Here is a 243,895-nt window from a genome sequence, read left to right as displayed (position 1 = left end):
TATAATGCTAAATCATAAATTCAAACTCTGTGTTGCATTTGAAACCGAACCTCTTATCATTTAAAAATGTGACTTGTTGATCATTATTATTATTACCGTGCACTTTTTATAATCAAATGTATTCCTCTACGGAATGTGGTACTCTATGGATTCTGGATGGTGCCATTACCTGCTTTATGAGGGAGGGTCAGTTACGGCACTGCGGCCATGTGATGCGACTCCCCGAGGGTGATCCGGCTCATTGCTGAGGACCCAGCCAAGGAGGCACCCATGTAACCCCTGCCAGTGACAGATAGAAGGTCATTTCCAGGGGGTGGGACTCTGAACTGTGTGTCTGCCTTGGGTGGTTGCTAACCAGGATTCCGAGCTGTTTCATCGTGCGGTGGGTGCGGCGATGCGCTGTACCGGTGCATGCTCCCCAACATGACCTGACGTGATCGTTATTTTTTCCCATTTATGTTGCTATTGTGTTTTCTATGGTTGTGTGTTTGTTTTGCAGTGTTACAGAGGAGACGTTAGGAGCATATGCTGATACAGCATATTGCTGCACCCACCACATGACAAACCACCTGGATTTGAATTCACCAATTCAGGGACTGAAAACCAAAAAGTCTTAATCACTATGCCACACTTACCTTCCTTTTTACACAGAATGAGTTTGGCCTAACTGGACAACAGCAATGGAAAATGGAGCAACCAATAGAATTATTCAGAAGCAAGGCTTACAGCTTTTTAATGCTTATTAATGCTATTCATACATTTCACCATCTATTACTGAGCACACAATGCAAACACTTTCAAATTGAAAAAAAAACAAAAAATGCCAATACACTACTTGGAAGATCTGAGCCCATTGTGTGGCTTTGCTGAGATCTCCACCGAAACTCAAGAGGACACCCTTGTGAGAATTTCAGGATAAAAAATCTGAGAAGCAGGAGACCAAAGACAAAGATCTCTATTTAATTTCTTTCTGATCTCATTGTTGTCTAGAGAAACCAAAAAGATATGAAGAAGATCTTGTGTGTATTTATTTTTAAAGGGTACTCTTTAATAAGAGAAGTATAGAGAAAGCAAGAAGGAGTTGCATTGTGTCTTTGTGGACCTGGAGAAAGCATATTGCAGGGTGCCTCGACAGGAGTTGTGGCATTGTATGAGGAAGTCGGGAGTGGCAGAGAAGTACGTAAGAGTGGCACAGGATATGTATGAGGGAAGTGTGACAGTGGTGAGGTCAACAGTAGGAGTGACGGATGCATTCACCATGGAGGTGGGATTACATCAGGGATCAACTCTGAGACCCTTCTTATTTGCAGTGGTGATGGACAGGTTGACAGACGAGATTAGACAGGAGTCCCCATGAATTGTGATGTTTGCTGATGACATTGTGATCTGTAGCGATAGTAGGGACCAGGTTGAGGAGACCCTGGAGAGGTGGAGATGGAGACAAGAGGAATGAAGGTGAGTAGGAACAAGACAGAATACATGTGTGTAAATGAGAGGGAGGTCAGTGGAATGGTGAGTATGCAGGGAGTAGAGTTAGCGAAAGTGGAGGAGTTTAAATACTTGGGATCAACCGTACAGAGTAATGGGGATTGTGAAAGAGAGGAGAAAAAGAGAGTGCAGGCAGTGTGGAGTGGGTGAAGAAGAGTGTCAGGAGTGATTTGTGGCAGACGGAGTGAAGGGTGGTCTACAAGATAGTAGTGAGACCAGCTGTGTTATATGGGTTGGAGACGGTGGCACAGGAGACAAAGCTGGAGGTGGCAGGCCTAAAGATGCTAAGATTTGCATTGGGTGTGATGAGGATGGACAAGATCAGAAATGAGGACATTAGAGGGTCAGCTCAAGTTGGACAGTTGGTAGACAAAGTCAGAGAGGGGAGATTGCATTGGTTTGGACATGTGCAGTGGAGAGATGCTGGGTATATTGGGAGAAGGACGCTAAGGATAGAGCTGCCAGGGAAGAGGAAAAGAGGAAGGCCTAAGAGAAGGTTTATGGATGTGGTGAGAGAGGACATGCAGGTGATGGGTGTGACAGAGCAAGATGCAGAGGATCAGTATGATATGGAAGAAGATGATCCGCTGTGGCAGCTCCTAATGGGAGCAGCCAAAAGAAGAAGAAGATTTTTAAGGGTACTCCTCCTCATGTGTCTTGCACTCCCACTTCCTCTTTTGATTGCATCAGCAAGGCCAAACTGACCAATCAGATTGCTCTGAGGATTCAGACACACACACACACTCATAGCCCTTAGCATGTTATTGTACAGTAAATAAAGCAGATTCATAGTTGATGGGAAAAAACTACACGTTTAATGCAATTTATTAAAAAAAAACAACAGGCAAAGCAATATATAATTTCATTCAAATAAAAAAATCAAATTATGCATACAATATAATCATAAAATTTATGTTAAAGTAAACCCATGCAAAGTGGTGCTGAATTATTTAACTAATATATTCACATTGAAACTTGAATTTGTGATAACTGGGCACACAGCCCTCCACACCCAGAACACTGAGAAAAAATGGCAAATTACAAGCAGATGCATTTTAAATGTTTTTGCATGTCTTCCTTGTGTTTTGCTGGCTGGTTATGTCATATTCAGCCCTTCATTCAACATTCTGGCGCACACGAAACCAGCCTCACCATTATGGATACACGTCCGTCACACTGTGTGGATAGAAACATTTCTGTGTGTAAACGCCCCTCATGGCTGGCAGCGGGCATGTCTCCAGATCTGACGTTATTTTGACTGGGCAGCCCTCACCCCCAGCATGGACCCATCAAGTATAAACTTTAGATGTGCAATAAAAGAGTTAAAGCAGGTGTGTGCGCTCAGGCACAAGTAACGGTGTCTTTCAGTCAATGGAGAAGAAAAGATGGATGAACTTTTACAAGAAACAATTATATGATTTTTTGTCTGTCAAAACAGGTAGCAGGCACTGAAGCCAACAGTATTCTTATATTTTCCTCGATTTCTGTTTATTTTTGTTGTGTGAACAATTCTAAAGTTTACGCGGCAGAGTTTTCAGGTAGAATTAGGGATTTAATAGAAATGACGGCATAGAAGCACAATAGTTAGTGTTGCTGATTCATGGACACGACGTCCTGCATTCAAATCAGGTACCTTGTTTATGGATTTGTGGAGTCTTTATTGTCACATGTATGGAGTACAGTGGAATTCTTACCTGCATGTGATGCCACTCTCATGATTAGCCGGCAGAACAACTTTACCTTGAAACGCCTCTCATTGTCTGTATGGAGTCTGCATGTTCTTCTTGTGTCTACCTGGGCTTTCCTTTGGATGCTCTACTTTTCCAGATACCCTGTGACTATAAAGTGGTTCCAGCATGAGTGTGGGTATGTGCTTGAGTAGCGCCCATGATGGACTGGCACCCAGTCCAGGGCTCTTTACTTGCTCATTACCAGTACTGCTGGCACAGACTTTGGTCCTTCATTATTCATTATCATTAAAGTAAATAGGCTTAGTAATGTTATATTTATGTTATATATATTATATATTATATATACTGTTTTGCTCCACTGACAGACTGAGGAGATCATTCTTCCCCCACACTATGCGACCCTTCAATTCCACCCGGGGGAGTAAATGCTAACATTATTCAAAGTTATTGTCTGTTTTTTATTTTTATTTTTTTCATTTTTATTACTACTTAATTTAATATTGTTTCTTTGTATCAGTATACTGCTGCTGGATTATGTGAATTTCCCCTTGGGATTAATAAAGTATCTATCTATCTATCTATCTATCTATCTATCTATCTATCTATCTATCTATCTATCTGTTATATAGTGCCTTTCATCTATCTATCTATCTATCTATCTATCTATCTATCTATCTATCTATCTATCTATCTATCTATCTATCTATATCATGTTGATGACACTGGAATGGAGATCAGATGTTTTGATGTTCACACCCATTTAAACTCTTTCACTTATTTTCTCCACTTCATGGAATGCCGCTTTGCTGAAAAGGTAATGCCAGGTCTAATAAAGGTAAAATAGTCTGGGAATACATTGCAAAGAGTGAGACATTGTTGGTTGTGTCATAACGTTCTTGAACATTTTGCAGGAAACTCAAGCCCGACTCACTTCACACTGTTTTCGATTTGTGGTCTGCCAAGGAGATGCAGGCCGAGAGTCTAAAGGTGGACCAAACAGTCTGGGATCACACTGGGGTAGAGAGGTGGGCCCAGTGTCTTCATTCTGTGGGAAATATAGAGACAGTGGTTAAGGTTTGACTTAGATTCCACATGTGTATACAATTATTGACTTGTGGGTTCTATATTGGGAGAAAGCAACTCAAAAAATGACAACCCTTCTTATTGTCATGTTTTATTAACAAACGGGTGTTTACAAACCAGAGAAAGTACAGTCGTTGTAGTGAATAACTTTGATTACACCTTTGTTACACCTTAGATTAGGCACTGTCATCATCAATCATCCTAGTATCATCTCAAGAAGCTTTTTTTTTTTGTGGAGGGTCACCCAAGTAGCACACCATGCAGTTCAGCCCACACTTCCCCATCCACAGCTACAGATTCCAGCCATTGAATGTAACAACGATAAGGTAATGCTATTTGATAAGGTAATGCTTTGTCTACTTCGGGTTGAATGTGTGTAACAACAATAACAAGTTACCAACGAGAAACCCCTCAGTGCCGTACCCCTCTTCACATTATGAGGCTGCCCATGAACTCAGGACCCCTGAAACAGACGGTAGCAGCTCATGCAATTCAGTTAAAGGGACCTCCATTCCATTCAGGTGACCAAGCAGACTGTCATACATCTAAACTGCAATTTGAAGGGTTGTCATGTTCTACTCAGTCTCTATTTTCAGCTTTGCTGTTCCTCACTACATATTCTTCTTCTTTGTATTATTACGAGAGATGTTCAAAAAGTTTCCACACTTTTTTTTAACTCTATGTATTAAGAATTTCAAAAACAAATGACATCACTTTTTTACATGGTCACCTTATTTGTGATACAATTTTCCCCGTGTCATACCAGCTTTTTAATGGCCAATTACTACTCGTCCTGCATTTCCCATTTCCAACTTGTATTCGTATTATTATTCTTATAGGCAAAATTGTAACCTTTCAATAATGAAGTGTTCCAGTGTAACCAAAAAACGAAATCTGAATGTTGTCACCCATGTGTATCTGGGAGACAACCACAGGGCTTGTTTAATAACTGTTATACGCTAAGCCACAGGGTGGCACTGTTGTTTGATGTCTTCTCTCTTCTCCCCTCTGCAGAAAGGATTATTGACAGTTCCTCCATCTCTGATGTTACTTCTGGTCTCCGCACTCCATGAATCCGCCCTTTTCCAGTTTGCAGAGATCATAATGACTCCAGCACCATCTTGAGGCAGCTTGAAAAAGGCTCACGTCTGAACAAGACAAACTCTCTATTTTTCAAACTTTTATTTTTCTTGTTCTGTTTTGGCTATACAATACACGGGGATCACTATGGTATCCTGACTCTTTCTGATGTTTCTTGTGTCTTATTACAATGTTTAAACTCCCAGGCACTGGAAACAATTTTACAATCTAAAGACTGCCGTACCTACCTTCACATATTCAGTCAGTGCAGTGACAAGTAAAGCAGCAGAGCCACTACAGCAGAGATGATGACATATTTGTTCATTTCAAGTCTGCTGCCCTTGTTTTCTGTTGAAAAACAAATAGGTTTAAGCTCTTAATACTAGTAAGGACTTTATTCCTCTCCACTGGAGATAAACTGCACTCCATCTAGAAGCGTCAAACACATTTTTGAATCTGCCTGAACTTGCAATGCTTGGAAAGTTAATAATGTTAACATAGCAAAGCAGTACATGAAGACATTCACTGTGAGAGGTGCACCGGAAATGCCATTTGGCTGAATTTAAAGAGTATTATCTGCCAAGGCCAGAAAAGAAACTCAGCATCACAATTAAATTTGGTGTGACACAGTAGTTAGTGCTTGTGTCGCACTGATCCAACGTCATGGGGTTGACTCCATGGAGTCTTAAAGGAATACTCCTCCCAAAAAAATGACATTTTTTAATATGTTGCCTAAGCAAACGTAATGGAAGGCACTGATAACTAGCACCCTAAATGGGGTTGAAGCCATCAGACGTCCCATGGGAAAATGTTACTTGTCAAAGGCTGATCTTTGATGGCTCACGAAACATAAGAGAGATTCTCATTTGTGTTTCATTTAAGAATTGACTTTGTCACAGATGTTCCTTCTAGAAGCCCTTAGAAGAAACATCCATCCATCCAACCTGCTATATCCTAACTACAGGGTCACGGGGGTCTGCTGTAGCCAATCCCAGCCAACACAGGGCACAAGGCAGGAAACAAACCCCGGGCAGGTCGCCAGCCCACCGCAGGGCACACACACACACACACTTTGGACTGTGGGAGGAAACCCATGCAGACATGGAGAGAACATGCAAACTACATGCAGGGAGGAGCAGGGAAGCAAACCCGGGTCTGATAACTGCAAGGCAGCAGCACTACCCACTGCGCCACCGTGCCGCCCAGAAGAATACATTTCATATTATTTTTATTATTATATAATTACTTCACATTTTCAGTGGAAATGTGTAAAAGTATGATTTAGGCCAAAGATCCTCATGTTCAGTCGTGGAGGGCCACAGTGAGACTTTGTTTTTGGTCTTGATGGACTGAATGTTCTTTTGTTTGTCAGATTTCTTATGTTCAATGTTCAATCATTGCTAATAACAGAACTTATATTATGGTGTGCTAATTCTTTCATTCTCTGACATCAGGACATTCCCATGATTTGGATATAATCTAATCATACCTTATGACTACAAAACAGACAGGTATTTCTAGCTAAGCTACACTGCAAAACATGGCCAGAGGTAGGCAAATTCGAATAGAGGCTGGCACATTAGTGAGGAGGCCCCGCCCTGGCTCCCCATTCCTGACGTCACGCTTCGCCCTCCCCTCGGCTACCCGCTACCCACAGTGCCACCGTGCCACCCTAGAAGAAACAGCTTTAGAAAAAAAGGAGACATTAGGTACAACTGAGATAAAAGGAGACAAGATTGAGAATTTGGTTTGAAAAGCCTGGTATATTTTGTGAGATCTCTTTCTAATTTTGTTTTTATCGCTTTCAAGACTTCATATTTTGCATTGGACTGATGTCTTTAACCAGGTGACTTACAACATTTGAGATACAATCTGTTACATTTCTTTTGTTTTTCCAATTGGACCGCAGGCCGATTAAATGACTTGCTTATGGTCACATAGTGGTGTCAGTAGTGGGATTAGAATCCACAAATTCAGGGTTTGAAATCCAAAGTCTTACCCACTGTGCCACACTGCCCGCCTTTTCTTCCAGAATGAGTCTGATACTGACTGGAGTACAGTAATATAAATTAGAGCAACTAATAGTGTTATTCAGAAGCCAGGACTCCAGCTTTGTAATCCTAGTAAAGTGTTTTATTACTACCATCGATACATTTCACCGTGTATAACTGAGCACACAATGCAATACTTTTACACTGCAAGAAAATGTCAAGTCACCACTTGGAAGATCTGAGCCCATTATGGGCTGAGATCTTTGCTGAAAATCAAGAGGAGACCCATGTGAGAATTCTGGGATATTTTAACTCAGTTTTTGCTATTTTCGGACCACTTTTCTTTATTTTGGATATAATCTCAGAGGGGAAATTGCCTTTTTGCATGACCTTTGGATCTTAGAGTATAGGGTTTTCTAACTAAATAAAAGATTCAATATAATATTGCAGTGCCATAAACTCTTTATTATTTTTATTCAGTTGATTAGGGGTTCTTAAAAGGTTTAATTCAAGAACCCAAATAAGAAGATCAATACCACAGTGGGACTCAAGAAGAGGATTATTAACATGATGATTAATAGAGACGCACAAAAACAAATAGCAAAGGCCATATAATAAAAAAAAAATCTAATATAATTTTTACATGAATATTACTGAAAGAGAAAAGACTAAAGCAAATATATTGTTACTAAAACAATAGGATTGTCATTCAAAACTGGGCAGATACCCTGAGATATGTCACTGCCAGTGTAAATGCCAGGTGTTAATTCTTAATAAAGATGAGAAAAATAAATTCTTCACAATGGGTGCAGCTCGAGGATGTGTTGATATTTGAAAGGACAATATGAATGGCCACTTAACGTAGACATTTAACTCATGGCGCCAGTAAGGAATAAGGGGGTAAACTTAAGTAAGATTTTGTGAAATAATGATTTTCAAAGGAGCTCCACTGTTAAACAACATACTTTTCTAAACAAGTCTGCAAATAGTTGAACATCCTGGCAGAGGCAGTTGATTTATTAGTCGACGTAGGATGCCATCATCTGAGGGGCACCATTTATGAAAGTTAAGGGGTGTGGGTTCTGGACACCGAGAGGACCAAGGGTCATCACACTTTGTGGGTAGCATTCAAGAAAGTTAAAAGGGTGTGTGCTCCAGACACTGAGGTGGACTCCATGTTCATGAGTGGGCATCGTTTAAGAAAAGTAAAAGGGTGTTTGCTCCAGACACTGACAGGGACCCTTCCTGGTCGTCCAACTCTGTTGTTTATGAGTGGTCATCATTTAAGAAAGTAAAAGGGGGCACACTCTGATCACCGAGGGAGACACCCCCTTCCCCAGTCGTCGAATTCTGGTGATACTGAGTTGGCATCATTTATGAAAGTACGATTTTGCATGCTATATACACCAAAGGGTGAGCGCTCTTTAAAGTTCACAGAATACAAACACAAAGGGTTGCCATTCGTGCAACTGAAGGTGCATACGGTCTTGACACAGAGAGGGAAGGTCTTCCAGGTCTGATAATATCGACTACCTGTTATGGACAGAGAGGGGCAACGTTTGTCCACTCTAACTGGGGCTCCAAACGGGTTTCCACCGGAACTACATCCTGGTTTAAATTTAACAATTGAAAAACTACATAAAAAGTTGAGTCCCACAATTAAATTTGCATTTTATATAAATAAATCTTGGTAGATAATTCAGCAAACAGTCTAGTTTGAAATGTCTAATCTTACTGACTTATCCAGTCCTACTTCAACTTCTTTACTATTATCCCTGAGATAGCTCTTCCACCCTAGTCGAGTTCACACCTCTGCAGGGAACTGCAGACATAGAATGGCTGTTGGACAACATGTTTGGCAGCAAGGGAGGCTGTCGGAAAAGAAAACTCTACTACACAATCGTGTGAGAATCCATCACGAAAATCTCCACGACCCAATAACGCCCAACCCCACGTCCCTATGGAACTCCTAAGAACAAAGATTGGGTTCTTCAAGGCAATGCCATAGGGGAACCATTTTATCTCCCCAGAAGAACCATCCTCATGAACGTCTTTGGTAAACAGCAGTGCTGTAAGGAACCCAAAAAACTAGTAAAGTGTCCTTAAAGAACAGTTATTTATATGTGTCCGGGTACTCGGTTTATATGGTATATCACACACATGCAAAGGGAGGCAGCTAGAGGGACCAATAAAAGGTAATTCCACACCAGGCCAGAGGTGCACTAATCTTTCCTCTGATTCTCCTGCAGATCAAAGACAGGAAATTCTGCCTGAATCCACCCTGGAAGATGACATTTCTGGTTCCTGCCACAAGAACATCACGCCCAGATGATGTCACTTCCACTGACCCATTATAAGAGCCAGGCTACCTCCACATGTACTCAGTTTCTGTGTTGAACTCGACTTGTACACTTCTGTGCTGCCAAAGCTCCATTATTGTAATCTTATTTAAATTTATTTTATTATTTATATTCTTTTATTTATATTATTTATTTAATGTTGCTCCCCCAAACCTCTTTCTGGTGTTGAGGTTTATTCATTTTATACATAATTGTCTTGCTTATTTGGCAAACATATCACTTATAGGTCAAATATTGCACTTAGAGAGCAAATCCATCCATTATCCTAATTACAGGGTCACGAGGGTCTGCTGGAGCCAATCCCAGCTAACACAGGACACAAGGCAGGAAACAAACCCTGGCCAGCCCACCGCAGGGTGCGCACACACACACAAACACACACACACACACACACACTAGGGACATCGCCAATGCATGTAATCTGCATGTCTTTGGACTGTGGGAGGAAACCGGAGCACCCGGAGGAAACCCACGCAGACACGGGAAGATCATGCAAACTCCACGCAGGTCTCCTAACTGCGAGGCAGCAGCACTATCCACTGCGCCACCGTGCCGCCATAGAGAGCAAATGTCCTTCCCAAATGTAAAATAAAATGCTGTAAACTGAACAGAAAGGCTAACAAATTAGGGAATTGGAGCGGGAAAGTAAGCACAAGGAGCTAAGGAAAAGTAAAATATAACAGGTAGAAGCCAAACCAGAGAAGCACAAAGATGGAACTCAAAAACTGAAGTCAAAGACTTCAAAGACAATGATTCTGCTTCCAAACCGTCAGTGTAAAAGAAAACCCTACCTTTCCATCCACAGATGTCACTCGCTTGGGCTGACCACGAGCCGAGTGGATTCTTTGCCCTACACGTATACACCTCGCCAATCTCTTCCTTTGTCAACATCAACGTCTGGCTAGAAGCAGTCTTCTCTTTAAATTGTTGACTATTTTTTTCCCAGAACACAAAGTCTTCTTTGTTTTCATTTGATGAGCAGATAAGTTTGCACTTTCCATCCTCTGACAATTCGGAGGTTACTTTAGGTGACACCTTCTCTACGGAGGAAGAAGAAAACAATTGAATCCAAATGACCAACCCATTACAGAAGATGATTTTGGGGTATCAACACCGGCCCTTATTAAATGATGCAACATTCCCATTTTATTGAAAAGTGAAGAATGTCTTCTTTGAAGACAAACATCAAGGTGATATGGGTCAAACTTACAAGAAAAAATAAAAGACATCAAGATCTAACCACCCTTTGTGCACCAAACTAATCCAACCAGTGACTAGGATGGTCATAAAACTTCTGAACTTCTCTACTGCTAAAGACACTCTACACATTTCCCTGTAATTAACGTCTTGTTCTCATTTACATGATTTGATTTCATGACTTCCTTCCAGCAAGCTGTCCCATGTCCAAGGATTTATTTAAAAATGACTGCTAAGGACTAATCCTGTCTTCTGGGGGTCCTCATGTGTGCAGTTCTATTTAGTTAATAGGGTGGTGATTACAAGAGTCTGCTTTATGTTTAAACACAAGATAATCCTAGAAGTTCTGAGGCTCTCTTCTCAAATGAAGAGCCAAATTGTAGGTGAATGATTCTATTTGTAGAATTAACATTATGGACCAAATAAGGACTATCACCACCTTTTGTCTTCAGCTTCACTCCTTTTCCAATGCCACATCTTGAACGGATATTACAACCATTGTTCAAGAAGAAGAGCTTGTAGTTCTTTGAGGGATGAAGGAAGTGGAAGTCTAGTTTACTCCAAAACTTCCCCCAAAATGTTCAATGATGTTTGGATGTGGCGATTAAGCAAGCCAGGAAAGATACCTGGTGTCATAATGATGTTCATCAAAGTACTCGTGAGGTAGTTCAGTCATGTGTAGAGGGCTGCTATCACTAGGGGGCACTTTCTCACCACAGGGACTTTGTTTTCAGGAATCAGTGAGCTCCTGTATGATGTAGGCCCTGGGACACTTTTGAGTGTTGCATTCCCACCGCACAACATTAATTGTAACCTTTATGCAAAATGGGTGATGTGCAAAGAAGAGGCATGTGTTGAGAAGTGAGGCATGCTCGGGAGTTCATGGACACACACTCACTTATTGCTTTGGTGAGGTGTATGGTGCAGCGGCACCAGTGAGGTGGTTATGCAGAGAGTGATGCAGTGCAAAGTGTGGAGCAATCAGGAGTTCATTGGGGACTCCGTCACCTTATTGCTCTGAGGTGATCATGTCATCTAAGCAAGAAGATTGCTTAGATGCGGCATGGTGTACAATACAGTACTGTAGATGTGGCTATGGAGGGTGATGTGGTGCAAAATGTGGTGCGATCAGGGGTTCACGGGGGACCTCCGTACCTTATTGTTTCAAAATGATCGCAACTTCACTGGAGATATTATTGCTTCATTCTAATGCATGGCATGTTGCACCAGGGAGGTAACTATGAAGAATGATGTGGTGCAAACTTTCCAAATTCCAAACTACGAATAGACTTGTAAGATGGCCCCGGTGCTTGTGGTCAATAAGTCATCACAATTCATTGCCTAAACGCCACCCACGATAATTCCAGTTTGAACAAAAAATACATAGAAAAAGTGCCGGTAACTGCCTACTAGAAACTACAAATGGTCCAGGATCCTGAGGTGGGAAAGTTCCTGTTGTTGGACAGTGGGCCCAATTGACATATTTTAGGTGACCTGTCCCCTCACATGAGATGGAAGCAATGTGTTTGGTGGGGTTTATGACGCTTCCAATAGCTTTTTCTCACTGCTGCTCTTGGAGTACCTAACTTACAGTATGATAAAACATACCTGGAATGGTATTAAGAAGAGTGGAATTGGGAGATGGAACATCCTAGTAATAACGACCCAAGGTTGAAACCAGGAGGTCGTGACTCAAATAAACAATGGCTAAGAGGTGAGACAAAATTGTAAATTGTGAGACGTGGAGAGTGAGAGTCAAAAACCAGAACATTTCTGTGAAGAGAGAGGTTTGTGGAGCTGCGTGTTTTAATGAAATAGATATTTCAAAGCATGCAGGCTTCAGGTGGGTTCAGGTTCACATGAAAACGTGCATCAGCCACTCCAAGGGTGATTGGTGTGATTGCCTGAGCACTCATTCACGTCAAGTGTGTCACTAATGCCTTGGAGTTGGTGACTGTGGTACCTGCACCTGGATACAGATTTAAAGGGTACCAGGGAGGACAGAAGGGGAGAATTAGAGAACTGTGGGAGTGAGAAGGCAGCATTGGGATGTTCGAGCCCTAATGATGGAGAGGAGGCAGAGCGATCAGTAGCCTCACAAAGGAGTGAGCGATCGGTGATCCAGGGGTGGATCATCCCGCACTAAATGGCTGTTAAGGATTGAGTTGCGATGAGGGTACCCTTCCTAGGGATCCACAAGACACTGCGCTAAGCATAGGGGAAGACAGAAGGCTGGAGTTAAATGTCCCGGTAGACCATGAAGGAAGCAGCCGACATGAGATCTGGAACTTGGAGCCGCAGCTACTGGCATCTCCGCTGACTGAAGAAAACACAAGTGTGAGTCTGGGAGACAAAGAGTTCTATAGAGAGAAAGATCGAGAAAGAAAGAACCCAATGTCTGCATGGCTTAATTCTGTTGTTTTACTTTCTCGTATACAAAGTGTAGAGAAAGTATAGTAATCGTGAAAAAATGAAATCTTGAGATTTTGATGAATCTTGAGGTTTTAGACCTCCCTGAGTCTGAAAATACTGTTTTTTGGAATTATGTCTCTGTGTGTGTAAACATGATAACTCAAAAATGCAATGAGATTGAGGGATGAAATTTGGCTTGTGGTTGTTACACCAAAATTGTAGATCTGCATTAATTTTGGGCCAAATCCATCAACCATAAGTGGTATTTTACCTGAACGCATACTCGATTTTTTTTTTTTATTCATGTAGCTGCAGAATCCAATTTATTCAACTTTACTTTTATAATAATTGTTGAATACGAGGGGGGACCCAAAAATAACCGGAATTTTGTTGTTGCTAGGTTGCTACTTGTAGTACGTGGTTGGGCCGCTAGGGCGACCTAGTTACACTCCTCACAAGTCAGTCTGCCAAGTGCCATCAGTCTGGAAGGTTGTGCTTGTGTTCAGTGAATTTTGTAAAAGAAGTTTTGTGCAAGCGTCATTTTTTTATGATGGGCGATTATCGTGAGCAAGGCGCGACAGTGAAATTTTGTTTTCTTATTGAAAAAAGTGTTGCAGAAACTACTGTTATTGAAACGGTATGACAACCCTGAACCACCCCCCCTACTCACCGGATTTAGCTCCGTGTGATTTCTTTTTGTTCCCTCGGATGAAAATAGACTTGAAAGGAAGGCGTGTTTTGCTGACGGTGAAGAGGTAAAACAAGAAACGACCAGAGCATTAATGGACGTTACTTCAGATGAATTTAAAAAATGTTTCGAACAATGGAACAAACGGTTAGATAAGTTTATTTCCGCCAATGGAGAGTACTTTGAAGGAGACTAATTGTAGTTTGTACAGAAAATTAAATTAAACACGTTTTAAAAATATTTCCGGTTAATTTTGGGTCCCCCCTCATATATTATTAATTTGATTTTGATTTGTTCTTGATAGTCCAAAACTCGAACATTAAAGGAGTGTATGACACTTTACCTAAATTATTACATCACACTTCACACACTCCCTGACATCTTGCCTAACAACAGCATGGTAACCCTGCATTACAAATGGAAAAAATGACGGTGCCCATACAAAAACCAATATGGCACCTCAGGAAGAAGTATTTCAAAACGAACATCATTAAAAACATCTTAAAACAAAAAATCATACAAAGTCTTACCAAAATACTACCTCCATTGTTTATGGAGGCCAAGAAAAAAACTTGAGAAAATAAAACACAAACTGCAGATCGTATTGATGATATTGCACCTTGGAAGCTACTGAGAAGAGCTTTCGTGCACAGATGTGAACGTCTCCTCTTATTCAGCTCCTGAAGGTTCTTAACCCTCATGTGCTATCCACATGTCACATCTGACCAGAAACTCCACACTTTTATCACTTACTGTATACGTTTAGGCGATAATCCTTAATAAACTTATCTTTGACAGACTCCAGAGAATATGTGCCACTGTCACTATATTGGAGATTCTTGATTGTCATGGACATCTTAACGCTGTCAAACTCGATTTTCCCCAGGTAGCTGTTATTATTTAGAGTTACATTCCAGTCAAATATTTCTGCCACAAGTGAAGTGTGGTGGGAATGATGGTGTCTGAGAAACCCTTCCCGAGGAAGACTTTCTGGAAATGTAAATGAATTGCCAACTTCCAAATCCACCTCTTTGGAAGTGGATAAGACTCCTGAAAAAAAAAAAAAGACATCACAATGATGAATTAATGTATGTGAGTACTTTAAGTAAATTATATTAATATAACATTCTCAGATACCCTGAATCAGAGGCCCATATGCTGTCTTTGCAGCTCTGGACATCAGTCCATCACAGGGCTCACATACACACACACACACACTTTACATCTGCTTATTAATATAAACGGCACATATTTGGGAATGTGAAATAAAAACAAATTCAACAAAGAATACAAGTGCAGGATTCACACATACAGTAGGATGCTGAGTCAGCAACACTAAATGCCACGTCACCATAGAGCTTTAAGAAAAGCCAATTAAAATGTCTCTTTTTATACTGTATTAAAAAAAAATACACACAGAGCAGTATTTTCACTTTACTTATATCTACTATATAATAAAATGCTAAGGTCTATGTGTGTGTGTGTGTGTGTGTGTGTGTGTGGTCCCTCAGAACAAACTGATTGGTCTTTTTGGCTTTGATGGCTGTCCTGGACTGGAAAATCTTGCTTTTTTAAAACTGCAGACCGTTTTTTTTATTAAATCTGAATTATTTTCCTGAAACAAAGCAGGATGAACAGAATTTACAGGACTTTAGTTACAGGCATTGCAAGCATCCATTTGTATTGTACCAGTAATGTATGCATTTGTTCCAGTCAATTTCTTTTTCAGTTATGTTTATGACCTGTAAATGGCAAATAAGCACAGATGCCACAGAAACTGCGAACAAATGGGCGCTGTAGGACTAGGAAATAAAGAATTAGTTTAGCACTTGAGAAAGGAAGGAGTGTGCTGCGGTATACTTAAAAGATCAAACACTTTGATCAGAGTCATTCATCAGCAGGACAAGATAGCCAATCAAATTTAAGCAGAGTCACATGTCCCATAACCCTACCTGTGCATTTTAACATAAATATGGCTTGTCTGCAGGATTAAATGGAAGAAGGCAACAGAAAGGCGACTTAGGAAATGACATCAGAGATCAAGAGGCAAGATACCATCTAACTTGAATGTCAGCAAATGTAACTATGAACAACAGCGATCGCTAAACCAGAAGCTGCCAAGGGCAACATCCACTCCTTGACACTTCTGATTGTCAGTAAGCTTTCCTAAGATTGTTTAGATGCAGAATCTGCTATCTATTTTATTTTCTATTATATTGTCTTCTATTTGGTATTGTTATACTTTAATAAATACCATATTTCTTTTATATGTTCTATACTTTCCTTTATCTTGAATGATTGAAATAATAACAGGGGACAAAACGTGGAAAAAATTGTCACTTTCTTGCACATAACGTTTATCAAGGCTACCAAAGTTGCTCCTCTGAACAACTGCGGTAAATAAGAGATAGTTTGGTTTGTAATAAGCAAGAGAGTCTTTGTGGCTCGATGACACCCACAGGCTTGTTAGTGCTGATGACAGCGAGTCCCTATGTGCAGAATCTCACGTAGAATATTGCAGAGTGACTGGCAATTGGCACCACTCAAGATTTTGTCTGAATGGGATCACTATGTGTATGTTTGTGACAGCGATAGGTCTTTATAATGCCTCAGTGTGAATGGGACTGCTCTTCTTACTTTTAAACAAGTCGGGAGTTTTTTTTTTTTTTCCATTCAGTGATTCAGTATATCAAATAAAAAAAAAATACAAAGAAAAGTAATTCTGGGCTGTACTCCAGAAGTGGGTTTCTTGTTTATTAAAATGACATTTATTTGTTCATTTATGAATTATTGAGCTACTCTAAAGCCAAATATCCCCCAGGGACAAGTAAAGTGATGTGCTATCAAAGGGGGCTCAGGTCAGCCAAGTAGCGTCAGGACATTTTTTTTTCTTTTGCAATTTGAAAGTATTTGCAGGTAGCATATAAGATGTTCAAATAATTGACAGCAGTCATCTGAAATTAAACTTGGAGGAAAAATTATAATGTGGCTTTTTCGTGAATGATTGTGGTTGTGCTTTACTAGCTTTTTTTTTTTCTGAAACGTGCACATGTAATTCATTACTGGGTTTACGAAATATGAGATTGTTTAGGTAAGTAAGAATTTTGTTTCAAGATGGTAACTGGATCTAAGTTACCCTCAAAAATGCAGCTGTTCTATAATGTGAGGCTGGGTGATGATTAGAGCATTTTGAGTTTGGACATACTGTAGGGGTCTTCATTAGGCTTGATCTGTTATATATTTCCCCCCTGTTAAATGTTATGATATCCGGAAAAGAACAGGGTCTTGCACATCTAAATTTATTATTAATATATCCACAGATAATTTTACAGTATTGATTATAATTTCTATTGATCCATCCCACAGTCCCGTCTCTCCAATTCACTGTTAAACTAAATTCTGATTATGAATAATCAGAACATATGAAAAGTTTGCCATGTACCTGATGTTAAAGCTCCTGAATTGTATTACAGGAGATAATAATAATAATAATAATAATAATAATAATAATAATAATAATAATAATAATAATAATAAAGCACCCACGATGGCGCAGTTTTGAATAGCGTAAAGGGCAGGAAGGAGATCTAGACACATATTATAAAAAACTTACGGCGGAATAAAAGATAAAAATAAACAGCGGTGCAACTTTAGTGACACATTTTAAACATTCCTCACACGGATAATTCTCTAAACTAATTTTTCATTTCCCAAATGATTATACTGTATTGCTATATTATATTCTTGCCAAAGCGACTTCAAAACCAAAAGGCGGAACATGTGCAAGTTGTGTGCAGGGCGAAGTGTAAAGCTGTTAGATGAAAATTAAATAAATAAAAATGCAACGATCACTAAAATTATATCGATAAGATCAGGAAAAAAGAAACACGAGGCTTCCTGTCCTTTACGCGCGGAATTTAAAGAAGATGCTTACCGTAACAAAGGTGAAGTAAGAGTCCAGTTAATCGATATAACGGTAATTTCATAATTGCACAGCTATAATGGATTAAATGTTCTCATAAACTCCGTTGGTTTCGCAATTAAATGCTTTCTGCTGCGTCGTAGATAGGAACCGGCGGAGTGCGCGGTCCGCCCCGGTCGGCACGATTTTAGGGCCGGCATTATTGGCCAAAAGGCTGAGTACAAATCGTGTGTAAGCAGCAGAGTTCGGAAAAAATATCACTCATGAATGAAAAAAAGTCAAATTCTCTGATTTTTATCCACAAATACTTCAAAATAAGTTTCAGACTGTCCTTCTGTGACGCCATCAGACACAGCAGTTGAAATTTATGAGGCAATAATAAAATAAACATAAACATTACACCAATAATATTTTCTAGGAAGATGAACAACTAATTTACAATTTATATCACTCCGAATGCGTTCCTGCTCTGCGCAGAAGACGTCCCCACCTATCACTTGTACACTATACACTGGTTGTGTTTTTCGCAGCGTAATTATATTAAGCTAGTAATTAGAACACGACTTATCAGTGCGTCTGTACTATATTCTTGTTTAGTTGATGCTTATAAATAATTATATGTGGAAATGTATTGTTGTTTCTCTATATATGAATAAATCTAGGCAAATGTTATCTTATTTTTTCTCTATATTTCATTTTGATATTCTATTTAAATTTTAGGGAGGCAAATTATAGCACCGCCCCGCCCCGAGCGGCACGAACTCGAGCTACGGGATCTTTGACACTATGACACACCCATACTTTACGCGCATGAGTGAAAAGTAGGTGGAGCTGACGTTACTGGGGGCAACAGAATCCTGCGGAAGACTCCCTGAGTGCCGCTCGATTACACTTTCGTTAAGCTATGCTAAATTAGCTGTTTGTTATACAGTGCCATTCATATCTATCTATCTCTATATGATATAGTGTCTTCTATTTATCATTGTACTGTATATAGTGCCTTTCATATCTGTCTATCAGTCCAACAAAGCTCCCCAGTCCTATCCACTTAAATCTTCTAAATTAACATCAGCTTGAGTTTTGAAGGCCCCTAAAGACCTCTTGTCCACCACACTACTCTGACACTTATTTGACGTGTCTGTGGTTCTCTGTGTAAATTTCCCCTTCACAAGTTTCCAACTGTGTCTCCGTGTTCTCGATCAACTCATTTTAAAGTCACCATCTTGACTCTGATTTACAATGTAACTTCATCTGACCAGATTTTTATAAATTCTTTTTAGCAAGACTTCCCCAACAACTAGAGCCTATTTAACTAATGTCTTTTATTATATGGGCAAAACAGTCACAAATTTTAAACAAGCCTTTCCTATCAAATATTTTGAAGTACTGCAGATCTGCCCAGTTTTCACAGTCAAGTTTCTGCAGTAAAGGTCTGATGGTTTCCAAGGTCTCAATAGTCTAACAAGAATTTAAAATAGCCGTGTTTACATTGTATTATCAACCTAACTGCTTGTTCTTTTACCTTGTAAATTATCTTTTTTTTTCTATTGTGAAGAATTATCAAAGATATTGTAATAATGAACAGGTAAAGGGACAAAGCAGCTGGGAGTGCGTGGAACCTCAGAACACCTGAGCAGCGTGACGGAGGTGGTGCCAAAGATGCCAACAGTTACTTTAGGATTACTCACCAGCAATTGGATGAGGCTAATTCCTTTAACCTGATTATTACACTGGTGTCAGCAGTGGGATGAGAACAAACTAGCGAGCCCAAGACAGAAGGAGGGTTTTTTGGGGAGAGGACAGTGTAGCAGAGCTAGTTCTGGAAGTAAAAGGGACTTCACCAGGTGCTTCCACCCCATCAGACAGTCCACAACGACCTCAGGTCCAGAGCCAGCAGATCAATACTACTAATGCTCTAGATAGTTTCCTCAAAATTGATTTTGTAGTAAAATACAAACATACTTCTTTTCAAACTGTGTATTACTACAATTTTACAATACAAACTAAGTAGATTTTTTAGAGTAAATTTTCAGTTTTGTAAATCTGAACAAAAAAAAAATGACAACGAGCAGGACTGTGAGACTCTGTCACTGCATCTTTGGGAGGCAGTGGGATAAATGGGGGTGTTGATTGATTAAGGTACACTGTGGCTGAGTGGTCGTGCTCGAGTCCACGGGTCCTGAAATGGACTGAAATCCCATCCAAGATTGGTTCTTAATGTTTTCACTATAGACATGGACGGATCTGCTAGTAGGATGACTCTGGTGTGGTTCCAGGATTCCTAATCGCATAGGGATTGTATGTTATGCTTCGGAAAAAAAAGATAAAGAGCACGTTGACACCGACTGCTGCCCAACACCCTTCCCGACCCTCACAATTATAAACCTACCCAATCAGACGGAAATAAAATGAAGAAAAGTGGCTGGGGCACGAGCAGAACAGGTGTCACTTTTATAAAATCACGTTACAGTGTCGAAAAAGCAAAAGACAAAATGGATGGTCATTCAAAGAGAGAGTCCAAGTGGTGCAGCTAAAGGTTAAATTAAAGAGAGAAAAGCAAAAGCAACTGCAGCCTAAAACAACGTTTCTTTCAACGTAATAAGCTAAACTGAAAAAGGAAGGTGAAGTGTCACCAAAAATGTGGCAGGAAACACGACCGGGGCTTCTTCATCTCTACAGAAATACGCCTCTATAGCACCTCTAATAAGACTTTAACTGTCTGGTGTTCTTCCTTTTTAAGATTGAATTTTCTTTCTTTTAAGTCATTTTGATGTGTGTTCAGACCATTGTGTGTTTGTGTGTGTTTTTTTATGCATCACTTTAAATATATATATAAAGCAATTCGTAAAGCAGGTGAGAAATGAAACATAAGAAGCACAACGTTAGAATGTGCACAAATTAAAAAAGAGTAACATCCCGTACGTTATATACGAAGTTTAAAGAAAATGCTTACCGTATATGAGAGGAAGAAGCAGTCCCGTTAACCTGGTTAACTTTAGCTGCATGATTATTTGAAGTATAAAGCCTGTTGTGCTTTTTTTTTTCTTTTTAGTTTTAAAATTTGTTCACCCATGCATTCGATTCAAATCCCGTTTTGTTGGAGTTTAGACTTGCTGAAATTAGGTGTGGTTGTTACTTTCAGAGCAAACCAACTCTTCAAGCAGCCCCTTTCCTGGGACCGTGGTTGGTCACGTTTGTCAGTGCGCGCGCCCGCTCCCACGCGCGCGCGTGTGTCTTTGTCTGTACGCACATCCGCGTGCGCAGTTTTCCAATACGATTCAAAAATCTATACATTCTCCGTCTCGCAAATAAACCGTTCTTCTCTTTTTAGTGGTTCTTATTATGGTGATCTATCTTTCTATCTGGTATATGGCCTAATCAATTTATTATATAGTGCCTTTCACATCTATCTATCTATTACATAGTGTCTTTCATATCTGTCAATCTATCATATAGTGCCTTTAATATCTATCTGTTATATATGCCTTTCACATCTATCTACGTATCTCTTTTAGTGTCACAACAAGCCAGAGCCAATCCTTGCAGCAATGGGAGCAAAGCAGGAACAGCCCCAAGAAGGGAAGCCTGACCATTCCAACAATAAGTAAATACTTTAATTTTTATGGGGTCTCTATTGTTGCATGTACAGAGTACAGTGGAATTGTACCTTAGATGTGCTAATTAACATCCAACATGTCGTCACTCTCTCTGCCCCATTATTAGTCAGTTAGGACTACCTTTCCCCAAAAGTTCTTAATTTCTAGAGACTTTAACCATAGCCACTGGGAAGGGGGCAGGGAGACTGGGACAGTGCCATTAAGGTGTAGGTTGTCCTGTAATTCCAGCAGTTAACTTCACCCACAACGGGGCATGATGCCAACAAAGTGAGGTTTTGTTCTTTACAGACCACAACTATAGCCACCAGGGGGGCACATTGCTATAATGGAACAGGCTTGAGCTATAATTGCATTTCCAATACGCTTTGTGAGGCAAAACATATAATCAATTCAAAAATCTATAAATTCTCAATCTCGCAAATAAACCGTTCATCTCTTTTTAGTGGTTCTTATTATGGTGATCTATCTATCATTATCCATTTATAAGATTAATTATAAAAACAGGATGGGAGGCACTGCCCTGAAGGAAGTAACTTCTGAGCAGGATGTAGGCCTTTATGTTGACACTACATATTCATCATCTAAGTAACATGGAGAAGTGATTAAAGCGGCTAATAGAATGTTAGGTTATGTCATAAAAACTGTTGAATTTAAGCCAAAGGACATCGTGTTCAGATTATATAATTCACTAGTGATGCCACATCTCGAGTACTGGACGCAGTTCTGGTCACCACACAACAAGGAAGACATAGCAGCAGTTGAAGCTGTGCAGAGGACATAACCAAATTCACCCCAGGACTTTAGGACATGTCCTGCTGTGACTGACTCAGAGAATTAAAGCTGTTTAGCCTCGAGCAGAGTAGAGTGCATGACAAACCAGTCCAGATCATAATTCTCAAAGGCAGAGATAAACTGGATCCAGCAGAATCCATTCAACTAAACGGTGAATGGCATACTTGAGGACACCTTTGGATATTTAGGGGAAGATCATTTATGACTGAAGCCAGGAAACACTTGATTATACGAGTTGTGGAAATATGGAAGAAACTATCAGGACATGGAGTTAAAGCAGAAACTGTGAGAACTTTGATGAAAGATCTGGATGAGATGTTGGGACAGCTTAGCTATTAGTTAAACACACAAGCTCGATGGACTGAATGGTCTCCTCTCGTTTGTCACATTTATTATGCTCTTATGTTCAGTCGGACTGATCCTTTCTCCCAGTCACTACAACTTTGAACCCATTCTGCAGTAAATTATATTTCCTCCTAGCTGATTGTGCTCGTAAAACCTCCACAGGGATGCATCCTTATCAAATGGCCAACGCACCTCAATTGGCTCCTCTTGAAGCGATGGGTCAGTGGCTCTACTCAGACATCTCACTCTGTCTCTAAGGAAGAGCCTAGCCATCCTGTGAAGAAAGCTCAATACGGCCACTTGTACCGATGATCTCATTCTTCTGACCATTACCGAAACCTCATGAACACAGGTGAGGGTAGGGACGTAATTTGACTGGCAAATCGAGAGCTTTACTTTCTGACTCCACTCCTATCCTCACCACTACTGATTGGTATATTGACGTCATAACTGCACTCGCCACTGCCATCCATCTGCTGATCTCACCTTCCCTTTTCCCGTAAATAAGACTCTGAGATCCTTAAATTCTTCTGCTTGCAGCACTAACTCATCTCCCACTCAGAGAGGACAGGCCACAGATTTGGAGGTGCTAATCCCAATGCCTGCCATTTGACACTCTCCCCCAAAACCATCCCAGTGCGTGCTGGAGCTGATGAAGCCATGATGAAGCCAACAGAGCCATGTCGTCTATAAAAAACTGGACGTGGAGAACCTCAGATCCAGGAGGAGCAATGTGGATTCTGTCCAGACCCAGAAGGGGGTGGGTGGTTTGTATAAACGCCCAATCAGTCTACACGTGTTTTGTGGACTTTAGAGAGGGCATATGACCGTGAATCCTCAAGGGATTCTGTGCGAGGTGGAGGGAGAGTATGGCAGGTCCCTAATAAGGGCTATTCGATTCCTGTATGATCAGGGTGAGAGTGCTGTGTCCGTAGACTTAGACGAACATCAGTGCCGTTCTCAGTGGGTGTGGGACTCCACCAGGGTTTGGTGTGCTTTGTCTTCTATCCTGTTTGTGATTTTCATGGCGGGGGGTCCAGTTCGGTGGAGATATACCCTGTAAATTAATTTTAAAACTTCCCAGCTGTGTCTATTTGCAGTTCTTATCATCTCACGTGTTTTCATGGAGATAGTTTAATGACTTCTCCCTAATAACTCTGACATCAGACTAGATATGGGTCCATAAAATGGGTCGTGTTTAACATTTTAAGTTGGATCAACACTGTACTGTTACATTATTGCTTATCTACAATTTCAATGCTTTACGAGGAAGCAAAAATGGAATCTAAACGTATTCCAGTTCCTCTTACCGTGTTTATGCTAGAAGATAAAGGGGTAGAGAATACGAGGTGATGGACGACCACCTGCTTTGAATACACATAAGCATTGGCGAAATTAAATAAGGATAATAAAATGAAATAACCGGAATGATAGCCACTGTAAACAGCAGACACTACAACGACTGAAACTGACATCCATCCATTATGAAGCTGAGTTGGGATGAGGAGAGGCTGGAGCTTTTCCCAGCAGGCATTGGCTCCAAGGCAGGCACAACCCCTGGACAGGTTTTACCCAATTAAAGCTAAGTTGATTATTCTTAATGACAGCAAATCCATCGAAGCATCTCATGACTTGATCATGTGACTTGAGTGCGCTAAAAGACCACTTGGGTCTCCAATCTGCCAGACACAGCCTGTAATAAACATATGGGCAGAAACATCATGCAGTCTTTTAATTTGTTACCAAACCTGAGAGACATTTGTGGAGCTAGAAGGGGAGTTGGGAGGCATTTAGCCCAGATCCCAACCTAATAAGGAGGTCTGCATAGAATTCTGGTCAAAAGTTTGGGGTCACCCTGAAGTTTTCCTGTTTTTGAGGGAAATTGATACCCTTTATGATCAAGATAAGTCATTACTGGTGTGTATAACGGCCATTATTGCTTTTTAATTTGTTAGTCACATAGGACTGCAAAGCCCCCATTTTCAGCAGCCATTCCTTCTGTGTCTAATGGTCAGCTCCCTTAGCTTATCCTACATTAGTCCATTTAAATGATAACCAGTTATTATAGAAACCTCAGTCTTTGCATTAGCACTGATGAAGCCTGCTATTCTGTTCACTTGGATTGCAAGGTAAGTTCTGGATTCAAAAACGGACACAATGAAAGATCTCTCTCATGAAACATCTCAGTCTGTTGGCTGTTTGTGCAGAATGAATGCTCTTCTGTGTGACAGACCACCAAGAAATTGAAGTACAGATTCCATACAAAGGTGTCTGCTACTGTCTTGAGAGCAGGTGGCAGACTGGATCGAACCAGTATGGAAAGAAAGAGGATGAAGACCCAGACGGGCAGAAACTGCATAAGAGGAGAAGGACGCCAGAGTGTGTAGTGTGAGAAATAAATGGCTTATAGGTCCTCAAGTTGGCTTCTTATTTACGTATATACACATCAAATAGCAGTGTCATCTGATCTCCTTTTCTGGCCTCATTGAATACAAGGACGTCCAAGTTTGCTCATCTTTTAGAGAATACACGGCTCTTTTTCCATCGAATGCAAAATTCACACATTCACTCAACCAGGCACTTGAACCCTTTGAGCAAACATCTGATGGGCTACCTGCATGTGGCTCTGTGTGTGGAGTTTGCATGTTCTCCTCACATCTCTGAGGGCTTTTCAGATTGTCCTACACGATCACAAAGACATACAGTTTAACTTAATGGTCCCACATTTGAGAAGAAGGTTCATGTGGTCTCCTAAAAAGGATGGGCATATTTTCTAGCATTGACTCCTGCTTTGTGTCTTATTTATTTTAAATTCAGCTGAACGGCACACTACTGCGAGCTAATGTTCATCCACCAAACCACTAGCATCCATTTGCTGAATCAGCTTATCCAGCGTGTGGGAAGTTTGGGCCAATTGTAACAATGAAGCCCGAATCAACCCGAGTCATGTAAATTTCTATTACATCACTAAAATATTCATCCAGCCATTCATTACTTGACCCATTTAATCAGATTCAGGACTGCAGCATGTTGGACCCCCAGCCCAGTAGCAGTGAGTTCAAAGAAAGAACCCACCCTAGAAGGGATGCCAGTGCATTTGAGCAATGGAAGCAAAGCAGGACCTGCCCCAAGAAGGGAAGTCTGACCATTCCAACAATAAGCAAAGATGTTGACTTAATAGTTTAAGGGGTCTTTATTGTTGCATGTTCAGAGTACAGTGGAATTGTACCTTGGATGTGCGGATTAACATCCAACAAATCGTCACTCTCTCTGCCCCATTATTATTCAGCAGGACTACCTTACCACAAAACTTCTGAATTTCTAGAGACCCTAACCGTAGCCACTGGGGACACACTGCCATCAAGGTGTAGGTTGTTCTGTAATTACAGCAGATAACTTCACCCACAATGGGGCACGATGCCAACAGACTGAGGTTCTGTTCTTTACAGACCACAACTATAGCCACCAAGGGGACACATTGCTATAATGGCACAGGCGTGTGCTATAATTGCATCATATAACCCCGATCCCTAGGGGGCATACTTCCATCATGATGAAGTTTTGTTCTTTACTGGTCATAACCAAAACACTAAGGGACTATACTGTCATCAAGGAGCACACTTGTGTTGTTTTTACAAATGAAAACCTCAAGAATCAAGGTGCAGCCTCATACTGTGGTTACCAATGATGATCTCAGCCACTAGGGGGCACCCTCCCATCATGGTGCAGGATTGTGCTATAATTATAGAAGATATCCTTGCCCAATAGGGGGCACTCTACCATCCAGGATAAGTTTTGTTCTTTATAGGCCATGACCATAGCCACTAAGGGTCCCACTGCCATCAAGACACAGGCTTGTATTGTAATTATAGCAGATATCCTTGTGCCGGTCACGGCTAATAGGTAGGAGGCCCCGGGGAAGACCCAGGACACGCTGGAGGGACTATGTCTCTTGGCTGGCCTGAGAATGCCCCGGGATTCCTCCGGAAGAGCTAGAAGAAGTGGCCGGGGAGAGAGAAGTCTGGGCATCTCTACTCAAGCTGCTGCCCCCACGACCCGATCTCGGATAAGCGGAAGAGGATGGATGGATGGACTTGGGGCACACTGCCATCAAGGTGAAGTCTTGTGCTTTACCTGCCATAACCGTAACCACTAGTGGGCACACTTTGAAATTCATGTTGGGTATGAGCAGTTTAATTGCAAACCATTGCAGACAAACCCACATGTGCACAGAGAGACTGTGCAATTCTCATGTAAAAAATTGCCAACTGTAGGATTCAAGTCCAGGATTCTTGCTTACATGTACCATTATACAACATGCCCTGAGTCCACTTGATCTGATTTAGGATCATGAGGCTGGAGCACTGGGCATGAAGAAGGAAACAACCCCGGATAGAGGAACACTCACAAAAAAGTCAGCATGAACATCACACAAGCATGGGGAGAACATGAAAACTACAGACACCACAACAAGGAGCAAGGCTCGAATCCAGAGCCAGTGCTAGAGTAGCACTGGCCATTACACCACGATGCCACAGTGGTTTACTGCACAATTCATTCAATTATCAATACATTTTTAGTACACAATTTCACAGCGATTACCTGATTATAAGGTGTGCTGACGTATACAGCATATTGTAAATAAATAAATAAAAAAGCATGAGCAAATAATTGAACAATTAAGAATATTCAACGCATTACAACCGAAGAAACTGTTCATACGTGCGGGCTTACCGTAAAGGAGCGGAAGGAGCAGAGGAGGTGCGTAGTTTAGCGATGAGTGCATGGCGCTTTACTTGGATTGGAATGCGCGCGGCCCGCTGTTGTGTGCCTGAGTCGTCTTGTGTCTCTGCGTGGTGTTGCGCGTGAACGCGCGCGCGTGCGTGTGTGTGTGTTTTTTTTTGTTAAGCCCGCCTACTGTTAAATCTTCTCAACCAAAGTTTTTCAAGTTACTGCCACGCGCAGAAACTCGTCCGACTCTCATCAACACGGGCAGCGGAGAAAAAAAATGGTTTTATTATTCCACTTTGACTCAGTTCATCGATAACAACGACAGTGTTAGCGTTGTCAGTTCTTATCAGTGGTACTGGGAACGAGCGCCTGTCACTCTTAAAAATGAAACTGCCAAAAGAATCATCCGCATGAAAGATAAAGACCGAACATTTATTCATTTATTAGGTTTAATAAATAATCATTAATATTTAATAACAGCACCACCACCCTCAGCGGATTGGAAAATTAGATGCGATTAAATGATACGAGATTATAGCAGTTTTATGAATTACTAGAGGATTCATGATTTTAAAAGACAGCAAGATGAATTTAAAAGGCTGGGTTCAGGTTATCTTGATCTGTTAGTATCCTGCCTACACTACATTAAAGATGTCTGTTTTGTCCATAGATAGATAGATAGATAGATAGATAGATAGATAGATAGATAGATAGATAGATAGATAGATAGAGGAAAGGCACTATATAATAGATAGATAGATAGATAGATAGATAGATAGATAGATAGATAGATAGATAGATAGATAGATAGATAGATAGATAGATAGATAGAGTGCATCCGGAAAGTATTCTCAGCGCATCACTTTTTCCACATTTTGTTATGTTACAGCCTTATTCCAAAATGGATTAAATTAATTTCCTCAGAATTCTACACACAACACCCTATAATGACAATGTGAAAAAAGTTTACTTGAGGTTTTTGCAAATTTATTAAAAATAAAAAAAAAAACTGAGAAAGCACATATACATAAGTATACACAGTCTTTGCCATGAAGCTCCAAATTGAGCTCAGGTACATCCTGTTTCCCCAGATCATCCTTGAGATGTTTCTGCAGCTTCATTGGAGTCCACCTGTGGTAAATTCAGTTGATTGGACATGATTTGGAAAGGCACACACCTGTCTATAGAAGGTCCCACAGTTGACAGTTCATGTCAGAGCACAAACCAAGCATGAAGTCAAAGGAATTGTCTGTAGACCTTCAAGACAGGATTGTCTCGAGGCACAAATCTGGGGAAGGTTACAGAAAAGTTTCTGCTGCTTAGAAGGTCCCAATGAGCACAGTGGCCTCCATCATCCGTAAGTGGAAGAAGTTCAAAACCACAAGGACTCTTCCTAGAGCTGGCCGACCATCTAAACTGAGCGATCGGGGGAGAAGGGCCTTAGTCAGGGAGGTGACCAAGAACCCAATGGTCACTCTGTCAGAGCTCCAGAGGTCCTCTGTGGAGAGAGGAGAACCTTCCAGAAGGACAACCATCTCTACAGCAATCCACCAATCAGGCCTGTATGGCAGAGTGGCCAAACAGAAGCCACTCCTTAGTAAAAGGCAAATGGCAGTCCACCTGGAGTTTGCCAAAAGGCACCTGAAGGACTCTCAGACCATGAGAAACAAAATTCTCTGGTCTGATGAGACAAAGATTGAACTCTTTGGTGTGAATACCAGGCGTCACGTTTGGAGGAAACCAGGCACCGCTCATCACCAGGCCAATACCATCCCTACAGTGAAGCATGGTGGTGGCAGCATCATGCTGTGGGGATGTTTTTCAGCGGCAGGAACTGGGAGACTAGTCAGGATAAAGGGAAAGATGACTGCAGCAATGTACAGAGACATCCTGGATGAAAACCTGCTCCAGAGCGCTCTTGACCTCAGACTGGGGCGACAGTTCATCTTTCAGCAGGACAATGACCCTAAGCAAACAGCCAAGATATCAAAGGAGTGGCTTCAGGACAACTCTGTGAATGTCCTTGAGTGGCCCAGACTTGAATCCGATTGAACATCTCTGGAGAGATCTTAAAATGGCTGTGCACCGATGCTTCCCATCCAACCTGATGGAGCTTGAGAGGTGCTGCAAAGAGGAATGGGCGAAACTGGCCAAGGATAGGTGTGCCAAGCTTGTGGCATCATATTCAAAAAGACTTGAGGCTGGAATTGCTGCCAAAGGTGCATCGACATAGTATTGAGCAAAGGCTGTGAATACTTATGTACATGTGATTTCTCAGTTTTTTTTTATCTTTAATAAATTTGCAAAAACCTCAAGTAAACTTTTTTCATGTTGTCATTATGGGGTGTTGTGTGTAGAATTCTAAAGACAAAATTTTATTTAATCTATTTTGGCCTAAGGCTGTAACATAACAAAATGTGGAAAAAGTGATGCGCTGTGAATACTTTCCGGATGCACTGTAGATAGATAGGCACACAAGGACAGCTTACAAAACACATTAAGAACAACATTCACAATATTATATTAATAAATATATATATATATATATATATATATATTTTTAAATATACATATTTTTTTCCTTTTTCCAAATTCCATTACTTAACACCCAGTTAAGGTCACTTTTCTCTTTGTTTTACTTTGTATGATTTTCCCATCGATGAATAAGTCGTTTCCGAGATCTGACTCTGCTATTCCTATCAGATAACAACAATTGTGTACTTATAACACTCTTATCACACCTTTGTGTGCGCTCTTTTAAAGTTGTTTTCACAAGCTGCTATCTCGATACCGGTGACCAGGTAAGTACCACTAAGGCAACATGAAGAGCAGGCCTGTCTCCTTTTTGCTTGACCTCCGACTGCAATTATAACAGCGGGTCAGGTCACTTGCAGAAATTCTCTGATATTTCAGCACTCATGGGGTGTATTGATAAAGGGGGTGAAACAGAGGAGTCTACTTTAATAATTGTCTTTAAGAATTCTTAATATCAGGAAAGCCAGGGAACTGCTTATTGACTTTCTTCACACCAACAAGACTCTACATCTGGTCACAATTCAGGGAGTGGAGGTGATGCATTGCTACAAGTACACAGGGGTCCATATCAATGACTGGTTGGACTGGTCTCAGAACACACATGAACTATAGAAGAACGAGCAGAGCAGACTCTTTTTCTTATGAGACTGCACTTCTAGGACCCAGAAGTGGTGAGAGTCCTAACTGAGGATGAGCCTGACAATGAGGACACAGGAAGAGTGAGGTGCAAAAGTGCTAGTGCTATTGTTTCATAAAAAGGCCAGTGTTCAATTCAAAGTGTGGTGCTTTTGAATACATAAATTATTCATGATAAAAACCAAGTTTATGTCAGTGAAGGTGAAAACCAACAATAAATGAGTTTCATAAAAAAACAACTGAGATCAAGCAGACCTCAGGTTCCCTTTACTTTGCCTCCTGTCAGCCCAGAACGTCTTTCTCCTTTCACCTCCTCAACTCCCTCAGTGAGTCTTCCAGTTGACTGGAGATGTTGACAGCTGTGGTCTTTATCTCTGGCTCCCACCCTGATTGCCTCTTTTGGCATCTGTCAGGATAGTCTAAGCTGAGCCTCCATCTTAATCATGCCCTCCTTGTCGTCTACAGGATCCTTAGTTGGCTCCCCCACGATCGTCCTCACTTCTACAAACTGCTCATCACGGGACGATCCACCCCTGGGTACGCAATTCCCTCTCTCCTCCACTGGCCTACTGACTGTTCTGCCTCCTTACCTCCCCACACACCCGCGTCTTCATTCTTGTTCTTCATTGCTTTCTGATCTTTTTTTAAAATTTTTCCCTCTATCCCACTCTGGCTTCATTTTAAACATGTGTGAATGTGGCGTCCTATTAATCATCTGCAGAGTGCTGATGCAGGGCAGCTGAACAAATTCAAAAATCACAGAACACATTGAACACCCCTCGTCTTTCCAGCTCCTCAGTCACACACACACCTACACAGTCCAAGACTCACTGGCTCCACTGCCATGAATCTCCATCTTTTAACACCCAACCGTAGCTATCATCAGGCGAGTCGCAAACGATTCGTTGTTTTTGAGCAACTGTTTTTGGCGAATTTTACAAATCATTTCAATGGTGCTCAATGTGTGCGGTACTAGTTGATAACTTCCTGTTGATAGTTGTGATTGGCAAACATTTTAAGTTAGTCTTATTTTCTAAACCTTGTTATGTTGACATATCTTATATATATAGTCGCTAATACACAAGTGAGGCAAACACATCGTTAAAAACGAAACCTCCGAAGAAAGACTCGCTTGTTTATTTGCTAATACACAAGCGAGGTGAGCACATCATTAAAAATGATAGCTCCAAAGAAAGACTCACTCGTTTAGTCGCTAACACACAAGTGAGGCGAGCACATCGCTAAAAACAAAATCTCTGAAGCTCCAAAGAAAGACTCACTCCTTTAGTTGCTAATACACAAGCGAGGTGAGCATATCATTTAAAATGAAACCTCAGAAGAAAGACTCACTCATTTAGTCACTAATACACAAGTGAGGTGAGCACATCGGTAACATGGTACCCCTTTTTACTTTTACTCCCTCCGCTATTGCACAAGCAATGTGAGCATGTCGGGAACACGAAACTTCCTAGGAGAGAGACGCCCAGAGTCGTTCCTTTCAATTACCTGACATCTCTACATTTCAATTTTTTTTCTGACAATTTCAATAGTTTCTAGGACCCCAGCTTTTTACAGCACGGGCTTACATAACTAGTCTTATATATACACGTCTACGTGTGGAAGTGTGTGTGTCTGTTTGTCCAGCCTGGAAGTGAGAGGTGGAGTTGGGGTAAGGGCTCCACATCAGAGGATTCACAAGCGAGGCAAGAATGTCGTCAAAACGAAACCTCCGAAGAAAGACAGTCGCTTAGCCGCTAATACACAAGTGATGTGAGCACATCGGCAAAACGAAACCTCCTAGGAGAGAGACGCCCAGAGTAGTTCCTTTCAATTACTTGACATCTCTAGGTTTTTTTCTGACAATTTCAATAGTTACTAGGACTCCGGGCTTTTTACAGAACGGGCTTACATAACTAGTCTTGTGTGTAAACGTCTACGCGTGGAAGTGTGTGTATCTGTCTGTCCGGCCTGGAAGTGAGAAGTGGAGTTGGGGCAAGGGCTCTGCCTTAGAGGATACACAAGCGAGGTGAGCACATCGGCAACACGGTGTCCATCTTACTTTTCCCCCCTCCACTATTGCACAAATGATGCAAGCACGTTGGCAAAACAAATCCTCCTAAGAGAGAGATGCCCAGAGTAGTTCCTTTCAATTACTTGACATCTCTACATTTCAATTTTTTTTCTGACGATTTCAATAGCTTCTAGGACCCCAGACTTTTTACAGTTAATATATTATAATTGTCATCCAATTACGGGTCTCCCAAATAAATGAATACCTCCAGTGATAAAGTTAACATTTTGCTGTGTAAGTTTATAATCAACTAATGTTTTTATCATATATGCGTATTAATATGCATGTATGTATCATTTTTATTTGAGGAAAAAAAATGTAAAAACTAAGCTATTGGATGGACAATGAGGTAAGTGAGAGAACCTCGGCCCACCTGAGGCTGGTACTGGTAAAACCCCTACCATATCAAATTAAAGGAATTGACTATTGTCACATCAAAAGCCATTGCATAATCTGCTATGCAAAATACAGTCCAAAACACGGTGCACTGTGTGGTCACTGGAAGGAACTGCAGGTCCACAAGGTGAAATGTTGGGGCGCCAACCCGGTCTCTCTCATTTAATTGAAGCAAACGATTAAACAAAATGGCGGTGAGCAAACATAAACTCAGGATCCTTGCGTCAGGCTGATAAAGTCTCTCAAAGTCACAATGGGAAGGAGCGCCATCCTGTGGTGCGTTCTGTTAATAAATCATTCCACAATTTCGAGAACCACAGAATATGTGGTGTCGGGACCAGATGGGATGGAGTCAGGTTCCTCAATGGGCACCTTCTCGGCACTGTGGAGGGAACAAATGAGCCTAAGGTTAGCCCTAGTGCCCCCTCTCAGCCTGGGGTGAAAGTCCATTCCTCAGAAGAGCCCAAAGGATGACCTACTGACACACAACTGGTACACAAGGTCTGCATTTTTTATTTAGATTTCAACCTTTTTAAGTGGGTAGGGTATTAATAAGTATAATGTGATAGAAGCAAATAGCTCAAGCTTATACTGTTTAGCTGTTTTATTTGCCTTTGATATTCTTACCCATTAAGTAAATATCACAATTCACATATTGACATTTCATACTTCAGTTCTCAATTTTCATACTTAAAGTTTAAAGGTGACTGACATTTCATATCAGTTTCCATTTTGAACAGGATTTCTTATCAATTACATGTTGGTGGATCCTTGATTAGTGATAGCAACTGGCAGGTCAGTTTATGTGAGGTCTGCACTTTCTACCTGGGTCTTTGTAGATTTTTACAGATTCACATTGCCCATGTTGGGTAAACTTGCAATGGCCGACCCCTTTCCCAGCCGGCAGCTACACTACCAAGACCTGTGGCCTGGATGAATTACTGAGGCGAACCTACATATACAAAGCCGTACCTCTAACAAAAAATATTTTCCCCTCAATCGATGGTTTAAACACAAGCAAATAAAAACAGATATGTAAAATAGGTGTGTAAGTACAGTGGTGTGAAAAACTATTTGCCCCCTTCCTGATTTCTTATTCTTTTGCATGTTGTTCACACAAAATGTTTCTGATCATCAAACACATTTAACCATTAGTCAAATATAACACAAGTAAACACAAAATGCAGTTTTTAAATGATGGTTTTATTATTTAGGGAGAAAAAAAATCCAAACCTACATGGCCCTGTATGAAAAAGTAATTGCCCCCTGAACGTAATAACTGGTTGGGCCACCCTTAGCAGCAATAACTGCAATCAAGCGTTTGCGATAACTTGCAATGAGTCTTTTTCAGCGCTCTGGAGGAATGTTGGCCCACTCATCTTTGCAGAATTGTTGTAATTCAGCTTTATTTGAGGGTTTTCTAGCATGAAGCGCCTTTTTAAGGTCATGCCATAGCATCTCAATGGATTCAGGTCAGGACTTTGACTAGGCCACTCCAAAGTCTTCATTTTGTTTTTCTTCAGCCATTCAGAGGTGGATTTGCTGGTGTGTTTTGGGTCATTGTCCTGTTGCAGCACTCAAGATCGCTTTAGCTTGAGTTGACGAACAGATGGCCGGACATTCTCCTTCAGGATTTTTTGGTAGACAGTAGAATTCATGGTTCCATCTATCACAGCAAGCCTTCCAGGTCCTGAAGCAGCAAAACAACCCCAGACCATACCACTACCACCACCATATTTTACTGTTGGTATGATGTTCTTTTTCTGAAATGCTGTGTTCCTTTTACGCCAGATGTAACGGGACATTTGCCTTCCAAAAAGTTCAACTTTTGTCTCATCAGTCCACAAGGTATTTTCCCAAAAGTCTTGGCAATCATTGAGATGTTTCTTAGCAAAATTGAGACGAGCCCTAATGTATGGCGTTATTTCAGTGCCACTATTCTGAGCGCACGTAAAAAAAGATTGCAAGTGCAAGTGTTGCATTTTGAAAACCCCAATTTGCGGATAATATCTTTAATTATTTTATTTTAAAATTGGGGTTTAATTGAGTTTAGTTGATTTAGCTACATTTCGGACTGTTTCCGAATGCAGCAGCTAGCAGCTGATTGGAGACCGTAAGAGCCAATCAGAATTTTTGAAACCAAGTCTGTGATTGGTTGGTTTTGTGGCACACTTATAACGGTGTACAGAGAGTTGAGCGCTTGCAGCAGAGAATGTTGTGAGCGCTAGCAACACATTGCAGCAAGCGCAAATGAAAAACTGAGCGAGAGGGGGTGCAATTGTGTGTGTGTATATGGATAAGTGCAAACACTGAAATACATTTTTTGCACGCAGCAATGAATTTTGTTCACTCAAATTCAGCTTTTGTACGCCAAAATAAATTTCTTCAAAATGCAACACTTGCACTTGCAATCTTTTTTTACGTGCGCTCAGAATAGTGGCACTGAAATAACGCCATACTAATGTTCTTTTTGCTTAACAGTGGTTTGCGTCTTGGAAATCTGCCATGCAAGCCGTTTTTGCCCAGTCTCTTTCTTATGGTGGAGTCGTGAACACTGACCTTAATGGAGGCAAGTGAGGCCTGCAGTTCTTTAGACGTTGTCCTGGGGTCTTTTGTGACCTCTCGGATGAGTCGCCTCTGCGCTCTTGGGGTATATTTTGGTCGGCCGGCCACTCCTGGGAAGGTTCACCACTGTTCCATGTTTTTGCCATTTGTGGATAATGGCTCTCACTGTGGTTCGCTGGAGTCCCAAAGCTTTAGAAATGGCTTTATAACCTTTACCAGACTGATAGATCTCAATGACTTCTGTTCTCATTTGTTCCTGAATTTCTTTGGATCTTGGCATGATGTCTAGCTTTTGAGGTGCTTTTGGTCTACTTCTCTGTGTCAGGCAGCTCCTATTTAAGTGATTTCTTGATTGAAACAGGTGTGGCAGTAATCAGGCCTGGGGGTGGCTACGGAAATTGAACTCAGGTGTGATACACCACAGTTAGGTTATTTTTAACAAGGGGCAATTACTTTTCACACAGGGCCATGTAGGTTTGGATTTTTTTTTCTCCCTAAATAATAAAAACCATCATTTAAAAACTGCATTTTGTGTTTACTTGTGTTATATTTGACTAATGGTTAAATGTCCAACACCATATACACAATAACAAACCCTCCCTTGCCCCTGTAACATATAACAAACACAAAACACAAATAACAATAATGAATGAATACTGAAATGAAAATGAATGTGAACTTGAGTCCGGGTATATTACTGTCCTGAAAACGGATGACTGATCAAGAAATAATGGATGCTTTTGAATCTCCTGAATAAACGGAACAATCTCACCATGTTTCCTCGGCATATGATGAATAATGAAGTCCAACCCCGGGGTTTCTGCCTGTGATTGAGCTGTAGTGAATCTGGCGGAATGAGAAACAAACTGGTCACAATGCGCGATGTGAAAATTTGCAGGAATTGATTACCTGTTGTCGTTAAATGAAATCTCAGTCTTTCTCCTTCCTCCTCTCCCTTCCTCTTTCCCTCCTGATCGTTTAAATAGTAAAGAGCCAGATGTAACTGAATGTGAACAGCTGCTTTCCATCCTGGGGCTGCGGTGTCTCTCCCTCATCCGTCCCCTCTGCAGGGACAACATTCACTGACGTACGCATAAGGAACAGTAAATGGAACAATGAAAATAACATGCACTCAGCACACACATCGAATACATTATTACTATGTAGGCCCATTATAAACTGATAACTCACACAAACACAAAAATAGTCTGAATTGGCCTAAGATGGCTTTATTTGTGGTGTTCATAAGAAATGTAATGATGTACTTCATGGGGTAGAGGTACATAATAAACAAGAATAATTTGTGTGAAATAATTAATATAGTACATTGTATGCTTCAGTTTGAATGTATGAATGCTAAATTGTCTCGATTGTAATAGAAATTTGTCATTTTTCACACTCTGAATGAGGTCCATGGAGGGCTAGATCTCTAGTAAAGGATCAACAGTCACAAATAACATCATAATGATATCACTGACCTTGAAATAGTCTAAAATGATACCCCACATGCTTATGTTGAAAATTTATCATTTGTAACCTTCTGGGAGAGGCTCTTAGAGGCACAATGGAAATTGTTTACTGATATTTGATGGCTCTTGAGACTTAAAAGAGATTTTCATTGATGTTTCATTTAAGAATCAACTTTGTCACAGATGTTTGTTCTAGGGGGTGGCACAGTGGGTAGCACTTCTGCCTTGCAGTTAGGAGACCTGGGTGCACTTCCTGGGTCCTCCATGCATTTGCATTTTCTCCCTGTGTCTGGGTAGGTTTCCTCCATCCAAAGACATGCAGGTTAGGTGCATTGGCGATCCTAAATTGTCCCTAGTTTGTGCTTGGGGTGTGTGTGTGTGTGCCCTGTGGTGGACTGGCGCCCTGCCCGGGGTTTGTTCCTGCTTTGCACCCAGTGCTGGCTAGGATTGGCTCCAGCAGACCCCCGTGACCCTGTAGTTAGGATATAGCAGGTTGGATAATGACTGACTAACTGTTTTAATCATGAAGAATTGTGTATAGAATATTCAAGAGGAAGCAAATCCAGTGATCTAAGAATATATTACTTGACTGACGCCCTTATGCATAGTGAAAAGTAAAAATACATAAATAAATACTTGGTACTTCTACATCCAGATAAGTGTCAGAACCTTCCACAGGAATGACAAATCCAAAAATGAGATATCCTTCATATCTTTTTAGTTCCTCCTCGACAACAGTGAGATCCGAAAGAAATAAAATGGAGACCGTGTCTCTTGTCTGCTGCTTCTCAGATTTCTCTCCTGAATGCTTCACTTAAGGAACTTCTCTTGAGTTTCAGTGAAGGTCTCAGCAAAGCCACAAAGGGGGCTCAGGTCTGCCAAGTAGCGTCTGGACATTTTTTTTTTTTTTTTTTTTGTTTTTGCAATTTGAAACTATTTGCAGGTAGCATACAAGATGTTCAAATAATTGACAGCAGTCATCTGAAATTAAACTTTTCATGAATGTTTGTGATTGTGCTTTTCTAGATTTTTTTTTTTCTGAAATGTGAACATGTAATTCATTTCTGCTGGTTTACGAAATATGAGATTGTTTAGGTAAGTAAGATTTTAGTTTCAAGATAAGGCAACTAGGCTGAGGCAGAGGCTGGAAATAAGGCACCCCAATAAATTTAACTGTTCTGTAAAGTGGGGCTGGGTGATGATTAGGGCAGCTGTACTCTAGGGGTCTTCATTAGGATTGATCTGTTACATATTTCATATGTTATGATATCTGGAAAAGAACAGGGTCTTGCTCATCTAAATTTATTATTAATATATCCACAGATATTTTTACAGTATAGATTATAATTTCTATTCATCCATCCCACTGTCCCGTCTCTCCAATTCACTGTTAAACTACATTCTGATTATGAATAATCAGAAGATATGAAATGTTTGCCTTGAACGTGATGTTAAAGCTCTGAATTGTATTTAAAACAACAAAATCAGCAGCAAACAACAACAACAACAACAACAATAATAATAATAATAATAATAATAATAATAATTCTAAAAGCACCCACGATGGCGCAGTTTTGAATACCGCAAGGGGCAGTAGATCTAGACAGCGGAATCTATACTAATAAAAGGCAAAGCCCTCACTGACTGACTCACTGACTCATCACTAATTCTCCAACTTCCCGTGTAGGTAGAAGGCTGAAATTTGGCAGGCTTATTCCTTACAGCTTACTTACAAAAGTTGGGCAGGTTTCATTTTGAAATTCTACACGTAATGGTCATAACTGGAAGCTATTTTTCTCCATATACTGTAATGGAGTTGAGCTGGATGGCCATGGGGGCGGAGTTTCATGTGACATCATCACGCCTACCACGTAATCACGTGAACTGACTATCAACGCAGTACGTAGAAAACCAGGAAGAGCTCCAAAAAGCTTGGAAGAAAACATGCATTATATAATTGAGAAGGCAGCGAAACAATAAGAAGCGAGCGAGTGACATATACAACCATATTCATGAGTGCTGCTACTTCGGAAACAAAGCATGGTGTAAACCTAAAGTTTAAATTAAGTTCATAGACAGGCTGCCGCTGGCGTTTGTCATGCCCACGGGTAATGCAGGATACAAGTTTAATGAGAGGATGCAGGATATAAACGAGAGTTTTGATCACTTTGTAACTAAGTTAAAATTGCAGGTGAGGGGCTGTGCTTATGCAAATACCGAGAGACTGTGTTTGTGAGGGATTGACAGCTAAGGCGGGTGGGGGAGTCACGTCATCATCTCCATTCCCATTCACCTCATTTTGCTCTGAGCTGAGCTCCGCGGCTAACGCCGTCTTCCGAAGCAACTTCGTCACATTGCCACCAAGTACTCACAGAAAAATCCACAAGTTAATACACACGCTGTCTCTAGAGTTTCTCCACACTCAATGTATTCCTCGCGTCCCCTTTATACCCTCTTATCTCCCATTTCAATTCAGATGCCTCCAATTTCCAGTAAGGCTCTGCTGTGCGATGACAAGTAATAAGTCTCAGGGACAGACCCTACAAAACGATGCCATTGTTTTCAGGCAAGATTGCTTTTCTCCTGGACAACTATATTGCATTCTCAAAAGTGAGCTCGCGCAGCTTCGTCATATTACAACCGGAGTACAGCCAGAAACTTTTAAGTGCCGAGTCTTAGCTACCATTAAATTAAGCCGTGGATATCGCAACATCACACAACAGAGCAGCTCACGTGAACTTACTGAATGCAGTACAAGTGATCACTTCCATGCATCAAACCTGTTCAAAAAACGCATTACACAATTGACAAGGTGATGGCTTTATATGGCGTTCGTTTATAAAGCAGCGGAGAGGCTATGTGATATCAGCTACACAAAAAAACAGCAGAGCGCCACACTCTGAATGCATTGATAGCATCACCGTTATACCCTCTGATCTCCCATTTCAATTGAAATGCCTCAAATTTCCAGTAAGGCTCTGCTTCGCGATGACAATTAATAAGTTTCAGGGACACAACCTAAAAAAGGTTGCCATTGATTTCAGGCAACATTGCTTTCCTCCTGGACAAAACTATACGTTGCATGTATATATATATATCAATATATACACACCCCGAGCTACATACTGTCAAATAAACGAACCACACACCCTAGCGCAACATGAGAGGCTTCGCCTTTAGCGCTGACGTCTGAGGTTCGATTCGCGAGAGTGGGTGCAGTGAGTGTGTACTGCCTGATGAGCCCAGAATTAGGGCGAAGCACGTGCCACGTACTGTTTGCATTATTTGGTAGGAATGGAAGTTGGATTTAGTCTTTAAATTTCTATGGTGAAGAAAAATTTATGCAATGATGATTAAATTTAACTTTCATTCCTACTAAACATATTTCTGTCGACCAAATAAAAGTTACTTATATTTAAAATTTAAATAGAACTTGAACAAATACGATAGTTCATAATACCCACGCCGCACTAAGCGCACGTAAGATTAGGAGTCATCCGTTTTAACAAGCAGCGTATTGCACTGATACGAAATAGCCTGCCCATTTAATTATTTAGGAATGGATAGATAAATTAAGATTTTGTACAAATAATTTTTTAATTTTTCTTCCTCAATGAATTCTGGCACCCCCAGAAACAACTATATATAGATATATATATATATAGATATATAGGTATATATATATATAGATATAGATATAGATATGCATATATATAGATAGATATAGATATATAGATTATATAGATAGATGGATATATACATATAGATAGATATATATATATATATATATATATATATATATATATATATATACCAGCAACACTCATGACAATGACAAAACAATTACATTGTCAATCATGTTACGTTATTATTAAAATGTTTCCTTTTCTTTTTCATTACTTCTCTAACACACTACAGTACTTCTCTGCTGCAAAGCGCGGGTATTTTGCTATATATGTATATGTATATATGTATATATGTTGTCGCAGTAGGGGGCAGTAGTGCTTCCTTGAACCCTCAGGTACCACGCCAAACACCTGGTAAAATTGCCACAATAATTATATTTATTATAATAATGTGCACCAAGCACCCTCCACTCCACTATATTCATTAATCACAATAATAATCACAATCCTCCACTCCCAGACGCATGGCCCTCCTACCACCCAGCTCAGCTCGTTGTCTGGGAGTTCCCAGAGTCCTTTTATTCCTCCTGACCCGGAAGTCTTTCTGCCCAACAGTTCCACAAGTCCTTATTCCTTCCGGGTCAGGGTAAACAGTACTTTTCTTTGCCCCGGAAGCCCGTCGCTCTTCCTGTGATGAACTTCCGGGTCATGGTGCCCAAATGAGTCCATTGGCCTCCCAACAGCGACTCCCAGTGGCCCCCAAGGTATCCAGCAGGGCTGTGTATAAAAACTACATAGTCCATGAGGCCCTGCTGGAATTCGGGGCCCGTACATGCTCTCGGGAGAGCTCCTCCTAGCGGCCAGGGGGTGAGGGCCGGAGTAAAATGCCGGCAATCCACCACAATGTATATATATATATGTATATGTATATATATGCATATATATGTATATATTTGTGTGTGTCTGTGTCTATATATATATGACAGCAACACTCAACACACAGTGACAAAACAATTACATTAACAATCATCTTACATTATTTTTAAAATGTTTCCTTTTCTTTTTCATAACTTCTTTAACACATTACTTCTCCGCTGCGAAGCGCGGGTATTCTGCTAGTAAAAGATAAAAATAAAGAGCGGTGAAACTTAAGTGACACGTCTTAAACATTCCTCACACGGAGATTCGATTTTAAAAGGGAAGCACCTTTTCTAAACTATCATTTCATTCACCAAATAATTATTTTGCTATAAACTATTCTTGCCAAAGTGACTTCAGAACTAAACGCAGAATATGTGCAAAGATTATATCGATAAGATTAGCGAAAAGAAACGCAAAGCTTCTTGTCCTCGGAATTTAAAGAAGATGCTTACCGTAACAAAGCTGAAGTAAGACTCCAGTTAATCGATATAACGGTAATTTCATAATTGCTCAGTTTACTGAATTAAATCTTCTCATAAAGTCAGTTGGTTGCACAATTAAATTCTCTCTGCTGTGTCGTAGCTAGCGACGGGCGGAGTGGGCGGTCCGACGGTCGACTTGTTTGTAGGGGCGGTTATTATTGACCAATGGGCTAAGTAGAATTTGTGTGAAATAGCAAGGTTTGGAAAAATATCACTCATGAATGAAAGTCAAATTCTCTGATTTTTATCCACAAATGCTTCAAAAATAATTTTCAAATTGTCCTTCTGTGATGTCATCAGACATAGCAGGCATTAACAAAAATAAATATCAACATTACACCGATAATAATTTCTAGGAAAATAAACAACTAATTTACAATTTATAATTTCGTTTCGTTATCAATCCGAATGCGTTCTTCCTCTGAGCAGAAAACATCCCTACCTATCACCTGTACACTACACTGGTTCTGGATTTCGCAACGTAATTGTATTATTAAACTAATAATTAGAAGACGGCTTATCAGTGCGTTTATACTATATTCTTGTGTAGCTGATACTTATAAATAATTATATGTGAAAAATGATTGCTGTTTCTCTATATATGAATAAATCTATCTTAATTCTTCTCTATACGTAATTTTAACTTTCTATTTAAATAGGTTAACATATTAAGATATGTTGGAGGGCGTCAAATTGAAGCACCGCCCCACCACGAGCGGCACGAACTCGAGCTTCGTTACTGGATCTCTGACACTATGACACACCCTTACGTTACGCTTATGAGTGAAAAATAGGTGGAGGTGACGTTACTGGGGGGCAACAGAATCCTGAGGAAGACCCCCTGAGTGTTGCTCGATTACACGTTCGTTAAGATTATAGTTGTGGGTTGGTGTGTGGGTGTGTGTGTATGTGCGTTACCTGCCTGGGGTTTGTTTCCTGCCTTGCGCCCTGTGTTGGCTGGGATTGGCTCCAGCAGACCCCCGTGACCCTGTAGTTAGGATATGGCGTGTTGGATAATGGATGGATAGATGTTTGTTCTAGAATTCCTTAGGACAGTGGTTCTCAAACTTAGGTGGCCGCGAAATAACAAAAAGGGGGACGTGAAGATGTGAAAAAAAGAAAACAATAATCGAAACTATCTATTGAAACCAAAACAAATTAACTTAAACAACATTCTGATATCATCCATCCATTATCCAGGGCAGCAGCTTGAGCAGAGAGGCCCAGATTTCCTTCTCCTCTGCCACTTCTTCTCGCTCTTCCGGGATAACCCCAAGGCATTCCCAGGCCAGCCAGGAGACATAGTCCCTCCAGCGTGTCCTGGGTCTTCCCCGGGGCCTCATCCCGGTTGGACGTGCCTCGAACACCTCACCAGGGAGGCGTCCAGGAAGCATCCTGATCAGATACCTGATCAGATGCCCAAGCCACCTCATATGACTCCTCTCGATGTGGAGGAGCAGTGGCTCTACTCTGAGCCCCTCCTGGATGACTGCACTTCTCATCCTATCTTTAAAGGAATGTCTAGACACCTTGCGGATACTGATTCGGATACCCATACTGATACTAGAAAAATAAATATAGAGTTAGATAAATCTTGATAAAAGTTAAGTAGGTATAATAAATTATGCATCTATGATATATCATTAATTAAAAAAGAACAAATTGGTATTAGTGGGCATGGGGGGGGGGCACGATTAAAACTACTATGAAAACTAGGGTCGCAAATATTTAAAGGTTAAGAAATGCTGCCTTAGGAGAAACAGCTTTAGACAAAAAGAAGCCACAAGATACAACTGAGGTAAGAAGAGACAAAATTGAGAATTCAGTTTGAAAAGCATGGGATATGTTGTGAGATCTTTCTAATTTCTCATATACGAAGTTTAGGGAAAGTATTGTAATCGTCCAAAAATTCCATTTTGAGATTTTGAAGAATCTCGACATTTGAAACCTCCCCGAGTACAATTTACCTTCTCGTTGGAAAGGTATTGGTAATCGTCCACAAATTTGATTTCCAGATTTTGATAAATCTCGATGTTTTACACCTCCCTGAGTCTGAAAATACCATTTTTGGAATTATGTCTGTGTGCCTGTGTGTGTGTGGGTGTGTGTGAGTGTGTATGTAAACACAATAACTTGAGTACGCTTTCACTTAGGTCAACCAAATGTTGTATACAAGTATCAGGTACAAAACATAGATTTCTTTTAACTTTTGAGCTGTTTCCACTAACCGTAAGTGGTACTTTTTTATTCATGCAGCTACAGATCTGATTTATTCAACTTTACTTTTATAATTATTGTTCAATATATTATTCATTTGATTTGATTTATTGTTGATGGTTGTATAATGTACATAATAAAAGAATTTAATTATTGTCTTGCGGTTTACTCCTCAAATATCCATCCCCATCTATGAGTATACGTGAAAGTCTAGGGGAGACCACTCCCGGTTTTTCTCATCTTGTTTTAATATCATGCAGGACTTCATATTTTTTATTAGACTGATTCATTTATCCAGGTGACTTAGTGAGAAGTCAAGCAAAGTGACACCTTTTATTGGCTAACTAAAAATATTACAATATGCAGCTTTCGAGGCAACTCAGACCCCTTCTTCAATTACATCTCGCCTGAAGAACGGGCCTGAGTTGCCTCAAAAGCTGCATATTGTAATCTTTTTAGTTTGCTTGACTTCTCTCTACGTACATAACGGCTAACACGGTACAACATCCTAGTACTCCGGGTGACTTACAACATTTGAGATATGATTGGCCATGCTTCTTTTGTTTCTTCAAATGGAAAAAAGGCAGATGAAGTAACTTCCTTGTGGTCTCACAGTGGTGGCAGAAGTGGGATTTAAACCCACAACTTCTGGGTTTGAAGTCCAAAGTCTTAACCACTTTGCCACACTGCCTGCATTGTAGTTTCTAATGAGTCTGACCTAACTGTAGCACAGCAAAATAAATTAGAGCAACTCTTAGTATTAACCAGAAACAAAGACTACAGCTTTGTAATCCTTATTAAGTGTCTAATTACCACCATCCATACATTTCAGCAGACAATGCAAATGCTTTGAAACTGCAAGAATAAAAGTCAACATGCCACTTGGAATATCTGAGCCCCTTTTTTAGGAAATGGATGACTGAATTTAGCATGGTGTTGACTTTAGCTGTCACAATGAACCTCTGTATTGTGATTAGCAGTCAAAATGTGGTGAAAATGGGTATGAGGCCTCCAAAATGATCCACATTTGGCAGGCGAGGATGCCCAGATGAGGCCCACCCCAATTCAGTTTACTCCAACTGCTAACTGCTGGTTTCCTGCCTAGCAGGCCTTAAAAAATGAGAAGCTCGCATAGATGTTGAAAATGTAATGAAATGTTAAAAAAAACCTGACAAGGAGGAGGATGACTTTAAACCCCTGGCTTGTGTACACAAGGGCAACCAATGAATCTTTCAAATGGAAGATTTATTTATCATAATAAAAATATACAACAAGAACACTTAAAAGAGCAAAAAAAGGAGTCACCTAAAAGGCAGTCCTAAGCAAACAAGTCTCTAAATGCAATCCGAGAAGAGAGCAGAAATACATGTAAAAAAACACATTCAACCTACAAGAAAAAGGTACTTGCAAATGACTCCAAACATCTTCTCCCCTCAATTGTTGGGTATCACTTCTGACTTTTATTGTTTATCGGAGAGATAAACTAGGACAAACAATTGAGGTGACCAGAAGAGAAACTGCCGAAAAGGATCATCCCAAAAACCGCCTCATCAGTAAAACATGGTGTTGGGGGGTGTTAAGTCTTGGGCATGTATGGCTGCCACAGGTCCTGGCACACTTTTCTTTACTGATGATGTAACTGTTGATGTCAGTCGCACAATAAATTCTGACCTGCAAAGATCAAAAAGCAAACATCTGTCTCATCGTCGTACCAAAATGCTAATCATGAATCAAATTTGCAGAATCAGGTGTTATGCATGGGCATCTGAGGATCACCCATCAGACTCTGCTGATACTGTCAATACCGCCTCAGGGCGAGAGGGGGCGCTGCCGCCACTAATTTTGTTGTGTGTTTTTCCCTCTCCATTACAGAGAAAACACCCAGTGAGGGTAACTGAGCCCCGCCCATGATCCTCTGAAAAACCCCGCCTTTTCTGGTCAAGACCTACAAATACTGACATCCCTGGAAGGAATGGCTTCAGATGCTAAGCAGACCTCGTGCATGTCAGACGTCCCCTGATCTTGAACTGCTCAGTTGAGACTTTAAGGCAGACAAGCCTAGCAGGATATCCAGGCAGTTTTATACACCTGTTTTCCATTCTTACGCTGTTGTGATGTAAGATTTTGCATATAACTTGATAAATGTTTTGTATGTCTTTATTTATAATTTAGGCAAACCAAGTGGTGAGAGGTATTCGTGTTTGCCTTCCCCCATCCCCCTTTTTACGACTGTCTCTTTGTAATTTTATGACAGGATTTGGGGGGATGTGTCTTAAACCAGTTTGATCTCCCACACAAAGCCAGGTTAGCTTAACATATGGTCTTGGGGGGGTTGCAGGTGTTAAATGTACTATTGCTCCCATTGGTCTGAGATATGGCTGTTTGGAATTGGCTTGTCTCAGAGGCCTTTAAGTACCATGATGTCCTATTGGTTCTAGGAATTGGAGAGAACATCTATAAATGTACTTGCTCAACCACATTCTCTCTGACTGACCCACATATGAAGAAGCATCTCTCTCTCTAACTAACATATGATGAAGAAGCATCTCTCTTGTTAACCTGTGAGGATGAAGACCACACAATGAAGAGCTCAGCTCAGCAGCCATATTGAACAGACATGTGGCTGAAAGCTGAGCACCAACGATGCCTTAACTAGAGACATTTTAAGTAACTGCAAGTCTGTGTGCCACCTGAATTACACATCACCATTTTATCAGGTTGTATGGTTGCCAATATTCAAATGTACTTTGCATTTTGTTATTATTTATGAATATTATCAGTAATACATTATTTTATGTGTAACTTAACTCCTGCTTGTCTTTTTACTACATCTAATTGCCTGAGGTTATAGATATAGAAGGGAAGGTGGGGATTAGTTATATACAGTGGTAAGTCTGTGAGATTAGGCATTCTAAGGCTGCATATTAATAATACAATAGGGGAAAGTAGAGCAATACATATATTACTCTACCAAGATAAAACATACGCCATCGAGCACTTAGTTTGTTCCCTTTATTTGGCCCTTGACAGTAAACGAGGTGGCTCAGTTGGTCCCCCAGCTTTTCTTGAGGACTCCTCCTCTGCCATCAAAAGAGTCAAAAACAATGTAGAAGACAATGACAGTAGGCTCACGGGAGTTCTTTTGCAGACAATCTAAAAGAATTGTGGATTTCAGGATCAGGTTACTATTCAGACCAGTATGGAGTACTGGTCTGAGTATTGTTTGAGGCCTTCTACCATTTTGATTTTCGACATCCCTGCAGAATGTGCAGAGGACCACCTTTTTCAGGATCATTTAAGCTTCTGATTTCTTAGAATTAATATTTGCTGTTTTTCCCTTGAGGTGAGTACTCATGTGTTTAGTTATGATAAAAAGAATAGGCGCACCCAATAATGTTCACAAACTTCTAGGTTTACAAACTTCTGCAGGTTACACTAGGATATAAACATCTTAAACAAATAACCTATGGTCTGAACCTTTCATTTATTTGTCTTGAAAGCTGTCTCTAATTCAAACTGTCATGCAACAGGAGCGGTGCTGTCACAAGGTCCCTTTTAAATGTCGTCCTCTGGTGTAGGAGTGTAGCAATGTCAGAATTGTTCTTTCTCTTTTTTGTGTAATTATTGTACTATGTATTTCTTGTTTTTGTTGAAGTGGATTAATGTACAGGATTCGAGCATAAAGCAGCTGACTAATCTTCAAATGATATAGCCCCTTTCACAGCGAGCACTATCAAAAACTAATGTAGACACCGGAAAAGATGTATTGTGCAAAATGACAAATCAAATCCATAGCAGAGTGGAATAAAACAGGGCTGCAAAGCAGTGGCACTTATGTCATGAAGACATTTGAGAGGCTGGCCTTGGACTATATGAGTCCTCTTGTGGTAGACCACCTGGAGCCTCTGCAGTTTTGTCTATCTAACAAAGATTGGAGTGGAGGATGCAATTATCTGTCTGCTCCACAAGGCTAGGCAAAGCTGGCAGCACTGTGAGGAGGATGGTTTTTAATTTCTCCAGTGCCATCCAGCCATCCCTGTTAAGGGGTCAAGGCAGAGATATGCAGGTGGATGAGCCTGTGGTGTCCTGGATGATGGACTATCTGTCAGGCAGACCACCAGTCTGTGAGACCCAAGGAATGTGGGAGCAACACTGGAGCACCACCAGGAACAGGCCTGTCTGCTCTTCTCTTCACTCTGTACTCCTCCTACTATAAAAATAACAGCAGCTCAAGTCACAGTCAGACATTCTCAAATGATTCCACAGGAATCAGGTGGAGAACTTTTTTTTGGTGCAAAGAGAACTGTCTGCAACTTAACACCAAAAACTAAGGAAATACTTATTGACTTTGCTGCACCAGAGAGCTTGTACATCTGGTTACTATCAAGGGAGTGGATGTAGAGGTGGTCCACTCCAACAAGAACTTGAAGTTTGGGGTCAGGTCATCATCAATAGCAAGTTGGACTGATCTCAAAACAGAGAGGAACTGGAGAAGGAAGGGAAGAGTAGGCTCTTCTTCCTTCGGAGTCTGTGCTCCTTTAATGAGGGAGGTGACACAACACCACACAGCTGGTCAAGAGGGCTCAACAGCTGCTGTAGTTTCTGAGGAGGCTGAGGAAGTTTGGTATGTCGACTTAAGATCCTCTGCAACTTTTACAGCCGCATTGTTGAGAGCATTTTGACCAGCTGCATCACTGTGTGGTACGGCAACACTACTGTTATGGACCGCAAACGCCTGCAGAGAAGGCACAAGGACCACACTGCCCTCTCTGCAGAGCATCTACAACTGCAGAGTCCGCAGGAGAACTGCCTCGATCCTCAGGGACCCCACCTACCCCCAACATGAACTATTCACACTTCTACCCTCAGGCAGGAGTTATAGACGTATGAAAAGCAGGACTTCCAGGCTAAAGAACTCTTTCTTCTCCAAGGCCATTAGACTCCTAAAAAACTGACTGGAGTTTATAACCGTGGTCCACCTCATTCTATCGACCTCACACAACTGTATTAGACTTGTGCATCACACACCTACCTGCACAATTACACTTTATACTTTATACTGCCTCTGTTACTTATTATTTATGTTTGTCTTTATACGTTGGTTTTGGCATTTGGTGTGGACAGCAAAGAAGCAATTTCATTGTACAGGGAAAAGTGTTTCCTTACTGTGCACATGACAATAAACTTTGAACTTGAACATCCTTCACATCTTCTGTGTGGTGTGCTGGGTTGGTAACATCACTTACTACATATTAACGCATTTAAAGGGCAGGCTCAGTTATGGAACACACTCTGGAGGTAGTGGTGGAGGAGACAGTGAAGAGAAAACTGGGTGCCATTATGAAGAAAACTGCACATCCTCTCTCTGTGACACTTTAACACTAAGGACGTTCAGCCAATGAATTACGCAGCTGAAGTGTGTTAAGAAATGCAACAGTGGGCTCCATTATGCCAACACTTAAACGTCTGAATAATGCCTCGCTGTGACTGGGACTGTTAAGGCCAAAGCTTTTTTAGTCATGTGCTCAGACCACAGTGTGTGTATACATTATTATCTATCTATTTATGTATTTATTAATTTAAAGAGTTTCTATAAAAAGACAAATGTCCTAAGATAAAGATCTATCTATCTATCTATCTATCTATCTATCTATCTATCTATCTATCTATCTATCATCTTCTTCATAGTGCCTTTCATTTCTATCTATCTATCTATCTATCTATCTATCTATCTATCTATCTATCTATCTATCTATCTATCTATCTATCTATCATCTTGTTCATAGTGCCTTTCATTTCTATCTATCTATCTATCTATCTATCTATCTATCTATCTATCTATCTATCTATCTATCTATCTATCTATCTATCATCTTCTTCATAGTGCCTTTCATATCTATCTATCTATCTATCTATCTATCTATCTATCTATCTATCTATCTATCATCTTCTTCATAGTGCCTTTCATATCTATCTATCTATCTATCTATCTATCTATCTATCTATCTATCTATCTATCTATCTATCTATCTATCTATCTATCTATCTATCTATCTATCAAATCCTTTTGACAGTGTGATATTGAGAGAGATTCCCATGGAGCAGTGGCATACAGTAGCTGGCTTGCTGAAGGCCCCTGTGCAGCGCCCTGAGGTGGGCTCCTCCTGTTTAGCATAACTGTTAGTAATTTATTCATAACTAGATCCTAGGGGCTGGCTGGACAGGGGTGTCCACAGGCGAGTCAACATCAGATTACATGCTGGTGACAAACAAACCAGCTCTCTAAATGTAATTTGTAATAACTTTTTTAATCGTTTTATTACAGCCACTGTAAGTTAGCAAAAATAAAATAAATTTGGGAATGAAATGTGGGAGGTGTGGGTAGTAGTATTAGAACATAAATATGTTTAAAATGTGTGAAACTTTGTGAAGGAAGATGATTAAAATGTAAAATAAACTAGAAGAAAAAACTGTTCTGTACTATAAAATGAAACAATTTCAATTTGTAACAAATAAAAACGACAACACTGGCTGACAGGATACCGCTACACAATCAATCTGTTTTACACGAGTTCTGAGAAAATGAACATCATTAAGTGGTGACGCTCACAAATCCTCACAGTAGTGACACAACTGCACATTAAGCCATACTAAGGTACACAATAAAACAGACTACAGTTATGTTAAACTGCTAAAGCTTACAAAAATGGAACTGACTGACAAGAAACAAATCATATCTCACTTTTATAAAAGAAAATCCTGAAACAAGATGAGTCGAGACTTTGGCCATGAGATTTTTTCAAGTCCCACCCTCCTCTCAACCATATTTAACCACATCTCCGGGCCTCTCACCTCTCATTCGTGTCAATTCTTTTGACAGACACAGTTTCTGCTTTCTCAGCTCTTATAAATTTTTACATTTTCCTCACTTTAAGTTCCCAATTAAAGAAGACATATTATGTCCAAATCTTATTGAAGAATTTCATCCCAAAGGGTTTATCAACAGAAGAAATGAGTATACGGGCAACCCTAGCACCGAAAAACAATGAAGTCAAATGAATTAACGTGAAAATTGTTGATCAGTTACACGGCAAGTTGGTTAAATGTGTATCAATAGACTGCTGAAACAGTTGGTGGTGATCGTGCGGAAAACATCAACTTACAATATCCCGTAGAATATCTACAACCGTTAGCACCATCCGGTCTTCCACAGGCTGAATTACTGTTGAAAGAAGGATGTATCCAAGAAAGGTAATGTAGTACATCTTCAGGGGATAACATTAGACACCAAAGAAGATCTTGATATGCCATTCGTATTAAAACATTTACAGTTTCCCATTAGAATAGATTTTGCGAAGACAATTAACAAATCACAGAGACAAACATTCGAAAAAGTCGGTTCATTTATTGAAGAGACAGGAAGGAACTTCTCCCATGGACGTTGTCACGATGAAAGTCCAAACACAAAATCAAAATTCAATGCAATATTGACAAAAATGTAATAAAAAAAAAATGTTACTTAATCAGTGTAGGGCATTGAGTTTGGCACACCAGACCTTTGACTTCGACCATTTCCAGACTGGCCATCTGGAGGGTCGTGAGAAATCCCAATGGCCTGGCCTATCTTTTAACTCATTTGGGTTGTGATCCCCCAGAATTAGTTTTTTCTAAACTGCACATAGTACAGAATGTTGTCTGGATGGAGACAATGGAGAGAAAACAGCCAGGAGGCGCTGAAACAGAGAGAGTTAAATAAAAGGAAAGCCCTGCATGTCGATGTTGTCAAAATACAGCAAAATCCCACGTTCATTTAAGTGCATGTAATGACAGCAGATTGCCCTAAATATTTTGTAATTATTCTAATTTATATATCCTAACTCTAATGTCACTTGCCAGTAAGAAAGAACAGTTTATGATAACAAACACTACATTACAAGTGAATCTGTTTTGGCACCGTGTGATTTGAATATCAGTCAGTATTTACAATGGAGTCATTCAGATGTCTATATCGTCTATATGACGATCGGTCATTTTCATACGCAGCAGCAGCAGGGCTTCCTGTCACCATATCAGATGGCAGACTCACTGCAGCTTTTCAGTGCCTCCCCAAAATTCATTTTTATGAAATGGCCGACACCATGCAGTGGTTTACAGGTTTCACATTAGCACATCACTTTATACTCTTTATTATGCTCATCTTAACAAAATGTCCCCAAATCCAACATTCTTACCACACTGTCAGGTGCTATAATTCAGTTAGGCAATTTGACAGAGTAATCAGAACTAGCAGGAGAACAAAAGTAATATATGTATTTATGTATTAAGGATAATTATTCCCAAAATAAAAAACAAAGTAAAATGAGTATGACAAAAATGCCATTCCCATAGGAAAAATTTCCCACTCAAATGTTGATCTTTGATGGCTCAGGAGACTTCACAGAAATTCTCATGTGTGTTTTATTTAAGAATCAACTTTTATCACAGATGTCTCTCCGACAATTTCTCAGGGGAAACAGCTTTAGGCAAAAAGCAGACATGAGATACAACTCAATCAATCAATCAATCAATCAATCAACATTTTTTTATATAGCACATATTCATACAAAAAATGTAGCTCAAAGTGCTTTACAAAATGAATAGAAAAATAGAAGACACAATAAAAAATAAACATAAGTCAACATTAATTAACATAGAATAAGAGTAAGGTCCGATGGCCAGGGTGGACAGAAAAAACAAAAAAAACTCCAAAGGCTGGAGAAAAAAATAAAATCTGTAGGGGTTCCAGACCAAGAGACCGCCCAGTCCCCTCTGGGCAATCTACCTAACATAAGTCAAACAGTCCTCTTTGTATTTAGCGTTTTCATGGAAGGACCTGATGATGATGGTCACGTAGACTTCTGGCTTTCAGTCCATCAATGTTGGTGCATCCTGATGCTTTGAGTAGGTGGTGGTGGCGCAGGCCGCCACCACAAAGAAACTGGAAAAAGAAACAGAAGAGAGAGTAGGGGTCATTATGGATTTTGGAGCCACTGTGAATAGTTATTATGAAGAATTGAACATACAGAGTATCAGTATTAAGTTAAAGTGAAGTTATGAGAAGGCCATGTTAAAGTAATGTGTTTTCAGCAGTGTTTTAAAGTGCTCTACTGTATTTGCCTGGCGAATTCCTATTGGCAGGCTATTCCAGATTTTAGGTGCATAACAGCAGAAGGCCGCCTTCACCACTTCTTTTAAGTTTAGCTTTTGGAATTATAAGGAGACACTCATTTGAAGATCTAAGGCTACGATTTGGAATATAACGTGTCAGACATTCCGATATATAAGATGGAGCGAGATTATTTAAGGCTTTAAGGCAACTGAGGTCAATGGAGTCCAAACTGAGAATTTGGTTTGAAAAGCCTGAGATATTTGGTGAGATCCATTTCCAGTCTTGTTTGCGTCTCTTTCAAGACTTCATATTTTTATTTATTATTGGACTGACAACTTTATCCAGGTGACTTACAACATTTGAGATACGATTGGTTACATTTCTTTTGTTTTGCTAATTGGAGCCCAGACAGGTAAAATGACTTTCTGGTGGTCACACATTGGTGTCGGTAGTGGGATTTGGACACACAGCCTTAAGGTTTGAAGCCCAAAGTCTTAGCCACTATATTATTAAGAACATGTGGCAAAATAAAACTTTAAGATACTACACAAATGTTCTCTGTCTTTCCTTATTAAAAAATACTATCTACTTTTTACTTTACAGTCCCAGTCATTAAAGGCCTATAATTACACAAATGTGGCACTAAATGGGAACTGTTATTTTATGCTTATTTTTAATCAGCAACTTTCATTTCAATAAGCTGTTATCTTACTTAGTAGGAGGGCCTTTGTTGAAGACAAGGCTCATGGCTATCATATCTACAAGGTCGATTAGACTTCTGTGGTCTGACAGGACACTTGAGCTGTCGATGCAGTGCGGAAACCACACCACACCACACCTTCTGTCTGTTTTGCTCTCAGATTTTACCAAATTAAGAAGAAAATATTTGTGTTGCAACAACTTCCCATTTGGTACCTAAAGGTCAACGTTAAGATCAGTAGCTTCGTTGCTCAATTAAATTTACAACCAACAAACAGAAAAAAATGTGCCTTATGAGCGGAAATGGGACCCCCACCCAACCACCACCCCATAGTTCACCACAGTAAGTCCTGTTTGGATGGACCTGGAGCTTTCAGAGGCTGACCTTTAACCCAGAAGTCTTTGTGGAAATCATCCTGTGAATAACCAATGGATGGCATAGAGAAGGAGATAGATTAAAGAACCGTTATTTTTAAGAGTGCTGGACTGCACTTACAAACTTACAAACATATACTTTGCCCATCAGTCTAAAAGGAAACTGAAATAGCACAAGAACCCTAACACACACACACACACACAAACTAGGCGGCACAATGCTCTACAGCTTCCTGGCTCGGACTGCGAACCTCAAGAGGTCAGGATGTGACTTGAAGGTCAGACTAGAAACTACGACGGGCTGCGTGCATCTGACTGAATAAAACAGAATTAACATGAAATCACCATTACATGGACTACTTCTTTATCTCCTTTACGGTAAGTGCTTTATTATTATTATTATTATTATTATTATTATTATTATTATTATTATTATTATTAATTTGTTGATATTGCATGTTGTTCTTTCTAATTTTGTGTGCTGCGTATACCAGTGCACCATGTACTTGTTCTCAGGCATTGCCTGCTGGACAATTTTCTTAGTTGATTCGTATATACATATCAATATAGATAGATAGATAGATAGATAGATACTTTATTAATCCCAAGGGGAAATTTACATACTCCAAGCAGCAGAATACTGACAAAAAACAATATTCAATTAAAGTGTGATAATAATGCAGGTATACCAGACAATAACTTTGTATAATATTAATGTTTACCCCCCTCGGGTGGAATTGAAGCGTCGCATAGTATGGGGTCTCCTCAGTCTGTCAGTGGAGCAGGACGGTGACAGCAGTCTGTCGCTGAAGCTGCTCCTCTGCCTGGAGATGATCCTGTTCAGTGGATGCAGTGGATTCTCCATGATTGTCAGGAGCCTGCTCAGCGCCCGTCGTTCTGCCACGGATGTCAAACTGTCCAGCTCCGTGTCTACAATAGAGCCTGCCTTCCTCACCAGTTTGTCCAGGTGTGAGGCGTCCCTCTTCTTTATGCTGCCTCCCCAGCACACCACCGCGTAGAAGAGAGCAGTCACGACAACCGTCTGATAGAACATCTGCAGCATCTTATTGCACATGTTGAAGGACGCCAGCTTTCTAAAGAAGTATAGTCTGCTCTGTCCTCTCTTGCACAGAGCATCAGTATTGGCAGTCCAGTCCAGTTTATCATCCAGCTGCACTCCCAGGTATTTATAGGTCTGTACCCTCTGCACACAGTCAACTCTGATGATCACGGGGTCCATGAGGGGCCTGGGTCTCCTAAAATCCATCACCAGCTCCTTGGTCTTGCTGGTGTTCAGGTGTAAGTGGTTTGAGTCACACCATTTACAAAGTCCTTGATTAGGTTCCTATACTCCTCCTCCTGCCCACTCAAGATGCAGCCCATGATAGCAGTGTCGTCAGCGAACTTTTGCACATGGCATGACTCCGAGTCATATTGGAAAGGTGATGTATGTTGACTGAACAGAACCGGAGAAAGTACAGTCTCCTGCGGCACTCCTTTGTTGCTGACCACAATGCCAGACCTGCAGTTCCCGAGACGCACATACTGAGGTCTGTCTGTAAGATAGTCCACGATCCATGTCACCAGGTGAAGAACTTTGAACTAACCATGGCTCTTCCTGTTGCTTACCAGCTAGTGAAACTGAACAATCATGGAAGGAGAGTTATGGTAAAAGAGGAAAGCAAGAACTCAACGGTCATTCTGATTGAGCTCCAGAGAACCTCTGTGGAGATAAGAAAACTTCGAGAAGGGCTACCAGGCTGCCATTACTACAACATGCCACTAATCTGGGCTTTATGACAAGAGTGGTCAGACAGAAGCCTCTCCTCAGTAAAAGACACAAAAATGTCCACTTGGAATTTGCACAGTACTCTCAGAATGCGAGGAAGCAAGATGCTCTGGTCTGATCAAACCAAGATTAGCATTCTGTCTGGAGGAAAGCAGGCAGCACTTGCAACACTTAAGGACAGATCTGTGAATGTCCGAGAGTTGTCAAAGTGAAGAGTTGAATCCCATTGAACATCTCTGGTGAGACCTGAACATATCTGTGTAGCAATGGTCTTCATCCATCCTGACTTAACTTGAGAAGATCAGGCGAGAAGAATGGCAGAAAATCCCCAAAGCAGATATATGTGAAGCTTGACGCTTCATCACCAATAAGTAAATTAAGGATAGTGTCTGAATAACAGGGTTATTGCGATATTTCAGTTTTTAATAATTATTATTATTATTGAATTTCCAAAAATCTTGCTTTTACTTTTCATTATGGGGTGGTGAGTGTTGCTTGATGTCGGGAGTAATGAATTTAAATGATTTTAGCACAAGCCTGAAACAGAACAAAATATGAAAACAGTGAAGTTGTCTGGGTACTTTAAAGGGAAATTCACATAGTTGTGTAAAATCTTCAAGTTACTACTGACGTGGAAATAATGAAATCAAATATAAAAAAGACACAATAGGGTGTTTATGGACTCCATGTTGCATTAGTGGCTGGCTTTAACAAGAGGAGGTTGGGAATGGGGTCTTCTTCTGGTTCCCAGACAGACTCTTAAACTGGTGGTGTCATACTGATATCATCCCATAGGAATGAAAAATAAAAAAAGAGATCTCCTTAACATCTTTTAGGTTTCTCATAAGCAACAATGAGATGGGAAAGAAATAAAATGGAGACATGTTCTTTGATGTCCTGCTTCTCAGATTTTTTCTCCTGAATACTTCACCCTGGCATTCTCATGAGGGTCTCCTCTTGAGTTTCAGCAGAGATTTCAGCAAAGTCACACATTGGGCTCAGATCTGACAAGTACCCTCTTAACATTTAAGGGTTCTTTTGCCTTATCTGCTCAGTAATATGCAATGAGATGTACGGACAGTAGTAATAAAACACTATACTAGGATTACAAAGCTGTAGGTCCTTGCTTCTGAGTAATACTATTAGTTGCCCTCATTTATATTGTTGTGCTGCAATAAGATCAGACTCATTCTAGACAAAAAGGGAGGTAGTGTGGCAGAGTAGTTAAGACTTTGGGTTCCAAATCCTGGGGTTATCTGTTCAAATCCCACTACTGACACCATTAGACATAGGAAGTAAAATGCTAGGTTTGAATACGCAATGGTCGGTTGGAAAATCGAGTATACCTTATCTACTATATAGATGTAAGGATATATTGACTTCCTGACAGTGTTCAGAAGCCATTAAGAAGGCTAACTCAATGTCAGGTTATATAGCGCATTGATGTGTGGAGTACAAGTCACGGGAGGTTCTGCTCAAGCTTTATAACACACTGGTGAGGCCTCATCTGGAGTCCTGTGTGCAGTTTTGGTCTCCAGGCTACAAAAAGGACATAGCAGCACTAGAAAAGGCCCAGAGAAGAGCAACTAGGCTGATTCAGGTCTACAGGTGATGAATTATGAGGAAAGATTAATTGAGCTGAGCCTACACGGTTTAAGCAAAAGAAGATTAAGAGGAGATATGATTGAAGTGTTTAAAATTATGAAGGGAATTATTCCAGTGGATCGAGACGGTGACTTTAAAATGAGTTCATCAAGAACATTAGGAAGTTTTTCTTTACACAAAGAATGATAGACACTTGGAATAAGTGACCGAGTAGTGTGGTAGACAATAAGACGTTTGGGACTTTCAAAACTCGACTTGATTGTTTTTTGGATGAAATAAGCGGATGGGACTGGCGAGCTTTGTTGGGCTGAATGGCTTGTTCTCGTCTAGAGTGTTCAAATGTTCCAATGTTTGATTTTATGAGTCACAGTGGACTCTATGCTATCAAATTCCAGACAGTGTTCAGAAGCCATTAAGAAGGGAAACAGAATGTCAGGTTATATAGCGCCTTGACGTGTGGAGCGCAAGTCACAGGAGGTTCTGCTCAAGCTTTATAACACACTGGTGAGGCCTCGTCTGGAGTACTGGGTGCAGTTATGGTCTCCAGGCCACAAAAAGGACATAGCAGCGTTAGAAATAGTCCAGAGAAGAGCAACTGGGCTGATTCAGGGGCTACAGGGGATGAGTTATGAGGAAAGATTAAAAGAGCTGAGCCTTTACAGTTTAAGCAAAAGAAGATTAGGAGGTGACATGATGAAGTGTTTAGAATGATGAAGGGAATTAGTCCAGTTTACACAAAGAATGATAGACACTTGGAATAAGCTACCAAGTAGTGTGGTAAGACTTTAGGGACTCTCAAAGCTCAACTTGTGTTTTTTTTTTGGTAGAAATAAGTGGATAAGACTGGCGAGCTTTGTTAGGTGTCTCGATTATTCTAATGTTCTAATGGTCAGTTGGGGATCATGAGCAAGTCATTTCATCTTCCTGTCCTCCAACTGGAGAAACAAAACGAGTGTAACTGATCACATCTCAGATGCTGTGAGTCACCTTGGCTTACGGCATCAGTCCAACAAAAATCATGAAGTCTTGACAGAGATTAAAACAAGGCCAGAAACAACAGATCTCACAAAATATGCCATGCTTTGCAAACCAAATTCTCCATTTTGACTCCTTTTTTTTCGTCAGTTGTATCTCATATCTCTTTGTTATCTAAAGCTACTTTTCCTAAATAATTTTAGGAGAAACATCTGTCACAATGTTGATTCTTTAAAAAATATAAATGAGAATCTCTGTGAACTCTCATGAGCCATCAAAGATCAACTTTTGAGTGATAAAATTGATCCTGTGGGCTTTCTGTCTGAGATAAAGATATTAGAAGGAGGTCCACATCACCATGTCTTTCTTGGGACAGTTTATATCTTTTATATTTAAAGGATTGAATTCTTCTGGTTGATGCTATATTACAAAAACGTTTAAAGTGATTGTTACTAGTTTGTTTCTCTTGGAATTACAGGAGCGTTTTCTCGATCCCAGTCTACCAAACAAGTAGTGAAAAAGAAACTGGGTGACTCCTTCACCTTCCCAGAAAAAATTCCTGAAACAGTGCTTCTTACATTTGGCCCAGGTGTCAGCTATTCCACCGTGGCACGCATACATCATTTCATCTTAACTAACATCTATGAAGAAGGATTCCGAGGTCATCTACACGTGGACAGCGCTAACCGTTCACTGACAATTACTGATCTTCGGCTCAATCACACTGGGACTTATAAGCTGGAGCCTAACCCTAAACGTTATGATATTGAAGTATATGGTAAGTGTCAGTTTGTTAGACAATACCATAAAGCTTACATTTCTCGGAGGATCTTCCTCCCAAAAACGGTTTTGTAATGGTGTATATTTTTTAATGGATCTGTTCCGTATACACAGTGATTCAAAAAGATTTGTCCGCCATAGACGTGGTCAAGGACTGATAAAAGGTCAGAGAACAAGCAGGAAGAATACCAATTGCCAAAATCAAAGTCAAAAAATGTAAGAGCAAACATCTTAATGTTAGCGCCCATCCCCTGCTGACCTTCCTTTCTCATGGCCTTCTGGACAGACAAGGGTGCAGGATCCCTCCCAATAGGGACACCCGGTTGGTTCCTCAAATGTGTTTATTGTGATTTGTGTATTGGTCACCTACTGTATCTCCACATTGCTTTCTGTTTTTTTTTTTTTACTGGGTTGCATTGAAACTGCCATTACACTCACAATACTAAATGAGGAAGCTTTACCCACATTTATCACTCGGGTCTTTCTATAATGTCATTAAAGCAAAGATTTAAAAACCAGTGCCACATGGGCACAAATGAGTGAAATGCCATCTGAAAGTATTCCTGTGATGCCTTACAGCACTTCTGCTAATTGGTTACGCGTTTTGGTTAGTGTTTTAGCACCATCATAAGTGTAAACCTGCACTTGTTTTCTGACTTATGATTCAGTCTTATCGCCTGCTCCATTTACTACTTTTGACAGAACACAAGGGACAATTTTGAGTTGACAGTTAACCTGCCTTGCATTTTGATTAATGAGAGGGAAATGGGAGCGCTGGAAGGAAAAGCCACTCAAGCACAGGGAAAAACATGAAAACTCCACACAGAAAGGGACCTGACCGCTGAATCCCAGGGTTGCATTTGTTTAATTAAAATGTGTACTGTAGATAGTGCCGATGTCAAAGCGTTACTTCATTTCAATACTTTTGGATGGGCTTTTTGCAGCGCCCGTGTCGACTCCTGAAATAAGCCTGGTCTCATCCGAAATTGGCAGCTGCACGTTCAACTGCTCAGTGGAAAATGGAACACAGGTGTCCGTGTCCTGGTACAAAGGTGACATTCTTTGGATTAAAAAGAGTCCCGTCAGCCTGACACTCAAGTTGGAGGAGACAGAATTCAATGATCCGTTCACCTGCGTGGCAAGGAATGACGTGAGCGCGGAGAACAGCACGGTCATGGCACACACCATCTGCGAAGGTCAGCTGTCGACAAACTTCAATCATAATTGCTTAATTTTGTACTACTACTACTAATACTAATAATACTAATAATAATAATAATGGCATTATTGCAATGATTCTAATGTTGACAAAATATTTTAATTATAATTATTTAATCATTTGGTATTTGGTACACTGTATTAATTCCTGAGGGGAAATTGTCTTTTCTCGTGACTTTTGGTGGTATTACAGTATATACTAATACTACTATTATTATTAAATAATAATAACAGTGACAGGCAACATTGCAATGATTTTAATGTTAATAATAACTTAAATAATTATTATTTAATTATGTACTACTACTACTACTACTACTACTACTACTACTACTAATAATAATAATAATAATAATAATAATAATAATAATAATAATAATAATAACTAGCTGTGCCACTTGTCTAAGACAGGTGGAAAGTTAAATAATAACAAGGTAGAGCTCAGCGTTAACATTTGTGCACCATACAATACGTATGTCTCTGTTTTATGCCATTTGTTATGGAATTCATAAAAGAAGTGTTAATGTTTGTGACGTGCCATCTGTTGGAATGACAGCGATAGACACACAGACACTTATCCTTTTATTAAGGTGGATAATAATAATAATAATAAAAATAATAATAATAATGCCAATAGGCACCTTGTAAATTATTATAATATTCTTAATATTTTTAATTATATTTGTTTAATTATGTATTAATACTAATAATAATGATGACGTTGTTGTTGTTATTGTTGTTATATCATTTTAATTTATTATTTAATTATAGCAATTTTAATAATATTTTAATATGTTACATTTTAACAGTAACTTCAAAAAATGCTATCAGATTTACATACGAGTAAAAAAAAAATTTGCTCTATTTGTGATAAAGAGAGGGGAGTAAATGAATGCGTCGTTGTGTTTTTTGACAACAGGATCAAAAAAGGAAAGTCACGTCATCATTCCTGCTGTCATGGCTGTGATCGCTTTGCTGGCCGTCACCCTACTGATCTTTTATATTAAGCGGAACATGGAACCCAAAGAAGACGGGTACGGGTTTTGATAACTCTTTTGGAGCTTGTGATATGCTGGTGAAATTAATTAGTGCAGAATAAAATAATATAAGTAACAATTATGTAATAGTAATATTGAAAGTCATAGTATCAGAGAATCATTTTATTATTTCGTATTGCATAGACAAACATAACCACTTTACTGATGTTTTGTAATTTTTATTAAGATCAAAGGAAACCTTCATCCTAACCTCTAGTCAGATGACAGTTCTGTATGTGACTAATAATAATAATAATAATAATAATAGTAATACATGCGTCGTGGTGGTGCAGTAGTAGCACTGCGGCCCCACGATAAGGAGACCAGTGTTCGTGTCCCAGGTCCTCCCTGTGTGGGTCTTGTATGTTCTCCCTGCATGTGTGTGAGTTTCCTCCAGGTGGTCCACAGTCCAAAGACGGACAGGTTAGGTGAATTGGTGTTGCTAAGTTGGCCCTTGTGTGTGTGTTTGGTGTGTGTGTTTACCTTGCGATGGACTTGCAAACTAATATAAAACATTAAACACCAAATAAGACAGAAATGCATGAAAGGAAAAGCTCTAAATTTGATTAAGAAACCATAAAGAGGGAATAAGAGAACATCAAACCCATTTGATTTTGCCAGGTCGAGTATGTCACGTCGCGCCACTGACTGCCACCGACTCGCTAAGATTCCGTAAATGAAGGCTATGACTGATAATCGCCGGAGAAGCTGCATAAAGTGACATAACTTTCAGTTAGCAGTAAAAGAAATAAAAAGGAAATGTGTATGATGCCAGATGCCTGCTTCCTTCTTTTCAACAATCAATTCAGACTCATTCTTTCAAGACATTTTCACAAACATTGATCAAAATGCTAGATGTTGTGAATGCACTAAGCAGTGTTTCAGAACAATGATACGTTTTATGCAGCCTTTACCTCGCCTCAGTTCTCTTAATATTTTTGAGTATATTTTTAATTCTTATTTCAACCTGAAAGAAAGAATCCATTCAGGAGCATACGAGCTGAACAAAATGGCTGGATGGACTGAATGGTCTCCTCTCATTTGTCAGATTTCTTATATTCTTTTACCACACTGTCAGGTTTAACTGCTACAGTCGTTCAAGAATTTGGCCTTTCCTTTAAATCTGTAACCCAAACAATCAGTCAGATTATCTGAACAGACAGCAGGGAAAGTTACACATTTAATCATGCAGTATAGATAATATGTATAGCAGAGTACAACGAGTGCTGGTAAAATAATACAACCTGATAATTGGCTACCAGGTGGCTCTCAGTCTTATTATAGTTGGCATTTGTTACTGCATTGCCACTGACTGCTGACGCATGCTCCAGTGGACGCTCCTGCTATGCAAGCATTTTACTGTTAATACTCACACGTGTACTCTTACATACAGGTACTGGTCATAAAATTAGAATCTCATTACAAAGTTGATTTATTTCAGTAATTCCATTCAAAAAGTGAAACTTGTATATTAGATTCATTCATTACACACAGACAGGGGAGAACATGCAAACGCCATGCAGGGAGGACCTGGGAAGCGAACCCGGGTCTCCTAACTGCGAGGCAGCAGTGCTACCCACTGCGCCACCTTGTCTCCCCATCTCCTCTCCAGTTTGAGATATTCATGGTGGGATATAATCAGCCTTGATAAAAAGAAAAAGGTTTGGAGTGGCCATCCGTATGCTTAATCCTTGGCTGCAAAAAGTCAAATATTAGCAGAGGTGTGAACAGGTTTGAGTCCAAAACAGAACTGAGGACATGTGGAGGGAGTCTGGCTTTTATAGTAGGTCAGCAGAAGTGACGTCATCTGGGGGCCGGAAACCGGAAGTGGTGTCATATGGGGACCGGGATTGGATGTGACGTTCTTGGCCTGTAACCAGAATTGATGTTCTTATGACTGGAACCAAAAGTGACATTCTTGTGGGCCGGAAGTGGTGTCATATGGTGGCCGGAACTGGATGTGACATTCTTGGCCCATAACCGGACTTGGGAATGAGGTTCTTCTGATCGGAACCAGAAGTTACATTCTTGGGGCCGGAATCAGAAGTGACATCTTGGGCTCTGAACCCAAAAGTGCGTTCTTGGGGCCGGAAATTGATGTCTTCAAGGCCAAACTCAGGCAGAATTTCCCATCTTTGATCTGCAGAAATATCAGAGAAAAGATAAGTTCACCCCGCCGCCCCCTGTACTGGCATGGAATTACCTTTGATTGGTCTTTCTAGCTGCCTTCCCTGCACATGTGTGTTTGACAAAGGATTCGAAATGACGTCAAAGCACAGATTTTTGGAGAGTATTCAGTTTGTTTTTCTCTTGAGTGTTAACATTTCTAGCCACTGTTTCTCTTTCAGAACAAACTACAACTTAGGAAAAGTAGAAAATGACGGTGAGGATGCCTCTGTATAAGCGTCCATTCCATCTCCTGATGAATGAAGGCGTCACCTTCGACTGTCTCCCCCAAACCAGCTTATCTTCTTGTTCGACTTCCAAATTATATCCACTGGCCAGAGCAGAAGTCAATGTTTGTGAGCTTTCAATCAAGCAAAGTGGATCACCTAGATGGACAGGATATGCCGTTTATAATGAACTTGCTCGAGACCGGCTTTTATTTTTTTTATGCAATTGCCATTTTCCTTTTTTTTACCTTCCTTTACCAGACGCATACTGATGCGGCCTTTCTCTGAATCACAAACATAGTGCCTTCAGACCACTTTGACTTTTGTTATATTTTGTTCTGTCGCAGTCTTGCATTAAAATTATTTTAATTCATTTTTCTTTCTCATCACACCCCAGAATGACAAAGCAGGAATTTGTGCACATGTTCCAATCCTGTTGACACCGAGTATTCAGACCCTTTGCCATGGCTCCGGTGTATCCCATTCCATTGAGACGTTTCTATACCTTGCTTGGAGTCCACCTGCGGTCAATTCAACTAATTGGACTGATTTGGCGACTCACCACACCTTTCTATGTTTTTTCCCAATAATTCCTCGATTTATAACAATTGTTCCTTACCATTGGAATAAACCCTCCTTCCTTGTGGGGCTTTTGTGAATTTCCAGGACATTTTTTGATATTTCACCTGCTCTCCTTGTTTGGGGTTTGTTAGGCACTGTTGACGCTAGCTGAATTTGCGGGGCATCTCCTTGGGCAGGCTGCTTAGGGTATGGCTCTGTATTTATGGTCCTTGTAGAAGGCAACTTTTGGGACTCCAAATCACAACAGTCTGAACCGTGGGCCCCAGTGCTCTGTACCCCCAAGATTCTGTTAAACGTGAGGACTTCAGGGTGTGACAGGTACCTGAGGGTGAGAGCGCTGCACCAACATTATAAAAAACTGTTCACGCGTGAGAGGCTGAAATCATTACACGCTACCTAAAAGAAGTGCTCAACAGGTTTAGCTTTGACTTTTCCTTTTATTTGCTGTGACATACACAACATACTTGTTTAAATTTATGTGGTGGTGATGCATTTTAACCAAAGAATGCCACTTTGAGGGATGACCAAAAACAAATAAGAGTGTTACTGTAAAGCCAAGTTTATACTTCACGTGACGTGACGCATGCTCCAGTGGACGCAGCTGCTATGCAAGTATTTTACTGTTAATACTCACACGTGTACTCTTACATGCAGGTGCTGGTCATAAAATTAGAATATCATGACAAAGTTGATTTATTTCAGTAATTCCATTCAAAAAGTGAAACTTGTATATTAGATTCATTCATTACACACAGACTGATGTATTTCAAATGTTTTTTTCTTTTAATTTTGATGATTATAACTGACAACTAATGAAAGACCCAAATTCAGTATCTCGGAAAATATAAGAATTAGAATAAGAATATTGTGAAAAGGTTCAATATTGAAGACACCTGGTGCCACACTCTAATCAGCTAATTAACTCAAAAGCCTTTAAATGGCCGCTCAGTTGAGTTCTGTAGGCTACACAATCATGGGGAAGACTGCTGACTTGACAGTTGTCCAAAAGACGACCATTGACACCCTGTACAAGGAGGGCAAGACACAAAAGGTCATTGCTAAAGAGGCTGGCTGTTCACAGAGCTCGGTGTCCAAGCACATTAATAGAGAGGCGAAGGGAAGGACAAGATGTGGTAGAAAAAAAGTGTACAAGCAATAGGGATAACCGCACCCTGGAGTGGATTGTGAAACAAAACTGTGGGGGAGATTCACAAAGAGTGGACTGCAGCTGGAGTCAGAGCTTCAAGAACCACCACACACAGACGTATGCAAGACATGGGTTTCAGCTGTCGCATTCCTTGTGTCAAGCGACTCTTGAACAAGAGACAGCGTCAGAAGGACAAAAAGGACTGGAGTGCTGCTGAGTGGTCCAAAGTTATGTTCTCTGATGAAAGTAAATTTTGCATTTCCTTTGGAAATCAAGGTCCCAGAGTCTGGAGGAAGAGAGGAGAGGCACAGAATCCACGTTGCTTGAGGCCCAGTGTAAAGTTTCCACAGTCAGTGATGGTTTGGGGTGCCATGTCATCTGCTTGTGTTGGTCCACTGTGTTTTTTGAGGTCCAAGGTCAACGCAGCCGTCTACCAGGAAATTTTAGAGCACTTCAATGCTTCCTGCTGCTGACAAAATTTATGGAGATGCAGATTTCATTTTCCAACAGGACTGGCACCTGCACACAGTGCCAAAGCTACCAGTACCTGGTTTAAGGACCATGGTATCCCTGTTCTTGATTGTCCAGCAAATTCGCCTGACCTTAACCCCATAGAAAATCTTTCAGGTATTGTGAAGAGGAAGATGCAATACGCCAGACCCAACAATTTAGAAGAGCTGAAGGCCACTATCAGAGCAACATGGGCTCTCATAACACCTGAGCAGTGCCACAGACTGATCGACTCCATGCCACGCCGCATTGCTGCAGTAATCCAGGCCAAAGGAGCCCCAACTAAATATTGAGTGCTGTACATGCTCATACTTTTCATGCTCATACCTTTCAGTTGGCCAACATTTCTAAAAATACTTTTTTTGCATTGGTCTTAATTGATATTCTAATTTTCCGAGATACTGAATTTGGGACTTTCATTATTTGTCAGTTATAATCATCAAAATTAAAAGAAATAAACATTTGAAATACATCAGTCTGTGTGTAATGAATGAATCTAATATACAAGTTTCACTTTTTGAATAAATCAATTTTGTCATGATATTCATATTGTTATGACTGGCACCTGTAAATAAGAAGAATCCAGCAGGTGGCATTGTGAGATATTATCATGGTGAGAACAGGTTTGGCTTCTCTGTGTTATGAATTGCCTGCAACAGCCATTAAACTCCGATAACACCTTACCGCAATATCTCTGAAAAGGATGTTTAATGATTAAATCCATCAATCCAGGGATGTGTCCATTCCAGCTAGCAATAGGCATGAGGCAGAAACAATCCCTGGACAGGTCATCAGCTCATCGCCAGGTGAATACAAGCCCTCACATACACTGGAGTCATTTTAGTGTCACCAAATCCGCATATTTTTGGAAGGAAACTGGAGCACACTGAGGAAACTCAGCAGGAAAACATGGAAACTCCAGGCAGGGAATACCAGCGATGTGACTCCCTGCGACACAGCAGTGCTAACCGCTCCGCTGCCGTGTCACCCCCATGTGTGTAATTATTAACAGTATTCATTACTTAAACAAAATTAACGATTTATCTGTAAAATGTAACATACATACTTTAAAGCATTTCATCATGAAAGTGATATCAAGTATAAATCTAAGGATTCTAAATGTGCAGAATGTTGGAATATCAGACATTTAATGTGCTCAGTGTGGTGATCAGTTACTGTTTGCCACTGCTGTCAGGACCGGAGGAAGCCCTAGAAAATAAAGACGCGTTCCTGGCGTTCATTTGACGTGTCACTTTTTCACTGTGTCCTTCATTTTTTTCTCTGTGGCTCAAATATAGCGCTGTACATTCTGTTGCTATTGTGAAAGTGCAAAAAAAAAAAAAGACAGCACAAAAGATGGTGTCATTACATTGGGGAGTATGCGACGCTTAAATATAAAAGCACCACGCATGCATTTGTATGTCGCCATTTTGTTTCACCACATCGAACCATTCATCAAACATGGAAGCGCGCACATCAATCCCGGAGGATCTTCAAAGGGGGTTTCTGTCACATGTAGAAAGTAAACAGTGACTCTGATGTCACATTCCAACTTTTATCACACTGCGCCCCCCGACTTTTTGCTGGGACTGTTAATTTCTGAGGACCTGCTCAGAGGACGCATCAATTGAATGCTGGGAACGCTTGGCAGCCATGATGCGTGTGTGTCCGCATTCTAAGCGTGAAGTATAAACGAGCCCTAAAACCAACCTAACGGTTCACCTTACTCAATAACTTGCAGTCGAGGAGGAGAAGGAGAGACAGGCGAGGCAGGACCTTCATGAAGTTGGACCCCAAAGCTGTCTTTCCTATTGCTTTGACTGAACGCCTTCCCTGTTACAGTCACATTCTTCAGTTCCTTCTGCCTATCCAATTGTTTCAGATCATTCCTGAGACTTCAAGGAGCACAAGACCGGGCATGAGACTAAAAAACATAAAATAGATAAACACGTGTAACTGCAGATCTCATGCTTCTATATACTGGAAGGAAACCCCACCACATCCTGAGTGCAAAATGCCAAACTGCACATCAAAAAGTAAAAATGTGAGTGGAGAGCCATCGGGGACGAGTTGCAGCAGCACAGGAATGTCATTCTTAGATATATTTTTTTTCTGGGGAAGAATGAAAATCACATTTTAGAGGCGGATGGGCTGGAGGTGTTGAGGCAGGCTGACACGGCTGGTGGGGGTGGCGGGGAGACACCCTCAGCCCCAGTGAAGGCACTCGGAGACATCAGAACAGACAGCAGAATGAAGCTTTATTGTATGGCAGGCACACAGACTCACTTAAGATGGAGCAATGAGCAAACAACTAAAGGCAACTCTTACATTTATTACAATTCTTATCAACACAAGTCCAGTCATAAGGTCAGTTCTGCTCCTTATTAATCTACCATAATCTCTCGGCTGGGTGTCAAACCCTTCGCTGTCCGCCTTATCTGTCTGACGAGCCCTACCTGCACCCCTCCTTTGTTCCCAGCACTCACCCATGATTTACAACCCAAGAGTTTACATTCCCCTCCTTATCAATGGGCTCATGTCTTCTCAACTCTCCTGCACATCTAGACTTTAATTTTGAGAGATAATGGTGGTCCATGGCTTATACATCCATCCATCCATTATCCAACCCGCTATATCCTAACTACAGGGTCACGGTGGTCTGCTGGAGCCAATCCCAGGGCAGGAAAGAAACCGTGGGCAGGGCGCCAGCCCACTGCAGGGCACACACACACACACACCAAGCACACACTAGGGTCAAATTAGAATCACCAATGTACCTAACCTGCATGTCTTTGGATTGTGGGAGGAAATCGGAGCACCCGGAGGAAACTCACGCAGACACGGGGAGAACATCCAAACTCCACACAGGGAGGACGCAGGAAGTGAACCCAAGTCTCCTTACTGCGAGGCAGCTGCGCTACCCACTATGCCATCGTGCCACCCTGGCTTATACAGGGTAATAAAAATAAACTGCTCAAAAAATTAACGGAATACTTCGAAAACAGGTAAGATCTCAATGGGAAAAAAGAAAATCCTGCTGGCCATCTCTATTGCTATGGACTGATATGGTGATGTGTTAGGAACGAAAGGATGGCAGCCACATCGTGTGATGGAAATGAAAATGATCAACCTACAGAGAGAGGGTTGAATTCAAAGACACCCTGAAAATGATGGGGCAGGCAGGCTAGTTCATTCTGACAAAATTTCATTGCAGCAACTCCAAATCGTACTCGGTAGTTTGTATGCCCCCTCCATGCCTGACAACATCCTAATGAGATGACAGATGGTGTCCTGGGGGATATCCTCCCAGATCTGGACCAGGACATCACTGAGCTCTTGGACACTCTGAGGTAATGGATGGACCGAAACATAATGTCCCACCAAGAGGTGTTCTATTGGATTGGGGTCAGGTGAGTGAGCGGGGGGGTAGTCAATGGTATCAATTCCTTCATCCTCCAGGAACTGCATGCATCCTCTTGCTACAAGAGGCCGGGTGTTGTCATTCACCAGGAGGAACCCAAGATCCACTGCACCAGCATAGTGTCTGACGATGGGTCCAAGGATTTCATCCCGATACCTAATGACAGTCAAGGTGCCGTTGTCTAGCCTGTAGAGGTCTGTGCGTCCCTCCATGGATATGCCTCCCCACCAGAGCATCACTGATCCACCACCAAACCACTCATGCTGAGTGATGTCACAGCCAGCATAACCTTCTCCACGGCTTCTCCAGACCCTTTCACATCTGTCACATGTGCTCAAGGTGAACCTGCTCTCATTTGTGAAAAGCACAGGGCACCAGTGGTGGGCCTGCCAATTCCGGTATTCTATGTCAAATGCCAATTGAGCTCCACGGTGCCCACTAGAGGACGCCCGGCCCTCAGGCCACCCTCATGAAGTCGGTTTCTGATTGTTTGTTCAGAGACATTCACACCAGTGGCCTGCTTGCTGGAGGTCATTTTGTAGGCTCTGCCAGTGCTCATCCTGTTCCTCCTTGCCCAAAGGAGCAGATAGCGGTGGATCCTGCTGATGGGTTAAGGACCTTCTACGAGGGTATCTGTCCAGCTTTCCTGGAGTAACTGCCTGTCTCCTGGAATCTCCTCCATGCCCTTGAGACTGCACTGGCAGACACAGGAAAACTTCAGATAATGACACGCATTGATGTGCCATCCTGGAGAAGTTGGACTACCTGTGCCACCTCTGTAGGGTCCAGGTATGGCTTCATGCTACCAGTAGGGACACTGACCGTAGCCAAATGCAAAACGAATAAAAAAACAGATGAGGAGGGAAAAATGCCAGTGGCCTTCTTCCACCTGTTAACACATTCATTCCTGTTTTGGGGGTCGTCTCATTGTGGCCCCTCTAGTGCAAAAAAGCAGCTGAAACTGATGAACAAGCCCCTCTGCTCCTTAATTGAGCAGATTGATAGCCCACAAGTGTCATTGATTTGATGCGATACTCTCATTAAAAAGGATTCCTTTCATTTTTTGATCAGTTTATATACAGTAGGCCTGAGCTTTTTATCTCCTAACTCTTACATCTTAATACTTAATAAAATATAGTGTCTACTTTTCTTATGTGCTTATAATACTTTTCTAATACATAGAAATTACCAATTTCAAGCATACGATTTTCTATAGGGGAAGAAAACCTGGCACAGAGTTGGGGTATGAGAGATTGAGCTGATACCACGTTGGCACATCCACCACACCACAAACTACCTCGATTGAGACCCGAGTGTGGCGGGTGACACCTCAGCGCCCCACTAAACGGTGTGAGATTTTTGTTTTATGGTGGCTGGAGTGCCAATCCTGCCACCAACACCCAAGATTTCCCTGTAAGTTGGAGGACCTGCTTGCAGATTCACGTCTTACCCAGGGCAGAGCAATTGCAAGTTAAGGGCCCAATGGAGCAGGGTCACTTCTGGCACTCACGAGACTTAACCTTTTGAATGCTGGTACAGATCCCTACCTTCAGAGCCACCACTCCCACCCACTGACCTGAGGACCTGAAATAAGAAAGTCAGTGCCATCCTGGGACCAAACAAGAGGCCTTCTATCATAAAGACATCAGAGCCATACATAGTCAAATAACAAGGGCCATCGTCACAGATGACACAGTTGGACTGGCGTCCTTATCGTGAAAGGTCCCCTCTCTTTGTGCCATTGATGATCATGGCTATGATTCTGTGAAAAGAAGCTTTCTTGTAATGAAAGTAGGCAGGTTTTGTCAATTTATTTTGACATAAGACTCTTCACTGAGCTCAGATTTGCAGGACTGTAAGAAGCTTACCAATATAATAGCAACTACATGTTGAACGCACAGGGAAATACCAAAGCTTTTCTATTAAATTACGTTTTGGCACAAAGTCCCATCAGACTGAGGAGCTACTCGAGCCAATTCTTTCTCTGTCAGAACAGTCATTTGAAACAAGAATGGCACGTCCATCAAGGCATTATAGCATCATATCAGATGAGGAGTCCAATCTTCAAGCCACAACTGTATTAATAGTACCAGAAGGAAATCATCTGGTAAGCCCTGACAGCATTTTGCTGTTTGCACCTCAATAAGGCCAATCTGAAATTTCACATTTCATTTCATTTCTACTGATCATCATGGGTCTTGTAAGCCTGAGCCAATCCACTCCTAAAATGATGCAAAATCCAAAACTGGAGGTCACGTCAATATCAGCTTGAGAGACCCAAACCTCAGATTAGGTGGGTTTCTTCTTTGTGTGGATGAAAAAGAAAGAAGCCGTTGACCGCCTTCAAAAAGAACACAGGAACCTTCAGCTGCTCGTCTCTTTTTGCATGAATGTGCTCATTTGTCACCTCTGCCACCTCACTGCGGACTAATGCTGCAGCACTGTCATGTGATGTCACCAAATCAATGTGGCTGTCATTACCAGACAACATGATAGCAATTGTAACCAATAACAGTGTGACAACAGTAGAGAGAGACAATGAGGCCACTGTCATTAAATAAGGGACCAATGACTCACAATGACGCCTTTAACAATAATAACAATGCATGTCATATAATAGTAATAGCACTACTATGACTACTAACAGTATTAATACTAATGATAATAGTAATAAGAATTATTATTATAAAGCAATAGAATGAAGCTAATGATGACACAAACATTCTTATAATTACTTCAGCAAATTTTAGCTCACTGGAGGTCAGAGTCTGTCCCAGCTGAATTGACGAGTGAACTGAATCTGCAGGAAATTTCAGATTATTTAAGAATCAGAATCAGGAAATGGAATGAGGCCAGAATGAACAAAGTGAGATTGTAACCAGGAGTCATGCCAACTAAAAAACAAGGCCCAAGACCTGCAGCCATAATTGTGGTCAAGGAACAGAGCAATAGGATCAGAAACCTAAAGTTCATATAACCAGAGCCAAGACATAAGACACAAATCACAATTAGATAGACAGAGCTGTCATGCCACATGGCAATATGTCTGGTTTGGTATCTTAAAACAAGTCAGAGGTTTTCTTTAATTTTAGTAATTCTATCTATCTATCTATCTATCTATCTATCTATCTATCTATCTATCTATCTATCTATCTATCTATCTATCTATCTATCTATCTATCCCCTTGTCCTTTTTGCCTTCTGTCTGCCTTTTCTCGTTCATGCCATATAGATCTGTACATATTCAAAGAACTGCCTGACTGCAAAAGCTAAACCAAAAATATTTCTGGTGATTCTTGTTTTGTTCTTGTTCTTAGGTTAAGATTTGACTTAGTGCTTACATAATCAACCATTGCATCTTTAAATACAACATCAGCACTTCACTGAACTTCAAAGGGGAATGGTTGCACACATGTGATGTAAAGTTACTTGTACCTTTATATAGTGGCTACAGTATGTCACTGCTGCTGTATTTAGAATTTTACAAAAGTTGACACAGAGCAAAATTATTCTTTACATTAAATGTAACAACTTCTTTCATAAAGATAGATAGATAGATAGATAGATAGATAGATAGATAGATAGATAGATAGATAGATAGATAGATAGATAGATAGATAGATAGATAGATAGATAGATAGATAGATAACAAATTGTTGAACTTACGCCATAAAGAATTACAACATTTGAGAAGGCAAAAGGGGATTCAACCGAGTACTAGCAAGGTGTACCTTATAAAGTGGCTGTGTGTATGTGTGTATATATAAATATATACTCCAGGGTGTCTAATAAATGAACCACACACCATGGTGCAGAATAAAGGGGCTTCGCCGCTGACGTCTGAGGTTCGATCCCAGTGAGGGGTTACAGTGGAGTGTGCACGCCTGATGAGCCCAAATAAGGGCAAAACACGTGTTGCGTACTCTTTGCATTACTTGACAGTAAACTATGTAACATTATAAGATCTGCTTCTTGCGACTGAGAGGGCGTGGCAGACGTTTGCCGACTTGCAGACCATCAGATCGTGTTTCAGACTATGAATGCTATGAATATATATATATATATATATATATATATATATATATATATTTGCAGCTAGAGATCCAAAAGGGAGAAAATTAATCACATATCATAAAGTAGTTTTTATTCCTGAGCTTTATATATATATATATATATATATATATATATATATATATATATATATATATATATATATATATATATGTATACATAGAGAGAGACAGACAGAGAGAGAGAAAGTCATGCATGCATGTTTGAGGACCTCCTCACAAGCTCTGTTGTGGTATGTAATATCCTGCCAGGTTGAGAGGGAGCACTATCTAACAGTATCATCTCCAGACAGTGGAGCAGCTTCAGATATAGACTGCTGTCACCGTCGTGCTCCACTGACAGACTGATCGTTCCTCCCCCACACTATACGACTCTTCAATTCCACCCAGAGGGGTAAACGTTAACACTACACAAAATTATAGAGTGTTATACCTGCCTCACACTTTCCACCTTGCATTTTTTAACTTGCACTGCTTTTTTATTGCTCTTTAATTAATATTGTTTTTTTATCAGTATGCTGCTGCTGGAGTATGTGAATTTCCCCTTGGGGATTAATAAAGTATCTATCTATCTATTTGATCCCTTTTTCATAAAAATAAATAAATAAATAAAAATAATGTAACTGGGTCATTTTATACATGGCCAGCGATTGTCCCTTCCTTAAAGTCTAAGATGTTTGCTGATTCTACTCTTGAAGTTCTCTTTCACGTCTTTATTCACAACACTTCTGTACTCTGAGCCAATATGGTGCTTGACATTAACAAGATATCACACCTTTACTAAGTCATTATCTTTTATACAGAAGTCATTTTAGGCCAACATGCTCAAGATGTTTCCTGTCTTTAGGTTTATTACCGATGATAGAACTCTGGATGACTAAGCACATTATGGATGAATACCTGCTTCACTTTGAGGGTCCCTAAATCTCCAACACATAACATTCCTTTAAGAAGTAAATCCCTCAAACATGACATTCTTACCCAAGATGAAGGTGCTGAAGTTGAGAGCGTCTGATGGGACAGAACCTCCTCTGTATGCTGGAATCTGGCAGTAGATGCTGGATTTAATGTCAGTGTTAGTCAGAGTCACGTTGAGTTCACTTCTGGTCCCATCACTCCAGCTCATATTTTGCCCTCCAGACACAGTCGTCTCACCTTTCAGCCATGTGATGCTGGTGTCCTGGTCACCAAGTGACTCACAAGTGAAGCTGACCATCTGTCCAGTCTCAACTCTCTTCTGTGGCCCCTTTATGGAAGGAGGTCCTGTGAAATGAATGAGTGCCATCAGTATCTATCTATCTATCTATCTATCTATCTATCTATCTATCTATCTATCTATCTATCTATCTATCTATCTATCTATCTATCTATCTATCGTTATATATCGTTGCATTCTTAAGGACTCCTCTCATCCAGCCAACAAACTCTTCCAGCTCCTCCCCTCCAGAAGGCGCTACAGGAGCCTTCCAACTAAAACCAGCAGGTTTAGGAACAGCTTCTTCCCCACAGCGGTCACACTTCTGAACTCAGTCCCCCGTTGAACCTTTACATCCACACACTTAATCCTCTACACTACTCCTCCTCCCTTCCTTGTACATATCTGTACATACCTGTGCACACACAGCACACCTGTACATTGTACATCATATATCATATATTGTACATCTGTATATATTACAATACTCATAGTATTACAGCACATACATATCACATCTGTATATTGTTCATCTGTGTATATATATAATAGTACTTATATTATTACTGCACATACATAACACACCTGTATGTTGTACATCTGTATATATATATATATATATATATATATATATATATATATATATATATATATATATATATATATATATATATATATATATATATATATAGTACTTATAGTATTATAGTACATACAAATACATGTATAGGCACATAAATGTATATTGTAAAATATGAATATTTGCCATCCGCATTTAGAACATTTGTATATCTATTTATATATATCTATATATCTATTCCCATCTTCACTGTGCTCTTAACTGTACATATCGTATTTAACTGTATATATCGCATTTAACTGTAAATATCGTATTTAACTGTACATAATATGCACATATTATATTTATTGTACTTCTGCTCTTTGCACTTCTGATTAGATGCTAAACTGAATCTCGTTGCCCTGTATTTATACATGTGTAATGACAATAAAGTGAATCTAATCTAATCTAATCTAATCTATCTAACACTGTCATCTCCTTCTTTCCACATAGTGCCCAGAAAGGGCAATCTTCTTCTTCTTCTTTCGGCTGCTCCCATTAGGGTTCGCCACAGCGGATCATCTCTTTCCATATCTTCCTGTCCTCATCATCTTCCTCTGTCACACCCATCACCTGCATGTCCTCTCTCTCCACATCCGTAAACCTTCTCTTTGGCCTTCCTCTTTTCCTCTTGCTTGGCAGCTCTATCTAATGTTAGCAAATCTAAATGCTCGGTACTCCTAGGGGGCCATGCCCTCCCATCTAAGAATCTTTGCTCTGTTACGAAATCAGACTTATAAAGAGAGTGCCAGCACTTATGTATTTCCACTTCAGCCGCTGGCTGGACAAATATGATACAGAATAAAGAAGTTTATTATATTTTCCTCTTCCTTGGTTAGAGGTTTTCTTAGCCTTCAGCCATTCCACAAGGGAAAAAAGTTGAAAACCGCTGCCCTAGAAGACTCTGATCGATGAACTGCATGAAGAACGAACCCACCAGGACCTTAATTTCTTCTCTAGTTATTTTAGTTATCATTTTAGATACTTGGTACTTGTTGAAGATTTAGTTTCTCTTTATTGTAAACCTCCACTTTCTCAGCCAGAACAGTAGGTGGCACTGTACCCTCTCAAATGTAAATGTCAAAGCGCAGGCCTGCAAGTCGTTTTATTGATGGCTGGGGACGTGTTGAGTGGTAAAGTGTGACTTGAGAGTTTATGTCACCCATACAGAGCACCTGCTTTAAACTCACCACCCCTCAATTTCCCTTCTTCACTTGTTTTTTAATAAAACATTTTGAAAGCTCTGATCACATCTGCTGTTGTAACCGAGTCCTGACTCACTGTAGAAGGGCATTTGCTTCATGGTATGCTTTTGTATGGACCATCAGTGAGTTCCAGTTTATTTGCTTCAGAATTCAACCTTCCTTACTTTAATACTCCTAGGATGATGGAAGCATAATTTCCCAATAGGCCAACATGGTGCTACCCGCTTCACGGCAGTAAGTGCAAACACAGTGTAGCCCCTCGGTGTCCTTGTGAATCCTGTCTGGACTAACTGAATTGAAAGAAGACACGACCACAAAGGATCTGGTTTTAATAATTTTTAATTAACAAGCATTGAGTCTAAAGTAGGCAACAAGAAATCCAAAAAGGGGCAAAGATATGTCGTGGGGGGATTTATTTAATGTTAATTTCACACATCCTGTTTCATTCATTTTCTTCAAAAAACTTGTGATCACAAAGAAAGGGGCAAAGATACAAAATTCTAGAAATTGCAGAATGTCGTTAATTTGCAGATCAGAGTAAAGAACAAAGCACAGGATGAAATTCAAAGTTCAAAGTGCAGAAGAAGATGCTTAAAAAAAAGACAAAAACCTTTGAGGTAGACTTTGAGTGACGGTAAGCTAACGCAATGCCCAATGCACGTCACCATCAAGGAGATATGAAGAAGAAGAGATGAAGTTAGTCAAGTGACCCTCCTGGAAGGGACCTTCAGACTGTCATGGCTGATTTGTTTGTGTCGCTTTGTCACGTTTTTCTGGCTCACATGTCTGCAGGGGCAAACGGGTCTACCACATGTGTGATGCTTACTTTTGCTTTCATTTGTTAACCTGAAATGACAAAAATAAAAAAAAAAATGTGAGTTACAGTCTAAAATGCACCGTATCTCGCTGTTTGTGTCTAAATAAAGTGGATTTCATCCTCCAACATTCCCAAGACATGGAGGTTAGGTGAATTGATATTGCTAAATGGGCCCTTGATGTGAGAATGTGTGTGTGCTCACCCTTTGATGGACTGTCACCCTTTCTTGGCATTCTTTCTGTCTGTTGTCCCGTGACCCTACTTTGGATAAGCAGGTTAAGGTTGAGGTATATAATATCCCGCTGGGACGAGAGGGGCCACTAGCCCTAATACTATCATCTCCTTCTTTCTCCACAGTGCCAAGAAACCCACTCAGTAAGGACAACTGACTCCGCTCCTTCCGCTTCAGCCTCCATAAAACCCTGAGCCACCTGGAAGTAGACACCATTTCAGGTTTGAGCGAATCGCCAAATGGAGCTCCGCTACTTTCTACGTTAAACAATTCCACACCCTTGCTCCAGTTTCAACAAAACATTGCACACATTGTTAAGAAGAGACAGCAGCCTACTTTGGAGCCCAAAATGTTGACCCTGGGGGTACTTTTGTGTTTTTTTTTTTTTGTTGTTGTTGTTTTGTCTTTTTAATGAGTTTTGAGAAGAGTGCCAAATGGTGATTCTGAGCAAGCGAAGTACCTGAACAGACCAAAGCCAGGCTAGCAGACAAAAAGGCCAGAGATTAAAATTTCTAAGCTGGCCAATTTGGGGTGAAAATCACATTTTAGAGATCAGTGAGTTGATATATATATATATATATATATATATATATATATATATATATATATATATATATATATATATATATATATATATATATATATATATATATATACACACACACACATGCACACACACACATACGCATATATTTATATTAATGCATAGTTCTGATCACAATCTGGTATTTGGATGGTCACCTACCAGGTAACGTTTGTGGTTGGTCAGTCAGTTGGCAAACATCGTCCTCTCAGTTGGGAGAAGCAGGACATAGACATGTGATATGGTACCTGGCAAATAATGCAAAGAGTACACAACATGTGTTTCGCCCTATTTGGGGATCATCAGGTGATTTCAAGTGAGAGAACCAGCTGCCATGGCGTGAAATCTGAGGGTCGATCCTCGCAAAGGGAAGCAAAAAGTGCAAACACTTGATGAGGGCGAATCACATGTATCGGTATGTATATTGTGGAGACTGGCCCGGACACAGTCAGGTGGACACCGCTGGTTTGCACCCAAACACACGTTTACTGTACATATCTAATATTTACAGTGTCCTGCACACAACCCAGCACTCCATACCAAACACCCTCAGTCCAGGCCTCTTCCTTCAATGCCTCTCTCTCTGACCACCTCCACTCCTCTCCTCCAGGCTTCGTCCTCTTCCACCTGACTCCAGCCTTCGAATAGAGGGCGGCAGCCCCTTTTATCTTCACCCGGTCGCACTCCAGGTGCCTCCAGATGAACTTCCACCAGGCAGTTCCTGGTGTGGTAGAAGTGCTGGCTGAGCACCCAAAAGCACTCCGGGTGTCCCTGGTATTCCTTTCCCTAGCACTTCCGGGTGTGGAGGAAGTGCTGACGTCCAGGGCTTCACAGGCATCTGGGCGCCCCCTGGTGGTGACCACGGGCCCCTATAGAGTTGAGCTTCCATGCTCTGTTCCCGTGGTCCCCATACCAACCAGGGTGGCGGGCCCCTCGCGGTCTGGAGGAGGCATAATCCTTATATATATATATAGTGATAACCAGGGGTCCTTCAGACAGGCAGAAACATGGGTTTTGCCACACAGCACACATTTATTCACATGGGAAGCGCTTTTTCTTTGCTCTCCACATCACAACACAGCAGAGAGCACCAAATAGCATAGTCCAGCACAAAAACTCTTTCCTTCTTGTTTTTCTTCTTCTTCTTTCTTCCCCTCCTGCACTCCTCTTTCAACAAGCTTCGTCCACCTCCTTCTGAGTCTGGCTCTCCAAGTAGTGGACGTTGGCTACTTTTATAGGACACCCGGAAAGACTCCAAATGTCCAACAAGTTTCTTCCAGCAGTATCCCCGGGGGTGTTGGAAGTGCTGCTAAATAGGACTTGGCAAGCATCCTGAAGACCCCTGGCGGTGGCCATGAACACCAGCAGCTTCCATATCTTTATCTCTCTTTCTATTATATAGTGATTTTCACATTAATCTCTCTATCTCTAGATATATTGATATCGATATATATATATAGGAAGAGAGAGAGAAAAAATGATATACAGTGCATCCGGAAAGTATTCACAGCGCATCACTTTTTCCACATTTTGTTATGTTACAGTCTTATTCCAAAATGGATTAAATTCATTTTTTTCCTCAGAATTCTACACACAACATCCCATAATGACAACGTCAAAAAAGTTTACTTGAGGTTTTTGCAAATTTATTAAAAATAAAAAAACTGAGAAATCCCATGTCCATAAGTATTCACAGCCTTTGCTCAATACTTTGTCGATGCACCTTTGGCAGCAATTCCAGCCTCAAGTCGTTTTGAATATGATGCCACAAGCTTGGCACACCTATCCTTGGCCAGTTCCGCCCATTCCTCTTTGCAGCACCTCTCAAGCTCCATCAGCTTGGATGGGAAGCGTCGGTGCACAGCCATTTTAAGATCTCTCCAGAGATGTCCAATCGGATTCAAGTCTGGGCTCTGGCTGGGCAACTCAAGGACATTCACAGAGTTGTCCTGAAGCCACTCCTTTGATATCTTGGCTGTGTGCTTAGGGTCGTTGTCCTGCTGAAAGATGAACCGTCGCCCCAGTCTGAGGTCAAGAGCACTCTGGAGCAGGTTTTCATCCAGGATGTCTCTGTACATTGCTGCAGTCATCTTTCCCTTTATCCTGACTAGTCTCCCAGTTCCTGCCACTGAAAAACATCCCCACAGCATGATGCTGCCACCACCATGCTTCACTGTAGGGATGGTATTGGCCTGGTGATGAGCGGTGCCTGGTTTCCTCCAAACGTGACGCCTGGCATTCACACCAAAGAGTTCAATCTTTGTCTCATCAGACCAGAGAATTTTGTTTCTCACGGTCTGAGAGTCCTTCAGGTGCCTTTTGGCAAACTCCAGGCGGGCTGCCATGTGCCTTTTACTAAGGAGTGGCTTTCGTCTGGCCACTGTACCATACAGGCCTGATTGGTGGATTGCTGCAGAGATGGTTGTCCTTCTGGAAGGTTCTCCTATCTCCACAATGGACCTCTGGAGCTCTGACAGAGTGACCATCGGGTTCTTGGTCACTTCCCTGACTAAGGCCCTTCTCCCCCGAACGCTCAATTTAGATGGCCGGCCAGCTCAAGGAAGAGTCCTGGTGGTTTTGAACTTCTTCCACTTATGGATGATGGTGGCCACTTTGCTCATTGGGACCTTCAAAGCAGCAGATATTTTTCTGTAACCTTCCCCAGATTTGTGCCTCGAGACAATCCTGTCTCGGAGGTCTACAGACAATTCCTTTGACTTCATGCTTGCTTTGTGCTCTGACATGAACTGTCAACTGTGGGACCTTCTATAGACAGGTGTGTGCCTTTCCAAATCATGTCCAGTCAGCTGAATTGACCACAGGTGGACTCAAATGAAGCTGCAGAAACATCTCAAGGATGATCAGGGGAAACAGGATGCACCTGAGCTCAATTTGGAGCTTCATGGCAAAGGCTGTGAATACTTATGTACATGTGCTTTCTCAATTTTTTTATTTTTAATAAATTTGCAAAAATCTCAAGTAAACTTTTTTCATGTTGTCATTATGGGGTGTTGTGTGTAGAATTCTAAGGAAAAAAATGAATTTAATCCATTTTGGAATAAGGCTGTAACATAACAAAATGTGGAAAAAGTGATGCGCTGTGAATACTTTCTGGATGCACTGTAGATAGATACATACACACATTGATCAAATTTAAAAATTTTAAAGGTCTGTACCATGCCATGTCCTAAAAGTTTTCCACAGAAAAAGAATAAATCCAATTGTCAGAATGGAGAAACACACCAGCCTCAGAATGGCCTCCGTGTGGGTTATGATGGCTTCATGACTTCCAGGTAAATCTGCAAAAATGAAAAGCAAGATTAAAATATTTATATATGTGTGATGCTTTGGTGTCTACACTACATACTGTATTGCCATCCATCCAAAATTTCCATTATCTACCATTTTCTATTGGATCTCCAGAAACTGCAAATGGTGGCACAGTCTTTGAGGAGACTCTGAAGTGACCGTAGGGGTCACTAAGATCCTGCTGCCTGGTGTTTCACTACCTAGCACATGTCAAAGCTGTGATTATCATCATCATCCTCATCTTCCTCATTCTAAAAAACAACTTAATCCAATTCAAGATTGCATGGTGCCAGAGTCTGTTCTGATGTGCACAAGACAAGAAACAGGGGCATCAGTCTGTCATGAAGAGATGAGATGATTTACTCTCCAGTCTCTGAGGCTGTTGCCTACTGTATTTCCAGGACACACTAGGGATTTGGTGGACATTCCTGTAAGAGGACCATGCTGGCTACTCTCCCAGTCTTCACAAGCTAATATGTGTATATTATGATGATAGCTAAATGTGCAGCATCAGTGGTCTTCTCTGATGAAGGTGTTCGCCATATCGATGTCGGCTTGAGTGTGCTATGTTGATGGTCAATCAAATTGAGCTTCCGTGGTTACACTGGTTTTTCCCACTTTAAACCTTTCTATTCATTCATAAACATTTCGTTGAGTCCTGCTGTTGTCACTTCTGTGTTGAGCTCTCCTCCCTTATAGAATTTCAGCAGGTTTCACTCCCTCTGCCCAAAGCAATCTCACTACGGCGTGCTGTTCAACAATCATAACATCCATGATCATTTGGCCTTGGCTTCAACTGGACTAACTGCAAAGTGTCATGCTGTGTGTGTTTGAACTACCCATAAGCCACTGCAAATGTGTTGTATTGCATATCTGTTGCATTATCCGCATACTTTTTAAATTTGCCTTTTCTTCTTGATTTACCCTTATAATAATGGATGAAAAAGGGTGTAACTGACCTTAAGACAACTTATAGTTCAGAACCCAGTACCCAGGTCCAAGATAATGACTTGAAAAAAAATGAACAAGTACCTTATACGAGTATAGACATGTATTTTATAACAGTGCGAAATAAATAGCCTTGACACACTAACATGAAGAAGGCTGGCATTGGCTGTGCTTGATTAGGAGCGTTCTGTATCGTCTATTATCACAGACGTGCGCCTGCGAAGCAGCTAAAAGGACCAAATTAAGGTAATTCCATGCCAGGCCAGGGTGTGGCGGGGTGTGCTAACTCATTCTCCGTTATCCCTGCAGACCAAACACGAGAAATTCTGCCTGATTCCGGCCACAATGACATCACTTCCAGTTCCAGCCATGATGAAGTCACTTCCGGTTCACTGCCTTAAAACCAAGACCACTTCCTATGTTTCCTCAGTTTTTTGTTGGACTCAATTCTGTAACGTCTGTGCAGCCTATATTGCCTTTTGCAGCCAGGGCTCAAGGATACGAGTGGCTGCCTCAAACTTTTTTTCTGTGTGTCAAAACTATTTATTTCACACTGTTATAAAATACATGTCTATACTCGTATAAGGTACTTGTTCAATTTTTTGCATGTCATTATCTTGAACCTGGGTACTATAAAAACATATAACATTATCTTGGCATTCAGTCCTTTATAATATTACTGTCGCCATGTTTGGTTATGTTTATATTGGATATTGCATTTCCTTGATTTGTGATAATTCTAATCAGTCTGACTGTACATCACTCTCGGGTGCATTGGAGACAGCTTAAGGACTTTGGTGAGTGCAATTACCTGCCAGACCAGGGGTTGGCGCTGTGTTATGATGCCTTCTCTTCTACTCCATCTACAGCATGGAAGATTGACAGCCACACCATCTCTGATGTCACTTCCGGTACTAAAAAGTGGCAATTGGTGCCACGCCCACCTGCCAAGTTGTTTTGCCTGCCTATGGTAAAGTCATCCCTGATGGAGGATCGCAGGAATCATGGGAAAGAGGGGTCCTTTCATTGGATTGGCTGGCCCAGCACTGTTTCAGCCGTGGAATGGCCAAATGGGGAGGCAGCTTGATGGATGAGGACTGCAGGACTCTAAAAATATCCAAATCTTATTGTGTGATATCATCTACTGTTAAATTCTGCTACATACTTCTAAAATTTTTATTTTTATGCTGTATTGAGGGTTTGTTCTGTTCTGTGTATCGTATTGTATTGACCCCCTTCTTTTGACACCCACTGCACGCCCCACCTACCTGGAAAGGGGTCTCTCTTTGAATTCCCTTTCCGGAGGTTTCTTCCATTTTTCCCTACAAGGTTTTTTTGGGAGTTTTTCCTTGTCTTTTTAGAGAATCAAAGCTGGGGGCCTGTCAAGAGGCAGGGCCTGTTAAAGCCCATAAAGCCCACTTCCTGTGTGATTTTGGGCTATACAAAAATAAATTGTATTGTATTGTATTGTATTGTACTCCCCTTCCTGCCTCATAAACTCCTAACTCTGAAATCGGCCATCTTGATTTAATTCAATTAGTAACTCACATCTGGAAAGATGTTGCCTCAGTTGCTGCATATTTTTCTTTGCTTTAAACCCCAACTCTTTATCGTTGTTTGTGTCCTATTTTACACCGCAATTAGAACTTTTTTGATTGTCTTACATTAATCTTCTTGGTTGTTATTTTTTTGTTTGTATATTAGCAACCTGTTTCACTATTAGTTGAATTGGTTTTGCTGCAAGAAGGTTTTAGACGGTGCTATAAACTTGTGTATATAGAGAGAGAAGCGGTGCCCATCTGGTGAGTGTTTTACTGGTTCATGGTAATAAAAGCTCAATCCTTGTAAGCCCACTTATCGATGACTCCCCAGGACACACTACAGATATCTTTTGAATTTATAATCAAGTGTATGTAACTATTGTATTTATTGATCATCAGCCGTGAACAAGAACTCTACAATAAAAAGAAGACCAGCAACATCTGCTAAGTGTCAAGAGCATCACAGAAGGAGCTTAATAGCAATTACAAAATTCAGGAGTGAGAACAAGAGAGAAACACATGCCAACAAGTAAGCACTACATTGGAAAGTTGCATTAACATCATGATTGTCCTGAAGATTTTTTTTTAAATAGTTAAAACAAAAGATGGAGAAATTCAGCTTGCTCTTTAAGAACTGAAGGTTTGTGTGTTTCCTAGTGGATTTTTACCAAGGAAAACAAGGTTGGAATCAAACCCAAAGCTCACACTCCTCCTAAAATATCCAGTTGCGTAAATAAATTTTACATTCCAGTTCACCAAAATGAGAAATGCAATGTTTTTCAACAGCAGGCTTCAAATTAAGAACTCTGAATTGTCCACCAAGCTCAAAACCGACTAATCAACGAGACGCATGAAAGAATAGCCGATGCCAAAAACTCCATAGGAAAAGAGGAGATGAAAACAGACATGATGAAAATCCCACAGGCCCTTGTCAGTTTAAGACGATTTAATGATGCCAACATGGCTGCACTTACCTTTTCTTGCACATATCTCGTCTGTTGTGACTGTTATGTTCTCCTTGCTGAATGGATTTTCTGCCACACACGTGTACTGCTTGTCAGCCTCTTTGATTTTCACCAACAGGATGTTAATGAAAGGACTCTTCTCTGTCAAGGCAACATCTCCTGGCAGCCAGAAAACAGTCGCTTGAGTGTGATTCTCCACTGAGCAGGACAGGACACAACTGCCATTCTCAGACAAGACGCTGCTCACTTTAGGAGGCGACACGGGCACTGGGTAAGGGGGCACACAAAAGTAATGAAAATTAAGTCAGAAGACCAGCAAGAGGACTGTCTTGTTTATAAAACTAGAAAAAGATCCTGAAACATTTCTCACATCAGCATGTACAGTATATATTGTATTGAAACCATTCATTTTGGACTTGTTTATGTATAGGATATTAGGGATAGCAGGGCTGGATTGCCCGGGGCACAAGAATGCAACAGTAGTCACCCACCGAGAGACAAACTCACAATCAGAACATATAATAGAACATTTAAGTGTAAATAGTCAAGGATCAATCATTGACAGTAGGCCTTCACAGATATGCAGTGCCCTCCGTTATGTTTGGAGCAAAGACTCATCGTTCTTTGTTCCCCCTCTGCTCCACAGTTTTTAATGACAAATCAAACAATTCAGACATCGTGATTAACTACACATTGCAGACATTTAGTGTATTTGTAGACACTTTTTGTATATGGTGACCCCCTTTCAGGGCACCATTATGTTTGGGACATTTGGTGTCACAGGTATTTGTGATTCCTCAGTTGGGTTTCATGGCTTCTTCAGATACCTCAGCTTGTTTCTATCCTTTGGAGCCTGCAGTTGCCATTGTTCAACATGATGTCCAGAGCTGTGCCAATGAAAGCCAAATGGCCATTATGAAGTGTGGACTATGGCCGGCAGCTTATCTCGGCCAATACCCCCAAGCCACCAGGTGGAGCCCTCCCTGCAACATGGAAATTCCCCAAATTCCAGCAGTGCATCATGGACCTTGGAGTTTTCCTTTACAGCCCTGCTGGATACCATGGGGGCGACCAGAGGATGCTGCAGGGAGGCTCAAGGATTTGTATTCTCCGTATAGCCCGGAAGTACTTCCCTGTCACGAAGGTGGAAGAAATAAAGTACTTCCGGGCTGAAGAAAAAGAGGAGTTTTCACCTGACCCGGAAGTGCTGGGTAATCACATGTACTGAGGGATCAGAAGCACTTCCGGCTCAAGGACTATAAAGGACTGGTGGGAAACCCCGGCGTGTTGAGCTGAGCTGGGAGGAAGTGTGACAACGCATCTGGGAGTTGGGGGATTGTGATTATTGTATTGTTATTGAAGGAATAGTGGAGGTGAAGATGCTTTGTGCATATTATTATTATAATAAAATAATTTCTTGGACTTTTATCTGGTACCTGGCATCTGGTCTGAGGGTTCAAGGGGACGACAGCGCCCTCTATCTGTCACAGAGGTTACAAAACAAGAATAAAACCATCAGAGACATCTGATGGCAAAATCTTTGGATGACCACAATGAATTGTGTGGACTACCATGAAGAAGAAAGAACATGCTAGTGAGCTCAGTAATCACAAAGGGTCTGGTAGGCCAAGGAAGACACTGCACTGCTGAGGACAGAAGAATCTTCACTGTGGTAAAGAAAAAGGCCCAAACGCCTATCTGACAGATCAGAAACAGTCTTCAGGGAGGCGATGTGTGTGTGTGTGTGTGTCAGAGACGACTATCAGCAGAAGACTTCATGAACAGAAACACAGAGGCCACACTGCAAGATGTCCAGATTACAGTTTGTGAAAAAGGACTTCAGAGAGCCTGCAGAATTCTGGGTAAAGGTGTTATGGACACACAAGACAAACAATGAACCTGCATTAGAAAAATGATAAAGTTTGGAAACCAAAAGGAACTGACTGTGATTCAAAGCAGACCACCTTATCTGTTAAACATGGTATTGCTGTGGGTGTCATGTATTAGTCATGTATGGGTGCCACAGGTCCTGACACTCTTCTCTTCATCGATGAATTCCGAGGTGTGCAGAAACATCTGATCTGCTCAAGTTCCAGTAAAGGCCTCCAAACTCCTTGGGTGGCACGTCATCCTCCAACAAGATGATGAACCAAACATACTGCTGAGGCAACACAGGAGTTTATCAAAGCTAAAAAAAATGGAAAATTCTTGAATGGCCAAGCCAGTCACCTGATTTCAAGCCAAGTGATTAGGCCTTCGATACGCTGAAGAGAAAACTTGAGGGGACAAGCAGGAGCTGAAGATGGCTACATTAGAGGCTTGGCAGAGTTTCAGCAGTGAAGACCCTCAGCACCTGGTGATGTCTGTGAATGGCAGATGTCAAGCAGTCATCACATGCTGGGATATGTGACAAAGTCCGAAATATGACAATGGCTTTAACAGACCTGCCATTGCTGTGTCTCAAACATTGTGGTGCAACCCTGAAACGGAGGGACCATTTAAAAAAAGTGTTATGTGACCAAGATGTCTGCAAAGCCCTTTCAATAAAAGTCTGCCATGCGCCCTTTAATTACATCTGAGGTGTTTGATTTGTAAACTGTGGAAAAGAGAGGGAAATTAAAGAAAATAACGGGTTTTGTCCCAAACATTATGGAGGGCACAGTATGTACAGTCAAAGTAAAAAGTATGTGAACCCTTTGGAATGATCTGGTTTACTGCATGAATTGATCATAAAAAGTGATCTGATCTTCATCCAAGTCCTACATCCCAGGTACTGATCTACACAATGAGCTTAAGCCAATGACACCAAAAAAATTCAACTTTTTCATGTCTTTATTTTACAAACGCAATCAACGTTCACAGTGGTAGTGGAAAAAGCAAGTGAACCTTGGGATTTAATAACTGGTTGACCCTCCTTTGGCAGCAATGACCTCAACCGGGCGCTTCCTGTAACTGCAGATCAGATCTGCACATCATGTGGGGGGCAAATTGAGCCCACTCTTCCCTGCAGAACTGCCTTAACTCTTCCATATTCTTTGATGGTCTTCTGTGTGGCTCTCTCTCTTCAAGTCATTCCACAGCATCTCCATAGGATTGAGATCTGGGCCACTCCAAAAAGAGGAGTTTGTTGAAGCCATTGTGCTGTGGATTTGCTGTGATGTTTGAACTCATTGTCCTGTTGCATCACCCAGCCTCTTCTGAGCTTAAGTTGACGGACAGACACCCTCACATTATCCTGAAGAATTTTTTGATAAGCTTGATGATGGCAAGCTGTCCAGGCCCTGATGCAGAAAAGCAGGCCCAAATCATGATGTTCCATCTACCATACTTTACTGTAGGGATGATGTTTTAAAGTTGATATGCAGTGCCATTTTTACGCCAAATTAAGTTGTGCGTGTTCCTCCCAAATAGTTCAATTTTGGTTTCATCACTCCACAAAACATTTTCCCAGTACCATTGTGGAGTGTCCAAGTGCTCTTTCAGCAATGTTCTTTTAAGAAAACAGTGGCTTCCTTCTTGGTGTCCCGCCATGGACTCCTTTCTGGTTCAATGTTTTGTGTATAGTTGACTCATGATCAGAGATGTCAGCCAGTTCTAATGACTTTGTCAAGTCCTTTGCTGTCACTCTAGTGTTCTTCTTTACCTCACTGCTGACTTTGAGTTGTGGTCTTGGGGTCATCTTGGCAGGGCGCCCACTTCTAGGCAGAGTAGCCACAAAACCAAATGGTCTCCATTTATGGACAACTTGGCTAACAGTAGACTGATGAAGATCTCAGATCTTTGAGATGACTTTGTAACCCTTTCCAGCCTTATGTAGATGAACAATTCTCCATTGTAGCTCTTCAGACAACTCTTTTGTGCGAGGCGTGATTCCCATCTTGATATGCTTCTTGTCAAAAGCTCCAACTCAAACTTTATTGTGTTTTTTTTTTATCAGTCAAACTTATTCTGGGCCGCACCTCTGAACTTGTATCATTAAATGGACTCCAGGTGTGCTAAATTCTGACTGCAATGAGCTTTTTGAAAAGTCCTTAGCTTTGTGTTCACTTTCTTTTTCCAACCTTCAGTTTCACGGTTTGAATGATTTACTCAATATGGTCAAACATTCTCTGAAAATCTGTGTATCTATAGTTATAGGAGACTGTGTTTGTTCATTATTGGGACTGACATGAAGAAACGACCATGTTTTAGACATAAATATAGAGAATTCAATAGGGGTTCACATACTTTTTACTTTGACTGTAGTTGCGGAGGGAGGAAATCTCAACCCAGAATAATCCCAAGCAGGCCAAAGTGTACAGAACTGGGGGATTACTGCAGAATAACACATGAGGCAGGAATGAATAAGAAGAAGAGAAAGAGAAAACATTTCCTTACTGTTCTTCTCTCAACTATCTCTCTAAATATATCTTACTGCAGCGTTTCTCAACCTTTAAGTATTTGCGACCCGAGTTTTCATAACAGTTTTAATCGGGCCCCCTCTAACATTTTTTTGAAATGTAGATGCATGTTTTATTATACCTACTTAACTTTTATTGACATTTATCTAACTCTATATTTATTGTTCTAGTATCAGAATGTAGTTTAAGTTGATTTGTTTTGGTTTCAACAGATGTATTTTTCATATTTTCAATTCTTGTTGTCTTTTTTTCACATCTTTGGCCCCCCTTTTTGTTATTTCGTGCCCCCCTAGGGGGGCCCGCCCCACAGGTTGAGAACCACTGCCTTACTGCCTTCCACTGTTGTGATTTCACGTAACTCAAGAAAATAAAATTTGTTCACATCAACAACTGTTTGAGTAACAAAATACTTGTGAGGACTGCCCGGGAAAATGGAGGAAATGGGAAATGAACCGTAACCAATGCAATAAGAGGTGGACCACAAGTCAAACAAGCTCGAAAATGTACGCCTGGCGCAACATTCACGTGCGTTCGAGGACTGTGCAGGCGCGGTATGACTCAATGGACTGAGTTCAGTTGATCAGTTCTAAAACTTTTTCAGTTCATTTCAGGGTCGGGAGGCCACAGTGTAACCCATTGGGATTGGGAAAAAGGACATGAGTCCATCACAGGGACCACTCTCACTCGCATACACAACACAAACACACACACACACACACCATATACACATAATGACAATTTTTAATGCCAGTTAAAATAAAATAAATAAATAAATAGATAATTAAATAAATGAAACCCTTTTCGTAATTCCTTCTGAGCGTGAGGATGTCTGGCCGTAGTCATTTTCATGAAATGGAGATTTGCAAAGCTGCTCAGTTATGACAAATGTCAGGGAAGAACAGAAGTGAAAGGCAAACTTTGTCACAGCGAGTGACCGTTGCGGTTATCAGGTGAATGTGGCACTCTGATTGTAAATTATGGGGGAACCCAAACCAGGACACTTGTTTAGCATGTATGCCCACGCACAGAGCCTGTCCTCGTTGATTTAATGTCTAATTTATATCATCATCATCAAAGATGAGATCAGCAATAAAAAAAAAAAAACTTTCACAAGGGTTCCCTTAATAATACTTTCCATTAATTTACTTGAGATGCATGTTAAACTTATTGGCTTATAGTTGCTTGCATTTGCCTGATCACCTCTTACATAATGGGATAATATACTGCTCAAAAGAATTAAAGGAACACTTTTTAATCAGAGTATAGCATAAAGTCAATGAAACTTATGGGATATTAATCTGGTCAGTTAAATAGCAGAGGGGGTTGTTAATCAGTTTCAGCTGCTGTGGTGTTAATGAAATTAACAACAGATGCACTAGAGGGGCAACAATGAGATGACCCCCAAAACAGGAATGGTTTAACAGGTGGAGGCCACTGACATTTTTCCCTCCTCATCTTTTCTGACTGTTTCTTCACTAGTTTTGCATTTGGCTACAGTCAGTGTCACTACTGGTAGCATGAGGCGATACCTGGACCCTACAGAGGTTGCACAGGTAGTCCAACTTCTCCAGGATGGCACATCAATATGTGTCATTGCCAGAAGGTTTGCTGTGTCTCCCTGCACAGTCTCAAGGGCATGGAGGAGATTCTAGGAGACAAGCAGTTACTCTAGGAGAGCTGGAGAGGGCCATAGAAGGTCCATAACCCATCAGCAGGACCAGTATCTGCTCCTTTGGGCAAGGAGGAACAGGATGAGCACTGCCAGAGCCCTACAAAATGACCTCCAGCAGGCCACTGGTGTGAATGTCTCTGACCAAACAACCAGAAAGACTTCATGAGGGTGACCCAAGGGCCCCATGTCCTCTAATGGGCCCTGAGCTCACTGCCCAGCAGTATGCAGCTCGATTGGCATTCACCATAGAATACCAGAATTGGCAGATGCACCACTGGTGCCCTGTGCTTTTTACAGATGAGAGCAGGTTCACCCTGAGCACGTGACAGAAGTGAAAGGGTCTGGAGAAGCCATGGAGAACATTATGCTGCCTGTAACATCATTCAGCTTGAGCAGTTTGGTGGTGGGTTAATGATTGTCTGGGGAGGCATATCCATGGAGGGTCACACAGACCGCTACAGGCTTGACAAAGGCACCTTGGCTGCCATTAGGTATCAGGATGAAATCCTTGGACCCATTGTCAGACCCTATGCTGGTACAGTGGCTCCTGGTGCACGACAATTCCTGGCCTCATGTGGTGAGAGTATGCAGGCAGTTCCTGGAGGATGAAGGAATTGATACCATTGACTGGCCACCACACTTTCCTGACCTAAATCCAATAGAACACCTCTGGGACATTATGTTTTGGTCCATCCAATGCCACCAGGTTGCACCTCAGACTGTCCAGGAGCTCAGTGATGCCCCACAACACCATCTGTCATCTCATTAGAAGCATGCACCGATGTTGTCAGGCATGTATACAAGAACACAGGGGCCATACAAAGTGCTGCGTAGAATTTGGAGTTGCTGCAATAAAATTTTGACAAAATCGACTAGCCTGCCACATAATTTTTTCACTCTGATTTTTGGGGCGTCTTTGAATTCAGGGCTCTGTAGGTTGATCATTTTCATTTCCATCAAACGATGTGGCATCCTTTCGTTCCTAACACATTACCCAGTCTATATCAGTATAGATATCCAGGAGGATTTCTTTTTCCCATTGAGATCTGATGTGTTTTCAAAGTGTTCCTTTAATTTTTTTGAGCAGTTTATTTGCCATTTTCATGTCATTTGGAATTTCCCCATTGTGCAGTGACATCCTAAAACTATGCATCAAGGGTTTATGTATGTACTCGCTAACCTCCTTAACACTTTGAACGCAAGATATGTGTCTCAAACTTTTACCTCCGCATACAGCCACTATAGACACACATCCAGCTTCCTTGCCTGTCTTAGTTACCTTCTATAGTTCTGCCATCTAGTGGATAGCCATAGAATGTTTTTTATTGGCTACAGCCTGAGGAAAATACCGTTATAAATAGACAGACCGTAGTTATGTCGCTGATGTCTTGAAACAACTAGATTTACTTCAAGATGGATATTTTGATGATAATGACAGTGATCGAGATCGTGACAGTTTGAATGATGTAGAATGTGGGTGTCGAACTCCAGCCCTTGAGGTCCGCAGTGGCTGCAGGTTTACATTCTAACCATCTTCTTCATTAGTGACCAGCTGCTAATTAACTTCTTTTGCCTTAGTTTTAATTAACTTCACTCAGACCCCTAAGTTGTCTCTTCTTCCTTAATTAGCAGCCAAACAATAACGAGACACAAAACGAGCCACCATATGACCAGCTCACCTGTGCCCATCACACAATATCTGAAAATAAAGAAAGGTGAAGATCTCAGTAAGGTTGATCTCTCAGGTCACTAAAACATTTTGACGATGTTCTTAGAAAAAATCAACAGTTTTGGAAATGTCTGCTGTGGCAGAACGAGAGCAGCAACAAGCCATGGAATTAAATAACGGGTTTAATTAACAGCAAGGATCAATCAGCTTCTCGTTAAGAGCTGGTTGGAGTTCGAAATCCCAGTTTAGCTGGTCATCTGTTGGCTTGTTTCACATCTCATTTCTGTTTGGCTGTCATTTAATGAAGAAAAGAATACTTTCAGAGGACTGAATCCTCCAAAACAGGGCTACTAAAATGAAGGGAAAAGAAGTTAATTAGCAGTGAAAACTGGTCACTGATTAGGAAAAGGGCTAGAATGAAAACCAGCAGCCACTGTGGCCTTCCAGGCCCGGAGTTGGGGACCCCTTATGTAGAACCTGCAGGCTCTGGTTTCTGTTTTGGATAGTTGCCCCAAAGGTGTTTCTTCATTATATATTGACATCCTTGTATTGAATGCCAGTCCATCCATTATGGCCTCCTGGCTGGGTATGAATCCATGCTTTATCCCAGTTATGATGCCTGTCTTTCCTCCCTGGCACCCATGCCATGTCATTCACCAGTGACACTAAGAGACATTTCACTCATACAATGTCCTTTAGTTTACCTGCATTCCCACCCTGAACTGTACAGACATGACTTTATAAAGAGACGAGATGATTGATGAAACTCCTACTTGTGGTACTGCGTACATCGCTATTATTATCGAGCATTTCTTTGCAATTTCAACATGCTCATGACTTTAAGAAATCCCACACAATATTGCAGTGTATAATTTTGAATCACACAACACAATCGATCATTTTTTAACGGAGACTCTTAAAACTGTGTCCTGTACTTAACTTTAAATGGTTGTGTTGTATTATTAAATATTTCAAAACTGTTAGAATTATAATGTTAACCTTAACATGTGCAGACACTTACTGTAGACTGTTATATTATAAGTCTTGATAAACTCGTCTCCTGTGACAGACTCCAGCTGGTAAATCCCACTGTCCTCACGTCGCAGATGAGTGAGTGTCAAGAAGTGAGCAGCTCTGTTCACTTGTACCCGTTCAGAGAATCTGTCCATGTAAATACGACTAATGGTCCAATTTGTTATTTGTGCTAATGTTTTGAGTGAATGACCAAATTTGAGAAATACCTCCTGAGGAATTGTTTCCGGAAATGTGAATGACTCTCCCAGTTTAATTTTCACCTGCAGGATATCAGACTGGGTAACGGAAAAAACTCCTGTAGTAGCAAAAAACAAAAAAAAAAAAAAATGCAAGATAAAAAGAAGCTGACAATTACTTTTAAATAGTTTATGCCACAGTCTTCCTAGTTCTTTAGTCCTTTGATTCAAATCCTGGAACTGTACACTGTCTGTTGTGAGGGACCAACCCTGCCAGGATGAACCCTGCTCCCTAATCTGGCCAGGAGGCCGTGGGAAAGGAAGGCCATTTGGGGAGCGGTGATATTCCCCTTCCATGCCAGGACAAGGACACACAAAGACACAGATACACGGAGAAACAATCTGGTTGGGCTTGGGTATCTGCAGGGTTAGAACAGTGGGGGGCTTGCCTGCTATGCGCAGAGTGCTTCCCCTCATTCACCGGTTGGTAGGATCCTGACTGACGAGCTCCAATATGGATGCCCTTAGGGCAACATGGAAGTTACTGTTCCTAGGAGACTGTTCTGCGCAGACCACCAGGGGGAGCACAAAGACCATTGGGGTCCTGCCTGACCTGGAAGAAAATGCTGTAGACCAGGGGTGTCGAACTCCGGGCCTGGAGGGCCGCAGTGGCTGCAGGTTTTCATTCTGACCCTTTTCCTAATCACTGCTAATGAACTCCTTTTCCCTTCATTTTATAGCCCTGTTTTTAAGGATTCAGTTCTCTGAATTGATTCGTTTCTTCATTAAATGGCAGCCAAACAGAAATGAGACGTGAAACGAGCCAACAGATGACCAGCTAAACTGGGATTTCAAACTCCAACCAACTTCACTCCAACCAGTTTCTTAATGAGAAGCCAATTCTGTGTTAATTAAACTCATTATTTAATCCCATAGCTCGTTGCTGCTCTCATTCTGCCACAGCAGACATTTACAAAACTGTTGATCTTCTGTTTTTTCTAAGATTTTTTGGTGAGCTGAGAGACCAACCTTACCGAGACCTTTACCTTTCTTTATTTTCAGATACAGTATTGTGTGATGGGCACAGGTGAACTGGTCGTGCGGTGGCTTGTTTTGTGTCTCATTATTGTTTGGCTACTAATTAAAGAAAAAGAAACAACTAAGGGGTCTGAGACAAGTTAATTATAACTAAGGCAAAAGAAGTTAATTAGCAGAAAAAAACTGGACACCAATGAAGAAGATGGTTAGAATGAAAACCTGTAGTCACTTTGGCCCACCAGGACTATAGTTCGACACCCAGGGTCTAGACAGCTGTGGTCTTTGAGATTGCACTGGCATTGGTTGATTAAAACTGCTTCAGCTGTGTTTGCATGATTAGCAGACAAACAGACCAAACAAACAAAAAGACATCTAAAAAGGGCTTATGATTTTATTTATGCAGACTAGCTCAGCTACCCATCTAAGATGGGTTGAAATCTAAATAATCAACGTTGACCTCAGCATTAACATTCACAGTGCACCATCAATTGGAATGTATTTTGTAATGCATGCAGTAATAACATGCATTGCATTTGTCATTCCTACAGATGGCACATCACAAACGTTTGTAGTAATAAAGTGCATTACTGCAAATGTTTGTGATGTGTCATCTGGTAAATGCAATGCATATGTCTTTGTTGTTTGCCATTTGATATGGGACTTGTAAAAGTAGGGTAATGTTTGTGATGCACCATCTGTTGGAATGGAAAATGCAATGCATTTAATTATCACAGATGTTTATGATGTGGCATCTATTGAAATGATAAATACAATACATATGTCATGTACCATTTGGTACAGGAATTATAAAAGTAGTGCTAATGTTTGTAATGTGCCATCTGTTGGAATGGCAATGCAATGCACGTGTCTTTGTTGTTTGCCATTTGATATGGGACTTGTAAAAAGTAGGGTAATGTTTGTGATGCACCATCTGTTGGAATGACAAATGCAATGCATTTTATGACTACAGATGTTTCTGCTGCTCCATCTGTTGGAATGACAGAGACATTACAACTGAATGCACACACAGATATATAGACACACAGACACTTGTCCTTTTATTAATGAGGATTAATGAATCCTTCTCCCAAATTATATTGAGATTGCTTGACTTGTTACTGTCTGGATAAAATAATCACATTTGTTGACTTTTATATTTCTCTCTAAATCCATCCAAACCATTTAGAAAGTACAAGTATGACACCTGCACATTCATTAAATGTGTTTATTGCCTTGGCATTAACCCGGAGTATGACTCCGGCTCGGAATTCTATGTAATTACAGTTAAGCTTAAGTCAGATTCATAGTATCAAGAAATGATCCCCGTTTACAGTGTTAAGCCTGAATAAGTCTCAGGACGATATTCTGCTGCCATCTAGTGGATAAAATAAAATAATTCTGCCAAAAAGAAAAAAAAAAAAAAGTAGAAACAATGAATGTGATAAAGTACAAGGGTGCTGTACCATGTAAGCCATTATGAATGTAGAAAAAGAAAAGAAAAATCAAAGAAAAGTAACAAAAAATGGAAGCAAACAGGATACAAGAAGGCAAACCTGAATTTAACCACCACTAAGATTTAGACAAAAAGGAGACATGAGATGAGACTGAGGAAAAATAAATCAAAATTAAGAATATGGTATATTTTGTGAGATCCCTTTCTAGTCTACTTTTAAACTCTTTCAAGACATCACATTTTTTACTTATTATTGGACTGATGCCTTTATCCAGGTATCTTACAACATTTGATAAATGATTAGTTCCATTTCTCTTTTTTTTCCAATTTGAGTACAGGAAGATGAAATGCCTTTCTTCTGCTCGCATACTGGTGTCAGTAGTGGGATTGGAATCCATAATCTCAGGCTTTGAAGCACAAAATCTTCACCACTGTGCCACACTTGCCTGCCTTTTCTATTCTGGAGAAAAACATCTGAGAAGCAGAAGACCAAAGCCATTGTCGCCATTTTAACTCTTTTGGATCTCATTGCTGTCGAGGAGAAACCAAAAAGATATGAAAGAAATCTCTTTTCTGGATTTTCATCCCGAAGGGTTGATTTACATTTTATACAACTGGTGGGAAATGAGGGAAAGTGCAATGCCCCACCTGCCCTAAATGCAGAGACTTGACAGCTAAATCTACAAATAATTAAGACAAATCGATTGCTGTACATTAATATTTACAAGCCTGAAAATAAAACACATCAGAGCCAAGCATCAAATGGTGGAATTTGAAAAAGGAAGACTGCAAGGCTGAGTTTAGGGAAGAGGTGAGACAGGCACTGGGTAGCAGTGAAGAGTTACCAGACAGCTGGGAAACTACAGCTGATGTGACAGCAAGGGTGACAGCAAGAAGGGTGCTTGGTGTGACATCTGGAAAGAGGAAGGAGGAAAAAGGAAACCTGGTGGTGGAATGAGGAAATACAGGAGAGTATACAGAGGAAGAGTACAAGGAGATAAGGCGCAAGGTGAAGAGAGAGGTGGCGAAGGTTAAAGAAAAGACATATGATGAGTTGTATGTGAGGATGGACACTAAGAAGGGAGAAAAGGATCAACTGGCTAGACAGAGGGGCTGAGCTGGGAAAGATGTGCAGCAGGTTAGGGTGATAAAGGAAAAAGATGGAAACATACTCACAAGTGAGGAGAGTGTGTTGAGCAGATGGAAAGAGTACTTAGAGAGGCTGATGAATGAAGAGAACGAGAGAGAGAAGAGGTTGGATAATGTGGAGACAGTGAATCAGGAAGTGCAACGGATTAGCAAGGAGAAAGTAAGGACAGCTATAAAGAGGATGAAGAATGGAAAGGCCGTTGGTCCAGATGACATACCTATGGAAGCATGGAGGTGTTTAGGAGAGATGGCAGTGGAGTTTATAACCAGATTGTTTAATGGAATCTTGGAAAGTGAGAGGATGCATGAGGAGTGGAGAAGAAGTGGACTGGTGGGCCGATATTTAAGAATAAAGGGGATGTGCAGGACTGCAGTAACTACAGGGGGATAAAACTGATGAGCCACAACATGAAGTTATGGGAAAGAGTAGTGGAAGCTCAGTTAAGAAGTGAGGTGATGATTAGTGAGCAGCAGTATAGTTTCATGCCAAGAAAGATCACCACAGATGCAATGTTTGCTCTGAGGGTGTTGATGGAGATGTTTAGAGAAGGTCAGAAGGAGTTGCATTGCGTCTTTGTGGACCTGGAGAAAGCATATGACAGGGAGCTGTGGTATTGTGTAAGGAAGTCGGGAGTGGCAGAGAAGTATGTGAGAGTTGTACAGGATATGAACAAGGGAAGTGTGACAGTGGTGAGATCTACAGTAGGAGTGACGGAGGTGGGATTACATCAGGGATCGGCTCTGAGCCCTTTCTTATTTGCAATGGTGATGGACAGGTTGACAGACGAGATTAGATAGGAGTCCCCGTGGACTGTGATGTTTGCTGATGACATTGTGATCTGTAGCGATAGCAGGGAGCAGGCTGAGGAGACCCTGGAGAGGTGGAGATATGAGAGGAGAGGACAGGAATGAAGGTCAGTAGGAACAACACAGAATGTGTGTGAATGAGTGGGAGGTCAGTGGAATGGTGAGGATGCAGGGAGTAGAGTAGAGTTGGCGATGGTGGATGAGTTTAAATACTTGGGATCAACAGTACAAAGTAATGGAAATTGTGGAAGAGAGGTGAAAAAGAGAGTGCAGGCAGGGTGGAATGGGTGGAGAAGAGTGTCAGGAGTAATTTGTGACAGACGGGTATCAGCAAGAGTGAAAGAGAAGGTCTACAGGATGGTAGTGAGACCAGCTATGTTATATGGGTTGGAGACAGTGGCACAGGAGACAGAGCTGGTGGTGGCAGAGTTAAAGATGCTAAGATTTGCGTTGGGTGAGACGAGGATGGACAGGATTAGAAATGAGGACATTAGAGGGTCGGCTCAGGTTGGTATACAAAGTCAAAGAGGCAAGATGACGTTGGTTTGGACATGTGCAGAGGATGTGCTGAGTATATTGGGAGAAGGATGCCAAGGATAGATTTGCCGGGGAAGAGGAACAGAAGAAGACCTAAGAGAAGGTTTATGGCTGTGATGAGAGAGAACATGAAGGTGATGGATGTGACAGAGCAAGATACAGCGGACAGGAAGATATGGAAGAAGATGATCCGCTGTGGTGACCCCTAATGGGAGCAGCCAAAAGATCAAGAAGAAGATGCATGTACAAATGAGGTTGGCAACGTTATTATCTCCTATAATCTCATGACTAATTAAATTTACAAAATTCTTTTTCTCTTGTATTTTAAATAATAAATTCATTCATTACTGACAGGATTTTTGCACACTGGTGAAAATGTAAAGCCCTCCACGGGTATTCACACCTGTTAAGCCGATTCCATATGACGCCTGTTTTATAACTAGCAGCACCTTCAAGAAGAACAACGAAGGCACAATGACCGAGTCGGTGACTTAGTGGTCCATGCAGCATGTCAGAAAGTATTCAGACATCTTTCACTTTTTTCACATTTTCTTATGTTGTAGACTTTTGCTACATTTTTCCCCACATGGATCAACACTCAATATTTCCCAGAATGAAAATGCAAAAACAAGATTTTAGAATTTTTGGCAAATTTATTAAAAATAAAAACTGGAAATTATCACATTCAATATATAAAAATGGCAACAGGCTTTCTTTCTAAATATTATTTGTGCTGGCGTTTTGAAAGCTCTACACAGGATGTGAGCTCCCACTTCAAAAAGATTTTTAAAAAAACAAAAAGGGACTCAAAGTACATCATTTTCTCGTGTGCATTACAGGATTTTAAATATCTCTGTGCTATTTGGATAAATGAATGTAAATTGATTTAATGAGGTAATTAGAAATAAACTTGATGCATTAGGATTAAAAGTCAAGACAGAGGTAAAGAATTTAGGGCTAACTCTGAACTGAATTTTAATTCACATATTAATCAGATTACTAGGACAGCATTTTTCAACTTAATAAATGTAGAAAAAGTTAGACCTCTTATAACACTGCAAGATGCTGAGAAATGAGTTCACGCTTTGTTTTTATTCGACTAGATTACTGTAACGCGCTCCTCTCAGGACCACTCAAAAAAGACATCAATCAAATGTAACGAGTGCAGAATGGAGCTGCTAGAATCTTAACTAGGAAAAGAAAATCCGAGCCCATCACACCAGTCTTGATGTCACTACACTGGTTACCGGTGTCATTTAGAATTGACTTTAAAATACTGCGTATGGTTTACAAAGCCTTAAATAATCTGCTCTGTCCTATATTTTAGAATGTCTGTCACCATACGCTCCAAATCGTAACCTTAGATCTTCAAATGAGGGTCTGCTTAAAATTCCAAGAGCTAAACTTTAAAGAAGTGGTGAGGTGGGCGGCCTTCTGCTGTTGACAGTTGATAATGTAAAAAAGTGGCCAAATCTAAAAAATCCATCCTGAGGAATCTTTTGTGGAAATGTGAACGATTCTCCCAGTTTCCTTTTCACCTGCTGAGTGTCAGACTGGAGAGTAGACAAGGCCTCTGTAACGTGATGGAAACTAATAATAATTATTAGAATTTCAGCTTCAAGATAAAAAAAAATATAATCAGCTTCTTTGTTTGTAAAAATCACCAGCCTCAAAGGTGTATTTTCTTTGTAATCTATTTTGTGCCACAATTGTCTTTTTGTTTGCTCTACTAGCTGTGCTACCCGTGTAACCATCTGTTGGAATGACAAATGCATTCCAAATGTTGTAGGCTATTTGGTATGGGATTCATAAGAGCAGTTTTGATGTTTGTGATGCTCCATCTGATGGGGTGACATGCTGCAGATGTTCTATCAGACGGTTGTGGCGAGCGCCCTCTTCTACACGGTGGTGTGCTGGGGAGGCAGCATAAAGAAGAGGGACGCCTCACGCCTGGACAAACTGGTGAGGAAGGCAGGCTCTATTGTAGGCACAGAGCTGGACAGTTTGGCATCCGTGGCAGAGCGATGGGCACAGAGCAGACTCCTGTCAATCATGGAGAATCCACTGCATCCACTGAACAGGATCATCTCCAGACAGAGGAGCAGCTTCAGTGACAGACTGCTGTCACCATCCTGCTCCACTGACAGACTGAGGAGACCCCACACTATGCGACTCTTCAATTCCACCCTGGGGGTAAACATTAACATTATAGAAAGTTATTGTCTATTTTTACCTGCCTGGCACTTTCCAGCTTACATTTTTTAACTTGCATTGCATTGTTATCAGTCTTTAATTTAATATTGTACAGTACTTTATCAGTATTCTGCTGCTGGAGTATGTGAATTTCCCCTTGGGATTAATAAATTATCATCTATCTATCTATCTATCTATCTATCTATCTATCTATCTATCTATCTATATTATTTGAAATTGGGAAAAAAAATCAAATTCTCACTTAGAGGATCTGTGCAGAACTTTTTCAAAACCTGGCAGGATCTCATCAATAACATTTTAGATTAGGCTCTTAAGCACTGAAGAAGCAGATTCTCTCCCCATTTCTTTTTCTTCTTCATTTATCTTTATTCACTTATTCATTCATTGATTAACTTATTATTACTAGCTTTTAAGTTTTACTCTGTTGGCCATGCTCTCTTTCTCAGGGGTGTGGGTTGATTTGTTTTCAATCCTATTTTTGTAAAAATTGATCTATTTGTATGGAATGTTGTGCAATTACAATAAAATTTAAATAAATAAATAACTTCAACTTGAGAAATCTTTACTTCTCCTTTAATGCTTCCATCACGTTGTGCTGCACAGGTCTGTTGTGAGGGCCTTTCATTTCTTTCACTTCATCTTCCAGCATGTGCTCTGGCAGGCCAAACAAGATGTCAGCTGTCTTCACTTATATACTTTTTTGTGTATGTGTCTGTGTGCTTCTTCACTCTTCCGTGTGTCTCCATATGTGGGCATCATTCCTCATCTCAGAAGTACTCGTGCGGTGTACTTTATGCCCCAGTATTAAAATGGCTATTTACATGCCTGCTGTTAGGTTGTAATATAAAATATTGCAATACTTTTGATTTATACATACTGTATCTTAAATGTAATTTAATACCACATTACTGAATATTATGCACAGTCAAGGACTATCTGAAAATAAACCTGATCCACTTCTCCAGTGCTCTTTCATCACCAGTCACACTTTCATCCACTGCAGGATTTGCACACGTATCGCATTTCACTTTAGTTGTTGAAAGTTCTTTGCAGACAAAGTCATTGCTAGAAGCCCATCTCATCGTTGTCACTCTGTTTTTAGCTCTTCCACACAGGTGACACCATTTTCCAACTTTTGGAGGGGGCTTAGCAGTGTCCGCTTCTTGTTGTGGTTTACATTTGGCCAAGAAGCTTTTTGTGTCAGCTGGAAGATTGCTCAACAGGGCTCTACTTTCCAGATAAGCAACAAATTATAAGAAACAAGGAAAATGTGTGCAACGAACTATACATACATAAGTACCACCATACGGAACTTGCGACTGGGCATCCACTCATTAAACAGGCTGGGGGCACACTGGAGGGAAACCAGTATGACACTGGACTTGTAGTGAATCTGGCCGAGGATAGATGGCGGATGCTGCCAGAAGGTTCAAGTTAAAGGACGTTAGACAAAATAACTAAGATTGGTGTACAAAATACACCAGCGAGAGCAGTTAAGGGTTTTATAAATGATGCATCTCAAGAACTACTTGTGCAAAAACTTCAGAAGCAAATCCATAGGCCTGGTCCTGCGACTCAATGGAGTGGACTTCAAAATCCAAGTGAAATGCAACAATTTCTACGGCGATTATTGTTGCTTTTAGATAGATATGGTGATAAGTACTCAAAATGGACAAACACGAAAGGGCTAGGTCCATTTTTTTCTAATGTCATCACTGACATAAACCTCAGCGTTCAGGGTGGATATCTCAGAGTTTTATTTGAGTAACTGTTTAACAATATTTTTGCAAAAATACATGCTTATTACATATTTTGAGGCTACTGACCTGCAGATGATGTGACACAAGTAACAGGAGAGTTTTGATTCTTCCATTGATGTTTTATACATTGCTTGCTGTTCTACACTACTGGTTAAAAATCTTTCTCTCCAATCTGCATGTAAATATGAGATAAAAATATTTTCTCAGCCACCACTACAAAGTACATGGAGTAAGTAACATATTAATACTGAGCACATTAAGCAGTATATACTGTACTCAGCATTATCAGTTATTTATTTCATCTGTGTGTCTTTGGTTTAATGTTCATAAGTATAACACAAGCTTTACATTCTGGTACTTACCATATACAGTTAAATTGTAATTCTTGGTAAACTTGTCTCCTGTGACGTCCTCCAACTGGTAAATCCCACTGTCCTCAAGTCGCAGGTGAGTGATTGTCAAGGATCGGTCATCAATGTCCACTTGTAGGCGTCCCAAGAATTTGTCCGTATACAAGCGACTTATGTTCCAGTTAGATATCAGTGCTACAGTTGATAATGTAACAAAGTGGCCAAACCTGAGAAATCCATCCTGAGGAATCTTTTGTGGAAATGTGAAGGAATCTCCAAGTTTCCTTTTCACATGCAGGATGTCAGACTGGAGAGTAGACAAGGCCTCTGTAACATGATGAAAACTAATAATAATTATCAGAATTTCAGCTTCAAGATCAAAAAAATATAATCAGCTTCTTTCTTTGTAAAAATCACCAGCCTCAAAGGTGTGTTTTCTTTGGAATCTGTTTTGTGCCACAATTGTCTTTTTAGTTTTGCTCTACTAGCTGTGCTACCCGTGTAACACGGGTCAAAGTTGAAATAATCAACATACACCTCAGCGTTGCCGTTTGCAGTGCACCATCTATCGAAATGTACAGGGTGGGCCATTTATATGGATACACCTTGTCACGCTTGGGTCACAGATTTGCACAGAGACACAGAAGGTTGTAGAAAAAAAGAAGGATTTTTATTCAGACACCGCAAACACATGAGCTTAAACATGCTCCATGACAAGTCAGAGATGACAGTTTCGCTAGGAGCAGAGAGAGATAAAAGCAAACAATCAATTCCAAAACTGACAGGCGCTGCGCAAGGCTTATAAGTCGGCGGAGAGCTTATATTACGCGTTATAGTGCAAGGATAAGGAGCAATGTGTAGTCAGTGTTTCAGGGTTTGTGGTTTTCCCAGGGGCGTCTGTCTCTATTTGGGGTGCGATCAGCCCTCCAGCTCACACCCTCCCCCTCAGCTTTATTCACATTCCTGTGAATCAAGCGACTCTCTGTACCAGGTTCATTTAGTCGTGATAACACGTCTGCGTTGACGTGTTCAGAACCTGGTCGGTGCTTTACTGTGAAACTGTAAGGTTGTAAACCCAGAAACCATCTCATTAGACGAGAGTTTGTATCTTTCTGTCGGTACAACCACTGAAGTGGAGCATGATCAGTTACCAAAGTGAAGTTTCGTCCCCACAAGTAATAGCGAAGTGCTTCCACAGCCCACCTAATTGCCAAGCATTCTTTCTCAATTGTAGAATAATTGCGTTCCCTAGGAAGTAATTTCCTACTCAAATATGTGATTGGATGTTCTTCTCCATCAAAAATTTGTGACAGGACTGCGCCACACCAAATGCACTTGCGTCTGTTTGCAAGATAAAATCTTTTGTGAAATCCGGGTTCCTTAGAACCGGGTAAGAAGACAATGCTTTTTTTAAATCGTTGAAAGAACGTTCACAATTTTCTGTCCACAAGATAGGTCGGTTTTTTCTGCCTCTAGTAAGTTCTGTAAGAGGAGCAGCTCTATGTGCAAAATTTGGAATGAATTTTCTGTAGTAACCAGCGAGTCCCAGAAAGGCGTACTTGTTTCTGTGTCTCAGGTCTCGGGTAAACAAGCATTTCTTCTATTTTCCTTAATTGTGGCCTAAGTAAACCCTTGCCCATAGAATAGCCTAAGTAATGAGTCTCGGACATGCCTAGTTTACATTTCTTAGGGTTAGCAGTAAGGCCAGCCTGTCTCAAGCTTTCAAGAACGGCTTGAAGCCGCTCTAAGTGTGTTTTCCAATCATTGCTAAAAATCACGACATCGTCAAGGTATGCCCCAGCATATTCAGAGTGAGGACGTAGGATCTGATCCATCATACGCTGAAAAGTTAGAGGTGCCCGTGAAGACCAAACGGAGTCTTGTAAATTCATAGAGTCCGTCAGGAGTCGCAAATGCCGTTTTCTCACAACTGCTAGCCTCTAAAGGCACCTGCCAATAGCCTTTCGTGAGATCTAGCGTGGAGATATAGCTCGCCTGACCCAGTTTTTCCAACAGTTCATCGACACGGGGCATGGGATAAGCATCGAATTTAGAGACCTTATTCAAGCGTCTGAAATCGATACAGAACCGAACCGAACCGTCTTGCTTTGGGACTAATACGACTGGGCTGCACCAGTCACTTTACTTTCACGAATTACACCCAGTGTCAGCATCTTTTTACCTCTTCAAGACAATATTTGCGCTTCCGGTATCCGAACGGCCGCATCTGTACGCGAACATCAGGTCAGTGGTAATTTTATGTTTTGTAATGTTAGTCTTGCCTGGTAAATCTGAAAAGACATCAGTGTTCCGTTCTATCAAAGATAACAGTTCTGTCTTTTGCGTGTCAGTAAGATCGTTACCAATGGTAACATCGGTCTGAGAAACAGCAGCCAAGGAAGTGTTAACCTCTTGTCGGTCGTGCCATTCCTTCAAGAGGTTAATGTGTAAAATCTGGAATGGTTTGCGCCGCCGGTATTCTAACCTTGTAATTTACGGACTCATACGCTCCTCAATAATGGCGGGCCCTGCCATTTAGCTAAGAATTTGTGTGGATCCGAGGGAACCAGTACCAAAACACGATCGCCAGGTTTGAACTCACGGAGCTTGCTGCCTATCGTAAAGACGCTTCTGAGTTTCCTGTTCTCGTTGTTGGTGTTCCACAGCAATAGAGGAAAGCATAGAAATTCTGTCTTGCAACGAAATTAGTCGATCTGCAAAGCTTGGACCTTAGCTGCTCTCTCGTTTCCCTATCCATTCCTCACGTACCACATCCAGGATGCCTCGCGGCCGCCTGCCGAATAACAACTCGAAGGGACTCAAGCCAGTGGACGCCTGTGGTGATTCTCGCACGCGTACAAAACAAACGGTAGGACAGTGTTCCATGTTGTGGGATCATTATGAGCAACTCGCCTGATCATCTGTTTCAATGTTTTGTTAAATCGCCGGTTAAACCATTCGTTTGAGGATGGTAAACAGTAGTACTCAATTTCTTAATAGCAAAGCTGTCACACAATTGTTTCATCACGCGAGAAGTGAAAGGTGTGCCCTGATCAGTTAAGATTTCTCTAGGGATACCAATACGAGTAAAAGTTTCACATAGTGCTTTGGCTACAGCCGAAGAGTTGGCCTTTTCAGCGCAATCATTTCTGGATATCGTGTCGCATAATCAACCAACACCAGCAAATATTGGTACCCATCCTTAGTCTTAGGTAATGGTCCCACAATATCTAATCCCACACGCTGAAAGGGAACTTCCAATATGGGCATAGGACAAAGGGGAGCCGAGGAGGCTTATAAGCAGAGACGATCTGGCAGTCTGGACATGAAGTACAAAATCGTTCAACATCTTTTCCCATATTAAGCCAATAAAATCGTTTTGATAACCGGTCTCTAGTTTTGTCGGCACCGAGGTGCCCCCCCAAGATGTGTGAATGTGCCAGATGCAAAACAGTTTCCCTATGTGCTTCAGGTACCACCAGTTGTTCAATAAATTCCCCCTCCAAATGATCTGAGATCACTCTGAAAAGGCAACCGTCCTTTTCTATAAAGTGTGGGGTTTTCACACCCCCGGAATTACGCTCTTGGTAATAAGAGTCATTAGCAGGGCGAGCCTGTTTAAATGCATATTCTAATGAGCTATCAGTATGCTGCAAACGCACAAAATCTGATTGTTCGTTAACGCTCGGTTTGTGTTCGTGGGCGTTTGCAATCTGGGAAGATGTAGAAGGACCAGCCCATTCTGGAAGATTGTCGGGGGTGACCTCCTCCGTCTCGCTGGAGAGATCGGGTTCAATATCTAAGTTGGGCTCTAGATTTTCCCGGCCGCTACCAGTTCTTCGTCTTGGTTTCTTCTTCTCCCCCCCACTAAGTTCATTAGTGGACTGGACTACTGGTCCCTTACATTTATTAATCAGTTTCGGAAAAAGGGCATTTCTCCGTCCTATGAGTAATGGCCAAGGGCACGAGTCAAACGGCAGACCAAACCTTAAAGTGGCGCCCTATAAGTTAAAGGAAGAAGTAAAGTCTGATAATCTTTAACATCACCATGTACACAGCGTATTTTTACAGTCTCACAGTCTCTAAGGCATTGTTCATTAAGACAGTCTCGTCTCACAATACAAAGGTCACTTCCGAATCTAACAATGCTGAGATTTCTCTGTCCCCAATTTCACCGGGATCAACAAGCCATCTTTTCCATCCGGATATGTAATAGTTGAGCAACAAATCTCGGCCAGTCCAATCTCCATTGAATGAGCTGGAGACAAGCGACATTCTCTTGCCAAATGGCCGAGCTGATCACATCGGAAACATCTACGGTCGGCTCCGCTTCGAAATATCCTCTGACGCCCACGCCGACGTGCTCTGTGTCCACGGTCTGTCGACCGCTGTTGCCGCTGTCTCCCCAGAAACAGGCGTCCCATCTATGACTGGATTTCCCGGGGTCCTACCTGACCCCATTAGATTTTCAGGTCCTGCAGCTTGTCGATCGAAGCGGCGAGAATGTCCTGGATGTTCGTTCACAGGTTGCGGCAGCACGAAATCCACCGCTCTTTCTCCAAGTGGACTGTGAACCCTCTAATCGTCTGGACATAATCGTTAATGATTTAATATCATGGCGTAGAAATTCATCTCGAAGAACTTCAGGTATGCCGGCCAGTATATTCACGACAACTGTTTCCATCACGTCTCCTTCAAACCAACAGTGCACTTTATGTATCAAATCTTGAATTTGCGCACGGATTGGGTCATCCATGTTTAGTTTCCAGTCTTTAAGTGCATAGGTTTTAGATCTCTGAAATAAGTCGTCGGCGGCATCCATCTGTGCAACCACTCCTGGTACCACTTGTCACCCTTGGGTCACAGATTTGCACAGAGACACAGAAGGTCGTAGAAAAAAAGAAGGATTTTTATTCAGACACCGCAAACACATGAGCTTAAACATGCTCCATGACAAGTCAGATATACAGTTCCGCTAGGAGCAGAGAGAGATAAAAGCAAACAATCAATTCCAAACTGACAGGCGCTGCAAGGCTTATAAGTCGGCGGAATACCGCGCAAGGCTTGTATTACGCGTTATAGTGCAAGGATAAGGAGCAATGTGTAGTCAGTGTTTCAGGGTTTGTGGTTTTCCCAGGGGCGTCTGTCTCTATTTGGGGTGCGATCAGCCCTCCAGCTCACAACCTTAATAAAATGGGAATGGTTGGTGATATTAACTTCCTGTTTGTGGCACATTAGTATATGTGAGGGGGAAAACTTTTCAAGATGAGTGGTGACCATGGTGGCCATTTTGAAGTCGGCCATTTTGGATCCAACTTTTGTTTTTTCAATAGGAAGAGGGTCATGTGACACATCAAACTTATTGGGAATTTCACAAGAAAAGCAATGGTGTGCTTGGTTTTAACGTAATGTAGGACGACATCTGTTGGAGTGACAGAGACATAGCAAATAGACAGGCACACAGATTGACAGACTTTATTAAGATGTATTACTAACTTATCTGATCATAATATATTCACACTTTTGAATATTTTGTATGATTTAAAGCCAAATTAAAATAATTCACTTCCAGTATTTAGATGTTTGCATAATATGTGCACAGAAACATAAAAATATACATTTTATTTTTATGTACTAATGTATGACAAATATAGTTTTATTTAAACCATGAAGCATTTGAAAATGAGTTTGGCTGTCATGGTTTACAAACAAAATCCGAAATAAATGAGAGTGTCCTAGCGAGGCCGTACCTAGTGCTGCTGCTGCTGCCTCCAACATTTGGGTTTGCATTACAGGTGTACGCACTGTGTGGAGTTGGCATCTTCTTCTCATGTCATCCTGAGTGTGATGGCAGTGCCCGTCATCCAGTCAATCCATTAGATGACCCTAACCCGTCTAGGGTGCCTTGACCCATCAATTGACCCCCCTTGACTTGCGCTTTGACACTAATTGGCCCTTTGATTACATTTAGTTTTGGCACAATTAAAGCACAGCTTGGATTCAAAATGTAATACACGCAGAGCCGCTGCTAGGCAAAATGCAAAACGTCTGCTTTACTTTTAGTTATGTCACCCATGGACGTGAATTAAAAAATCCAATGCGCTTCTGTGTAGTGTTTTAAACTGACATGAAAATCACGTGCCACAGCGAAAAGTGATCAGCGATTTAGACAATCTGTTTTTACTTACAACATGATAAAACCGTGCCAAATAAATGGCCTGCTTTCATATTCCATTTCAACTCAGTTAACACATTGGATTGCATTTTATTTTTGCCACAAATGATCTTCCATACCAAAGAAAAGTATTGGAGGATCAGAAACATCACATAATGCCAGCATTCATTTTCTGACTCTGGAGTTGATGAGTGCATTTTGTCAGAGGACAGGAACAAAATCAGGCTGGAATGTCACTCCAATGAAGGTCACACTTGTTGTCACTTATAAAGGGACAATGTTACAGTGGTGTGAAAAACTATTTGCCCCCTTCCTGATTTCATATTCTTTTGCATGTTTGTCACACAAAATGTTTCTTATCATCAAACACATTTAACCATTAGTCAAATATAACACAAGTAAACCCAAAATGCAGTTTTTAAATGATGGTTTTTATTATTTAGGGAGAAAAAAATCCAAACCTACATGGCCCTGTGTGAAAAAGTAATTGCCCCCTGAACCTAATAACTGGTTGGGCCACCCTTAGCAGCAATAACTGCAATCAAGCGTTTGCAATAACTTGCAATGAGTCTTTTACAGCGCTCTAGAGGAATTTTGGCCCACTCATCTTTGCAGAATTGTTGTAATTCAGCTTTATTTGAGGGTTTTCTAGCATGAACTGCCTTTTTAAGGTCATGCCATAGCATCTCAATTGGATTCAGGTCAGGACTTTGACTAGGCCACTCCGAAGTCTTCATTTTGTATTTCTTCAGCCATTCAGAGGTGGATTTGCTGGTGTGTTTTGGGTCATTGTCCTGTTGCAGCACCCAAGATCGCTTCAGCTTGAGTTGACGAACAGATGGCTGGACATTCTCCTTCAGGAGTTTTCGGTAGACAGTAGAATTCATCGTTCCATCTATCACAGCAAGCCTTCCAGGTCCTGAAGCAGCAAAACAACCCCAGACCATCACACTACCACCACCATATTTTACTGTTGGTATGATGTTCTTTTTCTGAAATGCTGTGTTCCTTTTACGCCAGATGTAACGGGACATTTGCCTTCCAAAAAGTTCAACTTTTGCATTCATTTTCTGACTCTGGAGTTGATGAGTGCATTTTGTCAGAGGACAGGAACAAAATCAGGCTGGAATGTCACTCCAATGAAGGTCACACTTGTTGTCACTTATAAAGGGACAATGTTACAGTGGTGTGAAAAACTATTTGCCCCCTTCCTGATTTCTTATTCTTTTGCATGTTTGTCACACAAAAAGTTTCTGATCATCAAACACATTTAACCATTAGTCAAATATAACACAAGTAAACCCAAAATGCAGTTTTTAAATGATGGTTTTTATTATTTAGGGAGAAAAAAAATCCAAACCTACATGGCCCTGTGTGAAAAAGTAATTGCCCCCTTGTTAAAAATAACCTAACTGTGGTGTATCACACCTGAGTTCAATTTCCGTAGCCACCCTCAGGCCTGATTACTGCCACACCTGTTTCAATCAAGAAATCACTTCAATAGGAGCTGCCTGACACAGAGAAGTAGACCAAAAGCACCTCAAAAACTAGACATCATGCCAAGATGCAAAGAAATTCAGGAAAAATGAGAACAGAAGTAATTGAGATCTATCAGTCTGGTAAAGGTTATAAAGCCATTTCTAAAGCTTTGGGACTCCAGCGAACCACAGTGAGAGCCATTATCCACAAATGGCAAAAACATGGAACAGTGGTGAACCTTCCCAGGAGTGGCCGGCCGACCAAAATTACCTCAAGAGCGCAGAGACGACTCATCCAAGAGGTCACAAAAGACCCCAGGACAACGTCTAAAGAACTGCAGGCCTCACTTGCCTCAATTAAGGTCAGTGTTCACGACTCCACCATAAGAAAGAGACTGGGCAAAAACGGCCTGCATGGCAGATTTCAAGACGCAAACCACTGTTAAGCAAAAAGAACATTAGGGCTCGTCTCAATTTTGCTAAGAAACATCTCAATGATTGCCAAGAATTTTGGGAAAATACCTTGTGGACTGATGAGACAAAAGTTGAACTTTTTGAAAGGCAAATGTCCCATTACATCTGGTGTAAAAGGAACACATCATTTCAGAAAAAGAACATCATACCAACAGTAAAATATGGTGGTGGTAGTGTGATGGTCTGGGGTTGTTTTGCTGCTTCAGGACCTGGAAGGCTTGCTGTGATAGATGGAACGATGAATTCTACTGTCTACCTAAAACTCCTGAAGGAGAATGTCCGGCCATCTGTTCGTCAACTCAAGCTGAAGCGATCTTGGGTGCTGCAACAGGACAATGACCCAAAACACACCAGCAAATCCACCTCTGAATGGCTGAAGAAAAACAAAATGAAGACTTCGGAGTGGCCTAGTCAAAGTCCTGACCTGAATCCAATTGAGATGCTATGGCATGACCTTAAAAAGGCGCTTCATGCTAGAAAACCCTCAAATAAAGCTGAATTACAACAATTCTGCAAAGATGAGTGGGCCAAAATTCCTCCAGAGCGCTGTAAAAGACTCATTGCAAGTTATTGCAAACGCTTGATTGCAGTTATTGCTGCTAAGGGTGGCCCAACCAGTTATTAGGTTCAGGGGGCAATTACTTTTTCACACAGGGCCATGTAGGTTTGGATTTTTTTTTCTCCCTAAATAATAAAAACCATCATTTAAAAACTGCATTTTGTGTTTACTTGTGTTATATTTGACTAATGGTTAAATGTGTTTGATGATCAGAAGCATTTTGTGTGACAAACATGCAAAAGAATAAGAAATCAGGAAGGGGGCAAATAGTTTTTCACACCACTGTAAGTCTCATGGATGGCTCTAGAGATGAGGCAGAACACTGGAGTACCAGAGAACACAAATGCTGGGACGCTAGGTACACAGTGACTGGTGTCAAGACTTGAATTTAGGTCACTGAAGATGTGAAGAAAAAAAAACACAAACCAATGGACCAGTTATTAAAAAAATAATAATAAGTCTGACGTCACAGGCTGTGTGAGCACCAAATAAGGTGCACTGCAGTAAGCCACATCCTCAAACTGAAAAGCAGCTCTTGGTACTTTCAGCCACATCCCCTCACTGAGTGCTCGATATAATAAAAAGAGTTTGTCGGGGGGGAATACAGAATGTGTCAACATTATTATTGAGTCGACTTGAACACTAGCAAGATTACATGTGAATACATTAAAATAACACAACACAAACCACTTAATCCAGTTCAGGGGACAGGAGGTTCACAGCCTACCCAGAATGCACTGAGAGCAAAGAAGAATTCAGCACTGGATGGGGTGCCAATCCATCAAAGGGCTCACCTGCACACAGCCATAGTTTAGAATTGCTGATGGTCCTAATGTACGCATCTTCAGAGAATTTGTAAGAACCGCAAGAGAGAAACTCCTCCATAGGAATCCATCCATTCATCCATAGGAATAAAAAATCCTAAAAGGGGACCTCCTTCATATCTTTTTGGTTTCCCCAAGTTAACAATGAGATCAGAAAGAAATTAAATGGAGACATTGCCTTTTGTCTCCTGCTTCTCAGATGCTTCTCCTGACTACCCTGCTATTCTCACTCTTGACTTTCAGTGGAGATCTCAGTAAAGTCACAAAAGGGTTCTCACATCTTCCAAGTAGCCTCTTGACATTTTTTGTTTGCAACGTGAAAGTATTTGCATTGTGTGATCAGTCATATCTGGTGAAATGCATGAACAGCAGTAATAAAACACTTGACTAGGATTACGAAGCTGTCGTCCTTGCTTCTGAATAATCCTATGCGTTGCTCTAATTTTTATTGCTGTTCACCAGTTAGGTCCGACTCATTCTATTAAAAAAGGCAGGTGGTGTGGCACAGTGGTTATGGTTTCAGACTACAAACCCTGAAGTTTGAAGCCCTTTTTGTATGTTGATGTTCTTGAAGAGGAGACTTATGATTTATTTCTTCACGATTAGACCACTATACCTCATTATACAATGGAATTACCCAGCAGTCCCTTTCTCTGCCATAACTGCTCCAAAATGCTGCAAATGTGTAAGCGTGATCGTACTTCTCCTCTTTTAGTCTCCTTCATTGGTTTCCGATCCATTCCGTGGTTGATTTTAAGGTGCTATTATTTGCTTTTAAGTGCCTAATCAGGTTAGCACTTTCCTATCTCTCCGACCTTTTTCAATGCTCCTGAGTAATAGTATTTATTTGTCTAATTTAAACTGCTGTTCACCAATTATATCAATTCATTCTGGAACAAAGTCTGGCATAGTAATATAGGATTTGGACTTCAAACCCTGAGGATGTGAATTCAAATCCCACTACTGACATCAATGTGTGACCACAAGCAAGTGACTCAATCTGCCTGAGTTCTAATTGGAAAAACAAAAGAAATGGAACTGATTGTATCTCAGATGTTGTAAGACACCTTGGATAAAGGCGTCAGTCTAATAATAAGTAAAAAATGGGAAGTTTTGAAAGAGATCTCACAAAATGTAACATGCTTTTCAAACTAATTGTGACTCCTTTTAGCTCAGTTGTATTTCATGTCTCCATTTTGTCCAAAGCTGTTTCTCCTAAGGAATTCTAGGAGAGATATCTGTGACAAAGTCGATTCTTAAGTGACACATACATGAGAATCTCTTTTTAAGTCTAATGAGCCATCAAAGATCAACCTTTGAGCTGTAAAATTTCCTATTGGCATGAAGATATTAGAAGACCATGCAAAGTCCACACAATGTCTGTGCATGGCAACGCCTGGAATGCTGGCTGTGTAAGACTGTTGTACTAGAAAATCTGACACCAGTTTATACAGAAGCAGGCAACAATAAAAACTGACAGTAGCCGCGGTGAGTCAGCATTCCTAGAAGATTTGTTTCTAGTAGGATTGACTACTGCAATCCAGTGTTCACTGGATGCTCAAACAGTTCTTTATACAGCTTCCAGTAAATGCAAAATGTTACTGTAAGAATAATTACAAGAACTAGAAAACATGAACACGTAACTCCAGTTCTTAAATCCTTACTCTGGCTCCCGGTTAAGTTTAGGGCAGATTTTAAAGACTATAAAGCCTTAAATGGCCAAAGTGTGGCTAATTTATCTGAATTTATCATTACTTACAAACCTGAGCGGACATTAAGATTTCAAGATGCCAGTCTGGTTATGAATCCAAGGATTGATAAAATAACAGTGGGAGGTCGAGCTTTTAGTTACAGAGCCCCTAAACTGTGGAGTGGTCTGCCTGCTACTATAAGAGATGGCGCCCTAACCCAGATAAGAATTATATGGAGTTTATATCCAAGCAAATTGACAAACATATCCTTAGAGATCTCTGCAGTAATCCTCTGAGAAACTCTGAAGGCTTTCTTAAGAGGACAGATTATTTCATATCTGTTCCACAAAAATAAATCGGAAACCAAGAAGGTGTCAGAGCTAATAAGTGTAATTGCCAGAACAGATCAAGAACATGCTAGCTGTCTAAATGAGGCACTTCATAGGAAAAGACAGGCTCTGCATTTAGAACTCAACTTCTTGAAAACAAAAGAAACAGAACAACTCATTTTTAAATCATCATTGCTATGAACACAGAGAGAAAGCTAACAAGATCTTAGCTCAACAAATCCACAAGCAGGAAGTTTGCAATGCAATCCCAACAATTACCAACACAGATGGAGACAAAATCTTTGACCATAAAAATATAATGCACACATTTAGAGACTACTATAAGGCCTTATATTCTACTCAGATTTAAGGAGACAAGACACAACCTGAGGCGTTTTTGGATGTATTACAGATACCACAACTAGATAATCTCAGTGCAGAAGAACTGGACAAACCTCTGGCACTCTCAGAATTACTGGATGCTATTAACTCAACCCAGAGCGGGAAAGCAAGAGGCCCTGATGGCTACCCTGCTGAATTTTATAAAAAAAAATCTCAATTAAGTTAGCTCCCCTTTTATTAGAAACATTTACAGAATCTAGAAACAATAAAATTCTACCTCAAACTTTTCGCCAAGCATTAATTACCGTTTCCTAAGCAAAATAAGGACATATTACAATGTGCATCATGCAAACCAATTTCACTTCTGAATAACAATGTTAAGATGCTCTCCAAAGTCCTAGCTAGAAGGATTGAGCAAGTACTTCCTTTGGTAATATCACAAGACCAAACTGGACTTATTAAAGGTAGACACTTAGCTTCCAATCTTCAATGCCAGTTTAATGCAATATATTCACCCACAAAGTCTAATACCCTGAAGATATTACATTGGCTGGCCCAGCACTGACTCAGCTGTTGAATGGCCAATAGGGGGAGGCAGCTTGATGGCCGAGGTCTCTAGGACTCTAAACAAATCCAAATCGTATTTGTGATATCATCTACTGTTGAATTCTGCTCTGTACTTGTAATATTTCTGTTGCACTGTTATATTGTATTGAGGATGACTTGTATTCTGTTCTGTGTTTTGTGTTGTATTTACCCCCTTTTTTTGTAGCACCCACTGCACGCCTAACCTACCTGGAAAGGGGTCTCTCTTGAACTGCCTTTCCCAAGGTTTCTTCCATTGTTTTCCATACAAGTGTTTTTTTTTGGGGGCGGCATTTTTCCTTGTCTTCTTAGAGAGTCAAGGCTTGTGGGGGCTGTCAAAAGGAAGGGCCTGTTAAAGCCTATTGTGTGATTTTGGGCTATATAAAAATAAATTGTATTGTATTGTATCATAACTTTGGAATTCTAAGGTGCACATGTTCATAGGGTCATTCTCCTTTTCTGTCCTGATTAAATTAACTTTAGGGCAAGGTTGGATTTTTCTGGGCCTCAGAACCATAAGATTTGTCCCTTAGTGAAAAACAATTTTTCTAAGGTTGTCCGATCAGCCAGGGTGTCACTAAGCAACATGTAGTTTTATTTATAAATCAATCCATCTAACATCTGCACCACCTCCACAGAGCTAATGTCCATCCAAGTGCTGAATATCTTCCTACAAACAATAGGAAGGCTTTCTTCACACAGAGAACCACAGACACATGTAGTGTGGTGGACAGGAGGACTTTATAGACTATTAAAACTTGACTTGATATTATTGTGGACGAATAACCTGTTCTTGTCTAGATTTTCCTAACGTTCGAATGAACACAAATCTGAAATATTGTGCCAGACGTAATTAAGTGGCAACCACAAGGGTCAGAATAAATATTTGTGGAGCTGCATGTTAGAGTGTGTAAAAAAAAAAATCATGTAGTCAAAGTGTAAAATCTTCAGAGCCTAAATCAGGGTTCAGAAACTTTACCAGAAGTAAAAAAAAAAACTAAAAGGATCTAGAGTAATAACTCCCAGCTTTTTAGAACAGATCCACAATCTTGGATTTTCCATAGAATTCAACTGTGGCTTTTTGATCATCAGCGCATGATAACACGCAGCACAACTTCTTGGTGCCCCCAAAATGACGGCGCTCATAATAAAAAGCAAAATGACATTACGGAAAACAACACAAAAAATAAACACAAGAAGTTGAACAAAATGAACTCTGCTTTGGGTTAATGATATAAAGGAAATTCAAACAGATCTGGATAGTCATAATTTTATAAAAATCACAGAGCACACAATTGCTTAATTCCTTATGAGTGCCAATCGCACTTCTTCAAATGTGGACATTTTAGTCAGCAGTTAACCTAAAAAAAATATGAATAGCAAGAAAACTCGAGTAGCTGAGGAAACGCATGCAGAACGTTACGCAAACAGAGAAATGTTTCAGGATTTGAGCCGAGTCCTCTGGAGTTTTAAGACAGATGTGAAGACATCGTGTTGCTACGTCTGTTTTGAAAAAATTGACTTTTTTTAACCTTCTCTTTACAACTGAATGCCCTTTTCCATTCTTCTCTGCTAGCCCACTTGAAAAGAAATCACCATTTCCTCATTGTTCATAAGACAAGAAGTTCCTCATGTATGTGAAAAACTGAAAACTATACGGCTTTGCACTTTAACAGTCATTTATAACATGCAAGGAGCCAACAGCACCCTCAGAACATCAGCGTTTCTTCTTTTGAAGAATATCGTGCCTTTGATGGTAACAAGCAAACATTCTACATTTGCAAAATACGCAGCAGGCTTAACAAGTGCTATTACATGCTTCATGTTCATGGACAACTGGGTACAAATGTAATTGAATTGTGCTCTCTCTAAATCTGTGGCACCTATGGAGTTAAATGTTACATTTTATTCTAAATTAAGCAATAAAAAAAGTTTTGCTTACCACGCTTCCATGCCATGAAACAGAAGAACACCGTGCACCAGTGATAAAACTGCATAGTTCTGGACACTTTCAAAATATGAGCTGTGATCTGGTGAATTTCAGTGAAGACTGATGGTCACTTTAGCCCATCCTACCAAAACACTGCCTCTGCTGGCTGCCTGGAGCAGTGCGAGTGTTCTGAGGAGCATTACTGCTACAATTGAACCAGTTTAGGGACACAGGGCTCTCTACAATGAGTGTCTTTACATCTTTAAATTTTTATCAGGTTGTGTACATATACCTAATAATAATAATAACAACAAAACCAGCAACAACAACCACAACAATAATAATAACAACAAAACCAGCAATAACAATAATAATAATAATAACAAAACCAGCAACAAAAACAACAATAATTATAATAATAATAATGTTCTCCGATATTTCACGCCATGTTTGAGATGTCTCTGGATTTACAGCAGATTCCCAGACTCTGGACACAGGCAAATGTTATTCCATTATCAAAAACTACAAACCTCAAAGCATTAAATGATTTCAGTGCATTGGCCTCCATTTCTCGTCATCGTGAAATCCTTTGAGACGTTCATTAAAAGCAACAACAACTAAACAAAATCCAGGATTTCTCTGAACTCCTTACCCATTTGCATGCACAGAAAAGACACACAAGAAGGACACCACATCAATCGTTCAGAATTTACTGTATGAACACTTGGAACAACCGAAAAACCACACAACAGTGCTGTTTATTGACTTCTCGTCTGCTTTTAATACAATCCAGCAGCACATTTCAGTTGATAAACTTATTGATCAGTTTTGTTGGAAACCTAACTTGGTGGGATGGATTCTGAACTTTTTAGCTAACACAATGCAAAGTGCGAGTGTTAATGGCTGGTTATATGATGGCCTTAATTCAGGTATTGGATCACCTCAAAGTCGCTGTCTGCCTGCTCTTCTCTTTATCTTATATACAAATTACTGCAGGAGTTCAAATCGTGAAATCTGCAGATGACTCGGTCATTTTGAATCTGTAAGACAGAAAGACAGCTTGGAACCTGTTGTGGGTGTTTGCTCAATGGTCTGATTGTTCCTTTTCACAGCTCTTGTAGGTTTCTGGATGAACTATTTAGAAAAATATGAGATTGCTGCTGATTTGTTACTTGGACTGCCAAAAAAACAATTAAGGGAAATATATTTATCTATCATATAAAAAGCATCTAGTATGGACGAATATTTCGGACAAAATTAAATAAATGCACAAATAAATAAAAGTTCTATGAAATGTGAACATAAATAAATAAATGTGTCACGAAATATGTTTTTCGTTGCTTATTTATTTATTTCATTTTGTCCGTAACATTCCTGCAAACCGTCATGAAATACGGCTTGAAATAAAACTGTCACTTTCACTCGTCAAACTTGAGAGGGTGGGCTCTAACACGCCCTCTAGTTACTGATTGGTGAATCGAGAGCACAAGAATTAATTCGAAAAATGCTTACTACTGCCGATGAAATGGATTCTGCCGAAGATATTTCGTATTTCAGAGACAGAATTGAAGATTTATTTAATTTAAAATTTAATTTATTTATTTAATTTTGTCCGAAATATTCCTCCATAATCTAGCATCTATCAAGAAGCCAATCTATCTATCTATCTATCTATTATAAAGTGCCATTCATATCTATCTATCTATCTATCTATCTATCTATCTATCTATCTATCTATCTATCTATCTATTATAAAGTGCCATTCATATCTATCTATCTATCTATCTATCTATCTATCTGGATAGATAGGAACCGGAAGTGATGTAGCGGTGGATGTGACGTCATCTTCGTGTCACCGGAAGTGTCATCATTGGTCGGGGTCGGAAGAGATGTTATCAAGAAAGAGTTGCCATTCAGACTGCCATCTTGGAACCCGGAAGTAAGGTAAGTGTGTCAATTCACTTCTTTTTGTCTGAAGAAACGGAGAGAGGCATTAGTACCACAGATTAACCCTTAGTCTCACGATATTGCATTCACCTCCGGCTCGTTGACTGCCTCCTACTCACATGTGTGTGACAATAGATAGATAGATAGATAGATAGATAGATAGATGAAAGGTACTATATAATAGATAGATAGATAGATAGATAGATAGATAGATAGATAATACTAACAAATAAAAGCTGTGGCACACTGGCTAGTGCCACCAGCCGCGAACGTCATGATGTCTGCTTTTTATCACAGCCCATTCTTAATGAAGTCTGCATGTTCTCTCTGTATCCATGTTGTCCTTTTCTTTGTTATTTCTTTCTACATCAAAGAGACTTGCATGTTGGGTTTAAGGATGTCCCAATATCAGTGTGTGCATGTGTGTGTGTGTGTGTGCGTGTGTGTGTGTGTCCTGTAATGGACTGGCACCCTACCCAGAGGTTGGTTCTTGCTTGCACGCCAATCAGGGAGCCCTAAAACCACAGATTTTACATCTCAAAGCTTATCACTATTTTTGCAGCACATTACAACTGAAAATAATTTTACATTTGAATAAACTGCATGGACGTCTCATCTGCATTAGGTGCATCTTGGGCTCTCGTGATTAGCAACCTGACCGCAGTCTGCAGATATCAAGGAGAGCGACACACAGCTCTCACCACATCGCATTCTAACACATCTAAGCATGAAGGCCTCATTTTTGCACTGGCGCCGACCAACTGGCAGAGCTGGATGACTTCCCTTGGGCGCTTTTATCTAATTGAACGCACTAAAAATGAAGTCTCTGCTAATCTTTTTATAACCAACCTCTAAAGTTGACATGAAACTTGCCACTTACGTCTACTGAGATGAAAACTCTCCCATTGTTCTTCAGGAGTTTCCCTCATTGATGACATTTGAAAATTCCTATTGAACCCTTTCCTGCTAACTTTAAATTTCTAAATGTATTAACTCCTATGTAGAGGACGACAATATCAAGTTGGTGGGGAAGAAAGCAGGAGTCTTCCATGTCTTATTCTTGCTTTAATGATGTTGTAAAAAGGAAGAGACTCGACACACGTAAAAAGGTTTGGGGCAGCCATCTGTATAATATTCCTAGCTGCAAAGGTTTGTTTTATCATTCAACAGAGTAGTTGATTGTAGAGAGTCTAAGAAAGAACTGATGAAGGTTGGAAAAGATGGCGGTTTTAAATGGTCAGACAGGAAGTGATGTATGTTAACTGGAAGTGATGTAGGTTGACCCTGAAGTGGTGTTTCTCTGACATCAGCCTGGGAGCTGGGACCAGAAGTGACATTCTTCTGGGCGCCGGAACTGGAAGCGACGTTCTTCTGGAAGTGACGTTCTTGATTCAGATAGGTTTTCCCGCGGCTGGTCTGTAGATATAGCAGGAGAAGGTTTAATGCACCCCGGCCTCCCCTGGCCTGGCGCCTGAATTACCTTTACTTGGTCCACACAACGTCCCCTTATTCGCACGTGTGTGACAATGTTAATCATGATGGTCAAGCTGCCAGGGAGAGGCCAGGGCTCTGGGTTGCAGGAACATAAGCCAACAAGTAGGGGAAGCTCAAGTGTTATAATTTGGGAAACATTACTGATTTTTGGTATTAAATTTTTTTTTTTCTAAAGCACAAATAGGTTTTGGACAATCGCAATTAGAACTTCAAGAATTGTACAGAAAAGAACAAAAAGAAAAGTCGAGAAAAAATTGTAAAGAACCAGACACACTGCTGGAATAAAGGTTTCCAAATTAAACCTTCTGAAAGGTGGTACTTGCTTTCAAAATTTAAAACAAATAGAAAGTTTTATACTGATGATAATAGCATATTTAATAGGCCAAATTCAATGTTGTTGATATAAGTAACGATACAGAATTCTGTTTTTATGTAAATAAATCCTACTCCGTTGGGCTCTTCAGTAAGGCCCTTAACTTGAAAATGGATCCATGGGCGCTTTTCAATGGTTGACCCTGCAAAACACAATTATCCCTCTGGGATTAAAAAAGTGTATCAATATATGTCATTATTCATCCATCCATTTTCCAACCCGCTATATCCTAACTACAGGGTCACAGGGGTCTGCTGGAGCCAGTCCCAGCCAACACAGAGCGCAAGGCAGGAAACAAACCCTGGGCCAGGCACCAGCCCACCACAGATATGTCATTATAATGATAATTTTTGTTTATGTAGGTATGAATCGAAAAATGTGCTTTTGTATGTTGCTGACTTGATCAAAAGCAATTTCCATTTGTAGACAATACAGATTGTGCAGCATGCAGAGTCCCAAAAATAGTTGAGGTGCCAACCCATCCATCCCGATTAACTCAAAAAACACAAAGTAATAAAGTGGTGGGGGCTCAATAACGTAAATTAACTGAATAGCCCAAACAGTTCAACTCCAGTAGGTCTCTCTGGAGAGCCCCGTCCTGTTGAAGGCTCAGGTCACAAGTGAGACGGCCCCCTTCTGGGGACGGACGTTTTTATATGCTTTGGATTGGAAGGGGTGGGACTTTTTGGAGTGATGTGGGTGTGGCTACAGAGGGAAGAGACAAGCGAGACAAAGACAGCACCCCCTCTTGTCCCCGGGTTGGTACTGAATACCTGATCAGAGTGATCATCAGAGGCGCATGCAAAACTATAAGCAGTACTTTCAAGTTTTTGCATTTCACAATTGCAAAATTGCCCGTGAAGTCAATTTTGCAAAACCTTATTCAAATCCAAACTTGCCTGTTTTGCTCATCGCTAGTAGCAAAAATGTTGTGTTCAATCAGCATCCATCTCTAAGTTGGTACTAGAGTGGGGATATGAGTACAGAGCAAACATATATGATTATTTTGCAAGCAAACGATCATGATGGAACCCCATCTCCTGGTCTAAAATACCACAATTATTATAAAAAAAACAAACATGTTCATCTCCAAGCCAGTCTGCAAAGTATTGTGCATTACTTTAAATATGCTGCAATGCTGTCACATTTCGTGAATGGGGGCTCTTGTTGTTCTCCAATTATACAAGACATACTCATTACAGGTGAGGAAACCGCACCACCACAACAAAGAATATGATCTTTATAGAAAACTATACGAAACATCTTCAACGTGCGCTTGACATAAAGGAAGACCCTCCACCACCACCACCACCACCACATAAAATACTGAGTGCAAAAGTAAACGGTACTTTCTCACACAATAGTATGATGTAGGTACAAAGTTGATCTATCTATCTATCTATCTATCTATCTATCTATCTATCTACTTCCTCTTTTAGGTACTCCCATTAGGGGTCGCCACAGCATCATCCACAATTATTGTCCGCATATTGATTTGGCAAAATTTCACACCGGATGCCCTTCCGCATTAATCCAGGCTTGGGACCGGCATGAAGAAACACACTGGTTTGTGCATCCCCTGTGGCTGAGTTCTCTCTCTACATATACAGTATACAGTATATATACTGTCATGCTTGGGTCACAGATTTTCACAGAAACACAGGACTTTATTCAAACACTGCAAACAAACATCTGTCTCTTTTTCAAAAGTTTAAACGTGCTCCATGACAAGTCAGAGATGACAGTTCCTCCAGGAGCAGAGAATGTCAGAGAGAGAGACAGAAAAGCAAACAATCAATTCTAAAAAAAAAAAAAAATTCTAAAACTGACAGGTCAGTCATCCGGGAGGGTCTCAGAGTAGAGCCGCTGCTCCTCCGCATCGAGAGGAGTCAGATGAGGTGGCTTGGGCATCTGATCAGGATTCCTCCTGGACGCCTCCCTGGTGAAGTGTTCCGGGCACATCCAACCGGGAGGAGGTCCCGGGGAAGACCCAGGACATGCTGGAGGGACTATGTCTCCCGGCTGGCCTGGGAATGCCTTGGGATTCTCCCGGAAGAGCTGGAAGAAGTGGCCGGGGAGAGGGAAGTCTGGGCCTGTATATATATATGTTGTGACAGTAGAGGGCACTGTCGCTCCTCAAAACCCACAGACAAAACGTCCAGACACCAGGTAAAAGCACTAGAAATAATTTTAATTTCTTCTTTTTGAATATAATGTGCTTTTCAATCATCTCCACCACCACGATACACAAATCAATAATAATAATAAATCTCCTCTCCTCCCAGCAGCTCCGTCACTCTACCTCCCAACTCTGGCTCAGCTGGTTGAGTTTCCCATAGTTCTTTTAATAGTCCTTGACCTGGATGAAGACTATTTTTCTTCAGCTTGGAAGTACTCTGTTCTTCCATCCCCATGACTTGGGAGTACTTCCGGGCTATAGGAAAAATAAAAATCCCGCATCTCCCTGCAGCGTCACATGATGACACCCATGGCACCCAGCACCTCTGGATTTCAGTTCTGTTTTGAACTCTGTCTTGTAACCATTACTTGCTCTCAACACTCTTTACGTTTTACAGTCCGGAACATATTATATGGGTGGCATCTACGTATATAGATATTGTAGATGTCACATGAGTTGAACAGGCATTCCATCCAGAAGATGGTGTGGTTCCTTACCCAAATGGAAGGCTCCTAACAGGCAGATAGGCATCCTGGCGGGGGAGAGGAAAGGGATCAGACCACACCATACTAGATGGCAGCAGCCCTGGATATCAGTGCCCAGTTGGGGAAGCCAGCAGGGCATGCCAGGGTCACTGTGTGTCACAAGGATTTTCATATGACTCGGATGTACTTCCATCGGGCAGTGGTCCTGGCACAGGAAGTATTCCTGGGTCCATAATAAAAGGGACCGCAATCCCTTACCCAGGTGAGTCGGTGCTGGAAGGACGTATGGCAACACTCAACTAGAGGAGGGCAGTGCGGTGGTAAGAGTATTGTGGACCCGGGGCTCTGTGTATGGTCATGTTGGGGGTTTGGTGCTCGCTGACACCCTGGTTTCCATCACTATTTTATATATAAACATCTGCGCTTGAAAGTGTGTGTGTCTGTCTGTCTGGCCTGGAGGTGCGAGGCTACGGCATGAAGCTCAAAGAGCAAGCAAGGTGGCCCCAAGTTAAAGAATTGGAAAAAGGATGAAGTACAAGACTACAGCATGAAACTGAAAGAAAGCGACTCTGTTGCCAAAGTGAAACCGCCAAGGAAAGACAAACTCGCTTAGCTGCTAATACACAAGCGAGGTGAGCACATCGGCAAAACAAAACCTCCAAGTAGAAAGAAACTCACTTACCATTGATAGACAAGGTGGGTGAGCATGTCCGCAAAACGAAACCACCGACACTGCATTTCAATTTTTTTTTCTGACTATTTCAATAGTTTCTTGGAGTCTGGGCTTTTTACAGTACGAGCTTACACAGCTAGTATATATATATATATAAAACAAAAACGACACAAAGTTATTAAGAGATTTGGGGCGGCCACCCGTATATTGTGACTTGGCTGCAAAAAGGGTTTAAAATAATTGGGAGATGTTCACAAGTACGAGTCCAAAACAGAACTGACTCTGGTTGCTAAAGATGGCGGCTTTATATGCCAAGACTGGAAGTGACATCATCATTGGGGCCGGAACCAGAAGTGATGTCATAAGTTGCACTGGAACCCAGTGGGATTTCCCCTGGATGATCTGCAATGGATTGAGAAAGAAAGGCAGTGCACATCGCCGGCTCCTGGTCTGGCATGGAATTACTGTTATTCAGGCCCTTTAGCTGCCTCCCAATCGCACATGTGTGACTATATATACTGTATATATATACTAGGGGGTTCCCCCCAGCTTGCTTCGCTCGCCAAAACCTGGTGCCAGCCACTTTGCGTCTCTGCCACTCGTGTTGTGAAGATGGGGATGAACACACCCCTAGGAGACGCAGTCACTCCTCCGAAACACCTCTCTTAATTGGTGATACAATGGGAAACAAATACAGTTTTTTTTTTTACCTTCTCTTTGGTCGGTCAGCTGCTGCTGCCATTGCCGTACCGCATGATCTGCATCTCGCACGGTGCTTCGAACATTTAAAAGCCTGTACAGCAGCTGTCCTACTCTTTGTCTTTTATTTCCGGCCTCGGGCGTGGTTAAATCTTTTGGCACAAAGTCTTGTCTCACGGGACGTGAGTTCTTGATACTTTTTAGTTTATAATTTAAAAACGGAATAAAAATCTGAAAATCTAACAACATCATATTAGATCGATAAATTCTGAAAAGAATGATACCAAACATATATTTGTAGGTGTTAAAATTAGCCCAATTTAAAGCGTGATAAAAACGTGACATAAAAACGTAACATAAAGTCATTGCACAAAATCGTTACACTTTTGGGCTTAGGATTTTATATAGTATAGTATATATATATCGTATATGTATATATATATATATATATATATATATATATATATATATATATATATATATATATATTTATATATTTAGTGTCCTGTGATGTCGCTCGTTAGTTACCCATAAAAGTTGCCCTTAACAGTGGTGGCTGTCACTCACATGCAGTTCAGTAGTTCTCCTGCTCCGTTTTTCCTTCCGCACATCCCTGCCAGTTGCACGCTCTTAACTGCGAGCTGTCTCTCTTTGTTAAACATCAGATTGGCTGGCCCAGCGCTGACTCAGCTGTGAAATGGCCAATAGTGGGAGGCAGCCTGATTGCTGAGGTCTGTAGGACTCCTATGATGTGATAGCAGTCAGTCAGCCAGTCAGTCATTATCCAACTCACTATATCCTAACACAGGTTCACGGGGGTATGGATATCATCTCCTGTTTAATTCTGCTCTGTACTTGTAATATTTCTATTGCACAATTATACTGTATTGAGGATTACTTGTGTTCTGTGTATTGTGCTGTATTGACCCCCTTCATTTTTGACACCTACTTCATGCCCAACCTACCTGAAAAAGGTTTCTCTTTGAATTGCCTTTCCCAAGGTTTCTTCCATTTTTTCCACACAAGGGTTTTTTTGGGAGTTTTTCCTTGTCTTCTTAGAGAGTTAAGGCTGGGGGGCTGTCAAGAGGCAGGGTCTGTTAATGCCCAATGCGGCACTCCTTTTGTGATTTTGGGCTATGCAAAAATAAATTGTGTTGTATTGTATTTAGCTCTGTAGACAGTAAAGATACCGTGTTCAATTCTGCTATAAGTTTATTATACAAAAATCGCATATCGATGGACGTGATTGCACATTCATGCCCACTGCTAATATCCTGCAGTTTATCAAGTGTATCACAGATTGAAACAACAGCCCCCCATACTGACATCAACTGAAACTGCAGGTAGGTACATCTGCATATTAACTTTCAATTCACCCCTTTCATCCTATTTATAGTTATAATATATTAAAAAGCACAATTAAATGCAATATTGACATAAAATATTAAAGAAATATCTCAGAGACAGAGGCATGTCTAATATAGAAAAGGAATTTGAACCCCAATGGGATAGCGCCCCATTGCTTGTCATGCACAGCACTTCAGGTTCTCAGTTTCTCTTCATCTTCACCTTTGGTTTACTGTGTAAAGATTCATCTTCACGCTCGGCTTTTTCTCAATGGCTTACGTGCCTCTCCTTGAGCGCGTGTCATGCTGTGGCTCTGAGGTGGCTGATTCTGAAGGGGCTGATTCTGGGGTTGCTGATTAGCGTGGATGCAGGATTTGTGATGCATCTGTGAGGCCCAGAAACATAAAAAAAGGAAAACCAACATTAAGTGAGTGGACTTTACAATCTGTATTGGAAGATACGAGCATATAGCAAATGTATAGGCTGAGGCATTGGGCTACAAGCTTTGAGGCTGTGGGTTCAAATCCTGCTGCTAATGCTTTGTAACCTTGAGCAAGTCACGTCACCTGTCTGTATTCCAATTGGAAAAATGGCACCAATTGTATCTCAAATGTTGTAAATAAGTAACTGCAATAACCTTTTGTTTAAATAATTGTTCTTCTAACAGGACCAGATATCATCTACACCAACGTGGTGGTCTACCCTAGATGGGCACAAAACTTGAAATGGTATACTGGAGGAAATTGCTGCAGATACACACTCAATAAAGACATTCTTAGGACCACCATCCTAGTACTGAGTAGGACCTCCTTTTGGCTCTCAAAACAGCCCCCCAAATCTTCATGACATGGATTTCATAAGACTTGAGGAGAATGTGCAAACTCCAGTGTCGAAAGTGTCTACACTGTGGTTTGAAGCCAAATATTCTGTGCTATGTATTGTAGCTGCGTGCCATTTTTGGTCAAACTTTTAGTCTATTAGGCCTTTCCATTATATTGACTTTTATTTAACTGCTCAAAGTAGGATGAGATCCCTCAAGTGTACAGACCCCAAAGTAGCCCCTGTCCTTGGAGTGAAGTATCACTTATCTTTCTCTGTGTTATCTAATACAGAATGATCTAATGACCCATGTATGGACCTATTTATAAAAGGAGTGGTTTAAGGACCAGCTGAAGACCAGGTTGAAAAAGTACAAGTGCTTCTGATTGCAAAAACATGGTGGCAATTGTGTCAACAAGGGGGACCCTCCTGAGGAAGAAAGAAAGGAGAGCCAAGAGACAGTGCAAGAGCTCACCCATTGCTGCTGCTACCATTATTGGCACTGTTACGTGCAAATGCCCACCATGCAACCGCACTTATTGATCGAAAGATAGGACTTTACGGCAATAAGAAAACTCACTGTCGGTGTTGGTCTAATCTGTTACATAAATCAATTTACAGAAATCTTTTTTACAGCCAGTAGCGTGCTGCCTGACAGAGCCGGCACTGCGTGAATAATTAACAGCTATGGAGAGTCCAGCCACCATCTTTGCTTTCTTTTTTTCTTTCTCTTGTGGCACATAAAACACAAGACATCAGACAGACAAGCTTCTCTTCTGTTTCTGAGGTCCAAATCAGCCATTGCAGCTTTTTTGATGCATTGTACGTCCAGATGAGCATTCATTGGCTGTCATCTCCTGTGCCCTCAGAGCCTACCCTATGACTAAAAACAAAGTTAAACCTGTTTGAAGTATTAGACTTGTTGGACTAGGTCACTTGGTAAATCATATTAGGTGACTGGCTTCATGGGATACTCCACCAACGTCCTCCTACTCACTAAGATAATGTAAGTGAAGGCTATGGCAGAAAATCGTGGAAAAGTCACGTAACGTGACATAGCCTTAAGTAAAGCCATTTAAACATGGGGAGAGTGTACAGAGATAATGACAGACTTGAGGCTGTGACCCGGTTTCATGGAGTCACGAAGCAGTAATACTGTGCTACAGCAGTGCTACTTAATTGGACTGCAAATTCCAGCAGCCCCAGTAGTATTACACAATTGAGCAGTTTCAGAGTGGCACAGGGCTTGCGGGGAAGAAGGATGATTAGGCACTTTCTTTAAAAAGGAGGCAAAGATGCAGAAAAGGGATTGTGATCATCTGTGTCAATTTGTTTCTTTGTTACAGCTTGTGTTCGTTCATGTGATTTGGTCTCGATTTGGGACGTCTTCACCTGGGGAGCCCTCTCAATATTGCCAAATCTGCACATGTAAACTGCAACCTGGTAGGACAAAACTATACATTTCATTCTGAAGGCTGCTCACTGGGGATCCTCATTCTACCCACCATCGTCACCCACATCTGCTGTGCTGGACTGCGCTGTAAGTGTTAATTGTTTATCAGGTAGATCCTAGTGCTTCATTCGGTTTCATTAGTTCACTGTTTGTTAAATAGTTCTTGCTGCTCAGGGAAATTTGGGTGGGATTTTGCATACATGTAAATCATTTATTGATTGTTTTCTTCATTTAGTTAAAATACTCCTTATTTGATCACTTTTATCCTCTTTGTTACTTGTCCTTGTTGTGAATGTGAGAGCCAGGTCAAGTCTGGGTGTGTTCCTGGGGTCCCCAAAACAAAATAAACAAATCACTATTTAAAATCAGTGAGAGCGGAGGGCCTTCCTGACCACTACAGTATTACCATGCCACTAATAATAAGAAGAACAACAACATCGGGACCAGGATGAAATATGATTCAGTGGTATGCATTGCCACCTCACGTATCCAGCATCCTAAATTCAAATTTTATCAACAAATTTTTATTGTTGTTTGTGTGGAGTCTGCATGTTCTCCCCATGTGGGATACAGGTAGTTCAGTTTTCCATACCACATCCACAATAATGTGCAGGGTAGGTAAACTGATGACTCCACCTTGACCTCTTCTGGCTGTGTAGGGTTCCTGCAAGCTCCAGCTACTTGCCTAGGCTACTTGCTCCCTACAACCCTGATTTGGATTAACCAGAATGGACAATGTTATGTTAACACCACCATAGTGTTATCCTAAAGCTATGGGGTGACACTCCTGTTGTGATATAAGGTTTTGCATATAACTTGATAAATGTTTTATATGTCTTTATCTGTCATACCAGGAGAACGTGGGAGCGGAGGTTGCCATCATCTACATGCTACACCGATCCCTCTCCCACTTGGACAGAGGCAGTGGTGCTGTAAGAATTATGTTTTTGGACTTCTCTAGCGCCTTCAACACCATCCAGCCTCTGCTCCTTAGGGACAAGCTGACAGAGATGGGAGTAGATTCATAACTGGTGGCATGGATCGTGGACTATCTTACAGACAAACCTCAGTATATGCGTCTCGGGAACTGCAGGTCTGACATTGTGGTCAGCAACACAGGAGCACCGCAGGGACCTGTACTTTCTCCGGTCCTGTTCAGCCTATATACATCAGACTTCCAATACAACTCGGAGTCCTGCCACGTGCTAAAGTTCGCTGACGACACTGCTATCGTGGGCTGTAGCAAGAGTGGGCAGGAGGAGTAGTATAGGAAGCTAATCAAGGACTTTGTTAAATGCTGCGACTCAAACCACTTACACCTGAACACCAGCAAAACCAAGGAGCTGGTGGTGGATTTTAGGAGGCCCGGGCACTTCATGGATCATCAGAGGAGACTGTGTGCAGAGGGTACAGACCTATAAATACCTTGGAGTGCAGCTGGATGATAAATTGTACTGGACTGCCAATATTGATGCTCTCTGTAATAGAGGACAGAGCCGACTGTGCTTCATTAGAAAGCTGGTGTCCTTCAACATCTGCAATAAGATGCTGCAGATGTTCTATCAGACGGTTGTGGCGAGTGCACTCTTCTATGCGGTGGTGTGCTGGGGAGGCAGCATAAAGAAGAAGGATGCCTCACACCTGGACAAACTGGTGAGGAAAGCAGGCTCCATTGTAGGAATGAAGCTGGACAGTTTGACATCCGTGGCAGAGCGGCGGGCGCAGAGCAGGCTCCTGTAAATCATAGAGAATCCACTGCATCCATTGAACAGGATCATCTCCAGATAGAGGAGCTGCTTCAGCGACAGACTGCTGTCACCATCCCACTCCACTGACAGACTGATCTATCTATCTAATTTAGACAAAGCAATGTAATTTAATGTTACATTAGTGAGAAGCATTCATGTTTACCCCCACCAGGAATGGGTCTCTTTGAATTTTACGACAGAGTTGAGGGAGAGGGGGAAGTGCCTGAAACACGTTTGGCTAATGTTTCTCTGAAACCCCCACACAAAACCAGGTTGCCTAACTGCCAAGCTTTATGTTAACATATGGTTTAGGGGCAGGTGTTAAGATCTTCTATTTCCCCATTGGTCTGAAGTATGGCTTTGTGGAATTGGCTTGTGTCAGAAGCCTTTAACTACTACAACGCCCTATTGGCTGTACAGGTTGGACAGAACATCTATAAATTTACTTGCTTAACCTCACACTCTCTCTTACTAACCTCTGATGATGAAGAAGTGTCTCTCTCTTACTAATAACTGATGAAGACCGTCACACCATGAACTGACAAGAACAACACAATGAAAAGCTCGGCTCAGCAGCCATATTGAACAGACATGTGGCTGAAAGCTGACCACAAATGAACTGGAGACAATTTTAAGTAACTAACAAGTCTGTGTGCCGCCTGAAACTACACATCACTATTTAATCAGGTTGTATGGCTGCCAATATTCAAATGTACTTTGCATATTGTTGTTATTTATAAATACAGTAGAGTCTCGCTTATCCGACATAAACGGGCCGGCAGAATGTTTGATAAGCGAAAATGTTGGATAATGGAAGGTGTTAAGAAAAAACCTATTAAACGTCAAACTATGTTATAACTTTACACATTATGAACCTAATAATCATGTTTTACAACAAAACAACAGAATAAATTAACTGAAAAAATGAACTTACAGTTACATAATTGTCTGACGTTAAATACAGTATGTACTTTACTTAAAAAGTTCAGTCCTGTGATGATTTAAAGACATTTTTGATCGTAGTCTGCTTTCCTGACGAGTGCCGTTTCTTTGCTGTGAAGTCTCGCCATCTTGGCAGCATCATTATGTCGATTCCTGTAGCTTCTTCTTGTTGCTCAATGTAATTAATTGCAGTTTCTAGCCTTAACTCCGTCACTAATATAGTCAACATCTGTACGAGTGTATACTGTTTACTACAGCATTGTGACTGCATGTGTGCGTTTGTGCTGTGACGTGCGAGTCCCCATCTTGCACCCGAAAACTCAAAGCTGAGTCTCAGTACTTTTAGCAACACTAGCTCTATTAAGCTTGAAACAGCAACAGCGAGGTTATTTAATGTAGCGGGATCTTTCATTCTCCTATACACAGACACAGCAGTCAGGCAGGGTCAGGGGGAAACTAATACTGAGCCCAGCGCATTTATAATGTCCCTTGTTCCTTGTATCACCCACAACGGCAGGCACTTATAGCATGTCCGCGTTCTTTTCGGATTGGCTTTTACATCAAACTGCTACAGCGTTGGGAGACTGCGATTGCTTTGGGACACTCTTCCGCGTGTCATCCCGTTTGGGTGAAAACCCACAAGAGTTTAGAAACTCACTCACATCAGCCATGATTCTTTTCAAAGGTAAAGTGCAGGTTAATTTGCTTTATGTATTTTTACTTTATATTTTGTATTAATCATTTTTATATGAATAGTTTTGGGTTGTGGAATGAATCATCCGAGTTTCCATTATTTCTTATGGGGAAATTCGCATTGATATACTGTAGGAGCGCTTAGGACTGCAAGCACATTTCCAGAACGAATTATGCTCGCAAACTGAGGTTCCACTGTAATTAGCTGCTGCAGAGTCAGGAGCAACAAAAAATAGACTACGCTCACGCTCGCAACTTGCAGTTCTTGTTGCCGATTGATGCATATTTTTTTTTTTTTTTTGCGATGGGACGTCTGATAATACGGAATGTTGAATAAGCCAAGGTAGGATAAGCGAGACTCTACTGTATTACCAATAATACATTATTTAAATTGTAATTTAACTCCTGCTTGTCTTTTACTATACCTAATTGCCTGAGGTTATAGATATAGAAGGGAAGGTGGGGATAAGTTATATACTATAATAGCTTATAAACAGTGGTAAGTCTGTGAGATCTGAGGCATTCTGACAAAGGCTACATATTAATAATACAATAGGGGAAAGTAGAGCAATATATTACTCTACCAAGAATTAACAACCCCCCACAGCACTAATAACAGGCAGCTCGGGGTCTACGTAATCCCTGAACCCAGGTCTCCTGGACCAGTAAAGTACTGGCGCTATTCATTGTGCCACCCAAGATTCCATAATTATTATTATTTGCATGTGCACTGAGCATGCTTACAGCTGATATGAAAATGAGAGAGTTTTACTTACATTTATACCCGGTCTTGAGTGAGCAGGACCTCTGAAAAACAAAATTGAAAACTGGGTGTTAAAGAATTCTGATTTGCAGGACAAATCGTGCTGCTCAATTTAGATCACTTTTGTTAAATGCAATAGATTAGACATTACAATTCTTCTCATTTTATAAACCTGTCTGATCCAAAGGATGTACAGTAAAATCAAAATGCAGGATTCAAGTAACCATCTGCCACAGAGGCAGAGAGAGATATTTTAGGTGTCACACTTTACCACTTTCCCTTCTACACACACACCATTGTTTGACAGTAAACTTGTTGTCACACACGTGCGCATGGGAGGCAGCTAAAGGGCCTGAATGAGGGTAATGCCACGCCAGACCAGGAGGTGGCAGAGTGTACAGACCCTTTCTTTCCAGTGCTGACCGATTAAGGGAACTTATTCCTGGTTCCGACGATGTCACTTCCGGTTCTAATTTATAACTGCCATCTTTGCATCATCAAGACCGTTCTGTTTTGGACTTGAATCTGTACACAAATCTACTCTCAACTGAAATCTTTTGCAGCCAGGAATAATTATACGGGTGACTCTTTTCTGTCATCTTTGACACTTGTAGCATTCTGGGAGGACCCGTGGAGGAAGTATGGCACTGTCACTAACTGTGTTGTCTTCATTTTCCTCCATGGTACTGGGAAGTCAAGCAAAATGACACCATTTATTGGCTGGCTAAAAATATTACAATATGCAAGCTTTCTAGGCAACTCAGGACCCTTCTTCAGGCGAGATGTAACCTGATTCTGCCTTGAAAGACTGCATATTGTAATCTTTCTAGTTAGCCAATAAATGGTGTCGTTTTGCCTGACTACATCCACAATGACTAACCCAGTACAACACCCTAGTACTTCTCCATGGTACTGAGGACCCGCCCTAAAGAGGCGTCACTTTACGACTGAGCAACCAGAGAGAAGGAGCTCCTCTATAACTTAAAGAAACGTCTAGAATCAATCAGCCCCCATGCTAATTGGATGCTATTATTTTGTTCTACTGTGACGACATCAAGTGTTTGTTTTTGGTTTTTCCTTCAAAAGTTGGCCAGATTGGTGCCCCAGAATTTTTTTTTGTCAAGTCTGTCATTCCCTCAGATGACCACAATTGCAATAACAATTTTCTGGCTCCTGAAACGCAGTAGTAGTTTTGACTACTCCCTTGTTTAGAGCATTTTAGAGTTTTCCATCACTCTGGTCCTAGAGACTTCCATTTCTATAAGAATGTCCAAAGCTTTTTTAGACCAGCCACCAATCTGTTACAGGTGAATGGAGAAAGTATTACCGTAGGCCTAAAGTTTCAACCTTGAATGGATTTATACGTTTCCATCACCCCTGCACTGTCAGAGTGATGCCATACAAATGTCTGTTTGTCAGGCTGTGATTCTGTGGACACAACAACGGAAGAATGAATCAATCAATCCTGTTTTGAGGATGGTGACATTTAATATTATGATAACAATGCATACTTGGAAAAAACTTATAGACTTTTAGAAACCTGTTCTTGTACTTAACGTGAGTCAGAAATCATATGGATCATTAAATCATTAAGTTCTAGCTAGCTGGCTGAGAATCAATCCGGTGACTACAGAACCTAATGGTGGCACCCGTGTCCACATCACCTTACCTGTTTCTAGCTGCTCTCTTCCTTGCTGTGGAGACAAAAAAGAAAAAAAGAAGAAAGAACTCTTAAGTAATAGAAACAGACAACATTTAGGGAAGACATAAGAAAATGACTAAATAAATAAATGAATATGCAAACAAATAACTTCAGTGGTACAATGTGGAAATAAATAGAAATCCTATGATATATTATCAAAAATAAACAAATATTTCATGAAATATTATGCTAATATTTTTATTTCTTTTTAATTATTCTTTAATTTATTGATTTTGGTGACCCCACATATAGCATATGAAATACACAATGAAATGAAAAATAAAAACTGTTGTTTTCAACTGTGAAAGCTAGGAGGGTGGGCTCTAGCGAGTGCTGTGTTTTGATTGGTGAATCATCAGTAGAGTGCAGTCCTATCCACTTCATTCTTCTAAAGTAACATCGAGTCGAGTTTTCAAAGTCCCTGCAGTCCTCCTGTCTATCACGCTACTAGGTCACTTATTCCAGGTGTCTGTGTGAAGAAGAACTTCCTAATGTTTGAGTGAAATTTACCCTTTTCCAACCGTGTCCCCATGTTCTCGATGAACTCCTTTTAAAGTCCCAGTGTTAAACCGCTGGACTAATTCCCTTCATAATTTTAAACACTTCAATCATGTCTCCTCTTCATCTTCTTCTGCTGAAACTGAAAAGGCTCAGCCCTTTTAATATTTCTTCTTAATTCATCCCCATGTAGCCCTGGAATCAGCCTTGTCACTCTTCTCTGGACTTTATCCAGCACTGCTATGTTGTTTTTGCAGCCTGGAGACCCAAACTGCACCCAGTACAGACAGATGAGGCCTCACTAGTGTGCTATAAAGCTTGAGCAGAACCTCCTTGGACTTGTACTCCACACATCAGGGTGCTATATAACCTGACATTCGATTAGCCTTCTTAATGGCATCTGAACACCGTCTGGTCATGACAAGTCCACTATGACTCCTAAGTCCTTCTCATAAGGTGCACTTTCGATCTTCACACCTCCAATTGTGTATTCAAATGTAACATTTTTACTTCCTACGTATAAAACATTATAATTACTTCCATTAAATTTCATCTGCCACAAATCTGCCCAAGTCCAAAACCCTCTGCGATGATTCAAAAGATTCTTGATTATATGCTAAGCCACTGATCTTGGTATTATCTGATAACTTGAACAGCTTGTTACTGATATTCCTATCTAAATAATTTCTAGATATTAAAAATAGCAACGGCCCCAGCACTGCCCCCTGCTGGACTCCACTCTTAACATCAGTTCATTCCAGTAAAGTTCCTCACACTATCATCCTCTGCTTCCTGTGTTTTAGCCAACTTTTTCCCCATCCACACACAACTCCCTGAACTTCCACTTCTTTTAATTTGATGCCCAACCCATGTGGCACCTTATTGAATGTTTTCTGAAAGTCCAGATAAATAATCTCATCTGCTCCATTTTGATTGTATCCTTCTGTTGCCTCCTTAGAGAATTCCAGCAGGTTGGTAAAACACGACCTCCCTCATCTCAGTTTTGATGCATTGCTCAATCTTTTCCTTGTTAATTCCTTCCATTATTTTACCTGTGAATTCCCACGGTCTTGAGAAGCACCAGGGTTCCACAGTGAAATGGACGGGCTCCATTCCTGCTTACCCTGCACACCTCAGACTTTGGATACAAAACCAAATCAAGTCATCTTCAGAAATGTTCCAGTGACACAGTCAAAGTTGTGTGTATTAGTGGTGGACAAACGGAATGAACGTAGGGCACCGATGAAGGACTTTGTTGAACGTTGCAAACTGAAGTACAACGCTACTGTGTTTTTAAGAGAATGTATTATTTTTTATCTCTCCCATAACAATAATGTGGAGACCAAGAAGACATCGGAGTTCATCTGTGGATGAACAGAAGAAATCTGAAAGTAACTCTGTTGTGATGTGCATAAATCCTCCATGTAATAAGAATTTTTAATTAGACTATCTTTACTAGAGTTAGCTTCATTGGTCTTGACCAAGATTCCATGAGAGGAGCAAACACAAGCGAAAATGGCATCGACATCTGCCGAGAGATCGAAGAGAATGCATAAAGCGAAATACTTTGTGGACGATGTTTTGCATATTATCGCTGAATTAGACTCTGAATTGTCAGACTGCAATTTTGTGATCGGAAACAAATGTGAGATATCAGCATCAGCTGACCGTTCCCCAGCTGATCGCATTGATGAACAGGTTCATGTAGCTGACATATCTACAAGAGGTGCAAACCAGATTGCGATGCACTGCAACCGCCTCCTGCCATGTGAAGACAGCCTGGTAGCCAACCAGCCGCTCATCCCTGATGAATTGGTGGCCACAGCAGGCAGCAACAGACTTTTTCTGTTGATTTCTGGGTGAAACCATAGCTTTGTATGATTTTCAGAAAACCGAGTTATTCGAAGCAAAATTTTCAGCCCTCAAAGAGTTAAAGGAGACAGGTAAGACAAAGACTCACCTTTAAGTCTTCTGCACAAAACCCACGTGATGATTCCAATGACAGTAAGGAGAAGAGCGAACCCTCCGCCTATGATGATCCACAGGTAGGGGAATTCAAGCAAGAAACCAAAATCTGAAAGAAATACACACTGGAATGAAGAACAAAGTAACAGAGAAAACGTTTATATGTTACGGACTCACAACTTCAAAGTCTGATCCCCGGTCTTTGTTAGGTCTGACTGGTTTTCCCTGTGTCGTTTTGATTTTGGCGTTTTTTGCTGTTTTCTTGCTCATCCCAGACATGTGAAAATTAGTTTGACTTGTGACTTTAAATCAACTTGTGCCCTGACTGACTTAAGAGTTAGGGTCCCCACTATGGGGTGTTATGCACAGGGCTGTCAAACTATTGCATTACTAGCTGTGCCCCCTAGTAGTAAAAATCAATAAAAAAAAAATGTAATTATTTGTATTGAGAAGAATTTATATTGGTAGATTTCGTATACGAGAGCCTTTTGATATTACATTTTTTTTTGGTTTTGCTATCAGGGCGAGAATGTAGCTGAGATCTATTTGTCAAAAATGTAAAAAGTTGGCAAAGAATCTCTGGCCAACTGGAAGGAAGGTACACTCCAACGTCAAACGTTGGCAGGAGAGCGTCCTCCACGTGGTGAGAAGTGCACATGGCCATCATATGTCTACCAATCAGCAGCTACCTTCTAAAACACACATAGCTCTGATCTTTCACTCAAAAACATCAAAAGTTACTCTTTAACAATCTCTAGATGATAATATCTGCTTAACAAACAGGTATTGCTAGCTAAGCAGAGGCAAGGTACGCTCCAACACGTGGCAAGAGGTAGAGCGACTTGAACGGATGCTGGCGCAGGAGTGAGGGGGGTTCAGCTAAGCTCCTTACTCCTGAGGTGCCGCCTCTCCCACCCCTCAGCCCGCAGCGTCTCTCTCAGATTCGTGCAAGTAAATCGGTGCCACAACCGAACTCTAATACTTAGTGCGATGAGAGAAGTCACAATATCAACTGGAATGTTCAAGCAAATTATAGAGAATAAAACAATCCAAATCTGTTAAGTACAGTAGTCCTCTCATGAAAAGCAGACAGACATACAGGAAGAAACTTGATTTTATATATGTAGAGATATAACGGAAACCAGTAAAGTGAGGAGATCCTGTGTAGGCCCTTACTCCACACCTGAACATTCTTGAAAATTATAGAAATGTGGGCTTGCAGGGGAGAGAGTAAGGTGCAACTCTTTCTCTCGGATTATGGGAGTCACCACCTACCATCAACTGAAGCAGCATATCTCAGCCTGTTTCGTAAAAGTGACGTGCTTTATCATTTTTGTGGTTTTCGTTAAGGATGTCTTGGTACTTTGCTTGATTCAACTTTCCTTCGTCATTGTCTAGACTACTAGTTGCTGCTGCTGCCACCACCACCACCATGCTTTATTGTTAAAATGGTATCGCAAAGGTGATGAGCTGTGTCTGGTTTCCCTCAGATAATATACTAATCTGGATTTCATCAGACTAGATAGATAGATAGATAGATAGATAGATAGATAGATAGATAGATAGATAGATAGATAGATATGAAAGGCACTATATAACAGATAGATAGATAGATAGATAGATAGATAGATAGATAGATAGATAGATAGATAGATAGATAGATAGATAGATAGATAGATAGATAGATAGATAGATACTTTATTAATCCCAAGGGGAAATTCACATACTCCAGCAGCAGCATACTGATAAATAACAATATTAAATTAAAGAGTGATATAAAATGCAGCTATAACAGACAATAGCTTTGTATAATGTTAACGTTTAACATTTACCCCCCAGGTGGAATTGAAGAGTCGCATAGTGTGGGGTCTCCTCAGTCTGTCAGTGCAGCAGGATGGTGACAGCAGTCTGTCACTGAAGCTGCTCCTCTATCTGGAGATGATCCTGTTCAGTGGATGCAGTGGATTCTCCATGATTGACAGGAGTCTGCTCAGCGCCCGTCGCTCTGCCACGGATGTCAGACTGTCCAGCTCCGTGCCAACAATAGACATGCCTTCCTCACTAGTTTGTCCAGGCGTGAGGCGTCCTCCTTCTTTATGCTGCCTCCCTAGTACACCACCGCGTAGAAGAACATAGAACATCTGCAGCATCTTATTGCAGATGTTGAAGGATGCCAGCCTTCTAATATATAGTCTAATATATAGTATAGTCGGCTCTGTCCTCTCTTGCACAGAGCATCAGTATTGGCAGTCCAGTCCAATTTATCATCCAGCTGCACTCCCAGGTATTTATAGGTCTGCACCCTCTGCACAGTCACCTCTGATGATCATGGGGTCCATGAGGGGCCTGGGCCTCCTAAAATCCACCACCAGTTCCTTGGTCTTGCTGGTGTTCAGGTGTAGGTGGTTTGAGTCGCACCATTTAACAAAGTCCTTGATTAGGTTCCTATACTCCTCCTCCTGCCCACTCCTGATGCAGCCCACGCGTGCAGTGTCATCAGCCAACTTTTGCACATGGCAGGACTCTGAGTCATATTGGAAGTCTGATGTATGTTGGTTGAACAGGACCGGAGAAAGTACAGTCCCCTCCTCTGTTTCTGACCACAATGTCAGAGCTGCAGTTCCCGAGACGCACATACTGAGGTCTGTCTGTAAGCTAGTCCACGATCCATGCCACCAGTTATGGTGCTTTAGTGAAACCTTTGGACACTTTGGGGAGGAGAGCTGGGAGAAGCACACTGGAACTTCTGTATTTTGACCTCCCATAAGAAAGAAAAATCAAAACAAGAGATCTCCTTCATATCTTTTTGGTTTCTCCTCAACAACAATGAGATCAGAAAGAAATGAAATAGAGACACTGTCTTTTGTCTCCTGCTTCTCCGATTTTTCTCCTGTGAAAAAAATAGCCAGGATTCTCCCCAGTGAGATATTAAATATTCCAAAGTAGGGTAAGGAATGGAAAGTAAATGTTAGAGATGCTGTAAATGTGAATATTGAAGGTGGTGACATGATATTAAAGAACTTGGTGCCCTGTATACTGATTGATGGGGGGGTTGCAGGGGTTACATAGTATAAAAAATATTCATCAATTGTGTCACATAATCCACACATCAACCTATCCAGTCTTGAGCTCACAATATACAAGACATATCTATTGTTTTTTTACTAAGATATCATGAAATGGATAACTATGGAAATTTAAAGCAATCCACAAACAGGAAGCCCCCTTATAACAGAATTTTGCTGCTCAAAGGTTGATGGCTTATGTGACTTCACAGAGATTGTCATGTACATTTCATTTGAGAATCGACTTTGTCACAGATGTCTCTCTTAGAATTCCTTAGGAGAAAGCGCTTTAGACAAAAAAGAAGACACAAGATGCGACTGTGAGTCCAAGGAGTCCAAAGTGACAGTTTGGTTTGAAAGGTGTGGTATATTTTGTGAGATCTTGTTTCAATCCCAGGTGTGGTATATTTTGTGAGATCTTGTTTCAATCCCAGGTGTGTTATATTTTGTGAGATCTTGTTTCAATCTCTTACAAGACTTCCTATTTTATTTATTACTGGACTGATGCCTTTATCCAAGGTGAATTACAAAATCTGAGATACGATTGAGTTCTTCTCGTTATCGAATTGGAACACAGGCCGATGAAATGCCTTGCTCACGGTTTTCATATTGGTGTCAGTGGTGGGATTTGAAATCCAAAGTCTTCACCGCTATACAACACTGCCTACCTCTTCATTTACAATGATTCTGATCTAACTTGTGCACAGCAATATACATTAGAGCAACAAACTGTGTTACTCAGAAGCGAGGATTATAGCTTTGTAATCCTAGTAAGGGGTTTCATTACCACCATCCATACATTTCACCAGATATGACTGAGCACACAATTTGAAAATCTGAGCCCATTGTGTGACTTCACTGAGATCTCTGCTGAAACTCCAGATTTGCAAATATTTCTAAAACTCTGCTTTCACTTTGTCATTTTGGGGTACTGAGTGTTGCTTCATAAGAGGAAAAATGAATTGAAATGATTTAAGAACAAGGAGGCACAAAATGTGAAGTAGATGAAGGGGTCTGACTATGTACTGAAGGCACAGTACGATCTGCAATATACCATATTGTCCCTTATTATAAAATTTTGAAAAGGGGTTTCGCATAATTTTATGTTTTCAGAGAGAAAAATACTCAGAATCGTAAATCTGTACAAAACATAAGAAAACAAACAAACAAACAAACAAACAAACAAATAAATAAATAGCTCACCACTTGAGACATCTGCTAAATTTGCTGTTGCATCCTTCTTTGTTTGACCATCTCCATTCTTTTTTGTTGACTGTGTAGGCCCAGGCATTTGGGGATTTTCTATATACAAATATTAAAAGAAAAAGTTATTATTTTGTAATTTGTAGACACATGCATGAACTCTGCTGTCTTTTTACGTGGATACATACATACAGTGCTCTCCATAAAGTCTGGGCCAAAATCACATCTTTCCTCGATTTCCCCCTCGGCTCCACAGTTTACAATTACAAGCCAAACAATTCAGACATTGTGATTAAAGTGCACACTTAAGACTTTCATTGAAGGGGATGGCAGACATTTCCATCTTTGGATAGGTACTTTGTCAGCACAATCCCCCCATTTCAGGGCACCGTAATGTTTGGACAAAGCATTGGCAGGTCTATTAAAGCCGTTGTCATATTTAAGACTTTGTTGCATATCCTAGCATGCAATGACCGCTTGAAGTCTGTGATTCATTGACATCACTAGATGCTGAGGGCCTTCTTCACTTACAATACCAGTCAAAAGTCTGGACAGTAAACCAGAAACACATTGTGTTAAAAGTGTAGTATAGGAAATCCATCTTGTGAACCCATTTATCCAGGGTATGATTACTGAGAAACTGGAGCCAATCCTAAAAAAATATCAGTTGCAAGTCCATCACAGGGCCAATCAAACAGCAATTCAGCCACAAGAACACATCTTGTAAATTCCACACAGGGGGCAAACCTAGACTTGAACCCTGACTTCCAGAAACTACTGTGCCACTATGAGTTGTTAGTTACATAAGCTAATGTCTTCTGATGTTGCTCCAAACAGTGCTACGAGAACAGGGTTTCTGGAACTTTTCTTTGAAGCGACCCAATTTTGCCCTCTTTAGTGTCTTTAAGATCCAGTCCTTGTTGAATACCTGGATGATCGTCATCGTTAGTTGGGAGAGAGAATCCTGCTTGGAAAATCCTGGGCAATTGTTGTAATGTCAATTGCTTAATCAACCAGCAGTGACTCCCAGTAAGAAAACCATCTGCGATATATCACAATTAAATAAGAAGCAAGCCAATGGCAAAAACCCACCAACCATTGATCTGATAGATCAGAATATTGCTAACACCAATGCCAGGTTAGGTCAGGTCATGTGCCTCATTCAGGACTCCCTGAGCAACACAAAGTCAAACCAGTGGCACACAAGGATTCTCTGAGGAGACACACATGAAGGAGTCCAGTCTTCATCTCAGGTCACTAGATAGTGTCCATGTCTCGCAACCATATAGCAAGACAGGGAGCACCAGCACTCTAAAGACTTGGACCTTCGTCCTTTTGCAGACATATCAGGGGCGCCACACACCCCTTTCCAATGACCTCATAAACCCCCCCATGCTCTCCCAATCCGTCTACTGACTTCATAGGAAGAGTCATCAGAGACATGAATGTCACTGCCAAGGTAAGTAAACCTCTCAACGAGGTCTACACTCTCTCCCCATGGACACACTGCTGATGGCCATGCCCAGGAGGTCATTGAAGGCCTGGCTCTTGGTTTTTATCAGGACCCTCGCAAGCCCAGACACTCAGTCTCTCGAGAGCCCTGATCAGAGCCTCCATTGACTCCATGAAGATCACAGCATTGTCAGCAAAATCAAGATCAGTGAATCTTTCTTCACCAACAGATGACCCCATGACCCTGCCCAACACCCAGTCCATGCAAACATTGAACAGAGTAGGAGCAGAACACACTGCTGACGGACCCCAGAATCAACTGGAAAAAACACAGAGGGTCTGCCTCCACTCTGCACAGCACTCAGAGCACCAATGTACAGGCTGGCTATGATATCCAGCAACTTTGGGGGGATCCCAGAAAGTCTTAGGATGTCCCACGGGGCAGCTTGATCAACTGAATTGAATGTTTTATGAAAATCAACAAAAGCTGCAAAGAATCTCGGCCGATATTTGTGCTTGTGCTCCATGAGAACCCTCAGTGCCAGGATGCAGTCAATGGTAGACTACTTAGGCGTAAAACCAGACTGCTCTGGTCACTGCTAGGAGATCAAGTGATCACAGATCCTATTGAGAATGACCCCATAATGGACCTTACCCAACACAGAGAGCAATGTTATCCCCCTGTAGTTGCCATAATCCAGGTTATCACCCTTCCCTTTCCAGATAGGGATGACAAATCCTATTTTCCAGTCAGTTGGGATGACTCCCATCTCCCAAATGGAAATAAAGATTGCTTGCAATGCCCAGATGACAGCCTGACCACCAGCCTGGAAAAGTTCTCCCCGGATGTCACAGATCCCTGCAGCATTGCCTCCCCTAAGCCAGTTCACCTGTGCAATCTCAGTGAGACTGAGTGGATCACTGCTAATTGAAGGATCAGCCTCAAGAACCGCAGACACAAAGATATCCAGCATTCTAGCAGGAGAATCAGCTTTAAACATCTGCTTAAAGTACCCAGCCCAGCAGGTCACAACTGCAGTGTCATCCGTAAGGACCATTCAGTCACCCGCCCTGACTGTGACTCCCCGAGGAACAGATTTGGATGTGCATAATGCTTTGATTCCTCAACATTTTATACATATAAATGTGAAAGCCACTATAAGATAGATAGATAGATAGATAGATAGATAGATAGAGATAGATAGATAGATAGATAGATAGATAGATAGATAGATAGATAGATAGATAGATAGATAGATAGATAGATAGATAGATAGATAGATAGATAGATAGATAGATAGTGTGACAACTGTAGAGCGTTTAACAAGCACCCAACCCAACACAGACATTGATATAAAGAACAAGATGTTTTTATTTTCTTCCTCATTTCCCACAGGCACAACACAGTTCCACGGGCACAAACCACACAAATTTCTTCCTTTCTTTTCTCTTTGTCTTCTACCACCCGACTCTGGCTCACTGAGTAGTTTCCTCTGGCCCCTTATAATTTATAAGTCACCCTGAAGTTGCCCTACTTCCGGTTGCACCTCTGGGTGTGGCAGAAGAACCACCCACACGGGCTCATGAACGACTGCAGTGCATCCTGGCAGCATCCCCTGTCCCCAACAGGGCTGTATCCAACTCCATCTCCCATGAGGCCTTCGGGAGTCTGAGGTACCGCTGCCATCCAGGGATGCTGCCATCTAGCATTCCGGAGAAGGTGATACACTGTCCACACTTGCTCCCCTGGTCCCGGCCCCAGACATCCATGACAATAGATAGATAGATAGATAGATAGATAGATAGATAGATAGATAGAAATCCAGTATGTATCAATTACAATATCTGTCTGTTCCATATTCAGTCCTTCACCCTTTGACTGATTTGGACCAAACTTTGCATGCTATTTAGGATACTACAGACAATAAAGATTACTTTGGAGTCCAACATGTTGACCCTGGGGGTCCCTGTGGTGTTTTTTTTTTTTTCACAGTTTGCACAACAGTGCCACCTGCTGGCTCAGAGCAAGTGAATCATCTGACCAGACTAAAGCCAGACAAGCACATGGAATGACCAGAGCTTCACATTACTTACCCTGGCAATGTTCGTGTACTACTTCAATCTACTGTGACATTAAAAAGCATATTGTTCACTTTTTTTTTCGTTCTTTATTTTGCCTTATACAATTTCTTGTATTAGGAATTTGTTAGTTTTTGCAGATTGCAGGGTCAGCCATTGTACAGCACCCCTGGAGCAATTGCAGATTAAGGGCCTTGCTCAAGGGCCCAGCAGAGTAGGATCTCCTTTGGCAGTGATGGAGATTCAAACCAGCAACCTTCAGGACACCAGCACAGATCCTTAGCCTCAGGGCCACCACTCTGCCCTAAGTGCTTTAACAGGGGGGCACAGGGTGAGGTTTGATCGAGAATGGAAGTGAAGCGCAACACAAAGGAGAATTAAAGAGTTGAGGTTTAACTCCTGCTTTGTCAGTTTTTCCTCATAATTTAAGCACAACAAACTGTCCATCATGAAGTTAAGAGTACAAGTTATACATAACAGCATTCATGGTTACAACCCAGCAAGAAGTTACTGCATTTGTGAAAGCCCATCGGACCCAAAAAAGAACCAATTCTCAATCCATTCTACAGATCTACCTGGGCAATGCCAGCTACTTTAACTAGTTAAACCTAAAAACAAGTTGGCCCAATTAAGATCCATCGATAGCATCATCTTTTGGCGTATTGCCTACCTCTTACAATGAGGGCTGTCCATCCTCCTGTGGCATGTGCTTTCTGGTCCACTCCCTTTTTGTATTTCTCACAGGAATAGTCTCCTGTATCGCTGACTCTGACTTTTGCAACTTTGATGCTGAAGGTGAGAGGTGAGTTCTCCACTGCCCAGGTCACCCGAGGGTCACTCTTTTCATTTTCCCTGGAGACAGCAGAGAAAAAGTGCTGACGCTCACTGCCTGTCTTCTTGTACCATTTCACAGGACCCAGGGGAGTCTCACTAGAAACGCTGCATGGTAAGACCACATTGCTTCCATCTAGTGCTTCTACAGTCTGCAGTTGAGTGATTTTGAAGGCAAATCCTGTAAGGCCAAATAAATTTAGTTAATAATGAGATAGCACTTGTTATTATCACGTGAGATATAATTTGAATATTTTGTCTCCCTAATTTGTCCACGTCAGGGCTCTCGTTTGCCTCAACAAGCACGGAGGGTACACATCTACACGTAACACAAAGCAGATGGATGTCCATCCATACCAGAGCATCGGCCATGTAGTTTTCAAATGCACATTTCTTCTGCATCCAATTATGGTGTTGAGGTTCATCTTCAACTTTCAGGCAGTTGACCTCAAATATTCATCACTTAGCATTTAAGCAATCAAAGTGTACAAGACAGCGCAGAGAAGCTCACCGATGAGTGCGGCCGCCTGTCTTGACCTCAAAACAAAAACATTTTTGACTGCATGAACAAGTATGGGACGCCCTAAATGGAAACTATGAAATGGCCTATGAATTGAGTTTAAGAACTCTGCATCTTTAATTATTCATTCTACTCTTTATTTTATAGGATTAAAGATCCTAAATTTCACAAGTGAACTCACATAAAGCCTCACAGGATATGACAATGGTGGTGCAACACAACGATAAGTGACCAGGACAGACACTTGTTTTGCACCTCATTTGAGTTGTAATACATTCTGTTTCGACTTCATGAGTAGCTCCCAAAGAGGACAAGAAGCATACAGTACAGGCTTCAGAGAACATGGAAATGCTCTCAACCTTACAGTACGGTGGACGACATTTTATGAGTCTGTGAGGTGAAACACTTTCTAACATTTGTGTAACCTCGACCAGCTCCATCTGTGTCTCCATGTTCTTATTATTGAAGAATTTATATTGGAGTAACAGCTGAGATGCACTGCAGTGACTGTCTTCCAAATTCTGAACACCTCATTCATGTTACCTTTTATTCTTTGCAATTTAAGATAGGAGGTTCAACTCCTTCAATCTCTCCTCGTAACCATAGTCCTTAAATCAAGCTAATTACTCTGCTTATGGGACTTTACGCAGCACGCCATTTTTAGGCAGAAGTTCTTCAGTGTGTTTGGATGTGAGGAGGTTGGTTTATTGTAATATATATAACTGCTTAGTACATTAAAAAAATTTTTTTTTACAAAATTAGTTTTCTCATTTCTGTATTCTTCCAAAAACCCAGAATCAATTCACTTTATTAGCCCTGGAGTCCAATTAAAACAGAAACTGGTGGGAACAAAAACCTGCAGCTATAGTGGGTGTCTAGGGTCGAGTTAGAGAAACTCTGACTTAGTGAATACCACATTAGCAAAAGTGTAGGCGACACAGTGACACGCGTGACAAGCTTATTAAGCACATTCAGCAGTAGTAGCCGTAGTAGTAGTTTATCTTTTATTATTATCAATTGTAGTATCTTAGTATATTATTATTATTATTATTATTATTATCGTGGTATATTTATTACTTATCATAGTAGTAATAGTAGCAATTGTAATTTTATCATTATTATTATTAGTAGTAGTAGTAGTAATAGCAATTGTTGTATTCTTAGCACTAGTAATTGTATTATTATTATTATAAGAGTAGTATTCCATATAATGTTTTTTTAGAAGTTGTAGCAATAGTAATTGTTTTATTTTTATCATTATTATTATTAGTAGTAGTACTATTAGTACTAATTGTTGTATTATTATTACTATTAGTAGAAGTACTGGTAATAGTAGAAATAATTGTATTATTATTATTATTATTATTATTATGAGTAGTAGTAGTAATAGTAGAGGTAGAGCTAGTAATTAGTGAATTAATATTATTATTTTATTATTATTATTATTATTGTTACAGCTGCATTTTGCATATATTTGTATTAGTAGTAGTATTTTTATTAATATTATTATTATTAGTAGTAGTAGTTGTATTATTATTATTATTAATAGTAGTAGTAGTACTTTCTGTATTATTATTTTTATCCTTGTTGTTATTATTATTAGTAGTAGTAAAAGTAGTATTTGTTGGATTTTATTAAAATTATTATTATTATTATTAGTAGTAGTAGTAGTAGTAGTAGTACTGGTAAGTAGTAGTAGTAGTTGTATTATTTTTATCATTATTATTAGTAGTAGTAGTATTAGTATTTTATATATTGTATTTTTTAGTAGTAGTAGTAGTAGTAATAGTAATATTGTATTATTATTATTATTATTATTGTTACAGTTGCATTTTGTATATATATTTATTAGTAGTAGTGGCAATAGTTATTGTTGTATTTTTATTAATATTATTATTATTAGTTGTAGTAGTAGAAGTAGTAATTGTTGGATTTTATTAAAATTATTATTATTATTATTACTACATTATTATTAGTAGTAGTAGTAGTAATAGTAGTAGTAGTACTTTCTGTATTATTATTTTTATCATTATTATTATTAGTTGTAGTAGTATTAGAGTGGTTGTTTTTGTTGTTGTCTCTCATATCACAAGTGACGCTTTTGGCTACATCAAGTAACAAAGAGTAACAACACACTGATACCCTGGGCCATTATTATTATTATAATTATTAATAATAATAACTAGGCCTTCATTAATAAGGAAACAAATCAATTAGTGTATAACTGTCATTGAAATCTGAATCTGTGGGCCGCCCTCCGCATTGCAGTAACCCATCCCGTTCCCAGTTTTCCCAGACTTCAGCTCATCACAACACACTCGAGGTCATCCATTGTAGAAGGATGTCTGAGGAGCTCGGCCGACAGATGACGTGGTGACCTCATGGATGACTTTGCCTTTAGAAAATGTGACCGTGTGCTGTTGTGATAACACAGTAGCGAGGCTGAAGAAACCCCTAAATAATCACTTTCCAGTTTTGATTAATTGAAAAAAAAAAAGGATTTGTATTTGAGTTTAAAAGGTTATAGTTAAGTTTGTGATTTGTGCTTTTTTGTTTATTAATTATTTATTAGTATATTTATTGTTGAAATTAAAGATGTTATAAGAAATACTAATGCAGCAGACTGAGAGAACAGCAGGTTTTCACTTTGGGCCCCAGTCTGGCCAGTGGTGGCACTGCTGGTAATTACTACAGCAGCACAAGATAATTTGTAAAAGGAAAAAGACAAGCTGGGACTGCGGCTGATCTCATCAAACGTGAGAGACATTAGTGGAGTCACTGGCACTGTCAGGCTGCATGTTAATGGAAATTTGAAATATGCTGCTGAAGAGTTGAGTTGTCGTGCCATCCTTTCAGATTCTGAGGTGTGTCTCAAGACGAGATCCAGCAACTGTACTGCTGAAGTGTGACTATGCCAGCCCAGCCCACTCTTCATTCTGTCATTACAGTTTACTAACTCAGCTCCTTCATTAGCCGGATGTTTTTTTTTTGTTTTTATTTTAAAGTGTAAAATTCTTAAGCCTGAAATTAGAAGCTGGGGTTTTGTGGCTGACTGAAATGTACAGTTGTGTTTAGCGACACTTTAATCTTTACTCTCGTCCCTTCTTCCTCTGAATTGTGCACACCAGATGCTGCAGCTGACAGAAGGCACCAACCTTTTTCTCTTTCTTAAGTCACATTGTTACCAGAATAGCTAAACATACTGGAGTGCTTCTCAGGGGGTTTTATTCCACAATTTTTCAGTGACCAAAAGCATAAATGAAAGAAAAAAAGTAAAAACATGCCTTTACAGAAAATTCAGAAAATATTCAGACCCCTTCAGCTTCTGCACCCTTCATTGTGATGCACGTTTAACTTTTAAATGGATACGTTTGCCATTTTAGCCCATCAGTCTCCACTCAGTCACCCATAATGAGAAATCGGAAATCAAAAACTGAAATCGCTTCTTCATATAAGTATTTAGACTGTAAATTCAGGACCTTTGCCAGCAGTTCCATCTTCAAGTCTACTTGGGTAACTCTACAAGATTAGCACACCCAGATTTGGGCGATTGTTTTCCGTTCTTCCCAGCAGATTCACTCAAGTGCTGTTAGATTTGTTGGTAAGCGTCTATAAAGGTGCCATCTTCAGGTCACAGTCAGGGCCACTCGATGGCAGCCATAGATCTCCTGAGACTTTTCTTGACTGTCACTGTTGTGCTGAACGATCAACCATCATCCACATCAGAGTCACCGTGTACTCTGGAGCAGGTTTTTTTGAAGGAACTCTCAGTGTTTGGCTGCATTCATCCTTCCCTCAATTTGGCCCAATCTCCCTGTCCCTGCACCCCCTTAACATGTCGCTGTTACCACTGTGCTTCACCATCGAGATGATATTAGGAAGGTGATAAATAGTGCTCCGTCTTCGATAGAGATAATGAATGGAGTTCTGCCCAAAGAGACCAGAGAATCCCCCACCTTATGCTCTCAGAAATCCTGTAAATACCATTTGGCCAACTCCAATCATAAATGTTGGACTGATGGAGTGCTGCTGAGGTGGCTGCCCTTCCCACAGGTTCTTCCATATTAGCAGAGGACTTCCAATGCTCCATTAGAGTGACCATTGAGTTTTGGTCACCTCCCTGACCAAGTCCCTTCTTGCCTAGTTGCTCAGGTTAGCCAGATGGCCAAGTCTAGAAAGGGCAAATGGTGTTTTCAAACTTCTTTCATTTTGCAATTAGTGAGGTCGCCGTAAACCCTGGGATCACTCAAAGCTTCAGAAATGGTTTGATCCCCTTGGTATCATCATTGCCTCACCATAATTTGATCGTGAAGGTTCGACAGAGAGTTCCTTGGGTTTTTATCATGACATGCAGTGTGAATTGTGGGACCATCTATGCACAGGTACACATGTGTGTCCAATCAATTCAGTTGACCATTGGTGGACTCCAATCAAGTTCTTGGAACCTCTCAAGGAGAACGAAAGCAAACTGGGCACGATTTGGAGAGCCACAGCAAAAGGTCTAAATACTTCTAGGAATGAGAGATTTCAGTTTTTGAGTTTTATTATTTTTTCAAACCTTTCTAAAAAAATCGTTTTCACTTTAACATTATGGGGTATTGAACGAAGATTGATAAGCAAAAAATATTTGGACGTGAGCGTCAGTAGGCTCTGTGCCCCAGGAACCAAGTTACCAAAACTATTCTCGGACATCTCAGTAATTATTTACCTCTCTGGTGCTGATCTTTTTGACCATAAAATAGGTCATTATGATAGCAATTGATGAGAAGAATTCATAATTAATTGCAAAATTATGGTATCTGAGGGTTCCTCTAGAGGACAGACACACACCCATCATCGAGAAATCTATGTTTTTGGTATCAGGGGACCCTAAAACATCGAGATCCATCAAAAAAAAGAGATCGAAATTTTTGAAGAATCTAAAGCTTTTTCTCCTCCCCCATAGAGGATAGGTTATGGGGGCTGGCTGGGGGAGGTAGCACATAAAAATGGCAGATTCATGCAGTTCTAAATAAAGTGTGCTGAAAATGAAGGGGTCTGAGTACTTTCAGAATCCACTGTACATCAGAACTAAAGTGTGTGTGTAGCACAATGCTGGTTTTCACCTTTAATGAGATAAGGAAAGAAATATAAAGATGATCAGTGGCAGAGTTTTTAAATGGTTTCAAACTACTCTTGAAGATATTTTTGGTATTTTTTTGTCATAGATAAAAGCACAGCATCACGTTTCTCGAAAACAAAAATTAAAATAAACACTGATCACATTTTCATGAGAATACAAACAGCAGCAGCAGGCAGGGATTTTCTTCCTGCCACTCCTCTGCCGGTCAGTTCCTTAACCACTGCAAGGAGGACATCTTACACTGAAAAAAGTATAACATTGATGTTGTTCATTCAACGTAAATTTTCTCTTTCAAACAACTTAAGATTAGTCATTTAGTGTTGTAGCTTGAAATGTTTGGTTTCAGATCTCAATCAGAGTAAAATAATTTGTACCAAAGTAAGTTATGCTGGAGGGAATAAACATCAAACATCATTTCAGTTAACCTAATATTTTAGGTTGTTCGTGTGCTGTGTTTGAGGGCCGTTTGTATTTTCTTCCAGTCGAACTTTCCAGCGTTCTGGCTTTCCAACTGCCAAACAAGAAGAACACTTTCCTGAGTGGAGTGGACGTGGCGATACAGGTCTGGTCATTTTCAGCAGCAGACTTTTATAACGGAGGATTTCTGGTAAGTAACCCTGTTTCTCAACTGTTAATTCTAAGCATAAGAACTCATAATAAAACATACTTTCAAGAAAGCTGTAGAAATGTTAAATTATTTTTGTTGTATATTTAAGATTTACACTGCAAAATGCTTGAGTATTTGCACTAGATTATTAAATAAATGTAAAAAGTACAGCATTGGAATGTGTTGTGTTCATAATATTTCTAATAACATAAAAACAGGTTACGACCAATAAACCTTTTTAAATTGTAACAACTTGAAAAATAGATTTACTTCAGTATAAAACAAGTGAATTGCACCCAATGACTCTAAATGATTGGCCCTTAACTTAAAAATTGTGGGTTCAATAAGATAAAAAGAATTATATTGGTTCAGATTGATAATATTAAGTGTGAATCATTATCTTCATTATTTTAAGTTGAATGGAGGTTATAGGTTTGTCAGTGTAGTGACACTAGGAACAGACAGGAACTGATGTTGTGGAGAACATTTGAAGATAAAAATAAATAAAAGATAAAAGCAACATGGATAAAGAGAGAACATGCAGACTTCATGCAGAATGGGCTGTGAGAAAAAGCAGACATCATGAAGTTGGTAGCTGATGGCACTAGTCAGTTTTTTTATTTGTTGGTATTGTCTATCTATCTATCTATCTATCTATCGCCACACACATGCTTGGGAGGCAGGCTAATGGCTTAACTGAGGGCAAAAAATGAGGACAGGGATTAATAAAGGGCACTAACCTTTCTTCTCCCTTTTCTGCAGATCACCTGAACAGAAACCGACATAAAGCTTCTCCAGTTCCTGCACTTCCTTTCCAACCATGACTCCTTCTGACCTCACGGACCCGCTTCTTCCTCCCTTGCAACTATAAAAGCCCAGCACCTTCCCTTCCTATCCTATCCTTTCCCTATTTGGATGGTGACCCCGACAGTTCTCTGGGGCTATTTTTTTTTTCTTGCATTGTGCACAATATACGGGGTGGATCCCCTTCTCTTTTTCCTGTCTTTTGTATTTTACACTATCTATCTATCTATCTATCTATCTATCTACATTCAAACATTTTTTCAACTCACTTCAGTTCATTTTTATAGATTGCTTTTTACTGAATGCAGGCTCAAAATACATTTATCCATTCATTATTCAACATGTTATATCCTAACTACAGGGTGATGGTGGTCTGCTGGAGGCAATCCCAGCCAAGACAGGGTGCAAGGCAGGAAACAAACCCCGGGCAGGGCACGCGCACACACACACACCCACACACCAAGCACACACTTATGACAATTTGTGACATGTTTTTGGACTGTAGGAGGAAACCCACGCAGGCACAGGGAGAACATGCAAGCTCCACGCAGGGAGGACCTGGGAAGTGAACCCAGATCTCCTAACTGTGAGGCAGCAGCGCTACCCACTGCACCACCATGCCACCCACAAGCTCAAAGTGTTTGAGCTTATTTAGATTTGTAATGCATTAACAGCAAATTACCAATCATAGAATAGTTTTATTTTATTTCATTCAACAGTAGATTTTTACATTTATTTGCTTAGCAGCTGCTTTCATCCAAAGTAATTTACAAAGGCATGATTGTAAACGAGTATAAAGTTATTTTAAGCTGGAGATCTGAGTGGCCTGTACTGTATAATGGGTCCCAGTGTATATTATCTTCAAAAAACACATCGGTGATGACGTTGAAAGGCATTTAATGGTACATGAAACGTTAACTTTTACAGAACAGACCTGAACTGTGGTAACGTGAGCGGTGGACGGCCTGCTGCTGCTCTTGCTGTTGCTGTCTGATCGTTTTGTATGTGCTCTGACGCGAGGCTCTTGTCTGCTGAACGACAGCACGCGATGTTAAAAGCAACGAGGCTGAGACTTTACCCAGTAGGTATACAGAAAGCTCAAGGCATTGCCCTTTGAGTCAAGTTTCCTTTGACAGGTGCAAGTTGTCCAGGATTGTGTGAGAGAAGATAGCAGAGAGAATCAAAGAAAGGAGCGGTGGTGCTGCTGTGCACTTTGCACAATTTTCAGATTCAAGCGAGTAGAAAGTGCAGCCAGCGATGAGGGCCTCTTTAACAGAAACTCTCACCTTTTAACCAGCAGTGTGTGAAAGTGAATCTAGTTTATTTCTCTTGTGTCGTTGCTGACAGATTAAACTCATGTAGAAATTCATGTCTTCTTATGGAAGATGAAATCGAGGCTGAACTTGAACGGGCTGCCAGGTAGCATAACATATGAGAGTGACTGTAATGTTAGTGTATCTCCTACATGTAACATAAGCAGGTTTATCGAGAGTCCTTCTTGTCACGTGTATAATTCTTACTTGCATGTGCAGATTAACACACGTGACATGTTGCACGGTGAGCACTGCACCTCCAAACTTCTGTCGCCTTTGTTTTATTAATCTCCGAGTTCACAGCCATGTCAAGCGCCATTAGAAGACACTTTATGAAGGATTCTGTGAACCTGGCATCTTCCACAGCATACAAGACCTTCATTAAAGTGAATACATCAGATGCCAGCCGTCAATGTCTGGCTTAATAGAGTAAGGCGGGGCTTCAAAAACTCGGTCCTGGGGGACCCCCTTGTGGCCGCAGGTTTTTGTTCCCAGCTGCTTCTGTTTTTAATTGGACTCCTGGGCTAATTAAGCGAACTGTTATTTCAAAAGTTCTGTGTTTTGGGAACAATATAGAAATTAGAAAAGTAAGTTTGGTAAAAATATATGTATATATATTAATATGTACCAAGCAGCTGTATGGGAATAATGTTTTAACAATATTTTCATCTTGATTTTCATTCTACCTTTCCAGTTGTTCTAATTGTTTAATTAATCCATTATTTATTAATTAGAGGGTCTGATGCTAAAGTAATTGCAGCCTTTGATGATTCCGTGTTTGCTCATTTTTTAATTTTCATTAATGAGATACAATGAAGGGGAAAAGCTGCACAAAAAAGGGCCAAATAGAATGAAATCAGCAAAAGAGAGGTAAACATTTCAATCAATAGCAAAAGCAGAAATATTTCTATATGTCTTATAAAGCTTTTCTGAATGTAGAATGAGAGAAATAAAATACCAGCTAATGAAATGAGCTCAGTTCACTGATTAGGAATTCTGGTTGGAACAAAAAAACCTGCAGCTACAGGGGGTTGGGAAGCGCTGGAGTAAGACCTTCCTTTAAATACGCCATTCAACTGAAATAGGAAAGCAGCGACTGTTCAGAACAAAACTCCCACCTCTCCCTGCCCATCGTTTGGGACCCCCCACCCACCACCAACTTACACGATCAATTTTAAACTCGTAACTTGTGCAAAGAAGAAGAAAAGACACAAACAGTTCTTATCACCGACATACTGCTCTTTGTTAACACAAGGCATTATCTTCTAATTATTTTACGACCGGCAGCACAAGGACACCCACATTCTATCACTGAATAATTTCTAGTAATACAGCAAGAAAAATAAATAAATAAATGGCACGAGGTTAATGATACCTTGACTGTGGCTTAGAAGAAGGACCACAAAAGGGGTGAAGACCTCCATTTCTGGTTACAACGAGCTCTGGAGCTGTAGCCTCAATCTGAACATCAGATGCTATTGTTCTGAACAGGATGTGCAGCTGCTCTACCAGCGATGCCTACAGAGATATCATTGGCTGCTCTCACAAAAAGAAGAGAGCAAAAGTTAATGAGGTAAACTGCACTACTGCTCCACTCGAGTTTAATCTGTCTACTTCAGTTTCAGTCTTTGGAAGTCTGGGGTTTGAGTAGAGCTTAGGGGAACATGTTACTGCTCAAAGGCTGATCTTTGATGGCTTCAACGAGCTTCTCATTTCTGTTTCATTAAAGAATCGACTTTGTCACAGATGAGTCTCCTAGAATTACTTAGGAGCAACAGCTTTAGACAAAATGGTGACACAAGGTTAAAGAAGTCCAAACAGAATGCGTGGAATATGCTGTGAGATCTCTTTTTGAATCTTGTTTTGACCTCATTCAAGACTTCACATTTTTTATTGGACTGATGCCTTTACCCAGGGTGTGTGGTGTTATGGGTCCACAGCTCGTTGAGAAAAGGCCATTCATTTTAATTAAATAATCACCGCACCCGAGGCGGCTTCGTGAGGGGGGCGTTGTTGTAGCGAGCCGCGGGGCAGTCGTCGATGTGGGCGTTTCTCACCGTGTGCACAGGTGAGGAACTGCCCACATTCGTGATTGCTCCCGTGGCTAATGCTACAGCTGTAATGGCCCCTCACGTTTTAAAAAGAAGCGCGAGTCGGTTGTGGGGGGAGAAAGAAACGTTCGCGGTAAAAAAATGGAGAGAGGAGAAAGGAGATGAGGAAAGAGGACGGAGGTTACAGGGAGCGAGGAAGCATGCGGTGCAAGAGAGACGGACAGGCGGTGTGTGCGTCTGGTGAGCGCGCGATCGAGCGCTCGTGGGCAGCTGTATGGAAGCTGGGTGTTAGGCCAACACCTAGACGTTTGAGTTGAGGTTGCTCCCGCTGAGTGAGCAGGTAGCGGGAGTGCCTAGAGGAAAGCGACGAGCCGCAGAAGGCCGTGGAAAGGCAGCGGAAGTCGGGAGGCTTGGTGGTGGAGTCCCCAATGTGAGCATCCTGGCTATTGGGGTAACCAAGTTCTCCGGGACTGGGATGAGTGCCATACTGGAGCCAGGGATCGGGAGGTCTCCAGTCTCGAATGTGTGATGTAGGAGGGCAGCTGCAGAGAGTGTCTTGCCTGCTGCTTGGCCCAAACGGGATAAGCAGGTGAGACGCTAACAGAAGAGCACCGGATTTGTTGTTGGTTTTTAAGACTGCTTCCTAAAAGAAGATTTTAACCTCTCGTTTTTAAGGATGTGTTTTTTTTCTATTTATTGATTTTTAACCTCCACGTGTTCTTTTTATGGGTTATTTATTTAATGAACTGTGAAGAACTGCACTATTTATGGAATACTGTTTTTGTTGGTTTTAAATAAAAGCACTACTCATTTTTGCACCACCCCTTGCTCAAGAGTTTATTTGCCTCCACTGACTAGCTCACTCGGTAACATTATCGACGGTGTTGGGTTCATGTGCTTCCAACAGCAAAGGGAGTGTGGAGCCAGAACCCACATCGTCACAGGGTGTCTTACAACATTTTAGATACGTCTGTCTACCCTTTTACACATTCACATTCGTTATTGGATTGGCCTACTCCCACCACCTTAATAATAACACACTGTGGTAAATCAGCCCTAGACACAGACAGACACACAGAATCACAAGTCCAAAAAGCACACACTTTTATTTTCTTTTCCCTTGTGCCCACAAATAAACTCAACTTCTTCCTCTTTCTTTCCCACCTACACTACTCCACCTCCCGACTCCGGCTCCCAGAATGGAGTGATGATGTGGTCCAGGTGCTCCTTGACAATCCTGGTGTGGTGGAAGTGCTGCAGTCCATGGCTCCGGAATCGCCAAGGTGGACACGGGCCCCAACAGGGTTGAGCTTCCAAGTCCCATTCCCATGGCCCCAATGCAAAACAGGAGGGGGGGGCTGCCCAATCATTAACGTGACCATAGAAATGCATCAGCAAGCATCTTCAGATCATCCAAGACTATAAAGCCGTGAGCTGTCATAAGCTTTTCGATCTTTGTATTTTGATTTTTGATCAGCGTATTGGGTTTCCTGGTATGAACTCAGCATGTTTCTCGATCTTGTCATTCTCTCCTGAAAAAAAAGCAACATCTGTCTCTTCTTAAATGACAACACCTATAAAAGCACAAGTAGCAGAGAGGGAGGCTTCACCCTGAGCGAATTCCTGAGCAGGGATGCAATGGTAGCAACACTAATCAGCATTCAGATTCCCGGTCTGATGACTCTCCGTTTGACCACATGGGATTTCCTCCTGCATCACAAAGACAGGAAGAGTAATTGGCAAAGACGAGTGCGTGTGCCACCGTTTGGACCTTCTGGTCCAGCTGGTGCCTCCCACAGCCTCAGCTTGACGTGGTTATTTCAGATAATGGGTGGATGATCTTTTCTGCACATGAAGGCAATAACTGAAACCTTCTTGCATTGCCAAACTAAATTGATCATCCTTTTAAATGAGGATTTATTAGTTCAATTTAAAAAGTCAGCTAGTCTGCGTTCTTAAAGTGTGCCGGTTTTTGATAAATGTGTGCTCTGGCATTGATCATGAAGTAAGGACACAATACCAGGAACGGAAATAACCACAAATACGACAAATCAGCCAGGCAAGCAAAATCACTCACACCGCCTCAGCCGGCGTATGCGACAAATTCTGCAAGGTGTTGCATTCCTACAAAACAATGTAAGATATGACTTACTGCGTGAGTAAAAAGAAAAGAAAAGCAGCACACTGTAGCAATATATGAGAAGATGCAACTGCATAAAGCCTTCAGATGAAAATCTTGTAACAATGTGCAGTTACCATCCGGTTACCCTTGCCACCAGTTCTTTTTAATTTTATTAAATTATTTATTTTTTTGATACTCCGGCAAGGCTGAATGTGCCGTCTCATGTCAGTGAGATTTGTGCATCTGAGAGGCCCCTCTGCTCTCTGGGTATGACGCTTTCTTCTTTTTATTTCCATGCCCATCAACCAGCTCACCAAAAAGTAAACAGAATGAAGGCTATTGTTGTAAAATTGAAAAGAGGTCAGCAAGTAAAGAGTTTCAGGAGTCGCGTCCTTAATCTTCTGTATATTCTGTAGATTCTAATTTCTGTATATTCTACATAAGCAGGCCCCACCCCTACTTTGTTGATGACCCCTGCTCTTCAAATCTTTCCCTCTGCGCCCATCTGCCCTTTAAGTGTTGCTATTGCTGGACGTTTCTTTTTGGCTTTTTCTTTTGAGTCTTCTGTCTCAAATGTCAACATCCAGTATCTGACTAGATCTAAACCTTAACATTAAAAGATAGTAAGAAAACAAAAATACATCAAAAAGAAGTAGAGAGGGAACAAAGAGCTTCTGCAAAAGGCTGCCACCTGCACGGCACCGAGATGTAGAATATAAGTTTGTAGATTTTGTGCAAACTCTTTTCACATTTAAAGTTTATAATGTTGTACTTATTTCACTTACTGCCACAGATTACTAATACATCCTGACAAATGTAAAGCACAGTAAGCCGACCGAAGCTGTCCACTGGATGTTAAAAATGTGATAATTGACCATATGAGGTGATTGCCATTGAATGTTCAAATTTTATAAGAGATACATCATAAATAAACCAACTGCATTAACAATCTAGGACAGGTTGAAATCTAAATAATAAACATAGACCACCAGATATTCAGTGTTAACATTTTCAGTGCACAATGTATTAGAATGTATTTTGTAATGCATGTAGTAATTAAATGCATTGCATCTATGGCGCATCACAAACATTTGTACTCATAGCATTCATGGCTACAAATGCTTGTAATGCACCATGTGCTGGAATGACAAATGTAATGCATAAGTCTCTGTTATGTCCCACTTGTTATAGACTTTAAAATTCATTGCTACAAATGTTTGTGAAGTGCCACCTGTTGGAATGATAAATGTGATGCACATGTCTGTATTATGTGACAATTGTTATGGAATTCATAAAAGCAGTGTTAATGTCTGTGAGGCACCATCTGTTGGAATGACAGATTCAATGCATTTTATTGCTACAAATGTTTGTGATGTGCCATCTGTCAAAATGATAAATGCGATGCATACTGTATGTCTCCATTACAAATGTTTATCATGAGCCTTCTGTTGGAATGACAAATGTGATGCACATGTCTCTGCGATGTGCCAGTTGACATGGGGATAAAAATTAATTGGTACAAATGTTTGTGATGCACCATCTTTGCAATGACAAATATAATGCACAGTTCCCTGTTTTGAGCCATTTTGTATGGGATTTGTAAAAGCAGTGTTAATGTCTGTGATACACCATCTGTTTGAATGACAAAAATAATGCATCAAATGTTTGCAGTGTGCCATCTGCTGGAATGAAAAATGTAATTCACATGTCTCCTGTTTTGTGCCATTTGGTATGAGATTTGTAAAAGCAGCGTTAATGTCTGTGATGCACCATCTGTTGGAATGTAAAAATGTAATTCACATGTCTCTGCTATGTGCCATTTGGTATGTGACTGAAAAAGCAGTGTGTTTGTTTGTAATGCTTCATCTGTTGGAATGACAAGTGTAATTGCAATACATTTTATTACTATGAATGATTGTGATGCGCCATCTGTTGGAATGACAAATGTAATGCACATGTCTCCTGTTTTGTGCCATTTGGTATGAGATTTGTAAAAGCAGCGTTAATGTCTGTGATGCACCATCATGTTGGAATGAAAAATGCAAAGCATTAGTACATCACTGTTACATCCCATTTGGTGTGGGATTCATAAAATCTGTGTTAATGTCTGAGATGCACTATCTGTTGGAATGACAAATGCAATACAATTTATTACTACAAATGTTTTTGATGTGCTGCCTGTTGGAATGAAAAATGTGATGCACATGTATCTGTTATATGCTATTTGGTATGGAATTAATTAAAGCAATGTCAAAGTTTGTGATGCACCACCTTTTGGAATGACACATGCAAAGCATTTTATTATTACAGTTGTTTGTGATGCACCATCTGTTGGAATGGCAAATGTGATGCACATGTTTCTGTTATGTGCCATTTGGTATGGGATTTGTAAAACCAGTGTTTTAATATCTGTGATGCACCAGCTGTTGGAATGACAAATGCAATGCATTTTATTAACACAAATGTATGTAATGTGCCATCTGTAGGAATGACAGAGGCATAGCAAACAGACGGGCCCACAGAAACACAGACACTTGTTCTGTTTCTTTTAAGCTTCAATAAAAGAAATTTATAATATTTTAAAAAAGCATTGGTTAATTTCTTGACCTGAACTTTTCAAAGGCAGCTGCACTAAAATGAACAGGAAGAGGAAGGAGCATGCTAAATAAAGCCTATGACATATTATCCTGATTTTTTTTTTTCATCCTACGCAGTGTTAACAGCTTGTTATTACAGCATTTACCGAAAGTTGTTTTTTTTTTTTTTTTTTTTTTTTTTATCTTGAAGAGCTCTGGATACTAATGTATAAGAAATGAATTGCTGTTGAAATTAAGAATCTTGGCCATCAATGAAGCTCAATCAGAATCTCCTCATGCATTCCTATGGCAGCAGGTCTTTCTTACAGTGGCTGGCTGAACCTCCGTCAAGCCGTCGTTCACTGCTGGAAGGCAGTAGCTCATTTTGTGGCCTCTTTTGCAGGTCATGGCCTTACCCACGCTATTCGCACAACACCGCTGACAATATCCGGCATGACATTTCAGCACTGCACCTGCGGACAGCCTACTGTGACTCACTTGAACGTGGCAGCTCTTGCTGAAGGTGCCATCTGCATTGTGCCACTTCTTCTTACAGCAAGATGGCACAGAGTGGTTCCTGAGGGTCCAGTACACGTGGATATCTTCAGGATAGAAGCCGGTGACTTCACAAGAGTAATGGCGTAATGAGCTGTTAGAGAGACCAGGAGTTGTGGTGATTTTCACCCGGGGCATCACTTAAGAAGGAGAGAAAAGAAATGGAAGTTATTCTTAAGAATCTTTTCAACATATAAAACTATTGGCTGCCTTCTTTACATTTTCCTTAAATTTGACATAAGCACCCATATTTATCAAGTGGCTCGGAGTAGGAAAACAATTCAAACTGACTCGAATATCTAGGAGTGATGCAAATTTGATCCTATTCTTAGGAGTAAAAGCATTTTATCAATTTTCCTAATTTAGGAAACTCCTCCAAATTGGAGCAGGTGACCCAATTGTAAGTTCAAGCTGCTGCACAATGAAATCAACATCATACAGAAGTGGACCACCCTCCCCCCCAACACAATGGCATAGAATCCAGAAGCAGAGACTTGAAAATGGTGTAATGCCAACTCCTGTGCCAGTTTCTCCTAACTCAGCTTTACCTTTTCTTCTTCAGACTGACACCTTGGACACGAACGCTAGCCTGTGTGCCGTGTTAAGTCTGGTCACCCTGTGATGTACCTCAGCCTCAGACTACTGGAACAGAAAACAAGGTACATGGTGGTTGAACAAGGTGCCTAGATGTAAAGTAGGCCATCCTGCACCTCAGATACTACCTTTTGGTTTGGGAGTTCATGTTGGTAACTGATCATACCCCCTTTCACTGGTTGTGTGCCCACAGGGACTGCAATTCTCAGGTCAACAGGTGGTTTCTGAGTCAGCAGTCCTACAAGTTTAGGGTCAAGCACAGGTGGGAGTCCTGACACACCAATGCTGATGCCCACTCCCAGCTCCACAACCTCTTGGCTAGGTCTTCCCGCTTCTTTGGAGCTGAGCTAAGTGGGAATCCGTGTCAAAAATGTGCTTCTGGGGTGGTGGGTCACCTTCAGGGCTCAAGTACCACCACAAATCAAGCAAACACACTGTCACTAACTGTACTTTTTCTTCTGTCTACTGTTCTGAGAAGAATCCAAGAGAGGGTGTGTGACCTTGCTTGTGCAGGCCTAGAGAAGACCCCACCCCTTATTGTCGAGACGTTATATAATAAGTTCTGCCCAAGGAAGGTTGTCTCATTTTGACCCGGAGAACCCAAGCAGACAGAGCTCTCAAGTTGCCTAACGCTAATATTTTGTTGTATTGTGGTTGTAAAGGCTGGATTGTTTAGGGTTAGGGGTAGAGTTAAGGGTTAATTAGGTTTGGTAATGGATGGATCAATGTAAGAAAGACGTGGCTTCAGTAGCAACTTGCAAAATCAGTTATTAGGATACAAAGCATAGAGATAAGAGGTCAATTCTCTCCCTCACATGAGACCATCAGTGGTGCCTATCAAGGATCTGTATGTAAACTGTTAACATTATCTGATTCAAAGTAATGACATAAGTTCAAATTTAGTTAGTAAACATGCCTGATTAACCAAAAAAGGCAGTCAAAGAATATAAAAATGCAATGGAACTAATTCTTCACATAACAGGTCATGAAAATGGGGAATAAGCCACTAAATCACTTAGCTCAACCTAAAGGACTGGAAGGATCCAGGTAGTTATTAACAAAATGAGCAACTACCTGTCTGTGAAGTGTCTGATGTTCTACTTATGGCTTTATGTATGGAGTTTGCATGTTCTAACATTAGAAGGTAACAGATACAGGACAATCAGTCCAATACCTGTGATTAATGTATTCAGCTTGAACACAGCAGTCAAGGGTTCATCATCATAATCTTTTTCTTGTTCTTCTTCATTTTCTTTCTTCTGACATTCCACAGAGGATTGAATATCTTCTTGAGTGATTTTCAAAGACAGCCGACTCACATGAAGATTTCCATTGCTGCTCGTCGTGACACGATCAGGAGGAAAGGGGTTGACCATCCTTCAGCCATATTAAGGTTGGCATACTGAAGCTGTTCACTTGGCAAGTTAAGGTGACAAAACTATCTGCCTTCACTCGTCTGAGGGGTCCAGTGATGAATACATTTCCTGGGAGCAAAAACAAAAATAGTTTGTGTAAACAATCAAACAGAACTACCAAAATAATGAAAGATAGAGAAAAAAAGTCAATTAGTTATCAAACCAATGCCATGATAGTCTATTTGGAAGAGGCTCTTCAAAAAAAGAACCCAGAATACAAAAGATTAGACAATACAGTTTTACTGTCTCTCACATCTATCTATCTATCTATCTATCTATCTATCTATCTATCTATCTATCTATCTATCTATCTATCTATCTATCTATCTATTTATGAGTTACAAATGGTCCCTACCATCTATCTATCTACAGGGTGGTCCAGATCTAATTATGCAGATCCAGATTGTCTAGATGAATATGATTTATGCGGGGACGATTCCAGTTCGGCACGAAGACAGTTCTTCATGTAGTCAGTTCGCACACTTCTCGATGGTCCGGGATTTTTCGGGTGATTTTCTATGTAATAAACTTAATAAGTTATAGTGTAATTAAAAATTGCATAATTAGATCTGGACCACCCTATATTTTTCTGTCTATCTATCTATCTATCTATCTATCTATCTATCTATCTATCTATCTATCTATCTATCTATCTATCTATCTAGTGTACTGTAAGTGTCAGACCTTATTCAGGATGAATTCCTACCCACATGGGAGGCCGTAATGGATGGAGTACAGGAATGGAGGTGCAACCTGGCAGGGATGGTGCTCGGTTTATATCCCAGATAAAATAATGGATGAACAATTTGTCCACCAGCATTACAGGTGGCAGTGCCAGTTTGGACTCCCAACAGGATTGTCTGGGAGTTGTAATGTTAGGATCCTTGGGTACCACAGAAGAGATCTGTGAAGAATGGACTTCCCTAATTAGGTAAGCAATACCGAGGTTACCAGACGTACTCCAGAGCCTAAGATAAAAGAAAGCCTTCTCAATGCATCAAGGAGTCAGAGTTGGGAGGAAGGTGGATGACACTCACGGAGTAGACAAAAGAAGAACAATGGTGCTTTACAGGTTAGTCATACGATGCTGGACTGATCTGATACAGTGGCAAGGTGCTGTGAAGTAAGTAACATTTTTATTTGTGTTGAAATCATGTGCAGCTGAGAAGTGTCTGGGCTCTGGAGTGCACCCCAGTAGTCAGTCAGTCTATCTATCTATCTATCTATCTATCTATCTATCTATCTATCTATCTATCTATCTATCTATCTATTATAATGCATCATTCACTTCTATGAGTCTTTTTATTCTAGATAGTTTCTATTTGTCTATTTCATGCCATAATGTTGTTTTTGTGTACTTTATCATACTGATGAACTGATTACTTATAACAGTTTAATTTTCACCAGTCTGATGCTCAGTCATGTTCAAGTTCCATAATTTCAGACTTTGCTGTAAGTACATAAGATTCAGAACTACAGATTCATGTCAGACACATGCACTACAATGTAAATGTAGGACACACCGCCATACCCACCACTGACATTCAGTTGGCTCCCACTGCCCGCAGCTATAAGCTCCCCTGTGCTGCGGTACTTCTCACAGTAATAAACACCCGTGTCATTGATGGTAGCGTTTGTAATTCTAATGGACTTATCCCTCTGATTAATATGTTCTGCCCAGGAAACCTGTGATGCAGATGTCTTCTTCTCTGTGGTGTCCTCGGATATAAGAAGCTCCCGTTGCTTCCCATCCACTTTGTGCCATTTCAGTGGTCCCGTGAAGAACGTATTGGAGAGAAAGCAGTTCAAAGTAACGGCTTCTCCTTCTTGTATTTTCAGGGGCTTGGCTGTCTGTAATATTGTTAAACCTGCAGAAGTGAGCAGAAATTAAAAGAAGAGTGTTTATAAATTGCAGATGCTTTACTACTTCACATTGTCTTGATTGATTTTTTTTCCTCCTATCCTTGTTTATTTATTTATTTATTTATGTTTTCGCTTTTCGTTTCCAAACATATGAATCCTCTTCATGATTTAAGAGAATGGCTCTGATTACATTTGACATTAGTAAATGAGTGATATTCATCACACTCTCACAAAACAGAGATTGGGACCCCTGTTTGTGTATTGTATTGTATTGTATTGTATTGACCCCTTCTTTTTGACACCCACTGCACGCCCAACCTACATGGAAAGGGGTCTCTCTTTGAACTGCCTTTCTCGAGGTTTCTTCCATTTTTTCCTTACAAGGGTTTTTTTTTTTTGGGAGTTTATCCTCGTTTTCCTAGAGAGTCAAGGCTGGGGGGCTGTCAAGAGGCAGGGCCTGTCAAAGCCCATTGCGGCACTTCTTGTGTGATTTTGGGCTCTACAAAAATAAATTGTGTTGCGTTGTTTGTTAGGGTTTCTGACTGTGCTGATGTATTCTGTTTGCTTCCAGGAGGGGCTTCTCACAGATTCGTCTCACAGGCACTGAAGTTCGGTGCCCCAGGCAATGGCCCGCCATTCCTGTCCTGTTGCTACACCTCAACTGGGTTCACTCATCTTAAAAATGAATGAAAAAACTTTCACAAGAAACATGTCCATCTCTGGTTTGTTTTATTATATATTACCCCTACTTTAATTCCCCAGATGCCCTTTTCTTGGCTTCCTTTTGAGGAATGGTGGCACCAGCCTTGTTCAAAGTCTGTGCTTATTCCACCTGGGGTGACTCTTGTCTTGTAATCAGTAGACTCGGTTACCCTAAAGTAGATAAGCAGAAATGGATTGATAAACATTCGAATGTTAGAAGAATCTGGCTGAGAACAGGCCATTCAGCCCAACAAAGCTCGCCAGACCAATCTCCTGTAACACACGGGCACGTTGGAGGCAGCTGGAAGGACTAAATGAAGGGTAATTCCATGCCAGACCAGGGGGGTCAGTAAACCTTTCTGTTTTATCTCTAAGGACCAGACACGGGAAATTCTACCTGATTCCAACGATGGCATTTCCATTCCCCACCCCGACGACGTCGCTTCCGGTTCCTGCCCCTGAAAAAGTAACCTCCGGTTCGGGACCCCAAGAACTCATATCGGGTTCTGGCCCCCCGATGACATCACTTCTTACAACCAACTTTAAAAGCAAGACAACCTCCATTTCTTTTCAATTCTGTTTTGGACTCAAATCTGTACGCATCCGTGCAACATATTTGCCCTTTTGCAGCCAGGATTAAGTATACGGGTGGCCACCTCAAACCTTTCTGTGTGTCAAGACTATTCATTTTCACACTATGTGCTTCATCCAAAATTACACTAAGTGGAGTTTTGATGGTCCCTAAAGTTGTTCTGTCTACAGCACTGCATGGTATTTTTTCCCATGCGTGTCCGTAAAGGTACGTATAACAAAAAATCAGCATCTCTTGAGATTAGGTGTCCCTAATTACGCTATACTTACCATGTAATTACCTGTACAATTACAGAGTAACCAGGTGTTATTATCTTGTACTTACTGTGAAGCACAATATAATACTATAATTAAGTACTCAATTGTAATTTATATACAAGGGACGTTCACAAAGTTTCTGCACTTTTTTTAACTCTATTTAGTAAGAATTTCAGGAATAAATGATGTCACTTTTCTACATAGCCACCTTCCGTTGTGATGCAATTTTCCCAGCATCGTACCAACGTTTTAATGCCATCAGCAAGGAATGTTTTTGGATGAGTGCGTAGCCATTGATGCACCGCTGCTTTCACATCATCGTGGCTGTAGCTGGACGTCCAGAACACTCTGCATCCGTCACATTAGTACGGCCATTTTCGAACATTTCAAACCACTCCTAGACGACTCTATGAGACAGAACTTTATCCCCGTACTGAGCACACATGTGGAGACATGTATGAAAGGACGCTGTTCCTCTTTGGTGCGAGTTTTGTAGGCATCTTCACCAGAGGGTGACAACTCTTATACTAAACTGCAAGGGTAGCCGGCTTGCCAGGCAGAACGAGTCACATGACACTCTCAGACACGACCAGTTGCTATGTCTTACGCCTTCACAGTTTCCAACGAAAATATACAAGTGCGGGAACTTTTTGAACATCCCACATACATATGTACTTAAAAGATTGTGGAATAACAATTACAATTGTGTACTTAATTATAGCATTACATTGTGGTATATGGTTGGGAGACATGGACGCTATCCAGTGACCTGAGACGAAGACTGGACTCCTTTGGTGCCTTGTCTCTACGGAAAATCCTTGGGTACCGCTGGTGTTGCTCATGGAGTCCAGAATGAGGCACATGACCTGCATTGTGAGGGAGCATCAGTTACGGCACTACGCCATGTGGTGCATTTCCCAGAGGGTGATCCTCATTGTTGGGGACCTGAGTGCCTGGACCAAGCCAAGGGGTCGCCAACGTAACCCCTGGCTGCGGCAGGTAGAGGGTCATGTCCAGAGGGTAGGCCTGGACTGCGTGTCTGCCTGGGGGGGGTTGCCAATCAGGATCCTGAGTTGTTTCGTCATGTGGTGGGTGCGGCAACACGCTGTACCAGTGCATGCTCCCCAACTTGACTTGACTTGATTGTGTTACACAGTAAGTACAAGATAATAACACTTAATTACTCTGTAATTGTACCACGTAATTACATGGCAAGTACAGCGTAATTAGGGATACCTAATCTCAAGTGATACTAAAAAATCCCCTCCTTGAATTTAACGGTTGCCCATGCAAAGTTTGACATGGCTGCTTTCAGTCATGTTTGAATAAACAAAGACCTGAGTGAAGGCAGGAAAGGTACATGAGAAATCTAATAAAGCATGAAGGTGTAGGAAAAAGATGAACTACCGTCTGATTAGGAAATCGATTGCCTTTAAAAGCTTTGTGGTACTCTCTTCCTTTCTTTGTTCATCTATGACTATCAGTTGCTGGAAATGAAAATGAAATAAAAATCTTACGAGGCTTGTACACACCTCTGACGTTCAGGAAAGTCCCATTTCCTGACTGAGTGCCCGTGTCAAGTTCTTCACCTTCGTTCACACAGTAATAGGTGCCAGTTTCGTCGTTGGTGACATTAGTGATTCTGATGCTGAAATTGATTGTTTTATTTTTATCCACCCAGGTCACTCTGGGGTGGTTCTGCTCGGTTCCACTAGGCTTGTCTGAGTAGATGTATCTCTTTGTTTCTCCCTCAGATCTGTACCATCTCACAAATTGGACATGTTGTTCTTCTGGCATGAAGCAAAGCAGAGTGATGCTGTCACCTTTCAGCACCTCCATATTTCTGGGGTACTGTATGATTCGCAGTTTTGAAACAGAGACATCTGTAAAATAATAACCTTAAAAAATTATCATTTGGCATTGCATCTTTTGGTTAAGGACACTTACAGAGGAGCTGGAGCTGAGACGAAAGATTAGAAGGAACACCAGCCAGTGTGAGATGTGATAAAAGCGTGGAGAAGCCTCTCTTTGTGTAACAAACAAGAGAACATGGGAGATGTTTCAGTGATGGACTTCATAAACTTATATGATTTAACTGGACGTTGAACAGAAGAGTGAGGAACTAAAATGGCACAATGGTTTCCACCAGGAGGTGAAGGACACTTGTATCATCACTGAGAGTGAAGGAAATTGAGCTCCTTTACTTAAGATGGGCAAAATAAAATCAATAATGTGGAAGGAATATGGAAATCTGATTTACTGAATGTGTACCCAGTAAAAGCTCTCTGTTAACACATATAAAATACTATGGCTGCCCCCTCGTGCAAACAAGAAGATTTGCAGCAATATTTTTTTGCAGCTGTCAGTGTGATGTTATTTTTTTTCTGATTCCAGTTAAACTTTTTTAGCTAATAATAACATGTATTTATTAACTAGATTTATCACTTATTTGTCAGTACCTGCATAACTGTAAATAAGAGTTTTTTTAAATCTTGTATTCTTAGAATATTAAACAAACACTATTACATACCTGGGGTCTTTACATTTATATACAACTCAAGCCACAAATCACTATAACTGTCCAAACTTTTGTGGAAAGCTCTTTCTTGAAAATGTCTTTTAAAACTACATCCATCCATCCAACCATTTTACATCCCACTGAATCCGAACACAGGGTCATGGGGATCTGCTGGAGCCAATCCCAGCCAACGCAGGGAGCAAGGGAGGAACCAATCCTGGGCAGGGTGCCAACCCACCGTAGGGCACACAGACACACACCAAGCACACACTAGGGACAATTTAGAATTGCCAGTCCACCTAACCTGCAAGTCTTTGGACTGTGGGAGGAAACCGGTGCACCCGGAGGAAACCCACGCAGACACGGGGAGAACATGCAAACTCCACGCAGGGAGGACCCGGGAGGCGCCACCTTGCCACCTTAAAACTGCATTTTAATAATAATTACCTATAATTTTTATTATTTATGCAGTTCCTTTCAAAAGGTATTGGTGTTTGTCATGTTTTGTCACCTTAAAATGGATTTTCATTTGAATGTTATGTAATGGCGTTAACAATATAGTCCAGGTTGTTGAAGTGGAATGAAAATAAAAAAGCAAGTGGTGAGTGCACATATATTCATCCCCTTTGCTATGAAAACCCTAAATAAGATCTGGTTCACCCAATGAACTTCAGAAGTCACATCATTAGTGGATGAGGGTCCACTTGTGTGCAATTAAAGTGTCAAATGATCTGTCTGTATAAATAGGCCTGTTCTGAAAGGCTCCCTGACACTGCAACACCACATCAAGACTAAGGAGCACTCAAAACAGGTCACAGACAAAGTTGTGGAGATGTAAAGATCGAGGTTGGGTTATAAAGAAATATGCCAGTCTGAATATCCCACAAAGTGCTTTAAAAACCTGACAAGAGAAGGCCACCCGACAACACCTCACAGGCCAGGCATGGAGGTCATTAATGCAACAAAAACGCCAAGGATAACAATGAAGAAGCTGCAAAAGATCCATAGTGGAGATGGGAGTATCTGTTCGTAGGACCACTCTGCTTAGCTGGGCTTTAGGGATGAGTGGCCAGTAAACAGCAATTGCTTCCAGAAAAAACACATTTGGAGTTTGCCCAACATCATGTGGTGGACTCCCCAAGTGCATGGAAGAAGGTTCTCTGGTCAGATGAGACTAAAATTGAATTTTACTGTCATCATGGGAAACACCATGTTTGGGACAAACCCAGCACTTCCCCTCTTTCCCTCAGTGAAGCATCGTGGTGGCAGCATCTTGTTGTGGAGATGCAAGGGTAGGACAACTGGTCACAACTGAAGGAAAGATATAAATTCTGGGCATTCTTGAGGAGCTCCTGCTTCAGTCTGCCAGAGATTTGAGACTAGGATAAGGATTCCCCTTCCAGCAGGACAAGGACTCTAAGCATACATTGGAGAGATCTGTGTCATAATTGTGGACGTGTCAGAGACGACTATCCATAGAAAACTTCATGAACAGAAACAGAGGCCACACAGCAAGATGCAAATCACAAAAACTGGATGGCTGGACTACAGTTTGAGAAAAAGCACTTCAAAGAACCTGCAGAATTCTGGGAAAAGGTCTGCAAAGATGAACCTCATCAGAGTGATGGCATGAGCACAATGTGGAGACAAAACCAACTGCCCAAGATTCAAAGCTGACCACCTTATCTGTTAAACATGGTGCTGGATGTGTTGTGGCTGGGGCATGTATGGCTGCCACAAGTACTGGCACACTTCTCTTCATTGATGATGGAACTGCTGATGGCAGTGGCACAATGAATTCTGAGGTGTGTGGAAACATCTGTTTTGCTCAGGCTCCAGTAAATGCCACCAAACTCCTTGGGCGGTGCTTCATCTTACAACAAGATAACGAGCCAAACATACTGCTGAGGCAACACACGAGTTTATCAAAAGTGAAAAACTGAAGATGCTTCAATGGCCAAACCAGTCACCCAGTTTCAATCCAATTGAGCAGGTCTTCCAAACGCACTGTTTATACATGAGGCCCCTGATCTGCTCAAGTTCCATTAAATTCTCCAAACACATTGGATTCCACTTCATCCTACAACAAGATAATGAGCCAAACATACTACTGAAGCAGCACAATTCTTGAATGGCCAATGGCCATGGCCAAGACATTTGTGAATTGCAGACTTCAAGAAGTTATTGCATGTGAGGGATATGTGACAAAGTCCTAAATATGATGTGCTGTGCGGCGTCCCTTTTGCATCTGCATTGGGTTATGCGGCTTGTGCTGTTTCATTCTGTGCAGCTGCTTGCCTCCCTTCACTTTCCTCCTTGTCTGAGCTCTGCCCCTCTACAATTTCCTACTCATGACATTCAGAAACTGATGGCATCAGGTCTGTCTCCACTGTGACTCTCTCTGACTTGTGGTCTGCTATCAACAAAAGGGTCTCCTTCAAGGGCTTGCTGTGCTCATAAGCGTCCCAGCATTTCTTTTCTAATCTCTTACATCTATAAACTCATAAATACCTACATAAAAAGTAACATGATAGAAACACAGCCATAATTAACATTTAGAGGTACAAAGAAATCCTGAATAAATGAAGGTTTTGTTAGAATGCAGTTTTCAAACACTGACACTTTACCGCATTCAGGGTTGCTAATGACCCAGTATGTTTTAATGATCATAATAAAAGACTTTTAAACTATTTTGACATATTTTTGGTCATACATTGTTGTGGGTGAAATAAATGAGACATACCTGGGGAACTGCGTCCACATGGCATCATATGGCTCAGTGAAAGTTGTGAACTCAACATCACGGGTCGCTGTGTATACAAGGGTTAATCACGGTGAGAGCACTTGACAGTGTATCATCATTGTTATGAAGGATACTGGTGTCATGTGAGTTTTTCAGACTTAACCAGTCTCTCAATTAAGGTATGGGATGGTGGATTAGAGTAGGTAGGATATAAAGTCTGTGCCCTCTCATTTTATTCTTCTAAACACTTGGAAATGTACAAATGAAGATGAATCCAATCTCCAGCTTTCCATTCAGACACTTTCTGTAGTGCAGCGGTTCTCAAACTGTGGGGCGCGCCCCTCTAGTGGGACACTGAAGCTGTACAAGGGGCGGCGTCGAATAAATGAACAAGACATCAAAATTAATATTTTACATTTTTAATACAAATTTAAATTTGCAAGCATATAATCACAACAAATGCATTATAACTAAAATTATAATTAAACATTTCTAAGGCATAGATCTAATGACTAATATGTGCCTGCTTTAAAGTACACAGCCTGTCCAGGTCTGGTTTGATATTCGAGATACGACACTCTGAGCTCCTTTTCTATTTGAAGTTTGTTTCTGTGATGAGCGGTGCCGCTGCTGCTGCTTTTATAGTTGCGTATTTTCAATCCAGAAAGTTCGAGACGTATCGGTATCTGTCGCGAATGTTCGGGTAACAGTAGATCAGGTGATAATGCGGCACGACTGCACCACATCAGCAGCATAGCCAAAATTGCCAAACTGAGTTAAATAATTTACTGCATATTGGGTTATTTTCATGATACAGTACAACTAACAGCGGTATAATATTTGTCAGACGAAAATAAGTTTGTCTCTTGCAGATTGACTTCATCGGTGTCCTCGTTTACGAGATTTTTAAAAATTAAAACATATTTAATCGCTTCTTTACATAAAAAAATAATTATAAGAATAAATAATTTATTCTTTGTTTTTGGGATTAGAATTACTACCAAAAACCACACAAGGCATTTTATCAGTTATTAAAGCACTTTAAAAAAAATAAATTGCAAATATTTCATCGAAGTTAGCCGAACACATGCAAATCTTATGGAAGTAAAAATGATAGGATACGGCGACACCACACGAGTAGCATACCTTTGTTAGTTGTATCGTGGGTTATGCTCATCTATCTTATATCATGCAGGGGGCGCAGAATTATTCCAGGTAGAAAAGGGGGGTGGGGGGGGCGAAATATGACATTGAGAACCGCTGCTGTAGTGCAATCATGAGACACAAGCTGCTTCAGCTAGAAATACTGGCCTAATTTTTAGGTTTTTAAAGTTCTAATAATAAAAACGTACTTACCTGGAATGCAGAGCAGAATAAAAAGGCTAAGGTTGAAGAAGGAGCAAACACTCATGCCTGCCATTGAGAAGTTTAACGCAGACAGAGAAGGATGAGATAAAGCGCACCGCAGACTGTTCAGAAAAAAAAAAAAACTTGCCAATTCACTCCAAGAAAGTACAGTATGTCTGCGCTGCTTCAGCTGCTGGTTTAAAAGAAGAAGGCGGGAAACAAAATACCCAAGTGAAGATGAGAAGAAGCAGAACACAAATGCAAAATCGCAAAAGAGGGAAATGGTGAGGCTGCTTGGGCCTGAGAGGAAATGAAAAATTAGCAAATCCACTTATAAATAAGTGGGGAGCTTAATTAAATGGCGCAGCTGTTGTGTGTGTTGAAATGTTGCTATTTTTGTATTACTTCCTTACTGTGTTGACAGCTGAGCTATACAGTATATTTGCATAGTTAAAAATACTTTTCATTATAATAGGGAACTCGTTAATGTCTCCATACAAGTGAAATGATTAACACATTAAAAGAGACGAAAAAGTAATATAGAAAAAGTTATAATTTACAAAGAACTTATCAGATTTCAATAAGTATAAGGAACCGAACACAACGTTGATCAGTTAATCGAACTTCATGCCCCTTTACTTCTCTTAATTTTGCACACTGCTTGAAACATAAGTAAACTTTAACATGCCTTGCCTTTATTCAAGGAAATATACGGCTGTAAATCCAGAAACCACCTGGTGACCCACGGATTCGACTCTTTATGCAGGGACATCCACTGAAGTGCAGCGTGATCAGTCACCAGAGTGAATTCGCGACCCAGCAAGTAATAACGGAGATGGGTCACTGCCCACTTAATGGCCAAGGCCTCCCTCTCCACTGCTGCGTACCGGGTCTCCCGGTCCATCAGTTTCCGGATAAGATACTTTACGGGGTGTTCAACACTGTCAACGCTTTGGCTCAACACGGCGCCCAGGCCTGTGTCCGAAGAGTCGGTCTGGAGAATAAAATGGAGCCCAAAATCGGGCGTCCTCAATACAGGTGCCGACGTTAGGGCCTTCTTTAGGTCACTGAATGCGTGTTCCGCCTTGTCATTCCACACCACGTATAAGGGAGCGCCCTTCTTTGTCAAATTGGTCAAGGGTGCTGCTCTTTCGGAGAAACGGGGCACGAACCGGCAGTAGTACCCCCGCTAACCCCAAGAAAGCCTGCACATGTCTCTTGGTATTCGGATGGGGCCATTCCAACATGTCTTTGACTTTTGAACACTGTGGTCTCACCTGTCCCTGTCCCACAAGGTAGCTTAAATACTTGGCCTCCTTTAAGCCAAAAAAACACTTTCGAGGGTTTATACGGAGGCCGGCTTTAGCTAGTGTTGTGAGGACAGCCGTGACCTGCAATAGATGCTCCTCCCAGGTGCCGGAATAGATGACGACGTCCAGGTAGGCGGCACTATAGGACTGGTGGGGCTTCAGCACTCTATCCACCAGACGTCGAAAAGTCGCTGGGGCCCCATGCAGCCCAAATGGGAGGACCTTGTATTGCCAGTGTCCGCTAGGGGTGTTAAAGGCCATTTTTTCTTTTGCGGATGCTGTTAAGGGAATTTGCCAATACCCTTTCGTCATGTCAAGAGTAGTCAAGTATCGAGCCGTACCCAGCTGCTCAAGGAGGTCATCAATGCGGGGCATCGGGTAGGCATCGAATTTGGAGACCTGATTCAGATGTCTAAAGTCGTTACAAAATCTCCAGGAGCCGTCTGGCTTGGAAATGAGAACAATAGGGCTGGACCAGGCGCTATGGCTCTCCTCAATGATGTCCATGTCCAACATTCGTTGCACCTCTAATTCCACTTCGGTGCGTTTTGCCTCCAGGAGTCTATAGGGCCTCTCCCAGACGATTACACCGGGGTCTGTGACTATGTCATGCGCAATCAGAGAGGTCCAGCCAAGCGACTCGCTCACTACTTTGGGGTTGGCTCAGAGTACCTGGGTTAACTCCTGCCGTTGTTTTGGTGTTAGCTCTTCACCGAGGTTAAGGGCAGCCGTGCATGCGAAGAGGGAGAGGGATCTACGGGAGTCGGGAAGCTCCTCCCTGTCTTTCCAAGGTTTTAATAAGTTCACATGGTAGATCCTCTCACTCGGTCGACGATTGGGCTGTTTCACCAAATAGTCGACGAGTCCCTTTCTTTCCTTCACCTCGTATGGCCCTTGCCAGTGAGCGAGCAACTTGGAGTGGGAGGTAGGAACAAACACCATAACTCGGTCCCCCGGGCAGAACTCCCGGAGGACGGAGTTGCGATTGTAACACCGGGCCTGTGCTGCCTGCGCACGAGTCACGTGTTCTTTCAGGAGGGGTCTGATTCTTGTGAGCCTGTCACGCAGTTGCGCTACATACTCCAATATGTTAGAGGAGGGAAGGGCCTCAGCCTCCCAGCCCTCTTTTAGGATGTTCAAAATGCCTCGGGGTTGTCGCCCATACAACAATTCAAACGGGGAGAAGCCCGTAGAGGCCTGAGGTACCTCCCGGTAAGCAAAAAGCATGAGCGGGAGGAGCTGATCCCAGTTCCTGCCGTCCGTGTCGACTACCTTGCGGAGTATCTGCTTAAGCGTCTGGTTAAACCGCTCCACCAACCCGTCTGTCTGCGGGTGATAGACAGATGCTTTCAGGTGCTTTATTCTCAGTAATTTGGCCACCTCCCTGAACGTATCCGAGGTAAAGGGTGTACCCTGGTCCGTGAGGACTTCTTTGGGTATATCCACTCTGGAAAATAAACTGACTAATTCCCGTGCAATGCTTTTGGTTTTAGCGGAGCGCAGGGGAACCGCCTCTGGGTATCGGGTGGCGTAATCCACCATAACCAATATGTATTTATGGCCACAGTTTGAGGGCTCCAGGGGTCCTACTAAGTCGACCCCTATTCTATCGAAGGGAACATCGATCAGGGGAATAGGGACGAGAGGAGTGCGGTCCCTTCTAGGAATCTGGTGGGTCTGACACTCCGGACAGGATTGGCAGAAACGCCGGACCTCCTCGTTAATCCCAGGCCAGTAAAACCGGAGCTTAATCCTCTCCAAGGTCTTTTCGGCCCCGAGGTGGGCGCCAAGGAGGTGAGCGTGAGCTAATTCGCATATCTCCCGCCGGAAGGTACGCGGATTTAGCAGCAACTTCCGCACTTCGCCCTCGTGGGTCGCCACTCGATACAACAGATCGTTCTCAAGTACAAAAAAGGGCTTGCGTGGTGTGGAACCGTCAGCTTGTGAGTTATTTGGCAGAACCACCGCATTCCGGGCAAACCGCAGGGAATCGTCATTCCACTGCTCCCACTTAAATGAGGCCGGCGTGGACTGAAATTGGTGATTCAAGCTACCGAGAGGGTCTTGTGACCTGGACACCGGAAGAGTTCCCTGGCTAGTCCCTTCCCCGGCGGAGTCTTCCGGGTCAGGGTCCATCGCCACGGAAACGTCCCCTGAGGCGCCAGCGCCACTAGGGCATGCCCCCAAGCACGGCGTGGAGACCGCGGGAGGGGCGCCTTTCCCCCTCATAACCAGATCCAATGAGGCCCCGGGAGCGGCATGTGTCTTACCGCAATTTTTTTCCGACTAGTCATGTCCCAAAATCACCGGATAGGGGGGTTCGGGCAACACAGCGACCATCAAGTTAGTTAACTCCCCCTTCCAGGTGATATAACATTGTGCGGAACGATACGACTTGGTCCCTCCATGCACATAAGTGACTTGTAGGTGTTGTTTCAGCCACTGTTGCGGTAACACATAACGGGGAGCCACAATGGTTATGTTGCTGCCGGAGTCGAACAAAGCCACCACCGCGTGCCCATTTAACAACACCACTCCTGTGTTCAGACTCGCCAAGGGATGCGACGGGGTACAGTACCTCTCCGTTGTTGCCCAGGTGCAGTCCATAGGTTCCGCCGTGATGTTCAGGGGAGAGGTTGGCAGCAGATGGCCGGTCTCGCCGCACTTGTAACAGCGCGGAGAGGCCGGCTTTTCTTTAGGCCTTGACGGCGCTTCCGCAGCGCGTCGAGGGGGCTCGGGGGTGGCCGCCCGTCCCTGTCGGTTCCCATGAGCTGACCTTTCTGACCCTCCCGACTCGGAGGACTGCGAGCTGATGCTCGAGGACTTCCAGGAGACCCGGCATATCTTTGTATGGATGCCGCCGGACCTGCTGGGCGAGGGAACTGGGCATGGTGTTCACTAGGCCTTCACAGGCCACCTGCTCCACTACTTTCCGGGCCTAGGGTCCCTCTGGCCGTAGCCAGCGCCCCATCTTGTCCCAGAACTCGAAGGCCTTGGCACGGGCAGGCTTTTCGGGGTCGAACTGCCAGTTCTGCCACTCTGCCGCCTGCTGGCCCGACGTGATGCCGTAGCGGGTCAGGATCTCTGGTTTGAGGAGGTCGTAGTTCGCGGCCTCCTCCTCGGGGAGGTCATAATAGGCCCGCTGCGTGGGTCCCTTCAGTTAAGGCGCCAGAATGGACACCCACTCGGACCGCTGCCACTCGTTCTGGGTGGCTGTCCGTTCAAATATATCGAGGTAGGACTCAACGTCATCCGCGTCGGTCATAGGTACCAGAGGAGGAGGCGTTGGTTTGGGCGGGTCTGGTCTTGGTCTTTGGGCCTCTGCCAACTTGGCTTTCATAGCCTCCAACTCCCGGGTGGTAGCGGCTTACGCTTGATGCAGGGCGTGGAGTTGGGCGTTCATTCCCTGCAGTACGGTATTCAGGTCCTGTCCTTCTGTCATTTGCACGGATCTTCTATCCTGCTGACTACGCCACTGTAAAAGACTCAGAAGGAGACAGCAAAAAGAATTGGGGGTTTTCCGGCCCCGTATATTGTAGACGATCCACAATAATCGATAAAGAAAACTGGTCAAAATATAAACTAAAGAGTTCATAATCATGGCGACGGCAGCCATTTTATTAGGGAGGTGCCGGAAGTGGAGGAATGCTGGGAAGAAACTGTGAGGGAGGATGGGATCGATGACGTCAGGACAAGATGGAGGAGGAAGGGCGGAAGTAACGCACTGCGGTCAAAACCCGGCTTATAGTGGCGGAGCGTCTTTTTTCCTATAAGAAAGTAGAGGGAGAAAGTTAGTACCCCTCCATTTCCTGCCGGCGAATGTCTTCCCAGGTGTGTTAAAATCCGTCCGCGGTCTCCTACTCGCGCGTGCCTGACAATATATATATATATATATATATACACTCACCAGCCACTTTCTGTCTCTGCATAAATATATACTGCATATATGCACATGAAATAGTTTATAATTAGTTATTGTATTGGAGAATAATACCTAACATACTGTAGGTATGACATTTTATTACTGTCTAACAATATCATATTTAAAAATGCAGGGATGTTGCCTAAGCATGTCCCTGCTTAGGGAGATTTGCAAATTACCAGATCAGGATCAGACTTCTGTATGCAGGTAGCCCTAGCTGAAATTCTAAAGCAAGACCTGAATGGCAAGGCCAGCTAGCCTAGAAGAATATGAAATAATTAGCAATTTAATAAGTAAGTCCTGAGCACAACTTCTCCTCTCCTCTCGTAATTTGATTTTTCCTCATCTTGAACGTTTAGGCTGCCACCTCACCTATCCAGTCACTGTCTACGTGGAGTTTGCACAGATTTGCGTTTTCAATTTCTAAACCTGTGGACATTCAGGTTAGGTTATCTGGTGAATGTAAAGCTGTTTGATTGGACTGGTGCCTCAGTTGGTTCCTGCTTTATGTGCAATGCCGGTGGTAGATGCTCCAGCCCTATCCATAACATTGAGTTCGTTTAAGTGGCTCTGAGGCTTAGGATCTGTGCTGGTATCCCGAAGGATGCCAGTTCAAATCCCCATCACTGCCAAAAAGATCTTTCTCTGCTGGCCCTTGAGCAAGACCCTTAACCTGTAATTGCTCCAGGGGTGCTGTACAATGGCTGACCCTGTGCTCTGACCCCAAGGGGTATGTGAAAATTAAAAATTCCTAATACAAGAAATTGTATATGATGACATAAAGAACAAACAAAAAAATGTTATTTATAGAAAGTAATTTCTGGGAGCCGCCTCAGTATTTAATGAGCACAATGGCACCTTAGTAGTATTATTGTTATGTACGTTTTTTAAGAATTGAAAAGTTTCCTTCTTGTGTTCAGTTCATATTGTACACCACACCCTCATACTAAGCCCATATGAAGGTCTATTATGTAAATCCAGAAAGCCTGAACAGAAACAAAGTTCAAGGTTGGCTGAGCAGCTCTTCATGTTATCTCCTATTCAGCTACTCCTTGTGGTGCCCATCTCACAGCATTGCTCACTTACTTTGGAAAACATTGAGCATGATAACCAGCATTACATTGCAAGACGCTTCCTGAGAAAAGCTTCCTCAATGCTATTTGGATGGAGCAGACTTTACTGAAGGTGCCGTCCAGGTGGTTCTGGGTCTTCTCACAGCATGAAGAGACCGTGTGGTTCCCGATAGTCCAGGAGACTTGGATGCCTTCAGGGAAAAAGCCATCGACTCGGCAGGAATACTTGCCCAAAGAGTTGTCTGTGATGTCAGGGCTTTTTTCAATTTTTAACTGTGGCATCACTTTAAAAAAAAAAAAAATTAGAAGAAAATCATCAACTTCATTTGTGGATAAAAATAATAACTCTGAATACAACGATTATTGTAAAAAAGTGAGATAGTTTCAATCCATACAAATATTTCATTTTCTTACAATTTCTGTAGTCTTTTAAATGCAATCAAAATATTTTATACCAGTAAAACAGATGGATTTATATTTTTATATTTTATATTTAAAAAATATTTTGAATTTTGATAACATAGGTGGTCAAGTGAAGTACGACACGAGTACAAAGAATAAATTTTGGGGTATCAGTCGGGTTGCCCCGTATAATAAAAGTGCTAATAACAAAAGAAACAACACGACACAAACAAACAAAAGGCTTCCTTCCGAGAGTGCATCTCATTTTTAGTCCACCCACGAGAAGGGGTCCTCATTGAGCGTCTTCTCGAAGCTGTAGGTAGAGAAATAGATGACACCGCTAGAGACAGTGCCCCCTTGTGTCCTGGGGTGGCATTGCTTACCTTGGATCAGCCTAAAAAGTGACCCTTTGATGCACATGCGTGACACATATCAGGGCATTAATTTTCAATTAGATCAAGATCAAGGTGGACCAACATTTTATATATATTCTGTAGGTTCCACAATATCAGTGCTAATCCCTGAGCCAGCCATATTATTATACAGCGTGGCTCATAGGTTTGGAATTATAAGATGAATAGACATTATGTTATCTTTGTGCTGTGGGCTGACAGGTAAAGTCTACAGGGACTTGACTTCGACTTAGATTTCCTACAATAAGAAATATCTGGGCTTGCTCATTCATTCTCAACATCGTCCTCACGTTGCAAAGATAAAAATACATGAGTATGTTGTTTTCTTACCCTGATTCCAGACTTATAGTGTCCTAACTCATATATTGCTTTTATTCTAGTCAGTCTGATTAAGGAAGTATCAAATGATTAACAAATACTACTTAACAATACAAGGAATTAGCCCCCCTATTTTGTGGTTAATATTTGTTATGCCTTTCGCCAAGCATTAATTCAGTGTTCCCTAAACAAAATAAGGACTTATTAAAATGTGCGTTGTACAGACCAATCTCACTTCTGAATAACGATTTCAAGATACTCTCCAAAGTCATAGCTAGAAGGATGGAGAAAGTGCTGCTTTCGGTAATATCACAAGACCAAACTGTATTTATTAAAGGCAGACACTTAACTTCCAATCTTATCCAGTTTTTATCTGACTCGGAAGTGTTACCAGTCACAGGGACAGAGAGAGAAACACTTCTGGGTCAAGAACTATAAAAAGGACTGTGGGAGATCCCAGGGTTGAGCTGAGTCGGGAGGAAGGGTGGCAACGCGTCTGGAAGAGTGGAGGATTTATTACTGTGTTTATTGGTTTTATGAGAATTGTGGCGTGTAGGGTGCTTTGTGCACTTATTAATTATAATAAAGTCAACTTTTGGACTTTTATCTGGCGTCTGGTCTGAGGGTTCAAGGGGACAACAGCGCCCTTTATCTGTCACACTGTATACCAATCCAGGAGCTTCTGTTTGTATTAACAACATTAATTCAGACTACTTTAAACTAGAGCATGGTACCAGACAAGCATGCCCCCTGTCACCACTGCTTTTTGCAATCACCATTGAGCCACTGGCAGTACACTGTCGAAATGCTATTGAGATAAAGGGGATTATCAGAGAAGAACTGGAATAGAAAGTTTCTCTCTATGCAGATGATATGGTACCGTATATATCAGACCCAGAAAATACTGAGCCTGCAGTCGTAACAGCACTGACAGAATTTCAAAAGATTTCTGGTCTCATAATCAATTTGAATAAAAGTGTGCTCTTTCCAGTGAACTCCCCAGCACACAATATGATATTAGACACCTTCCCTTTTATCATTGCAGATCAGTTCACATACCTAGGGGTAAACATCACAAGTAAATATAAAGCTCTTTACCAACAGAATTTTGCCATCTGTATGGAAAAAATGAAGCAAGACTTGCATAGATGGCCTACCCTTCATCTCACTCTAGCTGGAAGAATTAACATTGTTAAGATGAATATCCTTCCCAAGCTTCTCTTTGTATTTCAAAACATTCCAATATATATCAATAGATCATTTTTTAAGAAATTAGATTCAATCATAACCTCATTTATCTGGAATTCAAAACATCCATGTATCCAAAGGGCAAAGACCCAGCGCGGAAGGTGGCATGACTCTGCCTAACTTTCAATTTTATTATTGGGCAGCAAACATACAAACTATAAAAACCTGGACATTGACACAAATAGATGAACACACACAGGCTTGGTCCACAATAGAAATAAAATCCTGCAGCACTCCTTTATATTCTTTGCTTTGTACCCCAATAAATGCAAGTTATCGCCAATATACTAACAACCCAAATGTGCTTCACTCAATCACAATATGGAACCAATATAGGAAGCATTTTAAGACAGAGAAGCTTTTGTCTGTGGCACCTCTGCATAATGATCACCTTTTCCCACCTTCTCAAACGTACGCAGTTTTTAATGTCTGGAAAACATTGGGGATTAAATCACTTAGAGATCTTTACATAGACAACGTCATTGCATCCTACGAACAGTTACATTCCAACTTTAACTTTCCAGCAACACATTTCTTTCACTACCCCCAAATTAGAAACTTTGTTAAACAGAACCTGCCCTGTTTTCCTCACCTCCCGCCAACCTCTATGCCGGAAAAAATATTGATCAATCTTGAGGACTCAGAGAGCATTTCTGTAATATATAAAACTATTTCACAGTTCCTCCCTTTCAAAGATGCCAGGGCACAGTGGGAAAAAGATCTCTTATTCAGCATTTCAGAAACGGAGTGGAAGTTTGCCATGCACAGAATTCAGTCGAGCTCCATATGCACAAAGCAATATAATACAATTAATTATTCAACTTAAAATTATATATTGAGCGCATCTCTCTCGTTTGAAATTGTCCAAAATGTTTCCAGGGCGAGATCCAACCTGTGAACATTGCAATCAAGTTCCAGCCTCACTGGGCCACATGTTTTGGGCCTGCACCAAATTAACATAATTCTGGACCAAAATCTTTAAATGCCTATCAGACAGCCTTGGTGTCACAATCCCTCCTAATCCACTAACAGCTGTGTTTGGTGGGCTCACAGAGGGGCTTAGAGTGGAGAAGGACTTTACTGCACTATTGGCACGTAGATTTATCTTGCTCAATTGGAAGAATCCTAACTCACCTATTCTAAGTCAGTGGGTAACTGATGTTTTATACTATTTGAAATTGGAAAAAATCAAATTCTTACTTAGAAGATCTGTTCTTTAATAAAATAACATTTTAGAATAAGCTTTTAAATTGAGGGTGGCGCAGCGGTAGCACTGCTACCTCACAGTAAGGAGACCTGTGTGGTTTGCATGTTCTCCCCGTGTCTGCGTGGGTACTCCGGTTTCTTCCTAAAGTCCAAAGACATGCAGGTTAGGTTCATTGGCCATCCTAAATTGTCCCTGGTGTGTGCTTGATGTGTGTGTGTGTGTGTCCTGCAGTGGGCTGTCGCTCTGCCTGGGATTTGTTCCTGCCTTGCCCCCTGCTGGGATTGGCTCCAGCAGACCCCCATGGCCCTGTGTTATGAAACAGCAGGTTGGAAAATGACTGACTGACATTGAAATTGAGGAAGCAGGTTCTCTCCCCTATTTTACTCTATTTATCTTTATTCACTTATTATTTTATCTATTCAATTATATTTACTAGCATAAACCTTTACACTGTTGGCCCTAACTCTATATTTATTGTTCTAGTATCAGAATCTAGTTTAAGTTAATTTGTTTTGGTTTCAACAGATTTTTTTTTCATATTTTTGATTCTTGTTTTCTTTTTTTCACATCTTCACACACCCCTTTTTGTTACTTCACGCCCCCCTAGGGGGGCCCGCCCCACAGGTTGAGAACCACTGTGTTACATAGTTGTAGTTACATACCCTGATGTTTTTATTACATTTTGAAAGTACAGATACAATGTAACTATGTACTATGTACACTTGTTTTTGGATCAGGAATAAATTGTTACATTGTAATTATATAAACTGTGGAATAACAATGGCAACTGAGTAATTAACTATAGCGCTACTTTGTATTACACCGTAAGTATGGAGTAATAACTCATGGTTACACTGTACTTATACAGGTAATTACACAGTAGTTACAATGTAATTATGGACACTTAATATAAAGTGTTACCATATTTGTTATGCCAAAGGAATGAATTAAGGTAACAACAAATAGCAGGGAACAGGGGTTCAGATGCTGAAAGGTTGAAAATAAATAAGCAATCCTGTCCATGTTCAAATGCAGAATGCAAAATAAGAATTGTCATGATACAAACACAGTGGTAGAATTGTAAGCCTTGAATGTAAGAACCTAAAACACTTAGAAAATTAGCTGAGGAGAAATCTTGGATGCCCCTTTGACTCTTAAGCAACCAGCTATAGGAACAGTGGGGTCAAAGACACTTCCTGACGTGACCCTTGAAAGGCTGGCACACATAATGTCGCCACAACAGGAACGCACTCACAATGAAAACAAGAAGGCGGCGTGATGATTTTTGAAACAAATAATTCTTGAATTAATAATCATCCTAGAAATAATATTAACTAAGCCCGGGTATCCTGCTGAATTACCGTTCTTTAAAGAATGTCGTCTAGCATTAAAGAGAGCCTCATACCTGTCATAATGGAGCTCAGGTTGAACATTGCAGACAGTTTTCTTCCTTCATTTCCGAACGTAACACACTGGATGACCGACCTAATGTCTTCCTTTTCAGTTCGCAGAGACAGGCGACTCACGTGTTCCGTTCCATTTCGGATTGTGGTCGAGTGCGTCTGAGGAATGGCCTCACTGTTCTTCAGCCACTCGAATGTAACGGTATCAAAGCCATGGACCATGCAAGCTAAGTTCATGATGTCACCCACCTTCACTCGTCCAGGAGGCCCAGTGATAGTAATGCCCTTTCCTAAAGGAGAAAGGATTTATGGTAGGGTTAGATCAAGGTTAAGCCTGGGAAAGATGGTGACGTTCTGACAGATGCTGGCGACACTTTAGAATGAGAAACTGAAGAAACAATAAATCGAAGTTCTAAGCCAAATTGGGAAGCAAAATGTATTGTCAATAAGACCCTAAATCAAAGTCTAAAATACTGAGAGAATCTTGAACCAAACACAGACGCTCATCATTTTGAGAACATCCACCATCTTATATGCTGCACAACAAGTGGTGGCAACTTTTAAAGCATCACATTAAAAAGCATTATGAAAATGAAGCCACCAAATGGAAAAACTAAAAATAATGATCTAGACAAGTGTCTCTCAACCACTGGATTGGGCTGCCACTGGTGGATCATGACTTGTTTATAATGTTAGTGCATCATGGTGGGTCCCAACGTGAATCACAAGTGGGTTATGCAGAGGTTCACAAGTCGGTGGACCCTGGAACGATCGCGCTTGTTCCCCCACCACACTCTAGCGATCACGCTCAGTTCACCACTCTTGGTGTGTCACACACGTACGTGGGAATAAGTGGGTCACGACACCAGAAACAAGGCACTTGCTCTAGAGTGAAATCTGATTGGTTGTGGCGTAACTCCCACCCCCCCCCAAAGAACTATATCCGATGATATTGTAACAGGTGAGGGGTGAAATGGCATTTTAAATTAGGACATGTGTGAATTTGAATTTTTCATTGTGATTATATCATCATATGACGAAATTACCGAGTAACTACCCTTTCAGGTGCAATGAGAAACAATCAATAATTTATCAGATCAGATCCAAAACCCATCATCATAGAAGACAAGAGCTGGCTGGACTCCTGGCCAGGACGTCTGGGTAATGGAAAGGTAGAAGGAGACCACCACTCTTGGCCATGTGTTCCCCTGGTGCTACAGATGGCAGCACATGCCCACAGGGCTTCATGGGAATTAGAGCTCCAATGGGCAGTCCTGCTGGCCCTTGTGGGAGCTGCCACCATGGGAAGGAGCTGTGAGGAGGAGGTTTCCTTATTTTGGAGAAGTCCCGTCTCTCCCAGAAGCGTTCCCTGGGTGCAATGTGGTACCACCGGAAGTATTCCCAAGAATGGCATAAATGATGCCACACCTCCTCCTCACACTGGGAGTCAGAGTCAGGGAGAAGAGGAAAGGAAGAGAGAAGAGGAGGATTTCTTGTATGCTGTTGGACAAAGACACCTGTATTGGAAATGTTTTTGTGCAATAAATCATTTGTTTGCAGCCAGGATTTGCATTTGTATTGTTGTGTCTAGGGCTTGGGCTGGTGGTACTCCCCCTATTGGTCACAACACAAAAGAAGGGACGTTAAATTATTTACAGGTGTAGCTTATATAGAAATAAACAGCTAAATGCCATGTCAGTCCACTAGGGTGAGCTAGAGTCTTTAGCTGAAGGCAATCAGGTTGTTTCTATTAGAGGAACAGAAGGAGAGCCAATGAGCTGCAACTTGGAAGGTGATTGTAAATAAAGAAAAGTAAATTTGCAAATAGCCGCCCGTTGGAATTTTCAGTTACATCATGTTACATCATTTCTAATAGCATTATGTGTATGGGATATAAATTCGTTCAACTCTTATTTGTTTTTCCAGTTCTTTTTGTGGGAGCTCCACTGAATTGAATGAAATTGTTTCATTATATTAAGATTGAATTTTTTATTTACAGGTTAAAACTTGTTCTATTTAAGTAGAAAAAAAAGTTCTAATAGCATATGGGCATGGGACAGAAATTTGTTTAACCTTTGATTGTTTTCCCCGTTGTTTCTGTGGAAGCTCCAATGAGTTAATTAAAAGTGCTTGATTATATTATAATAGCTTTTTTCCTTACAAGTTAAAATTTTTTTAAGTTAAAAAAATCAGAGTTGTAAACATCTGATATCAGTGCTGTGTATGTTGATAAGTGTTAGTTGTGAGCTATTCATTATAGAAATACAGAAATGTTTAAAAGTAAGTACAGCTGGCCCTCCATATCTGCGGGATTCAAATCCGTGGATTTAACAAACTGCAGATCAAAAATATTGAAAAAAAACATTTTCAGAAAGTTCTAAAAAACCAGACTTGAATTTCTCATGTCAAGGGCTGAACCCATGCGACTGAAGTGTTGTGCAGGCGTACCCACTCCATTTCTCTGATGTTAGTCTCTCTCCAGCGCTCGCTGGCCAAGTGTTGCTTGACCAAACACTTCTAACAATGCCCACTAGAGGGGGATTTCACTGTCAAAATCCTAGCAGATAATAAGGGCAAGCGCAAAATCTTTATTAATTATAAGACTGATTCATCCTTCACAAAAAGGATTCCAACTACAGAGGCTGGAGTTCAAAGGCAAAATGAAACTGCCTGCATTACCACAGTGGTGGACAAAAAAACCCAGGAATTCCAAAATATAAAAAGATGGCACAAGATCAGCAAAACACCAATAACTCACCGACTCCACGGCACATTCACAGTGAACTGCCAGGAACTGTGGAAGACCCTCCAGATTTTTAAAGGGGTGGAGGGGGGCAGTTCCCAGTGGTGATTGGCAGGTAGCCCCACCTGTTGGGTGACCGCCCACAAAAACCTGGAATTTAACAAAGGCAGCTCTTATTTACATATCTTCTTCTTCTTTTTTCGGCTGCTCTCACTAGCGGTTGCCACAGCGGATCATCTTCTTCCATATCTTCCTGTCCTCATCATCTTGTTCTGTTATACCCATTACCTGCATGTCTTCTCTCACCACATCCATAAACCTTCTATTAGGCCTTCCTCTTTTCCTCTTCCCTGGCAGCTCTATACTTAGTACCCTTCTCCCAATAAACCCCTCATCTCTCCTCTGCACATGTCCAAACCAATGCAATCTCGCCTCTCTGACTTTGCCTCCCAACCATCCAACTTGAGCTGACCCTCTAATGTCCTCATTTCTAATCCTGTCCATCCTCATCACACCCAATGCAAATCTTAGCATTTTGAACTCTGCCACCTCCAGCTCTGTCTCCTTCTTTCTGGTCAGTGCCACCATCTCCAGTCCATATAACACAGCTGGTCTTACTACCATCCTGTAGACCTTCTTTTTCACTCTTGCTGATACCCGTCTGTCACAAATCACTCCTGACACTCTTCTCCACTCATTTCATCCTGCCTGCACTCTCTTCTTCACTTCTCTGCCACAATCCCCATTACTCTGTTCTGCTGATCCAAAGTATTTAAAGTCATCCACTTTCACCAACTCTACTCCCTTCATCCTCACCATTCCACTGATCTCCCTCTCATTTACACACATGCATTCTGTCTTGTTCCTACTGACCTTCATTCCTCTCCTCTCTAGAGCAGATCTCCACCTCTCCAGCATCTCCTCAACCTGCTGTCTACTATCGCTACAGATCACAATGTCATCAGCAAACATCATAGTCCACGGGGACTCCTGTCTAATCTCGTCTGTCAACCAGTCCATCACCATTGCAAATAAGAAAGGGCTCAGAGCTGATCCCTGATGTAATCCCACCTCCATGTTGAATGCATCTGTCACTCCTACCGCAGACCTCACCACTGTCACACTTCCCTCGTACATATCCTGTACAACTCTTATGTACTTCTCTGCCACGACTTCCTTACACAATACCACAGCTCCCTGTCATATGCTTTCTCCAGGTCCACAAAGACACAATGCAACTCCTTCTAACCTTCTGTGAACTTCTCCATCAACATCCTCAGAGCAAACATTGCATCTGTGGTGCTCTTTTTTGGCATGAAACCATCCTGCTGCTCACTAATCATCACCTCACTTCTTAAACGACTCTTTCCCATAACTTCATGCTGTGGCTCATCGATTTTATTCCCCTGTAGTTACTGCAGTCCTGCACATCCCCCTTACTCTTAAATATCGGCACCACTACACTTCTTCTCCACTCCTCAAGCATCCTCTCACTTTCCCAGATTCCATTAAACAATCTGGTTAAAAACTCCACTGCCATCTCTCCTAAACACCTCCATGCTTCCATAGGTATGTCATCTGGACCAATGGCCATACCATTCTTCATCCTCTTCATAGCTGTCCTTACTCCCTCCTTGCTAATCCGTTGCACTTCCTGATTCACTATCTCCTCCACATCATCCAACCTCTTCTCTCTCACGTTCTCTTCATTCATCAGCCTCTCAAAGTACTCTTTCCATCTGCTCAACACACTCTCCTTGCTTGTGAGTACGTTTCCATCTTTATCCTTTATCTCCCTAACCTGCTGCACATCTTTCCCAGCTCGGTCCATCTGTCTAGCCCACCGGTCCTTTTCTCTCTCCTTAGGCCGGCCTTATACTTCACGCGACGCATGCTGCAGAGGATGCTCCTGCTATGCAAGCGTTATAGTGTTCATACTTGCGCGCGTACTTTACATAAATCTGGAATAATCCACCAGGTGGCAATGTGAGATATCTTCACGGTGAGAACATGTTCGGCTTCTCTGTGTTGTGAATTGCCTAGAACACCTATTAAATTTCGATGACACCTTATTCCAACATCTCTGAAAAGGATATTTATTTATTGATTAAATCCATCAATCCAGGGATGTGTCTATTCCAGCAAGCACTGGGCACGAGTGAGAAACAATCCCTGGACGAGACCTCAGCTCATCGCAAGGTGAATATAAGCACTCGCATATGTTAGCGTCATTTTAGTGGCACCAAATCCCCAAATCTGCATATCTTTGGAAGGAAACCCGAGCACAGTGTGGAATACAAGCAGGAAATACCAGCAACATAACTCCCTGCGAGACAGCAGTGCTACCGCTCCGCCAATGTGTCACCCCCATGTGTGTAATTATTAACAGTATTCATTATTTAAACAAAATTATATGTAAAATGTAACATACACACTTTAATGCATTTCATCATGAAAGTGATATCAAGTATAAATCTAAAGATTCTAAATGTGCAGAGAGTTGGAATATCATACATTTAATGTGTTCTGTGTGGTGATCTTTTGCTGCTTGCCGCTGCAGTCAGGTCTAAGAAGCTCGTAGCGATTAAAAACTGGGATGACGTTTACGACGGACTGATTTAATGATAAAGTAAACTACGAGGTTAAAGTGGACATTTCGAGATTAAAGACGAAATTTCCACTTTAATCACAAAATACACGTTTTCACCGTTTCCTTAATTTTTTTCTCAGTGGCTCAAATACAGCGCTGTACATTTTGATGCTGTTGTGAAGGCGCAAAAAAATGGTATGTGAGACTTTTAAAATCTATCATTACATCATTACGATCGGGAATATGCGACGTTTGAATATAAAAGCATTACGAATGCATCTGTATGTTCGCATTTTGCTTCACCACATCGAACCATTCATCAAACAGCGAAACGCATCGATCCCGTGGGATGTGCATAGAGGCTTGCTGTCACATGTAGATAGTAAACAGAGACTCTGGCGTCACGTTCCGACTTTTAGCACACCGTGCCTAACCCCTTGACTTTTTGCTGGTACTGCAACTTCGCGCACGCATCGCGTTAATTTCTGAGGACCTGCTCAGAGGGCGCGTGAAATAACGCTGGGAACGTGTGGCAGCCATGATTTGGGCGTGTACACGTTCTGAGCGTGAAGTATAAGGGCTCATTTATACTTCACGCTCAGAACGTGTACACGCCTGCATCATGGCTGCCATGCATTCCCAGCACTCATTTCACGCGTCCTCTGAGCAGGTCCTCAGAAATAAACGCGACGCGTGCGCGAGTTGCAGTACCAAAAAAAAGTCGGGGCGCAGTGTGCTAAAAGTCGGAACGTGACGTCAGAGTCTCTGTTTACTATCTACATGTGACAGCAAGCCTCTATGGAGATCCTTCGGGATCGATGTGCGACTTTGCTGTTTGATGAATGGCTCAAATAGCGCTATACATTATGTAGCCGATGTGAAGTTGCAAAAAAAATAGACGGCACAAAAGATGGTATGTGAGACTTTTAAAATGTATCGTGTCATTTATATATGTCTTTTTTATTTTTTAATTTTTGCAACTTAACAACAGCAACATAATGTATAGCGTTATATTTGAGCCGCTGAGAAAAAAATAAAGGACACGGTGAAAACGTGTATTTTGTGATTAAAGTGGAAATTTCGTCTTTAATCTCGAAATGTCCACTTTAACCTCGTAGTTTACTTTATCATTAAAGCAGACGGTCGTAAACGTCATCCCAGTTTTTAATCGCTTCGAGCTTCTTGGACCAGACAGCAGGTAAAGTAAAACAATAAAAAATAGATGGCACAAAAGATGGTATGTGAGACGTTTAAAATGTATTGTGTCATTACGATCGGGAATATGCGAAGCTTGAATATAAAAGCACCAGGAATGCATCTGTATGTCGGCATTTTGCTTCAGCAGCGGAAAGCAGCAATAGATCGCCAAACAGAACAAATTAAATGTATGATAGTCCAACTCTCTGCACATTTAGAATCTTTAGATTTATACTTGATCTCATTTTCATGATGAAATGCATTAAAATGTGTATGTTACATTTTACATATAATTTCGTTTAAATAATGAATACTGTTAATAAATACACACATGGGGGAATAATTACACACATGGGGGTGTCACGGTGGTGGAGCGATAGCACTGCTGTCTCGCAGAGAGTTATGTTGCTGGTATTTCCTGCTTGTATTCCACACTGTGCTCCGGTTTCCTTCCAAAGATATGCAGATTTGGGGATTTGGTGCCGATAAAATGACGCTAGTGTATGTGTGTGCTTGTATTCACCTTGCGATGAGCTGAGGCCTCGTCAAGGGACTGTTTCTCACTCGTGCCCAATGCTTCCTGGAATGGACACATACTTCCCTGGATTTATGAATTTAATCAATAAACATCCTTTTCAGAGATATTGCGGTAAGGTGTTATCGGAATTTAACAGGTGTTCTAGGCAATTCACAACACAGAGAAGCCGAACATGTTCTCACCGCGATAATGTCTCGCACTGCCACCTGGTGGATTCCTCCAGATTTACGTAAAGTACGCGTGCAAGTATAAACACTACAACGCTAGCGTAGCAGGAGCGTCCGCTGCAGCATGCGGCGCGTCGTGTGAAGTATAACTCCGGCCTTAGTGTCCAACATCTCATACAACTCATCATACGCTTTTTCTTTAGCCTTCGCCACCTCTCTCTTCACTTTACGCCTTATCTCCTTGTACTCTTGTCTGCTTTTTGCATCTCTCTGACTATCTCACTTCTTCTTTGCCACCCTCTTCCTTTGTATACTCTCCTATATTTCCTCAATCCGCCATTGATTTTTAAAAGTCAAATTTTATTAGGTGATAATATAATGATAAGCTGTGTTACAGCAACAGATTCATATTGCAGAACAAGCTTTTTCATTTTCAGTCTCGAGGTTTTCATCATTTTCTACCCATCCGTTGTAAGACCGTAATGCCAAAGGTGCACCTTTGAGTGATTTTCAAGGCCACGAGCAATGCACAAGAACACTTCACGTGATTTCCACCATCTTCCAATCAATTGCTCAGTTATTGACCTCTTACTTCTGACATCAAGTGCTCAAACTACCTTGTGGTGCGGTGCAAGCCACTCGGTGACAGGTGTCGAGTTTGACTGGGGTGGTACACCTGTCACCACCTAACACAAATGTCCTAAAGAGCGAGCTCAGGAAGGTGCAGTGGTGCAGACGGGCAAACGCACTCTTTACCTGCCTGCACTTCTCTGCCCACACTGCGCATTGATAATTTTGAGTTGCCCCCATGCTAAAGTAAATCTGAAATTCTTTCTGTTTTTTCCTATGAGTTTGCTCATAACTTTTATTATTCGAGTTTGCTTTCATAACTTCTGTTACTCAAGTTTGCTCGTTACTTTTATTATTCGAGTTTGCAATCGTGACTTCTGTTACTCGAGTTTGCTTGTAACTTTTATTGTTCGAGTTAATATTAATAACTTCTATTACTCGAGTTTGCTCACAACTTTTATTATTTGTATTCGTAGCATTCATGGTATTGTAAGTTTTATTATATTTCAGGTTTGGTATTCCATCCGTTTTATCCCTAGACCGTCCTCAAGAAACTATGACACACAGACACATACCTATCATTGAGAGAACAGTGTATTTGGTATCAGGGGACCCTAAAATGTGGAGAGTTGTAAACCGGACATTGAAATGTTTGATAAATGTAAAGCTTTCGCTCAACCCTATAGGCGATAGGTTATGGTGGGGAAAGGTGTAAAGTAAAAATGGAACAAGAGAGACATAAAGCATGAATTTGAACCCCATGAGAGAAACTGAAGAGAAAAAGAAAGTGAAGGACTGAAAATTATTCATCCTTTCAGGCCTTGAAAAGGAAATAAAATCTATGATAGACAAATGACCTGACATAGTATGGAGTGAAAACACTAACAAGTCCTGAAAACAAAGAATGGATTTTAATTAAGCGACTGGATTGGATTTAAAAATCATCACCACTATGACCCTCCAGGACTGACCTTGCAGACCCCTGCTTTAGTCGATAATATCCCGATTTCTGGTCAACTCTATACTCACCTTTGACTTTCAGAAGAGTTCCATTTCCAGACCAAGTGAGCAGGGTGCCATGTGCCACACAGTAATACACGCCCGAGTCCTTTACAGTGACGTTGGTGATGCGTATGCTGAAGTCGTCCTTTGGGTTTTGCTGTAACCAGTTTACTCGAGGGTTGTTCTTCTTTTTATCTTTTGGCCTGGTTGAGAGGACATGGATTTCACTGGGATCATCCCACAGGGACCACTTCATGTTATTGTAGTTTCCCGTTACGTTGCAGTGTAGCGTGACTTCAGCTCCTTCCATGGCTTCCTGAGAGTTGGGCCACTGAGTAACAAGACGCTGTGTGACGAAGATCTCTGTTTGCAAATAAAAAAAGAAAAGGATCTTTGGTTTTGTGTCCCTGCAGATTTCCATTATTCGCTTTATCCCATCAGCAATCTTGGTTCCAGCAGAAATAAACTTACAGCCCCTTTCAAACATAATTTCCATTTAATTCTCTATATACAGTGGATTGAGAAAGTATTCACACCCCTTCACTTTCTGCACACTTTCTTTTTCTGCAGATTTAATTTGAAATAGATATGTTTCTCATTTCTGACATCGAAACCTGAAGTCATTCTATTTGGTCAACCCACTGTTACCCAAAATATTGCTAGCAACCTGGATCCACTTGTCTGGTACTTCAGGGCCATCTTAACAGCATCATAGGCAAAGAACTGCGCTGGGGCCCCTGTTTTAATCCCAAAGCAGAACACATAGGCATCAGAAACATCGTGGGTCCCCGTCCAGTGCCCATTCTGCCCATATGTTAAGATGGCCCTGTGGTACTTAAAGCAATGTGCTAAAAATCTTGGGGTGATTTTGGATTTGGATTTTAAATTTGACAAAAAAGATCAATGCTGTGGTAAAAAGTAACTTTATCTACCTCAGGACGATTATCGTATGTACTCGTGGATAATTTCTCCCGTGGTAATAAGTCGGGACTTTCTGGTATTTTATAATGTCGGTAGTATAAGTCGAATATGAAAAACTCACACTATTGGTAAAAGGGATTATGATATGCTAACTCCCACCTGAGAGAGTAATCACAGAGTACGCTGCTTTTTTTTTTCTATGTGGGTGTGGCAATGCGCTCCTAACCTCTTTTTCTGTCTCTCTTTCTCTATTGTGGCTACGTGACCACACGGTAATACCTGAACTATTCCGAAGCAGCTTTTGCTCTGATTTGTGTTTTTTGTATCTCACACCCTCATACACCTTTATTGTAAGAACATCCCTTATCTACGATGGAGCGATCGATCAGAAGAAAATATGAAGCTGGTTTTAAATTAAACATCATTGAAGTAGCAAGAAAAATTGGTAACTGTACTGCTGCAACAAAATTCGATGCATCTGAGAAACCGGTGCATGATTAAAGGAAGCAAGAAGATGTAATAAAAAAAATTAAGTGTCACATTTTTAAACGGGCGTATAAGTCAGGGTCTGATTTTATGATCGATTTTTTGGGTTTCAAGACCCGACTTATACGTGAGCATATACGGTAATAAAGTCAAGCTGTTTATGTCGTTTAATGACTTGCAGTAGCTCATTCGTGCTTTTGTCACATCTCGTCTAGATTATGTATATCGGGGTTTCCCGTACAACGCTGTTTCACCTGCAGCTGGTGCAGAATGCAGCCGCTACTAGAGTTTTGACCAGCAGCAATAAAAAAAGAAAAAGGGAATCACATTGCCCTGGTGTTGGCCTCTCTTCATTAGCTCCCTGTTAGTTACAGGGTGAATTTTAAGATTTCAGTGTTTGTGTTTAAAGCAGCGTTTCTCAACCTTTAAGTATATGTGACCCGAGTTTTCATAACAGTTTAAATTGTGCCCCCCTAACTTTTTTTGAAACCCTAATATAATGTATTCCTTTATTTTTTGCTGCCAATAAACCACTACAAGTTTTATTATACCTACTTAACTTTTATCAACATTTATCTAACTCTATATTTATTTTTCTAGTATCAGAATATAGTTTAACTTCATTTGTTTTGGTTTTAATTGATGTATTTTTCATATTTTCGATTTATGTTTTCTTTTTTTCACATCTTTGCGCCCCCTTTTTTGTTACTTCGGTTGCACCCCACAGGTTGAGAACCACCGGTTTAAAGCCTTACAAGGGTCAGCTCCACCAGACATAGCTGATCTTCTTGTTCTGTATTCGTCAGCCAGGCAGCTGAGATCTTCAGATCAGCTGTTGCTTACTGTTCAACATGGACAGCTGAAGCTGAAGTCCGTTCCGGCTTTTGCGGTGGCTCGGCCTCAACTGTGGAGCGGTTTGCCCATCGTAATAAGGTCAGCTCCCACAATGCGTAGTTTGAAGTCTTTACTAAAAAAGCACTTTTATTCACTTGCTTTTTAGCTTAGATTTTGAGTGTATCTATCCTTTCCATCCATATTGTTTATGCTGTTTTCATTTTTTTCTTGTGCACACATGTATTAGTTTTTTATTTTTATGACTGCATTTATTTTCTTTTCAACTGACAGCTTTTATATAAATATATTGTAATTCTTTATCTGGCTTTTATTTCTAACTATTAGATTTATTCTGTGCAAAGACCTTTGGTCAGCTTGTCATAGTTTTAAATGTACTTTATAAATAAATAAACCATAAACCATTTATCTACTCTTAACACCCTATAACGACAAAGTGAAAACTCATTTTTAGTAATTTATTAAAACTCAAAAACTGAAATCACTTATTCCTAGCAGTGTTCAGACCCCTTCATTAAGCACTTTGTAGAAGCCCATTTGCCAGCAATTCCAGCTCAGAGTCTTCTTGGGTAAGTCTCTACCAGCTTTGCACCCCTGGCTTTGACGTGTTAATCCCATTTTTCCATTCAGATCCTCTCAGGCTCCCATAGACTGAATGGGAAACATCTGTGAACGGCCATCTTCAGATCTCCCCATACATCTTCAATGGGATTTAAGTCTGGGTTTTGGCAGGGCCTCTCAAGGACACCCAGAGACTTGTCCCAAAGCCACTCTGGCATTGTCTATATGTTTTGTCGTTATTGTTATGCTACAAAGTAACACCATCACATGCGCTTGAGGTGGTCTGCACTCTGGAGAATGTTTTCTTTAAGGACCTCTCTGTATTTGACTGCATTCATACATCCCTCCATTGTGACAAGTCGTTTTGCCCCTGCCTCTGAGAAGCCAGCCTATAGCTTGATGCTCTCATCACCATATATCAGGCAGGCCTGGTCTTCACCAGGCATAGTGCTTGGAGTTCCATTTTTGTCCCATCAAACCACAGAATCTTTTTTACTCATGTCTCCAGAATCCAAGCAGGCTGTCCTATCCCTTTTACTCAAGAGTGGCTTCTCTACATTCGCTATGTCATAAGCACCTGATTGATGGAGTGCTGCTGACGTGGTCATCTTTCTAACAGGTGGTCCCATCTTGACCGAGCACCTCTGAAGAGTGACCATTGGGTTTTTGGTCACCTCACTGACTGAGCGCAGTTTTACCCAGTTACTGAACCTCTGCTTTTTTCCCAGTTGATTCAGGAGTCTGTCAGGGGTGTGTTCTGCTCCTACTCTGTTAAGTGCTTGCATAGACTGGGTGTTGCACAGGTTCATAGGGTCCAGCGACTGTTGGGCATCAGTTGGTGAGGAATGATTCATGGATCTTGACTTTGCTGACGATGCTGTGATCTTCTCAGAGTCAATGGAGGCTCTGATTGGGGCTCTCGAGAGACTAAGTGAGGAGGGTATGGGCTAGCGAGTGTCCTGATAAAAACAAGATGCAGGCCTTTAAGAACCTCTTGGGCACAGCTATCAGCATTGTGTGTTTTTGCAGAAAGAGTGACCACTCCATCGAGAGGTTTACTTACCTCAGCAGTGACATTCATGTGTCTGGTGACTCTTCCCATGAAGTTAATAGATGGATTGGGAGAGCATGGGGGGTCATGAGGTCACTGGAAAGGGGAGTGTGCCACTCCCGATATCTCTGCAAAAGGGCAAAGGTCCAAGTCTTTAGAGTCCTGATGCTTCCTGTCTTGCTATATGGTTGCAAGTTATGGACGCTGTCCAGTGCCCTGAGATGAAGACTGGACTCCTTCATTGCTGTGTCTCTTTAGAGAATCCTTGGGTACCGCTGGTTTCACTTTGTGTTGGTCACGGAGTCCCGAATGAGGCACATTACCTGCATGGTGAGGGAGCGTCAGTTATGGCACTATGGCCATGTGGTGCAATTACCCAAGGGTGGTCCAGGATGGCTAGATCAGTCCAAGGGGGAGTCCATTTAACACCTGGCTGTGGGAGATAGAGGGTCATTTCCGAAGGGTGGGACAGCGTGTCTGCTTCAGGGGTTGCCAACCAGGATCCTGAGTTGTTTCGTCGTGTGGTGGGTGCAGCAACACTCTGTATCCATGCGCGCTCCCCAACCTGTCTTGACCAGACTCAACTCTAGAAAGAATGCTTATGGGTCCAAAACTTCTTCCATTTCACAAATATGGGGGTCACTGTGCTCCGGGGAGCACTCACAGCTTTAGAAATGGTTTGATGGTCTTGCCCTGATCTGTGCCTCATTCACAATTTGAGAGTCACTTGGATTTCATGGCTTTTTTTTTGTTCTGACCTGCATTGTGGGACCTTCTATACACAGGCACACATGAAAACCAAAGTGATGTGCAATCAATTCAATTTGCCGGTGGACTCCAGTCAAGTTCTAGAAACATCTCAAGAGGAATTGAAGCAAACAGGATGGTCCGGAGCACAATGTAGAGGGCTGCAGCAAAGGGTCTGAATACTTCTAGGAAAGAGAGATTTCAGTTTTTGATTTTTTAATAGGTTTTTAAACCTTTCTGAACACATGGCTTCACTTTGTCATTATGGGTTATTGAGTGCAGATTGATGGATACCAAAATGGCAAACTGACCCATTTAAAATGAAATCTGTCACACAGTAAAATGCAGAAAGTGGAGGAGTCCGGATGCTTTCAGAATCTAATTTGAATTACACTAAAATGGGCCTACTAACAACGTCCATCCTCTTGGTCAGTGTCCAAACCCGCTTGTTCAGCCCTACAGTGAAGATGGCGAGGGTCTAACACAAGAATGCTTACTCAAGATGGTCATGGTCTACCATAGCACGATTAGGCGAAAAGTTGCACACCAATAACCACTCACAGCAGAGCAGTTGGGATCTGTCAAATGATCTAACAGTCATAACTGCAATGTAAATGTGGCGACTCCACACAGACTGGTTATGTTGTTAACCAAGGATGTGTGCAGCTGTGGGACAATGGTACTAACCACTGAGCCACTAGGCATGCCCTATCCAGTTTTTATTTATCCTCAGAATCAGGTCAAGGGAGGACGGATTATTAATTCAGTTAACATTGTCCTATGATATATAGTGCCTTTAATTTCTAGAGAGTGCTATACAATAAAAACACAACAAAGCAATTTACCTGAAGACGCACAGAGTCCAAGTCTAATGGTGGTCCAGGAAGGTACTGAAAGCTTCTGTAGCTTTGTCTGATCTGAGATGGAGGTGGCTGGATTGACACTCTCAGAATTTTAAAAATCGTGAGGCTGCAGCTCTGGTTTCACAAGACTCAGTCGCCGGTCAGACTGTTTGACGGAACGCTTATTAGTAAAAGGCGAAAGCTGCTGTGAAGCTGCTTATTGTACAATAAAAGACTGAAGGAGGAAGTCACTCACTTTGCAGCCTCTCTATTTGTTCATCTGACGGAGTTACCTGCAGTGTGCAAAGAGAGCTTCTCGTTCAGTTCTTTACAACAGATTAAAACACTTACCTGGAAGCGTGAAGAACAGCAGGATCACTCTGAAGACACAACACTCCTTCATGGCCAACACCAAGAAGATTGGACAACGTGTGTTGGAGAAGAGATGAAGTGAGCTGCACCTGCACAGACGTAAAAAAGGAAGAAGCTTATCAAGCACCACGGCGCCAATTACAACATCTAAGAAATGACAGAGGGGTGGATATGAATGCAAGTGGAGCAATAGACTGGCTGTGAGGAAGGAAGGAAGTCTGGTCTTTCCAAATGTGCAACATGAAGAGACATATTTCTCATTTTTTGGGTTCTGCTCAATTCAGCTAAATATAACATCTCTAGTAGTGGGGGGGCACAGGCCCTTAAACCCCAAGGCTGCTGGTTCAACTCATTCCTGTGTCAGACTTTGTATCATTTAACCGGCCTGTCTTCCAACATTAAAAAGTCAGACTTGGCATAACCATTCTGATTTGGGGGGTTCATAAGAAATGAAATGATCATGAGATTGAAGCGCGCAATAAAAAGGAATTGTAGTGTTAAATATCCACTTTAATAAAAGGTTAACCATCTGTGTGTCCTTCCAGTTGTTAAGACTCTATCATTCCAACAGATGGCACATCACAAACCTTTGTAGTTTTAAAATGCATTGCGCTTTTTATTCTCATAGATGGTGCATCACAAACATTTACACTATTAAAATGCATTGCGCTTTTCATAACAAAAGATATTTCATCATAAACATTTACACTAGATGACATATACCAGAGACATGTATATTGTGTAATGCATTGCAAATGTTGTCATGATTTTCAAGGACAACAAATTAAATAACTTACTGAGCAACTTTGGATCATTGAATACCAAGTCAACTTCAAAGATGGGAAGTTCTGACAATAATACGACTGCTGTGAAAGCAGAAGAAAGTGGGTAATTGAGGACATTCAAAACATCCACCCTTCAAGCTTACTGTGGTTATCTACTATATAATAAAGCCCTGCTATCTGCGTGTCTGTGTGTGTGCATGTGTGTGTGTTTGTGTCCAGTCCCTTCGAGCATTTTAATTGGTCAGATTGACTCTGGTCTAATTTGTCAGTTGTACTTTGGTTGCTCAGTCAATCTGATTGGTCAGTTTGGCTCTGGTCCGAGTTATGTCTCCTCTCACATTCTCCTTCCATGATGGTTTCCGGGATTCCCCTTCCATCCCAGTCCATCCACACCGGAACTTACACTATACACAAGCCAACCCAATGGTTGTCTTCAGACCTGAACTACACCAAAGCAGGTGCCCGCTCACTGCGCTGCTTTCTATTGAAGATGTGTCTTCTCAGCTCCCAGCCCCTGTGGGAATTTGGCAATCACTCACACCCAGTGCTTTGAACAGATGGTGTTATGGCAGAAACCCGCTGCTCAAAGAAGGCACTCGGAGTCTCGGGATGGGGAGCAGACTCAGGGTTTATTGTACGGCACACATGAAGACTCAATTTAAATGACTTGAGCCCCCAGTGATGGGCAAACCTTATTTTTATTACCAAAAAGTTTACCTCACTCAGTACATTTGACACTCCTGCCTGACTCCAATTTCCCGTTACCGTGGTCCTAGCTCTAATTAGTGCCAACAATATTTCTTAGCTTAATGAGCATAACACTTTATTTTATCCATTATGGTCACCTGGCAGGCCTTCTACTCTCCTTGAACCCGTCCAATTCCTGCTACCATTATCTCTAGTCCCACCTGGAGTAGAGTGTGTGGGATGCTTGCTTATTAGTCTCTCTCTTCACACTTGACCTCAACTCATGAAATATCAATATCATTCCAGCTTGTTAAGAAATGATAAAAACAAAACACAGACACAAGGCTTTTTATGATTTAACCCTGCTTAACTATCGTGCACTAAGACATATAATGTTTGTTCTCATACATCTATATATATTGTGAACTTGAACCCGGACACAGACAGACGGACATCTTAAGTTCACCCAACACACCCTTTATTTACAATATTTACAGTGCACTCCCCAGTGCCTCTTGCACCATTCCCACAATGTCCAGGCCTCACAGTCCTGTGTGCCTTTCCTTCTCCTGGCCACCTCCAATCCTCTCTCCAGCTCCGTCTCTCTTCCACCTGACTTCCGCTCTGAATGAAGGGAGGAGGCCCCTTAAATAGGAACCCAGATGGGCTCCAGCTGCTTCCCGGCATTCCTCTGAAGACACGCCCCAGTGTGGCGGAAGTGCCGGATGCGCACCCGGTCTTCTTCCCCCCAGCACTTCCTGGTGTGGCGGAAGTGCTGGGCTCCAGACTTCTACAGGCACCGGGGCACCGCCTGGCGGTGGCCACGGGCCCCTGCAGGGCTGGGCTTCCAAGCCCTCTACCTGAGGCCCCCAACATAACTAGGGTGGTCTAGTATATATATATGTCTGACTGTCTATCCGCTTTTCATGACAGAACTACTTAATGGATTTAGATCTGTTTTTTTTACTGTCATTTGCTTGAACATCACATGGCTCATTAGTCAATGGTGCTAGTTTGCTCATTAGGCCAAGGTACTGTTTATAAGGTTGGAGAAACCTGCAGTCAACTGAGACTGAGGAAGTCACTTGGATGAGTGTTGCAACGTATCAGAAAAAAAACTATGTCCAGATGAACAGAATCAACTTTCTAGAATGTCCTTACCTGGGTTATTGAGCAAGCATCGAGACGCTATGTATCATAGTTTGTTTGCGGTATCGATTTATTTGCACGAATCCGAGAGATCTGGGACCCTCCTCACTCACCCGCCAGCCTCAGGGCGTTCCTTACCTCCGCTTAGCTAGCGAACGAGAGAACTACTTCACGGATTCAGATCGGGGTTTTTTTTCCTAGAATTTGGTTAAACATTCTGGTTGATTTTGCGACTTCTGTCATTGCGCTAAGAATCATAGAGCGATATATTCGTGCTAATCTGAAACAGAAGCTGTGGGCCGAGGGAAGGGGAGGCGTGAGGTCAGGAGTGTGGAGTCGCTCTACCTCTGCGTTTTGGAGTGTATCTTCCCATCCGCTAAGCTTGTGATATCATTTTGTTTATTGATTTTTAAAGTTTGTCCTGTTTCACTAGTAAGCGGGTGGAGCCGCGGGGGACGGCTAGTACTTTATATTTCTCTTTGAGTATTTGCAAATCATCAATTTTAAATATATGCTTTTAATATACTGTTCTACAATAGTAGCAAAAGTAGGGAATATATCTGAAAAAAGATTTAAAAGGTTAGGAAATTGATTTAAAAAACAGTCCTATTAAAAAGACTTATGTAGAGAATGCAGGCGATGGAAGATGAGCTGCTTCAGATTGTCGCTCACTCCACAGATGTTCTGGCAGTTTCTTTGCGTTCTTCTTTCTTTTATTAAATTTTAGCCCTATTTTTAACACGCCTTTCTTAAGTAAAATTCTAGAGAAGGCAGTCATTATGCAGCTAAATGACCACCTCAATAAACCTGCTATTCTTGATAAGTTTCAATCGGGTTTCAGAACAAACCACAGTACAGAAACTACACTCATTAAAGTAGTAAATGACTCGCGGGTCAATGCAGACAGAGGCCGTTTATCTGTTCTCATCCTCTTAGATCTGAGTGCTGCATTTGATACCATTGGTCACAATATGCTTAGAAATCACCTTAGTCAATGGGTGGGCCTCTCTGGCAGTGTCTTAAATTGGTTTGAGTCCTACCTGGCAGGTAAAAAATTCTTTGTTAGTTGTGATAATTCTACTTCAAAGACCCCTGATATTCTATATGGTGGTCCACAAGGCTCTATTCTGGGTCCACTGCTCTTTTTGATTTACATGCTTCCATTAGGTCAGATTATCTTGGGACATAACGTGAACTACCACAGCATTGCTGATGAAACAACAAATGTATTTATCAATAGCACCTGATGACTCCGACTTTCTTGATTCACTGACACAATGTCTCACTTTTGTTTCTGAATGGATGAGTAGTAATTTTCTCAAACTAAATAAGGAGAAAAAAGAAATTTTAGTGATAGGCAAAAATGGATATAATGAGGGTATTAAAATGTTATTTTAATGAGGATTAAAAGTCAAGATGGAGGTAAAGAATTTAGGGGTAATTATTGACACTCTGACCGGAATTTTAAATCACATATTAATCAGATTATTAGGACAGCATTTTTTTCACTTTAGAAATATTGAAAAAGTTAGACATCTTATAACATTGCAAGATGCTAAGAGATGAGTTCACACTTTTGTTTTCAGTCGGCTAGATTATGACAAAGACAAAATCGTCAGAGCAAAAGATGCACCAAAAAGTTTTTACCTGGAATGAAGGCTCTAGGGGTCAAGAGGATGGGCAAACAGAGTATATTGTTTTATTGCAATAAAACAATAACACTGAGTCAACCCAATTCGGCCAAATCAGGATGAGCCCCGAACAGTTCAAAATTCACAGTTTAAATAATCATTTCTTACCATTCTGACCTCGCTAGAAGCTGCCTATTCGCTGCTTTCCCCTGACTCCTTTTACTGCAGCTGGTCTAACTTTTATTAGAACCACCAATATTTCTTATTTTCTGTCAATTATCTTTATTTTTTTGCTTCACTTATTTTTAGGCCAACAGGTGTTTTCCCTTCTTCCATCCTTGAGCTGTGTTTATCTCATTGTTCTCCCTTCCTGGGTCCTCCCGCTAGGTTTTATTGGTAGCTATAGCTAAGCTGTAATTAAAAAAGAAATATGGCATGGGCCTTTATTTAACCATTTGTTTAGCAGGCCTAACTTGCATTAATATTTGCACTAAGGTTAATGCTTATATATTTTCCTATATTTATTTATGCTAATACATGAATATACTAATTTAATTTTCCATAATTACTGTAACACACTCCTCTCAGGACCACCCAAAAATGACATCAATAGATTGCAACGAGTGCAGAATGCAGCTGCTAAATTTTTAACTAGTAAAAGAAAATCCGAGCCCATCATACCAGTATTGATGTCACTACACTGGTTACCTGTGACATTTAGAATTGACTTTAAAATACTGCTTATGGTTTACAAAGCCTTAAATAATCTGCTGCATCTTATATTTCAGAATGTCTTTCACCTTACACTCCAAATCGTAACCTTAGATCTTCAAATGAGAGTCTGCTTAGAATTCCAAGAGCTAAACTTAAAAGAAGTGATGAGGCAGCTTTCTGCTGTTCTGCACCTAAAATCTGGAATAGCTGACCGATAGAAATTTGCCAGGCTAATACAATGGAGCACTTTAAAAAACTGCTAAAAACTCATTATTTTAACAAGGCTTTCTCTTAGCTTCTTGATACTCTGTATATGCATTTAATTACCATTATCATTCCTGTTGGCTCTGTAATCCGTACTAACCCCTACTTTCTATTCATTTTCCAATTTTCTGTGATCTGTGCCACCACCTCCTGATCAAAGCACTGTGATGTCCCTACATTGATGGATTAAAGGCCAGAAGTCCACATGACCGTCATCATCAAATTCTTCCATATGAACCCTGAATACCATGAGGACTGACTGAGGTCAATTGATGTTAGGTAGCATGCCTAGAGGGGGCTCGGTCGTCTCATGGCCTTGGTACCCTTGCAGATTTTATTTTTTTTTGTTTCTTCTGTCCTCCCTGGCCATCGGACCTCACTTTATTTCTATGTTAATTAGTGTTCCCTAATTCTATTTTCTTATTTATTTTGAATTTTTTTCTCTTTGTTCATTATGTAAAGCACTTCATGCTACATCATTTGTATGAAAATGTGTTGTTATTATTTTCATCATTTCTTGCTCTCCTTGTACTTTCTCTCTCTCCTTCTCTGACCTTCCTTCTTTCGTCTCAGCTGGCATCCCAAACTTAAAGGCCTCACTTCATGGCAAACTCACACCAACAACAAGAAAAATCGACAAAATCTTTTGATCTTAGCTACCCCAGGGTTAATAAAGTACAAAAAAAAGTACTGGTGACTATCTATTATTTTAAGATTGTATGAGAATGCTCTAAAAGGCACATGTGTTAGGTTAGGGTTTGAGGAGATGAGTGAGGACAGCTTGGCATGGGCACACTGACTCTCAAGATACATTTTTAGTTAAAGCATCGGCACCCACCTCCATTCATCACTAAGGTATTTGTATATAAATACTCTAAAAATGTTTATAACCGGCTGATAAAAGGATCCTAAAAAACTTTCAAAGTCCATACTAAAAATCTGCCTTAAAATTGGCCTTACAATAAATATTAAAAATGCAAATAAATAAAAGCAGATGTAAATATATGTTAAAATAATATTAGGGTTAGGTTGAGGGTTAGGGTTAAGTCACTGAAGATACTGAATTTAAAGTCAGTCTATAACAGTCATTTGAAAATATACAATACAGGAGTGTTTAAAAAAAGATTTAGAGTGAACATTTTGAAAATTTAAGGAGACTCCATTTAAATAAAGTCAAAAAGATGCAGCTTTTCCAGTTGCTGGTTGTTGACTGAGGGGTCCTCAGGTTGGTCAGTAGGTTCGTTTCAGGACATTCCTTCTAAGATTTTTTTTAATGTTCAAATCTCTGCATGGCTTTTCTTTTATCTCATCCGCCGGTCCTAATGTAAAGAAAGAATGGCAGAAATGTTATCAAGTGTCTATCTGTGTGTTGAGATTACAAAAAACAAGCAGCCGCCAGCACACCGTACTTTCCGTGGCATGACGTGCGCACATACGAGCCAACGAAGCAATGCCCAGAAAACGAAAAAGAGTAGATGGTGCGATAGAGCAAAACCACGAGAACACAGAGTGAAAAGCATCACAGAGCCGGCGCTGAATGTTCATTAACTCACGTTGAGTCTCTCTTGTTGATGTTCATGAAAGCACATTTTGTTTATTCGTTTATTTGCTTCTCCTGTAAGAGATTAAATTCATTTTGATTTCTCAACTGTAGATTTTTTTGGACACAAGGAATTCAGCGCCGCTCCTTGTTTTGTAAAGTTTATTACTATTTACTTCTGTCCTTGCCAACATTTATGGGGATAGTGGTCAGGCTGTTTCTTTTTTAGTCTTTCTAGTACAATTGCTCCATCCTGAGAATGACACTAACCCACATCCCGCCCTGCTAGAAGGTCCTCTAACTTGCAGGGAAAACTCAGGGTAGGTTGGTAATGGGGGTTGGTTGGCAGGACTGGCACTCCAGTCACCATAAAAAAAACCTCACACTGTTCCAGTTGGGTGCTGAGGTGTCACACGGCTGCACTCGGGTCTCAATCCGGATGGTATGTCGTGTGGTGGGTGCGGCGAGACCCTGAAATCAACCCATGCCCCCCAACCCTTCCTCTCTCTCTCTCCCTCTCCATGATGTACAAAAGGTCAGTCAGTCATTTTCCACCCCACTATATTCTAACACGGGGTCTGCTGGAGCCAATCTCAGCCAAGAAAGGGGGGCAAGGCAGGGAAAAATCCCGGGAAGGGTGCCAGCCCACCGCAGGACAAATACACAAAGCACACACTAAGGACAATTTAGAATTGCCAATGCACCTAACCTGCATGTCTTTGGACTGTGGCAGGAAACCCACGCAAACATGGGGAGAACATGTAAACTCTATGCAGGGAGGACCTGGGAAGCGAACCCACGTCTCCTTACTGTGAGGCAGCAGCGCTACCACTGCGCCACCGTGCTGTCCTTGTACAAAAGGTATTTCAAGCAATCTATCTTTTAAGATGCTGAAAGAATAATCAAAAAGACACATAAGTTAGTGCAGTGTTTCCCTACCTCATTCCTGGGGACCCCCTGTGACTGCAGGTTTTTGTTCCAACCAACTTCATTATCTATGACAACACCTGATAGCACTGATCTCATTTAATTAGCTGGGGTTATTTTTCTCTTATTCTACATTCGGAAAAGCAAAGCAGCATGATTTTTACATTTATAAGACATTTATAAATATTTTGCTTTTGCTGTTGATTTAAATGCTTACCCCTCTTTTGTTGATTTCAGCATATTTTGCCCTTTTTCTGTAAAGTTTTTCCCCTTTGTTGTATCTTATTAATGACAATTAAAAATGAGCAAAGCAGACACCCTGGCAAGCAACACAGAATAATCAAAGGCTGAAAGTACTTCAGCATCAGACCCACTAATTAATAAATAATGGATTAATTAAACAATTAGAACACCTAGAAAAATAGAATGAAAATCAAGATGAAAATTTTGTTAAAAAGAAAAGAATACATTATTCCCATATAACTGCTTGGTACATTTTAATATGTTCTAATTTCTGTTTTGTTCCCAAAACACAGAACTTGGGAAATAACACATCACTTAATTAGCTCAAGAGTCCAATTAAAAACAGAAGCTGGTGGGAACAAAAACCTGTAGCCACAAGGGGGTCCATAGGACTGAGGTTGGGAAACACTGGGTTAGGGTAATGTCACAGAGGATACAGAATTTATTGATTTATTTATTTTTTTTATAATTTTTTCTTTATTTTCTAGGGGGCTTCACCCCCTGTTTTCTTCGCTCACCAGCCCCTCCCCTCTCCCCCACTAGCGCTAAGAGAAGAGAGGAGCTGAATGCACCCCAAGGAGACACGGCCGCTCCTCTGAAAACCCTCTGAAATGTTGATACAATGGAAAACAAATTCCTTTTTTTTACCTCCTCTTTGCTCGATCAGCTTCTGAATTGCTGCTGGTCCTGTGCAGCGTGATCTGCATTTCGTGCAGCGCTTTAAACATTTTAAAGCCACTGCCTTGTCTCTCTTCTCCCCCAGACATCCTCAAACACTATTTGGTCTCTTTTCACTGTTCCATTATTTCACCAAGTAATATGTTCCATTTGTTTGCACTAATGCAATCTTTACTGTACAGCTATTTGCCGTTGTGAAGAGGGGAGCTGAACGGACCCCAAGGAGATGCGCTTGCTCCTCTGAAAACCCCTCTTAAACAGTGATATAATGGGAAACAAATAACTGTTATTTTATATTTTATTTTATATTTTATAACAGTTGTTTTTGTTTTTACCTCCTCTTTGCTCGATCGGCTGCTGGCTTGCTGCTACTGTTGTGCCGTGTGATCTGCATTTCGTGCAGCTCTTCAAACATTTTAAAGTTACTTCCTTGTCTCTCTTCTCCCTCAGACATCCTCAAACACTATTCAATCTCTTGTTCGCTGTTCCACTATTTCACCAACTAATATTTTCGATTTATCGATTGCAACGTTCGCAGGTTGGATCTCACCCAAGAAACATCTTGGACAATTTTAAATGAGATAGGATGTGCTTGATAAAAGATTTTAAGTTGAAAAATTGAATGCTTTTGCGCATATGGAGCTCGAGTGAATTGTGTGCATGGCTGCCTTCCACTTCGTTTCTGAAATTTTGAATAACAGATCTTTTTCCCACTGTGCTCTGGGATCTTAAAAAAGGAAGGTAATTTAAAATGTATTTATATATTATACATTCAATTTTGTGAATTTGAACATTAAACGTTGTGGAGGACTGCCGGCTTCGTGCTCCGAGCCTCACCCCCAGACCGCCAGGAGGAGCTCTCCCGACAGCAGGATCGTGCCCCGAGTTCCAGCATGGCCTCATTGACTATGTAGTGTTTATACACAGCCCTGCTGAATACCTTGGGGGCCACTGGGAGTCGCTGTAGGGGAGCTCGTGGGCTCTTATGTGCCCTATAACCCGGGAGTACGTCACGGTCACGTGACAGGAAGGAACGACGTGCTCCCGGGTTGAAGAAAAGGACTGTTTACCCTGACCCAGAAGGAATAAGGAACTGTGGACTGATTGGGCAGGAACACCTCTGGGTCAGGGTGCATAAAAGGATTGTGGGGAAGCCCTGACACTGAGCTGAGCTGGGAGGTAGAGGGGCGAAGTGTCAGGGCGAGGAGGAGAGAGAATATTATTGTAGTGTTTATTTAATTTATGAGTAGTGTGGAGGGTGCTTTGTGCACATTATTGTTAATTAATAAAAAGTCTTGGACTTTTATCCAGTGTCTGGAGTCGTACCTTAGGGTTGGAGAGGTGGAGAAGAGCCTCACGGTCACAACATGTTCATTTTTAGTTTTCCCAATGTTAAAAAATAAAAAAAGAGAGTATCGATCCATTTGTTGAGATTGCACACATGCTGCAAAAAATAAGCAACCACCAGCACTTTGCTCTTTTTGTGGCGTGCGCCCACACGGGCAAACTAAAAATATTAAGAAAACGAAAAAGGCAGATTGTGCGATAGAGCAAAACCACGAGAAAACAGATTGAGAAGCACCACAGACCCGGCACTAAACTTATGCTGACTCTCTCTTGTTGATGTTATGATGGCACATCTTATTTATTTATTTATTTATTTATTTGCATCTCCTGCCAAAGATAAAATTCATTTTGATTCCCTAACTGCAGGTTTTTGGACACAAGGAATTCCAACAGTGATTCTTATTTTGTAAAGTTTATTATTATCTACTGCTGTTTTTGCCAGCATTTTGGGGATAGCTGCATGTTCATTACTGCGGTAATTTTTCTTAGGATGCACCAGGATTGCGCGGTGGATGATGTCAATGACGTGACCGTACATTTTTGGACACAAGGAATTAGACCGTGATCCTTATTTTGAAAAGCTTATTAATATTTACTACAGTTCTTGCTGCCATTTTGGGGATAGCTGCATGGTCATTGCTGTGGGGGTCTTTACTAGGATGCACTGGGAGTGCGCAGCGGCTGACCTCATCGATGTGACTGTAGGTCTTTGGACACAAGGAATTCAATACTTATATTGCGGCCAACGGTTTTTCTGAAAAATGTATTATTATTATTTACTGCTTCTTTTGCCCTCATTTTGTGGATAGCTGCATGGTCATTGCCGTGGAAATTTTTCCTAGGATGCACCGGGAGTGCACGGTGGGTGACGTCATCTATGTGACCTTAGATTTTCACAAACAAGGAATTCAGCAGTGCTACTTATTTTGCAGCCAAAGGTTTGTTTGAAATGTTTATTATTTACTGCTGTTCTTACCACCATTTTGGGTATAGCTGCATGTGGTGATCTTTCCCATGATGCATCAGGAAGGCGTGGCGTGCGTTGTCATCGACATGACCATGTGTTTTCAGACAATGGTGCTATTTAACTGTGCCAGAGGTTTCTCTAAAAAGTTTACTATTGCTTACTACGGTTTCTGCTACCATTCTAGGGTTAGCTGCATGTGGCGATCATTCCCATGATGCACCAGGAAGGCATGGCATGTGATGTCATCAATATGATGGTAGGCTTTTGGTCACAAGGAATTCAGCAGTGCTGCTTATTATTTGGTATTATTATTTACTGCTGTTCTTGTCGCCATTTTGTTGTGTGGTTGTTGCTATGGCAGCCTTTCCCATGATGCACCGGGAGTGTGGACGGGTGTCGTCAGCAACTATATGGAGGTCACTGTGTGCATTCCCAGCTTGCCTCAGAATGTGGTTTATATTTCAATATCTTCTCTGTATAATACACAAGTGGTAGCTTCACATCCTCTTTTATAGACTATGGGGCAGCTCAAAGTTTTAAAACAGTCAGAGCGCTCCAGTGAAGCTTCAGACGTCATCGGTCACGTGGCTGCAAAGCTTCGATACAGTGTGCTTCATTAAACCAATACAAGCTTCGAAGCCGCGGTATCAAATGTCCGAAGACTTGAAGAACTGAAGGGTCTTCTCTCATTTGTCCAATTTCTTATGTTAAAGGACAAGTCTGGAGAACTTTTAAGAAGAACCTGGATGAGATTTTAAAGAAACGAGCCTGATGGACTGAAGGGTCTCCACTCGTTTGTCAAGTGTCTGAGTGGCCCAGCTGAAACCCACACTTAAACCCCAAAGAACCTGCACGGAGCAACCCTGAAGATGGCCGTTTCCTGATGCTTCCTATCCAATATAACAAAGCATCGGAGGATCTGCTAGGAAGAATGGGATACGCTGCCCAAATCCAGGTGTGCAAAGTGTGCAGAGACTTAGACTTAGTCAAACAGATCTGGAAGTGTAATTATTATTGCCAAAGGAGCTTCTCATTTAGAGGCCTGAAAACTTTTTGGAAGGAGAGACTTCACTTTTTGATTGTTTTAATAAATTTGCAGACCTTTCTGATAGTACATGTTCACTTTGTCATTATGGGTTACTGAGTACAGACTGAACAACAAAAGTGGCTAATGTATCCTCTTTAATAAAAGCCCTGTGTGCGTCCAGGTGTCCGTGTGTGTGTGCGTCTCCCGCCCATGTGCACAGCACCTTGGTCACACACACACTGGAAGCCGGGCACACAGTGAATGGCCTATCCGTGGCATGCGCATAATAAGCAAATAAAAGACATCATTGCTGGGGAGATTGCTGATTAGGTAGTCGCGGCCACGCACATAAAATCCGTTGCTGGGGAGACGCCACTCGTACAATAATCAGCTACACGCCAGCACAGATTAAAATACTTGCTGGGGAGACGGCACAGTCACGATTATCAGCTGCACGCCACACATTACATCAGTTGCTGGGGACACTCTGCTGATTGCACTCTGTTGTGACAGAAAATTAAAGTCATATTACGGACATCAAAGCCAGTATTACTGTCAGAGAAAATTACAGGCATTTTACGGAAATACAAACCAGTATTACTGTGAGAGAAATTAAAGACACACAATACATTGACGCATATTACAGCCACATACAAGCCAGTATTACTGTAAAAAAAAATATTACGGACGTATCAACTAACAACATGCCACCGAAAAAAAAAAGGACACGTCAAGTAGGACAAAGACAATCAAATCCTATATAAGTAACATCTCATGGAAGAACGGTCAGCTCAACAACTACACATCAACAAAAGAAACGCTGAAAAATTTAAAAAATTAAAATACGAACAAATAGATCGATTGAAGAAAAAGAAAATGAGCGTCAGAAAAATGATAAAAGAGAGAGACTCAGAAGAGCAAACCTTAGAACTTGTCAGAACCAGCATTCAGCTACGGTCAGTTATATATTGCATTATCAAGAGTTAGAAGTTTTCAAGATGTTGTTGTCAAGGTTGTAGATGGTCCTGATGGAGGCAAACTCAGACAGAATATTTACAAGAAATGTTGTCTATAATGAGGTAGAAAAATAGAAATTTTTTTCTAAATATCTTCTTCAGATATTGTGTATTACAGATTGTTACAAAGGTTTACACTAAGGCAATATTAATTATACTTACTGTATTGTCATACGTTTCTATTTTATTTTTATTATTGTTTTACTTTAGGCTTCTTGCAAAAATATTTTTGACAGAAAAAAAAATTAAGACAAGAAACAGAATGAGGTCAACATCCCTTGCCATTTAATACAGACTGTTCCTACTAATGTTTATGCACTACTGTTCTAGTGTCCGTTATTATAACGGGCTTAACGTCTAGTCCATTTATAATTAAATTTACAGTAAAATGAGCACAAAACGAAGGGGTCGGCTACTTCTTGAATGCACTGTCAGCTATTTAAGGATTAACAGGTTTATTAAAGCATCAGAAATTATCAGCTGTTTAATAAGGATAAAGGCCGCCTGGCTGGCTAACTCTTCTGACATGTAAGCCACATTTTGTTACAGTTTGAGACAGACATGCCACCGGCACTCTTGGTCACCCTCTGCCCGTTCCCTTTGGGCAACACTGAAGACAGTAACTGGCACGACAATGCAGCACTGCCTCCGAGGTAAGCTTCCTGAAGTCAACGTGGATGTGGCAGATTGTGCTCAACGTGCCGTCCGTGTGGCTCCAGCTCTTCTCACAGCAGGATGGGAGTGTGTGATTCCCGAGGGTCCAGGTGACTTGGATGTCTTCGGGGTAAAAGCCATCGACTCTGCATAAGTATTTGCCAAAGGAGGCGCTTGTAACATTTGTGCTTCTTTCAAGGCTTAGTTGTGGCATCACTTTAAAAAAAATAAAAACACAAAAAAGAGGAGAATATGAGTCATATGTTTGGAAACTTATAAAAAATATTATCATACAAAAATTAGCTCATTAATATCATTTGTGACCTGTTTGGGGGCGTAATAGCAGCCCATACCCCAGACATAATTGCATAAATAAGTCCCATGTTTAAAATGAAGGTTTTTATTTTAAAGAAATACCTTCAAACAATTCAACTGCAAACAATGCAACTATTTCTACCTTTTTCTTTTTGTTTGTCCATCCTTGGGTGTGTTGAACCCCAGCATGAGTGCCCTGGCCGCTGGGGAGGGAACCCAAGTCTCAGTCCGGCTGGAGCCTAACGTACAACTAACGGAAGGCTACCGGACCAGAATAGGAGGGAGCTGCATTTGATGGTAGGGCGACTCCCCTGTCGCAGGGCCCGTATGGGAGAAGCAGGGGAGCCACCAGTAGACAGAAGAAAACACTGGAGTTTTAAGACAAGACTGCTTCCAGCCATTAACATTTTAACCTCGTTTTAAAAGGATGTATTTATTGGATTTTAACCTCCACAGTCCTCCTATTTTAACGGATTATTTACTTAAGAACTATTTGAAACACTGCACTTATTTATTTGGACACTGTTTTTGGTTTTGATTTTAATAAAAGCACTTTGCACGTTTTGCACCATCTCCTTGTTTCGTTGTTGATGTCTTCACTGTCTAGCTCATCAGTGACATTACCGACGGTGTCAGGTTCAAGAGCTCCCCAGAAGCCTAGATGGGAGCATGGAGCAGAACCCGCATCGTCACACTGAGCCCCGTCCACCTCCGTGATTTGAGTGTGATTGTCAAAGTGGCCAGGGACGGTGTCCCACAAAATGAAAATGGCCGAGAGTTATCTTGTTTTCTAACATTTGTTCTGTGAACCCAGCCCAGACACAGACAGGCGGACATGTTGTTAAAACATCACCACACATTTATTTACACAGACTATTTACAATACTGGTCACAAAGACCCCAGTCATGTGCACAATTAACCCAATCACACACAGTCCTGGCCACAATACCTTTTCTTCGGGCCACCTCCTCAGCTCCTCTGAGCTTTGTCCTTCCACCTCCCAACTCCAGCCTCGAATGAATGGAGACGGCCCCTTTTATATGGTTCCCGGATGAGCACCAGGTGTTCCCGGCACTCCTCCTCTGGCCACGCCCCAGCGTGGCAGAAGTGCCAGCTGTCCTCCCGGCTGCTCTCCGGGCGCCGTCCTAAATCTTCCCCCCAGCACTTCCTGGTGTGGCGGAAGTGCTGGAGTAACAGGTCCCCAAGGCATTGGGGCGCCTCTTGGCGGTGACCACGGGCCCCTACAGGGTGGAGCTTCCATGCCCTGTACCCGTGGCCCCCAGAGCAACCCGGAAGGCAACCCCTACGTGATCCAAGGTGGGCACAGACCCACATCCGGTCCCTCATGACGTCCCGGCCGGGTCATGGCCCCTGGCATCCCTGACAGTTCTTATGGCTTATTTCAACCCAAACAAACTGAACAAGCTTGTTTTGCCTGAATATTTACAAAATGTTGGTGTCCACAACTCATTTTGCATTAAAACATCACAAAAAAATATTTAGTTCACCTGGAAGTGCATTTTGTTTGTCTGTATGCATTTTCTAGTGTATCTCACACTTTTGAATTAAAACATGAATGCTGTCAAAACAAAAGAAAGCAATTCCAAATCCACAGATCTGACTTATTCATTTGTCATTGTGTTCCATGTCACTGTGTCACTTTATTCACAGGTCCAGTCACATGTGTGAAGTGTTTTTTAGTTAGTCAGATGACCGGCACTGAGGTGTCTGGTGGAGTGGAGCCACTTAGGTTCACTCTCATGATGTCACTTAAATGTTCGTCTGTCTGTCTTGTTCTGAACTTTGATTTCATGACATTCATGTCAGACTCACAGAGGTATGGAGACCCAAACAAAGCAGACATTTTCAGAGCTGCTTGGTGAAGATTCTCCTAGTTATCTGGCTCTACTAAGTTCCAGAAATGATGAGAATGCTGTTGAGACTTAGCTGTACAATATTTTGAAGGTTTACTAATATGTCTGTCTGTCATAATCCGCTTTTCATGAGAGAACTACTTAACGGATCTAGATTGGTTTTTTTCTATTAATTTGCTTGAACATTTTGATTGATTTTGCGACTTCTCTCAATTCGCTATGTATCATAGTTTGCTTGCAGTATCGATTTATTTGCGCGAATCCAAGAAATACGCAATGGGCCAAAGGGGGGGGTCTGGGTGTGTGTGGATGTGCTCTCTTCACTCACTCGTCAGCTTTGTGTTGTGTTCCTTAACTCTGCTTAGCTAGCGAATGAAAGACCAACTTTGTTTGATATTTAAAATAAAGTGTTACTTAGGTGGGCAGCACGTCGGCGCAGTGGGTAGCGCTGCTGACTCACAGTAAGGAAACCCTGGATCACTTTCTGGGTCTTCCCTGCGTGGAGTTTGCATGTTCTCCGCGTGCCTGCATGGGTTTCCTCCCACAGTCCAAAGACATGCAGGTTAGGTGCATTGGCGATTCTAAATTGTCCATAGTGTGTGCTTGGTGTGTGTGTGCGCCCTGCCTGGGGTTTGTTTCCTGCCTTGCACCCTGTGTTGGCTGGGATTGGCTCCAGCAGACCTTGTAGTTAAGATATAGCGGGTTGGATAACGGATGGATGTCATATAGGTCTTGATGAGCTTGAAAAGATAGATTGCAATTCAGATTGTGGATCGTGGTTTTGTGTTAAAAGGATCATGATATGATTTTTTGGAAAGATCACACACCCCTAATTTGACTAATCAAGTTTTCAAGTTTATGTAGGATTCATTAACCCTTTGGTGAGCTACTTGGAAAGGGGTTGCGAGCTAATGGTAGCTCGCGAGCGACGTGTTGGAGACCCCTGCTTCAGATGAATCAAGTGCGATCATCAGTGCTTTCCCTCCTTGGTGACTCGAGCACAATCATCAGAGCAGGGATGGGGGTGTGTCGTCCATAATAGGCCGCAAGCCACCTGCAATGCTGCCACTCTGAATTGAACGGTGAGGGGATGGCCGGAGTTTCATCCAGGGTCTGCAATGCCTCCATAGCACACAGGTTGGAAAATGCTACCCTAGTCTATCAGGTGGTTGTGGTGAGCGCCCTCTTCTACGCGGTGGTGTGCTGGGGAAGCAGCATAAAGAAAAAGGCCGCCTCACGCCTGGATAAACTGGTTAGGAAGGCAGGCTCTATTGTAGGCACGGAGCTATACAGTTTGACATCCATGGCAGAGCGACGGGCGCTGAGCAGGCTTCTGCCAATCATGGAGAATCCACTGCATCCACTGAACAGGATCATCTCCAGACAGAGGAGCAGCTTCAGCGACAGACTGCTGTCACTGTCCTGCTCCACTGACAGACTGAGGAGATCGTTCCTCCACCACACTATGTGACTCTTCAATTCCACCCGGGGGGGTAAAAGTTAACATTATACTAAGTTATTGTCTGTCATACCTGCATTGTTATCACACTTTAATTTAATATTGTTTTTTATCAGTATGCTGCTGCTGTAACATGTGAATTTCCCCTTGGGATTAATAAAGTATCTATCTATCTATCTATCTATCTATCTATCTATCTATCTATCTATCTATCTATCTATCTATCTATCTATCTAGTCTGATGAAATCCAGATTAGCGTATTATCTGAGGGAAACCAGACACAGCTCATCACCTTTGCGATACCATTCTAACAATAAAGCATGGTGGTGGTGATGGCAGCAGCAGCAACTAGTAGTCTAGACAATGACGAAGGAAAGTTGAATAAAGCAAAGTACCAAGACATCCTTAACGAAAACCACAAAAATGATAAAGCACGTCACTTTTACGAAACAGGCTGAGATTCTTGGTAATGACGTGATTAAGAGTGATAACATAAAATTGGTTGGACTGGCATGTTTCAGATTCTGTGCCTTCCAGACTAAAACAACTTTAACACCCCCTCCCCACCAAAAAAAAACCTTTTAGGTGAGTTTTGATTTTCCCAATTGTGAAATCACAACATAATTTTCACAAAACTGTATGTGAAATTAAACTTGTCTGTTTCACTCCTCACTACCGACGCCAAAGCCCCGTTGTCTCCACGCAAACCATACCTGTAAGTACAGAGCTCAGGTTGAACGCTGCAGACAGACTTTCATTTTCACAGCTCTCCTTCCCACACTGGATGACCGACCGGATGTCATCTCTCTCAGTTTGCAGAGACAGATGGCTGGTGTGCAGACTTCCATTTCTTGTCGAATCAAAGTGCTCCTGAGAAATGGCCTTGCCGTTTTTCAGCCAGGTGAATTTAAAATCATCGACGTCATTGACTTCACAAATGAACTGCACGACGTCGCCCGCTTTTACTCGTCTTGCGGGTCCAGTGATTGTCCCAGTCTTTCCTATGAAAAAAAGGTTTTGTTAGAGTTATGCCAATGCAGGAAAAGAATAAAGAATGGTGTCAGGTGAGGAAACATCTTAAGGAAGGGTACGAGTGATTTATGAACTTATGTGAAGGCGACATAAGACATGGCCTCTCTTTACTTTGTCTGTTTTGCTAACAAATATACTTGCTTTAATGGACAAACTAACATAATTAATACCGACCATAAAAGACAGAGATATACGTACATCTACACTTAAACCATTATCCCATGAACTAGCCCATAAGAAAATTTTACTTCTCAAAGGTTGATCTTTGGTGGCTCATGAGACTTCACAGAGATTCTCATTTTACACGGTATATTTTGTGTGATCTCATTCTAGACTTCTTTAAGTCTCTTTCAAGACCTCATATTTTGGCCTATTATTGGATTGATGCCTTTCTTCAAGGTGTCTTACCACATTTGAGATATGATTGGTTACACTTCTTTCGATTTTCCAACTGAAGCACAGGCAGATGATGTGGTGACATGGTGTCAGAAGTGGGATTTGGACACACAACCTCGGGATTTGAAGCCCAGAGTCTTCACTACTACGCCACACTGCTTGTCTCATCTAACTGGAGCACAGAAATACAAATTGGACCAACTAATAGGGTTATTCAGAAGAAAGGATTACCGCTTTGTAATCTTAGTAAAGTGTTTTCTTACTACCATCCATACATTTCACCACATATTACTGAGCACATAAGGAGTACTTGAGGAGTGGAGAAGAAGTGTACTGGTGTCGATATTTAAGAATAAGGGGATGTGCAGGACTGTAATAACTACCGGGGGATACAATTGATGAGCCACACAGCAGGAAGTTATAGGAAAGAGTATAGGAAGCTCAGTTAAGTTTTTAGTGAGCAGCAGTGTGGTTTCATGCCAAGAAAGAGCACCACAGATGCGATGTTTGCTCTGAGGGTGCTGATGGAGAAGTATAAAGAAGGCCAGAAGGAGTTGCATTGCGTCTTTGTGGACCTGGAGAAAGCATATGACAGGGTGCCTCGAGAGTAGCTGTGGTATTGTATGAGGAAGTCGGGAGTGGCAGAGAAGTACAGTATGTAAGAGTTGTGCAGGATATGTACGAGGGAAGTGTGACAGTGGTGAGGTCTGCAGTAGGAGTGATGGATGTATTCAAGTTGGAGGTGGGATTACATCAGGGATCGACTCTGAGCCCTTTCTTATTTGCAATGGTGATGGACAGGTTGACAGATGAGGTTAGACAGGAGTCCCTGTGAACTATGATGTTTGCTGATGACACTGTGATCTGTAGGGATAGTAGGGAGCAGGTTGAGGAGACCCTGGAGAGGTCCAGATCTGCTCTAGAGAGGAGAGGAATGAAGGTCAGTAGGAACAAGACAGAATACATGTGTGTAAATGAGAGGGAGGTCAATGGAATGGTGAGGATGCAGGGAGTAGAGTTGGCGAAGGTGGATGAGTTTAAATACTTGGGATCAACAGTACAGAGTAATGGGGATTGTGGAAGAGAAGTGAAGAAGAGAGTTTAGGCAGGGTGGAGTGAGTGGAGAAGAGTGTCAGGAGTGATTTGTGACAGACAGGTATCAGCAAGAGTGAAAGGGAAGATCTACAGGATGGTAGTGAGACCAGCTATGTTATACGGCCTGGAGACAGTGGCACAGGAAACAGAGCTGGAGGTGTTAGAGTTAAAGATGCTAAGATTTGCATTGGGTGTGATGAGGATGGACAGGATTACAAATGAGGACATTAAAGGGTCAGTTCTGGTTGGATGGTTGGGAGACAAAGTCAGAGAAGAGAAATTGCATTGGTATGGACATGTGCAGAAGAAAGATGAGGGGTATATTGGGAGAAGGGTGCTAAGGATTGGGCTGCCAGGCAAGAGAAAAAGAGGAAGGCCTAAGAGGAGGTTTATGGATGTGGTGAGAGAGGACATGCAGGTGATGAGTGTGAAAGTGCAAGATGCAGAGGACATGGAAGCAGATGATCCACTGTGGCGACCTCTAACGGTAGCAGCCAAAAGAAGAAGAAGAAGATTACTGAGCACACAAGGCAATAACTTTGAAATTGCAAAAAAAATATATGTCAAGACACTACTTGGAAAATCGGAGCCCCTTGTATGACTTTGCTGAAACCTCCATTGAAACTCAAGAGGAGAGCCTTGTGACAAGTCAAGGGTATTGTTTCTCAGGAGAAAAATCTGGGAGGGAGGAGAAAAAAGACAATGTCTCCTTTTGACTTTGTTCTGATCTCATTGTTTTCAAGGAGAAACCCAAAAGATACTGATAAGATCTTTTTCTTTTGATATTTCATTCCAGTGAAAGCACCTCAGAATGGAAATTAAGATAATCCTAAGTAGTTTCTTTACATGTTTCTTTTCAATTTCAATGTATTTGTATTGCATGATCAGTAAATTTATTTAACTGTGTTCCAGGTAAATCGTACCTATTTTGGAAGAAAGTGTAGAAAGTGTGGCATAGTGGTTAAGACAAACCCTGAGATTCTAGGTTCAGATCCCACTACTGACACCATGTAGCAATGAGCAGACCTCTTCATCTGTCTGCGCTCCAATTGGAAAAAGAAAAGTAATGTTGTAAGCAACCCTGAATAAAGATATCAGTCTATTAATAACGGGGTTGCATTTCCCACAGGAGAGATAAAAAAAAGTGTGTGCTGAACGTGTCCTGCATCGGTCTGGTTCGGGTTTGGGCAGCAGAAGCGCCCTCTGCAGACCACAATATATTATTTCAATATATATGAAGGTGTAAACAAACTTGTGGAACAGTGAACCTAGAGCATTGACAGGGTGCAGATATTTTTTAGCCTGGCATTTACATTTTGAGTGACCGGCAAGAGTAGCTATTAGGCTTATCAGTGGCAAAATGTGTACCAGTTCCCAAGAACATTCACAAAATACTCTCAGTGGCAACTGTTACTCAGTTTTGGGCCATAAATTGGCAATTATATGAGGTGTGGATTCAGTGGTGGTTAAATATAAGAACAGGTAATGTAGAAATGGACATTTTTTACATTTCATTTCCATTTGTACGTCCAATGCCAACGGTACCCTATCTGCATTTGTTCCCAATATACACGACATGAAAAGGATTCCATATGAAGCTCATGCATACCTTTGACACTCAGAAAGGTTCCTTTCCCAGAGATACTGTGCAGCTTGCCATCACCTCTACCATATGCCACACAGTAATACGTGCCTATATCCGTAAAGGTGATGTTGGTGATGCGTAAAGCGTAATTGATAGTGTGGTATTTCAGTGCCCAGCCCATTCTGGGGTCATTGCTCTCATGAGCCTCAGGCCGCCGCGAGAAGACGTGTGTTTTGTTCACGATGTCCTGTCGGAGCCATTTCACTTTACTGGGTGTGGTGTCTCCTGTCACAAAGCAGTTTAGGATGACTTCACTGTCTTTCTGTGCTGCCAGAGAGTCAGGAAACTGCTTGACTTGCCAGAATGAAAAGGAAACATCTGCAATGAAAATAAAAAGAAGAGTATTTGATGTTTTTAGTTTGCACTTCATGATTCAATCACATTTGCTTTATTTCAATTGGGAATTGTTCCTTGTAGCAGTGAACACATAATAAGAACCAATACAGGAATGGACATTAAACACTAGATATGGACTCACCATGGAATATTTATTGTGTTCATAACCATTAGTTCTGAATGTTTTGAAATCTCTTCCGTTTTTTTGTACCATCACCTTCTGTCTATTCAGTATGAAAATTCCAACACATAAGACATATGACACGTTTAGCTCATTTTGATGTCTAACAATGTAAGACTTTGACCATTTTTTGGAGTTCCCACCTATGAGACCCAGAAAACTTAATTTTGAGGTCATTTTTGACCATATTTTGTGCAGGATGTCTAAAGGAAACTAGACACCACTTATCATCTGTGCAGTACCAATCTAATGATAAAGCATGGAGGCAGCATCAAGGACTGGAGGACTATAAAGGGTTGAAGGAAAGCGGAGTGAAGCAAAGTGCCAAGGTGTATCATGCCAAGTGAATCGTTTTTTGTTGCTGAGTTAATGAATATTAACTAGAATAATGTAACTTATCTTCCTGGGCAGAAACATGGAAGAGCAAAGTTGAGTTACCGCTCAAAGGTTGAAGTTTGATTAGATTTCACAGAGATTTTCATTTAGCACAATATATTTTGTAAGATCTCATTCTGGTCTTCTTTTAATCTTACACAAGACTTCACTTTTTTTTTTTACCTATTACCTATTATATAATATATCAGTGGGCAGCACGGTGGCGCAGTGGGTAGCGCTACTGCCTCACAGTTAGGAGACCCGGGTTCACTTCCTGGGTTCCTCCCTATGTGGAGTTTGCATGTTCTCGTGGGTTTCCTCCGGGCACTCCGGTTTCCTCCAACAGTCCAAAGACATGCAGGATAGGTTCATTGGCGATTCTAAATTGTCCCTAGTGTGTGCTTGGTGTATGTGTGTGCCCAGAGGTGGGCCCGGGGTTTGTTCCTGCATTGTGCCCTGTGTTGGCTGGGATTGGTTCCAGCAGCCCCCATGATCCTGTAGTTAGGATATAGCGGGTTGGAAAATGCCTGACTGACAAATATACCAGCTATACAATTGATGCCTTCATTTAAGAATCATCTTTGTTGCAGATGTTGCTCCAAGAATTCCCTTAAAGACAAAAAGGAGACATTAGGTGCAACTGAGACAAAAGGAATTAAGAATTGAGAATAGGGTTTGACAAGCATGGGGTATTTGGTGAGATCTCTTTCTAGTCTTGCTTTAAGCTCTTTGAAGACTTGTTTTTTGTAGGATTGATGCCTTTATCCAACATTTGAGAGATGGTTGGTTACATTTCTCTTGTTTTCCCAAATGGAGTACAGGCAGGTGAAGTGACTTGCTCATGGTCACACAAGTGGTGTCAGTAGTGGGATTTGAATACACAAACCTCAAGATCTGAAGTTCAAACCTTTAATCACTTTACCACGCTCCCTACCTTTTCTTTAAGAATGAGTCTGACTTAACTGGAGCACAGCAATAAAAAATTAGAGCAACTAATAGTATAATTCAGAAACAATGACTATAGCATTGTTAACCTAGAGCAGTGTTTTATCACAACCACCTTTATATTTGCTGAGCACACCGTGCAAATATTTTCAAATTACTTAAAAAAATGTCACAACACTACTTGGGAACTCTGAGCCCATTGTGTGACTTTGCTGAGGTCTCCACTGAAACTTAAGAGGAGACCGTTGTGACAATTCAAGGGTTATCTTTATTTCTCAGTCAAAGCTGGAGACCAAAGACAAGGTCTCCATTTTATTTCTTTCTGATCTCATTGTCGGTGTGGAGAAACCTAAAAGATGTTAAGGATTTCTGATTTGTCATTCCTTTGGCATGAATCCATATTCCTGTTCAAACACATTCCAACAAAACTTCTGAAACTTCAAACCGGAGGGAAAGCGTTGAAAAAAACAATTTATTGTAGAGAAGGGTAAACTGTTCCATATACTGTACTGAAAATGTATCTATCTATCTATGTATCTATCTATCTATCTAAACAGAATAAACGTTTATTTCATAGAGGATGCAGAATGTAAATCAAGGCACATTATACTCTGTAATGCAAAAATGCAAATAACCAAAATAATGACTTGTTATTACACACAAATAAGGATTTAACTGTCTTCTGTAACTATGACTAAACTATTATTACTGGTTGATTTATTATTAAACTTAAGTTGCTTGTATATTATATGATTTTAATAAAATTTAAAAAATTAGTCAAAAACTAATACAATTCACACGAGTGCTGACAGAGGGTCGCACCACCGATTCATATGACCCTTGGTGTCAGTGGACTCATAATATGATATACAGTGCATCTGGAAAGTATTCGCAGCGCATCACTTTTTCCACATTTTGTTATGTTACAGCCTTATTTCAAAATGGATAAAATTCATTTTTTCCTCAGAATTCTACACACAACACCCCATAATGACAATGTGAAAAAAGTTTACTTGAGGTTTTTGCAAATTTATTAAAAATGAAATAACTGAGAAATCACATGTACATAAGTATTCACAGCCTTTGCCATGAAGCTCCAAACTGAGCTCAGGTGCATCCTGTTTCCCCTGATCATCCTTGAGATGTTTCTGCAGCTTCATTTGAGTCCACCTGTGGTCAATTCAGTTGACTGGACATGATTTGGAAAGACACACACCTGTCTATAAGGTCCCACAGTTGACAGTTCATGTCAGAGCACAAACCAAGCATGAAGTCAAAGGAATTGTCTGTAGACCTCCGACACAGGATTGTCTTGAGGCACAAATCTGGGGAAGGTTACAGAAAAATTTCTGCTGCTTTGAAGGTCTCAATGAGCAAAGTGGCCTCCATCATCTATAAGTGGAAGAAGTTCGAAACCACCAGGACTCTTCCTAGAGCAGGCCGGCCATCTAAACTGAGCGATCGGGGGAGATGGGCCTTAGTCAGGGAGGTGACCAAGAACCCGATGGTCACTCTGTCAGAGCTCCAGAGGTCCTCTGTGGAGAGAGGAGAACCTTCCAGAAGGACAACCATCGCTGCAGCAATCCACTAATCAGGCCTGTATGGTAGAGTAGCCAGACGGAAGCCACTCCTTAGGAAAAGGCACATGGCAGCCCGCCTGGAGTTTGCCAAAAGACACCTGAAGGACTCTCGGATCATGAGAAACAAAATTCTCTGGTCTGATGAGACAAAGATTGAACTCTTTGGTGTGAATGCCAGGCGTCACGTTTGGAGGAAACCAGGCACCACTCATCACCAGGCCAATACCATCCCTACAGTGAAGCATGGTGGTGACAGCATCAGGAACTGGGAGACTAGTCAGGATAAAGGGAAAGATGACTGCAGCAATGTACAGAGACATCCTAGATGAAAACCTGCTCCAGAGTGCTCTTGACCTCAGACTGGGGCGACGGTTTATCTTTCAGCAGGACAACGACCCTAAGCACACAGCCAAGATATCAAAGGAGTAGCTTCAGGACAACTCTGTGGATGTCCTTGAGTGGCCCAGCCAGAGCCCAGACTTGAATCCGATTGAACATCTCTGGAGAGATCTTAAAATGACTGTGCACCGACGCTTCCCATCCAACCTGATGGAGCTTGAGAGGTGCTGCAAAGAGGAATGGGCGAAACTGGCCAAGGATAGGTGTGCCAAGCTTGTGGCATCATATTCAAAAAGACTTGAGGCTGGAATTGCTGCCAAAGGTGCATCGACAAAGTATTGAGCAAAGGCTGTGAATACTTATGTACTTGGGATTTCTCAGTTTTTTTATTGTTAATAAATTTGCAAAAACCTCAAGTAAACTTTTTTCATGTTGTCATTATAGGGTGTTGTGTGTAGAATTCTGAGGAAAAAAATGAATTTTATCCATTTTGGAATAAGGCTGTAACATAACAAAATGTGGAAAAAGTGATGCGCTGCGAATACTTTCTGGATGCACTGTATAGGTGGGAGGTTTAGACCTTTCATGACACTATTGCACCATTCATATCCAAGGTCCTGTCCAGTGACCACCTGACCCTAAGAGGCTGGTCATTAGGGGGGCATGAAGCCCCTGAGATGTGCTGCAAGGCTCATCACAAAACAAAAGCGTGGCACAGAAATCGGCTCAGTTCAGATCTTTCAGCTTTCGTCTAATGGAGTTAGCTCTGGTGTGTGAATGAGTCTGAAATTCAATTTTACGACAACTTAAACTTCTTACCTGGAAAAATGAAAAAGAGCAGGATAACGAGGCCGACTTTGAGTACGCAGCACATCCTCTTGGGTGCATCAGAAAAGGTGTAGAAATGAAGTGTGCTGCGTCTGCACAGAAAGTTTAAAAAAAGGAAGAGACCTGGGGACTTACCATGCAGAAACATTGTTACAATTAGTTCAGCATTCAAAAAAAATATATATAAATGTAAAGATTACCAGCAGTGATAGGGAGATAAACATCATGTTATGCAAGCAACTGGGGAGATGGAGGAGATGAAACGGCTTAGAAGGAAGGGAGGCCAAACATAAAAAATATGAACAGTAATTAAGTTTGCTTCAATTTATTGCACACTTCCGTAGGAGGGGGTCAAAGTGCTATAAGTATTTATAGTGCCCTCCAAAAGGTTAGGGACACAGACACGTGGACAGGGTCCGCTGACACACTCACACACACGTGCACACACAGCCACACACTTACACAGGGCCCATTTAGCGCTGCCAGTTAACGGTTTTCTGCTTATGATATTTAGGACAAAGACCTATTTTTCCCCAATTTCCCCCTCTGCTCCACAGTTTAAAATGACAAATCAAACAGTTCAGACATCGTGATTAAAGGGCACATTGCCGAATTTTCATCAAAGGGGGTTTGCGTACATTTCAGTCACACAACACTTTTTCTATGTGGTCCCCCCCATTTCAGGGTGCCATTTCATTAATGGCAGGTCTGTTAAAGCCGTTGTCATATTTAGGACTTTTTTTGCATATCCCAGCATGCAATGACTGCCTGAAGTCTGTGACTCATAGACCTCACCAGGTGCTGAGGGTCTTCTCTGGTGATGCTCTGATTGGCCAAGCCTCTCATGCAGCCATTGTTGAAGCAGGCAGACACAGCATTGGCGTCCTCAGGCCCAAAGGAAGCACTCGGAGTCTCAGGACAGGCAGCAGAATCAGGCGTTACTGTACGGCGACACATACAGACTCAACTCAAGATGGAACAATGAGCGTCCAGCCATAGGCACCTTTTACATTTATTACAATTCTTATCATTGCAAGCCTTTATTCTTCCTCATCTGACTCCTAACATCCCATTGCTCTAGTCCTGCCTCTAATTAATCCCACCAGTAATTCTTAGCTGAGGGGGTATCAGACCCTGCTCTGTCCATCTTATCTGTTTGATTGGCACTATTCTTACTTGCTACCATTATTTGCAGCCAAAGAGTTCACATTCTCTCTCTAAGCGAGGGGCCTATCCTTCTCCGGCTCTCCTGCACGTCTAACCTTTGGCTTCATGAACTATTGATGGTTTCTAGCTCATACAGAATAATAAATATATATGTAGGCATAAGTCTTTTTAATCCTAAGGGCTCATTTATATTTCATGCGCAGAACGCGTACGCGCCCGCATCATGGCTGCCATGCGTTCCCAGCGTTAATTTGACGTGTCCTCTGAGCAGGTCCTCAGAAATTAATGCAACGCGTGCGTGAGTTGCAGTACCAGTAAAAAGTCGGCAGTGTGCTAAAAGTCGGAACGTGACGTCAGAGTCTCTGTTTACTACCTACATGTGACAGAAAGCCTCTATGCGGATCCTACGTGATCGAGGTGCGCACTTCGATATTTGATGAATGGTTCGATGTGGTGAAGCAAAATGCTGACATACAAATGCATACGTGGTGCTTTTATAGTCAAGGTTTGTGTATCCGCGATCGTAATGAAATGACACATGTTACGAGTCACATACCGTCTTTTGTGCTGTTTTTTGTTTTGCAACTTCACAACAGCAACATAATGTATTTGAGCCACGGAGAAAAAAATTAAGGACACGGTGAAAATGTGTATTTTGTGATTAATCTCGAAATGTCCACTTTAACCTCGTAGTTTACTTTATCATTAAAGCAGACCATCGTAAACATCATCCAAGTTTTTAATCGCTACGGCAAGCAGCAATAGATCACCACACAGAGCACATTAAATGTATGATATTCCAACTCTCTGCACATTTAGAATCCTTCGATTTATACTTGACATCATTTACATGATGAAATGCATTAAAGTATGTATGTTACATTTTACAGATAGTTCGTCAATTTCGTTTAAATAATGAATACTGATAATAATTACACACATGGGGGTGACACGGTGGGGGAGCGGCAGCACTGCTGTCTCGCAGGGAGTCATGTCGCTGGTATTCCCTGCTTGGATTCCACACTGTGCTCCGCTTTCCTTCCAAAGAAATGCAGATTTGGGGAGTTGGTGCCGCTAAAATGACGGCAGTGTATGTGTCTGCTTGTGTTCACCTTGCGAAGAGCTGAGGCCCCTTCCAGGGATTGTTTTTGCCTCGTGCCCAATGCTTGCTGGAATGGACACATCCCTGGTTTGATGGATTAAATCATTAAACATCTTTTCAGAGATATTGCTGTAAGGTGTCATCGGAATTTAATGGGTGTTCCAGGCAATTCACAACACAGAGAAGCCGAACCTGTTCCCACCGTGATGATATCTCACACTGCCACCTGGTGGATTCCTCCAGATTTACGTAAAGTACGTAATGAGTATGAACAGTACAACGCGTAGCAGGAGCGTCCACTGCAGCAAGCGTCACGTCGCATGAAGTATAAACCTGGCCTTTCTCTTACATCTTAACCCTTAAACTTCTGTAATTGGCTATAGTCGTTCCCCGATGCAATTTTCCAGCACGCTGGAGCTGATCAGTCAGTGCAGTACATTCGTTGAACAGCCAGCTCATGACCAATGGCTCCCCCGCACCATCACCGTCCCTGGGATTCAGTCGCTGCACTAGACTAGCCTGCTAACATCAGCATCCTGGCCTGTGTGTGCAGCCAGTTGAAGCACAGTTGACTCGGTGATTTACTGAATTTCATCAATGGCATCAGTTGCCCCTTGTACATATGCGTAATAATAGATTTTTTTTTATAGTTTTTACAGTTCATTGGAAGTGTGTGAAATGATCAGTGTTGCAGTAATTGTGATGCTCTTTGCATGAAAAAAATATGCGTTCCATTAAAATTTCACATTTTCTTGGTGAATTGTGACGTGCAGCAAAAAAGTATTTGGCATCCAAGGGTGCATTAACCGCCCAAATGTGTGGCAGTTTAAGGGTTAATGCTTAGTAAAATATACTGTCTACTTTTCTCATGTGTTTATAATATTTTTCTAATACGTAGCGATTACCAATTTTAAGAATACATTTTTCTATACCATCTTCAGCTCCAGCAGACCTCCATGACCCTGTGTTCAGATTCAGTGGGTTGGAAAATGGATGAATGGATAGATGGATGGATGGATCTTCAACTCCTGCTTGTCCTCTTATGTTTTCTCTTAAGCATATGGAAGGTCTGCTCAATTGGATTTAAATCAAGTGACTGGCTCCTCCATTCTAGAATTTTCCATTTTTTAACTTTAATAAACTTCTGTGTTGCCTCAGCAGTATGCTTAGCTCATTATCTTGTTGCAGGATGAAGTGCGTAGTGTTTGGTCACATTTACTGGAACTTGAGCAGATCAGATGTTTCTACACACCACAGAATTCATTTCGCCACTGCTGTCAGCAGTCACATCATCACTGAATAGAAGTGGCAGCCATACATAACCAGGCCATAATAACACCCCCAGCACCACCAGTTTAATAAATAATGTTTTTTGCTTTGGATCTCGGGCAGTTCCTTTTCCTCTCCACACTTTGCTCTTGCCAAAACTCTGACGCAGGTTCATCTTTGTCTAGTCTGTCCACAAGACCTTTTTCCCAGATCTCAACCTTCTTCAATTCATTCATTCATTATTCCCTCTCCCTGACTCCATTTCCATCCAGGTGGTCCTTCCATTATGGCCACCCAGCTGGGCAAGGTATTATACTCCAACCCAGTCACAGGTCCATCCATTATAGCATCTACAAGACATTTTCCCTAAATGAAGGAGTCCCAGTCGTGTTTCTTGATCTACTTCTGCTAGATAATTTTCCTGAAAGTCTTTGACGCTAATGTGTCAGAGAGAGGATGTGTAGCATTGTTCATAACGTCACTCAGTCTCTTTCTTCATTCTCCCTTTCACTGCCAACTCCAGCAGGACCAGAGAACATCCCATAAGCAAGCTGACTTTCTTCATTAGCTTTTTGATTCAGTTTTCCCCCCTTGAAGTGAAGTTACTGGTCCAGCAAAATACAACATAGAAAATCATATGGGCCATCACCGAAGATGTAGAAGATGTGAGGGATGTTACTACCTGCATTAAATAGAGCGTAGTCGCCTAAAAAAAAAGAGTTAACTTTGACCTTTCTTATGTAGCTCATCTCTGTTCCCAGACCAGTCCAGCCTGTCACTGATGTGGACCACCAAACACTTGCAGCTATGCACTGCCTTCACTGAATACTAACTAGCTGTGTTTACCTAAAATTACCAAAGTTCTGTAGCTTGGGATTCTTTCAACAGCTTGACCCATTGAGATGACTCCACAGACAAAGTATCTTTGTTTTTTTTAAAGCTTTAGTAAAAATTTATGGTAAAACTGTTCACACAAAAATAGAGAAAAAATGATATTGCAAAAAAAAAGAGAAGTTCTTGGTTAAGAGAAGTTCTGTTTAAAGCTTGTACTTATATCTTGTATCATTCTTTAAGTTTGCTCATACAGATGAACCATTTCTAAACGGTCTGAAAACCGTATGGTTATCCATTTACAAACCACAAGGGGGTCTTTCAGTCCATGTTAGCAATGTGCCGATTCCAAAACACACACTGACTTAATTAACACATACACTGTATTATAGATAGAGCTATGGAGGATCTATCTACTGTTAACTTACAGGGGGTGAAAGGTTATACTATAATCCATAGCTATGAAAGAAAATTACATTCTATTCAAATAATCCATCCCGCTATATCCTAACTACTGGGTCAACACAGAGAGCAAGGCAGGAAAGAAACCCCGGGCAGGGCGCCAGCCCACCGCAGGGCACACACCAAGCGCACACCAGGGACAATTTAGAATCGCCAATGCACCTAACCTGCATGTCTTTGGACTGTGGGAGGAAACCGGAGTACCCGGAGAAAACCCACGCAGACATGGGGAGAACATGCAAACTCCACACAGGGAGGACTCGGGAAGCGAACCCGGGTCTCCTAACTGTGCCACAGTGCCGCCCTTCTATTCAAATTAATCAGTCACTAATATGACCTTAACTTAAAGCATTAACTCTCTAATACACTGACTGGGCAGAGAACCTCTTTGGTGTGGCAAAAGCCAGTAACCACTTCCTTCATTTTGCTGACATTAAGTTGCAGTCTTTTCTGCACCAAGAAACAAAGTTCTCCTTCTGACTCTTATCCTCTGACTCATTATGCTTACCGCTCATTAGTACCGAATCTCTGCAAGTGAGCTGGCCTGCTGTGATAGTTTGAGGTGTGAAGAGTGAAGATCAAAGGTGACAGGCCTCTTCCTTGTGGAGCTCCAGTGTTGCACACACAGTCCTTGAGTCTCACAAACTGGTGGTCTGCCTGAGAGATAGTCCATCATCCTGGACACCACAGGCTCAGCCACCTGCATATCTCCAAGTTTACCACTTAACACAGATACAGTGGAACCTCGGGTCACAACCGTAATTTATTCCAAAACTCTGGTCACAACCCGATGTCCCTCATAGGATTGTATGTAAATACAATTAATCCATTCCGGACCATTCAAGCTGTATGTAAATATACATTTTTTAAAGATTTTTAAGCACAAAAATAGTTAATTATACCATAGAATGCACAGAGTAAACTAAATGTAAAAACATTGAATAACACTGAGAAAACCTTGAACAGAGAAAACTAACATTGCAAGAGTTCACGCTACAGCCTTATGAACCACTCACTGTAAACACATTTTTTAATGAGTTTTAAGCATAGGGAAAAAATGAACATTTGAAAAATCCATAATTTATACAAAAAATAACCATAAACAACCAAGAAAACTAACCTTGCATGAGTCGATTTCTGGCATGAAGAAGTGAGGAGGAACTGGGTGGAGAGGAGATTACAGTTTTGAGGTAAAGTTTCTCTGCGCGATGCACGATGATCATTATCAAGAATAGCAGGTTTATTTAGGTGGTCATTTAACTGCATAATGACTGCCTTCTCCAGAACTTTACTTAAGAAAGGCAGGTTAGAGATGGGTCTAAAATTTTCAAGAGCTGAGGGGTCAAGATTATGTTTCTTAAGTAGGGGTTTAACTACAGCAGTCTTAAGACAGTCTGGGAAGACCCCAGTATCTAGTGACGAATTTACTATGTCAAGAACATTATCAATTAGCACGCCTGATACTTCTTTGAAAAACCTTGTTGGTATCGGGTCAAGGACGCAGGTGGAGGGTTTTAATTGAGAGATTATTTTCTTTAAATCAGGTAAATCTATCCTAGTGAAAGAGTTTAATTTGTTTATAACAGGATGCTGGGGTTTAGGAGGATCCTTAGTGTTGGGGAGATATACTATGTTATTTCTAATATCATTAATTTTTGATTGAAAAATACAGCGACAGCCTCACAGGTTTCACTGGAAGCACTTAGGAGGCATTCCTTTGAGCTACCTGGGTTTAGTAGGCGATCAATTGTTGAAAATAAGACTCTGGGATTACTAGCATTGTTATTTATAATCTTGGAGAAATAGCAGCGTCTCTCAAGACGGACAGTGTTATTGTATTCTGTTATTTTGACTTTTAATATTTCGTGGTGGATAGTAAGTTTAGTCTTCCTCCATTGACGCTCAGCTCTACGACATGTTCTTTTTAAATCAGACACTCTTTGGGTCTTCCATGGTATAACAATGCTAGAAGATTTTTCACTGTCTTTTCAGGTGCAACTATGTCAACAGCAGCTCTCACTTTAGAATTAAATCTTTCCACCTTACTATTTACATTGTCCTCGCTATTATAGCTGGCACTATAAACGGACTGATTGCTTAAAATGTTTGTAAGTTTTAAAGCTGCTGCCGAATCAAAGAAGCGTTTTTTAACAATATGCTTCTCATGAGTGTTTTTATCATTATTTCTATATTAAAAGTAGAAGAAAATGGTCTGATAGACCAATATCAATGATCTGTTTTATATCAACTTTCAGTCCTTTAGTAATCACTAAGTCTAACGTATGACCTGCTTTATGTGTAGGCTGATTTATGAGTTGTCTCAAATCAAAAGAATCCAGGAGGTTCATAAATTCTTTTACTTTTAGATCACACTGATTATCTATATGAAAATTAAAGTCGCCAACTATTAGGAGTGTGTCATAGTTAGTAATTAAAATTGACATTAAGTCAGAGAATTCCTCAAAAAACGACGCGTTATATTTAGGAGGTCTATACACGGATAGTACTAGAACTTGAGAATCTCCATGAATAACAACGGCAAGATACTCAAAGGACTTGAACTTACCAAAACTGACATCTTTACATTTTAATCGGCTCGAGTAAATGTTAGCCAATCCGCCCCCTTTTTCCCTGGCGGTCTGCCCGAGTAAAACTGTAATCCGGAGGCGCAGATTCGATTAAAACTGCCGCGGCATCTGAACTAAGCCATGTTTCATTTAGTGCAATAAGATCTATTTTTTTATCACTAATAAGATCGTTGATAAAAAATGTTTTGTTAGTTAAAGCTCTAACATTTAATAGTGCCATATTTAATGTTTGGAGGTGCAGAGATGAGTACTATGCGTTATTGTTATTTGGAATAGGAACTAAATTATTATTATTAGCGCGCTCTGTGTATTTTTGTTTAATCTGTGATCTGTTTTATAGTTTTAATACATTGTTCCTCTAAAATAGTGATTTTAATTAGATTATTGGAGTTTATGCCGTATTTCCTAGGTTTTCTACGTGCATTGAGATTGCTTATTACAGTATTAATGGTGTGCACTTTAACGGAAGACTCTATTAAACATTCATCATGTCCTGGCACAGCAGTATCATTTCAGAAGGGGTTAAGAGCAGAGATAGATAGTCAAGAAAACGAATTACCTTCGATATGTTTTCGGAGAGGACCCGGCGCCAAACTGTTCGGATGCAGGCCATCACGCTTGAAGAGACGCGCCTTTCCAAAAGAGATTCCAATTGTTGATGAAACCGACATCCTTCTTCTTGCAGAAACCCTGTAGCCAGTTGTTCAACCCTAGCAGACGACTGTAGTACTCGTTGGATCGTCTGACGAGGTAGTGGACCAAACGAAGATCTTTGCCGATGGGGTCCTCTCCTTCGTGTCTTTAATCAAAGCTGCAAAGTCAGCCTTCAGGATTTCTGATTGTCGGTGCCTTATATCGTTTACGCCGGCATGCAAGACGATTGATCCAACTGCCCTCTCCTTGTGTTTCGTAGACTGCTGGCGCGCGTTTCATTACATCTCGGACACGAGCACCGGGAAAACAAGAAACAAACGATTTTGCATTAGGGCATGCGACATTAAGGTTTCTAACGATAGAATCACCTACCACTAATACATCACCAGGTGCTGAAGGCGAAATGGGGACGCGGAGAGGGTCAAACCGGTTCTGAGATAAAATGCTCGCCTGTTTCGATGGAGGTGCTCTGGCCTTGAACCCCCGCCTGCATAGCTGAAATCCACCGAGGTCAGCAGCGGCGTCGCTCCTACGAGATGCAGGGGTGAGGTCGGCACAACGCGGGGTTGATGTTTCGCTGGTTCCAGATGGCAAGGACGGTTTATCCAACAGCCGGGCCTTCAGATTTCTCAGGTATTTCCGTCGGGACAGGAGTTTCTGAATCTGTTCATCAAGTGCTTGGAGTTCCTCAATTACGATTTCAACGCGAGTTACCCCACTGTCGGCCATTTTCTGCTTCGTGCCCTAGGAGAAATGAGAGAGAGAGAGAGGTTAGAGCAGTCGGGTTTTAGAACAAATCACAGCACAGAAACTGCACTCGTTAAAGTAGTAAATGACTTGCGGGTAAATGCAGACAGAGGCCATTTATCTGTTCTCATCCTCTTAGATCTGAGTGCTGCATTTGACACCATTGATCACATCATTCTTAGAAATCGCCTTAGTCAATGGGTGGGCCTCTCTGGCACGGTCCTAAATTGGTTTGAATCCTACCTGACAGGGAGAAAATATTTTGTTAGTTGTGGGAATTACAACTCGAAGACACATGATATCCAATATGGTGTTCCACAAGGCTCTATCCTGGGTCCACTGCTCTTCTCAATCTACATGCTTCCGTTAGGTCAGATTATCTCAGGGCACAACGTGAGCTACCACAGCTATGCTGATGACACACAGCTGTACTTATCAATAGCACCTGATGACCCTGATTCTCTTGATTCACTAACACAATGTCTGACTTGTATCTCAGAATGGATGAATAGTAATTTTCTCAAGTTAAATAAAGAGAAAACTGAAATTTTAGTGATCAGCAATAATGGATACAATGAGGCTATTAGAAATAAACTGGATACATTAGGATTAACAGTCAAGACGGAGGTAAAAAGCTTAGGGGTGATTGTTGACTGTAATCTGAATTTTAAATCACATATTAATCAGATCATTAGGACAGCATTTTTTCACTTAAGAAACATAAGTAAAGTTAGACCTCTTATATCACTGAAAGATGCTGAGAAATTAGTTCACGCGTTTGTTTTCAGTCGACTAGATTACTGTAATGCACTCCTCTCTGGACTACCCAAAAAAGATATAAATCGTTTGCAACGAGTGCAGAATGCAGCTGCTAGAATCCTAACTAGGAAAAGAAAATCCGAACACATCTCTCCAGTTTTAATGTCACTACACTGGTTGCCTGTGTCATTCAGAATTGACTTTAAAATTCTGCTTATGGTTTATAAAGCCTTAAATAATCTCGCCCCATCTTATATATCGGAATGTCTGACACCTTATATTCCAAATCGTAACCTCAGATCCTCAAATGAGTGTCTCCTTAGAATTCCAAGTACAAAGCTTAAAAGAAGTGGTGAGGCGGGGGCCTTCTGCTGCTATGCACCTAAAATCTGGAATAGCCTGCCGATAGGAATTCGCCAGGCTGATACAGTAGAGCACTTTAAAACACTGCTGAAAACACATCACTTTAACATGGCCTTTTAATAACTTCATTTTAATCGTAATTTAACTTAATCCTGATACTCTATATGTTCAATCTCCTCAAAATAACTATTCATGGTGGCTCTAAAATCGGTACTGACCCCTACTCTCTTTTCTGTTTCTTTTTCCGGTTTCTTTATGGTGGTGGCCTGCGCCACCTCCACCTACTCAAAGCTTCATGAGGCTCCAACAATGATGGACGGATTAAAAGGCAGAAGTCTACGTGACCATCATCATCATCAAGCCCTTCCGTGAGAATCCTAAATCCAAAGAGGACTGTTTCATTTATGTTAGGTAGAATGCCCAGAGGGGACTGGGCGGTCTCATGGTCTGGAATCCCTAAAGATTTTATTTTTTCTCCAGCCGTCTGGAGTTTTTTTGTTTTTCTGTCCCCTGGCCATTGAACCTTACTCTTATTCGATGTTAATGTTGATTTATTTTGTTTTATAATTGTGTCTTTCATTTTTCTATTCTTTAATATGTAAAGCACTTTGAGCTACTGTTTGTATGAAAATGTGCTATATAAATAAATGTTGTTGTTGTTGTTGTTGTTGATGATCATAACCCGATTTGTCCGTGGTCCAAGACGTTCGTTACTCGAGGTTCCACTGTATAGTTGGATGGTATTGAAGGTACTGAAGAAATCAAAAAACATCATCCTCACCATGGTGCCGGCTTTGTCTGGCCTTATGGAGCAGACAGATAATTACATCTTGTCTGAAGATAGGGCCTGAGTTGCCACGAAAGCTTGCAATTTGTAATCTTCCTAGGTGTCATTTTACTTAACTTCTCACTACATCCATAATGTCTAATATGGGACAACACCCTAGGACTACATACAGATACAAAAAGTTATATGATTCTCAGTTTTCTTTTTGTCTACGATATCCTGGTTACACCTTGAACACCTGAAATTTAATGCTGTTGGGAGATCCTTGAAGGTAAAATTAAACAAAAAAAAAAAAACTTGCTATGATGTTAAATTATAATTTACTCAGAGCCCATTACTGGGTTTGTGAAAGAGTGTTAGGATGTCGTCAGACCTAAGAGTGACCAGTTAGGTGTCTGTGCAGATATTTCAGAACATGGGGCAGTTTGGGGGAGCGAGCATTCATCCAATACTCCTCTCGATCAGAATCAATCAGCTTTGGCGAGCCTCGAGAAGGATCCTGGTCCGGATCAGCACAGAAGCTGAGAAGTAATAGAGATGACTGGACCCCATAAGAGCAGAGAGAGCATCAGAATTGGGCCAGGCAGTGGATGTGAGAGGGGAGAGGAGAGGGTGGCTGATTTGGAGAGACGGGAGTGGAGCTTCTTAGGTGGAGCCAGCAACAGCAATGGATGACCAGCTTCTGCCTTCTGTGCTCTTAGCTAACTAGAGTGGCATTACTGGTCTTTGGTCAGGTGGCAAATGTGTTCACAGCTAGAATTTCCCATAAACCTCTCGGTGAAATTGCTGCTCTAATGATGCACCCAAGTGCAAATCTGTTATTAAAATTGCCAGTGCTGTAACGGCCGACTCACTCTCCCTAACTGGCAGCTACACCACCAAGACCTGTGGCCTGGCAAGCTGAGGACTTTAGACCTGACAAGCTGTACTTCTTGCAAATAAACTTCCCCAATCGATGATCAAAGATAAGCCAAAAGACAAACAATATGTAAAATAATAAAATTAGTATATATTAATAAAATAAATAAATGAAGCAAACTCCAAACAATATATATTTTACACTGCAACCTGCCCAGACATAACACTCAACCCCAAAAGTGGCCGGAAGAATATAACAACAAAAGGGTTTAGCAAAAAGTTAATATACAACACGAACCCTCCCTTGACACCACACTGAACATGAAATTAATGAGACACACAGAAAACACGAAACACATAATAGTTCAGAAGATTAAATAGAAAATGAATAATGTTTGTGAACCTGGTTCAGCTGGAGAAAGTGTCCTATGGCAATTATATAAGGATGAAAATGATGGCTTGCTCCTCTCTCCAAGCAACAAAAAACAGTCTCACCGTGCTTAACCTCAGTACATCAGCATAGTCCAGAACCCCGGGGTTTTGCGTCGTAAAGGTGAAGTTGTCAGGCATTGAAAGTGGCAAATAGAAAAAAGTGTAAATGATCTGGATTACTGCCGCTATAATGAATTGGTGGTATAGTAGAACGAGATCTTTTTTATTTTTTTTTTTGTCCTCCTGTTTAAATAGTGAATGACCCAGATGCAGGTGATGGTTTTGACAGGACAAATTATCATGAGGGACCATGGTTCCACAGTGTTATCCTTCCCCCTTTGTTTCCAAGAGAACGTATTTACATAGACACACAAAGGCCATGTGAACAGGACAACACTATGAAAGATGCGACTCAGAACTAAATACATTTAAGACAACGTTAATCATGTCGCACCGCTACAGTGTGATGCTAGTCTGAAGTACAAGATGATGTAGTTTTTACATGAAAAATCTAGTATCGTTAGGTAATACTGTATATCTTACAAACAATTTAAGAATGTAACTTTATTTAAGACTAGCTGTCCCCTGTGGCTTTGCCCACGTAGTAGTGAAACTGGACAAACTTTACAAAACAATAAAAAAAAAATGTAATTCCGGCCAAGAGGAAGATAGGTACACTCTAACGTCAAACGTTGGCACTGTATCTGATTTTGTTCAGCTCTGATGGGAGAGTGTCCTCCGTGTAGAGAGAAAAGCAATTAACCACGATAACTCTGCCAGTCACCAGGGCCTCACCCGCTTCCCTCTCTCTGTCGGATTTGTGTTAATAAATCGGTACCACAAGTGAATTATAATAAAAATAAAAAAATGAAATATAATTATAATACTTAGCAAATATGTTCAGTAGTTCTCTCATGAAAAGTGGACAGAAATAGAGACAGACAGACATTGGATTTTATATATATATATATATATATATATATATATATATATATAAAAATATATGCTGTATATATATAGTGGACGTGGCCCGGACACTGACAGGCAGACATATTGTTGAATACCACCACACCTGTTTATTTACAACTATTTACAATTAAATGTCACAAAGACTCAGTTCATTAGTGCACAAACCCCAACTCTCAGTCCTGGTCACTCAAATGCCTTTCTCCTCTCTTGCCTCGTCCTCTTCCACCCGACTATAGACTCAAATGAAGGGAGACGGCCCCTTTATATATTCTCCCGGATGAGCTCCAGGTGGTTCTGACACTCCCCCGTTGGCCACGCCCCAGCGTGGCGGAAGTGCCGGCTGTTCTCCCAGCAGCTCTCCGGGTGTCCTCCTAAGTCTTCCCCAGCACTTCCGGGTGTGGCGGAAGTGCTGAGGTACCAGGTCCCCAAGGCATTGGGGCGCCTTCTGGTGGTGACTATGGGCCCCTACAGGGTGGGGCTTCCATGCCCTCAACCTGTGGCCCCCAAAGCAACCAGGAAGGCATCCCCCATGTGATCCAGGGTGGGCCTTGACCCTCTTCAGGTCCCTCACGGCGTCCCGGCTGGGTCGTTGCCCCTGGCATCCCTGACAATATATATAATATATTAGAGAGAGAGAGAGAGAGAGAGAGAGAGAGAGAGAGTTATGGAGCATTTATACAAATTAATGGAAACATAATTAAATGAAACATAGATGAGAAGCTTTGTGAAGTCTCATGAGCTATTAAAGTCTCATGAGCTTAAAACTGCAGGAACATCAGGAGCCACAAGAGGGAGCTCTGTAATGGTATCCCAGTAATTATGGAGCCAGGAAGGGGTTTTGCAGTCCCTTTCCTGACAAAGATTAGAGTGTGGAATTCAAGAAGTGAGAGATAGGCATCGTTTGACGTTTAGGAGGCAGAGGAAACGACACTAGTGATAGAGATATGGGCAAACACATGGCAGCCTGTTCTGGGTCTTGTAAGTGGGAAAGTCTGAGCACAAATCATCAGGTGTACTTCTCTGGGGCATTTTATTTGATTAATTACCACCAAACCCACCAAGTTTCTTTTTTTGTATTTTTTGCTTGGTACTTTCATTTTGTTTCCCATCATGCAATGATTCTTTTCTAAATTCACAGAGGTAAAGCCATCCATCCATTTCCCAACCCGCTGAATCTGAACACAGAGTCACGGGGGTCTGCTGGAGCCAATCCCAGCCAACATAGGGCACAAGGCAGGTCTTTGGACTGTGGGAGGAAACCAGAGCACCCGGAGGAAACCCACGCAGACACGGGAAGAACATGCAAACTCCACACAGGGAGGACCCGGGAAGCGAACCCAGGTCTCCTAACTGTGAGGCAGCAGCGCTACCACTGCGCTACCGTGCCACCCCAGAGGTAAAGCCGATGGACTGAAAGGTTGTAGAGGTCACTTATGTAGACCACCATTGGAATCGTACCAAAAAAGTCTGATATTGAAGATTTTAAAGCTGCTATCAGATCTCCAGCCTCGGCACTGTATGTACGAGGAGAAAAGAAGAAGTTGCGACTCGTTGATGAAACGGCAGGAAGTTACTTTGTACAAAGAACAGAGAGTTTGTAGAAAGAGGAACTTCAAGTTATTCTTTAAAGAAAAAAAAGTGACAGCTAAGATAAATAAGTAAATCTACATAAAAGAAATCACCATACAATGTATGACTCAAGCCTTCTAAAATAACAAAAAAATGAAAAACAGAACCCAAAGTACAAGACAAATAATAGAAAGACGTGGACCTGAAAGTGGTTGTCACTCTGTCTGTTATGTGGGATGGCTGGTCTCCACACCCCCATATATTTCATTATTACTTAGGCAAGGAAAAAGTAAATCCACCCCTACGTTTATCACAACATCAAATAACCAAAATTAGAATGAGGAACACCAGATCAGGTGCTGACGACTAGAGCATCATCAGTGAAGATCTTGTCTTCTTTAAACCTTGGATGTTCAGTTTGGTTTGCTCTTTGTTGTTGAAGTGTGTGCTATCACCTTGAACAGATCGAAGGAGCACCCTGAGGCCTTCCAAAAGAAGATTATAGAAGTCTGTCTGCATGGGGAGAGATTTAAAAACAATCAATTGGATGTCACTCATCCCACTGTCTGGAGCATCTGCAACTGGAGAAGATTTGATATACCCTGTTAATTGCAAAGGGGGAAATTACCTTTCCACACAATCATTGGGGGTCAGCCATTATACAGTGCACTTGGAGCAATTTTTCAGGTCAAGAGCCTTGCTGAGGGCCCAACAGAGTAGGATCTCCTCTGGCAGTAGCGGGATTAGAACCAGCAACCTCGCAGATACCAGCCCAGAGCTAGCACTCCATCTTATTTCAAGCAACTGCAGATTTATCCAGCAAGTGAATCCCAAGAGGAGAACATGGGATGATGAAAGAAGTCTCTAAGAACACCAGAATTCCATCACGGGAGACCCCTTGATGTCAATGTGAATGAGTCTACCATTAGAAACTAGCTGTGCAAAGCTGATTTCCAAGGGAAATGTGCCAGGAGGAAAACTTTGCTGTCCAGAAAGAAGAGCAGGGCAAGACTAAAGTTTGCCATTGAACACCCAGACAAAGACCTGAACCTCTGCAACAGTCTGCTTCACACAAGGCAAAGATCTACCTATTGGGCCACATACCAGAAGACATATCTGGCAAAAATGATCAGAAGACCCTAGTGCCAGCTGCAAAGTATGATGGTGGAAATGTTTGGGCTTGGGACTGCTTTGCTGCATCAGGGCCATCGGTAGTGTATCATCATAGAATCCAATAGGAATTTCTCATCGTACCAGAGGGTGCTCAAGGATGGTGTGAAAACATCTGTGAGAAGATTGAAGTTCAACCAAAAAGGGGTCCTTGCTGCATGACAATGACACTAAAAATAACAATAAATTAGCCAAGGAACAGCACTAAATAGAATGACATATGGAGGGTTGTGGAACGGCCAAGTCAAAGCCCTGATCTGAATCCCATCGATATGCTCTGTGGGGGAAATTGAAATGGTCTGAGCACTGAAGACATGAGCGTCATAATGTGGGGAAAAAGGGTGATGATTACCCAGGGCCTAGTGGGTCGGGGTTTTTTTTTTTTTTAAAGCCTAGAAGGACACGTGACAGAAGTGGATCGAGAGGTAGGAATCTACAGAGACTCCTTATGTATAGGGTCCAGAGTTCCATGAGACACCCCCCAAACATCACACAGTTGACAAAAGTTCTCCAGGGAGGAGTGGGAGAAAACAGTGGATGTCAGAGACCGCTAGACCAATAGTTCTTAAATTGTTTTTTTTTTTGCCACCCAAATTTGCCTTTTGCGTGTCTTCGATATCCACAGTCGCCAGGCAGAAGCATCCCGAGGACTGACGCTGATCGCTGTCCCGTCTAGGAGGGGAGGGGTATCTCATGGAGACTCACCACCATTCGTCATCCAACCCCCTTGGACAATTGCCAACATAGTGGTCCGGGGAGACAAATCACATGCCTTTCCACAAACTGTCTGCGCCCCTTTCTCATTCAGCACTATTGTAATTCAGGACTCAGTGTGACCCAAATTCAGAGATCATGGGACCCAAAATGGGTCGAAACTCATAGTTTGAGGAACTCTGGGTGACTTAAGGGGGCAACGCCAGATGTTAGAACCAAGGGTGGATTTGTTTAATCCTCAGACGGAAGTGGAGTCCCAGTTCATTGTTCATCAAATAAATGCAAAGTCAAATTTTCATTTATTTGTTTCCTATTACATCACCTTTATCTAAAGACATGCTTGAAATGAAGATGAAATCTTGAAATGTCCCCATATCCTAAAAACATTTCAACCACAAAGTAAATTTAAGAATCACACATCCATTATCCAACCCGCTATATCCTAACTACAGGGTCACAGGGGTCTGCTGGAGCCAATCCCAGCCAACACAGGGCACAAGGCAGGAAACAAACCCTGGGCAGGGCGCCAGCCCACCGCAGAATTTAAGAATCAGCGTTTTTATTTTCCATACCCATCTCTTCCTGATTTTGGGTTGTATTTGTTTTTATTTCTATTTATTTTTAACACTAATAGAATTATCTCTGGAGAGAAGTACAATAATTAACCACACTACAGCATATGCATTTTTACAGACCACAAGATCAAGAAGACACTAAGTTAATTATATTTTTTATTTTTGAGGGCCAGAGGCATCAGCAGTGAAGTTTAGTTAAGAAGAAAATTATATGAATTGACAAATGAGGGCCTATATTTCTGTTTAATCATAATTTTAACACACCTTTCCATCTCACTCTTGTTTTTATTGCAGTTCAGGCCATTTACTTGACAGTAAATAATGAGTGAAATTTGCCATTTAACTGTTTGCAGGAAATACTCTCATATTTTCCATTTGAAGTCCACATGTGTGTTAACAGTAATATAAAAATAAACTTAAAATATCAGTTTTGTGCACCATCTCCTTTAACTCAGCCACCAGCTATTTGTTTTATTTTTTAGCACAATTTGGTGGTCTGTTAGTGGTTTCCTGTCCTTTACTTTGGGCAAAGCAGAGTCTCTACAGTCACGTGGCTTCACTACACTCTGGTAGACTGGGGTGTGAAGAGAATGGTCAACGCCTGCCAACAGCACTTCAGGGTCTCTGCATCCACGACGTTAAGAGCTCCTGCAGCAGCAACAAACACAAGAAACACT

The 243,895-nt window shown here is 41.3% G+C and overlaps 7 protein-coding genes and 1 long non-coding RNA gene across 12 annotated transcripts; 2 read left to right on the top strand and 6 right to left on the bottom strand.

Moving 5' to 3' along the window:
- Window positions 1-3,813: 3,813 nt before the first annotated feature.
- Window positions 3,814-27,502, bottom strand: LOC120538072 (SLAM family member 5-like). 3 transcript variants are annotated; one of them, XM_039767487.1, is made up of 5 exons: window positions 27,401-27,502; window positions 14,744-15,040; window positions 10,485-10,733; window positions 5,591-5,690; window positions 3,814-4,224 (listed from the first exon to the last, which is right to left on the bottom strand). In XM_039767487.1, exons 1-4 carry the CDS (start codon window positions 27,450-27,452, stop codon window positions 5,605-5,607), a joined length of 684 nt encoding a protein of 227 aa, XP_039623421.1. In that variant the 5' UTR covers window positions 27,453-27,502; the 3' UTR covers window positions 3,814-4,224; window positions 5,591-5,604. The 3 variants fall into 3 exon arrangements, with proteins under 3 accessions (XP_039623421.1, XP_039623420.1, XP_039623422.1); XM_039767486.1 differs by lacking the exon at window positions 27,401-27,502 and adding an exon at window positions 20,866-21,116; XM_039767488.1 differs by lacking the exon at window positions 27,401-27,502 and adding an exon at window positions 17,925-17,991.
- Window positions 15,851-46,497, top strand: LOC120538073. 2 transcript variants are annotated; one of them, XR_005635436.1, is made up of 3 exons: window positions 15,851-16,142; window positions 21,428-21,516; window positions 46,188-46,497. It is a non-coding gene; the product is annotated as an uncharacterized LOC120538073 (long non-coding RNA). The 2 variants fall into 2 exon arrangements; XR_005635435.1 differs by having other exon boundaries at window positions 15,851-16,146.
- An 8,319-nt stretch (window positions 46,498-54,816) lies between these two features.
- On the top strand, window positions 54,817-64,993 carry LOC120536315. The gene is made up of 5 exons (XM_039764638.1): window positions 54,817-54,915; window positions 59,385-59,684; window positions 60,631-60,882; window positions 61,824-61,938; window positions 64,290-64,993. The coding sequence occupies exons 1-5, from the start codon at window positions 54,873-54,875 to the stop codon at window positions 64,342-64,344; spliced, it is 765 nt and encodes a 254-aa protein (XP_039620572.1). The 5' UTR covers window positions 54,817-54,872; the 3' UTR covers window positions 64,345-64,993.
- Window positions 64,994-77,410: 12,417 nt separating this feature from the next.
- On the bottom strand, window positions 77,411-118,231 carry LOC120538053 (SLAM family member 5-like). Of its 2 annotated transcripts, none has more exons than XM_039767456.1 (6): window positions 118,138-118,231; window positions 103,751-104,065; window positions 94,241-94,549; window positions 85,488-85,745; window positions 81,892-82,014; window positions 77,411-77,929 (listed from the first exon to the last, which is right to left on the bottom strand). In XM_039767456.1, the coding sequence occupies exons 1-6, from the start codon at window positions 118,190-118,192 to the stop codon at window positions 77,925-77,927; spliced, it is 1,065 nt and encodes a 354-aa protein (XP_039623390.1). In that variant the 5' UTR covers window positions 118,193-118,231; the 3' UTR covers window positions 77,411-77,924. The 2 variants fall into 2 exon arrangements, with proteins under 2 accessions (XP_039623390.1, XP_039623391.1); XM_039767457.1 differs by having other exon boundaries at window positions 81,959-82,014.
- Window positions 118,232-127,169: 8,938 nt separating this feature from the next.
- LOC120538064 (tyrosine-protein phosphatase non-receptor type substrate 1-like) lies at window positions 127,170-156,470 on the bottom strand. Its single transcript, XM_039767473.1, has 7 exons — window positions 156,277-156,470; window positions 146,375-146,716; window positions 142,174-142,272; window positions 137,901-138,014; window positions 135,410-135,434; window positions 133,754-133,784; window positions 127,170-127,707 (listed from the first exon to the last, which is right to left on the bottom strand). The coding sequence occupies exons 1-7, from the start codon at window positions 156,323-156,325 to the stop codon at window positions 127,573-127,575; spliced, it is 795 nt and encodes a 264-aa protein (XP_039623407.1). The 5' UTR covers window positions 156,326-156,470; the 3' UTR covers window positions 127,170-127,572.
- Window positions 156,471-161,599: 5,129 nt separating this feature from the next.
- Window positions 161,600-174,796, bottom strand: LOC120538059 (tyrosine-protein phosphatase non-receptor type substrate 1-like). The gene is made up of 5 exons (XM_039767466.1): window positions 174,246-174,796; window positions 169,161-169,511; window positions 165,750-166,082; window positions 163,974-164,283; window positions 161,600-162,345 (listed from the first exon to the last, which is right to left on the bottom strand). Exons 1-4 carry the CDS (start codon window positions 174,307-174,309, stop codon window positions 164,153-164,155), a joined length of 879 nt encoding a protein of 292 aa, XP_039623400.1. The 5' UTR covers window positions 174,310-174,796; the 3' UTR covers window positions 161,600-162,345; window positions 163,974-164,152.
- A 4,477-nt stretch (window positions 174,797-179,273) lies between these two features.
- Window positions 179,274-200,280, bottom strand: LOC120538055 (tyrosine-protein phosphatase non-receptor type substrate 1-like). Its single transcript, XM_039767459.1, has 5 exons — window positions 200,151-200,280; window positions 194,367-194,702; window positions 185,535-185,822; window positions 180,555-180,825; window positions 179,274-179,313 (listed from the first exon to the last, which is right to left on the bottom strand). Exons 1-5 carry the CDS (start codon window positions 200,200-200,202, stop codon window positions 179,289-179,291), a joined length of 972 nt encoding a protein of 323 aa, XP_039623393.1. The 5' UTR covers window positions 200,203-200,280; the 3' UTR covers window positions 179,274-179,288.
- Window positions 200,281-213,418: 13,138 nt separating this feature from the next.
- On the bottom strand, window positions 213,419-232,178 carry LOC120538054 (tyrosine-protein phosphatase non-receptor type substrate 1-like). The gene is made up of 5 exons (XM_039767458.1): window positions 232,154-232,178; window positions 226,194-226,294; window positions 221,583-221,936; window positions 218,164-218,451; window positions 213,419-214,016 (listed from the first exon to the last, which is right to left on the bottom strand). The coding sequence occupies exons 2-5, from the start codon at window positions 226,246-226,248 to the stop codon at window positions 213,727-213,729; spliced, it is 987 nt and encodes a 328-aa protein (XP_039623392.1). The 5' UTR covers window positions 226,249-226,294; window positions 232,154-232,178; the 3' UTR covers window positions 213,419-213,726.
- Window positions 232,179-243,895: the final 11,717 nt, after the last annotated feature.

Source organism: Polypterus senegalus, chromosome 10, assembly GCF_016835505.1.
Source record: "Polypterus senegalus isolate Bchr_013 chromosome 10, ASM1683550v1, whole genome shotgun sequence".
In the NCBI taxonomy this organism is placed as follows: domain Eukaryota; kingdom Metazoa; phylum Chordata; class Cladistia; order Polypteriformes; family Polypteridae; genus Polypterus; species Polypterus senegalus.
The sequence above is the reverse complement of the archived record's forward strand: the minus strand, read 5'-3'. Positions and strand labels throughout refer to the sequence as shown.

Bases quoted from the DNA above. Each gene is read 5' to 3' on its own strand.
- LOC120538072 (XM_039767487.1), bottom strand. From the start codon at position 27,452: ATGCACTCATCGCTAAACTACGCACCTCCTCTGCTCCTTCCGCTCCTT. The intron at 15,041-27,400 runs GTAAGCCCGCAC...TTTTTTTTTCAG, and splicing joins GCTCCTTCCGCTCCTTTACG to GAGTCTTATCCACTTCCAAA. The intron at 10,734-14,743 runs GTAAGTGATAAA...CTTCCTCCGTAG, and splicing joins TTATCGCCTAAACGTATACA to AGAAGGTGTCACCTAAAGTA.
- LOC120536315 (XM_039764638.1), top strand. From the start codon at position 54,873: ATGAAATCACCATTACATGGACTACTTCTTTATCTCCTTTACG. The intron at 59,685-60,630 runs GTAAGTGTCAGT...GGCTTTTTGCAG, and splicing joins TTATGATATTGAAGTATATG to CGCCCGTGTCGACTCCTGAA. The intron at 61,939-64,289 runs GTACGGGTTTTG...TTTCTCTTTCAG, and splicing joins ATGGAACCCAAAGAAGACGG to AACAAACTACAACTTAGGAA.
- LOC120538053 (XM_039767456.1), bottom strand. From the start codon at position 118,192: ATGCAGTTTTATCACTGGTGCACGGTGTTCTTCTGTTTCATGGCATGG. The intron at 85,746-94,240 runs GTAAGTGTCTGC...CCCCTTACCCAG, and splicing joins TTATAATATAACAGTCTACA to TGCCCGTGTCGCCTCCTAAA. The intron at 82,015-85,487 runs GTAAGTGCAGCC...TCATTTTTGCAG, and splicing joins CGAGATATGTGCAAGAAAAG to ATTTACCTGGAAGTCATGAA.
- LOC120538064 (XM_039767473.1), bottom strand. From the start codon at position 156,325: ATGGAGGTCTTCACCCCTTTTGTGGTCCTTCTTCTAAGCCACAGTCAA. The intron at 138,015-142,173 runs GTGAGCTATTTA...TATTTCTTTCAG, and splicing joins TTTAGCAGATGTCTCAAGTG to ATTTTGGTTTCTTGCTTGAA. The intron at 135,435-137,900 runs GTGAGTCTTTGT...TTGTCTCCACAG, and splicing joins TTTGTGCAGAAGACTTAAAG to CAAGGAAGAGAGCAGCTAGA.
- LOC120538059 (XM_039767466.1), bottom strand. From the start codon at position 174,309: ATGGCAGGCATGAGTGTTTGCTCCTTCTTCAACCTTAGCCTTTTTATT. The intron at 166,083-169,160 runs GTGTGTACAAGC...TCACTTCTGCAG, and splicing joins GACTTTCCTGAACGTCAGAG to GTTTAACAATATTACAGACA. The intron at 164,284-165,749 runs GTGGGTATGGCG...TTTTGCTCCCAG, and splicing joins GAGCCAACTGAATGTCAGTG to GAAATGTATTCATCACTGGA.
- LOC120538055 (XM_039767459.1), bottom strand. From the start codon at position 200,202: ATGAAGGAGTGTTGTGTCTTCAGAGTGATCCTGCTGTTCTTCACGCTT. The intron at 194,703-200,150 runs GTAAGTGTTTTA...ATTTGCAAACAG, and splicing joins GCTGTTCTTCACGCTTCCAG to AGATCTTCGTCACACAGCGT. The intron at 180,826-185,534 runs GTATGAGGCTCT...TTTTTTTTAAAG, and splicing joins CCTGAGCTCCATTATGACAG to TGATGCCACAGTTAAAAATT.
- LOC120538054 (XM_039767458.1), bottom strand. From the start codon at position 226,248: ATGTGCTGCGTACTCAAAGTCGGCCTCGTTATCCTGCTCTTTTTCATT. The intron at 218,452-221,582 runs GTATGCATGAGC...TTTTTTTCATAG, and splicing joins AACCTTTCTGAGTGTCAAAG to GAAAGACTGGGACAATCACT. The intron at 214,017-218,163 runs GTATGGTTTGCG...TTTTTTTTAAAG, and splicing joins CCTGAGCTCTGTACTTACAG to TGATGCCACAACTAAGCCTT.